At 44.5% G+C, this 266,178-nt stretch overlaps 3 protein-coding genes across 18 annotated transcripts; 1 reads left to right on the top strand and 2 right to left on the bottom strand.

The window, feature by feature from the left end:
• Positions 1-18,830: 18,830 nt before the first annotated feature.
• On the bottom strand, positions 18,831-162,598 carry LOC104020097 (small conductance calcium-activated potassium channel protein 2-like). Its single transcript, XM_087770871.1, has 8 exons — positions 159,089-162,598; positions 158,377-158,472; positions 143,240-143,658; positions 106,692-106,833; positions 60,702-60,812; positions 59,039-59,166; positions 53,630-53,699; positions 18,831-19,272 (listed from the first exon to the last, which is right to left on the bottom strand). Exons 1-8 carry the CDS (start codon positions 160,379-160,381, stop codon positions 18,988-18,990), a joined length of 2,544 nt encoding a protein of 847 aa, XP_087626997.1. The 5' UTR covers positions 160,382-162,598; the 3' UTR covers positions 18,831-18,987.
• Positions 162,599-164,691: 2,093 nt separating this feature from the next.
• Positions 164,692-243,343, bottom strand: LOC104019890 (macrophage immunometabolism regulator). Of its 12 annotated transcripts, none has more exons than XR_015707648.1 (3): positions 236,425-239,276; positions 191,563-191,670; positions 164,692-165,076 (listed from the first exon to the last, which is right to left on the bottom strand). XR_015707648.1 is itself a non-coding variant. In XM_087770863.1 (3 exons), exons 2-3 carry the CDS (start codon positions 228,846-228,848, stop codon positions 197,362-197,364), a joined length of 714 nt encoding a protein of 237 aa, XP_087626989.1. In that variant the 5' UTR covers positions 228,849-228,946; positions 243,223-243,343; the 3' UTR covers positions 195,695-197,361. The 12 variants fall into 12 exon arrangements, 10 of the variants coding, with proteins under 10 accessions (XP_087626989.1, XP_087626995.1, XP_087626992.1 ...); XR_015707649.1 differs by lacking the exon at positions 164,692-165,076 and adding an exon at positions 177,344-180,563; XM_087770863.1 differs by lacking the exons at positions 164,692-165,076; positions 191,563-191,670; positions 236,425-239,276 and adding exons at positions 195,695-198,000; positions 228,774-228,946; positions 243,223-243,343.
• On the top strand, positions 203,558-213,250 carry LOC148054090 (uncharacterized). 5 transcript variants are annotated; one of them, XM_087770960.1, is made up of 3 exons: positions 203,558-205,125; positions 211,375-211,495; positions 212,527-213,075. In XM_087770960.1, the coding sequence occupies exons 1-3, from the start codon at positions 204,470-204,472 to the stop codon at positions 212,584-212,586; spliced, it is 837 nt and encodes a 278-aa protein (XP_087627086.1). In that variant the 5' UTR covers positions 203,558-204,469; the 3' UTR covers positions 212,587-213,075. The 5 variants fall into 5 exon arrangements, 2 of the variants coding, with proteins under 2 accessions (XP_087627086.1, XP_087627085.1); XR_015707715.1 differs by adding an exon at positions 213,108-213,250 and having other exon boundaries at positions 203,558-212,744; XR_015707716.1 differs by having other exon boundaries at positions 203,558-212,377.
• Positions 243,344-266,178: the final 22,835 nt, after the last annotated feature.

Genomic DNA, 266,178 nt, shown 5'->3' on the forward strand with positions numbered 1-266,178 from the left:
CTCACAGAGCCCACCCCTACAGCCCAGTCCCAGCTACCAAAGCCTTGCCACATACACCCAACTGTGGTGAGTTGACCCCAGCCAGCAGCCAGACGCCCACCCTGCCTCTCGCTCACTCCCCAGCAGGATGGGGGAGAGAATCAGAAGAGCAAAAGCAAGAAAAATCTCTGGGCTTGAGATAAGGACAGTTTAATAAGTGAAGCAAAGCTGCATGCAAGCAAAGGAAAATAAGGAATTTATTCACTATTTCCCATTGACAAGCAGATGTTTAGCCACTTCCTGGAAAGCAGGGCCTCAGCACGTGTTATGGTTACTTGGGAAGACAAACACCATAACCACGAACATCCCCCCCCTTCCTCCTCCTTTCCTTGAGCTTTTATTGCTAAGCATGACATCATATGGTATGGAATATCTCTGTAGTCAGTTAGGGTCAGCTGTCTTGGCTGTGTCCCCTCCCAACTTCTTGCACACCCCCAGCCTACTCATTGCGGAGGGGGCAGAATGGGAAAAAGAGAAAGCCACGACACACACAGTGCAAGCACTGCTCAGCAATAGCCAAAATGTTGTTTTAGTCACAAATGCAAAGCACAGCACCATATGGGCTGCTATGAAGAAAATTAACACTGTAAGGGCATGTGGAAGGAGAGCGTCTTCTCCTTTAAGGGTATCTGGTCAATGGAGCCATAAACAAGAACATACAGAGACAAACCTGACTGACACATCTTAATGGAGGTTGGGACAAGTTCAAACCTGGTCAGTCACACTAATTGGTGAGGATATGTGCAGCATGAGCATGTTTGTGTTTTCAGTTGAGAGGATAAGGAAAGGGAGGGAGACACAGACAGACATAAAACCTGACCAATTAGCATTAACAAAGACAGTAACCAGAAAGAAACCTGGTCAGTCATACTAATTAATGGGCTATCAAGAAACTGCAGGCGAACCAGGACTATGCAGCTATGAATGTCTATGATGGTGTAGTTGGGGTCAGTGGAACTATGCCAACTGATGAGATAACCTTCAGGGGAAAGGGGAGCAAGGAGGAACAAAGAGGGAGTAGACAAAAAGGGGTATGAAAGGGGCTGGTCGCATGTAAAATGGGGACGGTCAGAGCACTTGTCTGGCTGAGCCCCGTGCTGGACCACCGCAATCTCTCCTATCTTCTTATGTCTTCTTATTAAATCTTTTCTTAAGTATCTCTCTGCCTAATGTCACTCTATCCCATGTGTATGTGTGCTACAAGGACTAAGTGCCAGCTACTGGTGAGACCTCTGTGTACATGTGAGTGAAATTCGGTGCCAGCTACTGGAGTTAGATCGGGGGTGTAGGCTCCCTGCAGCTGTGGTGTCAGCGAGTGGGGGTCCTAGCATCAGTAGTTGGAGGGGCCATAGCTCTCTGGATCTAGGGAGGGTCCTACAGACTTTAAGCCTGGGGTGCCAGCCATCGTGAGTGAGGCTGAGGGGCTCAGCACTGGCAACTGGAGCAAGACCATGGGTCACGGCTCATGCCTGGTGCTGGCTGCTGGGCAGGAGATGACTGTTTGTATCTTCCCCAAACCTGGTGTGCATGAGATGTGCATGTGTATTCACTAACAAACTTTAAGCTGGACTAGCCGGCGAGTAGGGGCGCTTCGGGTCTGGGCCAGGCCCAGGTATCAGGTGGGATCCATGCTGTTATGCCCAGGGAGACTTGTGAATGTGTAGTGTCTGTGGGACAAGTGTGTGAGTGCATGCATGTTTGCTAGTGATCATCAAGCTGGACTAGCCATCGAGTAGGGAACCTGTGAAGTGGGTAAGAGGGCCCGGGATCCAGGCAGGGATACCGGACGGACAGAGGGGGCTGTGCTGATACTCGAGGGATCTATGAATGTGTGTGTGCTTGTGAACCTAGAGAGTGGTGTGTGTGTGCCTTCACTAGTGAACTTCTATCTCTACTGGTTGAAGAGGAGGAAGGGGACTTGACTGTCTATGGTTATGTTTTATGCGAGTCCTGTATGTAGATGCAGTTGAAGGCAGTCTGTGCAACCAGCCATGTCAGTGTCCTGTGTGTGTCTGTGTCTCTGTTATATATGCTCAGCTTCGCTACTGGTTCAGCCTGCAAATAGGAAAGTGGCAGCATACCTCAACCTGGACAGAGACCCCCCACGTCCCCGGAGCAATGGGCTGTGATCCAGCGTCCAGGCAGGAGGGAGTCCTGAGCCAGAGCAGTTGGTAGAGGTGGCTGCTTTTAACATCCTTTAACAATTTTCATCCCAGCCAGATCCAGTACAGTCTCCACCCCTTATTCCCTTCAACTCCAGTTTATACTGGAATTCTAGCATGTCTGGTATGGCAGCACAGGAATGGCAGCAATGCCAGGGCCATATGCCAGCCCAGGCACATGGCCATTGCTGTAGCCACCCACACAGGGCATTTACCGCTATCCATTAATCAATATAAAGATAGAGTACTGGCTACTTTTCTCATTCAGAAATGCCTAGGGAAGCTAGATGGTTTTAACTTCTGCAAACTGATTCATTTTTCCTTTTCATTTGATGTTTTCTGCAACTTGTCATGTGGGACTCCACACAGCAGCTTTCCACTTCCGATGATTTCCTACAACATGACAAGATCTGTTGGTAAAAGAGCCTTTCATCTTCTGATAACTCATTATATGGTGTTGCCTTGGGCACGAGCCACCTCCCCAGGCGATGGGTGACTCAATAGAGAGGACTCACAAGCTGACTGTAACCCGGAATATGCATTCTCCAGAAACCCCCAGTGCCCAGAAAAGCTTGTGTTTCTTTCTTGTTAGCTGGTGGGGACACAGTTGTTATCTTATTGATCACTGATCACATCCATAGGGATGTGAAGATACCCATCTTGCCATTTAATTCCCAAGAACTGGATCTCTTGTTCAGATCCTCTGATCTTGCTTTGGTTTATGTCAAAACCAGCTTTCAGAAGGATCTGGATTATTCTTTTCTCTTTCTCAAACACTTCCTCCCCTGTGTTGCCCCACACGATGATGTCATTAATGTATTGCAGTTGTTCCGGAGCCTCACCCTGTTCCAGTGCAGTTTGGATTAGTCCATGGCAAATGGTAGGACTGTGTTTCCAAGCCTGGGGCAGTCGATTCCAGGTGTACTGGACACCCCTCCACATGAAAGCAAACTGTGTCCTGCACTCTGCTGCCAAAGGAATCAAGAAAAATGCATTGGCAATATCAATCATGGCATACCACTTGGCTGTCTTTGACTCCAGTTCAAAGAAAAGCCGAAGAAATACTCTTCTGTTACTGAAGTGAAGGAAAACAAATGAATAATGTATAAGCACCACCATTAAGTGAAGAAAATTGTATCTTAAGGAAAATAAACCCAAAAAACTCTCAGCTGCACTTACTGTAAAAAGATATATTATACAATCAAAAGGCTCCGGGCTTTTGAACAGCAATGTAACTGACAGAGAAAGGTGCTAATTGTTGTAAGGGATGAGGAAAATAATGCTGTACATCTTTGTGCCCTGTGAACTCTTCACTAACAAAATTCACCTGTATTAGTGGCACTGCAGTTTGGTTCCCTTCTCAGAAGAGAAAAAAATTAACTGCCTATTTGGCAGTTGATTGGCACAGATGATGTATAGCTAAAAGCAAATGAAATATAATGACAAGTTTGTATCATGGGTCATTCTCTGACTCAGTCTACAGATGCTAGGAGTCCTTAGGGCCCTGCCTTTCTAAGTTAGTCTCCTTGAAACAGAAGTAAATTCTTCTCCACTTTTGGCCCATCAACTAAACCATAGCATGGGAAGAGGCACACACTCTCTAGAGTGAAGTTGGTTTTCAGGGAAATTAGTTTTTTGATTAAGGCCAGAATGTTTCATGAAGACATGTTTTTCTCCTTCATGACTTGGAAAAAGTGAGGGATACTTCAGCTGAATTGTTAATGAGTATAGGGCTGAAATGTGTCCAAGGCAATTATCAGCTACCACTCTTAGATTTGTAGCAAAATGCTAGTCTTACGTATGGTGCAAAGCAGGGCTTGAGCCAGGATCTCCAAGAATATCCCATTCCTGTGCCCTTACCAGCAAACCATACACCCATTTGTGCTTTACCAGGAATACATTTGAAAGGCTTCATTTTTTTTTTTTTTTTGGTCTTTGCTCCTGTAAAGAACAAGTGTTAAAAGCTGATGTGATGCTGAACTGTTCCCCCATGTCCCCTCTGCAGTTGAATGTTCTCACAGTTCTCCTGCAGCAGTAAGGTGGCAGGGCCTCTGTGCCATGGCCTAGTGCCCGGGAGCAACACAACAGTCACTGTTTGGTTTGCTTTTCCTCAAAGGCTGTTATTTGCTAGAGGATGCTACAGTAGTGGACTTCCCTTCTTGCCCCCAGAGGAACAAGCATGCAGCAGAAAATCTTCTTTCCTTTGGAAGATGTTGCAGGTATGAAGATCTAGTGTGTGAATGGATCTGTGCCTGGATTACTTCAACCTCTCTAGTATAGTTTAAAAGCAGAATGCCCAAGAACTAATTAGTCTTTCTTAAAAAATAAAGAGACAATGTACAATTTGACAATGCTGCTCTGAAAAGAGCTAAAACAGGCACTTTTATCAGATTTTGGTATTGACACTCCAAGGTTGGCGTACAAAAGAGTAGTAGGAAGAGGACAGTTTCTTCAGATTTCCAGATGTCAAGAATTTTCAAGTCTTGCAAAAGCAAAGACAATTATCTGACCTGGGTACTCTTGCAGAACACTTTCTGATTTCTAGGCACTGGCATGACCTTACTGCTGTTATATTTTATTTACAGTTCTTTGAGATTGACTTTTCTTCATGTCCTCTGTTTCCAAATTGCCTCTGTGGGGATTTTGTTTGTTTGTTTGTTTTTAACCAATACCCTTACTACTCTTTTTTGTAATCCTCTTCCCCACCCATTCCCTGTTATTGGCATACTTGAGACTTTTCTTCTGCTTGTCTTCGCTTTTGTCTTCATTGGTTATAGATCCATCAGGGAGTGGTTCATGGCCATGAATGTAAGCTTTCTGTAATTCAGTGAATTTTTAATTTCTTTGGCTGGGGGGAGGAGTGAGGTGTTGAGTAGCAAAAATATTATTTCAGATCAGTTGATGGGCAAGTGGTATCCATGCTAGACTTTTATGTGCTTGGCACTACTTAAAGAAAATATCAATGACAAGTGTATCCAAGTCTGAAAGAAAGTAGGTCATTAACAGTGAAGCAGGAGCACTTTTTGGTGTAAGGCTTGAAAGTAGCATCCCTGTTTTAAAAAAAATTCTTAGAACTCTACATGGAATTATTTCTTCAAACCACGGCACTAATCTCTTGCCAGGAGAAGTATAACATGTTAATTCATCCCATGTACTTCATGTAGTCTAGTATAGTCACAATCAGTGAGGTTGCATAAATATTTCAGCAGGAAATCTTCATGTGTTTTTTAAAGTGACTGGTTAGGCCCAAATGGTTGCATGTTGCAAATTACCTCTGAAATGTTTGCACCTCTTGTAAATGAAAGCACTTACAGCATTTTACATATCATTAACTTATTGCAAGTGAAAAGTGAACTGCAATAACACCGATGTTTTAGCTTTTTCCCTTCATTTACTGTATAACCCAGTACTTTTCCAGCACCTGTGTTTGCATGAGTGTCTACTGCAAAAAATTATATATTATGCCCACAGTGCACTGGGAGATTAGAGAGATGTTGACCCCATTTGAATTGAGGAGGAACTGAGATTTTACCGGCAATCCTTGGTATCAATACAGGCTGGGGGATGAAGGGATTGAGAGCAGCCCTGAGGAGAAGGACTTGGGGGTACTGGTGGAGGAAAAGCTGGACATGAGCCAGCAATGTGCTCTCGCAGCCCAGAAAGCCAACCGTATCCTGGGCTGCATCAAAAGAAGCGTGGCCAGCAGGTCGAGGGAGGTGATTCTGCCCCTCTACTCTGCTCTAGTGAGACCCCCCTGGAGTACTGCGTCCAGCTCTGGGGTCCTCAGCACAGGAAGGACATGGACCTGTTGGAGCGGGTCCAGAGGAGGGCCACAAAAGTGATCAGAGGGCTGGAACACCTCCCCTATGAGGAAAGGCTGAAAGAGCTGGGGTGGTTCAGCCTGGAGAAGAGAAGGCTGCGGGGAGACCTTATTGCAGCCTTTCAATACTTAAAGGGGGCCTACAAGAAAGATGAGGACAGACTTTTTAGCAGGGCCAATAGCGGTAGGACAAGGGGTAATGGTTTTAAACTAAAGGAGGGTAGATTCAGACTAGATATAAGGAAGAAATTTTTCACGATGAGTATGGTGAAACACTGGAATGGGTTGCCCAGAGAGGTGGTAGACACCCCATCCTTGGAAACGTTCAAGGCCAGGCTGGATGGGGCTCTGAGCAACCTGATCTAGTTGTAGATGTCCCTGCCCATTGCAGGGGGGGTGGACTAGATGACCTTTAAAGGTCCCTTCCATCCCAAAGCATTCTATGATTTTAAAATAATTTTTATGGTATTTTTAAAGCTGGGGTCCCAAAAGAGTTTGGGTGGATTTTTCAGACCTCCTCCCAAGACAGTCGAGCTGTCTAGTGGAAGCCTCTCCTAAATAAGAGGGAGAAATAATTCATTCAACAAATATTTTTGTAGTGAGTCAGCTTGTTCTGGGGAGGCGGTAGGAAGGATGGTGTTAGAAGGAAAATGCCTAAATACACAAAGTGGAGAAGGAAAATTGGGGGAGGGGGGAAGGATGTAGGCATTTGGCAAAGAGTACTCTCTGGGCTCATCACCCCACTCCTTCTCTTGGAGTTAAGCTCTTTCTTGTTACATTTGACTGTCTCTTAAATCACAGCCAAAGTAAAATGCTCCTTGTCTCCTAGTTCATCACTAATAGGACAACAGCTACTCAAAACCTTTTATGATAAATTAGCATTAAAACAGTAGTTAATGCTCTTAAACTCTGACCATTTAGTTGTTATAACTGTTCTGTCCATTTTCATGTCTAAGCAATTTTAACCTTGATCAGACTAAGCTTTCCTATAACCATCACTCAAATTGCATTCAATCTAGCTTTTACCAGCATGCTAGGTTTTGTACATGCGGCAGTCAAGCCACAACCAACTTTATAATTGTCGTCTTGTTTGCTTATTGCAATATGTTAAACATAACATGCAATAAAAATATGAACACATTCTTTACTATTAAAGTCAGCACTTTTTAGTAGAATGTTAAGTATCATCTCTGTGACCTTTTAAGCTAACCTGTTTTCCTAAAGCAACAAAATGTACAGTAAGGCACATTCTCTTTGATTTTTGTAAATACCTGCTATTCTTTACTTTGGGAGGGTTTTGTGGATTTCTGTTACATATAGAAGTACTGAAATCCAAAGTTTAGGCATCAGTTGGTGTTAACATAAACTCTCATTATCTAAGACTGTAATGGCAAAGTGGCTGAAATATTCTGAGTTCTTCAGAATTTAGTGCAATGGACCTGATTCTCATACATAATCAGGCTGGTGCCTCTAGATGGTATAATAATGCTATAAGATGAATAAGTGGGCAGGCCAAAAGGCTGGACATGTACTGCCAGCTACAGTTGGGGAGCAGCATCAGTTCTCAAGTTACTGTACAACTGCCAGGCAGAATTTTTTGCTCCAGTGATCTGTTGGCTGATGTTGGCTCCCTGTGGAATTAATCTCTGAAGTTCAGGATTATTCTATTATTTATGGAAAAATATGCTTATTCATTCTTTCAGCTGTAGTAGAAGAGCTTTTAAAGAAATTATCTCTTTGCGTCCTCTTTTAGAAGTGCTATAGGCCTTTTTTTCTCTTTCTTCAGAAACCTTGAGGGAGGAAAAAAGCCTAGGACTAACTTCACAAAAGGGATGTAAAACAGTGGCTTTAGGCCTCAAGGCATTTGTATTGGGTTTGCATGGCAAGGTTTTGGTAGTGGGGGGGCTACGAGGGTGGCTTCTGTGAGAAGATGCCAGAAGCTTCCTCCATGTCCAATAGAGCCAGTGCCAGCCGGCTCCAAGATGGATTCGCCGCTGGCCAAAGCTGAGCCAGTCAGCGACGGTGGTAGCATCTCTGTGATAATATATTTAAGAAGGGAAAAAAAAACAAACCCTGCGCAACTGCAGCCGGAAGAGAGGAGTGAGAATATGTGAGAGAAACAACTCTGCAGACACCAAGGTCAGTGAAGAAGGAGGGGGAGGAGGTGCTCCAGGCACCAGAGCAGAGATTCCCCTGCAGTCCATGGTAAAGATCATGGTGAGGCAGGCTGTCCCCCTGCAGCCCATGGAGGTCCACAGTGGAGCAGATATCCACCCTGCAGCCCATGGAGGACCCCACTCCAGAGCAGGTGGATGCGCCTGAAGGAGTCTGTGACCCTGTGGAGAGCCCATGCTGGAGCAGGTTTTCTGGCAGGACTTGTGACCACGTGGGGGACCCACACTAGAGCAGTCCCTTCCTGAAGGACTGCACCCTGTGGTGCATGATCCATGCTGGAGCAGTTCATGAAGAACTGCAGCCTGTGGGAAGGACCCACGCTGGAGAAGTTCATGGAGGACTGTCTCCTGTGCGTGGGACCCCACGCTGGAGCAGGGGAAGAGTGTGAGGAGGAAGGAGTGGCAGAGACAACGTGTGATGAACTGACCGCAACCCCCATTCCCTGTCCCCCTGCGCCACTTGGGGGGAGGAGGTAGAGATATAGGGAGTGAAGTTGAGCCTGGGAAGAAGGGAGGGGTGGGGGAAGGTGTTTTAAGATTTGTTTTTCTTTCTCATTATCCTACTCTGACTTTTGATTGGTAATAAATTAAAATTAATTTCCCCAAGTCGAGTCTTTTTTGCCCGTGACAGTAATTGCTGTGATCTCCCTGTCCTTATCTCGACTCACGAGCCTTTTGTTGTATTTTTCTCCCCCTGTCCAGTTGAGGAGGGGGAGTGATAGAGCGGCTTGGTGGGCGCCTGGTGGCCAGCCAGGGTCAACCCACCACAGCATTGCTGGCACTGGTATCATTGAGCTACTCTGTGTCCAGCTCACTTCCAAATCCCACCAGAAACTGCTTTACTCTTTTTAATATTACACTTGCAGAGTGTCGCCCAATACAGATGTTTAGACATTCTCTGACTCCATAAAGAGGAAGGAGCAAAGCACCAAGTCGCCAGGGCTTCCTCCTATCCAGTAAAGCAAGAGAGAGACTGTCGGGAAATATGTACTTGATACTTTCTTATTATCTATGGTGATTTTAGCCCAGCCTTCCTGCTCTCTAGGGAAGAGCATCGTGTCACAGGTAGAATGAAGCTGACTGATGTGCAGCCATTATAGCATGCATCTGGAAAGGAACTGGAGAAGAAATCTGCATGCCGGTTCTTGCTCTAGTAAGTATCTTTATATTCTGGTCATCTGAGCACATATAGAAAATGAGACAGCTGAACCAAATCCTCTTGCAGAAATGAAAAATCTTCCTTGCCTATGAGTGCCCTTATTACCCAGCTTTTGGGTTATTTCATCTGTTTTTTCCTCAACCAACCAGAGGAAACTTCTTGGGCAGAAGAACTGAACTCCAAGTGTATTAACAGGTGTGGGTTATGTACATCCACGCCTGAGGGGATAGAAATCTAATCTCAAGGAAAAGAGTAGTGTTTCCTATAGATTAATTTGGATAGATTAACCTATTGTTCTCTGTAACTCCTCTTTCTTGCATGAGTTATCTACCAGAAATGGTACAGACTGCCAGGGCATGCAACCTAAATATGAATTTACTTGCCATCAAGATTTTTGACAGTCATCTTGCAAGTTACTTGGAGCAATAATACATGTGGAATACATTCTGGCTCTGCTTAAATGATTTAGTGAGCAGTGGGAAATTGCTTCTTGATTCTTCACAAGGCCAAAATCACCACCTCCCCTGCTGGACTCCTTTGTGCAGTTGCCTTGTACCTAGCCTTGGTGCTCTTCTTTTCTAGAAGTCTATTTTCTAAATATATCATCAACCCACTTTTCACTTCCCCACATGCTTCTGATATGGCTGCCACTATATTCCTAGAATATGTTGGTATTTAATTCTATCATTCTATGAAATACTTGAGATACCTTGCACAAGCAATGCATCCTCTTTTGGCAGGAAAATGAATAAAGGTCAGGCATCAGATAGCTTTCCTTAATCTTTGAGGTGAGTTTTATTATTTATTCCACAAAGCCAAGCTGTGGAGTAAGTATAAACTGAGTTAGCCCTGGGTAGCATTTTGTCTTGGAGATGATTTTTAGAGTTTTTCTGCTTGCTGTTCCCTTCTTGCTCTGGGATGGAAGCAGAGGGAAAAAAAACCAAACCAGCTGCAATGGTCAAAACTCTTGGAACCAAAGATTAGCCTTGCTCAGCTCATGTATCATGCACTCAGTCAAACTGAGCCATGAATGTTCAAAAAACTATCAAACAACGTGTGAAGCAGCGCAAAGTTCTTTAACTTCTTGCAGGGCAAATAGTGCAAGTCAACGCAGCTAGAACTTCATAACCTGAATGCATTCATATGCCACCAGCTAGTATCTGACCATTTCATACACAAATAACAGGTGTTTTTTCCACCAACCTAGAAGGTTACAAAAGGCCTCTGCATCTGACAATGTCTTTCTTGCATCCACTGAGCAAAGATCAAAGGGGAGGAGGGGGAAGACAGCTTTAAAAAAAAGAGAGAGGGAGACTGATCTTTTTAATGCAGGGGAAAAAAGAAGACAAATGTTAAACAGTTAAAAGCAAATATTTTCTATGGTAGCAGTCTATCTGTCTGTAGTTTTATGTCTAATCCTCTTTGAGTGTTATATGCTACAGCTGGAGATCTTTGCGCAGGAAGCTGACTACCCTGACAGGTGAAGTGGATGGTCACACTGACGAAGTCAGGACTGTGAACAGAGACTCTTGCACTGCCACCAGACACCAAAGCACGTCTACATTGCCTGTAGAGAAGGTCTGTGTCTTCTCCATGGCAGGCTTGGGCATGGCCTTCAAAGGACATTTGAGACATACCCATCAACCATTAATAGAGAGGTTCCAAACTGTGCCAGTTGAGAATCTAACCCTCTCTCTATCCTATTTCTACCTCTCTGAAATTAGTTGCAAAACTTATTTGGAAAGCCTACCCACTAAGTTCCCATTTCTGTTCTGGTTTCCATTCTGCTGTTCTGAAAGTGCGCTTATTTCATGCTGCTGTATTACAGTAGTTGCTTCAAATTGAAAATAAATATAACAGACTCACTAAATATATTTTGTAGGCTGCAGAAAACAGGGTAGAAAGGCAGGAAATATAACCCTGAATCTTGAGCAAGTCTGGGAAAGCAGTCTATTTCTATGTACAGTTTTTAAATTTCTTTTCATGCACTTGATAACTGAAATATGTATGGCCTAACTTCCTACCACTGCACTACTGATACCTGAATAGCTTTCTCTGCATGTAGGTTGTAACTAAAAAGACTGAAAGAATGGAAACTCTTCCAGCTGTTCCTGCATTATCTTCCAAAGTAGTTTGGGAATTCATGGGAAAGCTGCTTCTCTGAGGACCTGATTTGGGATGTGCTGAGCACCCAGTAGAAGATGTTAATAGTACCCACTGATCAGGTGAATTCAATGGGCATAGACATTTTTTGGCACTTCAGTGGAAATGAACCTGCAATGATGCCAGGTCAGCTACCTAAAGTCAGTACACTACTCAAGGAATCCTGAGCCCAACAGCAGGAAGTGTTGCAGTAAGTTTGATTCAGTAATGCAGTAATGATGCAGTAGGTTTGATTCACAGTTATTAGTCAAACTTAAAGCTCTGTCTCAAAGGAAGCTAATGAAGCTAGATGGCTTACTAGCACATTTCATATCTATAGGTCTTTTGTCTCATCGTTCCGTAGCACAAGTTGGAATCTGAACTCCAGTGAACAAAGACATCAATAAGTGCTAAGAAACATCAGACAAAAATTGATGTCTATCTTAATACAAGACTTAAATTTTTTTTGTTGTTTGTTTCTTCTTTTCTTTTCTTTTCTTTTCTTTTCTTTTCTTTTCTTTTCTTTTCTTTTCTTTTCTTTTCTTTTCTTTTCTTTTCTTTTCTTTTCAGGGAGTAGGGTTTACTGTTTAACCACTTAGAAGCTGAGCTCCTAAATCTTACAGGCCAGCCAGAAAACCTTAGTAAGGTTTGTTCCCCTTGAATCATGATAACTGGTGCTAGCAGAGTGCTGTTGGTTTTGATCTTGAAAGTAAGCAGGCAGTTTTCTGAGAAGGTCCTGCAGAGTGGCACAGCTTTGTACCTTCCTTCACAGAATCATAGAATCATAGAATGTCCTGAGTTGGAAGGGACCCACAAGGATCATCAAGTCCAACTCCTGTCCCTGCATAGGACAACCCCAAAATTCACACCATATGTCTGAGGGCATTGTCCAAATGCTTCTTGAATGTTGTCAGGCTTGGCGCCGTGACTACCTCCCGGGGGAGCTTGTTCCAATGCTCCACCACCCTTTGGGTGAAGAACCTTTTCCTGATGTCCAACCTAAACCTCCCCTGGCATATCTTCCTGCCGTTCCCTTGGGTTCTATCATTGCAAGGAGAAGAGATCAGCGCCTGCCCCTCCTCTTCCCCTTGTGAGGAAGCTGTAGACCACGATGAGGTCTCCCTTCAGTCTCCTCTTCTCCAGGCTGAACAGACCAAATTACTTCAGCCGCTCCTCATACGGCTTCCCCTCTAAACCCTTCACCATCTTCGTGGGTCTCCTCTGGACACTCTCTAGTAGCTTTGTATCCTTTTTGTACTGTGGCGCCCAAAGCTGCACACAGTCCTCAAGATGAGGCCGCACCAGTGCAGAGTAGAGCGGGACAATCGCCTCCCTCAACTGGCTAGCAATACAGTGCTTGATGCACCCCAGGACATGGTTGGCCCTCTTGGCTGCCAGGGCACACTGTTGGCTCATGTTCAACTTGCCATCGACCAGAACCCCCAGATCCCTCTCCGCAGGGCTGCTCTCCAGCCTCTCGTTCCCCGGTCTGTATGTACATCCAGGGTTGCCATGTCCCAGGTGCAAAATCCGGCACTTCCCTTGTTAAATTTCATACAGTTGGTGATTGCCCAGCTCTCTAATTTGTCCAGATCTCTCTGCCGGGCCTCTCTGCCCTTGAGAGTGTCCACGGCTCCTCCCAATTTTGTGTCATTGGCAAACTTTGATAACAAACCTTCAAGTCCTGCATCCAAGTCATTTATGAAGATATTGAAGAGCTCTGGCCCCAAGATGGATCCCTGCAGAACCCCGCTAGTGACTGGTCTCCAGCCCGATGTAACCCCATTTACTATAACCCTTTGAGCCCGACCCATCAGCCAATTGCACGCCCATTGCATTATGTGTTTATCCAGCTGTATGCTGGACATTATGTCCAGGAGGATACTGGGAGAGACAGTATCGAAGGCTTTACTGAAGTCCAAAAAGATTACATCGACTGGCTTCCCTTGGTCAGCTAGGTGGGTAACCTTGTCATAGAAGGAAATTAAGTTTGTTAAGGAGGGCTTTCCCCTCATGAACCTGTGCTGGCTGGGGCCAATGACTGCATTGTCTTTCAGGTGTTTTCCAATAACTCCCAGAATAATCTTCTCCATAATTTTGCCAGGCACAGAGGTGAGACTGACAGGCTCACTGACTAACAGAGGTGAGACTGACTTCCTTACAGTAGAGCAGAAGACCCTGCCTGTATTTTCCTTGCAGCAATGGCACAGACCTGTCAAAATGAATGCTGTCTTATCATGCTTGAGATGTGAAAGGAAAAACATTTTTCTTTTAGGTCCATAAGTTCATTTGAGAAATATAGTGATATCTCTGGACAGAAGAATGGTTGGAGTCGTAATAACTCCCAGGTTATGTGCACTGCTGCTTTGCTGAGGTGATATCTAGGGGTCTTTGCTGAGGTGATGTCTAGGGGTGATATGACCTCTCTCAGGTTGGATCTGAGGTGATATCTAGGGGTCTTTGCTGAGGTGATGTCTAGGGGTGATATGACCTCTCTCAGGTTGGATCTTGTTATCTGTTCTCTCCTTATGCCTGCTAGGCCACATGCCTTTCAGGTGCCCTAGGGCTATCTTGCCCTTCAGATCTGTACTGGTGGCTCTGTCCCAGGGACACTGACAGAGGTAGCCCTGGATCCCAGTGCTCAGAAGCTGCTGGAGGAAAATACGAAGTACAAAGGGCTGCAGGTGAACAAGAGCAACAGAGTCTAGGTGGCATATATGGTTAAGAGACCTTTTAACCAAAGCCTATATGTTAGTGTGTGTATGTTTTGCAATGATGCTTTCTCTGATTGGCCTTTGAAACGATAACTTCTGCTGAGTGATGTTTATGAAATTAAAGTTTTGGAGCTTTGACGATAGCTAATGTAACATTATCCTATGTATTGTGTCCGGCTGGGATGAATTTACGAAGTTAACTTTCTTCATAGAAGCCCATATGGTGCTGCGCTTTGCATTTGTGGCTAAAAGTGTTGATAACACACCAGTGTTTTAGCTGTTGCTGAACAGTGCTTGCACAGTGTCAAGGCTTTCTCTCCCGATCCACAAAGGCCAGTAGGCTGGGGATGGGCAAGAGGTTGGGAGGGGACATAGCCAAGACAGCTGACCCAAACTGACCAAAGGGATATTCCATATCATATAACATCATGCTCAGCAATAAAAGCTCAGGGAAAGGAGGAGGAAGGGAGTAAGTTCATGGTTAGGGTGTTTGTCTTCCCAAGTAACTGTTGTGCGTGCCAAGGCTCTGCTTTCCAGGAAGTGGCTGGACATCTGCCTGCCAGTGGGAAGTAGTGAATGAATTCCTCTTTTTGATTTGCTTGTGCATGTAGCTTTTGCTTTCCCTATCACATTGTCATTATCTCAATCCACGTTTCTTTTTGCCTTCCTTCTATTTTTCTCCCAGTCCCCTGGGAGAGGGGAGTGAGCAAGAGCAGGGTAGATGTTTGGCTGCTGGCCTGGGTCAGCCCACCACACCCTGTATGCCACAAGTGTTTGAAACTGCAGGTTAAATTTAGGGGCGATTCTTAAGATTTCTTTTTCTTATACAAACATGTGAAGTTCATGTGCTGACCATGTTTCCATAGACCTTTCTAACTTCTCATAAAGGAATCTGGATTTTCACTCACTTTGGAGTACTGCCACACTTCATTTTGGGCAGACTTTTGCTACCCAGAACATCATAAAGGTTTCTTAAAGGACATTTTCAAGAGTCTAAAACTGCTCCTGAGGTAGGGGTTTTTTTTAATTTTTTGTTTTGAGAGCACTTGAAACCTCATCTCTTGCAATTTTTCTGGAGGCTAGATGCCTGGCAAGATTGGTTTTTGAGATGTTAATCTACCACAAGCTCTTTCATGTTTTCTCCTTCTTTCTACTATAGATTTTGAGTTCTTTTTTAAAAAAAATACTTTGTTTTTTTGTGTGATGAGCAGCCCTCACACTTTTGTAATAGTTTGAAAACTTCCTCTGTTTAAGGTGATGGATACTATTAAACACAAACAGTGCATCCCTATTGCCTTAAGCCCTGATTGACTAATGTAGGTTAATTTTATTATTATGCATACATAGAGTTCAACATACATAAATGGTTGGCTCTGAAAGTATATAAGCTCCACCTCAGGACTATACTAATATGACAGTGCTCTTCCTGGGATACATCTGGCATGTATCTAGGTAGTCAGGACTGTTGGTGGAGGAAATTTGTTACCGTTTCTACCTGAGCATGTAGATATGCTCCTAAGGACTAGGTCTTTAAAAGTGAGACACTGCAGTGTTAGCTCTTTCCCCCATTTCCCTTTTTAAGTGGTGAGAAACATCCAAATAATAATTCTTTTGAGAAGGATGGAGTAGAAAGGCCAAAGGAGGTGCTTCCTTTTTTTTATTCTGCCTTTTTAAAAAAAAAGAAGAAACAATATGAGCAACAACAACTTTGATAAATGGAGAGAACAAACACTAATTAGAAAATATTCTTTCTGAAGATGAAACTTATTGAGAATTTTTCATAACTTAATGAGGAGAAAAGAGCTTTCAGGCATTTGCATTTGTAGAACTGATATGGGTAATAGGGTTTATTCTAGATATTAGGCACTCATATTTAAACCATTTATTCTTTTATGCTTAAATATTGTTTTAGTATCTAATGCATCCCTTTGAATGTCCATGTATGATCTGACATGGAAAGAGTCTTAAAAACTGAACAGCAGTAAAACAATATGCCTATCCCCTATCTTTGACCTCTAATGATGACAGTGATTCAGAGCGCCCAGTCTAGGTAGCCAAAAGTTTTAAATAGCTAATGAGGACATGTGTGGGCTTCCAGAAGGTGTTCAGAGCTCCTAAGATGGATCTTTAACTTTTAGATAATGACGCTCCTTCTGCATCAATGCCAACTTTATGGAGCTGTGGGAGGTAAAGAAAAGCTGAGTTGCCCAGGTCTATCTGGGAAGATCTGAAGACTTACAATAGAAACTGATTTGCAGAATAAAGATCTGCAGAGCATTTTGCAAGCATATTATGCTGTGAATGCATTATTCTGATCCTGCAAAGACTTAAATATAACTTAAAAATACTATTTAAATTAATGTACTTAGTTTTAAGCATGGTGAATGGGCCTGTTTGTGATATTATGTCAAGATACTTTTGCTGAGAGTCATTAAAAATGCAGGGATTAGCAACATACTCCAAAGTAACTGATAAAAGGAATCAGTATCTGGAATGCAGTGAAAAGAAGTAGTTCAGGAGCAAGAGAAAGCTGAATTTTCCAGTCAGTGAGATCAAATTGAAGTATGCATGAGGCTTTTCAATTTGTAATACAGTAAATATGCCATGTGCTTCTTGTGAGAGATACCTTGTTAATTGTAAACAATCATTCAAAGAAAAATCTATATTCAGTTACAGAAGCACTTTTGGTGATCTGCCATAATGCTACTTTCTCCTTTTGGTGACCTAATATACTGACTACTGTGAAGAAGCTTATGTTTTGGAAATAAAAATTCAGTAAAGGAATTTGTGGTACAAGATTCAAACAAGGAATGATGAAAAGGAATTTTGTATCAGGAGTAAGAAAATTAAACTCATAGTATTTTGTGCTTTCCTCAATATAAGTTTATATCCGTCTTTTCTTGGACTGGATTCACATGTAGACGTACTTTTCAAAACCAGGTATTAGAAAGAAAGAATTATCAGAATTACACAGATAAAATATCTGTAGTGAACTTTAGAGTAAATTAAGAAATTGAACCAGAGTGTTCAGTGGTGTCATCATTTGTTGTTTGCTTTTAAAAAAAAAAAGGAATATAAAAGAATTTTGCAGACTATTATAAAATCCTGTTGATGTGAATAGTCCCATTACATCTAACACCCCTGCTTGCATAAAGCTACAGAAAAAAATTATTTCTTTCAGGTTCCTGAGTCCTACTGCGTAACAGAGAATTGAGAGGTGAAAGATGACAGTTGCTCTTTCACAGCAGGATACACCAGCTCAGTACTTGTAGTCAGATCTTAACTCAGAGATAATTGTCACAGATTGGCAAGAATTTTCAATATGGAACTATAGTTCTTTAAAAAAGTTATACAATCTAGAGGAGGAAAAATTTAAAAAAACCTTACAAATATAAAAAAATATGTTTTTGTAAGCAAGAAAAGAGCTAGTTCATGCTGGCAAGACAAAAAGCAATGCATTTAAGCTGCAGAAAGGGTATTTCACATTCAGTAACAGGAAAAATATTTGAAATTATACATGAAAAATGGGAGAATAGAAAAAATATCTTCAAGAAAAAAATTCTGATACTTAACTATTAAATCCCAGTATTATTAATCAATACATCTAATCCTGCCAATAGTGTAAATGAGATGGCCTCATGACCTTTCAAAAATCTCATCTAGCTGAGGACTGAGCTAGCACAACAGTAGCACTATATCCATCTTTTCCTTTGGTAACTCAAAAGAGATGAACTTCACAAAAAGAAAAGCAGAACTGTAAATACTGTGCATAGGGCTTATTAATTATTTCCAGTCACAAAATACCACCATCTATTAAGAAAGCACTCCCAAGGCATGCAACCATGCTGCTCATCTAGGGCGGAAAAATACTGTGAAGTCATTATCTTTCCCAAGGACAGAAAAGGTATTGGAGAAACTCTTGAGCTTTTTATAACGAAGCAATGCCTATGGATGTAACTTATGTTCATCAGTTATATACTTTATACCAAAAAAGGAAAAGCCTTTATTATAAATAGGCCTAAAGTGCATGCTGGTTTTCAGATTATGAAAGGTAATGTATTTGGTTTGTGGAATTTTGGGTGTTTGGGAGAACAGTTCTTCTGTCTTGCCTAGCACGTCTCTGCTCTGACTTTCTGCATTACTGTCTTTCTGATTTCTAGGGTAAATTATATTTTTAATTAATCACTTCAGAAATTGAAGCTGTCAGTGACCTTTTAAAATGACTATACATACACAGCACAGTGTTAGATGAACATTGATTTTTTTTATTTTTTTTTCCCCCCTCCAGTGCGAAGTTTAGAGAACGAGTTTTCATACTGAGAGGATAATTATACTTGAATTTTGTTTCTTAAAGTTTTAGAATTAAGCCTTTTGATCATGAGCTTTTTTTTAACTATTAAAGTCCAAGTAACCAAGCAAATATGTGCAGAAATTCACATCATTATTATTATTATTATTATTATTATTATTATTATTATTATTATTATTATTATATACTGTAGTAATAAAGTTTGTTTGAAGTGCATGAATAAAAAGTTAGTGAAATTACAGGAGGAACAATCTAATATAGCAATAATAAGTGCATTCACTGTGCATCTGGGGGGGGGGGAACAGTTTCCACTCATTTTGGCCTTAAATGTTGTGTCCAGGTTTCCAGGATTCCAACATCAGAACCCAGATAACACTGATTAGAACCATAGGGCTTTACAATAAAAGCTAAAATATTGACCATATGATGGCAAAAAGTCATTTTTTTGTGTGTTTAACTTATTCTCTTCTAGCTACTCTCTGATGAAGTTGGTGGTGCTGTGGAGGAGGATCTCCTTCTTCTTGACAAAGACCATGATCGCTCAGCACTGTAGGCAACATGTTTATAATTTTGTATCTGAGCCTCGAGGAGATCCCTCTGTTGTTGGCTGATTGTCTGGCTAATCAGTCCAGGGAGAGCTTGAATGCTACCAATTAAAGTTTCCAGTTTAGTTTCCAGAGTAACGATTCTCTTCTCAAAATCTTCACTTCTTTCATTTAAGTCAGAAATCATGTCATACATGATGTTTTGAGTCTGAAAGTAGAAGGTTGTAAAAAGGTTTAGAGAGATCTTACAGATATTGTAACATGCAGTGCAACTCTACAAGGGTTCTTAAATGCTTTTGCATTTCACAAAAAGAAGATATGAGTAGTCGAACAAGATCTAATTTTACTTGCAGATGCGTGACAGACTCCCTGCTGGTGCTAAATTTATTGAGCAGAAATGTAACATTGATATTTTGAGTAGCATTTTAAATGTCAAGCTCTTATTGAATTCAACAAAACACCAGACCTTTTTAGAAGTGTAGATGCTCAGAAATGCACCATCATAAGATTTGTGAACAGAATTAGTTGTGTAAGTCACAAGGAGACCAAAGGTTCCAAAGCACAGTGATGCGCCCTTCACTTTTCTCTATTTCCTCTGGTTTTTAAACTCCTCCATACTTTTAAAAAGAAAACAATTTGCTTGTTTTCTCCTTGAACTGTGCTTGAACCTGTTGTAATAAGAGTAGTTGGGCAGATTGTTTTTGAAATGTAGAGCAAGGAGTAAAAACTCAAGTGTACGCTCCTCTACTGCCTGACCACTTCAGGGCTGACCAAAAGTTAAAGCATGTTATTAAGGGCATTGTCCAAATGCCTCTTAAACGCTGACAGGCATGGGGCATCGACCACCTCTCTAGGAAGCCTGTTCCAGTGTTTGACCACCCTCTCGGTAAAGAAATGCTTCCTAATGTCCAGTCTAAACCTCCCTTGGTGCAGCTTTGAACCATTCCCACGCGTCCTATCGCTGGATACCAGGGAGGAGAGATCAGCACCTCCCTCTCCACTTTCCTTCCTCAGGAAGCTGTAGAGAGCAATGAGGTCACCCCTCAGCCTCCTTCTCTCCAAACTAGATAAACCCAGAGTCCTCAGCAGCTCCTCACAGGACATGCCTTCCAGCCCTTTCACCAGCTTTGTTGCCCTCCTCTGGACGCATTCAAGGACCTTAAGATCCTTCTTAAATTGAGGGGCCCAGAACTGCACACAGTACTCAAGGTGAGGCCGCACCAATGCTAAATACAGTGGGATAATCGCCTCTTGTGAACGGCTGGTTATACCGTGTTTGATGCACCCCAGGATGCGTTTTTCCCTCTTGGCTGCCAGGGCACACTGCTGGCTCATATTGAGCCTGTTGTTAGCCAGCACCCCCAGATCCCTTGCTGCAGGGCTGCTCTCCAGCCACTCCTCTCCCAATCTATACTTGTGCCTGGCGTTACTCCGTCCCAAGTGCAGAATCCGGCATTTGTTCTTGTTAAATTTCATGCCATCGATGATTGCCCAATGCTCCAGTCTATCTAGATCCCTCTGCAAGGCCTCTCGTCCCTCGAGAGAGTCAACAGCACCTCCCAGTTTAGTGTCATCAGCGAACTTGCTAATGGTACATTCAACTCCTGCATCCAGATCATTGATAAAAATATTGAACAGAACTGCCCCTAGAATTGAGCTTTGAATTAAATAATAAAAATAAACTGACATTAAATATACTGAGGCTGCGTTTAACTTTTAGGTTCACCCAAATTTAGCTGTTAGTGTGTAAAGCAGTCTTGTTTCACATTGAAGCTTACTAGATTTTTAGTCACACAGCTTTCTTCCATTCTTAATGTATTTCTCCCATTAATTTACTCTCTCCTCATTCCTTCTTTATACCTGCTTTACTATCTCCAGAAAATAGAGAAGAACATCTCTGAATCTAGCTTCCCAAATACAAATTCCACTACTAAACAGAAAAATAAATTAACAACTCACTGGAAATCCTTAATCACATACCGCCTTAAAAAAAAAAAAAAAGTATCTGCACTTTCTACTTACTTACTGATGCACCCAATGAATTTTGCAAAAGCTTCCAATTAAGACCCAGTCCTCTTCAATTAGTTCCGAGCTATCAAAGTTTCTGTGTCCAACAGCCCTCAAGAATCCTTCAAAAAATTCCCTTGTAATTTTGCTGCATTTCCCCATCCCATTTCTCTCCTGTCCTCCATACCAAGATTTCTAGCTTTGCTGTTCCTTCTCCCTGCGTTCTCCATCCCCACATTGAGTGAAGTTCGTGGAAAAAATAGTCAGACTCTGGCTCTCTAATGAGATGAGGGAAAAAATGGGATAATAAAAGTTTCTTTGCTTCCTCACATCCCACAAAGAGCAAAAGAGGAGAAAGATGGCCAATGCAGCTTAAGGCTGAGCACTTCAGAAATGCACCCGGCCTTTTGACAAGAGGACTAGGCAGGAGCTGCCCTACCCTATGTTATACAACAGAAAGAACCTCCCCAGAAAACAGACAAGTCTTCTTCCATCTCCTTCTTGTGAAGGAGGGCAGGAAGGAACAAGTAATATGCAGGAGGCTTCTCTGAGAGGAAAAGAAAATTATTCCATACAATAGTGTATTGGGTATATATGGCAAGAACAGGAAGAGAAAAAAGAAGTCTTTTGGCCCAGTAAGTCAGGATAACACTCTGGGCCAAATGTTGATTCAATGACATAACTCTGAATTGCGCCTGCTTACAGCAAGAATGCCAAGATGGTATGAGATTAATAATACAGAGTGGCTTCCTCACCACTTGCAAAGCGGCACAAAAGCTATCATGGAAGAGAAATATTAGAAAAAAACCCTCCCCACCCCCACCCCCCAAAAGGCTAGAGAAAGGGCAACAGATAAAAGCAATTCAGTTTGATATTAAATTATTCCAGGCCTTTAGGATGAATTATCATGTTACTTAAAGCGTCACAGCAGTTATAATGACCAAAATCTGTTAAAGACAGTAGCTTTATGTCTCATATGAAAGACATTGCCTGCAGCAGTAGAACATAGTCACTGATAGGCTATGGAAACCACCTCTATGGTTTATTATACCTATCTATCTGCTATCTTCCTTATCACCAGAACACTTTACTGCAACTGCAAGGTATTCTAGATTCAGGCTACCCCTCTTGGCTTTGTGGGATATGACAAGATCTCAGGATTTTAAAATGGGCTGTTTTAGCATTTCAGCAAAAGATAAAAGTAAATTACTATCTTCATGTTTATTTTTTGCAGTACTTTGAAGGAAAACAAATTATGCTCATTCTTTAAATGACTAACAGCTTACAGAAATAACACATTGAAATCCTACTTAAAGGACTGTGGTGGGTTGACTTGGCTGGACGCCAGGTGCCCACCAAGCCGCTCTGTCGCTCTGTCACTTCCTCTCCTCAGCAGGACGGGGGGGAAGAAAATAAGATGGAAAGAACCTCGTGGGTCGAGATAAAGGCAGTTTAATACAAAAAAAGCAAAGGCTGCACGCGAAAGCAAAGGAAAACAAAAAGATTTATTCTCTACTTCCCATCAGCAGGCGATGTTCAGCCATTTCCTGGGAAGTAGGGCCTCAGTACACGTAGCGGTTGCTCCAGAAGACAAACGCCTTAATAACGAATGCCCCCTCCCCTCCTTCTTTCTCTTAGCTTTTATTGCTGAGCACGACATCATATGGTATGGAATATCCCTTTGGTCAGCTTGGGTCAGCTGTCCTGGCCATGTCGCCTCCCAAGATCTTGCCCACCCCCAGCCTACTGGCCTTTGCAGGTGGGGGTTTTGGAGAGACAACCCTGATGCTGTGGGAGCACTGCTCAGCAGTAGCAAAAACATTGGTGTGTTATCAACACCTTTCCAGCTACCAATACAAAGTACAGCACTATGAGGGCTGCTATGGGGAAAGTTAACTCCGTCCCAGCCAGACCCAATACAAGTACATATTCTAATTAATAATTTATGTTACAGTGCTCTGCACTTTTATATGGTTCCTCTGTTGATCTCAGCATCCTTAAAAATACTAATAAAGCGTGAATTATCCCAAATCTTGGGATCCAAATACTGTTATTTTAAAATGGTAGCATCATACTCACTATGTTTTTTAATATCCCTATTCACGTGAAAATCAATAACATGAATTCAATTAATTCATGCTCATACACCCAGGTTTTTTCTTATATCACTACTACGTACTGCAGAATCCCTTTTTTTACCAAAATAACTTAGCCTAAGTACAAGTACCATATTATTTCAACTGCAAGAAAGTCTCTTTTGAGAATAAAATTCTAAAAATGTCTTATTTTGCATTACTGGATTTTATAATTTCCAATACCATTCCTTTTATCCTGTTTTAAAGTGAATAGTTGTGCTGGTTTTGGCTGGGATAGAGTTAATTTTCTTCATAGTAGCTAGTATGGGGCTATGTTTTGGATTTGTGTCTAAAACACTGTTGATAATACAGGGATGTTTTCGTTATTACTGAGCAGTACTTACACAGAGTCAAGGACTTTTTTTTCTGCTTCTCATACCACCCCACCAGCGAGTAGGCTGGGGGTGCACAAGAAGTTGGGAGGGGACACAGCTGGGACAGCTGGCCACAACTGACCAAAGGGATATTCCATACCATATCATGTCATGCTCAGCAATAAAATTAGGGGGAGGTTGGCGGGGGGGGGGGGGGCCGTTGCTCGGGGACTGGCTGGGCATTGGTCGGTTGGTGGTGAGCAATTGTTTTCATTTGCATCACTTGTCTTTCTTGGGTTTTATTTTTCTCGTCGTTTTTTTTCCCCTTTCCTTACGATTTATTACTATTACTATTACTAATATTATTATTAAATTATTAAACTGTTTTTCTCTCAACCCACGAGTTTTCTCACTTTTGAAAGGATTAAAGCCAAGATAGACAAAGCCACTGCATCAAAATGCCTCCTGAAAGAATTAAAGCCTAGGGGCAAGGAGGATATTGTAAATATCTTAGTCGCTTAACTAAACAAAAGAAAGGCCTTTGTGATTTAGAGAGTAGTTAGAATGGTTGTAAGATAAGGGGGCTCCGGGATGATCCCATCTCAGACAACTGGGCCTTGGGAGAACAAAGGCACGGAAGAAAAGAAAGTTGCAAGGGGATGACAACAACAGCCTTGAAGGACATGGTCCCAGAACTGAAGCAAAGGTCAGTCAGCGAACACAGTGAAGAAGACTACGAGCCTTCATCTGAAGACCCCCGACGACCACCCAAAGACCACCAAGGAAGACGACTGCGCGTGCGGATTGGACATTTGCATATGTTAATAAGTTCCGGGAAACCTCATGTTTATGTAAATGAATTCTCGGAAATCCTGTGAATATGTATGACTTTATAGCATGTAATCTCTGCAAGTCTACCAACTCGGAGGAGCACTCATGGTGGAGAATCCCCAGTGCTGCCCAGCGCTGCAATAAAATGCCTGCTTAATAACACTCTGTTGTTACTGAGTTTCATTACATCGGTTTCCTTACCCAGCCGCACCTAGCTTCCCACCTCGGTGAGGAAAGTTAGAAAGCAAGGGGGTTCGGAGAACACCGATCTTTGTATCACTTCTACCCTTCCGATTCTCTTCCCCGTCCCACCGGGGGAGAGTGAGTGAGTGAGCGGCTGTGTGGTGCTTAGTTGCCGGCTGGGGTTAAACCACGACAATAATGAAGTAAATCACTGCTTCAAGCTCCTGCTCAACTTTCAGGGGAATTATAGATCAATAAAAAGAAAGGAAAAAGAGAAGAGTGCACATATTTTCAAGTATCAAGGCAGCAATTAATTCTGTTTGGAATTTGCACTCAGCCCTGTGGTGGTAAAATTATTAATATTTAAGATTGAGAGGTCTGGCTAAGAAGTTATCATCATCTATCTTTACTAAAAGAACATTTTGACTAAAAGCTAACAGTCTGTGATTGTTTCCAACTGCCCACTTCTGAGCTAAGATAATACTGGGTGTGCCACTCCTATAGGCTCTCCACCAAGAGCCATCTCTCCATATTGTCGTGTTATTTACTATTGGATTCCTTAGAATAATGGCAGTTAGCAAGCTATTTAAGGAGTCCATCCCTCCCAGGGACGGATACCTGACTTTGTTAACATTGAAACGGTTGTTTTTCCCTCGTCTCTTTCTTTTTTTTTTCTGAAACAGTATATAGGTTGGGTCTCTGCAATCACTTGGCAGAGAAAAAGGAGCAGAGGGGGACATGCTGTCCGAATGTTCTCTCACTATGATCATAGTCAATAAAGCTTCTGTCTGACCCGTCCTAAATTGTACTTGTGTTATTACGCAGTTGGAGTCCCCAGATTCTCTGACAGTCCCCTGTCCGACTCTTCCATTACAGTGTTATTTTAAATTGTATATTTTGTGTTGGTAAACAGCCTGCTCTTAAGGACACTTCCAATATGTCAAACCTGGAGACAAAAAAAAGAATAAAAGGAATATTTATAACATTCCATCATCACTCCACTGAAACTTGAGCTGCATATACTTGAAAGGCACTCAAGACTTCCACCCTACTGAACTGAAATTCAAGGGGTGTTTAAAATAAAAAATGCAAAGGCAAGTGGCAGATTTCGAAGAAATAAAAAGCAGCACTTTGTGCTAGTTAATAAATGTTGCTCACAACTGTGTACATCAGAACTAAACGTTCTGACTTAAGACTCTTTCATAAAAGAAGGGACAAAAGGACCAAAAAAGAAAATTAATTCATTCTAGCTATTCAGATTTTGAATGAGTTGACGTAAAAATCGAAAGACAGACACTTCAGCTTTCACAGATTCTCAAAGCTACAAAATTCTTTTTTCTATGCATAAAAGTTTTCCATGATCTGTTCCCATGACTGAAGCATTAAACAATCACAAACTGTTTTGACAAATTTAGACACAGCTGTTAAAAACCTGGACACAAACTATTATAGCACAAATAGTGTAAGCAATGTAGGCAAGCCAGAGTTAAAAGTTTGCCTACATTTATTGCTCATTTACTCCATGTAATGGAAAAATACAAGGAGCTAATAACAGAATAACCATCCAGCATCTGCTTTCTTTCAAGTACTGTAAGATCAAGGGTTTTCCAGCAACCACCACGTTTAAAAGCTGATCTACCTGGATTTTTTTACTCTCCAGAAAGCATGTACAAAAATATCTACTAAACCAGGAGAAGCCCCAAAAGATTAGAGAGTTGGAAATGGGCTTCTATGAAATGACAAGACTGGGACTCCACCCACGAGCTGAGCAATGACTGTTTTCTATTTGCAGTGATCTGAAATTAAAGCACATGAACCTCATCCTCAATGCACAGTATTTCCTGCTTGATATGAAATGGCATGTATTAGTCTTCGGTAAAAGCAAGAAGACTGAAAACAAACACGACACATTCTTAGTATTTCAATAGGGCAGAGAAACAAATATTAGATTGGCATTGACTGTGTAGTGGCATCAAATGTCTGATGAAGATGCAAAAATAATATTTGTGAGTAGTGCACTCTTGAAGCAAAAGGTATGCCCAGGAGAGCCTCAGCCCCAGAGCCTACTGCCAACCAGCACCCCCAGATCCCTTGCTGCAGGGCTGCTCTCCAGCCACTCCTCTCCCAATCTATACTTGTGTCCAGCATTACTCCGTCCCAGGTGCAGAATCCGGCATTTGTTCTTGTTAAATTTCATGCCACTGATGATTGCCCAATGCTCCAGTCTATCTAGATCCCTCTGCAAGGCCTCTCATCCCTCGAGAGAGTCAACAGCACCTCCCAGTTTGGTATCATCAGCAAACTCGCTAATGGTGCGTTCAGCTCCTGCATCCAGATCGTTGATAAAAATATTGAACAGAACCGGCCCTAGGATTGAGCCCTGAGGAACACCGCTGGTGACCGGTCGCCAGCCAGATGTAGCCCCATTCACTACAACCCTTTGAGCCCTGCCCTTCAGCCAGTTCTTCACCCAGCGCACCATGTACCTGCTCATCCCACAGTTGGACAACTTGTCCAGAAGGATCCTGTGAGGGGCAGTATCAAAAGCCTCACTAAAATCCAGAAAAACTACATCCACCGCCTTCCCTTCATCCACTAGGCAGGTGACCTTATCATAGAAGGATATCAAACTGGTTAAACAGGACTTTCCCTTTGTGAACCCGTGTTGACTGTGCCTGATGATTGCGTTGTTCTTTAAATGCCTTTCAGTAGCACCCAGTGTGATCTTCTCCATAATTTTTCCAGCTGCTGAGGTTAGACTAACAGGTCTGTAGTTCCCTGGGTCTTCCCTCACGCCCTTCTTGTAAATTGGAATAACATTGGCTAGCTTCCAGTCAGCAGGGACCTCCCCAGACTCCCAAGACCTTTGGTAGATGATGGAGAGGGGTCCTGCCATAACATCCGCTGGCTCCTTCAGTACTCTGGGATCCATCCCATCAAGCCCCATGGACTTGTGAACATTCAGCTGATACAGCTGGTCCCTTACAATTTCAGTGTCCACAAATGGAAAGTCACAGGTATTGGTATTTTGGGTTCGTCTGTTTCTTCCAAAGTCTCTCCCCATTACTGGGAGGATCAAGGAAAACACTGCCTGTGCTCCTGAATCCTTTAGCATTCTTCCCAGGGCCCTGAAATCTCTTTTGATCCACCTTGGACTTTTTGTTGCAACATCATTGTCGTGGTTTAACCCCAGCCAGCAACTATGCACCACACAGCCGCTCGTTCACTCCCCCCTGGTGGGATGGGGGAGAGAATCAGAAGAGTAAAAGTGAGAAAACTCATGGGTTGAGATAAAGACAGTTTAATAGGTAAAGCAAAAGCTGCGCGCACAAGCAAAGCAAAGCAAGGAATTCATTCACTACTTCCCATCGGCAGGCAGGTGTTCAGCCATCTCCAGGAAAGCAGGGCTCCATCACGCGTAACGGTTACTTGGGAAGACAAATGCCATCACGCCGAACGTCCCCCCCTTCCTTCTTCTTCTCCCAGCTTATACACTGAGCGTGATGTCATATGGTATGGAATAGCCCTTTGGCCAGTCTGGGTCAGCTGTCCTAGCTATGCTCCCTCCCAGCTTCTTATGCACCTGGCAGAGCACGAGAAGCTGAAAAGTCCTTGACTAGTGTAAACTCTGCTCAGCAAGAACCAAAACATCAGTGTATTATCAACATTATTCTCATCCTAAATCCAAAACACAGCACTCTACCAGCTACTAAGAAGAAAACTAACTCTATCCCAGCTGAAACCAGGACAATCATTAGTACCCACATGAAAGAGCCAGAATGGGTAATAGTCTGAAGGCTGTACTAAGTTCTTCAGTCGTCTGGTGACATCCCTGATTCGGGCCCCAGGGAGGCAGCAAACTTCCCTGAAAAGAGGGACCAGTCTGCAAATCGGTGCTTCCGTTCCGCTCAGAAGGGAGTCACCGATGACCATAACTTGCCATTGTTTCTTCTCGGTGCTGGTCTTAATGCAGGTCTTGTTGCGAGGGGTTGGTTGATCTGACCTTGGCGAGAGTGCTTGCATAGGTTCCTCCTCTTCTATCTCTTTATGCGCTTTGTCTACCGTACCCAGGGCCTCATACCTATTCTGTAAAGGTAGCTGAGAGGGTAAGGAGGGGTTCCTCTTACAGCTCCGTGCAGTAACCTGCTTCCACCCCTCCCTATCCCTTGTAACGCTGCCTTCCTCCTGGTACAGAACAGATCCTGGACCTACCTCCGTAGTGGCCATGCTGAGTTGGCTTCTCTGTACCAGAGATGGCAGAGCACAGCTCCATTGATCAATCTCCTTCTCAGACTCTCAGATGCTCCTCAGTCTGCCCACCTCCTCCTGAAGCTGGGCCACCAGGCAGAGCAGTTCATCTACCTGGTCTCACCTCCCACAGGCATGCCTGCTATCACACTCCATCTCCAGGAATATCCTCGCACACACCCCGCAGTCTGAAGCCTGTGTGGTCGCATGCTTTGACAGGAGCTCTGTCTGTGTGGCTGCATTGGTTCTACCAGGTGCTAGAAGCTCAGGAGAAGCAGAGGACACAGCTTTTTGCCAGGTGGTCACCATGCTGCTGCGCACCTGCCTGCTGGGTAATATATATGCGCGTCCGTTGCGATCAGCTGGGCTGTTTGCAATGGCAGGCAGGAATCCAAATTAAGGACTCAGAGGAAGGGAAGGGAACCCCTGTCTGGGCCCCTCACAGAGTTGTCCGAGGAAAGCTTCAGCCCCAGTGTCCAGGTGTGAAACCCATCAAGATGAGTCAATGCTGGAACATGTTTTGGACTGAGGGGTGTTGCTGCCTTGGGGTATGGGACACATTATAGGGTGCAGGGGAAGAGTATTTTGGGATTGCACAGGACTCATTATGGGATGTTTAAGGAAGGAACCAAAGGCTGGGAAAGGGAGGGATCTAGGTGATTTGGGGAGGAACAAGCGTGGGAAAATGGAGGGGTAAGGGGATAAAAAGGGCTGGTTGTGTGCAAATAGTTTGCTGGCGTGGCAGATGCACCCGCCCTGAGAAAGACCGGGCCTTTGTTACTTTTCGCGCCTTTCGCCCTTACTGCCCTATTGTGACTGTTGTCCCATACACAGTCACAGTTAAATAGAGCCTTCGGCCAATGGGAATGGACATGACCATATATGACCACAGGTCAGATTCGACTAGGGTATAAACGGAGTCCCGCTGGGGGGCAAATTAAGTCTGTCCTCCTCGGAGCAGCGGGTCTGCAGTTGGGGACTCTCCCCTTGGGTCAGGACACCACCCAAGGTAACTCCTCGAGGTTGAGAGCCCTCACCTTATTAGGTGAGTGACTGTGCATTTTGAGTCATCATTCTGAAGCTTAAGAATTCTTAAAAGACAGCTGTGTAGTATTAAATTCCCGTTGTCATCCTGAACCTGTGGTTTACTAATGTTCGTCGGAGTACCAAACACTTTTGATTAGAATAAATATTATTTTTGGTTACATCACCTGCCTAATTTGACTTTGTGCATCCTCTGTGACAGCTGGTTGGTACGCTCGTCTGGCTATGCCCTGCACCTGATCAACGCAGTTTGTCCTATCTTATTAAATTCCTTTCTAATTCTTTTCCTGGGTGAGGGACTCTGTTCGGTGTGCATGCATGTGTATGGAAGTGTGAGTGCCAGCAACTGGAGTCAGACCATGGCTCAGAGGGCCTCTTTGTGTGTGTGTGTGTGTGTATGTGTGTGTTGCCAGCAACTGGAGAGACCAGAGTGAGTGAAACCAAGTCCCACTGGAGTGGGACCAGGAGCCAGAGGTCCATGTGTCTGTGGTGCCAGTAACTGGAACAACCGTGGTGTGTGAGTGAGTGTGTGAGTATTAGCAAAGATCAAGCCAGACTAGCCTGTGAGTAGGTGAAGTGGCCTGAGAGTCAGGGGGGGAGGGGGGGAGTGTGTCTAAAGGTAAGACCACGGGGAGGAGCTGGCTCTTAGAAGGACCAGGGGAGTTCTAGCCAGATGCTGGAGGAATTGGCGGGGGGTGTTGGGTTGTGTGTCTCTACGGATGAAACCTGCTGGGGGTGGGTGGGGGGTGTCTCTAAGGGTGAGACCATGAGGGGTGTTGACTACCAGGGAATCAGGGGAGCCCCAGCCAGGTCTGTGCATGCGTGCGTGCGTGCATATGTGCGCAAGATGGTCTGTACCAACAACTGGAGTAGGGCTGTGGCCTCGGTGGCTCATATATCCAGGTGGCAGCAGATGGGGACAATAGGTTCCAGGGGGAGCTACTGGGCAGACTGAGTGTCTGAGCCCAGCTGCTGGAAGGATCATGTATTGGGTGTAAGTGGCAAGGTTTTGGTAGTGGGGGCGGGCTGCAGGGGTTGCCTCTGTGAGAAGAGATAAGGGGCTGTCCTGTGCTGGACACAGATGGTTCCAGCCAGCTCGGCAACAGACCCACTGCTGGCCAAAGCTGAGCCACTCAGCAAAGCTGGTGGTGCCTCTGTGAAAGCATATTTTAGAAAGGGCAAGAACACTGGACGGGCAGTGAGGAGTGAGGAAAAAAAAGTGTGAGAAACAACCCTGCAAACACCAGGGTCACAGAAGAAGTAGGGGGAGGAGGTACTCCAGGCGCTGGAGCAGATATTCCCTTGCAGCCCATGGAAGAGACTGCGCCAGAGCAGATAGTCACGCTGCAGTCCATGGAGGACCCCACACTGGAGCAAATGGTTATTATTTCCTGAAGGAACTGTGGCCCATGGAGAATCCATGCTGGAACAGATTTTTTCTTGAAGGACTGCAGCCCGTGCAGAGGACCCATGCTGGAGCAGGGGAAAAGTGTAAGGAGGAAAGAGCAGCAGAGAGGAATTGTTATGAACTGACACTAACCCCGTTACCCCTGCGCTGCTTGGGGGGCAGAGAGGGGAGGTAGAGGAGTCAGGAATGAAGGAGTGAAGTTGAGCCTGGGAAAAAGGTGGGGTGAGGGGAAGGTGGTTTAGTTTTTGTCTTTGTTTCTCACCATCCTACCCTATTTTTAATTGGAAATAAATTAAATTAATCTTCCTCAAGTTGAGTCTGTTTTGCCTGTGACAGTAATTGGCAAGCGATCACCCTGTCTTTATCTCGACCCACAAGCTTTTTCATTTTATTTTCTCCCCCTTTCTTGCTTGAGGGGGAGGGTGTAAGAGAGCGACTGGGTGGGGGTCTGGCAGCCGCCCAAGGTCAACCCACCACAGTTCCACATTGTACATATGCGTGTGTGTGTGTACATATATAAAAAATATTTTCTCACTAATAGAACTCCATCCTTAAGAAGTTACAGGAGCAGAGAGGATGAGAGAGAGATAGACAGTATCTTCTCAGAGACGCAACAGCTTCAAGAGCCCCAGACCCCAGGTGCGATGGAGACACAAGCAGTCTGTCCCTAGCAGAATGGTAAGTGCAACCTCTGGGGAAGGTGAAGAATGGAAGCTAGTGACTTCCAGCACCAAGAGGAAGGCTCCTGCTCCACCTAAGGGCTTACAACTACAAAACAGGTTCACTGTCCTCAAAGCTGAGGAGGAACTGGATGTGCTTTCAAGCAAAGCATCTGGACCAACTGACCCTGAACCATGCAAGACCACCAGGAGGAAGTGGTGAGTGACAGTAATGGGCGACTCCCTGCTGTAGGAGACAGACACCAATCTGCTGACCTGACCTAGAGAGGTTTGTTGCTTGTTGGGGGCCTGGATCTAGGATGTTGTGGAGAGAATTCTGAAGCTTGTCCAACCCTCTGACTATTACCCCCTGCTCTTCTTCTGTGTGGGCACCAATGACAGTGCCAGGGGCAACCAGGAGAGTATCAAAAGTGACTATTGAGCTTTGGGGGTGATAGTCAGGGGCATGGAGTCCCAGGTGGTATTCTCCTCAATCCTGTTGGTGAGGGGAAAGGGTGTAAGGAGGAGGGCACTGATACAGCATGTCAACAATTGGTTGTGGCACTTGTGTAAGCAACAGGCTTTTGTTTTCTATGACCATGGGACCCTGCTTGAGGATGAACGTGCGCTTGGGAGATATGGGTTCCACCTCACCAAGTGGGGAAAAGGTATCTTTGCCAGTAGGATGGCTGACCCGGTAAGGAGAGCTTTAAACTAGGAACGACAGGTGAGGGAGTTACCAGCAGCCCTGTAAGGGAGTGATAGACAAGGCTGACGAGCAAAATGCCTGGAGTAATATGACTGAAAGGGAATGCAAAATCAACAAAGTAGGGCTTAAACGGAGTCACCTCCAACATTTGCATGGTAGTAAGGAAGTGCCTACAAGGCACCATTATGGTAAAAAAAAAGCCCCAACAGATTATTTCTGTGAAATCAGCATGCTGGGGTGCCTCTCTGAAGTGCATGTACACTAATGCACATCATAGCATAGGGAATAAACATGAGGAATTAGAGCTCTGCATGCAGGTGCAGGGTTATGGTCTTGTTGGGATCACAGAGATGTGGTGGGATAGCTCCCATGACTGGAGCGTTGCAATGGAAGGATACAGTATTTTTAGGAAAGACAGGCCAGGAAGACAAGGAGGAGGAGTTGCCCTTTATGTGAGAGAGCAGCTGGAATGCATGGAGCTCTGCCTGGGGATGGATGAGGAGACAGCTGAGAGATTATGGGCAAGGATGAAAGACAAGACAAGGTAAGGGTGGCACTGTAGTGGTTGCCTGCTGATCAGGCCCCCTGATCAGGAAGAACAAGTGAATGAGGCCCCCTACAGACAACTAGGAGCTGCCTCACATTCTCAGGCCCTGGTCTTCATGGGAGACTCTAACCACCCCGATATCTGCTGGAGGAACAGCACAGCAGGGCATAAGCAATCCACGAGATACCTGAAGAGCATCGACGACAACTTCCTGATCCAGGTGACAAAGGAGCGACCGAAGAGAGGTGCTCTGCTGGCCCTCATACTCACAAACAAGGAAGGGCTCGTTGGAGATGTGAAGGTCAAAGGCAGCCTTGGCTGCAGTGACCATGAGATGGTAGAGTTCAGGATCCTGAGGGGAGGGAGCAGGGCAAAAAGCCAGATCACAACCCTGGATGTCAGGAGAGCAGACTTTGGCCTCTTCAGATACTGGCTTGGTAGACTCCCATGGGATAAGGCCCCAGAGGGAAGAGGGGCCCAAGAAAGCTGGTTAATGTTCAAGGATCACCTCCTCCAAGCTCAAGAGCAGTCCATCCCAACAAGCAGGAAGTCAGGCAAAAATCGACTGAAGGAGTTAGGTCTTTTCACGCTGGAGAAGAGTAGGCTCAGGGGGGACCTCATCACAGTATTCCAATACTTAAAGGTGGCTATGAAGAGGACGGAGGGTCTCTCTTCGCAAGGAGTCACATGAAGAAGACAAGGGGCAACGGGCACAAGTTGCACCAGGAGAGGTTTCATCTCGATATAAGAAAGAAATTTTTACAGTGAGAACAATCAATCACTGGAACAACCTCCCCAGGGATGTGGTAGAGTCCCCATCACTGGAGGTTTTCAAGGCGCGATTGGACAGGATGCTAGATAATCTCATCTAGGCTCCCTTTCCCACGATCTGTTGGACCAGATGATCTTTCGAGGTCCCTTCCAACCTGGGCTATTCTATGATTCTATGACTGAAAAATGCCAGGAGGCCTGCGTGGATGAACAAGGAGCTCCCGGCAGAACTCACACATAAAAAAGGAAGTATACAGAGGGTGGAAGCAGGGACAGGTAACCTGGGAGGAATACAGAGATTTTTTCCAGGCATGCAGAGATACAGTGAGGAAAGCCAAAGCCTACCTGGAATTGAATCTGGCAAGGGATGTCAAAGACAACAAGAATGGCTTCTATAAGTACACAGGTGACAAAAGGAAGGCTAGGGAAAATGTGGGCCCACTGCTGAATGGGGCAGGGGCCTTGGTGACACAGGACATGGAAAAGGCTGAGGTACTGAATGCCGCCTTTGCCTCAGTCTTTACTAGCAAGACCAGCCTTCAGGAATCCCAGGTCCCAGAGACCAGGGGGAAAGTCTGGAGCAAGGAAGACTTAGCCTTGGTGGAAGAGGATCAGGTCAGGGAATACTTAAGCATACATAAGTCCACGGGCCCTGATGAGATGCACCCTTGAGTACTCAGGGAGTTGGCCGATGTCATTGCAAGGCCACTGTCAATAATCTTTGAACAATGACGGCAATTAGAAGAAGTGCCCGAGGACTAGAGGAAAGCAAATGTCACTCCTATCTTCAAGAAGGGCAAGAAGGAGGACCAGGGAACTACAGGCTGGTCAGCATCACCTCCATCCCTGGGAAGGTGATGGAGCAGCTAATCCTGGAAACCATCTCTAGGCACATAAAGGGCGTCAGAAGTTGTCAGCAAGGATTCACCAAGGGGAAGTCAGTCATGCTTGACCAACTTGATAACCTTTTATGATGAAACGACTGGCCTGGTAGATGAGGGGAGAGCAGTGGATATTGTCTACCTCGACTCCAGTAAGGCCTTCGACACTGTCTTCCAGAAGATCCTCATAGAGAAGCTGTTGAAGTTTGGGCTGGATGTGCAGACAACTGGCTGAACAGCTGGGCCCAGAGGGTAGTGATCAGTGGCACAAAGTCTAGTTGGAGGCCAGTAACTAGCAGTGTACCCCAGGGGTCAATACTGGGTCCGATCCTGTTCAACACCTTCATTAATGATCTGGATGATGGGGCAGAGCGTACCCTCATCAAGTTCACAGATGATGGTGGCTAATACGCCAGAGGGTCATGTCGCCATCCAGAAGAACCTCGACGGGCTGGAGAAGTGGTCTGACAGGAACCTCATGCAGTTCAACAAGGGGAAGTGCCAAGTCCTGCACCTGGGGAGGAACAACCAGTATATGCCGGGGGCTGCACAGCTGGAAAGCAGTTCTACACAAAAAAGCCCTGGGGTTTCTGGTGGACACCAAGCTGAACATGAGCCAGCAGTGTGTCCTCATGGCAAAGGTGGCTAATGATATTCTGGGCTGCATTAGACGAAATATTGACAGCAGGTTGAGGGGGGTGATCCTTCCCCTCTACTCAGCACTGGTGAGGCCACACCTGGGCCAGTTCTGGGCTCAGGCCTGTGCTATGCTGTGCCATGCTGCACTATGGTGCATATACAGCGTGGCCTTCAGGCCCGTGTTATGCTGCACAAATCCCTTGGCCGCAGGATAAACTCAGCCAGCTCATTGTAACAGAAGAGCCTGCAGGCAGCTCCCACTTGGTACTGGTGATTACGCCACTTGCGTGGCTTTGCCTTTATCTACAAGCACAGCAAGAAGTTCTTATGTGAACATCCTTTCTCTCTGACAGTAGAAATTATAGAGTTGTTTCCTTGTAAGAAAATCCTATAATGGCTTGAAAGACCAAAAGGTTATCCATCTTGGCTATGGACAGGGTCTGCATGGCATGCTGCACGTGGGTTGGAGTCCTGTTCAATGCTACACCGCTCAGGGTTCCCAGCATCTAAAGGGATGCTATTCTCTCCTTATAGTGTTAGATAAATAGCATTTTAAATGATACCTTACAGAGTCAAAGTGCCTTTCTTACTGGGATCATAACGGACCAGAACCTCCCAGTGCAAAACAGGGCCACTAAGATGATTAAGGGACTGGAGCATCTCTCCTATGAGGAAAGGCTGAGAGAGCTGGGACAGTTTAGCCTACAGAAGAGAAGGCTCAGTCTTGATATTTTATGACCTCGGGCTCTTCCATCCCATCAATATGGAGGCAATAGATCTTGGCTCTAAGAAGTCCATGATGCCACCATACATTCCCCACTACTACAACATTAAAAACCCCACCTTTGCATCATCTCTTGACTTAGTAAAAGCTCCATGAAAACATGTACAAATCTGATATATGGGTTTCTTTCAAGTCGTGTGTGTCCCCCCCCTTTTTTAGAATATTATTTACTATAAAACCTACCAAAACCAGCGACAATACTTAGTTTTCTGCTGTGCCAAGATCACTTGTTATGATAGTATCATACTAATAATGCCTCATTGTTCCCCACTCTCTTTCCTATATGGGAACTGTAAGCTGTTTGGGAACTAAGACTATATTTTTCTTTTCTGTTTTTATACAGTACCTGTATCGATGGAATCAGGTGTTAAGAGTCCTGAAGTGCTACAGTAATACAAATAACAATAAATGAAGATGGTAGTTCTGTATCACCAACTGTACCGTACACATCACAATACTAGATCTGATTTTGTCTTTTTTGATCCTTCAGATCCCACTGTGCTCTGCTGAGATATATAACAATATCCATATTATATACTAAGCTGAGGCACCTGTAGCAATCTAATCATGGTCCTCTGTCCTCTTTACTGATGCAGCCTACCCTGAGCTTTCTGCTGTTATCACCAGGACCTCCAGTCCTGAGATAACTAATTTAAAGCTATTCCAGATAATTTTACATTATGGTAGACTGCAGCAGACATAGCTACGGCAGCTGTTCTAGAGGGGAAAAGCCATTGTTGCCCAGAGTGACTAAAATTACAGAAATCATATCTGATGAGGATGAGGCTATGAAGTTTGGATCCGGCTCATGCCTTCCCAGTTCACAAGTGCTTGGACTGAGGGTTCATACTGATGCAGTATACAGTGATTGCAAAACTGCAAGGTTGTGCTGGTTTTGGCTGGGATACAGTTAATTTTCTTCATAGAAGCTAGCATGAGGCTATGTTTTGGATTTGTGCTGAAAACAGTGTTGGTAATACAGGGATGTTTTAATTACTGCTGAGCAGGGCTTACACAGAGTCAAGGCCTTTTCTGCTTCTCACAACGCCCCACCAGCGAGTAGGCTGGGGGTGCACAAGAAGGTGGGAGGGGACACAGTTGGGACAGCTGACCCAGACTGACCAAAGGGGTATTCCATACTATATGATGTCATGCTCAGCAATAAAAGCTAGGGGAAGAAGAAGGAAGGGGGGGACATTTGGAGTGATGGCGTTTGTCTTCCCAAGTAACTGTTACGTGTGATGGAGCCCTGCTTTCCTGGGGATGGCTGAACGCCTGCCTGCCGATGGGAAGTAGTGAATGAATTCCTTATTTTGCTTTGCTTGCGCGCGCGGCTTTTGCTTTACCTATTAAACTGTCTTTATCTCAACCCATGAGTTTTCTCACTTTTACCCTTTCGATTCTCTCCCCCATCCCACCGGCGGGGAGTGAGTGAGCGGCTGTGTGGTGCTTAGTTGCTGGCTGGGGTTAAACCACGACAAAGGTTCAGACTCAGACTTCAACAAAGAAGTCTAGCGTTTGGGACTAGCATTTCAGTAAGGGCCCACTTTTAGTGATAAGCAAAGAGAAGTGCTTGCAACTTTTTAACTAAAGGGTTAAGTTTGGGGGTTGTTTTTTTGTCTTTTAAAATCTAAGACAAAGAATCTTTAGCACTGCCAGAGAAGCCACACTGAAAACAGCATTTGGTCATCAGTTTAAAAACGTTGGACTTGGAGAAACCCTGTACTCCTCAAAGTAAATGCTTCTTCCATTTCCACTTGGTTCTTTCTTTGGTAAAGTTCCAAACGCAGTAGTTGCCGCGTGCTGAGAGGAGTTCGAGGTTTGTGATGTCCCCCGGGGGTGTCTAAGGGGTTTTCTGGGCCCCCGGCACCCTTGGGCTGTGTGTGTGGGAGGGACCGTCCGGCAGGCGGCAGGTCTCACGAGAGGGGCGGGCGAGAGTTGGGCAGTGACGGCTGTCCCCGCGGCCAGTTCGAACCGTGGGAAGCCGCATATAACCGGCCCCTAGGGAGCGCCAGCGGCCAGGATTTGCAAACAGGGAGTGGCGTCAGCAGTTTGTGCGGCAGTTCGCGCGGGAAGGGCTGCACACTCTGCCAGTTAGTGGGCTGCTGCCTGCTCTACTCACCAGCAGGCTTAGGCTGCAGCCCCAACGGTCACCCCAACTAACTGGTGGCTGTGCAAGCCTACCCAGAAGATCGAGGTCTCCAGGGAATTAGAACTGGAAGGATTACATCTTTCAAAAGAATTACTATTTTATAAGTGGGCTATTTTTCTGAGAACTATAAGGAGACTGTGACCTGCTGAAAGAAAATGGTGTCCACCTGCCACAACTGCAAGGCTGAGGCTGAAACCCAAACAGAAGCACTACAGCTTACCTATGCTCATGTCTCCACCCAAACAGACCTCCCAAGGACTGAAATAGCTGTCCGGACCTTAGGTCGCATGGAGCTCCAGAACCTGGAAGTCCTCCTAGCACCTGAAGGCAGAGGTGGATGTCATAGCTGCAAGTGTGCTCAGCTGGAAGAACTCCTTTCCGGTGACTGGAAAAAGGGAAACATTGCACCCATTTTTAAAAAGGGTAGAAAGGAGGATCCTGGGAACTACCAACCTGTCAGCCTCACCTCTGTGCCTGGGCAGATCATGGAACAGATCCTCCTAGAAGCTATGCTAAGGCACATGGAGGACAGGGAGGTGATTCGGGACAGCCAGCATGCCTTCACCAAGGGCAAGTCTTGCCTGACCAACCTAGTGGCCTTCTATGATGGAGTGACTGCATCAGTGGACAAGGGAAGAGCTGCGGGTGTCATCTATCTGGACTTCTGTAAGGCCTTTGACACGGTCCCCCACAATATCCTTCTCTCTAAACTGGAAGGATATGGATTTGATGGGTGGACTGTTCGGTGGATGAGGAATTGGCTGGATGGTTGCATCCAGAGGGTAGTGGTCAACGGATCAATGTCCAGATGGAGATCAGTGACAAGTGGTGTCCCTCAGGGGTCCGTACTGGGGCCAGTGCTGTTCAATATCTTCACCAATGACATAGTGGGGTTGAGTGCACCCTCAGCAAGTTTGCAGATGACACCAAGCTGAGTGGTGCAGCTGATATGCTTGAGGGATGGGATGCCATCCAGAGGGACCTGGACAAGCTGGAGAAGTGGGCCCATGTGAACCTCATGAGGTTCAACAAGGCCAAGTGCAAGGTCCTGCACCTGGGTCAGGGCAATCCTCAGTATCAATACAGGCTGGGGGATGAAGGGGTTGAGAGCAGCCCTGAGGAGAAGGACTTTGGGGTACTGGTAGATGAAAAGCTGGACATGAGTTGGCAATGTGCTCTCGCAGCCCAGAAAGCCAATTGTATCCTGGGCTGCATCAAAAGAAGCGTGGCCAGCAGGTCAAGGGAGGTGATTCTCCCCCTCTACTCCACTCTGGTGAGACCCCACCTGGAGTACTACATCCAGTTCTGGGGTCCCCAGTATAAGAAGGACATGGACCTGTTGGAGTAGGTCCAGAGGAGGGCTGCGAAAATGGTCAGAGGGCTGGAACACCTCTCCTATGAGGAAAGGCTGAGAGAGTTGGGGTTGTTCAGCCTGGAGAAGAGAAGGCTCCAGGGAGACCTTATTGCAGCCTTTCAATACTTAAAGGGGGTTTATAAGAAAGATGGGGACAGACTTTTTGCCAGGGCCTGTAGTGACAGGACAAGGAGCAAAGGTTTTAAACTGAAAGAAGGTAGATTTAGATTGGATATACGGAAGAAATTTTTTACAATGAGGGTGGTGAGACAGTGGAACAGGTTGCCCAGAGAAGTTGTGGATACCCTATCCCTGGAAGTGTTCAAGGTCAGGTTGGATGGGGCTTTGAGCAACCCGATCTAGTGAAGGATGTCCCTGCCCATGGCAGGGGAATTGGACTTGATGAGCTTTGAAGGTCCCTTCCAACACAAACTATTCTATGTTTCTATGAAAATGACAACAATGAATCGAACAATTTCTGCAACCACATTGACTGCCTGGAGGTCAGCGAGGCACGCGGCGGCAGCAGCGGTAAGTCCTGCGACTGGGCGCTTCCTCAACTTGGGGAAGATTAATTTAATTTATTGCCAATTAAAAATACAGTAGAATAGTGAGAAACAAAGACAAAACTAAACACACCTTCCCCCCACCCCTCCCTTCTTCCCAGGCTCAACTTTACTCCTAACTAACTCCTCTACCTTCCTAACCCACCAAGCGGTGCAGGGAGGATGGGGAATAGGGGTTGCGGTCAGTCCATAACACTTTATCTCTGTCACTCCTTCCTCCTCATGCTCTTCCCCTGCTCCAGTGTGGGGTCCCTCCCATGGGAGACAGTCCTTCAGGAAAACACTACTCCAGCGTGGGTCCCCCACAGGGCCACAGGTCCTGCCAGAAAACCTGCTCCTGCGTGGGCTCCTTTCCACAGGCTGCTGTTCCTGCCAGGAGCCCTCTCCGGCATAGGGTCTCCACGAGGTAACAGCTTCCTTCAGGGCACATCCACCTGCTCCGGCGTGGGGTCCTCCACGGGGTGCAGGGTGGATATCTGCTCCACCATGGACCTCCGTGGGCTGCAGGGGGACAACCTGTGTCACCATGGTCTTCTCCACGGGCTGCAGGGGAACCTCTGCTCTGGCGCCTGGAGCACCTCCTCCCCTCCTTCTTCACCAACCTTGGTGCCTACAGGGCTGTTTCTCTCACATTTTTTCTCACTCCTCTCTCCCAGCTGCTGTTGTGCAGCTTTTTTACCCTTTCTTAAATATTTCATCACAGAGGTGCTACCAACGTCACTGATTGGCTCAGCTTTGGCCAGCAGTGGGTCCGTTTTGGAGCTGTCTGGAACTGGCTCTGTCCAACATGGGGGCAGCTTCCGGTGTCTTCTCACAGAAGCCACCCCTGCAGCTCCCCACCCCCGCTACTAAAGCCTTGCCACATAAACCCAATACAGTGCTCTATACCACTCTGGTCTGGCAAATTCAGACTCTAGTGATTGTTTTCAGTTGTTTGAGCAAAAGCGTCAATAGGCCCCAAAACTAACAGTAAGGACTGGAGCAACCATAATTCCTCCTCTTTGGGCACATGTATTATGATGCACTAACTCCATGATCATATGCTACTTTTTACCCTTCCGAAAACCACGCTATTAAATTTTTCAGTGCAAAGTACAGCTCTGCACCAGGGATGGACAACAGTAGCACAAAATACTTTATTTCATACAGTTTCCTGCCTCATTTTTTGGAAATGAAAAATCAGATTTCAGTTTTTCATAGCGCTCTGATAGACTTGCTGCATGAAATTAACCACATGTGTTACAGCTTTTTTTCTTTTTTTTTTTTTGTTGTCTTCACATTCTAAGCTTTCATATCCATACTTCAGAGTTTGATTTGCCAAAGACCTGGCTCCTCAAAGCTTCAACTAAAAACCAATGAACTCAGAGTTCTCTGTAATGACAAGTATGTTTAAAAATAAGAATCTATGTTTCTTAAATTAGACATCCAAAAGTTGCATAACAAAAAAATTCTTCACTTGGCCAAAAATAATGGCATTGCCCAAAGCACCAAAATAGCCTTTCAAATGCCTCAGTATCCATAAACCAATCAAAATGGATGGAAAAATTCATAGAGAAAAACTAACTGATCAGGCTTCCCACAACACACAGGAAAATGAGCTGTTGATACCTTTTTTTTCTTCTAGCAGCTCAACAATCGGATCATTCACCATGGATAGCAAACTTGTTTTAAGTCTCTTCTCAAACACAAAGCTGATTCAGCTCAACATCTCCATCTTACTGTCCTAGCAGTTAGGATACAGGTTGTGAAATCATCTCAGACTTTTTTGAAGCTATTTCAACTTTAAACTGAATTAAAAAAGGAGAGAGCATGACTCTCCAACACAGCAGACAGAGATATTGCCTAAAAGGCACGGCTTTCGGGCACGCAGCGGCAGCAGCGGTAAGTCCTGCGACTGGGCGCTAGATTGGGGTGGAAAAGGGGGTTTCCTGTGCCGGGGAACCCGATAAAGAGCCTGGTGGGGCCCTCGCGCCAAAGAAAAACCGGCTGCTCTCGCGAGCGAGGCAGACGGGGCTTGGGCGTTGCTGGGACAACCGCGGGAGATTTAAACGGGTCCCTAGGGAGTGCGAGCGACCAGGAGAGCGGCGAACAGGATGGGCAAACAGGGCGTGGCACGTCAGAAAGGGCGTGGCGTGGCAGTTTGCGCAGGCAGAGCGAGCAGGCAGCTGGCGAGCTCTCCTTGTGGTCTATGCCCTCCCGGAAGAGACTTAGCCATGGTTTCCACTCAGGCAAGAGCCATCACCAGAAGGGATGTGGCGACGCAGACAGACCTCCCACTAAAACATGCAGCCACACAGGTCTCTGGCTGCAGGGAGTGCCAGAGCCTTGCTCTGGTGATGGAGGGCTGCCGAGACAACACCTGCGTGAGGTGCGAGCAGGTGGAGGATCTGCTCAGCATGGTGGCAGAGCTGAAAGAAGAAGTAGCAAGACTGAGGAGTATCAGGGAGTGCGAGAGGGAAATGGACTGGTGAAGCCACTCCCTACCATCCCTGAGACGAGCAAGCCAGATGGAAGCATCAAGAGAAGGAGAGGCTCCCCTACCCGCTTGCCACCAGGCAGAAGGAGGGGACCCAAGAGATGGAGGAGGATGGATGCAGATCCCTGCTCGGCGCAGCAGACGAACCCTTTCCCGGCCGACCTCGCCCCCCCCCCCCCCCCAGGTGCCCTTACACAATAGTTATGAGGCTCTGGAACTCGAGGGCCAGGAGGATGAAGATACGGACAGTGATCCATCCAAGGGGTTGACTAAGGGGAGCCAGTCAGCCTCACGCATTACAACGGCCACTGGTAAGAAAAAAAGAAGGGTAATTGTCATAGGCGACTCCCTTCTGAGGGGAACAGAGGGCCTGATATGCCGACCGGACCCATCCCATAGGGAAGTCTGCTGCCTCCCTGGGGCAAGGATAAGAGACATTACCAGGAAGCTCCCTAGGCTGGTAAAATCATCTGATTATTATCCGCTATTGGTTGTTCAGGTTGGCAGTGATGAGGTAGCTGATAGAGGCACAAAGACGATCAAAAGGGACTTCAGAGAACTGGGGCGATTACTTGAAGGATCAGGAGCGCAGACAGTGTTTTCCTCCATCCCGTCAGTAGGTGGGAGGCATATGGAAAGGAACAGGAAGACCCATCTCATTAACACGTGGCTCAGAGGCTGGTGCCAGCAGTGGAATTTTGGGTTTTTTCAATCATGGGGCAGTTTACATGGCACCAGGCCTGCTGGAGACAGATGGGGTTCACCTGTCGCAAAGGGGGAAAAGGATTCTGGCTCAGGAGTTAGCAGGCTTCATTGAGAGAGCTTTAAACTAGATGCGAAGGGGGAAGGGGATGAAACCAGGCTTGCTAGGGATGAGCCTAGGGGTGGCATGCCTGTGTTGGAGAAGAGATCTATAGCCCAACTGAAGTGCATTTACACCAATGCACGCAGCATGGGCAATAAACAGGAGGAGCTGGAAGCCATTGCGCGGCAGGAAAACTATGATGTGGTCGCCATCACGGAAACATGGTGGGATGACTCACACAACTGGAGTGCTGCAATGGATGGCTACAAGCTCTTCAGAAGGGATAGGCAAGGAAGGAGAGGTGGAGGGGTAGCCCTGTACGTTAGAGAGTGTTTTGATTGTCTAGAGCTCAACGCCGGTAATGATAAGGTTGAGTGCTTATGGGTAAAGATCAGGGGGAAGGCTAATAAGGCAGATATCCTGGTGGGAGTCTGTTATAGACCACCCAACCAGGATGAGGAAACAGACGAAGTATTCCACAAGCGGTTGGCTGAAGTCTCACAATCCCTAGGCCTTGTTCTTGTGGGAGACTTCAACTTACCAGATATCTGCTGGAAATACAACACAGCAGAGAGAAAGCAGTCTAGGAGGTTCCTGGAGTGTGTGGAAGATAACTTCCTGATGCAGCTGGTAAGCGAGCCAACCAGGGGAGGTGCCCTGCTGGACCTGCTGTTTATGAACTGAGAAGGCCTGGTGGGGTGATGTGGTGGTCGGAGGCTGTCTTGGGCTCAGTGACCATGAAATGATAGAGTTTTCAATTCTTGGAGAAGTAAGGAGGGGGGGTCAGCAAAACCGCTACCCTGGCCTTTAGAAAGGCAGGCTTTGGATTGTTTAGGAGTCTGGTTAACAGAGTCCCTTGGGAGGCAGTCCTGAAGGGCAAAGGAGTCCAGGAAGGCTGGATGTTATTCGGGAAGGAAGCCTTAAAGGCACAGGAGCAAGCTGTCCCCACGTGCCGTAAGTCGAGCAGGTGGGGGAGAAGACTGGCCTGGCTGAACAGAGAGCTTTGGCTGGAACTCGGGAAAAAAAAGGAGAGTTTACCACCTTTGGAAGAAGGGGCAGGTGACTCAGGAGGATTGTTGTGAGGTTATGCAGGGAGAAGATTAGAAAGGCGAAGGCCCAGCTAGAACTTCAACTGGCCACTGCAGTGAAGGATAACAAAAAATGTTTTTACAAGTATATCAGTGACAAAAGGAGGGCCAGGGAGAATCTCCATCCTTCTTTGTTGGATGCGGAGGGAAACATTGCCACGAAGGATGAGGAGAAGGCTGAGGTACTTAATGCCTTCTTTGCCTCAGTCTTTAATAGTCAGACTGGTCATCCTCCGAATATTAAGGACCCTGAGCTGGGAGATGGAGATAGGAAGCAGAATGAAGCCCCGGTTGTCGAAGAGGTGGCAGTCACTGACCTGCTCCTCCACCTGGATGCGCACAAGTCCATGGGGCCAGATGGGATCCACCCGAGGATACTGAGGGAGCTGGCAGAAGAGCTTGCCAAGCCACTCTCCATCGTTTATCAGCAGTCCTGGTCAACCAGGGAGGTCCCAGATGACTGGAAGCTAGCAAATGTGACACCCCTCTACAAGAAGGGTCGGAAGGCGGATCCCGGGAACTACAGGCCTGTCAGCCTGACCTTGGCGCCAGGAAAGGTCATGGAGCAGATCATCCTGAGTCCCATTACGCGGCATGTGTGGGACAACAGGGGGGTCGGGCTCAGCCAGCATGGGTTTATGAAAGGGAGGTCCTGCTTCACTAACCTGGTCTCCTTCTATGACAAGGTGACCCGCTTAGTGGATGAGGGGAAGGCTGTGGATGTTGTCTACTTGGACTTTAGTAAGGCCTTTGACACTGTTTCCCACAGCATTCTCCTGGAGAAACTGGCTGCTCATGGCTTGGATAAGTGCACTCTCTGCTGGGTTAAAAACTGGCTGAATGGCCGAGCCCAGAGAGTGGTGGTGAATGGAGCCAAATCCAGTTGGCGGCTGTAGTAAAGATAAGGGCTGGCGACCGGAAGATCACGTGCTGTACGGAAAGAGTTAAGGGTCGACCCTCCCTTGTCTCCGCCCCTTATAACATGACACACCTACTGCTGGGGGTATAAAGCCCGTGTTGGCTGGAGATCTGGGGGGAATAACCTTGATGTGTAGTGTTTGCTCCACAGTGGTGACCCCGACGTGATCAGGCAACAGCGATGGAGCTCGCGGAACTCATAAAGGTACTAAAGTCGGTAACGACAAGGGTGCTCAAGAGGGGGTTTGCGGCAAGGCAGCGCCGGCCTGCCGCATGTGGTGTGCTGATGGGGCATGAATCTCCTGGGAACGAAAAGCCAACAAGTTTAGTTTCGGAGGGGACACAGGCTGGCTGGGAAGGAGTGGCCTGTGGGACACAGACGGAACCGTTGTTACTGGGGGCTGAGCCAACGGAGGAAGGGGAGGTGCAGGGAGACTATGGTGCAGCGGGAACAAAGGAGTCGGGAAAGGTGTTCCTGATACGAGTGGGGAGTTTAGAGCGGCCGCCCACGGAACCTTCGGCTCCGCCACTTCCTCAATACCCCTGGGGCGAGTTGCAACAATGTGTGGAAAGGGAGCTGACTGATAGGTTGCTGGATTGGGTCCCGGGGGCTGATGTGGGATCCCAGCGGTATCGCGAACTACGTGAAGGAAGATGGCGGGAAGGAGAAAAAGAAGGCAAAACACCTGAGGACGCCCCATTGTATCCCAGTGATCGACGAGTGCTGGACACACAGAGAGCGGAGCGCAGGACATCGAGGGGGGGTGGTAGGGCTCCCCCGGCACTGTCAGTGATACCTGAGCCACCAGAGGGAACCCCTATCCCTAGGGCAATGGGAAATCAAACTTGTATTCCCTCACAGTGGAGGGAGCCTGTACACGATTACCCCATGAGCTCTGATAGCAGTGAGGGCGAAGGGGGTGACGAGGGATCCTCAATTGTTGCTCATCCGCCCCCGCTTCCGAGACGGACTAACGAGGTTTCAAGGGAACTGGAGGCATTGATCAGCCGATTGAGAGGGGTGGTGGCAAATGCGGAAAGTCTTATGCCAGGGGGAATGCCGAAAGAGAGGGCAAACAGGACGGATTGGCAGATGATTGCAAAAAATTGTGTCTTGGAAGGAGTGCGATTCCAGGCCCCTCCGATTCAAGCATTTCCTATCCGAGCAGCCCCAGGTGGAGGATATGAGTGGCAACCGTTAGATGCAAAGTTGGTGAAAGAATTGGTCACAACGGTGAAAAGTCATGGATTAAATTCCCCAGAAACCCAAGTCCTACTAGACTGTGTTTTTGCAACGCCGCTTGCACCTTTTGATATCATTCAGTTGATGCGGGCCGTATTGACCCCCTCGATGATGGTATTGTTTAGGGAGGAGTGGAGGAATCGGTGCACCCAAGTTGTTATCGAGGCGCAACAGGCCAACCATCCCATGGCAGGAGTGACTTTAGAGCAGTTGATGGGTGAAGGGCAGTTCGCAACTCCTCAGGCACAGGCTCAGCGAATGCAGGGGCGCGATTTTGCTGCATCTTCGAAAGCTGCCCAGGAAGCGATACGCATCATCGCGGCTCTTGATAAAAGGGAGCCTCCATGGGTCCAAATACGGCAATCGTTAAGTGAGCCCTTCACAAAGTTTTTAGACCGGCTGCAAGCAGCGCTCCAGGTTGCTCGACTTCCTGAGCAGGCTAAGGAGGCGATATTGGTTGACTGTGCACGTACGCAAGCAAACCCACAAACTGCAGTGTTGCTAAGACAGTTACCCATAGGGACCATGCTTTCACAGATGATTCGTTACGTGCTGGAACAGGAACAGGTGCAAAGTATGCAACCGGTAGTGGCTGCGGTCCATGCGGCCTGCCGCGGCGCACGACTTATGTGCCCTAAGTGTGGGGGGCAAGGACACATGGCGCGACAATGCCCTTCAAAAATAAACACCCCCGGAACAGGGGAAGGAGAGAGAGACCTATGATGCTGGCGCTGTGGGCGACTAGGCCACAGAGCTCGACAGTGTAAATCAGGGAGTCAGCAAAGGAGACCGGGCTGGGGAAACGAGAAGAGGGGATGGCTGAGGGCCGTGCCATCCCCACCTGCCCCAGTGATCAGCTCAACAGGCCCGACGACAGCAGCGCAATGTATGGCACAGGGAGTCTCTCCTTCCCCGGGACCAGCACAGTCACCTGCGGTCCCAATGATGCAATATCCAACTCAGCTGCCTTGGGGAGATGGGAGCGCGCAATAGAGGAGGCTGGGGATAGAGCCTTGCCGTATGTGGCACTCACCCTAAACATGACCACACGACCAGAAGCAGATATTATAGTTACCCCATGGCTCCCAGAGTTGGGGGGAACACCACGCCTCGTGTTAAGAGCCCTTTTAGATACAGGAGCGGATGTTACAGTAATCCCATCACATTTATGGCCAGATGATTGGCCACTCGAACCGAGAGGTTCGCTGCAAGGCGTGGGAGGCATGCAGACCTCGCATCAAAGCAGGAACCCAATGCAAATTATGTTGAAGGATCCGGAATCCGGACAAGCTAGGGTAGCATGGTGTAACCCCGTCATTGCTGAGTTACCCATTGTCATCTTGGGACGATGTTGCTTGCAGAAGATGAATATAGTGCTGCGTACAAATTTATCATAATGGCCACTGCCTGTGTCCGCCCATTAAAACTCACCTGGTTGACAGATAAACCAGTGTGGGTAGAGCAGTGGCCATTGACAGAGGAAAAGAGGGCGGCTGTTCGACAATTGGTACAACGAGAACTTGACGCAGGACACATCGAACCCTCTACAAGTCCCTGGAACACCCCCATTTTCGTGATAAAGAAAAAATCGGGAGCGTGGCGACTGCTACATGATCTACACGCAGTTAATGCATATATACAAGACATGGGTCCGCTACAAGCGGGCCTTCCTTCTCCGGCCATGATTCCACCTGACTATCAAATAGTGGTTATAGATATTAGAGATTGCTTTTTTAGTGTTCCCTTGCATGAAGAAGATAGAGTACGCTTTGCCTTTACTGTTCCTGAGCCTAACAATCAACACCCGTGCGCCAGATATCAATGGAAGGTGTTACCCCAGGGCATGAAAAACTCACCAGTCTTGTGTCAAATTGCTGTAGCTGCTGCGATACGCCCTATTCGAGAAAATTTCCCTACGGTCATCATTTTCCATTACATGGATGACGTTTTATTGGCGTCCAACCAAGAGGAGTTACTGGAAAAGGCACGCGTGCAGCTGATAGTCAGTTTGGAGCGACATGGGTTACACATTGAGCCTCAGAAAACACAGGTAGGGCGTGCAGTAAAGTATTTAGGTACTCAAGTGATGCCACGAAGCGTGACAGCACAATCATTTGAAATTCGGACTACAGTGACAACACTCCATGAGGCACAAAAATTAATTGGACAACTATTGTGGCTTAGAAACTTTATTCCAATATCTGAGGCAGAAATGACTACCTTATATCAACTCCTGAAAGGAGGAGATTCCCCCCTAGCTCCAAGGACTCTTTCAAGAAACCATCAGGAGATTCTTAGGACAATTATGGAGCGAGCCCAGCATTGGGGTCTCGCTCGATTTACACCTGAACAACCGGTCACTGCCCTGATTTACATGACCGATACCGCTGGCCATGGTTTACTAATTCAAAATAATGGTGAAAAAGGCTGGCCTTTTGCTTGGTTGTATCAAGGCAAACCAAAGACGGCTTTAATTTCTTGGCCAACATTATTATCCCAGCTTATTCTCCGCTGTCGGAGGCAAACTCAACATTTAACAGGGAAGGACCCGGAGGTCATCGCATTGCCCTGTTCTTTGGCACAGTGGGAGTTGGTACTTCCACAAGTGGGGCTCCTGCAAGCGGCGATAGCTGAATTTACGGGTCGTATTGAAGGTCTAAGACCACACCCCTGTGGGGAGATAATCCAGGTACTCCATTTTTTGCCAGCTAGTGCCATAGTTGAACAACCCACCGGAGGCCGCACGGTTTTTACCGACGCGTCATCGATTACTGGGAAAGCTGTCGTTACATGGCAGGAGGATGGTCAGTGGACCCACATTAGTTATCAAGATCAAGGGCAATCCGTGCAGTATCTTGAGGCCAAAGCGGTATGGATGGCTCTCACTCAATGGCCCGAAGAGGCCTTGGATCTAATCACAGACTCTTGCTATGTATATAAGTTACTGAAGAAGTGCCGATGGGCACTTGGGGCAACATCAGAGATTGCCGGAATGTTGCTCACCGCACTGCAAATGAGAACCGCTCCTGTCTGTCCTATCCATGTTAATAGTCATAGTTCCATACCGAGTTTTCTTTCTGCTGGGAATGAAATAGCGGACAGCTTAGCAAAGAGCGTACTGGCGGTTGAAGAAACTTCTAACCTAAGACGAGCTTTCCGCCTGCATGAGCTGCTCCACTGTGGAGCTCGCGGTTTAGCTAGGCTCGCTGGCATTACGTTGCAAGATGCTCGCTCTGTGATTGCTGCTTGTCCTGTGTGTTCCAAAGGTCCCCTCTGGGAGGCAGGGGTAAACCCTCGAGGGTTGCAGCCCAACCAAATATGGCAGTCTGATGTTACGATTTATGAACCCTTTAATCCACGTAAGTATCTGCATGTCACAGTTGATACCTGCAGTGGAGTTATTTTAGCGACTATGCATGCTAAACAAAATGCTCTCGCAGTTATTTTACATTGGCAGGACTGTATGGCGCAACTTGGCATCCCACAAAAAATTAAAACAGATAATGGAGCGGCATATGTCAGCAAGAAGACAAAGGACTTTTGCGCGCGCTGGGATATTCAGTTGAGTCATGGCATTCCCTATAACAGTACGGGCCAAAGCATTGTAGAACGCGCGCGCCGCACATTAAAAGAGTTACTCGACCGACTTAGGGAGGGGGAAAAGATAAGCCCAGGAACAGGGGTTCCCCCTCCCCTTGACCCTCCCTTATTTCGGGCACAGCGTCTGTTGACGACGGCACTAATTACCTTAAATCATACCATTCGAGGGAACACCTATAAAACCCACACTGCAACCCAGGCACATTTCCGGCTCGATGAGAACGAAGGGCCTTACCCTTTGGTTCAAGTACGGGACCTGCAAACCCGTGAATGGGGGGGGCCTTATTCCCTCCGTTGCTTGGGACGTGGGTATGCGTGTGTGCAAACCGAGAAAGGGACGCTAGAATGGGTACCCAGTCGAAATATTCGACCGTATAGACATTAATCAATCTATTGAGTCTTGTCTTGACAGGTTACCATTTCCCTATGCATCCTGATGGTGTGGGGGAGTAATGAGGGAGCCGCGACGAACTACTGGCTGGACTGGGCAAAATCTATGAACGTAACGGATGCGTGTCTGTATAAGTCTTACCATATATCGATTATTTTACACGCAGCTTCCCCAGCAAGATCCAGAACTACTGGAGCTAAGGGAGGGGGAAATGTAGTAAAGATAAGGGCTGGCGACCGGAAGATCACGTGCTGTACGGAAAGAGTTAAGGGTCGACCCTCCCTTGTCTCCGCCCCTTATAACATGACACACCTACTGCTGGGGGTATAAAGCCCGTGTTGGCTGGAGATCTGGGGGGAATAACCTTGATGTGTAGTGTTTGCTACAGGCGGCCGGTCACGAGTGGTGTTCCCCAGGGCTCAGTGTTGGGGCCGGTCCTGTTCAATATCTTCATTGATGATCTGCATGAGGGGATTGAGTGCACCTTCAGGAAGTTTGCAGATGACACCAAGCTGGGTGGAAGTGTTGATCTGCTGGAGGGTAGGAAGCCCCTGCAGAGGAACCTGGACAGGCTGGATCGTTTAGCCAGGGCCAACTGTATGAGATTCAACAAGGCTAAGTGCCGGGTCCTGCGCTTGGGTCACAACAACCCCATGCAACGCTACAGGCTTGGGGAAGAGTGGCTGGAGAGCTGCCTGGCAGAAAAGGACCTGGGGGTGTTGGTTGACAGCCGCCTGAACGTGAGCCAGCAGTGTGCTCAGGTGGCCAAGAAGGCCAATGGCATCCTGGCTTGTATCAGGAATAGTGTGGCCAGCAGGAGTAGGGAGGTGATGGTGCCCCTGTACTTGGCACTGATGAGGCCGCATCTCGAGTACTGTGTTCATTTTTGGGCCCCTCACTACAAGAAGGACATTGAGGTGCTGGGGTGTGTCCCAAGAAGGACAACAAAGCTGGTGAAGGGTCTACAGCACAAGTCTTATGAGGAGCGGCTGAGGGAGCTGGGGTTGTTTAGTGTGGAGAAGAGGAGGCTGAGGGAAGACCTTATTGCTCTCTACAACTACCTGAAAGGAGGTTGTAGTGAGGTGGGTGTTGGTCTCTTCTCCCAAGTAATGAGTGATAGGACGAGAGGAAACGGCCTCAAGCTGCACCAGGGGAGGTTTAGGTTGGATATTAGGAAAAACTTCTTCACCGAAAGGGTGGTCAGGCATTGGAACAGGCTGCCCAGGGAAGTGGTTGAGTCTCCATCCCTGGAGGTATTTAAAAGACGGGTAGACGTGGTGCTTGAGGACATGGTTTAGTGGTGGACTTGGCAGTGATAGGTTAACGGTTGGACTCGATGATCTTAAGGGTCTTTTCCAACCTTAACGATTCTATGATTCTATGATTCTATACTTTCATATATTCAATATTTTTCTGGCTGCTATTGTGTTCAGTGGAGTTTGTCTGCCTGTAACACAGCTAGAATTTGGTCCAAAATTTAAACAGCTTCTAATCTCTAATGCAGCAGATTAACAGATTCCTTTACTTCTCATTAGTCTGTAAGGTTTTTAGCAATGTTGCAAAAAAACCCAAACATATGAAGAGTATTAAGTGTTATATACAAATTATGAAATTGATTAGATACTCCCAGACACAGTAAGGGGTACTGGTACGGGAGATAAGTGTGAAGTAAACTTTTTTTTTTAAATAATGCAAGATGAGTACTGGGAAAGGCTCCTGTGAGAGCATAGAAAGTAACAGTTCATAAAACAAAGACACTCTCTGTTCTACAAGGGAACCTGTAAATGATGGTAGTGCTAACTCAGACAAGCCCAAGAACTAAATGCATGCTGATAGCTAGGCTTCTGGGAAACCTTCAATGGTCATAACAACTGAACCCCCCCCAGAGATCATGACAGCCACAGTGAAATCTTTCCACCTGGCATGCAGAAACATGAGGCTATGAAGTCTGGATCCGGCTTATGCCTTCCCAGTTCACAAGTGCTTTGACTGAGGGTTCATACTGATGCAGTATACAGTGACTGCAAAACTGCAAGGTTCTGCTGGTTTTGAATATCTCCCTTTTTGTAGATATTCAAAAGCCATCTGTACGTGGTACTGGGCAACCGGCTCTAGGTGGCCCTGCTTGAGCAGAGAGATTGGACAAGATGACTTCCAAAATTCCCTTCCAGAGTTCCTCTCTCGGACTGCTGGACCCGGCTTGATGTTTTTCCACTAACAGTTTGCAATTGAATAGTCTCTTTTAGTTGATCTCAAATAGCTTTAAAAAAAATAATCCTTATAATACATCAGCAAAGTGGGCAGTTATTACTCATTTTAAAAACTTGGAACAAATACAGACCTAAAGTTATTTGTCCGAAGTCACTGCTTCATAAGAGAACAGGAATGGAAAACTACAACCCCTAAGTTCAGTCTGTGTGAGAGCCTGTGAGCTATAGTCCCTCACAGCATAGTCTGTCTCCAGTCAAGGAGCCTCTTTATTATACAGGACTACACAAACATTGCCTAGTCAAAGTTCATCCCAAGCATTTACCATGATCACTTCAGTCTGTTTCAGCAGCTCTCAGGATCAGCCCCTCAGTTATGAAATCTTTTCCAAATGTTCAAAAAATAAAAGGTACATTCAAACCTTCATCAGAGCCATAAACAAGATGTTTCACTTAATAAATGTTAACCCAAAGCAGATATATGTTTTCATTTTCTAGAATTAACAAACTTGTTAACAATATTTGCATGTATAATTCATAACATTTTCACTTATGAACTCTTCATTTGGAAAGGATGAAAAAAACAACAGTAATTGTCTACTAACCTTTGCCAGGTCCACCAAAGTGTTGGCTTGATCGTTCAGTTTCCTTTGTTCCATTTTTACACTTCTTAATCTAAAAAGTAGAATTTTAAGTCAGATTTTTGTGTGTGTGCACTCCTGTGTGGTCATCTTAGGACTTCTAAAAAGCATGCATAAAACTTACAAGAACAGATAACTGCATGGACAATGCCTCAAATGCTTTGTATAAAGTCAGAATTGATCATGTATCTGGTACAATGAGAAGCATGCCTCTTCAACACCGCAAAAGAAAAAGAGCAAGGAAATGTCATGTCCTTGAGACTACTGTTTGCCATGGGTAAAGTTGTATTCAAAAAGGGAGATAACAATTTATCCAGACTATATGAAAGAAAGCCAAAACATTCCTCAAAGCCTCAGTATCATTACAAGTAGATATAGGAAGAAACATAGAACAAATGCTTTTTTGTCATTAATGTTGTAGCAATCAAGAATCTTCCCATGCCTACATGACTAGATACAGGTATTAGCCCTGTTCTGTCAGAAATGGATTGGATTAGCAGATGTTTTAACCTGATGGAAATACAGTGATAAGTGAGTTTCTCATTACTTTAAACAGAACTTCCATCTGACTGGCAGCTAAATAACCAACAGTCTTGCCAATACATTTATTTTTCTTACTGCTCTGAACATTTGTGAATTTAAATATGGTTACATTTTAAACTTACATTAGACATACCTTTCCAATGCACTATTTAAACTAGACTGCTTTAAAAATTATGAAAGAAGAATCAAGGGTATATTTTCTCTTTACTGCTTAGCTAGCTGCATTATTATTAATGTGATGCACATACTCTGAAAGATATGTAATTGACCTTTCCTATGTGTTCCCTGGTAGATTTTTCTGATAGATGTTCTAAGCAAGAAATAGCTTTTTTCAAAAGCAACAAATCAATTTATAAAACATGTGATAGATGCCATGCAGTTTACTAGTAGCTTAACAGGCAGTCAAGCTATTCATTTGGTTAACACTCAAATGAAAATAAGGTTGGCAGCATTTTGTGGCACATAGGTTGCTAACACATACTCCACCTAGTTCTCATTTATCATCTTAGCTATATATATCTTATAAAGCAAACATGACTGCACAAAAGCATATCAAACTGTTCTTGTAAAGCAAAAACTAAAACTTTGACAATGGCACAAAAGAGCTCCATGCCACTGCCAGCCTGTATAGTACAGCCACAGCAGTTGCAAAGAAGGTATTCTTTTTCACTTCAAGGCTTTGTATATCTCAAAGTACTCCAACCGAACCCTAATGTGAAAAATCGTTTTGCTTTCTCTGAATTTTGAGTATGGGGGATGAATTTCTGACCCTATTTAAATTAATGACAAAACTTCCAAGGCCTTCAGTGGGATCAGGATTATTTCCTTAAACTCCTGGAAGCCAACCAATCTGTTCATCTCAAATAGCTTGATGTTTCCAAGATGGCTATAAATTATTTGAACCTGGATGCAGAATTGGAGGGAAAGCATCCTATTCAGGGACATTTATTTTTCCAAACTAAACTGGGGAAAATGTATACAAATTACCACTTAAATTCTCAGAAGCAGATGAAGGCTGTTAAGTTCAACAGTGTATCAAGTTTTGGGTTTTTTTACATTTTTTTTTAAATAAAAGCCTTTGGGGAGATACTCCAAAATCAGAAGTTTGTGTCAGATATTTAGTTACTATACATTTTCCTTTCACATCTAGGCTAACCTCCATGAAAAAGAATACTGTGAAATATTTTTCTTAGTATGTGGGAATAACTCTGTTAAGGTAGAAATCAATTGTTCATATAAAACTGAAATTCCAACAGCTTGTTACTGGAACGTCATACACTCTTCTTCCCCTGGAGGCTTCCTTCAGAGCACAATGTAAATGCAGTTTATAGAAATAGTGCTTTCAGAGGCTTCAAGCTGGAGATATTCTAAAGCAAATATTATGGAGGAGTCTCCAAAGTAATGAGTTATATCATTACTGCCCCAGAACAAAATATTTACTCAGAGATAAGCATGTAATGATTTGACTAAGGAATGATAATCCTAGTGTTTTGGTGAGCACTCTCTCAAACAATTTGCAGAATATATATTTTCTGCTTTTCTTAAGATTCTTTGAAACATCTGTTTGCCAGTTAGTATGCCAAATTTTAAAATTTTGAGCAATCCATTGTTATCATAGAAAGAAAAAAAAGTACCAGCTGACATCAATGTGATAATACCTAATGGTAACCGACCCAAAACCTGGCACAGACTGGAAAACATATCTCTACATAATGGTAAGTCTTTAGCTGCAGCAGCCAGATTAAAATAAAAATGGCAGACTTTTGTTCTTAAAGTCATTACGAGGAAATATGAAACATCTTGATTTTATGAACTTCACTTATCACAGCAAAAGATCATGATTCTGGATCGTGTTTCCATGGCAGCAATCAGACCATTGAAGTTCACAAATAAAGACTATTTTTTGCATGCAGACAGTGATAAATTCTGCAAATTTAGGAAGGAACAGCTCATACAACTTACTTCCGAGCTCTATTTTCATTTTGTTGAAATAAAAAGACAAAATAGAAGAAGACAAACTGTAAAATATACTAAAAAAACCAAATGAGCACAGTGGGCTCTATTCAGCAGGTGGAAAGTCCTATGAAGTTGCTATTGCTTCCAATCATTAACTGCTGCATTTGGAGTCTAATTCTCTCATATTCATGATGAGGGAATCCATGGTACCTTCAAACCTTTCCATTAACTATCCTCTGCAGATTTTCTTCTTTATACAATATACAAAATGTATTTTAATATTATTGTTTAGAGTACTGATTTCACCTTCACCTTATTAAGTGTGCACAAGAAAAAAAAAAGACTGAGACCAGCTGAAGGTAGCAGTCACAGACAATTTTTTTAGACCTTTTAGGGATGTGATTGTGAGTTTGAGACTGTTATCAATTTTTTTAGACCTTTTAGGGATGTGATTGTGAGTTTGAGACTGTTATCATTATCTACTCTGATTTCCTGTATAAAATTGGCCTTGAAACTTCACACCTTTTTTTCCTGTCTCCAGCCCAATGACTGGGAAGATGAGGGAAGGGAACCAGTAAAAAACTTAAGAATCCAGAAAGACGGAAGAGAGCCATTTACTACCGTTAGGTCCCTTGTTCCCTTGAGAAAAGTTCAAAGATGCAAGGGGAGAGAAAACAAAATTGCACAAAATACTCTTCTGCAGCTGGAAGAAAGACGACTGCTAGAGCAACGTTTCTATCCATGGTCCATTCCTCAGCATACTGAGAAAATTATCCAATTTTCTTGCTTAAATACAACAAGTTTTGGAATGACAAACAAAGTGCTAAAGGACAGAGGGAAATGTATTATTAACGTAGGTGTTTGAAGTTTGGCTGACACAGCTAGGAAAATATCACTGGTGCCACCTTCTCCACCCCACCCCCTACATGATTAATGAATTTTTAAGGCAGGTGCAGAACACCACTTTACAACTTGTGAAGCTCTTCAGGGTTGAATGATATATAAAGCTGCAGATCAAACATCTTATGCTTTTTAATTTAGATTCCTCTTTGCATGCACAAGTGTGTGTACATGCACACACACACACAAAATAAATAGCAAGGTTAAAATGTTATGGAGTAACAGGATGACAGAACTGATAAAAAAAACTTTTTATCTACCCAAAAATGCCTCAGCTTTTGTGAACTCTATTGCCTCAAGTTTTTCTAAAAGAGCACAGTAGCATTTAACCCTGAAAGTTTGCTAAATATGATACAGTAATTAAGGTTTGTAGAATACTTCATATCTTCAAAGCTTAGCTACCTAGTCCTTACAACATTGCTATGAGATAGAGAACCAATAACTGTTATCCTCAATTTACTAATAGGAAATTTGATAACCTAGCCTTCCCTTCCTCTCTTTTATGCAAGATGATGACACACAGGAATCTTTTTCAGGAATGTAGGTGGGCCAGCTGGATGCTGCCCCCCAGCTCTCCTCACAGCCTGGGTCACACACAGACCCATACTTAGAAATTATCAAAACATCAGTTCAAAATGAACCTTAATCGATCTACATCTTCCCAGTATGTCATGGAAAACCCATTTCACAGGTCATACAAAAGGCTGCCACAGGCTGGATAGGGATCTGAAATAGAACAGACAAATAGCAGTATGGGTCCTGGATGTTCCTTATGATGATTCTGTGGCTGCTGGGGACAAAAGTCTTTTTATTTCTCCCATGTAGTCCAAGGAAGAGTAACTGAATCACTGTACAATTTTAGCTGGCTGTGACTTAGAAAACTCCTACAAACACCCTCAACAATTCTGCATTACCCTGTGCTGCACATAACCGGAGTATTTTCTTTCCTAAATAGATACTACAGTAAAACCTTATCTTTGTCTTACTCTGAAAGAAAGAGAAAATTCAAACTCAAGAGCATGATTCTAAGAAGGGAGAGAGTGCATGTGTGAGGGAAGGAGAGTGCGTGCAAGAGAGGAAGAGCGCTCAAAGAGGAGGAAGAGCATGTGCAAGAGAAAGAAAAGGAGAAAGAGGGAAAGCAGGGGGGGAGAGTGAGCAAGAGAGCAAGAAAGCAAAAGAGAAAAGAGATAGAAAGCGAGAGCAATAAAGAACAAGTGTCAATGAGGGAAGGGGGGGAGAGAAGTGGGCAAGAGAGGAAGAAAGAGAAAGAAGGGGGGGATACAGAGGAACAAAGAGGAGGAGAAAGAGAGAGAACAAAAAAACCAGAGAGGCCAAGAGACAGGACACAAGACAATGTAAAGGAGGGAGATGGGGGGGGTCCGAGTGATTTTGTCCAGAAAGAAGCAGGAGCAAGAAAGAGGAAGGAAGAGAGAGAGAGAGAAGGAGACAACAAAACAGAGAGAATGAAAGGGGGAAAGCAAGCAAGAGAAAGAGATAGAGACAGAGAGAGAAAGACAGGGAAGGGGAAGAGAGAACGACAGGGGGACACATGAGAGATGGAGAGAGATTAAAAGGGAGAGAGGGGGAGAAAGAGGGAGAAAGAAAAAGGAGCAAAGAGGGGGGAAGAGAGAGAGGAGAAAGAGATAAAAGAGAATAAGAAAATGAGAGCAAAAAGACAGAACAATAAAGAATGAGAGAAAATGAGAAAGAAAGATATTGAGACACACAAAGAAATGGGGAGAGAGAGAACGAGAGAGAACAAGAAAACAAGAAAGAGAGAATGCGAAAGAGAATGAGAGAGTGAAAGTGAACGAGAGGGAAAATGAGAGAGAAAGAGGAAGAGATACAGAAAGGGAATGAGAGAAAACAAGAGGCAGAATGAGAACAAGAAAGAGAGAATGAGGAAAAGAGAATGAGAGGGGAAGAGAGAAAGAGAGTGCTTGGACAGGACAAACAAAGTAAAATTGTACTTACTGATGAATAGCTTGCAAGAATTTTCGTTGATGTTTCCTTACTTTTGCATGATCTATCTTTTTAACCAGCTTTGTGCTTTTATAAATTAACCATGTTTCCCTGAGTACATTGGCTGCTGCATTTTTCACCTGTTTCATAAAAGAAAAACACCAGGCTGACAAAAATAGCATTATGTTATTTTTTATCTTTTCTAATGTAAAGTCCTTCTAAAGCACTTAAGACTGCCTAACTGTGGGAAGCGGGTACATGAAGAAGCTGCAGCAGTGAGGCCAGAAAGCAATTATCAGACCAAAGGGATTGCTGAGCAATTTCCATGTTGTTTATAAAAAAGTGATATTGCAACAAGCTCTCTTTGCATCTGGGAATGACTTCTCCCTTTTGAAAAGAGTTAAGACCATTTATTGTTTATGACAATATAAATTACAGTGAAGGATAATTAATTTCTTATCTGTATGGCAATTAACTAGATGCATTTTATAGGACCATAAAATTTCTCTCTTTCTTGTTGTATCATTATTACCTTTGTTTCTCTTAGCAATTTAACAGTCTTTTAAATTTTCAGAGCTGTTAGAACAGGTTTTTTTGTTTGTTTTGTTTTTTATATTTTTCCTTATTCTGGTTTCTTTCTAACCATTCTTAGAGGACATGAAAAAACAACTTGTCAATAAATGTAGCCAGTGTTCTATTTGATGAGTGCTTTGAATTTTTTTTAAATGAGGCTTTCTATAAAATGTTAAACATAAGAATACCTACAGTTCCTTCCTAGACCCTCCAATATTCCCAAGAATACTTGAAAGCAATAGACAAAGAATTTCAATGCAATGTTGATTAATGACAGAATTACTATGCTACTTGCAAAGGCAAACAGTTATTATTGATCTGTATTTTCTCTCCCTCAGGCTTTATATCATGCCAATCACTGCAGTATCAGAACTAATCCAATGTATAGGTAAAGACATTTTAGGAATGCTATGCAGTAGCTCTTCCCAGCAGGAGCTCCCAACCTTGAAACCATAAAAGCATTGGAGAACCTTGGTCCTGACTTCAGTGGAAGCAGAATCAGATTTCAGGGACTTCCTCAAGATCTCTGGTCCTTGCATTTCCACAAGATCTGGCTATCTTCAGGCTGTGAGGAAACTTCTCTAGTATCTGTGTGATGGATTTGTGATCTGAGGTACATCTCAGATTTGGTTGCTTGTTTTGTTTGCTTTTCATTTCATTTGAGTTTCATGAGTCTGAAACTACCAAAACACCACTTGGATACACTATTAAACTGATATTTAGATTTATATGAAGGATAGCTGAATAGAATAAACCTTAAAATTCTATATATTCTTCTCATATTCTGCATGAAAATTTGTCAGTTTAATATATTAGTCTCTAGTTTCACAGCTTTTAACTGTTGGTTACATCAATTATCTTCCAGCTGCAAGGACCCCTCTATAGAAGAATATTCAAATCCTCAAAATCTTCTGAGAACCTACTGTTGCCCTCAACTTAAAAGAGAAGATCAGGGCATTCAATTCCTCCACATAACACCTTGCAAAATCACACCCATGAAAAAGTTCAATAAGAGAATGGAGCATGAAATAATTTAAAACAAATGCAGAAATAAATTTAACACACATTTCCTTTTCAGTTGTGAATATAAAGTGTGACTTACTCTTTTAGTTAGCTGGGTGTCCATCATGAAATTATGCACATGTTTTTCAGCTTTGGTAAGTTCTAACTTCCTTGCAACCACAGCTACCACCAGTGCAGTGCACCCAGCACCCTGAAAACAATAAAACAAACCCCCAAGATGTTACTACTGCATTTTGCAAAGTTTTTAATGGAAGTTTCTCCTTTGCTGTAGAAATATGGCAGGCATCAGATGATTGATCCCTGATAAACATGCTACAGATATTTCAATTCAGAATAATAGAAGTCAGCAATTGCAGGTTAGTAAACTGCCAAGGCATCAACATAATTGGTCAGCAGCATTATTTAAAAGTTCTGCTTTTTTTCCTTCAGGGATTGAAAATTCAAACACATCCCATTTCTAGTGCATAAACAAAGGGGGTGATCACAACAATTTTAAACCCCAGAATATTAGTAAATAAATGCAGAATACCCTGTTCTTAACAATTATCTGGAGTGTACAGGAATTGCTAAGGAAGAAATAAGATTACATTAGTATTTTTCACACAAAAAAGAAAGTTTTCTTAGGATGTTCTTTAAGACCTAAAGTTAAAGTTATCATAAATTTAGTATTTCACCACTTTAGTATATGTACAGTACACCAATGGATGGTTGCAGTATAGGTATTGGTTCTTATCTATCAAGCATGGACTGCCAATACCCCGAAAGTAGGATGGGGATGAGAATCATAGCATCGTTAAGGTTGGAAAAGACCCTTAAGATCATCGAGTCCGACCGTTAACCTATCACTGCCAAGTCCACCACTAAACCATGTCCTCGAACACCACATCTACCTGTCTTTTAAATACCTCCAGGGATGGAGACTCAACCACTTCCCTGGGCAGCCTGTTCCAGTGCCTGACCACCCTTTCGGTGAAGACGTTTTTCCTAATATCCAACCTAAGCCTCCCCTGGCACAGCTTGAGGCCATTTCCTCTGGTCCTATCGCTTGTTATTAGGGAGAAGAGACCGACTACCACCTCACTACAACCTCCTTTCAGGTAGTTGTAGAGAGCAATAAGGTCTCCCCTCAGCCTCCTCTTCTCCACACTAAACAACCCCAGCTCCCTCAGCCGCTCCTCATAAGACTTGTGCTGTAGACCCTTCACCAGCTTCGTTGTCCTTCTTGGGACACACCCCAGCACGTCGATGTCCTTCTTGTAGTGAGGGGCCCAAAAATGAACACAGTACTCGAGGTGTGGCCTCACCAGTGCCGAGTAGAGGGGCACTATCGCCTCCCTGGTCCTGCTGGCCACACTATTTCTGATACAAGCCAGGATGCCATTGGCCTTCTTGGCCACCTGAGCACACTGCTGGCTCATGTTCAGGCGGCTGTCAACCAAAGAGAGGTATGCTATACATAATAATGAGTATAGTACATATATTGCATGTATTCTCTGAGCTAATATAGTATATGGAGTAAAAAAATTAATGAACATCTATACATAGAATGTTGGGGGGGGGGGAAATGTGCCAAAGGAGGTGCTTTCTTTTTTTTTTATTCTGCATTTTTTAAAAAAAAGAAGAAACAATATGAGCAACAACAACTTTGATAAATGGAGAGAACAAACACTAATTAGAAAATATTCTTTCTGAAGATGAAACTTATTGAGAATTTTTCATAACTTAATGAGTCTGTATGTACATCCAGGGTTGCCATGTCCCAGGTGCAAAATCCGGCACTTCCCTTGTTAAATTTCATACAGTTGGTGATTGCCCAGCTCTCTAATTTGTCCAGATCTCTCTGCCGGGCCTCTCTGCCCTTGAGAGTGTCCACGGCTCCTCCCAATTTTGTGTCATTGGCAAACTTTGATAACAAACCTTCAAGTCCTGCATCCAAGTCATTTATGAAGATATTGAAGAGCTCTGGCCCCAAGATGGATCCCTGCAGAACCCCGCTAGTGACTGGTCTCCAGCCCGATGTAACCCCATTTACTATAACCCTTTGAGCCCGACCCATCAGCCAATTGCACGCCCATTGCATTATGTGTTTATCCAGCTGTATGCTGGACATTATGTCCAGGAGGATACTGGGAGAGACAGTATCGAAGGCTTTACTGAAGTCCAAAAAGATTACATCGACTGGCTTCCCTTGGTCAGCTAGGTGGGTAACCTTGTCATAGAAGGAAATTAAGTTTGTTAAGGAGGGCTTTCCCCTCATGAACCTGTGCTGGCTGGGGCCAATGACTGCATTGTCTTTCAGGTGTTTTCCAATAACTCCCAGAATAATCTTCTCCATAATTTTGCCAGGCACAGAGGTGAGACTGACAGGCTCACTGACTAACAGAGGTGAGACTGACTTCCTTACAGTAGAGCAGAAGACCCTGCCTGTATTTTCCTTGCAGCAATGGCACAGACCTGTCAAAATGAATGCTGTCTTATCATGCTTGAGATGTGAAAGGAAAAACATTTTTCTTTTAGGTCCATAAGTTCATTTGAGAAATATAGTGATATCTCTGGACAGAAGAATGGTTGGAGTCGTAATAACTCCCAGGTTATGTGCACTGCTGCTTTGCTGAGGTGATATCTAGGGGTCTTTGCTGAGGTGATGTCTAGGGGTGATATGACCTCTCTCAGGTTGGATCTGAGGTGATATCTAGGGGTCTTTGCTGAGGTGATGTCTAGGGGTGATATGACCTCTCTCAGGTTGGATCTTGTTATCTGTTCTCTCCTTATGCCTGCTAGGCCACATGCCTTTCAGGTGCCCTAGGGCTATCTTGCCCTTCAGATCTGTACTGGTGGCTCTGTCCCAGGGACACTGACAGAGGTAGCCCTGGATCCCAGTGCTCAGAAGCTGCTGGAGGAAAATACGAAGTACAAAGGGCTGCAGGTGAACAAGAGCAACAGAGTCTAGGTGGCATATATGGTTAAGAGACCTTTTAACCAAAGCCTATATGTTAGTGTGTGTATGTTTTGCAATGATGCTTTCTCTGATTGGCCTTTGAAACGATAACTTCTGCTGAGTGATGTTTATGAAATTAAAGTTTTGGAGCTTTGACGATAGCTAATGTAACATTATCCTATGTATTGTGTCCGGCTGGGATGAATTTACGAAGTTAACTTTCTTCATAGAAGCCCATATGGTGCTGCGCTTTGCATTTGTGGCTAAAAGTGTTGATAACACACCAGTGTTTTAGCTGTTGCTGAACAGTGCTTGCACAGTGTCAAGGCTTTCTCTCCCGATCCACAAAGGCCAGTAGGCTGGGGATGGGCAAGAGGTTGGGAGGGGACATAGCCAAGACAGCTGACCCAAACTGACCAAAGGGATATTCCATATCATATAACATCATGCTCAGCAATAAAAGCTCAGGGAAAGGAGGAGGAAGGGAGTAAGTTCATGGTTAGGGTGTTTGTCTTCCCAAGTAACTGTTGTGCGTGCCAAGGCTCTGCTTTCCAGGAAGTGGCTGGACATCTGCCTGCCAGTGGGAAGTAGTGAATGAATTCCTCTTTTTGATTTGCTTGTGCATGTAGCTTTTGCTTTCCCTATCACACTGTCATTATCTCAATCCACGTTTCTTTTTGCCTTCCTTCTATTTTTCTCCCAGTCCCCTGGGAGAGGGGAGTGAGCAAGAGCAGGGTAGATGTTTGGCTGCTGGCCTGGGTCAGCCCACCACACCCTGTATGCCACAAGTGTTTGAAACTGCAGGTTAAATTTAGGGGCGATTCTTAAGATTTCTTTTTCTTATACAAACATGTGAAGTTCATGTGCTGACCATGTTTCCATAGACCTTTCTAACTTCTCATAAAGGAATCTGGATTTTCACTCACTTTGGAGTACTGCCACACTTCATTTTGGGCAGACTTTTGCTACCCAGAACATCATAAAGGTTTCTTAAAGGACATTTTCAAGAGTCTAAAACTGCTCCTGAGGTAGGGGTTTTTTTTAATTTTTTGTTTTGAGAGCACTTGAAACCTCATCTCTTGCAATTTTTCTGGAGGCTAGATGCCTGGCAAGATTGGTTTTTGAGATGTTAATCTACCACAAGCTCTTTCATGTTTTCTCCTTCTTTCTACTATAGATTTTGAGTTCTTTTTTAAAAAAAATACTTTGTTTTTTTGTGTGATGAGCAGCCCTCACACTTTTGTAATAGTTTGAAAACTTCCTCTGTTTAAGGTGATGGATACTATTAAACACAAACAGTGCATCCCTATTGCCTTAAGCCCTGATTGACCAATGTAGGTTAATTTTATTATTATGCATACATAGAGTTCAACATACATAAATGGTTGGCTCTGAAAGTATATAAGCTCCACCTCAGGACTATACTAATATGACAGTGCTCTTCCTGGGATACATCTGGCATGTATCTAGGTAGTCAGGACTGTTGGTGGAGGAAATTTGTTACCGTTTCTACCTGAGCATGTAGATATGCTCCTAAGGACTAGGTCTTTAAAAGTGAGACACTGCAGTGTTAGCTCTTTCCCCCATTTCCCTTTTTAAGTGGTGAGAAACATCCAAATAATAATTCTTTTGAGAAGGATGGAGTAGAAAGGCCAAAGGAGGTGCTTCCTTTTTTTTTTATTCTGCCTTTTTAAAAAAAAAGAAGAAACAATATGAGCAACAACAACTTTGATAAATGGAGAGAACAAACACTAATTAGAAAATATTCTTTCTGAAGATGAAACTTATTGAGAATTTTTCATAACTTAATGAGGAGAAAAGAGCTTTCAGGCATTTGCATTTGTAGAACTGATATGGGTAATAGGGTTTATTCTAGATATTAGGCACTCATATTTAAACCATTTATTCTTTTATGCTTAAATATTGTTTTAGTATCTAATGCATCCCTTTGAATGTCCATGTATGATCTGACATGGAAAGAGTCTTAAAAACTGAACAGCAGTAAAACAATATGCCTATCCCCTATCTTTGACCTCTAATGATGACAGTGATTCAGAGCGCCCAGTCTAGGTAGCCAAAAGTTTTAAATAGCTAATGAGGACATGTGTGGGCTTCCAGAAGGTGTTCAGAGCTCCTAAGATGGATCTTTAACTTTTAGATAATGACGCTCCTTCTGCATCAATGCCAACTTTATGGAGCTGTGGGAGGTAAAGAAAAGCTGAGTTGCCCAGGTCTATCTGGGAAGATCTGAAGACTTACAATAGAAACTGATTTGCAGAATAAAGATCTGCAGAGCATTTTGCAAGCATATTATGCTGTGAATGCATTATTCTGATCCTGCAAAGACTTAAATATAACTTAAAAATACTATTTAAATTAATGTACTTAGTTTTAAGCATGGTGAATGGGCCTGTTTGTGATATTATGTCAAGATACTTTTGCTGAGAGTCATTAAAAATGCAGGGATTAGCAACATACTCCAAAGTAACTGATAAAAGGAATCAGTATCTGGAATGCAGTGAAAAGAAGTAGTTCAGGAGCAAGAGAAAGCTGAATTTTCCAGTCAGTGAGATCAAATTGAAGTATGCATGAGGCTTTTCAATTTGTAATACAGTAAATATGCCATGTGCTTCTTGTGAGAGATACCTTGTTAATTGTAAACAATCATTCAAAGAAAAATCTATATTCAGTTACAGAAGCACTTTTGGTGATCTGCCATAATGCTACTTTCTCCTTTTGGTGACCTAATATACTGACTACTGTGAAGAAGCTTATGTTTTGGAAATAAAAATTCAGTAAAGGAATTTGTGGTACAAGATTCAAACAAGGAATGATGAAAAGGAATTTTGTATCAGGAGTAAGAAAATTAAACTCATAGTATTTTGTGCTTTCCTCAATATAAGTTTATATCCGTCTTTTCTTGGACTGGATTCACATGTAGACGTACTTTTCAAAACCAGGTATTAGAAAGAAAGAATTATCAGAATTACACAGATAAAATATCTGTAGTGAACTTTAGAGTAAATTAAGAAATTGAACCAGAGTGTTCAGTGGTGTCATCATTTGTTGTTTGCTTTTAAAAAAAAAAGGAATATAAAAGAATTTTGCAGACTATTATAAAATCCTGTTGATGTGAATAGTCCCATTACATCTAACACCCCTGCTTGCATAAAGCTACAGAAAAAAATTATTTCCTTCAGGTTCCTGAGTCCTACTGCGTAACAGAGAATTGAGAGGTGAAAGATGACAGTTGCTCTTTCACAGCAGGATACACCAGCTCAGTACTTGTAGTCAGATCTTAACTCAGAGATAATTGTCACAGATTGGCAAGAATTTTCAATATGGAACTATAGTTCTTTAAAAAAGTTATACAATCTAGAGGAGGAAAAATTTAAAAAAACCTTACAAATATAAAAAAATATGTTTTTGTAAGCAAGAAAAGAGCTAGTTCATGCTGGCAAGACAAAAAGCAATGCATTTAAGCTGCAGAAAGGGTATTTCACATTCAGTAACAGGAAAAATATTTGAAATTATACATGAAAAATGGGAGAATAGAAAAAATATCTTCAAGAAAAAAATTCTGATACTTAACTATTAAATCCCAGTATTATTAATCAATACATCTAATCCTGCCAATAGTGTAAATGAGATGGCCTCATGACCTTTCAAAAATCTCATCTAGCTGAGGACTGAGCTAGCACAACAGTAGCACTATATCCATCTTTTCCTTTGGTAACTCAAAAGAGATGAACTTCACAAAAAGAAAAGCAGAACTGTAAATACTGTGCATAGGGCTTATTAATTATTTCCAGTCACAAAATACCACCATCTATTAAGAAAGCACTCCCAAGGCATGCAACCATGCTGCTCATCTAGGGCGGAAAAATACTGTGAAGTCATTATCTTTCCCAAGGACAGAAAAGGTATTGGAGAAACTCTTGAGCTTTTTATAACGAAGCAATGCCTATGGATGTAACTTATGTTCATCAGTTATATACTTTATACCAAAAAGGAAAAGCCTTTATTATAAATAGGCCTAAAGTGCATGCTGGTTTTCAGATTATGAAAGGTAATGTATTTGGTTTGTGGAATTTTGGGTGTTTGGGAGAACAGTTCTTCTGTCTTGCCTAGCACGTCTCTGCTCTGACTTTCTGCATTACTGTCTTTCTGATTTCTAGGGTAAATTATATTTTTAATTAATCACTTCAGAAATTGAAGCTGTCAGTGACCTTTTAAAATGACTATACATACACAGCACAGTGTTAGATGAACATTGATTTTTTTTATTTTTTTTTCCCCCCTCCAGTGCGAAGTTTAGAGAACGAGTTTTCATACTGAGAGGATAATTATACTTGAATTTTGTTTCTTAAAGTTTTAGAATTAAGCCTTTTGATCATGAGCTTTTTTTTAACTATTAAAGTCCAAGTAACCAAGCAAATATGTGCAGAAATTCACATCATTATTATTATTATTATTATTATTATTATTATTATTATTATTATTATTATATACTGTAGTAATAAAGTTTGTTTGAAGTGCATGAATAAAAAGTTAGTGAAATTACAGGAGGAACAATCTAATATAGCAATAATAAGTGCATTCACTGTGCATCTGGGGGGGGGGGAACAGTTTCCACTCATTTTGGCCTTAAATGTTGTGTCCAGGTTTCCAGGATTCCAACATCAGAACCCAGATAACACTGATTAGAACCATAGGGCTTTACAATAAAAGCTAAAATATTGACCATATGATGGCAAAAAGTCATTTTTTTGTGTGTTTAACTTATTCTCTTCTAGCTACTCTCTGATGAAGTTGGTGGTGCTGTGGAGGAGGATCTCCTTCTTCTTGACAAAGACCATGATCGCTCAGCACTGTAGGCAACATGTTTATAATTTTGTATCTGAGCCTCGAGGAGATCCCTCTGTTGTTGGCTGATTGTCTGGCTAATCAGTCCAGGGAGAGCTTGAATGCTACCAATTAAAGTTTCCAGTTTAGTTTCCAGAGTAACGATTCTCTTCTCAAAATCTTCACTTCTTTCATTTAAGTCAGAAATCATGTCATACATGATGTTTTGAGTCTGAAAGTAGAAGGTTGTAAAAAAGGTTTAGAGAGATCTTACAGATATTGTAACATGCAGTGCAACTCTACAAGGGTTCTTAAATGCTTTTGCATTTCACAAAAAGAAGATATGAGTAGTCGAACAAGATCTAATTTTACTTGCAGATGCGTGACAGACTCCCTGCTGGTGCTAAATTTATTGAGCAGAAATGTAACATTGATATTTTGAGTAGCATTTTAAATGTCAAGCTCTTATTGAATTCAACAAAACACCAGACCTTTTTAGAAGTGTAGATGCTCAGAAATGCACCATCATAAGATTTGTGAACAGAATTAGTTGTGTAAGTCACAAGGAGACCAAAGGTTCCAAAGCACAGTGATGCGCCCTTCACTTTTCTCTATTTCCTCTGGTTTTTAAACTCCTCCATACTTTTAAAAAGAAAACAATTTGCTTGTTTTCTCCTTGAACTGTGCTTGAACCTGTTGTAATAAGAGTAGTTGGGCAGATTGTTTTTGAAATGTAGAGCAAGGAGTAAAAACTCAAGTGTACGCTCCTCTACTGCCTGACCACTTCAGGGCTGACCAAAAGTTAAAGCATGTTATTAAGGGCATTGTCCAAATGCCTCTTAAACGCTGACAGGCATGGGGCATCGACCACCTCTCTAGGAAGCCTGTTCCAGTGTTTGACCACCCTCTCGGTAAAGAAATGCTTCCTAATGTCCAGTCTAAACCTCCCTTGGTGCAGCTTTGAACCATTCCCACGCGTCCTATCGCTGGATACCAGGGAGGAGAGATCAGCACCTCCCTCTCCACTTTCCTTCCTCAGGAAGCTGTAGAGAGCAATGAGGTCACCCCTCAGCCTCCTTCTCTCCAAACTAGATAAACCCAGAGTCCTCAGCAGCTCCTCACAGGACATGCCTTCCAGCCCTTTCACCAGCTTTGTTGCCCTCCTCTGGACGCATTCAAGGACCTTAAGATCCTTCTTAAATTGAGGGGCCCAGAACTGCACACAGTACTCAAGGTGAGGCCGCACCAATGCTAAATACAGTGGGATAATCGCCTCTTGTGAACGGCTGGTTATACCGTGTTTGATGCACCCCAGGATGCGTTTTTCCCTCTTGGCTGCCAGGGCACACTGCTGGCTCATATTGAGCCTGTTGTTAGCCAGCACCCCCAGATCCCTTGCTGCAGGGCTGCTCTCCAGCCACTCCTCTCCCAATCTATACTTGTGCCTGGCGTTACTCCGTCCCAAGTGCAGAATCCAGCATTTGTTCTTGTTAAATTTCATGCCATCGATGATTGCCCAATGCTCCAGTCTATCTAGATCCCTCTGCAAGGCCTCTCGTCCCTCGAGAGAGTCAACAGCACCTCCCAGTTTAGTGTCATCAGCGAACTTGCTAATGGTACATTCAACTCCTGCATCCAGATCATTGATAAAAATATTGAACAGAACTGCCCCTAGAATTGAGCTTTGAATTAAATAATAAAAATAAACTGACATTAAATATACTGAGGCTGCGTTTAACTTTTAGGTTCACCCAAATTTAGCTGTTAGTGTGTAAAGCAGTCTTGTTTCACATTGAAGCTTACTAGATTTTTAGTCACACAGCTTTCTTCCATTCTTAATGTATTTCTCCCATTAATTTACTCTCTCCTCATTCCTTCTTTATACCTGCTTTACTATCTCCAGAAAATAGAGAAGAACATCTCTGAATCTAGCTTCCCAAATACAAATTCCACTACTAAACAGAAAAATAAATTAACAACTCACTGGAAATCCTTAATCACATACCGCCTTAAAAAAAAAAAAAAAGTATCTGCACTTTCTACTTACTTACTGATGCACCCAATGAATTTTGCAAAAGCTTCCAATTAAGACCCAGTCCTCTTCAATTAGTTCTGAGCTATCAAAGTTTCTGTGTCCAACAGCCCTCAAGAATCCTTCAAAAAATTCCCTTGTAATTTTGCTGCATTTCCCCATCCCATTTCTCTCCTGTCCTCCATACCAAGATTTCTAGCTTTGCTGTTCCTTCTCCCTGCGTTCTCCATCCCCACATTGAGTGAAGTTCGTGGAAAAAATAGTCAGACTCTGGCTCTCTAATGAGATGAGGGAAAAAATGGGATAATAAAAGTTTCTTTGCTTCCTCACATCCCACAAAGAGCAAAAGAGGAGAAAGATGGCCAATGCAGCTTAAGGCTGAGCACTTCAGAAATGCACCCGGCCTTTTGACAAGAGGACTAGGCAGGAGCTGCCCTACCCTATGTTATACAACAGAAAGAACCTCCCCAGAAAACAGACAAGTCTTCTTCCATCTCCTTCTTGTGAAGGAGGGCAGGAAGGAACAAGTAATATGCAGGAGGCTTCTCTGAGAGGAAAAGAAAATTATTCCATACAATAGTGTATTGGGTATATATGGCAAGAACAGGAAGAGAAAAAAAAGAAGTCTTTTGGCCCAGTAAGTCAGGATAACACTCTGGGCCAAATGTTGATTCAATGACATAACTCTGAATTGCGCCTGCTTACAGCAAGAATGCCAAGATGGTATGAGATTAATAATACAGAGTGGCTTCCTCACCACTTGCAAAGCGGCACAAAAGCTATCATGGAAGAGAAATATTAGAAAAAAACCCTCCCCACCCCCACCCCCCAAAAGGCTAGAGAAAGGGCAACAGATAAAAGCAATTCAGTTTGATATTAAATTATTCCAGGCCTTTAGGATGAATTATCATGTTACTTAAAGCGTCACAGCAGTTATAATGACCAAAATCTGTTAAAGACAGTAGCTTTATGTCTCATATGAAAGACATTGCCTGCAGCAGTAGAACATAGTCACTGATAGGCTATGGAAACCACCTCTATGGTTTATTATACCTATCTATCTGCTATCTTCCTTATCACCAGAACACTTTACTGCAACTGCAAGGTATTCTAGATTCAGGCTACCCCTCTTGGCTTTGTGGGATATGACAAGATCTCAGGATTTTAAAATGGGCTGTTTTAGCATTTCAGCAAAAGATAAAAGTAAATTACTATCTTCATGTTTATTTTTTGCAGTACTTTGAAGGAAAACAAATTATGCTCATTCTTTAAATGACTAACAGCTTACAGAAATAACACATTGAAATCCTACTTAAAGGACTGTGGTGGGTTGACTTGGCTGGACGCCAGGTGCCCACCAAGCCGCTCTGTCGCTCTGTCACTTCCTCTCCTCAGCAGGACGGGGGGGAAGAAAATAAGATGGAAAGAACCTCGTGGGTCGAGATAAAGGCAGTTTAATACAAAAAAAGCAAAGGCTGCACGCGAAAGCAAAGGAAAACAAAAAGATTTATTCTCTACTTCCCATCAGCAGGCGATGTTCAGCCATTTCCTGGGAAGTAGGGCCTCAGTACACGTAGCGGTTGCTCCAGAAGACAAACGCCTTAATAACGAATGCCCCCCTCCCCTCCTTCTTTCTCTTAGCTTTTATTGCTGAGCACGACATCATATGGTATGGAATATCCCTTTGGTCAGCTTGGGTCAGCTGTCCTGGCCATGTCGCCTCCCAAGATCTTGCCCACCCCCAGCCTACTGGCCTTTGCAGGTGGGGGTTTTGGAGAGACAACCCTGATGCTGTGGGAGCACTGCTCAGCAGTAGCAAAAACATTGGTGTGTTATCAACACCTTTCCAGCTACCAATACAAAGTACAGCACTATGAGGGCTGCTATGGGGAAAGTTAACTCCGTCCCAGCCAGACCCAATACAAGTACATATTCTAATTAATAATTTATGTTACAGTGCTCTGCACTTTTATATGGTTCCTCTGTTGATCTCAGCATCCTTAAAAATACTAATAAAGCGTGAATTATCCCAAATCTTGGGATCCAAATACTGTTATTTTAAAATGGTAGCATCATACTCACTATGTTTTTTAATATCCCTATTCACGTGAAAATCAATAACATGAATTCAATTAATTCATGCTCATACACCCAGGTTTTTTCTTATATCACTACTACGTACTGCAGAATCCCTTTTTTTACCAAAATAACTTAGCCTAAGTACAAGTACCATATTATTTCAACTGCAAGAAAGTCTCTTTTGAGAATAAAATTCTAAAAATGTCTTATTTTGCATTACTGGATTTTATAATTTCCAATACCATTCCTTTTATCCTGTTTTAAAGTGAATAGTTGTGCTGGTTTTGGCTGGGATAGAGTTAATTTTCTTCATAGTAGCTAGTATGGGGCTATGTTTTGGATTTGTGTCTAAAACACTGTTGATAATACAGGGATGTTTTCGTTATTACTGAGCAGTACTTACACAGAGTCAAGGACTTTTTTTTCTGCTTCTCATACCACCCCACCAGCGAGTAGGCTGGGGGTGCACAAGAAGTTGGGAGGGGACACAGCTGGGACAGCTGGCCACAACTGACCAAAGGGATATTCCATACCATATCATGTCATGCTCAGCAATAAAATTAGGGGGGAGGTTGGCGGGGGGGGGGGGCCGTTGCTCGGGGACTGGCTGGGCATTGGTCGGTTGGTGGTGAGCAATTGTTTTCATTTGCATCACTTGTCTTTCTTGGGTTTTATTTTTCTCGTCGTTTTTTTTCCCCTTTCCTTACGATTTATTACTATTACTATTACTAATATTATTATTAAATTATTAAACTGTTTTTCTCTCAACCCACGAGTTTTCTCACTTTTGAAAGGATTAAAGCCAAGATAGACAAAGCCACTGCATCAAAATGCCTCCTGAAAGAATTAAAGCCTAGGGGCAAGGAGGATATTGTAAATATCTTAGTCGCTTAACTAAACAAAAGAAAGGCCTTTGTGATTTAGAGAGTAGTTAGAATGGTTGTAAGATAAGGGGGCTCCGGGATGATCCCATCTCAGACAACTGGGCCTTGGGAGAACAAAGGCACGGAAGAAAAGAAAGTTGCAAGGGGATGACAACAACAGCCTTGAAGGACATGGTCCCAGAACTGAAGCAAAGGTCAGTCAGCGAACACAGTGAAGAAGACTACGAGCCTTCATCTGAAGACCCCCGACGACCACCCAAAGACCACCAAGGAAGACGACTGCGCGTGCGGATTGGACATTTGCATATGTTAATAAGTTCCGGGAAACCTCATGTTTATGTAAATGAATTCTCGGAAATCCTGTGAATATGTATGACTTTATAGCATGTAATCTCTGCAAGTCTACCAACTCGGAGGAGCACTCATGGTGGAGAATCCCCAGTGCTGCCCAGCGCTGCAATAAAATGCCTGCTTAATAACACTCTGTTGTTACTGAGTTTCATTACATCGGTTTCCTTACCCAGCCGCACCTAGCTTCCCACCTCGGTGAGGAAAGTTAGAAAGCAAGGGGGTTCGGAGAACACCGATCTTTGTATCACTTCTACCCTTCCGATTCTCTTCCCCGTCCCACCGGGGGAGAGTGAGTGAGTGAGCGGCTGTGTGGTGCTTAGTTGCCGGCTGGGGTTAAACCACGACAATAATGAAGTAAATCACTGCTTCAAGCTCCTGCTCAACTTTCAGGGGAATTATAGATCAATAAAAAGAAAGGAAAAAGAGAAGAGTGCACATATTTTCAAGTATCAAGGCAGCAATTAATTCTGTTTGGAATTTGCACTCAGCCCTGTGGTGGTAAAATTATTAATATTTAAGATTGAGAGGTCTGGCTAAGAAGTTATCATCATCTATCTTTACTAAAAGAACATTTTGACTAAAAGCTAACAGTCTGTGATTGTTTCCAACTGCCCACTTCTGAGCTAAGATAATACTGGGTGTGCCACTCCTATAGGCTCTCCACCAAGAGCCATCTCTCCATATTGTCGTGTTATTTACTATTGGATTCCTTAGAATAATGGCAGTTAGCAAGCTATTTAAGGAGTCCATCCCTCCCAGGGACGGATACCTGACTTTGTTAACATTGAAACGGTTGTTTTTCCCTCGTCTCTTTCTTTTTTTTTCTGAAACAGTATATAGGTTGGGTCTCTGCAATCACTTGGCAGAGAAAAAGGAGCAGAGGGGGACATGCTGTCCGAATGTTCTCTCACTATGATCATAGTCAATAAAGCTTCTGTCTGACCCGTCCTAAATTGTACTTGTGTTATTACGCAGTTGGAGTCCCCAGATTCTCTGACAGTCCCCTGTCCGACTCTTCCATTACAGTGTTATTTTAAATTGTATATTTTGTGTTGGTAAACAGCCTGCTCTTAAGGACACTTCCAATATGTCAAACCTGGAGACAAAAAAAAGAATAAAAGGAATATTTATAACATTCCATCATCACTCCACTGAAACTTGAGCTGCATATACTTGAAAGGCACTCAAGACTTCCACCCTACTGAACTGAAATTCAAGGGGTGTTTAAAATAAAAAATGCAAAGGCAAGTGGCAGATTTCGAAGAAATAAAAAGCAGCACTTTGTGCTAGTTAATAAATGTTGCTCACAACTGTGTACATCAGAACTAAACGTTCTGACTTAAGACTCTTTCATAAAAGAAGGGACAAAAGGACCAAAAAAGAAAATTAATTCATTCTAGCTATTCAGATTTTGAATGAGTTGACGTAAAAATCGAAAGACAGACACTTCAGCTTTCACAGATTCTCAAAGCTACAAAATTCTTTTTTCTATGCATAAAAGTTTTCCATGATCTGTTCCCATGACTGAAGCATTAAACAATCACAAACTGTTTTGACAAATTTAGACACAGCTGTTAAAAACCTGGACACAAACTATTATAGCACAAATAGTGTAAGCAATGTAGGCAAGCCAGAGTTAAAAGTTTGCCTACATTTATTGCTCATTTACTCCATGTAATGGAAAAATACAAGGAGCTAATAACAGAATAACCATCCAGCATCTGCTTTCTTTCAAGTACTGTAAGATCAAGGGTTTTCCAGCAACCACCACGTTTAAAAGCTGATCTACCTGGATTTTTTTACTCTCCAGAAAGCATGTACAAAAATATCTACTAAACCAGGAGAAGCCCCAAAAGATTAGAGAGTTGGAAATGGGCTTCTATGAAATGACAAGACTGGGACTCCACCCACGAGCTGAGCAATGACTGTTTTCTATTTGCAGTGATCTGAAATTAAAGCACATGAACCTCATCCTCAATGCACAGTATTTCCTGCTTGATATGAAATGGCATGTATTAGTCTTCGGTAAAAGCAAGAAGACTGAAAACAAACACGACACATTCTTAGTATTTCAATAGGGCAGAGAAACAAATATTAGATTGGCATTGACTGTGTAGTGGCATCAAATGTCTGATGAAGATGCAAAAATAATATTTGTGAGTAGTGCACTCTTGAAGCAAAAGGTATGCCCAGGAGAGCCTCAGCCCCAGAGCCTACTGCCAACCAGCACCCCCAGATCCCTTGCTGCAGGGCTGCTCTCCAGCCACTCCTCTCCCAATCTATACTTGTGTCCAGCATTACTCCGTCCCAGGTGCAGAATCCGGCATTTGTTCTTGTTAAATTTCATGCCACTGATGATTGCCCAATGCTCCAGTCTATCTAGATCCCTCTGCAAGGCCTCTCATCCCTCGAGAGAGTCAACAGCACCTCCCAGTTTGGTATCATCAGCAAACTCGCTAATGGTGCGTTCAGCTCCTGCATCCAGATCGTTGATAAAAATATTGAACAGAACCGGCCCTAGGATTGAGCCCTGAGGAACACCGCTGGTGACCGGTCGCCAGCCAGATGTAGCCCCATTCACTACAACCCTTTGAGCCCTGCCCTTCAGCCAGTTCTTCACCCAGCGCACCATGTACCTGCTCATCCCACAGTTGGACAACTTGTCCAGAAGGATCCTGTGAGGGGCAGTATCAAAAGCCTCACTAAAATCCAGAAAGACTACATCCACCGCCTTCCCTTCATCCACTAGGCAGGTGACCTTATCATAGAAGGATATCAAACTGGTTAAACAGGACTTTCCCTTTGTGAACCCGTGTTGACTGTGCCTGATGATTGCGTTGTTCTTTAAATGCCTTTCAGTAGCACCCAGTGTGATCTTCTCCATAATTTTTCCAGCTGCTGAGGTTAGACTAACAGGTCTGTAGTTCCCTGGGTCTTCCCTCACGCCCTTCTTGTAAATTGGAATAACATTGGCTAGCTTCCAGTCAGCAGGGACCTCCCCAGACTCCCAAGACCTTTGGTAGATGATGGAGAGGGGTCTTGCCATAACATCCGCTGGCTCCTTCAGTACTCTGGGATCCATCCCATCAAGCCCCATGGACTTGTAAACATTCAGCTGATACAGCTGGTCCCTTACAATTTCAGTGTCCACAAATGGAAAGTCACAGGTATTGGTATTTTGGGTTCGTCTGTTTCTTCCAAAGTCTCTCCCCATTACTGGGAGGATCAAGGAAAACACTGCCTGTGCTCCTGAATCCTTTAGCATTCTTCCCAGGGCCCTGAAATCTCTTTTGATCCACCTTGGACTTTTTGTTGCAACATCATTGTCGTGGTTTAACCCCAGCCAGCAACTATGCACCACACAGCCGCTCGTTCACTCCCCCCTGGTGGGATGGGGGAGAGAATCAGAAGAGTAAAAGTGAGAAAACTCATGGGTTGAGATAAAGACAGTTTAATAGGTAAAGCAAAAGCTGCGCGCACAAGCAAAGCAAAGCAAGGAATTCATTCACTACTTCCCATCGGCAGGCAGGTGTTCAGCCATCTCCAGGAAAGCAGGGCTCCATCACGCGTAACGGTTACTTGGGAAGACAAATGCCATCACGCCGAACGTCCCCCCCTTCCTTCTTCTTCTCCCAGCTTATACACTGAGCGTGATGTCATATGGTATGGAATAGCCCTTTGGCCAGTCTGGGTCAGCTGTCCTAGCTATGCTCCCTCCCAGCTTCTTATGCACCTGGCAGAGCACGAGAAGCTGAAAAGTCCTTGACTAGTGTAAACTCTGCTCAGCAAGAACCAAAACATCAGTGTATTATCAACATTATTCTCATCCTAAATCCAAAACACAGCACTCTACCAGCTACTAAGAAGAAAACTAACTCTATCCCAGCTGAAACCAGGACAATCATTAGTACCCACATGAAAGAGCCAGAATGGGTAATAGTCTGAAGGCTGTACTAAGTTCTTCAGTCGTCTGGTGACATCCCTGATTCGGGCCCCAGGGAGGCAGCAAACTTCCCTGAAAAGAGGGACCAGTCTGCAAATCGGTGCTTCCGTTCCGCTCAGAAGGGAGTCACCGATGACCATAACTTGCCATTGTTTCTTCTCGGTGCTGGTCTTAATGCAGGTCTTGTTGCGAGGGGTTGGTTGATCTGACCTTGGCGAGAGTGCTTGCATAGGTTCCTCCTCTTCTATCTCTTTATGCGCTTTGTCTACCGTACCCAGGGCCTCATACCTATTCTGTAAAGGTAGCTGAGAGGGTAAGGAGGGGTTCCTCTTACAGCTCCGTGCAGTAACCTGCTTCCACCCCTCCCTATCCCTTGTAACGCTGCCTTCCTCCTGGTACAGAACAGATCCTGGACCTACCTCCGTAGTGGCCATGCTGAGTTGGCTTCTCTGTACCAGAGATGGCAGAGCACAGCTCCATTGATCAATCTCCTTCTCAGACTCTCAGATGCTCCTCAGTCTGCCCACCTCCTCCTGAAGCTGGGCCACCAGGCAGAGCAGTTCATCTACCTGGTCTCACCTCCCACAGGCATGCCTGCTATCACACTCCATCTCCAGGAATATCCTCGCACACACCCCGCAGTCTGAAGCCTGTGTGGTCGCATGCTTTGACAGGAGCTCTGTCTGTGTGGCTGCATTGGTTCTACCAGGTGCTAGAAGCTCAGGAGAAGCAGAGGACACAGCTTTTTGCCAGGTGGTCACCATGCTGCTGCGCACCTGCCTGCTGGGTAATATATATGCGCGTCCGTTGCGATCAGCTGGGCTGTTTGCAATGGCAGGCAGGAATCCAAATTAAGGACTCAGAGGAAGGGAAGGGAACCCCTGTCTGGGCCCCTCACAGAGTTGTCCGAGGAAAGCTTCAGCCCCAGTGTCCAGGTGTGAAACCCATCAAGATGAGTCAATGCTGGAACATGTTTTGGACTGAGGGGTGTTGCTGCCTTGGGGTATGGGACACATTATAGGGTGCAGGGGAAGAGTATTTTGGGATTGCACAGGACTCATTATGGGATGTTTAAGGAAGGAACCAAAGGCTGGGAAAGGGAGGGATCTAGGTGATTTGGGGAGGAACAAGCGTGGGAAAATGGAGGGGTAAGGGGATAAAAAGGGCTGGTTGTGTGCAAATAGTTTGCTGGCGTGGCAGATGCACCCGCCCTGAGAAAGACCGGGCCTTTGTTACTTTTCGCGCCTTTCGCCCTTACTGCCCTATTGTGACTGTTGTCCCATACACAGTCACAGTTAAATAGAGCCTTCGGCCAATGGGAATGGACATGACCATATATGACCACAGGTCAGATTCGACTAGGGTATAAACGGAGTCCCGCTGGGGGGCAAATTAAGTCTGTCCTCCTCGGAGCAGCGGGTCTGCAGTTGGGGACTCTCCCCTTGGGTCAGGACACCACCCAAGGTAACTCCTCGAGGTTGAGAGCCCTCACCTTATTAGGTGAGTGACTGTGCATTTTGAGTCATCATTCTGAAGCTTAAGAATTCTTAAAAGACAGCTGTGTAGTATTAAATTCCCGTTGTCATCCTGAACCTGTGGTTTACTAATGTTCGTCGGAGTACCAAACACTTTTGATTAGAATAAATATTATTTTTGGTTACATCACCTGCCTAATTTGACTTTGTGCATCCTCTGTGACAGCTGGTTGGTACGCTCGTCTGGCTATGCCCTGCACCTGATCAACGCAGTTTGTCCTATCTTATTAAATTCCTTTCTAATTCTTTTCCTGGGTGAGGGACTCTGTTCGGTGTGCATGCATGTGTATGGAAGTGTGAGTGCCAGCAACTGGAGTCAGACCATGGCTCAGAGGGCCTCTTTGTGTGTGTGTGTGTGTGTATGTGTGTGTTGCCAGCAACTGGAGAGACCAGAGTGAGTGAAACCAAGTCCCACTGGAGTGGGACCAGGAGCCAGAGGTCCATGTGTCTGTGGTGCCAGTAACTGGAACAACCGTGGTGTGTGAGTGAGTGTGTGAGTATTAGCAAAGATCAAGCCAGACTAGCCTGTGAGTAGGTGAAGTGGCCTGAGAGTCAGGGGGGGAGGGGGGGAGTGTGTCTAAAGGTAAGACCACGGGGAGGAGCTGGCTCTTAGAAGGACCAGGGGAGTTCTAGCCAGATGCTGGAGGAATTGGCGGGGGGGTGTTGGGTTGTGTGTCTCTACGGATGAAACCTGCTGGGGGTGGGTGGGGGGTGTCTCTAAGGGTGAGACCATGAGGGGTGTTGACTACCAGGGAATCAGGGGAGCCCCAGCCAGGTCTGTGCATGCGTGCGTGCGTGCATATGTGCGCAAGATGGTCTGTACCAACAACTGGAGTAGGGCTGTGGCCTCGGTGGCTCATATATCCAGGTGGCAGCAGATGGGGACAATAGGTTCCAGGGGGAGCTACTGGGCAGACTGAGTGTCTGAGCCCAGCTGCTGGAAGGATCATGTATTGGGTGTAAGTGGCAAGGTTTTGGTAGTGGGGGCGGGCTGCAGGGGTTGCCTCTGTGAGAAGAGATAAGGGGCTGTCCTGTGCTGGACACAGATGGTTCCAGCCAGCTCGGCAACAGACCCACTGCTGGCCAAAGCTGAGCCACTCAGCAAAGCTGGTGGTGCCTCTGTGAAAGCATATTTTAGAAAGGGCAAGAACACTGGACGGGCAGTGAGGAGTGAGGAAAAAAAAGTGTGAGAAACAACCCTGCAAACACCAGGGTCACAGAAGAAGTAGGGGGAGGAGGTACTCCAGGCGCTGGAGCAGATATTCCCTTGCAGCCCATGGAAGAGACTGCGCCAGAGCAGATAGTCACGCTGCAGTCCATGGAGGACCCCACACTGGAGCAAATGGTTATTATTTCCTGAAGGAACTGTGGCCCATGGAGAATCCATGCTGGAACAGATTTTTTCTTGAAGGACTGCAGCCCGTGCAGAGGACCCATGCTGGAGCAGGGGAAAAGTGTAAGGAGGAAAGAGCAGCAGAGAGGAATTGTTATGAACTGACACTAACCCCGTTACCCCTGCGCTGCTTGGGGGGCAGAGAGGGGAGGTAGAGGAGTCAGGAATGAAGGAGTGAAGTTGAGCCTGGGAAAAAGGTGGGGTGAGGGGAAGGTGGTTTAGTTTTTGTCTTTGTTTCTCACCATCCTACCCTATTTTTAATTGGAAATAAATTAAATTAATCTTCCTCAAGTTGAGTCTGTTTTGCCTGTGACAGTAATTGGCAAGCGATCACCCTGTCTTTATCTCGACCCACAAGCTTTTTCATTTTATTTTCTCCCCCTTTCTTGCTTGAGGGGGAGGGTGTAAGAGAGCGACTGGGTGGGGGTCTGGCAGCCGCCCAAGGTCAACCCACCACAGTTCCACATTGTACATATGCGTGTGTGTGTGTACATATATAAAAAATATTTTCTCACTAATAGAACTCCATCCTTAAGAAGTTACAGGAGCAGAGAGGATGAGAGAGAGATAGACAGTATCTTCTCAGAGACGCAACAGCTTCAAGAGCCCCAGACCCCAGGTGCGATGGAGACACAAGCAGTCTGTCCCTAGCAGAATGGTAAGTGCAACCTCTGGGGAAGGTGAAGAATGGAAGCTAGTGACTTCCAGCACCAAGAGGAAGGCTCCTGCTCCACCTAAGGGCTTACAACTACAAAACAGGTTCACTGTCCTCAAAGCTGAGGAGGAACTGGATGTGCTTTCAAGCAAAGCATCTGGACCAACTGACCCTGAACCATGCAAGACCACCAGGAGGAAGTGGTGAGTGACAGTAATGGGCGACTCCCTGCTGTAGGAGACAGACACCAATCTGCTGACCTGACCTAGAGAGGTTTGTTGCTTGTTGGGGGCCTGGATCTAGGATGTTGTGGAGAGAATTCTGAAGCTTGTCCAACCCTCTGACTATTACCCCCTGCTCTTCTTCTGTGTGGGCACCAATGACAGTGCCAGGGGCAACCAGGAGAGTATCAAAAGTGACTATTGAGCTTTGGGGGTGATAGTCAGGGGCATGGAGTCCCAGGTGGTATTCTCCTCAATCCTGTTGGTGAGGGGAAAGGGTGTAAGGAGGAGGGCACTGATACAGCATGTCAACAATTGGTTGTGGCACTTGTGTAAGCAACAGGCTTTTGTTTTCTATGACCATGGGACCCTGCTTGAGGATGAACGTGCGCTTGGGAGATATGGGTTCCACCTCACCAAGTGGGGAAAAGGTATCTTTGCCAGTAGGATGGCTGACCCGGTAAGGAGAGCTTTAAACTAGGAACGACAGGTGAGGGAGTTACCAGCAGCCCTGTAAGGGAGTGATAGACAAGGCTGACGAGCAAAATGCCTGGAGTAATATGACTGAAAGGGAATGCAAAATCAACAAAGTAGGGCTTAAACGGAGTCACCTCCAACATTTGCATGGTAGTAAGGAAGTGCCTACAAGGCACCATTATGGTAAAAAAAAAGCCCCAACAGATTATTTCTGTGAAATCAGCATGCTGGGGTGCCTCTCTGAAGTGCATGTACACTAATGCACATCATAGCATAGGGAATAAACATGAGGAATTAGAGCTCTGCATGCAGGTGCAGGGTTATGGTCTTGTTGGGATCACAGAGATGTGGTGGGATAGCTCCCATGACTGGAGCGTTGCAATGGAAGGATACAGTATTTTTAGGAAAGACAGGCCAGGAAGACAAGGAGGAGGAGTTGCCCTTTATGTGAGAGAGCAGCTGGAATGCATGGAGCTCTGCCTGGGGATGGATGAGGAGACAGCTGAGAGATTATGGGCAAGGATGAAAGACAAGACAAGGTAAGGGTGGCACTGTAGTGGTTGCCTGCTGATCAGGCCCCCTGATCAGGAAGAACAAGTGAATGAGGCCCCCTACAGACAACTAGGAGCTGCCTCACATTCTCAGGCCCTGGTCTTCATGGGAGACTCTAACCACCCCGATATCTGCTGGAGGAACAGCACAGCAGGGCATAAGCAATCCACGAGATACCTGAAGAGCATCGACGACAACTTCCTGATCCAGGTGACAAAGGAGCGACCGAAGAGAGGTGCTCTGCTGGCCCTCATACTCACAAACAAGGAAGGGCTCGTTGGAGATGTGAAGGTCAAAGGCAGCCTTGGCTGCAGTGACCATGAGATGGTAGAGTTCAGGATCCTGAGGGGAGGGAGCAGGGCAAAAAGCCAGATCACAACCCTGGATGTCAGGAGAGCAGACTTTGGCCTCTTCAGATACTGGCTTGGTAGACTCCCATGGGATAAGGCCCCAGAGGGAAGAGGGGCCCAAGAAAGCTGGTTAATGTTCAAGGATCACCTCCTCCAAGCTCAAGAGCAGTCCATCCCAACAAGCAGGAAGTCAGGCAAAAATCGACTGAAGGAGTTAGGTCTTTTCACGCTGGAGAAGAGTAGGCTCAGGGGGGACCTCATCACAGTATTCCAATACTTAAAGGTGGCTATGAAGAGGACGGAGGGTCTCTCTTCGCAAGGAGTCACATGAAGAAGACAAGGGGCAACGGGCACAAGTTGCACCAGGAGAGGTTTCATCTCGATATAAGAAAGAAATTTTTACAGTGAGAACAATCAATCACTGGAACAACCTCCCCAGGGATGTGGTAGAGTCCCCATCACTGGAGGTTTTCAAGGCGCGATTGGACAGGATGCTAGATAATCTCATCTAGGCTCCCTTTCCCACGATCTGTTGGACCAGATGATCTTTCGAGGTCCCTTCCAACCTGGGCTATTCTATGATTCTATGACTGAAAAATGCCAGGAGGCCTGCGTGGATGAACAAGGAGCTCCCGGCAGAACTCACACATAAAAAAGGAAGTATACAGAGGGTGGAAGCAGGGACAGGTAACCTGGGAGGAATACAGAGATTTTTTCCAGGCATGCAGAGATACAGTGAGGAAAGCCAAAGCCTACCTGGAATTGAATCTGGCAAGGGATGTCAAAGACAACAAGAATGGCTTCTATAAGTACACAGGTGACAAAAGGAAGGCTAGGGAAAATGTGGGCCCACTGCTGAATGGGGCAGGGGCCTTGGTGACACAGGACATGGAAAAGGCTGAGGTACTGAATGCCGCCTTTGCCTCAGTCTTTACTAGCAAGACCAGCCTTCAGGAATCCCAGGTCCCAGAGACCAGGGGGAAAGTCTGGAGCAAGGAAGACTTAGCCTTGGTGGAAGAGGATCAGGTCAGGGAATACTTAAGCATACATAAGTCCACGGGCCCTGATGAGATGCACCCTTGAGTACTCAGGGAGTTGGCCGATGTCATTGCAAGGCCACTGTCAATAATCTTTGAACAATGACGGCAATTAGAAGAAGTGCCCGAGGACTAGAGGAAAGCAAATGTCACTCCTATCTTCAAGAAGGGCAAGAAGGAGGACCAGGGAACTACAGGCTGGTCAGCATCACCTCCATCCCTGGGAAGGTGATGGAGCAGCTAATCCTGGAAACCATCTCTAGGCACATAAAGGGCGTCAGAAGTTGTCAGCAAGGATTCACCAAGGGGAAGTCAGTCATGCTTGACCAACTTGATAACCTTTTATGATGAAACGACTGGCCTGGTAGATGAGGGGAGAGCAGTGGATATTGTCTACCTCGACTCCAGTAAGGCCTTCGACACTGTCTTCCAGAAGATCCTCATAGAGAAGCTGTTGAAGTTTGGGCTGGATGTGCAGACAACTGGCTGAACAGCTGGGCCCAGAGGGTAGTGATCAGTGGCACAAAGTCTAGTTGGAGGCCAGTAACTAGCAGTGTACCCCAGGGGTCAATACTGGGTCCGATCCTGTTCAACACCTTCATTAATGATCTGGATGATGGGGCAGAGCGTACCCTCATCAAGTTCACAGATGATGGTGGCTAATACGCCAGAGGGTCATGTCGCCATCCAGAAGAACCTCGACGGGCTGGAGAAGTGGTCTGACAGGAACCTCATGCAGTTCAACAAGGGGAAGTGCCAAGTCCTGCACCTGGGGAGGAACAACCAGTATATGCCGGGGGCTGCACAGCTGGAAAGCAGTTCTACACAAAAAAGCCCTGGGGTTTCTGGTGGACACCAAGCTGAACATGAGCCAGCAGTGTGTCCTCATGGCAAAGGTGGCTAATGATATTCTGGGCTGCATTAGACGAAATATTGACAGCAGGTTGAGGGGGGTGATCCTTCCCCTCTACTCAGCACTGGTGAGGCCACACCTGGGCCAGTTCTGGGCTCAGGCCTGTGCTATGCTGTGCCATGCTGCACTATGGTGCATATACAGCGTGGCCTTCAGGCCCGTGTTATGCTGCACAAATCCCTTGGCCGCAGGATAAACTCAGCCAGCTCATTGTAACAGAAGAGCCTGCAGGCAGCTCCCACTTGGTACTGGTGATTACGCCACTTGCGTGGCTTTGCCTTTATCTACAAGCACAGCAAGAAGTTCTTATGTGAACATCCTTTCTCTCTGACAGTAGAAATTATAGAGTTGTTTCCTTGTAAGAAAATCCTATAATGGCTTGAAAGACCAAAAGGTTATCCATCTTGGCTATGGACAGGGTCTGCATGGCATGCTGCACGTGGGTTGGAGTCCTGTTCAATGCTACACCGCTCAGGGTTCCCAGCATCTAAAGGGATGCTATTCTCTCCTTATAGTGTTAGATAAATAGCATTTTAAATGATACCTTACAGAGTCAAAGTGCCTTTCTTACTGGGATCATAACGGACCAGAACCTCCCAGTGCAAAACAGGGCCACTAAGATGATTAAGGGACTGGAGCATCTCTCCTATGAGGAAAGGCTGAGAGAGCTGGGACAGTTTAGCCTACAGAAGAGAAGGCTCAGTCTTGATATTTTATGACCTCGGGCTCTTCCATCCCATCAATATGGAGGCAATAGATCTTGGCTCTAAGAAGTCCATGATGCCACCATACATTCCCCACTACTACAACATTAAAAAAACCCCACCTTTGCATCATCTCTTGACTTAGTAAAAGCTCCATGAAAACATGTACAAATCTGATATATGGGTTTCTTTCAAGTCGTGTGTGTCCCCCCCCTTTTTTAGAATATTATTTACTATAAAACCTACCAAAACCAGCGACAATACTTAGTTTTCTGCTGTGCCAAGATCACTTGTTATGATAGTATCATACTAATAATGCCTCATTGTTCCCCACTCTCTTTCCTATATGGGAACTGTAAGCTGTTTGGGAACTAAGACTATATTTTTCTTTTCTGTTTTTATACAGTACCTGTATCGATGGAATCAGGTGTTAAGAGTCCTGAAGTGCTACAGTAATACAAATAACAATAAATGAAGATGGTAGTTCTGTATCACCAACTGTACCGTACACATCACAATACTAGATCTGATTTTGTCTTTTTTGATCCTTCAGATCCCACTGTGCTCTGCTGAGATATATAACAATATCCATATTATATACTAAGCTGAGGCACCTGTAGCAATCTAATCATGGTCCTCTGTCCTCTTTACTGATGCAGCCTACCCTGAGCTTTCTGCTGTTATCACCAGGACCTCCAGTCCTGAGATAACTAATTTAAAGCTATTCCAGATAATTTTACATTATGGTAGACTGCAGCAGACATAGCTACGGCAGCTGTTCTAGAGGGGAAAAGCCATTGTTGCCCAGAGTGACTAAAATTACAGAAATCATATCTGATGAGGATGAGGCTATGAAGTTTGGATCCGGCTCATGCCTTCCCAGTTCACAAGTGCTTGGACTGAGGGTTCATACTGATGCAGTATACAGTGATTGCAAAACTGCAAGGTTGTGCTGGTTTTGGCTGGGATACAGTTAATTTTCTTCATAGAAGCTAGCATGAGGCTATGTTTTGGATTTGTGCTGAAAACAGTGTTGGTAATACAGGGATGTTTTAATTACTGCTGAGCAGGGCTTACACAGAGTCAAGGCCTTTTCTGCTTCTCACAACGCCCCACCAGCGAGTAGGCTGGGGGTGCACAAGAAGGTGGGAGGGGACACAGTTGGGACAGCTGACCCAGACTGACCAAAGGGGTATTCCATACTATATGATGTCATGCTCAGCAATAAAAGCTAGGGGAAGAAGAAGGAAGGGGGGACATTTGGAGTGATGGCGTTTGTCTTCCCAAGTAACTGTTACGTGTGATGGAGCCCTGCTTTCCTGGGGATGGCTGAACGCCTGCCTGCCGATGGGAAGTAGTGAATGAATTCCTTATTTTGCTTTGCTTGCGCGCGCGGCTTTTGCTTTACCTATTAAACTGTCTTTATCTCAACCCATGAGTTTTCTCACTTTTACCCTTTCGATTCTCTCCCCCATCCCACCGGCGGGGAGTGAGTGAGCGGCTGTGTGGTGCTTAGTTGCTGGCTGGGGTTAAACCACGACAAAGGTTCAGACTCAGACTTCAACAAAGAAGTCTAGCGTTTGGGACTAGCATTTCAGTAAGGGCCCACTTTTAGTGATAAGCAAAGAGAAGTGCTTGCAACTTTTTAACTAAAGGGTTAAGTTTGGGGGTTGTTTTTTTGTCTTTTAAAATCTAAGACAAAGAATCTTTAGCACTGCCAGAGAAGCCACACTGAAAACAGCATTTGGTCATCAGTTTAAAAACGTTGGACTTGGAGAAACCCTGTACTCCTCAAAGTAAATGCTTCTTCCATTTCCACTTGGTTCTTTCTTTGGTAAAGTTCCAAACGCAGTAGTTGCCGCGTGCTGAGAGGAGTTCGAGGTTTGTGATGTCCCCCGGGGGTGTCTAAGGGGTTTTCTGGGCCCCCGGCACCCTTGGGCTGTGTGTGTGGGAGGGACCGTCCGGCAGGCGGCAGGTCTCACGAGAGGGGCGGGCGAGAGTTGGGCAGTGACGGCTGTCCCCGCGGCCAGTTCGAACCGTGGGAAGCCGCATATAACCGGCCCCTAGGGAGCGCCAGCGGCCAGGATTTGCAAACAGGGAGTGGCGTCAGCAGTTTGTGCGGCAGTTCGCGCGGGAAGGGCTGCACACTCTGCCAGTTAGTGGGCTGCTGCCTGCTCTACTCACCAGCAGGCTTAGGCTGCAGCCCCAACGGTCACCCCAACTAACTGGTGGCTGTGCAAGCCTACCCAGAAGATCGAGGTCTCCAGGGAATTAGAACTGGAAGGATTACATCTTTCAAAAGAATTACTATTTTATAAGTGGGCTATTTTTCTGAGAACTATAAGGAGACTGTGACCTGCTGAAAGAAAATGGTGTCCACCTGCCACAACTGCAAGGCTGAGGCTGAAACCCAAACAGAAGCACTACAGCTTACCTATGCTCATGTCTCCACCCAAACAGACCTCCCAAGGACTGAAATAGCTGTCCGGACCTTAGGTCGCATGGAGCTCCAGAACCTGGAAGTCCTCCTAGCACCTGAAGGCAGAGGTGGATGTCATAGCTGCAAGTGTGCTCAGCTGGAAGAACTCCTTTCCGGTGACTGGAAAAAGGGAAACATTGCACCCATTTTTAAAAAGGGTAGAAAGGAGGATCCTGGGAACTACCAACCTGTCAGCCTCACCTCTGTGCCTGGGCAGATCATGGAACAGATCCTCCTAGAAGCTATGCTAAGGCACATGGAGGACAGGGAGGTGATTCGGGACAGCCAGCATGCCTTCACCAAGGGCAAGTCTTGCCTGACCAACCTAGTGGCCTTCTATGATGGAGTGACTGCATCAGTGGACAAGGGAAGAGCTGCGGGTGTCATCTATCTGGACTTCTGTAAGGCCTTTGACACGGTCCCCCACAATATCCTTCTCTCTAAACTGGAAGGATATGGATTTGATGGGTGGACTGTTCGGTGGATGAGGAATTGGCTGGATGGTTGCATCCAGAGGGTAGTGGTCAACGGATCAATGTCCAGATGGAGATCAGTGACAAGTGGTGTCCCTCAGGGGTCCGTACTGGGGCCAGTGCTGTTCAATATCTTCACCAATGACATAGTGGGGTTGAGTGCACCCTCAGCAAGTTTGCAGATGACACCAAGCTGAGTGGTGCAGCTGATATGCTTGAGGGATGGGATGCCATCCAGAGGGACCTGGACAAGCTGGAGAAGTGGGCCCATGTGAACCTCATGAGGTTCAACAAGGCCAAGTGCAAGGTCCTGCACCTGGGTCAGGGCAATCCTCAGTATCAATACAGGCTGGGGGATGAAGGGGTTGAGAGCAGCCCTGAGGAGAAGGACTTTGGGGTACTGGTAGATGAAAAGCTGGACATGAGTTGGCAATGTGCTCTCGCAGCCCAGAAAGCCAATTGTATCCTGGGCTGCATCAAAAGAAGCGTGGCCAGCAGGTCAAGGGAGGTGATTCTCCCCCTCTACTCCACTCTGGTGAGACCCCACCTGGAGTACTACATCCAGTTCTGGGGTCCCCAGTATAAGAAGGACATGGACCTGTTGGAGTAGGTCCAGAGGAGGGCTGCGAAAATGGTCAGAGGGCTGGAACACCTCTCCTATGAGGAAAGGCTGAGAGAGTTGGGGTTGTTCAGCCTGGAGAAGAGAAGGCTCCAGGGAGACCTTATTGCAGCCTTTCAATACTTAAAGGGGGCTTATAAGAAAGATGGGGACAGACTTTTTGCCAGGGCCTGTAGTGACAGGACAAGGAGCAAAGGTTTTAAACTGAAAGAAGGTAGATTTAGATTGGATATACGGAAGAAATTTTTTACAATGAGGGTGGTGAGACAGTGGAACAGGTTGCCCAGAGAAGTTGTGGATACCCTATCCCTGGAAGTGTTCAAGGTCAGGTTGGATGGGGCTTTGAGCAACCCGATCTAGTGAAGGATGTCCCTGCCCATGGCAGGGGAATTGGACTTGATGAGCTTTGAAGGTCCCTTCCAACACAAACTATTCTATGTTTCTATGAAAATGACAACAATGAATCGAACAATTTCTGCAACCACATTGACTGCCTGGAGGTCAGCGAGGCACGCGGCGGCAGCAGCGGTAGAGTCCTGCGACTGGGCGCTTCCTCAACTTGGGGAAGATTAATTTAATTTATTGCCAATTAAAAATACAGTAGAATAGTGAGAAACAAAGACAAAACTAAACACACCTTCCCCCCACCCCTCCCTTCTTCCCAGGCTCAACTTTACTCCTAACTAACTCCTCTACCTTCCTAACCCACCAAGCGGTGCAGGGAGGATGGGGAATAGGGGTTGCGGTCAGTCCATAACACTTTATCTCTGTCACTCCTTCCTCCTCATGCTCTTCCCCTGCTCCAGTGTGGGGTCCCTCCCATGGGAGACAGTCCTTCAGGAAAACACTACTCCAGCGTGGGTCCCCCACAGGGCCACAGGTCCTGCCAGAAAACCTGCTCCTGCGTGGGCTCCTTTCCACAGGCTGCTGTTCCTGCCAGGAGCCCTCTCCGGCATAGGGTCTCCACGAGGTAACAGCTTCCTTCAGGGCACATCCACCTGCTCCGGCGTGGGGTCCTCCACGGGGTGCAGGGTGGATATCTGCTCCACCATGGACCTCCGTGGGCTGCAGGGGGACAACCTGTGTCACCATGGTCTTCTCCACGGGCTGCAGGGGAACCTCTGCTCTGGCGCCTGGAGCACCTCCTCCCCTCCTTCTTCACCAACCTTGGTGCCTACAGGGCTGTTTCTCTCACATTTTTTCTCACTCCTCTCTCCCAGCTGCTGTTGTGCAGCTTTTTTTTACCCTTTCTTAAATATTTCATCACAGAGGTGCTACCAACGTCACTGATTGGCTCAGCTTTGGCCAGCAGTGGGTCCGTTTTGGAGCTGTCTGGAACTGGCTCTGTCCAACATGGGGGCAGCTTCCGGTGTCTTCTCACAGAAGCCACCCCTGCAGCTCCCCACCCCCGCTACTAAAGCCTTGCCACATAAACCCAATACAGTGCTCTATACCACTCTGGTCTGGCAAATTCAGACTCTAGTGATTGTTTTCAGTTGTTTGAGCAAAAGCGTCAATAGGCCCCAAAACTAACAGTAAGGACTGGAGCAACCATAATTCCTCCTCTTTGGGCACATGTATTATGATGCACTAACTCCATGATCATATGCTACTTTTTACCCTTCCGAAAACCACGCTATTAAATTTTTCAGTGCAAAGTACAGCTCTGCACCAGGGATGGACAACAGTAGCACAAAATACTTTATTTCATACAGTTTCCTGCCTCATTTTTTGGAAATGAAAAATCAGATTTCAGTTTTTCATAGCGCTCTGATAGACTTGCTGCATGAAATTAACCACATGTGTTACAGCTTTTTTTCTTTTTTTTTTTTTTGTTGTCTTCACATTCTAAGCTTTCATATCCATACTTCAGAGTTTGATTTGCCAAAGACCTGGCTCCTCAAAGCTTCAACTAAAAACCAATGAACTCAGAGTTCTCTGTAATGACAAGTATGTTTAAAAATAAGAATCTATGTTTCTTAAATTAGACATCCAAAAGTTGCATAACAAAAAAATTCTTCACTTGGCCAAAAATAATGGCATTGCCCAAAGCACCAAAATAGCCTTTCAAATGCCTCAGTATCCATAAACCAATCAAAATGGATGGAAAAATTCATAGAGAAAAACTAACTGATCAGGCTTCCCACAACACACAGGAAAATGAGCTGTTGATACCTTTTTTTCTTCTAGCAGCTCAACAATCGGATCATTCACCATGGATAGCAAACTTGTTTTAAGTCTCTTCTCAAACACAAAGCTGATTCAGCTCAACATCTCCATCTTACTGTCCTAGCAGTTAGGATACAGGTTGTGAAATCATCTCAGACTTTTTTGAAGCTATTTCAACTTTAAACTGAATTAAAAAAGGAGAGAGCATGACTCTCCAACACAGCAGACAGAGATATTGCCTAAAAGGCACGGCTTTCGGGCACGCAGCGGCAGCAGCGGTAAGTCCTGCGACTGGGCGCTAGATTGGGGTGGAAAAGGGGGTTTCCTGTGCCGGGGAACCCGATAAAGAGCCTGGTGGGGCCCTCGCGCCAAAGAAAAACCGGCTGCTCTCGCGAGCGAGGCAGACGGGGCTTGGGCGTTGCTGGGACAACCGCGGGAGATTTAAACGGGTCCCTAGGGAGTGCGAGCGACCAGGAGAGCGGCGAACAGGATGGGCAAACAGGGCGTGGCACGTCAGAAAGGGCGTGGCGTGGCAGTTTGCGCAGGCAGAGCGAGCAGGCAGCTGGCGAGCTCTCCTTGTGGTCTATGCCCTCCCGGAAGAGACTTAGCCATGGTTTCCACTCAGGCAAGAGCCATCACCAGAAGGGATGTGGCGACGCAGACAGACCTCCCACTAAAACATGCAGCCACACAGGTCTCTGGCTGCAGGGAGTGCCAGAGCCTTGCTCTGGTGATGGAGGGCTGCCGAGACAACACCTGCGTGAGGTGCGAGCAGGTGGAGGATCTGCTCAGCATGGTGGCAGAGCTGAAAGAAGAAGTAGCAAGACTGAGGAGTATCAGGGAGTGCGAGAGGGAAATGGACTGGTGAAGCCACTCCCTACCATCCCTGAGACGAGCAAGCCAGATGGAAGCATCAAGAGAAGGAGAGGCTCCCCTACCCGCTTGCCACCAGGCAGAAGGAGGGGACCCAAGAGATGGAGGAGGATGGATGCAGATCCCTGCTCGGCGCAGCAGACGAACCCTTTCCCGGCCGACCTCGCCCCCCCCCCCCAGGTGCCCTTACACAATAGTTATGAGGCTCTGGAACTCGAGGGCCAGGAGGATGAAGATACGGACAGTGATCCATCCAAGGGGTTGACTAAGGGGAGCCAGTCAGCCTCACGCATTACAACGGCCACTGGTAAGAAAAAAAGAAGGGTAATTGTCATAGGCGACTCCCTTCTGAGGGGAACAGAGGGCCTGATATGCCGACCGGACCCATCCCATAGGGAAGTCTGCTGCCTCCCTGGGGCAAGGATAAGAGACATTACCAGGAAGCTCCCTAGGCTGGTAAAATCATCCGATTATTATCCGCTATTGGTTGTTCAGGTTGGCAGTGATGAGGTAGCTGATAGAGGCACAAAGACGATCAAAAGGGACTTCAGAGAACTGGGGCGATTACTTGAAGGATCAGGAGCGCAGACAGTGTTTTCCTCCATCCCGTCAGTAGGTGGGAGGCATATGGAAAGGAACAGGAAGACCCATCTCATTAACACGTGGCTCAGAGGCTGGTGCCAGCAGTGGAATTTTGGGTTTTTTCAATCATGGGGCAGTTTACATGGCACCAGGCCTGCTGGAGACAGATGGGGTTCACCTGTCGCAAAGGGGGAAAAGGATTCTGGCTCAGGAGTTAGCAGGCTTCATTGAGAGAGCTTTAAACTAGATGCGAAGGGGGAAGGGGATGAAACCAGGCTTGCTAGGGATGAGCCTAGGGGTGGCATGCCTGTGTTGGAGAAGAGATCTATAGCCCAACTGAAGTGCATTTACACCAATGCACGCAGCATGGGCAATAAACAGGAGGAGCTGGAAGCCATTGCGCGGCAGGAAAACTATGATGTGGTCGCCATCACGGAAACATGGTGGGATGACTCACACAACTGGAGTGCTGCAATGGATGGCTACAAGCTCTTCAGAAGGGATAGGCAAGGAAGGAGAGGTGGAGGGGTAGCCCTGTACGTTAGAGAGTGTTTTGATTGTCTAGAGCTCAACGCCGGTAATGATAAGGTTGAGTGCTTATGGGTAAAGATCAGGGGGAAGGCTAATAAGGCAGATATCCTGGTGGGAGTCTGTTATAGACCACCCAACCAGGATGAGGAAACAGACGAAGTATTCCACAAGCGGTTGGCTGAAGTCTCACAATCCCTAGGCCTTGTTCTTGTGGGAGACTTCAACTTACCAGATATCTGCTGGAAATACAACACAGCAGAGAGAAAGCAGTCTAGGAGGTTCCTGGAGTGTGTGGAAGATAACTTCCTGATGCAGCTGGTAAGCGAGCCAACCAGGGGAGGTGCCCTGCTGGACCTGCTGTTTATGAACTGAGAAGGCCTGGTGGGGTGATGTGGTGGTCGGAGGCTGTCTTGGGCTCAGTGACCATGAAATGATAGAGTTTTCAATTCTTGGAGAAGTAAGGAGGGGGGGTCAGCAAAACCGCTACCCTGGCCTTTAGAAAGGCAGGCTTTGGATTGTTTAGGAGTCTGGTTAACAGAGTCCCTTGGGAGGCAGTCCTGAAGGGCAAAGGAGTCCAGGAAGGCTGGATGTTATTCGGGAAGGAAGCCTTAAAGGCACAGGAGCAAGCTGTCCCCACGTGCCGTAAGTCGAGCAGGTGGGGGAGAAGACTGGCCTGGCTGAACAGAGAGCTTTGGCTGGAACTCGGGAAAAAAAAGGAGAGTTTACCACCTGGGAGATGGAGATAGGATGCAGGATGAAGCCCCGGTTGTCGAAGAGGTAACAGTCACCGACCTGCTCCTCCACCTGGATGTTCACAAGTCCATGGGGCCAGATGGGATCCACCTGAGGATACTGAGGGAGATGGCGGAGGAGCTCACCAAGCCACTCTCCATCATTTATCAGCAGTCCTGCTCAACCGGGAAGGTCCCAGCTGACTGGAAGTTAGCTAATGTGACACCCCTCTACAAGAAGGGTCGGAAGGAGGATCCCGGGAAGTACAGGACTGTCAGCCTGACCTTGGTGCCGGGAAAGGTCATGGAGCAGATCATCCTGAGTGCCATTATGCGGCACGTGTTGGACAACCGAGGGATCAGGCTCAGCGAGCATGGGTTCATGAAGGGAAGATCCTGCTTCACTAACCTGGTCTCCTTCTATGACAAGGTGACCCGCTTAGTGGATGAGGGGAAGGCTGTGGATGTTGTCTGCTTGGACTTTAGTAAGGCCTTTGACACTGTCTCCCACAGCATTCTCCTGGAGAAACTGGCTGCTCATGGCTTGGATAAGTGCACTCTCTGCTGGGTAAAAAACTGGCTGGACGGCCGAGCCCAGAGAGTGGTGGTGAATGGAGTCAAATCCAGTTGGCAGCCAGTCACAAGTGGCTAAGTGCCGGGTCCTGCACTTGGGTCACAACAACCCCATGCAACTCTACAGGCCTGGGGAAGAGTGGCTGGAGAGCTGCCTGGCGGAAAAGGACCTGGGGGTGTTGGTTGACAGCCGCCTGAACATGAGCCAGCAGTGTGCTCAGGTGGCCAGGAAGGCCAATGGCATCCTGGCTTGTATCAGGAATAGTGTGGCCAGCAGGACTAGGGAAGTGATTGTCCCCCTGTACTTGGCACTGGTGAGGCCGCACCTTGAGTCCTGTGTTCATTTTTGGGCCCCTCACTACAAGAAGGACATTGAGGTACTAGAGCGTTTCCAAAGAAGGGCAACGAAGCTGGTGAAGGGTCTACAGCACAAGTCTTATGAGGAGCGGCTGAGGGAGCTGGGGTTGTTTAGTGTGGAGAAGAGGAGGCTGAGGGGAGACCTTATTGCTCTCTACAACTACCTGAAAGGAGGTTGTAGTGAGGTGGGTGTTGGCCTCTTCTCCCAAGTAACAAGCGATAGGACAAGAGGAAACGGCCTCAAGTTGCACCAGGGGAGGTTTAGGTTGGATATTAGGAAAAACTTCTTCACTGAAAGGGTAGTCAGGCACTGGAACAGGCTGCCCAGGGAAGTGGTTGAGTCTCCATCCCTGCAGGTATTTAAAAGATGTGTAGACGTGGTGCTTGAGGACATAGTTTAGTGGTGGACTTGGCAGTGATAGGTTAACGGTTGGACTCGATGATCTTAAGGGTCTTTTCCAACCTTAACGATTCTATGATTTTATGACATCTAAATTACCTTTCAGCCTCACCTCTGTGCCTGGGAAGATCACGGAACAGATCCTCCTAGAAGCTATGCTAAGGCACATGGAGGACAGGGAGGTGATTCGGGACAGCCAGCATGCCTTCACCAAGGGCAAGTCTTGCCTGACCAACCTAGTGGCCTTCTATGATGGAGTGACTGCATCAGTGGACAAGGGAAGAGCTGCGGGTGTCATCTATCTGGACTTCTGTAAGGCCTTTGACACGGTCCCCCACAATATCTTTCTCTCTAAACTGGAAGGATATGGATTTGATGGGTGGACTGTTCGGTGGATGAGGAATTGGCTGGATGGTTGCATCCAGAGGGTAGTGGTCAACGGATCAATGTCCAGATGGAGATCAGTGACAAGTGGTGTCCCTCAGGGGTCCGTACTGGGGCCAGTGCTGTTGAATATCTTCATCAGTGACATAGCGGGATCGAGTGCACCCTCAGCAAGTTTGCAGATGAATGTTAACAATGAGTTAAATGCATAATAAGTTTTAATCTTTAAGCTATTATGTTAAGAAGAACAATGTAGAATATAAATTACATGGGTTGTATGCTTGCAGATGTTCAACATCAATCATTATATTAAATTCATGCAAGACTGTTCATTTGTCCCTATACAGCCCCAACCCAGAGGCAGGCTAAAATCTGCCTACCTAAATCGAAATTAGAGAATAAGTAAAAAGGTTGATTGAAATGTAGATAATTATTCACCTTTAAGTACATAGGGATAAGAATTAGAAATAACTTAGGTATACGTGGAAATCGAGACGAAGTGAAGGAACCGCGAGGATCAAATAAGAAATTTGGCCGAGATGACCTTTGTGACAAGCCAACCTGAAAGAAGGAAAACAAGAAGAAAAGAGAAGAAGTGGGACTTTGGAACAGGAACAAATCGAGACGTTCTAAATGCCCTGAACACCCTGGAAATTTCTGACTGTTCAGAACAGACACACATATTATGTAATCTATATGAGATAATGGTAAAAGACAAGGTATATAAGCATGGAGTAAAATAGTTTGATCGACCACTCTCTGCGGAGGTGGTCCATCGATATATCGTTGCCTAAAAATAAAGCAAACCTAGAGTTACCCACTGTCCACGGAATATTTTTGTAACATGACACCAAGCTGAGCAGTGCAGTTGACATGCCTGAGGAACGGGATGCCATCCAAAGGGACCTGGACAAGCTGGAGAGGTGGGCCTGTGTGAACCTCATGAGGTGCAACAAGGCCAAGTGCAAGGTCCTGCACCTGGGTCGGGGCAATCCCCGGTATCCATACAGGCTGGGGGATGAAGTGATTGAGAGCAGCCCTGAGGAGAAGGATTTGGGAGTACTGGTAGATGAAAAGCTGGACATGAGCTAGCAATGTGTGCTTGCAGCCCAGAAAGCCAACCTTATCCTCGGCTGCATCAAAAGAAGCGTGGCCAGCAGGTCGAGGGAGGTGATTCTCCCCCTCTACTCTGCCCTGGTGAGACCCCACCTGGAGTACTGCGTCCAGCTCTGGAGTCCTCAGCACAGGAAGGACATGGACTTGTTGGAGCTGGTCCAGAGGAGGGCCACAAAAATGATCAGAGGGCTGGAACACCTCTGCTATGAGGAAAGGCTGAAAGAGCTGGGGTGGTTCAGCCTGGAGAAGAGAAGGCTGCAGGAAGACCTTATTGCGGCCTTTCAATACTTAAAGGGGACTTCTAAGAAAGATGGGGACAGACTTTTTAGTAGAGCCTGTAGCGATAGGACAAGGGGTAATGGTTTTAAACGAAAAGAGGGTAGATTCAGACTGAACACAAGGAAAAAATTTTTCACGATGAGGGTGGTGAAACACTGGAACGGGTTGCCCAGAGAGGTGGTAGATGCCCCATCCTTGGAAAAATTCAAGGACAGGGTAGATGGGGCTCTGAGCAACCTGATCTAGTTGAAGATGTCCCTGCCGATTGCAGGGGGGTTGGACTAGATGACCTTTAAAGGTCCCTTCCATCCCAAAGCATTCTATGATTCTATAGAATCTGATGTAATTTGCTGAAGAAAAAGTTCAGAAATAGAAGCTTTAGAAATTAGAAACAGAACTAATCATTATGTACTTAAGACTACCTTTCCTCCTAAGAGTTATAGCCCCTCCAAGTACTAAAGCCGAGACCCTGGCATGAGCTGGCACCACAGGCCTGGAGGCGCCTACACCTCTGGTCTGACTCCAGTTGCTGGCCCCAAATCCACTCATGCTGGTCTCACCATTAGCTAGCACCTCATCCTTACAGCACTCACACACACGGGATAGAGAGTGAGATTACACAGAAAGATAGTTAAGAAAGGATTTAATAAGATAGGACAGACTGCAGTGATCAAGCACATGGCTCAGTCAGACAAGCATACTGACCCACCACAGTTTACATGTGACAGGCCCCTTTTATTCCCCTTTCTGTCTATCCCTCCGCTGTTCCTCCTCGATTCCTTTTCCCTGCATATTCCTTCATCAGTTTGCATAGTTCCACTGACATCCCCCCCCCCCCCGCGCCCCGCCCCCAATATCCAGGACCCAGAGGTTTGCATCCTTATCAGCTGCAAAGTCCAGGTTGGCCCTCTTTGAAGTGATGCCTGCAGTTTCTTGATAGCCCATCAGTTAGTGTGACTGAAAAGGTTGTTTTCTCCTCTTTGTCCCCATTATGTTTGTCTGTCAGGTCTGTGCCTCTCCCTTTTCCTTACCATCCCATTTGATAAAAAGACCTCAATCAGATAATCTTACTGAAATGAACATTCTCACACTCCACATGCCCTTATCAATTAGTGTAACTGAGCAGGTTTGGTTCTTGTCTCTGTTAAAGTTTGTCACTCAGCTTTGTGCATCTATATGTATTGCTTCCCCCTTTTCCTTGTCATCCCATTTCACAAGGTCCTTGGTCAGATAACCTTAAGGGAGCAGATGCTCTCTCATGCACATACCCTTACAAATTTTACCAACATGAACATGTTTTCTAATGAAAAGCACACTGGAAACAGATGACAATACAAAGGCCAAGCCAATATAATTTTCCTTAGAGTTAAAAACCAAAATAATCTACAGATTCATCAAAATGTATGTTCTAGAAACACAGGAGAATAAAACTATACCCTATATAGTACAGCACTGTGGAAGAAACCATTTTACAAAATCTAGGCAGAATTACTTTTAGCTAACTTTGGGTCTGAGCCAAAGCCTGTGGTCAGTGGAAACAATTTCATTGACTGCCTCAGATTTTGGACTAGGCTCATGCCCCATATCATGGGCAATGCTAGAGCCATGTATTTATCTTAAATCAATGCAAACTATACTTGCTCCTTGAATATATTTTAATGTCTTTTATGCTGTCCCCATGTGCCATAAGTCGAGCAGGTGGGGGAGAAGACTGGCCTGGCTGAACAGAGAGCTTTGGCTGGAACTCGGGAAAAAAAGGAGAGTTTACCACCTTTGGAAGAAGGGGCAGGTGACTCAGGAGGATTGTTGTGAGGTTATGCAGGGAGAAGATTTGAAAGGCGAAGGCCCAGCTAGAACTTCAACTGGCCACTGCAGTGAAGGATAACAAAAAATGTTTTTGTTGTCTAGAGAACAAGTCTTATGAGGAGCGGCTGAGGGAGCTGGGGTTGTTTAGTGTGGAGAAGAGGAGGCTGAGGGGAGACCTTATTGCTCTCTACAACTACCTGAAAGGAGGTTGTAGTGAGGTGGGTGTTGGTCTCTTCTCCCAAGTAATGAGTGATAGGACGAGAGGAAATGGCCTCAAGCTGCACCAGGGGAGGTTTAGGTTGGATATTAGGAAAAACTTCTTCACCGAAAGGGTGGTCAGGCATTGGAACAGGCTGCCCAGGGAAGTGGTTGAGTCTCCATCCCTGGAGGTATTTAAAAGATGTGTAGACGTGGTGCTTGAGGACATGGTTTAGTGGTGGACTTGGCAGTGATAGGTTAACGGTTGGACTCGATGATCTTAAGGGTCTTTTCCAACCTTAACGATTCTATGATTCTATGATTCTATACTTTCATATATTCAATATTTTTCTGGCTGCTATTGTGTTCAGTGGAGTTTGTCTGCCTGTAACACAGCTAGAATTTGGTCCAAAATTTAAACAGCTTCTAATCTCTAATGCAGCAGATTAACAGATTCCTTTACTTCTCATTAGTCTGTAAGGTTTTTAGCAATGTTGCAAAAAAACCCAAACATATGAAGAGTATTAAGTGTCATATACAAATTATGAAATTGATTAGATACTCCCAGACACAGTAAGGGGTACTGGTACGGGAGATAAGTGTGAAGTAAACTTTTTTTTTTAAATAATGCAAGATGAGTACTGGGAAAGGCTCCTGTGAGAGCATAGAAAGTAACAGTTTATAAAACAAAGACACTCTCTGTTCTACAGGGGAACCTGTAAATGATGGTAGTGCTAACTCAGACAAGCCCAAGAACTAAATGCATGCTGATAGCTAGGCTTCTGGGAAACCTTCAATGGTCATAACAACTGAATCCCCCCCAGAGATCATGACAGCCACAGTGAAATCTTTCCACCTGGCATGCAAAAACTTTTTTTCTGAGCAAGGAGGTGAAATTTGATTTCCCTTAACCAGCAGGCAGAACAGCCTATAATGCTGGTGATAAACATTAGTTTAATATTTCAGGATGATGGCTACCAAGGATGCTCTTGTCATGGAAAATCATGCAACCCAGACAGTGTAAATACAAAAGTTTCATGAAAATACATGTAAAGGTATATAAAAAAATTGTTGCATTAAAATTTAAAGTTATTGCAGATGGAACCAAACCAAGTTACATTTTTTCAAAACAAACCAAAAGGTTTTTCTATAAATCAGTCAGCTCCAGTCATATTTATGTAGAAAAAAGATATCTTGGGAGAATTGCTGTTTATTCCAGTCAGTAATTGACTGCCTTTGAACTTGATTAAATGCAACTGTAATTTCTAAATAGATCTAAATTGGAAACAGTTTTTTTCCTGTCCTCTGACACTTAAAAATCTTCCCTATTCTATTGGGATGAAATGAAGAGCTTCTGAGGGAGTATTTTATTTTATTTTATTTTCTAATTCTAAAAGATGGTTACATCTTCCAGAAGACTTTGTTTACTCAAATAGAGGTAAAAGAAAGCCTCTGCTGTTCTCTCACATTCCAGATTACTGCACTAACTACTACTGCCTCAGGGACTGATTGCTCAATCTCTCTGTAGATACTCAACTTCATTTTAATCATTATATGTTCTCTGTTCTTTATTTCAATTAGAAATTTCATCCCAAGAAGCCACAGCCATAAAATAACACAGAAGTAAGTGTTCTTGAGAAAAGTTTCCACTTTGGCAAACTGATGTGCTGGAACAACAATAATAAAGGAGCTAAAGAAATTCTGACCAGCCCAACTTTTAATAGTTTCAACCCTAATAATTCAAGCATCCTTAACTGTCTTCTTCATTTTATGTTTCTGCTTGACAGATTTTCCAGTTAGATTGTATTGTGTTAGAAGGATTAAACACAAACTGTTCTGAATCCTGAGGTCACTGACGTTTATTATTGAATTCCCAGAATCAAATTAATTATATTCTACCATATATCTGAGAAGTGGATCTGAAATGCTACCAATCTGCATGAAAAGCTTTTCACATTTTCCTATATTTTCAGGAAGTAAAAACTGAGCTGTGTTCTAGATTTTTGAGATTCTCATCAACAAAACTATTCGCCACATTGCTTTGACCTTTTGCCACCAGACACTAGAAATGCTAAAAATATTATAGACTCTTGATAAATGTGCAAAATGTTCTAAGTAAACCTTTAAATGGCAATACAATCTATTATTCTCTGTTATCACAGAAAATTGAGTTGCTTCTATCAGTTCAGTCATACTTATCTACCCACAAGGCAGTGCATGTCATACCTTTTCAGCACTTTGAGCATAATCCCAAATACATTTTTGTGTTTCATAAACAATTCTGTGTTTCTGCAAATAATTATAGGATTAAACAGCATAAAGAAAAGTTTTCTAAAAATCCCACAATGTTCTAGGCATTACAATGCAAAATAATTTGACCTTTATGTACATTATCCATAGAAGGTTCTATAAAATAATTTTCACATTTCACTGCTCAGATCTGATGTTTACCTTCTTTTTCTTTTGTCTAGGAATCTTCCCAGAAGATCTTCAGCCAATGTTAGCTCTGAAGTTAGAATCTGCTTTTTCCTGTTTTTCTTAAAATCTAGTAACTATTAAATTTCAAGGATGTTACAGATCAGATTTTGCTACCAACAGAAATCAGATGTTTCAAAATTATGCTATTCTAGGTACCATGTTCCTCATGCAGACAGCATGTTTCTTTATATTTGTTGATAAGACCAAGGTGGTCTGAGATGAAACCCCATGAGCAAACAACACAATTTAACCTTATATGAAGAGTTCGTCTTGTCATACAGCATAAACACCTCATTCTGGTGGCTTTTTTTAGCACGTGTAGGAAAAGAGCTGCAATTCTTTTAAACCAAATGCAGACTTCCACATGGACTTTAAAAATTGCTGTAAGAGATTTTTTTAAATTGTATCTGAGTAATTTTTAATTCAGTATTTAGAATTAAAAAGCTAGTATTCTGAAGGCTAGATTGTACACACTGACTGCATTGTGACTGCTCCAATAAGAATTATTCATCTACATGGGTGGGGTTCAGATCCGATAGTTAAAAGATGCTACTTAAAAATTTTCCAAAAGAAACATCTAATCTCCTCGTCCACCTCTATGATGCAACTTTAAGAATATCCTCATAATTTTTTTGCTTCTTTGATAGGCTTAATGATCTCTTTGGAATTCATTTCAATGAGAAGCATTTAAGCTGCAATTTCAGCAACAGCAAGGCCAACATGAAAATCCTACAGGACATCTATTTCATCGGAAGTAATCTTCATTCAAGCTATAGCCAACTACTCTGTGCATCCTATGATAAAACAGTTAACTGTAACTCATCCATTTCATCTTACTTCTACTTATTTGTTCCAAATGTAATGACTTATAATATAGACAAACTCCCTATTCTCATACTAGACCAGGAGCTATTCAATATCCTCCATATTCTTCATATATTTTTAATACTTCATTCATTCATTCCAATTCTTCCCATCCCACAGTCAATAATTATCCATCTTCCCATAGCTTCTCATGATTGCCTCTCCTTTTACTTCTACCAATTTCTACTTCCCTTCTTTACATTTTTGTTATCTTCATTATATACTCCTCATAAAGCAAGGAAAAATTGGCAAAACACTCCAAGGCCCTGACTCTATAAAATAGTTAAGCAGGTGAAAATACTATCCATGTATAAGCAGTGCCACTGAAGTTAATAACAGCACAAATAAAGTGCTCTACCTGTAGCTGAGCTCAGCCTGCTGACCAGGAACTGAGATCTGGCGGGTATGCATTGATAACCACTGCATATTCAGTGGGTAGCCAAAACTCAGACAAGTTGCATGGCCTGGTGAAAATGGTGTGGGTCTCCTCATCTATTCTATATCCTGTTCTGATACAGAAGATGGCACTCATATTTCTATTCATCAATCATTCTCTGCAGGCCTAATTAATGTATAGAGAAGGCAGAGGGTACATTTACTACCCAATTTATCATCTACCTGGTCCATAGTCTGCTAGTCTGCATAGACTGCATAGTCTGAATAGACTGCTTCATAGTGAAGTCTCATCAGAAAAACACTGATAGGTGATTTAGAGAGGTACCCAGTTTAGTTTCTCTTGCCAGTATATAAACAGCCTCTGCATTTACCAGTGCCACCAACTCTGTACTGCGCTGTTTCAATATTTTCATTAAAGATTCACATATTTAAGTGCTTTGCAAGATCAAAAATAAATTGTTCAATATGACAGAACACATTCTTTAAATATTTACCTTATTTTTTCAAGAATAAAAATGGTTCACAGTTTTCTTTTTTGCTTATTTTAATTTTTCTAATACATTAATTAGACTTCTTTACTGGCTTACTCTTAATGATTCTCAACTGCTTATTTTCTTTTGATATCATCAGAATAATATGTAAAGATTTTCCTATTTTCCAGGAGAATTTAAAACATGTCACTTGAACCAGCGTCTCAAGATAGCAATAGCTTCAGTTTTAATAGCCAGCACAACTTGGTGCCATCAGCAGACTGCATAAAGTCTACTTCCCTGGCAGAAGCACAATGCAGGGTTTAGCCTGAGCAGCCCAATTTCCATGCCACAGAAACCAATTCCTGAGGCAAAAGTGGGAGGAGAGCCAGGGCATACCTGGGCTTTCTGTTCTATGGGGTCAAGACACAAAAGGAGCCCTCCTTGGGCCACCAGTTCTGCAAAGCCAATATTAACTCTTCAGTGGTCTGTGTAACCACTCTTGTAACCAGTCATTTACAGATGTTTCCCTGAACTTAAACATGTATTCATAAGTATTTTTATTTATTTTCCCTTCTATACTTTTTAACAGGGGCCTTATCCAAAAGCAAAAATTCAGTGGTATTGGGTATTGATCACAGTAATCTACTTGCTACTTTAGATGCTAGGGAATTAAATTTTTCCTCTTGAAATCACATAGATGGTTTGATTTTACTTGTTATAGTCATTCATCAGTTATTCTGTGTCTTTTAATTAGACTATCAACCATTCCTCTTGAAATAGAAATAGGTAAGTCTGTTCTTTTAGGATCTTATCTTTTCCACAATAAACATTAATTAGTTACTGTACAAGTTTCAGAAGAGTAGCTCTTTTTAAAGAATTATATTTAAGAGCTATGAACTTTTTGGTCTTGGAGTTTAAGCTGGAGGATATGTTCATTAATATGTTCACTGTTTCACACTTCATATCTTTCAGATCCTTTACCAAAAAAAGCAGTAATTTCAACATTCAAATTTCTCTCATTGCTTCATAATTTTCTTCTCAAAGATGACAGCTTGCCAAAGCCATATTGCTGATGTCCTTTAAAATTTAATTAGGGGTCAGATTTTCATTACTGTTTTAACTACCATCACACACTAACTTTTTTGTTAAGAATGCTTTCTGTCTCTGGAGGTATTTATCCCAAACTCGTCATGCAATCCTGACTATGTAAGTACTACTGAGTGTTTGGAGCCTTACTGCTTCAAATGTAGCTGCAGAATTTTTAATCATAAAAACCAATCAATCAAAGACATGAAGGTGAATAGCATCTGTACCTTTTACAAAACTAATTTTCAAAGAGATCTTGTTTCAGTTGTGAAAAAGAAATGCTATGTGTGTAATCAGTATATATTAACCAGTACTGCAGCTTTTCACTAAAGCAATGGAAACAGCTGCTGTAAATAATTTTACACCTGATTCCAAATGATGCTGTCATAAGCAAAATGACAAATACAGCTTAGAATTTCACCTTCTGTGTGGTTCATTCATGAGCGCATAGAAAAAACTTGCAATAATCTGGAGATTGTTTCTGTTATTTTATTTTTACCTTGTTTTCATCATAATAAAATCATACAGCCTATCCAAAACCATTAAAATTTTAAGACCAGTCCAGATGCTGCTGTCATTTGCATCAATATAAACCCAATAGCAGTGTGAAACCCATGGATGATTAGTATCGATACTAACATTTTCATTGCACTTCTGCAGGGCTTGGAAACTCTAAGATTTCTGTTACAGTAATTTTTTTTCATGCTGAAAATGCCAAGAATGCTGAACAATTTGTTTTGAGTAAATATTCAAGGCAAGTTAACCTAGAATTTAGCTGTTGTCAAGAGATCTGTTGTCAAGGATGTAGTCAGAGATGATAATGAGGAGGGATAATATCTGCATCTTGAAGCATTTGCTTCTTATTTCTGAACAGTGTCTGGGAAGAAGCAAAGCATTATAACAGGGTTCTGTACTTGTTCTGCACATCCCTGTGGCAATATATGCTGCATGTTCTCTCCTTTTCCTAATGAATTTATGGCAAATTTTTATTCTATCTGGCATCAAAATCCAGCTCAGAATGAAGAACAAAGGCAAATACCCCAAAAGACAGCAGATATGAGTTTAGTCAACAGCCTTTAGAAAAGCCTTCTGAGTCATTCCTGTGCATTCCACCTGTATTTTCACCAGATTGCAAACTCTGTATTTAAAGAGATATGCATTTGACACTACCAAAATTTACTGGAAGTCTTTCTCAATAAAGGTCAATGACCTGAAACCTGTCAGATGTTAAAAAATAAAAAAGAAGCATTTTGAAAAAAAGTCTTCAACACTACAAAAATGCATTGGTCTATTTTACTCTCTGAACATAAAATACATACTTTTATAAACAACAGATTTACTAAAACACCTGCTCAAAAAGGGAAACTTCTTGCCACCATTTGTTTTCAGCCATAATCCCAATATACCTGTTTTAATAGAAGGTAGATATTGAAGCTGCATTACTTTTATGATCAATGGATCTTACTGTCAAATATATTATATATGATGCCCATCCTGAACTTCTCAGTCACAGGGAAATTTACACAGGAGCTTGATACAAATAAAAGTGGCAGGATCAGGAGCTTTTTTACTTCTAATTTACTGTAAATATGCAGAAATTTTCATTATAATTTATTGCCCTACTCCCTACCTAACTTGGACCAAATGCTACAATACAAAAAAAATTGAGATTAGTTATGAAGTACAGCTAATAAATGTGTACTGAATATGTATGGTCTAACAATTAAATCAATGGTAACAAAAACTCTTATAATGAAAACTGCACTACATAAATTCACTTAAAGCAATGGAAAACTATGGACCATATGTTATTAGACTTGACCATATGTTATTAGACTTATAAGAAACAATGTAGAAAACTGTGCACAAGCAAAATGCTTTAGGAGCCTAGCCACCATTGCAATTCTACACCTGCAAGTAACTTAATTAAGAAGCAAATATCAGAGCTGTATGTTTGTTATTAGAAGTGGTCCAATTACACATGTCCAAAGACAGTTAAGAAGATGTGATATCCTAACATTTAATGAAAGACTTTATTGAGATTTTGAAGCTGAGAATGGCATGGGGTGGAATTGTTTCTCTGTATTTTATTACGCAGCTCTTCATTCTACCTGCAGAGGATGAAAGCCTTCCATTCCATTACCATGGAATGAGAGACCATGGAATGGTGCAAGTAAGCCTATATACTTTAAAAGTTATCAAATAAATATTTCTGTTATGACTACAATGAGTTTGGGGATTAATTCCAACAAACTTAATCTTATATCCGGTGAATAAATTCTGAAACACTCACCATGATTCCAGTGAGTAAACAGACTCCTTTCCCACAGTATGTATTAGGTACCATGTCACCATATCCAATGGATAGAAACGTTATTGAAATCAACCACATTGCTCCAAGGAAGTTGCTCGTAACATCCTGTTGATCATGGTACCTGAAAAGAAAAAGAAAACAATTTCTTTATAATGAAAAGTTCTGTTAAATTTTTGTACTGTCAGAAAGAAATCTCACTAACTGGTGTGTGGTGGATTGACCTTGGCTAACAGCCAAACGCCCACCCAGCCCTTCACACCGCCCTGCTCAGCAAGATGGGGGAGACAAAATAGGTTTGTGTAATGAGAAACAAAAATAAAAACTAAAAAAGCCACCTCCCCCCCAACCCCCCATTTCCCAGGCTCAACTTCATTCCTTCACGCCTGACTCTTCTACCTGTCCCCCCAAGCATCACAGAGGGGATGGGGGTTACGGTCAGTATATATGTACTAGGCCTGGCTAGGTGTCGTGGTTTAACCCCAGCTAGCAACTAAGCACCACACAGCCGCTCATTCACTCCCCCACCGGTGGGATGGGGAAGAGAATCAGAAGGGCAAAAGGGGAAAACTCGTGGGTTGAGATAAGAACGGTTTAATAACTAAAGTAAAATAAAAATAGAACAGTAGTAATAGTAATAATAACAATAATAATAAAAACAAGTAATAATAGTACACTAGTAATACAAAGCAAGCGATACACTCTACAATTGCTCACCACCCACCGACTGATGCCCAGCACGTCCCCCAAGCAGCGATCGTTGCCCCTCCCCTGGCCAACTCCCCCCCGCTCATATACTGAGCATGACGTCATGTGGTAGGAATAGCCCCTTGGCCAGTCTGGGTCAGCTGTCCTGACTGTGCCCCCTCCCAGCTTCTTGTGCACCCGGCAGAGCATGGGAAGCTGAAAAGTCCTTGACCAGTGTGAGCGCCACTTAGCACTACTTAGCAAGAACAAAACATCAGTGTATCATCGACATTGTTCTCATCCTAAACCCAAAACACAGCCCCATACCGGCTACCAAGAAGAAAATTAACTCTATCCCAGCTGAAACCAGGACACTAGGATAGAGTTAATTTTCTTCAAAGCAGCTCATATGGTGCTGTGTTTTGGATTAAACTAATGGACTAAACCATGTCCTCAAGCGCCACGTCTACACGTCTTTTAAATACCTCCAGGGATGGTGACTCAACCACTTCCCTGGGCAGCCTGTTCCAGTGCCTGACTACCCTTTCGGTGAAGAAGTTTTTCCTAATATCCAACCTAAACCTCCCCTGGTGCAACTTGAGGCCGTTTCCTCTCCTCCTATCGCTTGTTACTAGGGAGAAGAGACCGACACGCACCTCACTACAACCTCCTTTCAGGTAGTTGCAGAGAGCGATAAGGTCTCCCCTCAGCCTCCTCTTCTCCACACTAAACAACCCCAGCTCCCTCAGCCGCTCCTCATAAGACTTGTGCTGTAGACCCTTCACCAGCTTCGTTGCCCTCCTCTGGACATGCTCCAGCACCTCAATGTCCTTCTTGTAGTGAGGGGCCCAAAAATGAACACAGTACTCTAGGTGCGGCCTCACCAGTGCCAAGTACAAGGGGACAATCACTTCCCTACTCCTGCTGGCCACACTATTCCTGATACAAGCCAGGATGCCATTGGCCTTCCTGGCCACCTGAGCACACTGCTGGCTCATGTTCAGGCGGCTGTCAACCAACACCCCCAGGTCCTTTTCCGCCAGGCAGCTCTCCAGCCACTCCTCCCCAGGCCTGTAGAGTTGCATGGGGTTGTTGTGACCCAAGTGCAGGACCCGACACTTAGCTACTTGTGACTGGCTGCCAACTGGATTTAACTCCATTCACCACCACTCTCTGGGCTCGGCCGTCCAGCCAGTTTTTTACCCAGCAGAGAGTGCACTTATCCAAGCCATGAGCAGCCAGTTTCTCCAGGAGAATGCTGTGGGAGACAGTGTCAAAGGCCTTACTAAAGTCCAAGTAGACAACATCCACAGCCTTCCCCTCATCCACTAAGCGGGTCACCTTGTCATAGAAGGAGACCAGGTTAGTGAAGCAGGATCTTCCCTTCATGAACCCATGCTCGCTGAGCCTGATCCCTCGGTTGTCCAACACGTGTCGTGTAATGGCACTCAGGATGATCTGCTCCATGACCTTTCCCGGCACCAAGGTCAGGCTGACAGGCCTGTAGTTCCCCGGATCCTCCTTCTGGCCCTTCTTGTAGAGGGGTGTCACATTAGCTAACTTCCAGTCAGCTGGGACCTCCCCGGTTGAGCAGGACTGCTGGTAAATGATGGAGAGTGGCTTGGCAAGCTCCTCCGCCAGCTCCCTCAGTATCCTCAGGTGGATCCCATCTGGCCCCATAGACTTGTGGGCATCCAGGTGGAGGAGCAGGTCGGTGACTGTTACCTCTTCGACAACCGGGGCTTCATCCTGCATCCTATCTCCATCTCCCAGCTCAGGGTCCTTAATATTCGGAGGATGACCAGTCTGACTATTAAAGACTGAGGCAAAGAAGGCATTAAGTACCTCAGCCTTCTCCTCATCCTTTGTGGCAATTTTTCCCTCTGCATCCCACAAAGGATAAAGGTGGGGTTTATCATCAGGGCTTTTATCCCTGATCATAAAGTAATTTTTGTAATCTACAGTTATTTCTTTTTAAAAGCACTTATAAGTGGTTATATAAAACTCAAATACAATGACATCAACAGTAAAGAAACAGAAGATACAACAATAGCACAAGTAGTACAGATATTCATGCCATTTTATATTTTAGTATTCTGTTATTACTATAAAAATAGCAGAAACCTCTTTTTTTTAAGAGAATCTTTTCATAGGGGGTACAAGTCCTGTTGATCCTCTGCAGTTGTATAAGACATCAGTCTACTATAGTTGCTCCCCTCTGAAGCATATACAAAAGTCAGAAATGGATGTGTGGACAAGCAGAGAGCAGAGCAAATCTCTCTCTCCTTGGCCTAAATTTAAGTCTGTAATCAATAATCTAATAATGAACTGTCATGTGAATGCTGAATTAAACAACCTAAGATCTTCCCTCTCCTTCAGCATGTTTAAGATAAATAGAACTGTATGCCACTGTATTCCTTGTCATCACAAGATCTTCACCTTAAAAATAAGAAAACCTCCCTTTTGTGTTAAAGTCAACTACTAAATGTAATTTCCTGATGTGCTATTTGTTGTCTCAGTTTTACCATTCTAATGGAAGGTGTTCATTTTTTCCTTTAAAGAAAACAAGCTTAAATGAATAATCTAGTCTTCACATTACATATATATCAACTCAACTGGGAAGCCATAAGGACATGTTTTAGGTATGAAACCTGCTGTTACCACTCACTCTGTGAGGAAAAGGCCTAACATTAATGTAGATGGAATTTTGCTTCTCAGACACAGAGTAGCTCTGCAACAGAGACTACCTGGCTGCTACCGCAGCCTCAAGGTTGAAATAACCCGTGCAGCTGCTGTGAGGCCTCAGGTTAGTTATCTATCTGTGCTGTTGGATCCTCAAGGGTATTATTTTAACCAGTCCCCAAATCACTGTCTCACAGTAGGTCACAGAGTGCCACTAGGTAATTAGCTCATAAAGCCACAGGCAACCTGCTTTCCACCACTGAAATAATTACTTCAGTTTTCTTCCTTTCTGGACCTCACTCTGAATGATGGAGCAGAAAAGCCGAGTGAGCACAAAGACACTCTCAGGAAATTCCCTGTTCTCTCACTTGCAATATATTCCCTATAAATATCTGCAAAATACCTTCATTCTGTTCTTCAAAGGCTTGCCTATGCCTTAATGGTTACAAAAACCTAAAAACTCTTGGACTGCCAAAGACTGCAGCGATCATTCCAAACTAAATTGTTCCATTTTCTATTTGCCTGTACTCTTCTCTCTGTTGGTGTCAATGTTGTCTTTCTCACATGCTTTATACAAGCTTTTGTACGTTTTTCTGTTATCACAGCATCTAGAACAACGCAGTAGCAGTCCACAGCTGGAGCTCCTAAGGATGACAGTGACACAAATAATGATAATCACAACAGCTTATACTAGGTCTGGCTGGGATGGAGTTAATTTTCTTCATAGTAGCTCATATGGTGCTGTGTTTTTGATTTGTGACCAAAAGTGTTAACACACAGATGCTTTAGCTATTGTTGAACAGTGCTTGCACAGCATCAAGGCCTTCTCTGTTTCCCATTCTGCCCCTGCAGTGAATAGGCTAGAGGTGGGTAAGAGGCTGGGAAGGAACACAGCTGGGACAGCTCACCCAAATTAACCAAAGGGATATTCCATACCATATAAAGTCATGCTCAGCAATAAAACTGGGGGGGGGGAGCCTTTCCAAAGTAGTCATTGCTCAGGGACTGGCTGGGCATCGGTCTGCTGGTGAAAGGTGGTGAGTGACTGCCTTTGCATCACTTGTTTGTTTTTCTTTTTTCCCTCTCACTTATTAAACTGGTTTTATCTTGACTATGCTGTTGCTGATCATGATGTTGACTTGTTTGCTCTCAGTGCTGGTTTCTTTGGTCCCTCACCTGCTCCTTGGAGTGCTCCCTCTCTTGCTGTACATCAAACTCCAGGGCTTGTTAATGGCTGCTTTTGGCTTTTGCTGTTTGCTGTGCTGTTTATCACTTTGTTGTGTTTTGCCTGGGAGAGCTATGATAAAAGCACTGGCCTGGAGCCTAATTTGGGCCCTGCACTGCTGCCGTTCCAGTACTCTGGGAACCGTCTCATGGAGACAATCAGCAATTACACCTTTCTCCTCCTCCCGGAGACACGTGGTGGGAAAAATGAAGAATGGCACCTCCCCTTTCTTCTCCACAGAAGATGTTTCCTGTCCTGTTGCAATAGCCCTTCAGCTTCTTGAACATTCCTGCATAACCAGAATGCTCATATTGGTGTGTGCCATAAATCTGATTTCAGCTTTTCCTAAAGTTAACTAACTGATTGGAAATGTCACACAGGATTGTGCTCTGAGGCAGTTGAGTCATGGGTGGCAAGGTGCGTGGGAGAATTTGGGCAGATGCTTAGAGTGATTTTCACCTCCGATGGTCTGGGACTTCACACCCAAACAGGCATGGAATCCTGTTGAAGTGGCAGACCACTGGAAGGAAGGATGCCTTGCCTATACCAAAGAGACACAACTTCTAGCACTGTGTTGGGGCCTTGCCTACATGTACTGAGCCTGTGTCCAGCAACCTCAAAGGGACGAGAGGGTCTTTGGACCTGAGGACATACAAACGGACACTGTGGCTAAGCCAGAGACCCAACCCTCAACTATAACAGTCACTCCTGTAGTCAAGAAAAAACAATGGAAGCAGAGGTCACCTCAGTTAGTAAGGGAGGAAGAAGCTCCTCCTGAGAAGGAGCAGGAGGAAGAATCAGAAGCAGCAGCCTGTTCTGCAGCAGAGCAGCTGCAATAACAGGAGAGGGAAGGGACAGAAATCAAAAACAAGTCAGAAAATACCTGATTTCTATCCCTGAGTGAGCTGTAAGATATGCGGAAAGATTATGGCCACCAGCCAGGCAAGCAAATTATCACCTCGTTGCTCCAGTGCTGGGATACTGAAGTCAACAGTCAGAAATCAGAGGGTAGGGAAGTACAGCAGCTGGGATCCCTTTCTAGGGACTGGGGAACTGACAAAGGGATTGGAAGAGGAACAACAATCCACAGTCTGTGGAAGCAGCTCCTGTCGAGCATGAAGGCAAGGTATCCCCTCAAGGAAGATCTTGTAAACAACCAAGGCAAGTGGACCGCTGTTGAAGAAGGTGTCCAGTATCTTAGGGACTTAGTGGTAGTAGAGGTGATCTACAGCAACCTGGACAACAACCAGGCCTCCAAAGATCTAGATGATGTCCAGTGCATGCGGTCCATGTGTTGGAAGTTTGTACCGGGACATATTGACATTGTATGCCAGCACCCTGGCGATAATGGACTGGACAGACATTGAGGCACCAACGGTGGATAAACTGGCCTGTCAGCTCCAGCAATTCAAAGAGAGTCTCTCTTCCTCCCTGACCCTATGGGCCTACATCTCATCTGTGGAGAAACTGTCTCAACAGTTCCAGCAATTCAAAGAGAATATGTCTTCCTCCTTGTCCCTACAGTCCAGCGTCACAGCTATCAAGCATAGCACATGGAGTCAGCCTTTCTTTGCTCAAGGGAAAGGGAACCATGTACACATGCCACGTGCCACCCTGTGGTTCTAGCTGCGCAACCATGAGGAGGACATGAGGAAGTGGGACAGTGCACCTACCTCAAACCTAGAATCCCACTGTGAGGAAAAACAGCAGACAAAAAGGGTCCATCTAGGAAGATGACTGCTCCGTTTGCTGTAGAGCAATTCCCCAGACACAGTGGAAGGGCTGATCCTACTTCTGATCCTGAGAAAGGGACTTCTGGTTCACAGTTCCAGGAGACAGGCAATGAATGCTCTGACCAGAAATAGAGGGGCCCTGCCTTCAGCCAGGTGGAGGAAAGGGATGACCAGGTTTACTGGACTGTATGGATTCAATGGCCTGGCACATCAGACCCACAGGAATATAAGGCTCTGGGTGGACACTAGTGCACAGTGTATCCTAATGCCATCAGGGTATAAGGGCACGGAACCCATCTAGATCTCTGGAGTGACAGGGGGATCCCAACAGTTGTCTGTCTAGAGGCTGAGGTGAGCTTAACAGGGGACAAGTGGCAAAAGCACCCCACTGTGACTTGCCCAGATGCCCAGTGTATTCTTGGTATAGACTACCTCAGGAGAGGGTACTTCAAGGACACAAAAGGGTACCAGTGGGCCTTTATTGTAGCCACTGTGAACACAGAGAAGATTAAACAGCTGTCTACCTTGCCCGGCCTCTCAGAGGATCCTTCTGTTGGGGGATTGTCTGCCTGTTGAAGAAGAGCAGGTGCCGACTGCTACCATGACAGTGCACCGGCAGCAATATCGCACCAGCTGAGACTCCCTGGCTCCCATCCATGAGCTCATTCATCGACTGGAGAGGCAAGGAGTGATCAGCAAGACTCACCCACCCTTTAATAGTCCCATATGGCCAGTGCAAAAGTCTGACAGAGGGTGGAAGGTAACACTGGTCTATTGTGGCCTGAATGAGGTCATGCCACCATTGAGTGTTGCCGTACCGAACATGCTAGAACGCCAATATCAACTGGAGTTGAAGGCTGCCAAGTGGTATGCTACAACTAATATGCCAGTGCATTTTTTTCTTGATTCCTTTGGCAACAGAATACAGGCCACAGTTTGCTTTCATGAGGAGGGGTGTCCAATACACCTGGAATCAACTGCCCCAAGCTTTTCTAGGTGTTGTGGGTTTCTGGAGAACACATATCATAAACACAGAATCAGGCCCAGCCAGCATGGGTTTATGAAAGGCAGGTCCTGCTTCACTAACCTGATCTCCTTCTATGACAAGGTGACCCCCTTAGTGGATGAGGGAAAGGCTGTGGATGTTGTCTACCTAGACTTTAGTAAGGCCTTTGACACTGTTTCCCACAGCATTCTCCTGGAGAAACTGGCTGCTCATGGCTTGGCCGGGTATACTCTTCACCGAGTAAAAAACTGGCTGGATGGCCGAGCCCAAAGAGTTGTGGTAAATGGAGTTAAATCCAGTTGGCGGCTGGTCACAAGTGGTGTTCCCCAGGGCTCAGTATTGGGGCCAGTTCTGTTTAATATCTTTATCAACGATCTGGACAAGGGGATCGAGTGCAGCCTCAGGAAGTTTGCAGATGACACCAAGGTGGCCAGGGGTGTTGATCTGCTGGAGGGTAGGAAGGCTCTACAGAAGGATCTGGACAGGCTGGATCGATGGGCCGAGGACAACTGTATGAGATTCAACAAGGCTAAGTGCCAGGTCCTGCACTTGGGTCACAACAACCCCATGCAACGCTACAGGCCTGGGGAAGAGTGGCTGGAGAGCTGCCTGGCAGAAAAGGACCTGGGGGTGCTGGTCGACAGCTGGCTGAACATGAGCCAGCAGTGTGCCCAGGTGGCCAAGAAGGCCAACAGCATTCTGGCTTGTATCAGGAATAGTGTGGCCAGCAGGACCAGGGAGGCGATAGTGCCCCTGTACTTGGCACTGGTGAGGCCGCACCTAGAGTGCTGTGTTCATTTTTGGGCCCCTCACTACAAGAAGGACATTGAGGTGCTGGGGTGTGTCCCAAGAAGGACAACGAAGCTGGTGAAGGGTCTAGAAAACAAGTCTTATGAGGAGCGGCTGAGGGAGCTGGGGTTGTTTAGTGTGGAGAAGAGGAGGCTGAGGGGAGACCTTATCGCTCTCTGCAACTACCTGAAAGGAGGTTGTAGTGAGGTGGGTGTTGGTCTCTTCTGCCAAGTAACAAGCGATAGGGCTAGAGGAAATGGCCTTAAGCTGCGCCAGGGGAGGTTTAGGTTGGATATTAGGAAAAACTTCTTCACTGAAAGGGTAGTCAGACATTGGACCAGGCTGCCCAGGGAAGTGGTTGAGTCACCATCCCTGGAGGTATTTAAAAGACGTGTAGATGTGGTGCTTAGGGACATGGCTTAGTGGTGGACTTGGCAGTGCTAGGTTAATGGTTGGACTTGATGATCTTAAAGGTCTTTTCTGACCTAAATGATTTTATGATTCTATGATTCTATATTCTGAGTTACAGTCAGCTTGTGAGCCCTCTCTGTCGAATAACCTAAAAGAAGAACTGTTTTGATTGCAGCCCTGAGCAGTGACAAGCTTTTGAACATATTAACCAGGAGATAGTTCATGCGGTAGCCCTTGGGCCAGTCCAGACAGGACCAGATATGAAAAATGTGCTCTACACCACAGCCAGGGAGCATGGCTTCACTTGGAGCCTCTAGTACGAAAGCACCCAGAGAGACCTGAGGTTGACCTCTATGGTTTTGGAGCTGGGGGTATAGGATTTGAGGCCTGCTACATGCCGACTAAAAAAAGAGATATTAGCAGCATATGAAGGGGTTCAAATTGCTTCAGAAGTAGTTAGTACAGCAACACAGCTCCTCTTTGCACCACGATTGCCTGTGCTGAACTGGATGTTTAAAGGAAGGAGGAGGCCGACACAACGAGTAGCAGAAACCATCAAATGAAAAGGCGAATCGAGTCAGTTTGCAGAAGTGAAAGCCATCGATTGCTGAAGAAGAAAAGTGGCCAGTACTCTATCTCTATACTGACTCATGGATGGTGGCAAATGCCCTGTGGGGGGTGGCTACAGCAATGGAAACAGACCAACTGGCAGCACAGAGGTAAACCCATTTGGGCTGCTGTATTGTGGCAAGACATCACTACATGGGTAGAAAACACTGCTGTAAGGTAAAGATACATCACATAGATGCTAACATGCCCAAGAGCTATGCCACTGAAGAACATCAAAACACTGAGCAGGTAGTCCAGGGTGCAAGAAATGAAGTGGCTCAGGCAGACCTGGACTGGGAACGTAAGGGTGAGCTACTCGTAGCTCTGTGGGCCCATAAAACATTGGGACATCTAGGGAGAAATGCAACATACGGGCTCGTGATTGAGGGGGGTAGACCTGACCATGAAGGCCATCACACAGGTCACCCATGAATGTTAAACATGTGCCGCAATCAAGCGAGCCACACAAGTGAAGTATCCCTGGAATAGAGGATGGTGACTGGGATATCAATATGGGGAGGCCTGGCAGATCAATTATATTGGACCACTGGCACAAACTTGCTAAGGCAAGTGCCACATGCTCACCATGGTGGAAGCAACTACCGGGTGGCTAGAAATACCCTGTGAACCATGCCACCAATTGAAACACCAGCCTGGGCCTGGAAAGACAAGTTCTGTGACAACACAGTACCCCAGAAAGAACTGAATCAGACAACAGAACTCATTTCTGAAATAACCTCACAGACTCCTGGGCCAAGAAACACTGACTGGGTGTATCATATCCCTTATCATCCACAAGCCTCTGGAAAGATTGTACAATATAATGGACTGTTAAAGACTCTGCTGAGAGCATTGGGCACTGGGGGCATGGAAGCACTGGGGTGTAAATTTAGAAGAAGCCACTTGTCTGGTTAACATCAAAGGATCTGCTAACCACCCTGGTCCTGCCCAAACAAAGCCCCTACATACTGTGGGAGGAGATAAGGTCCCCGTAGTGCATGTAGGGAAGTGGTTGGGAAAGACAGTATGGGCTGCTCCTCCCTTGGGAAAAGGCAAGCCCATTCATGGGATTGCTTTCACTCAAGGACGCGTGTGTATTTGGTGGGTAATGCGGAAGGATGGGGAGACCCCACGTGTACCTCAGGGAGATTTAACCTCAGGGGAAAATAATCCTTTATTTGAGTCGTATGTTATAGGAAGTACTACATCAGGAACCACCTGAACCAGCAAAGAATGAGCCTCACAAGGAACCAGGTGAGTGCGGGAGTGACCCAAACCAAGCCAGTCTTGGTGCCCAACAGTCCAACATGCTGCTTCTCCTGTCCTGTGCACCCATCTTGACAGATGTGGCCCAAGTCATTGACTGTTGTACTGGGTCTGGCTGGGATAGAGTTAACTTTCCCCATAGGAGCCCTCATAGTGCTGTGCTTTGTATTTGTAGTTGGAAAGGTGTTGATAACACACCAGTATTTTGGCTACTGCTGAGGAGTGCTCCCACAGCATCAAGGCTGTCTCTCCAAAATCCCCACCCCCAAAGGCCAGTAGGCTGGGGGTGGGCAAGAGGTTGGGAGGGGACATAGCCAGGACAGCTGACCCAAAATGACCAAAGGGATATTCCATACTGTATGACATCATGCTCAGCAAGTCAAGAAAAACAAATTTGTACTTCATCTCTTCTGCCTCAAATCACAAAGAAGGAAACACACCAAGAACACAGTTCTGTTACAGTATATAGGTTGTATAATACTGCATGTTCAATTACCCAATTAATCTTATAATTAGCAATCCTAGAGGAAAGGAGAAGAAAGCATTATTTAAGGATAAACTACTTGGGTAACAATAAAATAGTTATACAGGAATAAAACTGACTTCAAGATTTTAAACAGTTCATTATTTTTTTCTTTGATCCAAGCTATTGAAAAGACCTTTTTCATTAAAACTATGTATGATTTGGAAAACAGAATTCATACACATTGCATTTGATATGACTGATCCAATGAAAAAGAAAGAAGCAAGTTAAATATGGATAAAAGGAAGCACCATTATTAACATACAGTATTTCCTGACACTATCACAGGAGACCTAGATTTTAGGAGGATTCAAAACTGAATTGAGTTATATGCATAACAAGAACAACCAAGGTTGCAGTAGCAAGATAAAAATGTGTAAAAGATTAATCTTAAGGTTTCATAGCACAAGGCAAATACTAAATTTCAGGGATTAGGATGAATTTTTGCCTATAGGCAGCTATGACAGATCTGTTAATATGTTTGTGACTCACATCTGATTTAAAGCAGAAATAATGATAAAAATGAATGATATAAACCTCTGTCTTTAAAAGCAGGAGTTAGTTGCACAGTTATACCTGCCCATACATGCTGAGAGGCAGGGCAGCAACATGTCAAGTATCATCTTTAAAATCCAGCACTGCAGACAAAGCCTGAAAGGCATGAGTCCTTCAAAGTGGTAAAAGAGGAAGCTGGACTAAGCAAGCAGGAACAACCAGCGTAGGCCCATGACTGGATACAACTCTATGTCTAGACTTGGGAGCCAGAATGCACTTCTGAGTTTCTGAATCTGAGCCTGAGCCCTGGTCACATCCCACCCCCACAACAGAGCAAGAGCCAGGCCTATGCCACCAACACATGCACATGCACGCACTCACACCCACACGCACACACCCGTGCTAATGGAAACCCTCACAGGCAGTCAGGTAGAAGCCTCAAGGTCCTCACTCTGCACACAGATTCTGGCACAGCCAGCACAATGAAAATGGCTTTTGGGACCAGGTCACTGAGGACTTGATTCAAGAGGAGAAATATCTGTTTTCATAACTTGGCAGGCACAAAAGAGAAAAATGAATTATATAACCTGTCCTTAAAGGGAATATGTATACAAAAAATGGCAGAGGAAGGTGTTTTTCCTAGTGAGATGGACAAATGAGTAAGAAGGAAGAAGCCAGTTTTTCAAGTCCAAAAGGTTTTCTGTTCCGTGTATTAAGACCTGAGAGCTTCAGAACAATTATGTTCTTCGTGGAGCTTATTTACCTTATATTGCTTTTTACTTAAAGTAATTTCTGGGAATTTTATACAAACTGTCTCAAAGAGGAAAAAAATAACAAAACCAGAACCCTCAAACCCAGAAAAAAAAAATCTCAAAATATTCTTCACAGCTGTTGTTCAAATCACCAAATGAACATTCTCTTACCCTGTAAATCAGCAGGAAAGAAAAAGGATCAAAATAATTGTTGCTAAACATGACTCATTTAAATAAAAAACACACAAGAGAAATAATAGAAAACAAAGTAAAGCCAGTAAGAATATCTCTTTCTCTCTCTCGGAGACTATAGCTGGGACTAATAATAACAGCGTCATTAAGGTTACATGACTGATTTTTCCCATTTAAGAAAACGTATTAATTATCCTTTGTGCAAAACTTTGACAAATGTTAATTATTTGGACTAATTTTTTTTTCTATTCAGACAATGGGTTTTTTCTGGTAGATCTAGCTTCCATAAGGAAGCTATGGACCAGGCTCAGGGATGCAGATTTTACCAGCTCTGTTGAAATTAATTTATATTTGGTGTTATTCTTTGTGTCCAATAAAAAAAGAAACAGTTGTCATATGTTCCATAGAGTTGCCCTAGATTTTAAAAACCCAATTGCCTAGCCTTTCCCAACTCCTATAAAGATGTCCAGACTGTACAGAGTAACTAAACATGCTTGTGCTGGGTTGACCTTGGCTGGCCACCAGGTGCCTACCAAACCGCTCTATCACTCCCCTGCCTCAGCAGGACATGGGAGAGAAAATAAGACAAAAAGCTCGTGGGCTGAGATAAGGACAGGGAGATTACTTACCAATTATCGTCACGGACAAAACAGACTCAACTTGAGGAAGATTAATTTAATTTATTGCCAATTAAAAATACAGTAGAATAGTGAGAAACAAAGACAAAACTAAACACACCTTCCCCCCACCCCTCCCTTCTTCCCAGGCTCAACTTTACTCCTAACTAACTCCTCTACCTTCCTAACCCACCAAGCGGTGCAGGGAGGATGGGGAATAGGGGTTGCGGTCAGTCCATAACACTTTATCTCTGTCACTCCTTCCTCCTCATGCTCTTCCCCTGCTCCAGTGTGGGGTCCCTCCCATGGGAGACAGTCCTTCAGGAAAACACTACTCCAGCGTGGGTCCCCCACAGGGCCACAGGTCCTGCCAGAAAACCTGCTCCTGCGTGGGCTCCTTTCCACAGGCTGCTGTTCCTGCCAGGAGCCCTCTCCGGCATAGGGTCTCCACGAGGTAACAGCTTCCTTCAGGGCACATCCACCTGCTCCGGCGTGGGGTCCTCCACGGGGTGCAGGGTGGATATCTGCTCCACCATGGACCTCCGTGGGCTGCAGGGGGACAACCTGTGTCACCATGGTCTTCTCCACGGGCTGCAGGGGAACCTCTGCTCTGGCGCCTGGAGCACCTCCTCCCCTCCTTCTTCACCAACCTTGGTGCCTACAGGGCTGTTTCTCTCACATTTTTTCTCACTCCTCTCTCCCAGCTGCTGTTGTGCAGCTTTTTTTTACCCTTTCTTAAATATTTCATCACAGAGGTGCTACCAACGTCACTGATTGGCTCAGCTTTGGCCAGCAGTGGGTCCGTTTTGGAGCTGTCTGGAACTGGCTCTGTCCAACATGGGGGCAGCTTCCGGTGTCTTCTCACAGAAGCCACCCCTGCAGCTCCCCACCCCCGCTACTAAAGCCTTGCCACATAAACCCAATACAGTGCTCTATACCACTCTGGTCTGGCAAATTCAGACTCTAGTGATTGTTTTCAGTTGTTTGAGCAAAAGCGTCAATAGGCCCCAAAACTAACAGTAAGGACTGGAGCAACCATAATTCCTCCTCTTTGGGCACATGTATTATGATGCACTAACTCCATGATCATATGCTACTTTTTACCCTTCCGAAAACCACGCTATTAAATTTTTCAGTGCAAAGTACAGCTCTGCACCAGGGATGGACAACAGTAGCACAAAATACTTTATTTCATACAGTTTCCTGCCTCATTTTTTGGAAATGAAAAATCAGATTTCAGTTTTTCATAGCGCTCTGATAGACTTGCTGCATGAAATTAACCACATGTGTTACAGCTTTTTTTCTTTTTTTTTTTTTTGTTGTCTTCACATTCTAAGCTTTCATATCCATACTTCAGAGTTTGATTTGCCAAAGACCTGGCTCCTCAAAGCTTCAACTAAAAACCAATGAACTCAGAGTTCTCTGTAATGACAAGTATGTTTAAAAATAAGAATCTATGTTTCTTAAATTAGACATCCAAAAGTTGCATAACAAAAAAATTCTTCACTTGGCCAAAAATAATGGCATTGCCCAAAGCACCAAAATAGCCTTTCAAATGCCTCAGTATCCATAAACCAATCAAAATGGATGGAAAAATTCATAGAGAAAAACTAACTGATCAGGCTTCCCACAACACACAGGAAAATGAGCTGTTGATACCTTTTTTTTCTTCTAGCAGCTCAACAATCGGATCATTCACCATGGATAGCAAACTTGTTTTAAGTCTCTTCTCAAACACAAAGCTGATTCAGCTCAACATCTCCATCTTACTGTCCTAGCAGTTAGGATACAGGTTGTGAAATCATCTCAGACTTTTTTGAAGCTATTTCAACTTTAAACTGAATTAAAAAAGGAGAGAGCATGACTCTCCAACACAGCAGACAGAGATATTGCCTAAAAGGCACGGCTTTCGGGCACGCAGCGGCAGCAGCGGTAAGTCCTGCGACTGGGCGCTAGATTGGGGTGGAAAAGGGGGTTTCCTGTGCCGGGGAACCCGATAAAGAGCCTGGTGGGGCCCTCGCGCCAAAGAAAAACCGGCTGCTCTCGCGAGCGAGGCAGACGGGGCTTGGGCGTTGCTGGGACAACCGCGGGAGATTTAAACGGGTCCCTAGGGAGTGCGAGCGACCAGGAGAGCGGCGAACAGGATGGGCAAACAGGGCGTGGCACGTCAGAAAGGGCGTGGCGTGGCAGTTTGCGCAGGCAGAGCGAGCAGGCAGCTGGCGAGCTCTCCTTGTGGTCTATGCCCTCCCGGAAGAGACTTAGCCATGGTTTCCACTCAGGCAAGAGCCATCACCAGAAGGGATGTGGCGACGCAGACAGACCTCCCACTAAAACATGCAGCCACACAGGTCTCTGGCTGCAGGGAGTGCCAGAGCCTTGCTCTGGTGATGGAGGGCTGCCGAGACAACACCTGCGTGAGGTGCAAGCAGGTGGAGGATCTGCTCAGCATGGTGGCAGAGCTGAAAGAAGAAGTAGCAAGACTGAGGAGTATCAGGGAGTGCGAGAGGGAAATGGACTGGTGAAGCCACTCCCTACCATCCCTGAGACGAGCAAGCCAGATGGAAGCATCAAGAGAAGGAGAGGCTCCCCTACCCGCTTGCCACCAGGCAGAAGGAGGGGACCCAAGAGATGGAGGAGGATGGATGCAGATCCCTGCTCGGCGCAGCAGACGAACCCTTTCCCGGCCGACCTCGCCCCCCCCCCCCCCCCAGGTGCCCTTACACAATAGTTATGAGGCTCTGGAACTCGAGGGCCAGGAGGATGAAGATACGGACAGTGATCCATCCAAGGGGTTGACTAAGGGGAGCCAGTCAGCCTCACGCATTACAATGGCCACTGGTAAGAAAAAAAGAAGGGTAATTGTCATAGGCGACTCCCTTCTGAGGGGAACAGAGGGCCTGATATGCCGACCGGACCCATCCCATAGGGAAGTCTGCTGCCTCCCTGGGGCAAGGATAAGAGACATTACCAGGAAGCTCCCTAGGCTGGTAAAATCATCCGATTATTATCCGCTATTGGTTGTTCAGGTTGGCAGTGATGAGGTAGCTGATAGAGGCACAAAGACGATCAAAAGGGACTTCAGAGAACTGGGGCGATTACTTGAAGGATCAGGAGCGCAGACAGTGTTTTCCTCCATCCCGTCAGTAGGTGGGAGGCATATGGAAAGGAACAGGAAGACCCATCTCATTAACACGTGGCTCAGAGGCTGGTGCCAGCAGTGGAATTTTGGGTTTTTTCAATCATGGGGCAGTTTACATGGCACCAGGCCTGCTGGAGACAGATGGGGTTCACCTGTCGCAAAGGGGGAAAAGGATTCTGGCTCAGGAGTTAGCAGGCTTCATTGAGAGAGCTTTAAACTAGATGCGAAGGGGGAAGGGGATGAAACCAGGCTTGCTAGGGATGAGCCTAGGGGTGGCATGCCTGTGTTGGAGAAGAGATCTATAGCCCAACTGAAGTGCATTTACACCAATGCACGCAGCATGGGCAATAAACAGGAGGAGCTGGAAGCCATTGCGCGGCAGGAAAACTATGATGTGGTCGCCATCACGGAAACATGGTGGGATGACTCACACAACTGGAGTGCTGCAATGGATGGCTACAAGCTCTTCAGAAGGGATAGGCAAGGAAGGAGAGGTGGAGGGGTAGCCCTGTACGTTAGAGAGTGTTTTGATTGTCTAGAGCTCAACGCCGGTAATGATAAGGTTGAGTGCTTATGGGTAAAGATCAGGGGGAAGGCTAATAAGGCAGATATCCTGGTGGGAGTCTGTTATAGACCACCCAACCAGGATGAGGAAACAGACGAAGTATTCCACAAGCGGTTGGCTGAAGTCTCACAATCCCTAGGCCTTGTTCTTGTGGGAGACTTCAACTTACCAGATATCTGCTGGAAATACAACACAGCAGAGAGAAAGCAGTCTAGGAGGTTCCTGGAGTGTGTGGAAGATAACTTCCTGATGCAGCTGGTAAGCGAGCCAACCAGGGAGGTGCCCTGCTGGACCTGCTGTTTATGAACTGAGAAGGCCTGGTGGGGTGATGTGGTGGTCGGAGGCTGTCTTGGGCTCAGTGACCATGAAATGATAGAGTTTTCAATTCTTGGAGAAGTAAGGAGGGGGGGTCAGCAAAACCGCTACCCTGGCCTTTAGAAAGGCAGGCTTTGGATTGTTTAGGAGTCTGGTTAACAGAGTCCCTTGGGAGGCAGTCCTGAAGGGCAAAGGAGTCCAGGAAGGCTGGATGTTATTCGGGAAGGAAGCCTTAAAGGCACAGGAGCAAGCTGTCCCCACGTGCCGTAAGTCGAGCAGGTGGGGGAGAAGACTGGCCTGGCTGAACAGAGAGCTTTGGCTGGAACTCGGGAAAAAAAAGGAGAGTTTACCACCTGGGAGATGGAGATAGGATGCAGGATGAAGCCCCGGTTGTCGAAGAGGTAACAGTCACCGACCTGCTCCTCCACCTGGATGTTCACAAGTCCATGGGGCCAGATGGGATCCACCTGAGGATACTGAGGGAGATGGCGGAGGAGCTCACCAAGCCACTCTCCATCATTTATCAGCAGTCCTGCTCAACCGGGAAGGTCCCAGCTGACTGGAAGTTAGCTAATGTGACACCCCTCTACAAGAAGGGTCGGAAGGAGGATCCCGGGAAGTACAGGACTGTCAGCCTGACCTTGGTGCCGGGAAAGGTCATGGAGCAGATCATCCTGAGTGCCATTATGCGGCACGTGTTGGACAACCGAGGGATCAGGCTCAGCGAGCATGGGTTCATGAAGGGAAGATCCTGCTTCACTAACCTGGTCTCCTTCTATGACAAGGTGACCCGCTTAGTGGATGAGGGGAAGGCTGTGGATGTTGTCTGCTTGGACTTTAGTAAGGCCTTTGACACTGTCTCCCACAGCATTCTCCTGGAGAAACTGGCTGCTCATGGCTTGGATAAGTGCACTCTCTGCTGGGTAAAAAACTGGCTGGACGGCCGAGCCCAGAGAGTGGTGGTGAATGGAGTCAAATCCAGTTGGCAGCCAGTCACAAGTGGCTAAGTGCCGGGTCCTGCACTTGGGTCACAACAACCCCATGCAACTCTACAGGCCTGGGGAAGAGTGGCTGGAGAGCTGCCTGGCGGAAAAGGACCTGGGGGTGTTGGTTGACAGCCGCCTGAACATGAGCCAGCAGTGTGCTCAGGTGGCCAGGAAGGCCAATGGCATCCTGGCTTGTATCAGGAATAGTGTGGCCAGCAGGACTAGGGAAGTGATTGTCCCCCTGTACTTGGCACTGGTGAGGCCGCACCTTGAGTCCTGTGTTCATTTTTGGGCCCCTCACTACAAGAAGGACATTGAGGTACTAGAGCGTTTCCAAAGAAGGGCAACGAAGCTGGTGAAGGGTCTACAGCACAAGTCTTATGAGGAGCGGCTGAGGGAGCTGGGGTTGTTTAGTGTGGAGAAGAGGAGGCTGAGGGGAGACCTTATTGCTCTCTACAACTACCTGAAAGGAGGTTGTAGTGAGGTGGGTGTTGGCCTCTTCTCCCAAGTAACAAGCGATAGGACAAGAGGAAACGGCCTCAAGTTGCACCAGGGGAGGTTTAGGTTGGATATTAGGAAAAACTTCTTCACTGAAAGGGTAGTCAGGCACTGGAACAGGCTGCCCAGGGAAGTGGTTGAGTCTCCATCCCTGCAGGTATTTAAAAGATGTGTAGACGTGGTGCTTGAGGACATAGTTTAGTGGTGGACTTGGCAGTGATAGGTTAACGGTTGGACTCGATGATCTTAAGGGTCTTTTCCAACCTTAACGATTCTATGATTTTATGACATCTAAATTACCTTTCAGCCTCACCTCTGTGCCTGGGAAGATCACGGAACAGATCCTCCTAGAAGCTATGCTAAGGCACATGGAGGACAGGGAGGTGATTCGGGACAGCCAGCATGCCTTCACCAAGGGCAAGTCTTGCCTGACCAACCTAGTGGCCTTCTATGATGGAGTGACTGCATCAGTGGACAAGGGAAGAGCTGCGGGTGTCATCTATCTGGACTTCTGTAAGGCCTTTGACACGGTCCCCCACAATATCTTTCTCTCTAAACTGGAAGGATATGGATTTGATGGGTGGACTGTTCGGTGGATGAGGAATTGGCTGGATGGTTGCATCCAGAGGGTAGTGGTCAACGGATCAATGTCCAGATGGAGATCAGTGACAAGTGGTGTCCCTCAGGGGTCCGTACTGGGGCCAGTGCTGTTGAATATCTTCATCAGTGACATAGCGGGATCGAGTGCACCCTCAGCAAGTTTGCAGATGAATGTTAACAATGAGTTAAATGCATAATAAGTTTTAATCTTTAAGCTATTATGTTAAGAAGAACAATGTAGAATATAAATTACATGGGTTGTATGCTTGCAGATGTTCAACATCAATCATTATATTAAATTCATGCAAGACTGTTCATTTGTCCCTATACAGCCCCAACCCAGAGGCAGGCTAAAATCTGCCTACCTAAATCGAAATTAGAGAATAAGTAAAAAGGTTGATTGAAATGTAGATAATTATTCACCTTTAAGTACATAGGGATAAGAATTAGAAATAACTTAGGTATACGTGGAAATCGAGACGAAGTGAAGGAACCGCGAGGATCAAATAAGAAATTTGGCCGAGATGACCTTTGTGACAAGCCAACCTGAAAGAAGGAAAACAAGAAGAAAAGAGAAGAAGTGGGACTTTGGAACAGGAACAAATCGAGACGTTCTAAATGCCCTGAACACCCTGGAAATTTCTGACTGTTCAGAACAGACACACATATTATGTAATCTATATGAGATAATGGTAAAAGACAAGGTATATAAGCATGGAGTAAAATAGTTTGATCGACCACTCTCTGCGGAGGTGGTCCATCGATATATCGTTGCCTAAAAATAAAGCAAACCTAGAGTTACCCACTGTCCACGGAATATTTTTGTAACATGACACCAAGCTGAGCAGTGCAGTTGACATGCCTGAGGAACGGGATGCCATCCAAAGGGACCTGGACAAGCTGGAGAGGTGGGCCTGTGTGAACCTCATGAGGTGCAACAAGGCCAAGTGCAAGGTCCTGCACCTGGGTCGGGGCAATCCCCGGTATCCATACAGGCTGGGGGATGAAGTGATTGAGAGCAGCCCTGAGGAGAAGGATTTGGGAGTACTGGTAGATGAAAAGCTGGACATGAGCTAGCAATGTGTGCTTGCAGCCCAGAAAGCCAACCTTATCCTCGGCTGCATCAAAAGAAGCGTGGCCAGCAGGTCGAGGGAGGTGATTCTCCCCCTCTACTCTGCCCTGGTGAGACCCCACCTGGAGTACTGCGTCCAGCTCTGGAGTCCTCAGCACAGGAAGGACATGGACTTGTTGGAGCTGGTCCAGAGGAGGGCCACAAAAATGATCAGAGGGCTGGAACACCTCTGCTATGAGGAAAGGCTGAAAGAGCTGGGGTGGTTCAGCCTGGAGAAGAGAAGGCTGCAGGAAGACCTTATTGCGGCCTTTCAATACTTAAAGGGGACTTCTAAGAAAGATGGGGACAGACTTTTTAGTAGAGCCTGTAGCGATAGGACAAGGGGTAATGGTTTTAAACGAAAAGAGGGTAGATTCAGACTGAACACAAGGAAAAAATTTTTCACGATGAGGGTGGTGAAACACTGGAACGGGTTGCCCAGAGAGGTGGTAGATGCCCCATCCTTGGAAAAATTCAAGGACAGGGTAGATGGGGCTCTGAGCAACCTGATCTAGTTGAAGATGTCCCTGCCGATTGCAGGGGTTGGACTAGATGACCTTTAAAGGTCCCTTCCATCCCAAAGCATTCTATGATTCTATAGAATCTGATGTAATTTGCTGAAGAAAAAGTTCAGAAATAGAAGCTTTAGAAATTAGAAACAGAACTAATCATTATGTACTTAAGACTACCTTTCCTCCTAAGAGTTATAGCCCCTCCAAGTACTAAAGCCGAGACCCTGGCATGAGCTGGCACCACAGGCCTGGAGGCGCCTACACCTCTGGTCTGACTCCAGTTGCTGGCCCCAAATCCACTCATGCTGGTCTCACCATTAGCTAGCACCTCATCCTTACAGCACTCACACACACGGGATAGAGAGTGAGATTACACAGAAAGATAGTTAAGAAAGGATTTAATAAGATAGGACAGACTGCAGTGATCAAGCACATGGCTCAGTCAGACAAGCATACTGACCCACCACAGTTTACATGTGACAGGCCCCTTTTATTCCCCTTTCTGTCTATCCCTCCGCTGTTCCTCCTCGATTCCTTTTCCCTGCATATTCCTTCATCAGTTTGCATAGTTCCACTGACATCCCCCCCCCCGCGCCCCGCCCCCAATATCCAGGACCCAGAGGTTTGCATCCTTATCAGCTGCAAAGTCCAGGTTGGCCCTCTTTGAAGTGATGCCTGCAGTTTCTTGATAGCCCATCAGTTAGTGTGACTGAAAAGGTTGTTTTCTCCTCTTTGTCCCCATTATGTTTGTCTGTCAGGTCTGTGCCTCTCCCTTTTCCTTACCATCCCATTTGATAAAAAGACCTCAATCAGATAATCTTACTGAAATGAACATTCTCACACTCCACATGCCCTTATCAATTAGTGTAACTGAGCAGGTTTGGTTCTTGTCTCTGTTAAAGTTTGTCACTCAGCTTTGTGCATCTATATGTATTGCTTCCCCCTTTTCCTTGTCATCCCATTTCACAAGGTCCTTGGTCAGATAACCTTAAGGGAGCAGATGCTCTCTCATGCACATACCCTTACAAATTTTACCAACATGAACATGTTTTCTAATGAAAAGCACACTGGAAACAGATGACAATACAAAGGCCAAGCCAATATAATTTTCCTTAGAGTTAAAAACCAAAATAATCTACAGATTCATCAAAATGTATGTTCTAGAAACACAGGAGAATAAAACTATACCCTATATAGTACAGCACTGTGGAAGAAACCATTTTACAAAATCTAGGCAGAATTACTTTTAGCTAACTTTGGGTCTGAGCCAAAGCCTGTGGTCAGTGGAAACAATTTCATTGACTGCCTCAGATTTTGGACTAGGCTCATGCCCCATATCATGGGCAATGCTAGAGCCATGTATTTATCTTAAATCAATGCAAACTATACTTGCTCCTTGAATATATTTTAATGTCTTTTATGAAAAGATGAAAGGTTATATTTAGTTTAATGCTTCCATAAGTCACACTGCTTGAAACTAGACATATTTAACTGAATATTTATAAAGACAATTCCAAACATGAAGTATGTACTTGAGAGTCATCCAAAAGTTATGCCAGATTTCATTAACAATCTGTTACTAATGTATTGGGGACTATTGGTTCATTTAATTTTATGAAATATAAGGAAGTATAAAAACGTAACTATATATTTTCTATAAAGCAAATGAAGCAAAGAAAGCATTTTTATGCATTAAACATTAGCGTGAGGCTGTCAATATTTTTTTAAAAAAGTGTTCTCCCTTTTTTGATTCTGTTCTTTTCATCACACTAATGAGAAGGCTAGAAAAATACTTCAAGGTGAATTTCTGTGATGGTATGAATCTAAAAAAAAAAAACCCAAAACCTAGTAGTATTAGTCATTTTACAGCCACATTAACATATAGAATCTTCTCAAAAAGTACTGTATATGGTACCTGACCTATACCAGAGAAGAATTTAGTTCAGTATACAGCTGAAATAGGCAAACTATTAATTTCTCCTGTTGGTTAGTATATCTTGCTAAGAAACAAAGATAAAATGGCCGGGTTTGCTTTCCTCTTAGCACTTACATGCCTGCCAATACACCTTGGAGTTACACTTGAAAGACAGCAGATGATAATCATCACATTTGACCCATTCAGATTGGAGATTTTAGTGTTCCAAATTCCCAGATTTCAGAAATTAAACTTGTCACAAACAACCTTAACTAAATGAATAATGAATAACCTGGAGATGCTTATTTGCTAGAGAACAAAAAAGGTTATCTGTGCATAAGACAAATTTTTGTTTCTCTCTGTATGCTTTATACTGGAGTGAATGGGTATACTGATAAACTATGTTAAGAGACTTCTGTCTCAAGTCTCTCATGGCGAATACAAGTTGAGAGAATACCATAGTTTCAGTCAGGCTATCAGAAACATAATACAGCTGTAGTACTTAACTGTGGTCATGGTAATTAAAGAATATCATTCTCATTTGCTTATATGGACCTCTGCAGTATCATATTTGAAGACAGAAGTATTGCCCAGCCAAATACACCTGGAAAAAAATACTTAAGACACTTTCACCATTTTATGTTAAAAGTGCCAGATGCTCTGTTTAGGTCTTGACATGTTATCATCAAACTCTGTAGCACTGGAAGTATGAGATTATATGGAGTCTGACTCTTCTACTTTCTTCCCCTTACTTTCTCATTAAAAAAAAAAAGGATAAAATGGGGCTTTTTGATTTTGCTAATTTTGCAGTTTCAAGTTTATTTGCTGTTTGCTTTTGGGACAGCATAACTCTTAAGGATCAATCAACCCTATAGGGATCATTCTTATTTTAATGACAATTATTATGAGAATTATTTAGAGAGAATAATGCTGCCCTTAGGGGCCTATTAATTCTCCTCCTTTCACTTGCTTGACAGAACTGGCCTTCTGCAAGACTTTACATATACTGAATCAAAAGACACACGTAAAGCTCCGCATACAAATGTGATCACAGAGCTACAGCTTCTTCTGGTATCTTGACTGTTTCATCTGTCCTGCTTCATAAAAGTCCCCGAGATTATAATTTGAAAGCACCACAAAGGATAATAAAAAGAACCCATTTTTCATTCTTTGTCTCTCATTTTAAATGAGCGATGACCACCAGCTTATAGGTCAAAGACACCTTATTCCATTAGCAAAAATCCATAACATTAAAGAAAAAACAAGTCATAGATACACTGCAGAATAAGTTTTGTTTGGGAGAGGAAGAAGAGGATTAGACACAGAACTGAAGATGTGTGTCCCTCTAGTAGAGTTGGGACCACTTTATACATACGTAGTATTTCTGGAGCTACAAAACATTCATTACAATAATGGATAGACAAGACAAATTTAAGACAGAATTTTCCTCTGATAGTAGAACTATATTTGAATGTTACCTGGTATAGAACTCAAGAAAAGATGTGAGTAAAGGTCAAATTACTGGAAAAATAGTCTTAGGCTTCTCTAGATTGTAACTTTTGAGTTCAAGAAACTGAGTCGTGATTCCCTCAAGGGAGAAGAGCACAAAGACTTCCAACTACATTGATCAGAAATCCCTTAAAAATGTATTAGGATCCAAAGTCTTACTTTTCCACTCCGCTCAGCTCCAGTTAATTTCTGCTTTAGGTTTAGGAGCTGTGATCAAACAGAAGTAGGAACAGAGCTGTAGTACAGTCACAAAGCCTTCTGCAAAGGATGGCCCACATTTCCTGAATATCTTCCCCAAAGAATAAGAAAGCATAATGTAAGTGTACAGAATAACCACATTTCCTGCACTTTCGAGCCTCCTCTGGACCCCCTCTGTTGGTGTGACCAGTACCCCCTGCTCCTGACCCCTGGTGATGTGGTTAGCAGATAACTAACACCATTTTATAAGGCAAACATCCATTCTGTGACCAAGCGGGTCACATATCAGTCCCCTTTCCCCTCATTATCAGGCCCTGAAGGTCCTGTGAACCAAGTAGACAAATCAGATTTCTTCTTCTTCCCCTCCCTGTCGGCCTCAAGATTCCTGTGCGCCAGGCCGACTACTCCCCTCCTTACTGGCCTTGAAGGTCCCAGGCACCTGGCCAACCAGGTGGTGGTGATGACCCTGTCACAGAACAGGGAAGCATAGCAGCACACAGAGCACTGTCTATAAAATCAAGCAGTTACAGGTCCTAAGTGGGAACTTGGACTGGAACTGCTGCTGGACAGTGAGACCTGTGACCTCCCGGTGGCCAGGGACGCCTCCACCGTCATCTGCTTCCTCCGAGAACTAGAGTGACTCATATTCTTTTATGTGTTTTCAAGTCTAGATTATGATTGTTATATCGATACGGCAAGCCAAGTATTAAGATTTGACCTGATCTGCAGAGGGTCCAGGTGATTAGAAACCATAAGCTAAGCTGTGCTATAAAATTCTGTGCTATGCTACTTATAAAATTGTGCTACACTGATTCTGCTTGTAGAAATCCTGTGCTATTCTGATCATAAATTCTATGCTATGCTAATCATAAAATCCTGTTAAAAAATAAAGCTTTAATTGTAACTACAACTTAGTGCCATCATCATTCTGTCAAGGATCCCTAAAAGAACCTGTCTGTCCCCTTAGTGTCAGGTGATAGTTGGGTAAGTTCAAACCATTTTATTATTCAGTATAAGGATACCACACCAAACAATAAAGATAAATATTATTTACATGCACGGAACAGACAAACAGAGCTTAAGTGACTTTGTTCAAGGTCACAACATATCTATAGGATGGATTCTCTATCACTTTTAATTTTCTATATTTTTATTAATTTATAAATTATTTGTATACATCTAGCATACTCTAGTCACTATACTAAAACCTTCACTTCAGTGTTCTACACTATCCATAAAACTATAGTCTATTATTACCTGAATGACAGCAAAGTATAGGGTTGATCCTATTAAAACCATCCAACATTCTTTGAGTCTACATTTTTTATTTTCCTTCTGAAGAAAACGAAAATGAACTGCTCTGCTGCGCAGTTCCTGGTGCAGATTGTTGGGTTTCCAATGGACACTGGAACATCATGCCACAGCATCTGCTTCTTGACTGATTGTCTATGCAAGATCTCATTTTCTAAAAATCAAGAGAAATCACATGCCTTGCCTTCAGAAATACAATCACTGAAGGTACACTGATTGCATCAGCACGTCTTCTGCCTCCCAACACACAAAGAACAGGGAAGGCCATCTGCTTGCAAGGAGATGTAACCATTAGAGCAAATACCACTCAAAATGCAGTATTATCAAGAATTATCAAGCAAAACTTTTGTCAAATTCTGGTATGCTTGGAAAAGGAAGAAAATTAATGCTGCAAGTATTACTGAGCTGAAAAGCCTCTCTGTTGTTAAATTAACTAAATGTAACATCATGTTTTGAATGCCTTGGAAAGAATCAACTGCAAAAGATTCCACTTTCACATCGAAGTTTAAACAGGCAAGGATACAATTTTAGAAGCTCATTAGTCTGAAGGTGTATGATGATTTTTCTGAAAAGATGAATGATTAAAAATAAAGTAAAAAGAAAAAGACATTTAGGCACAAATATTTGATCTGAAATCTCACTGTTCAATTTCAGATAATGTTGCATCTCTAAGATTATGGATTGTGGGAAGATTTTCAGGCTATTATCTAATGCATTCTTCAAAATACAGGATAACATAAGAGATCACCTTTAACTCAAGGAATTAGAACAGCAGGTAACTTCTTTCTGAAACACAGGTAAGAGAGAACTTGTTTTTTATTAGAAGATCATTACTTCATGTAAATCATTTGCAATGTCATTTCCCACATATGCTACTGAAGACTCAGAAATATGCAGCCTAGCCCCTGGTTGACACTTAGGTCACAAAGGAAAACATTTTGGATAATTCTCAGGTCAAGTCAATTAAACTAAGTGACTACACAACTGATAAATTTAGGTTATTCAGTAACAACAGAGAATGCGCCTGACTGAAAGGGACACAGATTAACATCATCCCTTGGTAACTACCAGAAGTAAGCCTGAAGCATCAAATGGATGGTGCACTTGCCAAACAGCACCTGCAATAGTGTAAACTCCACATTCTCCTACCACAACCCCACTGCAAACCCAGCAGTTGGCATGCCATGTTTTATAATCACGTTTAAGCTTCCACCTGAGATGCACCATAGCCAAATATTAAATCTGAAAATAAGCCATTGAATTTTCTAACACGACTGATTATTAACCAAGATACTTTCCATGTTCTTCCATGCTCTTCTCCAGAGTTGGAAAGAGAGAGCAGCTTCTCCTCTTTAAATCTCATGTCCTATGCCAGTCCTACTAGAGAGGTGGCAGCAGTAGAAAACAAGCCCAAACAAGGAAAACTAGTGTTCAGCCAACATCCTCCTCTCCCTTCCAACAGCATCAAGCTGCAATGGAACTAATATTTTTCTTCTCTCTTTCACATCAAATCCTTCTGTTGAACACTTACACCAGCAAACCTTCTGTCCTAATGCTTTATCTTTAATAATTCTGTCATTTCTTGTTTATGTATTACAATATGTTGTATTGTTTCAAAGACAGCATACACTATGTATTTTACAGGCATTTTCACCTTCTGCAGTTCACAGACTACCTTCTATAATCTTCTGCAAGTCAAAGTTACTTGTAAATATTTAGTGTATTAGTGGAAAAAATAAGTCTTCAAAAAACAATTAAAAAAATCAAACAGCTGTTTTATTTCATAGTAACTGTCAGACATCTCCCTCTCTCTCTGATAAACACACCAAGACAAGACAATTATAAATTGCTCTTCATGCACACCTGTGGTGGGCTGACCTTGGCTGGTCACCAGGTGCCCACCAAGCCGCTCTATCACTCCCCCTCCTCAGCAGGACACGAGGGAGAAAATATGATGAAAAGCTCGTGGGTCAAGATAAGGACAGAGAGATCACTCGGCAATTACCATCACAGGCAAAACAGACTCAACTTGGGGAAGATTAATTTAATTTATTGCCAATTAATCACAGAGTAGGATAATGAGAAATGAGAACAAATCTAAAAACACCTTCACCCTACCCCTCCCTTTTTCCGAGGCTCAACTTCACTCCTAACTCTTCTGCCTCCTCCTCCCCCTCCTTCTTCACTGACCTTGGTGTCTGCAGGGTTGTTTCTCTCACATATTCTCACTCCTCTCTCACAGCTGCTGTTGTGCAGTGTTTTTTACCCTTTCTTAAATATGTCATCACAGAGGTGCTACCAACATCACTGATTGGCTCAGCTTTGGCCAGCGGCAGGTCCGTCTTGCAGCTGGCTGGAACTGGCTCTGTCCGATGTGGGGGCAGCTTCTGGCATCCCTGCAGCTCCCCCCCCCCCCCAAACCTTGCCACATAAACCCAATACGTGTCAGTAACGGTGGTTGCAGATTTTTTTCTGCTGTGCATCCCAATGTCACAGAATCGCAGAATGCTTGAGGTTGGAAGGGATCTCTGCAGGTCATCTTGACCAAGCCCCCTGCTCAAGCAGGGCCACCTAGAGCAGGTTGCCCAGGAAAATGTCCAGGCGGCTTTTGAATATCTCCAAGGAGGGACACTCCACAACCTCCCTGGGCAACCTGTTCCAGTGCTCAGGCACCTTCACTGTAAAAAAGTGTTTCCTGATGTTCAGACGGAACCTCCTGTGTTTCCGTTTGTGCCCATTGCCTCTTGTCCTGTCACTGGGCACCACTGAAAAGAGCCTGTCTCTGTCGTCTTTGCACCCTCCCTTCAGGTGTTCATATACGTTGATGAGATCCCCCCCTGAGCCTTCTCTTCTCCAGACTAAACAGTCCCAGCTCTCTCAGCCTTTCCTCATAGGAGAGATGCTCCAGTCCCTTAATCATTTCCTAGCATCACAAAGCATATTTTCAGACATGTACACAATTCCTTACAACTGACACTTAAGTTTGTATCCAAGGCTCATCCCAACCACTTGGCATGATTTGCATGACTACACAGTGGACACAACCATTTTTGCATCCATCGCGAAAGGCCTTGAAGTCAATGAAAGCCCATTGGCTTCCACAGGTTTTGCATCAGCTTCCAAACCAGGCTATAGCCCTGTGACACTAATATCTATTCCTGTTCCTGCTGTCATCCTAGTCAGGTAGCTGGCACTCTGGGGCATAAGAAATATTTTTTTATCCTTCTTCCCAGTGGTCAGGGACTGGTCTCTTTTGCTGTCTCAGCTTGGCATCAGAAGATATGCTTATGCACTGTGTCCCACATTGGCCGCCACCCCCCCCCCCCCCCCATAAATGAGAGCATAGCGCAGAGACACCTGCTTAGTGCCAGCCCGTTCCAACTTAACCTGATATATGTTCACAGCATAGCATTGTGCATAGTGCTAGTACAAATCTAAAAGGAGTAAAATTGATTGACACTACTAAATGGTGGATTTTAAGGTCACACCACCTGGCAGATGTGTTCCCCTCTGTGAGTGAATTAAGACTATAGACTCTCACCTCAGCCTTCTCCACTTCAGGCAGCATGTTTCCAAGGAGAAAACAATGCCGAGTTCGGGCATTACTCCTGCCTGGGCAGTGTTCTCAGCACAAGCTGTCAGCACACTCAGCATCAATCGAAACTGAATAGTTAGTCTTAAACTGCTATACCAGCACATGCAAGTATTCATCTTCATCTGAACATCAGGAGCTTTCAGAAGTGTTTAGCTATTATTTCCCCACCACCACTAAAAATTATTACATTTATTAGTACTGCAATATATTATATGGAAGTGTTATTCTCTGATACCACTGTGCTAAGCAGTGTGCAACATAGAACAAAGATAGCCCCTGACCCAAAAGCTCGCAACTTAAGTAATCTGAAATAGTTGTCCAATTTATGTTGCAGCAATAGATTCAGTTTTCAATTAAGATACTTGGATTCAGTGGACCACTCATGGAAACCCATAGGAATTTTACCAGTGGATTTTATTTAATACAGAACAAGGCTTAAAAACAAATATTGGATATCACTGAAATAAACCCATTGTTTTATAGAAAAATAACTACAAGTAAATTCATGTTCTATTTTCTAATTCAGGAATGTTTTTGATTGATCAACCTACGAGCTCTGTACTGGTATAACATCACTGTTATACTAGTATAAACAAAGTTCAAAAAGGTATCTGGATTTCAGTGCAGAAATAAAATTGAACCTTTCCGGAAACACTAGTGTCAGAATATTGGAATTCCTGTATTTTGGGCCAAAATGAGAGCGCGCCTTGTCACTTGCAATGAATTTAGAAGGCAAAACATCTTTCCTTCTAACACTTTGTTACTTCTTGTCCTGCATTTACATGGCAAGGTTTTTTGGTAGCGGGGCAGGGGAAACCGCAGGGGTGGCTTCTCTGAGAAGACACCAGAAGCTGCCCCCACGTCGGATAGAGCCAGTTCCAGCTGGCTCCAAGACGGACCCACCGCTGGCCAAAGCTGAGCCCATCAGCAATGCTGTTGATGTCTCTCTGATAACATATTTAAGAAAGGGTAAAACATGCTGCACAGCAGCTGTGAGAGAGAGGAGAGAATATGTGAGAGAAACAACTATACAGACACCAAGGTCAGTGAAGAAGGAGGGGGAGGAGGTGCTCCAGGTGCCAGAGCAGAGATTCCCCTGTAGACCGTGGAGAAGACCATGGTGAAGCAGGCTGTTCCCCTGCAGCCAATGGAGGACCCCACACCAGAGCAGATATCCACACTGCAGCCCGTGGAGAGCCCACGCTGGAGCAGGCTCCTGGCAGGACCTGTGACCCTGTGGGGGACCCCACGCTGGAGCAGTCCGTTCCTGAAGGACTGCACCCTGTGGAAAGGACCCACGCTGGAGCAGGTTTTCTGGCAGGACCTGTGACCCTGTGGGGGACCCCACGCTGGAGCAGTCTGTTCCTGAAGGACTGCACCCCGTGGAAAGGACCCACGATGGAGCAGTTTGTGAAGGACTGTATCCCGTGGGAGGGACTCCACGATGAAGCAGAGGAACAGCATGAGGAGGAAGGAGTGGCAGAAACAAAGTATTATGAACTGACTGCATCCCCCATTTCCCAACCCCCCTGCACCGCTCGGTGGGGGAGGAGGTAGAAGAGTCAGGAATGAAGGAGTGAAGTGGAGCCTGGGAAGAAGGGTGTGGGGAAGATGTTTTTAGTTTTGTCTGTCTTTCTCACTATTCTACTCTTTTTTTTTTTAATTGGCAATAAATTAAATTAATCTTCCCCAAGTCAAGTTTTTTTTGCCCATGAAAGTAATTGCTGAGTGATCTCCCTGTCCTTATGTTGACTCACAAGCCTTTTCATCATATTTTCTCCTCCTGTCCTGCTGAGGAGGGGGAGTGAGAGAGCGGCTGGGTGGGCACCTGGCGGCCAGCCAAGGTCAACCCACCCCTAGAATGTTCCTTCTGTCCCAGGTATAGGAAATATTTTGAAACTATACTATGTCACTGTTAACATTTTCAGAACATGATTAGTCTTTCCATAACATAATTGAACAACATTGACACTGAGCATCTACTGTAACAAACTGCATTCCACAATTCTGGCAATATTAACAATAAAAGCAGCAATGTCAAGATAATATCTACATTCAGTTTATAAGACAAGCTATTTTTCTTCATAACAAATTGAGAAGCAATGCAATGAATAACTTCCAAAAGTAACCTGACCATAACAGTCAACTTGCATTTTAACTGCCGATTTATATCAGCTAGCTGTCACAAATAACTCCCCTAAACAGTTTCCAAAGCAGGCAAACAGGGAAAGGAAGAGGAAAAACATGTCTGTTTCTCACTTTCTCTGTCTTTCACTAGCCTTTCTCTCTCTCTAGCTTTTCCCCTGTCTCGCCTTTTCATTCACTCTCAGTTTCGCACTCACATCCCCACTTTTGCTTTCTCTCTCTCCCCCCCCCCCCGCATTTCGCTGCCTCTTCCTTTCTCACTCTCTCTTCCTTTAGCTTTTGCTCTTGCTCTCACACAGTGTGGGATAATAATGGAAGATTGGCGAGGAGGACTGTAAACACACTCAAGTGACTTGCAGCTGGGATATAGAAAAATACATATATCATACTAATCGTTGCTTATCCTTGTGTGTTTGACAAGTAGAACATCTGTGTTTAGATAACATAGGCCTGTGATAGACTCAGAGGCACCATATCGAACACGCTTGAGACTCCTACCCTGCTGTGGGAAAGATCAAAGCACAGTGGTAAACTACACCTGTCCGAATCCCTGATAAACAGGCGAAAACAGCAGGTTTGGCGATCCTCCAGCACGGACCAAGCTCAGCGGTGCCTGCGTTCCCGCTTGTGTGCCTCTGCCCAGGTGCTGCTTCAGGAATCCCCCAGTTGGCGAGGTAATGAAAATAAATTTACTCTTTGCATTTCATCCGTGTTTTTGTGGTTGTTCCTGCGCCCTGCCTGTGCTGACCCACACATTTGGCGTAGTTGGCAGGATCCAGGAACAGCCATGCCATGGCCAGAAAAAAAGTCAGGGACTGGGGAGGCCACGACAGTGACTCCCTGTATTCCAGGATGGCCCGGTACTGAGCGCTGGACCCCTGTGGCCACTTTCCTGGCTACATTGGCTCCGCCAGAAGCATGGCCTGAAATAGATGACGGGGCAGTGGTTACCCACCCCAGACAATTGAAACGGCTATGCGCGGATTGCCATGGAAGGCAGCATCGGAGTCTTCTCGCAAGTTAGTGGGGAGATGGGAATGGTTATTAGTTACCGGTCTTAGAGCTCTTGACTGTGAAGTTGTAGCATTACAGAGTAAAATGAGAGAGTTGGAAAGGGAAGTCAGGACTTCACAAGATGCAAAGGCGATCGCGCAAAAAGTAATTACTACTCAAGCAGAGCGGTGCCATGGGCTGCAAGGTACTGTAGAACAGTTGGTAGCGCGTATTGCTAATAAACGAGGGGATGTTTGGAGTGATGGTGTTTGTCTTCCCAAGTAACCATTATGCATGATGGAGCCCTGCTTTCCTGAGGATGGCTGAACACCTGCGTGCCAATGGGAAGTAGTGAATGAATTCCTTGCTTTGCTTTGCTTGCATGCACAGCTTTTGCTTACCTATTAAACTGTCTTTATCTCAACCCACGAGTTTTCTCACTTTTACCCTTCAGATTCTCTCCCCCATCCCACCGGGGGGGAGTGAGTGAGCAGCTGTGTGATGCTTAGTTGCCGGCTAGGGTTAAACCACGACAGTCCTTTTTGGTGCCCAACACGGGGCTCGAAGGGGCTCCTGTGCTTGCCACGGGGCTTGCTTGCCTTACTGTATATTAGAGTCCAGTGCTCGTTAGTGGCTGCTTTTTGGTTTCGCTGCTTGCTGTACTTCTTATCATCTTACTCTGCTGTGCCTGGTAACATTTTGATAACAGCAATGGCCAGGGCATCGCTGCTGTTTCTGTGCTGCTGTACTGGACAGGCTAGAACTCCAGTGTGAACTCGAGTCGAAGGGATTGTGACCTGTGGATGAGTCCACACAGTAGCAGGACACCCCAAAGCGTCTGTGGCCATGGTTATGTCTGTGCCGTAGCAAGTATACTTCTGAAGGGATTGTGGCAGATGACTGGACCGACATCGGCCCCCCTGCCCCCATTGAGGGGGTGGTGATATGTATTCACTGCTGTGGATACAGTGTCAGGACTGGTTTTTGCTAAACCCACCAAATATGCTAATCAACGTAGCACAATTGAAGCATTAGAACAACTCATTCATCAATACGGACCTCCTCACCAAATTCAAAATGACCAAGGAACACACTTTAGTGGACATAATGTCCAAGATTGGGCTCAAGGGCTAGGGATAGATTGGATATTCCACATTGCCTACCATCCCCAAGCTAATGGCTTGACTGAAAGAATGAATGGGATGTTGAAGGAACAATTAAAAAAACTAACCAGTACTAAAACTTTACAACATTGGAGTTCACATCTTAATAAAGCAGTTTTTTTGTTAAACAGCCAGAATATTTATAATCAAACACCCTATGATCGTATTACAGCACCTCCAGTACAAAACATGGTGAGGACTGAAATTCTTCCAGATGATAGTCTCTCTCCCAAAATATTAACTACAGAGGAAATTGAATTGTTTACACCGACGGATTGCATGGTGGGACCGCGACCTATTAGTCTAGATGTGAAGATTCATATAATAACCCCCGAGAATGCCGTATGGTTCTGTACCCCAACTTCTCCTCTTATTTTACATCCTCTGTTGAGATCAGATTCTCGAGTTCTTGTATTTCAGGTATCTTCAATGAATACCTGTGCCTTATCTAGAGGAGATAACATTGGAACCATGTTATTGGTGCTGCGAACCCAACATCGAATTGAAGTTCAATCTGAAAAAGCACAAGCCACAGCTCTTCAATCTGTGTGGGCAATTACCCCACATCAGGTTATCAAACCCGGAGTAATATTAACTGAAAAAGCTGGAGCAACAGTGTATGTATTACTGGAAGGAGATGACACTCCTGCTTTCCTCCCTTATCACAGGTTGGCTCATCGTACTTTGTAGTCTTGTACTACAAGCACATGCCCTGGATACATTTCCGCAAGATCAACATGTAAATACTTGGATTTGGTTGGCCTCTACTGTAACTAACTCATTTGCCTTTTGTATTGAGGGAGGATTAACAGCTGCAGATCTTTTGACAACGTGTTTCATTGGCGTGCCAACCCCAGTAGCTGTATTACAGAATTATACTATGTTAAATGCTTTTGATATTAATGTTCCTCATTGTTATTTCTGAGTAGGTAATGGCTGTATGCCAAGGAACATTACAAAATCGATTGGTGGTGGACTATCTCCTTCTTCGATACCATAAATGCTGCTCCAATTTTGAAGGCATGTGTTGCTTGAACTGATGAATCAGCCAGCGTAGAGGACGACATTCAACATCTCCAGGACTTAATGCATCAAATGAAACAATCTACTGGTGGTGCCTGACTAGCTGAGTGGTTTAATTCCCTGACAGGATGAATGGGACATCTGATTCAAAGCATTATTGTAGGGATATGTTTATTCCTTTTTCTAAATGTGTTTATTATGTGCCTCTGTAAATCACCCTGCCCTACACCCCGCAAGCCCAAATGGACACCTGCACCCTGCCTGTGCTGACTGACACACACGGTTTCTTGTTTTTGCTTCATCGCATTCTCTCTTTTCCTCTCTTGCTTTCTCTCTCTCGCTCAGTCTCTTGCTTTTGCCCCATGCTCTCTCGCACGCACATGCTCAGTATTTATCTCTCTCCCACTTTTTCTCTCTTCAACTCGCTTTGTCTGTTGTGTGCTTTCTCATGCTTTCTCTCTCTCTCTCTCTCTCTCTCTCTCTCTCTCACACTCTTGCGTTTGCTGTCTCTCTTGGTCTGTCTGTCTGCTCTCCCCCCCCACCCCCCATGTCTCCCTCCCTTTCTCTCTTCCTCTCTTTCCTTCTCTCTCTTTAACTCTCTTTCTCCATCCCTCTAACCATTTATCTTTCTTTTAGTAGCTCTCTTTTCCATTCCTCTTTTTCCTCTCTCTCTCTTTCACTTTCTACCTCTCTCTTCCCCCCTCTCTCTTTCTTTCTTCCCCCTTCTCTTTCTTTCTCTGTCTCTAACTTTTCCTTTCTCCTCCTTTGTCTCTCTGTTGCTCTCTTTCTTTCTTTCTTTCTCTCATTTTATCTCTCCATCTCTTTCTCACCCTGTATTTATCTCTTTCCCCCTCTGTTTTTATCTCTCCCCTCCCGTTCCTCTTTGCCTCTATTGTGGGTTAACCCCAGTAGGCAGCTAAGCTCCACACAGCCGCTCACTCAGTCCTCCCCAGTGGGAGGGGGAAGAGAATCGGAAGGGTAAAAGTGAGAAAACGCATGGGTTAAGATAAAGACAGTTTAATAGGGAAAGCAAAAGCTGTATGCACAAGCAAAGCAAAATAAGGAATTCATTCACTACTTCCCATCTTACTTTTCCAGGAAAGCAGGGCTTCATCACGTGTAATGGTTACTTGGGAAGACAAATGCCATATCTCCAAACTTCCCCCCTTCCTCCTCCTTTCCCCCAGCTTTTATTGCTGAGCATGACGTCATATGGTATGGAATATCCCTTTGGTCAGTTGGGGTCAGCTGTCCCGGCTGTGTCCCCTCCCAATCTCTTGTGCACCCCTTTCTGGGGGTGGGCAGAGTGAGAAACAGAGAAGGTCTTGACACTGCATAAGCACTGTTCAGCAATAGCTAAAACATCGGTGTGCTATCAATCAACACTATTCTGGTCACAAATCCAAAACATGGCACCATACAAGCTACTATGAAGGAAATTAACTCTGTCCCAGTCAAAACCAGTACATCACCCTTTCTTGATCTTGCCAACTCCCCAACAACACTTTTTCACTTTTTTTTTAAAGTAACAGGACAATAAAAGTCTAATTGAAAAAATACATTTTCCATTGGAATTTTCCATAGCTATTTTATCTACATTACTCTCAATAAATTTAACTCACAAACACAATAAATGAAAGCTGTTATCAACACAGAACATCAACAGCAGTAACCGTTGTTAAAAGACATTTTATGGTATCCCACTGTGTTTTAGCAAAGTTAAATGAAAACACTGAAATCAACTTGCAATACTACAATAAATGTTATGGCACAAACTTCTCTACATAAGCCCTTCAAATTAAAAGGCAAAGCATTCCTGACAATCTGTAACAGAGTGAAATCCAAGCAGCACTCAACATATCAAAGACCAGGAAGCTCCATTCCATTAAATATTTAGGTCTTTCGAATACAAAACCAAAGAAGTAAAACAAGACAGAACCAACCAACCAAACAGAACAACCTTACCTTTCACAAGCTCGGACAGTCCACGCAGCAATTATCCATAATGAGATACTAAAAACCAACAGTACAGTTCCTGGACATATTGTCATTAAAGTCTTCATAACAAAACGGGTATTGAAGTTTATCTTATTTAATGCTCCAATGCTTCTAGATGATGCATCAGTGAAAAGTTTGCTATGCAAAAGCATAACTCTAGCAATAAGATACAGCCTTAAGAACATTGGTATAGATAAAATAATATCAACATCAGCTGTTGTTGTGGATGGAGCGTAAGAAAAGGCAAGCCGGGCTGTCCATGTGAATGTATAGTTCCCAGGTATGGGATGTATAGCACATACAAGTATTTCCAAGCAGATAAAGAAAATACGCTCATAAGTCATGGCTATTCTCCAGTCATCTGCTCCATTGTCCACCATGAATAACTGAAATGATAAAATAGAAGGTTAACTTTAGTATGCCATTAACAAACATTATAATTCCATTTTAAAATACCATCATTTTCAGAGCTGCTAATGACCACTAAACCCCAAAATAAATATGCCATTTCAGCAAATGACATTACTAAGTCACTACTAAATGAATGCGATTTTGGTTAAACCAAAAAGAATGTTTTTGTGCACTATTTTTAAAACTGTATATGAAACTGAATTTCCACATATTATTTACTAAGATTTTTTCATATTTTTGTTTAATTGTCATTTTTGATAAAACAAAACTCTGTGCCAATTTAAACCTCATCCCTTTAAAAGCAATTGCTTATTTAAAGTTCATAGAATTAAGAAGAATTTAAGAAAGGTTTTTCAGGGTGGAAATCTAAATTACAAATTGAAAATACTTTCTGCATTACAACGTTAAGACTTCTTTAGAGCACATCAATGCTTCAGACAGGAGAGATTATAGCTTCGGTAGAACTATTCAAGTTTTCTTCAAACTTCAGGTACCAATATAGACCAACACAGGCTGCAAAACCATCCAAGAAACTACATAAAGACTCTAAAAGATAACTCACAGTGAAAAATCAGTTCAACTGTACCTCAACTACTAGCAATACCTGAACTAGCTGTTTTAAAGCTAGGTTGCCCATGTCTAAATGAACTGTAGTCACACCTTCAAAAAAACAAAAATGAAAAGCAGAGGCCTGCAAACACCAGAGTAGCCTAGGCAGCCAGGTGAGGTCTATTAGTAGTTGAAAATTAAATGCACATGTATGTAGGTCCTTGCAGAATCAAAGCCTTCAGTTTACCACCCAGGAACAAAAGTAATAAAACACTTCACACTGTTTAGTAAATATTGTTCCTGAAGATTTACTAACTAAATACTTAATTGAACAATATTTGTCACTAGTAGAGAGTAAGAATATGCAAGGTAACTCTTCAAAAAAGTAAAATAATCCATAATGACAAAAGAACATACAATCTCAGCAACAGGAGAAGACCTACTTCACTTCTAGTCTGAATCTAGACAAGGTTGTTCAGTAAATATGTAATTGGAAATAAAAAACTTTTGCAGGATTTTTAAAATTAGATTATTTAAAAACTTAGAAGTAATTTAAGGGGTGAGAAGGTGAAATACACAAAGAATGTCCTTCTGAACATAAGAAAAGTATTTCCAGCATGCTACACACCATATACAGGGCCAAACAAGCAATTCCTCATCTGCATTGCTTTTTGCCCCTTTCCATCCTTCCAAAGTTCAGAAATGCAAGCCTGAACTCTCTGTATCTTTAGAGATCCAAAACCACATTCTACATCTTACTCCCAACACATTCAGTTTGTCTTCCAGAAAATTGTTCCAGTTCTTTGTTTAAGAAAGTGATAACAATAAATTAACTTTATTGTAGTTGGAGTGACACTAAAAGAAAGAAAGAAGTTAACCACAGTGAGAAACAAACAAACAAACCAAAAAACCCAACCCCAATTATTTTATTTTTGGACCTGTTTTTTGCTCCTTCATGTTCCTTCTCTTTATCTTAGGTATAGTTCTTACCTCCACTGCAATACTATTAAAGCCAAAGAAACATAGTGTTGAATTAAGCTAAAGAAACACACTCGGTGAATTCAATGTATGCAACATGAGCACATACACTTTCTTTTACCTGTGGTCTTTCTGAAGACTTTGTATGCTAGATATAAAAATGAAATTCATACTGGTAGGAAGGCAAATCTATCTGTTTATTTATTACCAAAAGACAGTTGGTTTACACTTAGCAAATGTAATATTTGATATAAAGGGCCAAACTTTCAAAATACAATGAGGCTCAAGTGCATTTGATTCTTGTGATTAGCCTGCAAATGCTGTCAGTCAGATCACACAAATGGTAAAATATCTATAAAGAGGTCCAAGTATTTAGAGCATCCAGAATACAGATGAATAGTAACCAGTTTAACTGAATATGAGATAGATAATATCAAATTCCTCAAATGTTGTGTGGTTTTCTGAAGAAAAGAATAAACGAATGACACAGCTGACCATTTCAGTTCTCAGATACATATCAAATACATGTTAAATCAGCAGTGTTTTAAAATTTCTTTTAAAGTTGCAGAATATGCTGGAAAAGCAATGGTCTTTTGTCCTCCCTTTTTACCTACTGTCTTCGCGGATTTCAATATGAATACTATATGCAGAAAGGCAATTCAAGAAAAATGATACCTTAAGTATTGATTCGATTCAAAAGATGAGAATAGAAGAATGTTGAGTTACACATCAAAATTTGATCTTACAATTTTCATAAAAGAAAATGATAATCACTTTTTTAAAAACTTTAGGATATCATTATGAAACATATACTTAAGAACATATTCAGTTGTCAGCAGAAGAAATCCTAATATGCTACAAAGAAAGAAGTTTCTCAGTAGTGCTAAGTGGAATGGGTTATGTTTGCAGGCACAGAAAATCCTTATCAACTTCTCTTGACTTTGGCTAAGCCAATTGCTTCTAAGGAAAATAATATTTGAAAGTGATAACGTCTTCAGCTGTCACATAATGAGATTTAGGAGGTGAAAACACAGAAGGTAGAAAGCACCAGAAGCCACAGAGGACCACAGATACAGTACAAATATTCCTATTTTAAAAAAAAGTAACATTTCAAAATCATATTTATGAGGTAAATTTCCATACAAATCCGTGTCTCTAAATTCAGTCCATTAAATACAGGAATATCAAATATTCTGGAACAAAATAGGCTGTGGATAACAAGTCAATTGAGATGTACTGAAAATAGATGGAAATTAGTACAGGATTTCACGTACATTTTATATGCTTGCAATTATGCAACCTACTAAATGTAATTGTTAATTTTTAATTTGGAAAATGCAGTGGTATTTACATGTTCCTGCCTGCTTGGTTGTGTACATTTACTATTTGGAAAGCAAGGAGGGAAAATGAATGGAGGAGAGAAAGAACAGCTGAACAGCACAATTTAAAAGGGGGGGGGCGCATATTTTTTTATATTTTTATATATACACACACACCCCCACACCCTCTCAGTTGCTTTCAGTCAATTCTGTTATAATAACCATGCATTCATTTTATGATACTAATCCCCATTCGAATGGGGAATGATGCTAGTAATAAAAAGAGAACAAGCTCTTCCTATAAAATTGAGTCCTACAGCCTACACAGAAGGCCAAACTCCAGTCAAGGTCAAAGATGTTATGCCTGCTCATAGCTTTCAAATTTCTTATTAATTATTAGTCTAACATTGAAATCTAATTTAAAAGTCCTTCACCAGTGCTCTGTAAAGCTTCTTCAAATACAGAACTACCATCTACCTTTACTAAGCCTGCACTCTATAAAAAAAATTTTTTAAAAGTTATTTTCATCTGAAATTATATAATACATTTCCAACATGTGGTATGTAAAAATAAAACATGAATCTTAAACTATAAATAAACTTGATGTTTCTAACACCACAGAGTATAAATATAAAAACAGATAGCACATCATAGATATTAATGGGTGTTTGTGTATTTACATAACAATTTGTGTTAAATTCATATAACACCAGATTAGACAAAGAGAAACAAATTCAGAGTAGACAGATTGCACACAATGACAACTTAGATCAGAGACTCCCTGAAGCTACTTGAAACAAAAGTAGAGAAATTAATTCTGTAAATCATTAGTATATCAATTATTATTAGTATATAGTATATATAGTATCAATTAGTATATACAAATTCCTAGCAGGCTATCTGAAGATGTTGGTGAATGCAAAGTACAAGGAAATTGGCCAGTTTCTTTACAATCCCAGTAGAAGAACAAATGTGAAAACAGTATCACTGCTCTGCTGTAAGGAATAAAAAGGAAGCGATAAACAATGATAAAGTAGCATCAGCTGTACTCCTTGAGGCATTCCTTGCAGAAGGAGACTCAACTGTACTCATAAAGGCATTGTGGCAATTGTTTAATTTAAAAATCCAAACTTTAAATGGTTAAATACTGGAGTCACTTTACCCTTATAAAAGAACTGATGGAACTATGACACAGACTAGCAAAATATAGCCTCTGTGGCTACTGTTCTACCAAATTTTTGACCAAACATTTTTTTATAGCTTCTAGTCCCCAAAATATGACTTATGCAACTAAAGCCAGCATTATAGTCCTCAGAGAGGAAGAAGGTATTAAGTACAAATAATTGAAAATCATATGGTGGTTGGAGATAGACATCTTAAGCCTTTCCCTAACTAGGGGATGAAAAACACCTTCTTTCATCATCAGAAGGCATATAATCAAATGGTCTATAAATTATCCAAAGGCCTGTCCTCGATCTTGGAGAGCCTGTAGGAATTCCTGAGGACTCTACATCCTGAATATAGTGCCACAGAGCAGAGAAGTTAGTAAGTTTAAGTCTTATATAAAGCCATGAGGCATCAAACACTTTCGGCATGCAAAGCACAGAAGGCAAAGAATAATGTTTTTCACAAAACTACATGAAAGCCTTGTTATCTTATATTTTCCAGAATGTTTCCCACATCCAGAGTTAAGACCAAATTTTCTAATAGGTCATTAGAAATCGATCCACAAGATCTTGTGGATATAGCTATCTACACGAATGAAACATTCTTAGTTTGTTCAAATGGGGAAGTTAGACTATTCTATCATTCATACATGTATATGCACATACACACCTAATTATAAAAATGCCAATTTAAAAGAATGATTGTAAAAGTCTGATACTTAGTTTCATCATAAAAATGATTTTTTGCATAGTATATTTATTTAAATTTGGTATCTCTATGCAAAATGAGTTTTTCATGGCTATTGATATCTTGCTATACACACTGTGTATGTCAGTGCATGTAAAGAAAATTTCATGTTAATGTGTGCTGGTGGCTAAGTAGGCTCGAAATGCTTCCCTCAAAGACAGCATTAAATCTGACCATCTCAGGAAGAGATGTGTAACTGAGGCTCAGACTACTTATGGTCTTTGTGTACCATAGTTTCCAATGTGCAGTATCAAAAACTGCACATTAAAATACACCTGAATAATATACATCATAGTTACTATGACAGGGCACACGTAGAGAGGAACATAGCCACAAACATTTCAATATACATATATGTGTTACTCAACACACTTATCAGGTTTGTCCACGTCTTTTTTTAACTTTTGTCCCTCAGATCATTATAAAAACACTAGCCCAAATACTCTATGAGATAATAAAGAAAGGACGTGCTCACATAAACTAACATAAGGTTAAATTCTGCCTCCCCATATTTTCCTTCTGTTCTAAATCAGATACTGACAGTATTCTTTTTCACTTTCTCTCTCCAAAGATATTCTGAGGCATTGCTCAATATTTTTAAATGCTACAGGCCAGACTTTCAGCTCTACCATTTGTCTCAAACAACTGTGAAATGGCTTAATCCCTGACAGCTTGTGGTGCCAAGGAACCATTACAACACTCAGCAATTGCTGGGACATATGGAATTTCTTTTCATGTAGTTCTCCCTGTATGTATGTGCTTCAGGGTCCCAAAGAGGGTGAGATGCTCCTAAAACTGCCATTCTTTCTTCCCAGTAACCTTCTATGCAGGTGATAGTGTCAAGAAGTGAAATCCTAGGACTCCAAGGAAAAAAAAAGATGTTCCTAGATATCCAGATTTCTTCCCCAGCGCTACAAAGAAGAAACTCCCAAGAAAAGCATCATTAAAAATATATTTCATGAGGCAATCTTCTACTTTAGTCTGGACTCTTGATGGAACAATCACACTTGAGCTTCCTCAGCTGTCCTGGTTTCAGCTGGGATAGCATTGATTTTTCTTCCTAGTAGCTGCTATAGTGCTGTGTTTTGGATTTAGGATGAGAATAATGTTGATAACACACAGATGTTTTAGTTGTTGCTAAGTAGTGCTTACACTAGTCAAGGACTTTTCAGCTTCCCGTGCTCAGCCTGGTGTACAAGAAGCTGGGAGGGGGCACAGCCAGGACAGCTGACCCAGACTGGCCAAAGGGTTATTCCATACCATATGATGTCATGCTCAGTATATAAACTGGGGAGAGTTGGCCGGGGTGCAGCGATCGCTGCTTGGGGACGTGCTGGGCATCAGTCGGCGGGTGGTGAGCCAATTTATAGTGTATCACTTGCTTTGTATATTACTATTATTATATTATTATTATTACTACTATTCTATTTCATTTTACTTCAATTATTAAACTGTTCTTATCTCAACCCACGAGTTTTCTGACTTTCACCCTTCCAATTCTCTCCCCCATCCCACCTGGGTGGGGGGAGTGAGCGAGCGGCTGTGTGGTGCTTAGTTGCTGGCTGGGGTTAAACCACGACAACAACAAATGACCACATTGAAAAAATTAGTATACTAATAAAATATTTCCAAAACAAAAACATCTCTTTAAAAACCTTTTCTGGTCTTGTAGGTGGTCTGCTATAACTAGTGCACTAATCTTAGCCATACTGGGATGGAAACATTAGTCAGATTCCAGAGTTAGGAATGAATTTAGTTTTGCACTGAAGCAGCAATTCCAAGACTGTGTATGAAGAACATAGCATTTTACAGTTCTTGATTTAGGATTTGTTTTTCTTCATTCATCACAAAAATTAATTTGTTCTACAGATCACTGCATGAAGAACTGCCATCTCCCAATACGGCTGCCATCAGATGCTGTTCCCAATGTGAGAGAAGCCTTACTCTCTTCAGGGAAGATCAGCTTCATTACTACTGGGAAAACTAGAACCAATTAAAAAGGATATATTCACTGAAGAAATTGGCAATATTTTTGCAAGGGAATAGGGGAAACAGAAGTTAAAGGAAGAAATACTGAATCTGAAGCTAGATAAAATGAGCTAATTTATTCATTCTGCCAAAGGAGTACACCTGTGACTCTACACTTAAGAACGTATTTTTAAGGAAAGATAAACCTGATGTCCTGATAAACTTCTAACAAACAGCCTCATTAAAAAATGCTCAGAACAAGGGTGCATTTGAATGGACAATGGTAGGTATTGTCAGGCCAACCATTCAGTGGCCTGACCATTTAGATACAACCTCCTCCAATATCCTAAGGGAGGCTGTTGGAAACAAGCATCTTCTACATTTAATTTCAATGCAAAAGGCCTCAGATCCTTTCAGTCACTGTTCATTAGATGCTTGACCAACATTAAAGGATTTTCTGTCCTGCCTTCTTTGTCTTATGCATTACAGTGCTGCTTTTCAGAGACAGTGGGCACCTGTAACTTTTCCTGGGTCAACAAGTTTTGCAGATATAATCTATTCAAAAGTGTACTGAATGGAACTAAAACTAAATATCAAATAAATACTCCTGAAGTGATAATTTAACAGATATGATGTCTCTAGATTTCTTATAATCAGCATGCTTTTCTGTTGTATGGAATGTGTATTAAGCTTCACTGGTACAAGGTAAATTTCAAGCCTATACTGTATCCTGGACCAAAACTGGCACATGATGAGATTTGTTGTCTCCTGATCCAAGGCCTATTAAAATAAACAGAAAAATTTCAGTAATTTTCAACAGGTTTTAGATCAGAATAAAATTATCACTCAAAGTTTATTTCTGGGACCCCCAGAGCTCTGGGCTAGAGAACCATGAGTGCGAGAATGATAAACTCCCAACAAACCCCGAACTTGTGCAGGATTTGCTGTTCCAGCTGGATCCCTATAAGTCAATGGGGCCCAATGGGATTCATGCAAGGGTACTTAAAGAGCTGGCTGATGTCATAGCGAGACCTCTCTCAATGATTTTTCAATGCTCTTGGGAATCTGGGGAGGTCCCAGCTGCCTGGAAGCTGGCAAACATTGTCCCAATCTTCAAGAAGGGCAAGAGGGATGACCCTGGTAACTACAGGCCTGTCAGTCTCACCTCTGTGCCTGGCAAAATTATGGAGAAGAGTATTCTGGGAGTTATTGGAAAACACCTGAAAGACAATGCAGTCATTGGCCCCAGCCAGCACAGGGGAAAGCCCTCCTTAACAAACTTAATTTCCTTCTATGACAAGGTTACCCACCTAGTTGACCAAGGGAAGCCAGTCGATGTAATCTTTTTGGACTTCAGTAAAGCCTTTGATACTGTCTATCCCAGTATCCTCCTGGACAAAATGTCCAGCATACAGCTGGATAAACACATAATGCAATGGGTGAGCAATTGGCTGACGGGTCGGGCTCAAAGGGTTATAGTACATGGGGTTACATCAGGCTGGCGACCAGTCACTAGCAGGGTTCTGCAGGGATCCATCTTGGGGCCAGTGCTCTTCAATATCTTCATAAATGACTTGGATGCAGGACTTGAAGGTTTGTTATCAAAGTTTGCCAATGACACAAAATTGGGAGGAGCCGTTGACACTCTCGAGGGCAGAGAGGCCGTGCAGAGAGATCTGGACAAATTAGAGAGCTGGGCAATCACCAACTGTATGAAGTTTAACAAGAGAAGTGCCGGATTTTGCACCTGGGACATGGCAGCCCTGGATGTACATACAGACTGGGGAACGAGAGGCTGGAGAGCAGCCCCGCGGAGAGGGATCTGGGGGTTCTGGTCGACAGCAAGTTGAACATGAGCCAACAGTGTGCCCTGGCAGCCAAGAGGGCCAACCGTGTCCTGGGGTGCATCAAGCACTGTATTGCTAGCCAGTCGAGGGAGGCGATTGTCCCGCTCTACTCTGCACTGGTGCGGCCTCATCTTGAGGACCGTGTGCAGTTTTGGGCCCCACAGTACAAAAAGGATACAAAGCTACTAGAGAGTGTCCAGAGGAGAGCCATGAAGATGGTGAAGGGTTTAGAGGGGAAGCCATATACGAAGTGGCTGAAGTCACTTGGTCTGTTCAGCCTGGAGAAGAGGAGACTGAGGGGAGACCTCATCGAGGTCTACAGCTTCCTCACAAGGGAAGGGAGAGGGGCAGGCGCTGTTCTCTTCTCCCTGGCGACCAATGATAGGACCCGAGGGAACGGCAGGAAGATATGCCAGGGGAGGTTTAGGTTGGACATTAGGAAAAGGTTCTTCATGCAGAGGGTGGTGGAGCACTGGAACAGGCTCCCCTGGGAGGCAGTCACGGCGCCAAGCCTGACAACATTCAAGAAGCATTTGGACAATGCCCTCAGACATATGGTGTGAATTTTGGGGTTGTCCTATGCAGGGAGAGGAGTTGGACTCGATGATCCTTGTGGGTCCCTTCCAACTCAGGACATTCTATGATTCTACGATTCTGTTGATTTTCACCTGTTATTCAACAGACTTGCTTTCTGTGCTCTTAATCGTCATTTGTTTTTGCAGCAGCAGTCTTAGCTGATGATTCAGCGTACTTAAGCAAAGGCAAGCTAGACTTTTGTTTCTTTTGGCATGGAGTCAACAGAAGAAGAAAGACAATGAGATAAACATGTACCACCACAGTGAAGGCAAAAGGATTACATAGTTATAAACAAATTTGCCTGCAGATTACCCATTAGTGCTTGTGATGGGAAACTGTAAGGGAGTTTATATTTCTTAGGGAATGCAGGATTTTTTCTGAAGAACTTTCCAATAAGATAATTAAAGCCCCATAAGCAGTGTTTATTAGAATCATGCATTATGGAATTTATTTGCACAGTAAGTCAGTCAAGAAATGTATTTATTAACATCCACTTATGCTTCCTAGTACTGCCTGTTCCATTTCTTCAAGTTTTCAGGAGACAGGGAAAAGGACAAAAGACTCTTGAGTCTTCAGCAAGATATTTGGGATCACATGTGTGATAATTTTCCATAATGAAGACTGAAAATGTTTCATTCCAAATCCATCAGTATCACATGATTTTCCCACCACTTCAGAACAATCTAGGGACTGAGGGTGCTTTCTCCCTGGAGACCTGGAAAGTGATGGACTGAATTCTAAAGATGAACTCTGCTGTGACAACGATGGCTTAACCTTAACTTCGAAGTTTGCATGACTTTCCACAGGAGTTCTACTTGAGCATGAACTGACAGTCCAATTTATAAGTGTTTAGAAACCTCAATTCATATACAAAAAAATGAAGATTTCTATTCATTTCTGCCAAATATCAACAATTTTCATTTTTCTGTATGAGTGAGAGCATCTGTATCAAGGGAAGAGGGAGAAGAGGTTCAGATTCAGTCCAGAAGAACACAGGTTACCATTATTCAAGAAAGGCAATAGAAGGGCAAGGTTTATTTACAGAAGGGATACTCTAAGTAGTCCAGCACCAAAGCAAAAGTATCCCAGTGGACATAGTCCTCCTACCCTGTGACAGTCATCTTTCAAGAAATACCAGGCTGGAACAGAATACCCAAGAAAGGGGATTAAAGACATCTTATTAGCAACCTTAGAGAATTTTGGTTTTAATCCTTTGTTTTAAGTAATATAAGGAAGTGCCAGTAAAACTTCAGGAACTGTACATTTAAAAAGCATTTCTATCTCCAGCAGTACGAGAGAGACACAGAGGTCTACTTTCTCAGTAGAAGTAGAAAAAAAATGCAGCTTTACCATGTGAACTGTTATCAAAAAGTTTCTTAACTTCCACCTGATTATTAATCTAACAGCAAATTGCATTAGGGAAATGTGGAATGGAACAATAAGTTGTCTAGAAACAACAATTTTAATCATGTTGTATGCTGCTATTTTAATTATGTAAAATATCATGAAGTAACAAACTGTTTATGCATGAAGTGGGCAATTTATACATTTTAAATTATTATGATAATCGGATGATACTATCTTCTTAGCTCTTCCCTCCTCCACCTCTTCGAAAGTGTATTTCTCAAATGGAACAGTAGTCAGAGAAATACCTGTTCTAGGCTGGGATAACAGAGTTACATTTTTCCTACTGGTCTTCCAAACTGAATCAACAACCACACAAGCTTAGAGAGCGAGTAATGAATATTTCATAATCTCCCAAGTGTGATGTTTTTAACAACATTACAAGCATGACAACAATGAACCAAAAGGAGAATACACAGATTTGGGGTTGTCACCATACTTGGCTCCAACATCATTACTGTTGTTCATCTGGCTTTTTTCCCGGGAGAGGGAGGGAGGTGAAAGAAGCATTGTTTGTGTTTTTATCCTCTTTTCTGGAAATGATAATGTAGGCTAAGAATTATCATTTAAAACTACCTGGTTTAATTTGACTGTTATTATAGTCTTAACATTAAGTCACATTTAATAAATATAATAGCTCCTGAATAACAGGATAACTAATATACTAACTAATAATAATAATAATACATAACAACACTAATAACTAATAATAACACTAATAGTACTTATACTTATTATTATACTAATAATAACACTAATAGCTAATAAAACAGAATAACTAATACATGGCAATCACTGAAAACCTATTTGAAGAAAGCATTTTAACATTTCCAATATTTCACAAATATTTAAAATTTCCAATATTTCACAAAACTGCACAGCAGCCAAACAGTTATTTTTGTCTAAATACTGCAGCTATGCCATTCTGGAGACTTTGGTCTGTCAAATGCAGAGCTGTTTCATAGAATACAAAAATTAATCTGTTTTGCTAATAGGTTTACAATGCAAGGCTAAAAATATGTCCAAAATTATGCATGTGCCGTCAGGCAGCAGGAGAACTCACCTGGCTGTGCTGCGGGAGGGAAGCTGGGGAGGCTGGCAGCCTCCCTCTCCGCAGCACAGGTTGCTCTGAGCCAGGCCCAGCCCAGCCAAGGGCGCCACGGATAATGTGCAACGTGCAGAGCTGTCTGCGGTGCTGAAAAGGAGACGGAGGACACACACTCCCCCCCCCTTATATACTGAAGGTGCTCCTGTTCCTCTACTACTTATAAACTAAAAAAGAAAAAAGAAGAAAACAAAAAAGGAAAAAAAAATTATCTCAGATCCAAATAATATTCTTGTGAAGAATCCATATAAGTCGTCTTAAATTTCCCTTCCAACTCCCTTAAAATAGGATGTTCAGCAGGTCTGGGACAAGCAAACTCACAGTTTGGTTTAACTGATGAGCTGACTGTTTTCAAAACAGAACACAAGGTCATTTAAATGGACAGTCACTTGCTATACTGTTAGGCACTACCATAGAGTTGCTTGCAGCACGGCTGTTCAGACTTCCTACCAAGAAATCAAGGGCACAGACTACTGAAAAAAAAAGCAGCAGCTGATTTTGGTTAGCAGACATTTTATGTCACCAGGTGTTTCTAAATATTAAATCTGAAAGCACTACTAATTGCTAAACTTTCATCTTCTTTCCCAACATATTTTAGTTCATGTTTTGCAGGAAAAACTGCTTTTCTTTCAGGTAGGTTTGCTTCTATCAGACTATGAAACATACCACACTGCAAACAAAATTCATTGCCATTCTGTTCTGTACAACAAAATTCATTGTCTTGATGAATTCCTGCAAATTTACACTATGCTTACTGATAAAGTCTAAGTATCTTTCAGAGAAGAATAAGAAAGGAATGATCAAATTTGAACAAGATCAGCAAACAGCTGGTGCTCCAGGACACAACCAACCATCTATGGGCATGATTCTACAGACCTGATTCAAGAAATATTCCACTGTACATAGCAGGATATTTGCCTGAATTAAAGGCAAGTATTCCTTCAGAAAACAGTCAGTTTTAAAGATTATTTTAAAATCGTTACATTATCAGGCTTACGCAGTATTTTCTTTCACTTGGAGTAGGTTCTGTACATTTCTAAGCTAAAGTATTTTAAAGATACTTCTTGTTTTCAGAGTTAAGGTGTAACATAAATTTAGCACCATAGATGGATGTAAATATTTCTCTGTGTTTTTCATCTTATTTTTTAAAAAGTCAAGTGTGCGTATATAAACATACTGTGCCTAAATTAAAAGTCTATCAGATATCTAACAGCTAAGGGTGGTACAATGGCCTTTCCTTCCAATAGTGTCCTTGAAAACAAAACTTCCCTTTCATTTTCAAGATGAATGACAGAGCTCCTTGGAGCTGCAGCTTACTCCAGGCTCTGACATGAGTACTGCAGCCTACAGTGTCTCTCAGACAAAAACATAGAGTATTACTGTTTTACAAACAGGCATGCTTGTATTCTATACTGTCAGGCAGTGTTGAAAACTACATTAACCTCGATTAAGTCACATGATTGCCCAACTCCTTCCATGTAGTCTCATACATGAAGGAGTTCTTTAAAATGATCAATTAAAAAAAATCAGAAATACAACTGAAGATTTTTAAAAGATTGATTTTTCTGATCCATAACAAATCTCTGAAAGAATGAAAATGTGTATCTAATTCGCTGGAAAAAAATTGCAAATGTTGGCGTAACTACCTACTGTAAGCTTATGCATACAGAAACCTATGACTATTTGGTTATCTTGTGTATTGTTTTCTATTTAAAGTTTCTTGAAAATACATAGAATAATTCAAATACTTACAGAGCTTGTTTTTTTCAGCTTTGTTCTTAGTGCCTCAAGCACCACTTATAGCAAGGTACACTGGAGAACAAGGCTCCCACATTGCAGCAGCTACATTTATTTATTTTTACACAAAGAAAGAAACCTCTTCATCAGTATTCCAGTAGTTTATAGTGGTACTCTGTCACCAGACACTTGTTTATTGAGCACAATAATGTTAAACAGCTGCCCATCTTTGATATTAATGCAAAGAAACTGGGTTCTGAGCCAGAAATAGCGTTTTTCGTATGTAAGGACTGCAGGACAGGATCCCATTTGGCAGAGAGTCATCAGTAACGCAATACTTCTCTAACAGTAGTCTAAGTAGGAGACTATGGTGCCCTTTCATATTAGAACTACAGCATAGAAGAAGGGTACTATACAATTCTTAATTTCTCCTTTTTGCTAATTGGTACTGCTGAAAAAGACGTCTTTGCCCTTGAAAACCATAATTTCTGCCTGTAGCCCAAGGTATCTCTAATTAGAGAGCAAAAACACCAATGTATCTATAAATAAAGTATTTTTCACTTCAAAACTTTGAAAACTCTCTCTCGTATGTTTCAATTTAACTGAAATGTCAAATTGTAATTTCTTGATCAAAAAAAAAAAGACAACTAAAATTAGAACTAAGTATCTGGGACAAGACATGTGACAGCATTTTTAGACTTACTCTATAGCTTTGATCATTAAATTCCCCCTACCTTCATCCCTACCTGTCTTGACAGCTTTCCTCTGTCACATTTCCTAGTGGCTGTAATTTCTATGGCATCAAATAAAACAAATCCAACATAAGATTTCCCCCTCTTTTTAAATATTCTTCTAGTGTATGCTAGTATCTGAAACAGCACAGTGAAGATTACATGCTTAGAAGTTACTGATGCCTCTTTCCTAATAATTAGCCCTGCTATCCAGAGAAAATGCACAGCATGACATTTAGTCACTGGGAAATAAAAGACTGTTGCCCTACATCTGCTACAGAAGACAGCAGGTATGTCATAGAGAAAGTGTGCTATAACCTCAGAACTAAGTGATCCTACTAGCATAATCGCAGGTAACAGTCCCTAACAGGCACGAATGTGTCCATGTAGCCTATCTTATTTCTCTCCAGGGATGAAACTGAACTTCAGGAAGCACTAAGTGATTATTTCTGTTTTCTGAATCAGCAGGAAGTGCAAAGTGCTTACCACAATAAAGCCTTTAGAAAAACTGACTCTGCAACCACAGATATGCAAACATTCAGCAATTCATAAAGTGAAACATTACCTGAATTTCCCTTGCATGGTATACAATAATGAGCCCAAGCAGGATAATCGTGGAGAGGCTAATAAGGCATTTTAGAGCGAGGGAATACAGAGACTCCTGCAACACAAAGACACCACTGTTCGTCAGAGACCCACATGCATGGGACCGTTCCCGCCCTGCCGGGCTCCCCAGCCCCACTGCGAGCAGTGGAGCCCGGACTGGGAGGGGAGGGAGGGTCGCCTCGCCTTACAGTGTCGGGGCCGGGGGGTGCCTCATGGCGGGGCCGGGGTAAGGGGGACACCTCGCCTCACGGTTGCGGAACCGCGGGGGGAGCATCTCGTCTCAGGGCGGAGGACCAGTGGGCCCCACACGGCGGTGCCGGGGATTCAGGGCACTTCTCAGGGCGAGGGACGCCTCACGGCAGGGCCGGGCGAGGGTCGAACAGTCCCGCCGCGCTGGGCTCTGAGAGAAACGAAGTGACGTCGGGGTCGGGCGGCGGCCGCCTTTTCGCGAGGACGGAGGCGCCGGGCGGCTAGACCGCACGGATTTGAACGGCTGACAGGAGAGCGCAGCTGGCTGTGGAGCCGCCTTCCCGCGAGCCGGCCTCGCCCGCGGGCCGGGGAGGACACGGAGCCCGCGGCAGGGGCACGGGACGGGGACGGAGGGACGTGTGTCGGGCTGCGCCGACGGCGCCGAGAGCGAGAGGAAGGCGGTCCGACGGCGTGGCAGGTACCTTCGTGTAGGCGCCCCAGGACAGCTCTGTCTCGATCACCATGACTACGATGCCGAACATGCCGAAGATGAGTGCGTAGTCGCTGAGGCGCTTGCGCTTCTCGAAGAGCGCCCGGCGGTGCCCCAGCTTGTAGCCGATGTTCTGGTTCTTCTTCTTGCTGGACTTGCCCCCGCCGTTGTTCGTGCCGCCGGAGCCGTAGAGCGCCAGGTTGTTGGAGTAGTTGTGCTCGGGCTTGGAGACCACGATCTCCGGGGCAGCGGCTATAGGGCTGGCGAGCGGCGGCTGGAGCGGCTGAGACTCGGAGTCAAGCTCGTGCAGGTTCCTGCGGGATGAGCTCAGGTTGCTGAGCGGCCGCATGATGCCGCCGTTGTACCTGCAGCTGCTCATGGCTATTTCGGCGAAGGGATTGCTCTCCCGACGCTGCTGGTAGTGGTGATGGTGGGTGCTGCCGCTGCTGACACTGCTGCTGGGACTGGCTGCCTGCTGGTGCTGCAGGCTATGGCACTGATGGTACTGGGGGTACTGGTGGGGCTGCCTGGACGAGCCGGCATGGCTGGAGGAGGTGAGCTCGCTGACGTTCAACTGGCTGCCCTGCCGGGAGGAGGCGGAGATGGAGAGCGGCGAGGAGTGAGTCCTGAAGGCGCACGAGAGGGGCGAAGAAGTGCGGAGCAGCGAGGGCAGGTTATCCCCCGCTGCTGCCGCAGCGGCCCCATAGTAGGTGCAGTTGTTGCACTGGAGGCATGGGCTCTGCTGCTGCTGCTGCTGTGGCTGCTGGAGAAGACTCTGCTTGTCCTGGCCGTGCTGCTGCTGCTCGGAGCAGAAGCCCGGCTGGAACTGCAATGGTGTTTCCATGTCAGGGGCGTTAAAGCCGCAGGAGGACCAGGTGGTGGTGGTGCGCCCTGCGCAATGCGTTATGGTCGGCAGGGAAGAGTCCTGCTGCCTCCACGAAGGACGCATCCCGGCTTCCGTAGAATCCAGCCGCTGCGTCCGATTGGTCGGGCGGACCAAAACAAGGAGCATCTCGTCGGGGGAGACCGGCTGCGGCGTGAGGCGGCGGAGAGATCCCCCCATCCGCCCTGCCCCCTCCCGCGCGGGGATCCCGTCTCCTACCACTCCCGCAGGTAAGGGATGCCCTCGCCCCCCGCCCCGCCGCCGGGGTGCCCCACGCAACAGAAACCCGGGGGGTCCTGAGGTGGACGGGGAGAGCACTCGCTGAGCTCGCTTCCGGGATCGCCCTCTACGAGAAAGGGCCTCCGCGGCGGGGCTTCCCGGCCCCGACTCCGTCGCACACATCTGCGCCGTCTCCAGAACATGGGCACTGCGCTGCGCTCCGGAGCTGTCCAGCGACGCCCCGCCGCTTCCTGGAGACGTGCAAAACCGCAGCGCCCTTGCTCCGAGGCCCTCGCCGCAGCCCCGGGGAGGAGGCGGCTCTTGGGGCCTGGCGCGGCCGACGCCCAGCACAGAGAGGAGCTGGGCCGGGCTGCGGCCTCAGGCCGTGCCCACAGGCCATCAGAGAGGTCACAGGAGATCTCTCCTCTCCTGAAACTCGGGACAGGGCCCACGGGGCCCGGGGTGGCAGCGAGAGCTAACCGCCATCCTTTGGCATTTGGTTACATATAGTAATTTCCGATATTTTTCAGACCTATAATAAAGGGGAGAATTTCTTTTGGCCACTCCTTTTCTGAACTAAAAAAGGAAGAAACTAGTCACTGGAAGTTTCATAGGGTTTTAGGTCATCACCTGAGGATGCAGTACAAGGTGATTTATAGGTTAGGGACTTATTCTAATGGGTTACCAGAAGCTTTAACAGTGAAACAGGATCGTTTTCATTAAGTAATTGAGTTTTTGTCTGGATCCATTTTCCTGAAACTCTGATCCACAGTAATCTTTAAGTTTGTCACCTGCTACCATTTTGCCTCTTCACCTTCCTTTCTCTTCCAAACTCTCACTGAATAATTCATTATGGCAACTCCCTTAGAGCAATGTCTGAACCAGATAAAGTCTCTTTTCTGCATTTATTTAAGGAAAGATTCTTTAAGGAAAGAGTTGTGAAAAAATTAAGTGATTTACTTTATAGCTATGTCATTCTTGTTAACTATCTGAGATTATAAGAGAAGTTTCTTTTTTTCAGTCAGGAGGCACTGTCTATGCAGATTGAAAATTCAGCTGTAATATTGCACTTTAATAGCATGGAAGGTCTCTTTACAACTTTTAACTTCTCTCAGATATTAAAGAAAAAAATCACTAAGCCTTTCTAGGATAAAAGCCTACATCTGTATAATTTCTAGAACTTGCACAGTATTTAGTTCAGTTTCCTTTGAAACTGCATACCTGAATGGCTTGCATTTTAAGTAATTTGGATGAGGTACTGTGAATAGCTAATTTTTTTAATATGCTCTGCTATAAAATTTAATTTACTTAATTTTTAACCAAAGTGTACCTTTTAAAGCAAGTGCATATTGTACATATGCAATCAAACAACCCTTACTAATGTAGTAACCATCATGGTTCTAAAATATAGGTAGATTATTCTGAGTGACCAAAATATTAAAATCTCTGAGTATGTTTATACAGCATAGATTATTTTAGAAAAAGCACCTAGAAATACGAGTGTATGTGACATACAGCATCATGATTTTAAAATTATATTAAAGTGTGTTTGGATGCTCTCTGTTAAGTTATGTGATAAAAGCTCATCTGCACACTCACAAAGGAGCTCAGAGAGACAATGGCAGGCAGGGGAGCCCAAATAATACCCTGCCGGGCTATCAAAGGCCCATCTGCACAAGTCCAGAGGAGCACAGGGGCACAAAATACCAGATGGGAACCCAAATCAAGGACTCTTGAGGAATGAACACCTTCTCCGGGCCCCTCCCAGGGCTGTCCCAGCAGACCCATCAGACCCATTGTCCAGGCAGAAACCCATCGAGATGAGTCATCGGGAACAGCTCTCCAGATCACCTTTCAGACTAAGGGAGGTTGCTGCCTAGGGGTGGGACTTTTTATGAAATGCAGGGAAAAAGCAGTTTGGAAAAAGCAGGATGGATCGCGCAGGACTTACTATGGGATGTTTAGGGGAGGAACCAAAGGCAGGACAAGGGAGTGGTTTAGGTGATTTGGGGAGGAACAAGTGTGGACACATAGAGGGGTAAGGGGATAAAAAGGGCCAGTCACATGTAAATAGTTTGCTGGTCAGTATGCTTGTCTGGCTACGCCCTGCGCCTGATCAGCGCAGTCTGTCCTATCTTCTCATTAAATTCCTTTCTCTTTCCTGGCTGAGGGCTCTCTGTTCTGTGTGTATGGGGGTGTGAGTGCAGCAACTGGAGTCAGACCATGAGTCGGAGGGCCCATGTATCCGTGGTGCCAGCGACTGGAGCAAGTGCAGGTGTGTGAGTGAGTGTGATCACTAGTGAAGATCAAGCCGGACTAGCTGGGGAGTAGGTGACTGGGAGCAAGTGGGTGAGTGAGTCTCTAAGGTCCTGGTCTGGGTGTGAGAGCGCCTGTGTATCTCTGAGGGCGAGAGCATTGGGAGGGGTCAGCTATTGAGACCTGGGAAGTCCCGGCCAGCTCTGTGTGTGTGTGTGTGTGTGTGTGTGCGCGCGCGCCGGCCATGTATGTATGTATGTATATATGTGGTGTATATGTGTGCTCTGTGCGTGTCCCTGCCGGGAATGCATTTTCAGCCTTGCTACTGTTTGGACCTAGGGACATGGAGCGGCAGCAGCCTCGCCTCTCTCAGGCTGCTGTGTCGAGCATGATATATTTTCCTCTAACACTCTCTATTGCAGTCAGTTCTCTTGAGCGCCCAAGACCAAAAAGGGAAGCTTTTAGTTTTAAGAATGAACATGCTGTTTAACAGAGCTTCAGTTCTTTCGATGTTTGTTTGAAAAAACATGGTGTCATAATTGTTTCTCAGTGGTCCTATTTTGCCTGTGTTTTCAAACACATCTGAATCGCATGGATCTTATAAAATGAAAATCTTAGGGAACCTATGTTCTTTTCACTGTGTAGATAAAAGTCCTGCACAAATGTACTGTCAGAATATATGTTTTGTGACGTAATTAAAGATTTAGATATGCTTAGCTTTCATCCTTCCTTCTCTGTTCATGCCATGTCTTTAATATTTGCTTAAAGATACTTTTAAGTGTCCTCTTTAACAGAAGATAAAGTTCTCAGGATCTAGTTTACCCTGAAAGATTCTTAAGAAATTTGTAAATCTGCATGTTTTATTTAGAAGTCAACAATTTAATCTACTCTGATCATGCAAGATTATTGATCTTTTAAAAATCTTGGTAAACTAAAATATGTGATTGTTGTGTTCTGTATGGGGAAATGATTGCATTTGTTTCATATATATCTCTATATCAGTCACCAATCCCAATTTTAATATATCTACTGCTGATAGCCTATTTATTTGTAGATCTTGGCAAGGACACTGCTGTTACTGTCTTTTGGATATTTCATCTACTTGCTTGATAGTTTCATTATGCCAATAAACAAATGAATATTCCCATGTTTACCACAAGAAGTCAGACTAATCATACAGCATGTTCTAAAGCTAATCAGAGCTTTTATTTAAGTTCCATTGTACAATTGGGATATCTTATCACAGTTTCAAGGTCTAAAATAGGAATTGGTAACAGTTTGCTTCTTCATAGTGAGAGAGGTAAATCTTCCTCTCTCTGACAGTGATAAATGAACCAGAATAGAAAGATGCAATTTAATGTAACATCTTTCCTTTTTAAATATTTTTAAAGTTTACTTTTAAAAATGAGTGTATTAAATTTCAGAAATAAAATAAATTATTGATGTGAATTGTTATATTCCTTCATATCACAAATAAATTAGCATGGACAGCTCAGAACTGCTAAGACATTAAGACAAACATCTGTTTTGGTTTGGGTTGTGTTTTTTCTCTACCTTTTCATTAGACACTGGGTGGAACTACTCTTACTGATTGCCATAGGTCCTGCTGCTGCTTTGCCAAAGAAGCTGTTTTTACATATATACATATGTGTGTGTGTATGTGGTTGTATGAAGTGAGAGAGAGACAATTACTGCAGATCTCATTTGACAATGATTTTCATTGGAATTATTATTATTGGAAAACAGATTTTTTTTCTAAACCCACTAATTGCAAGAACAAGATAAATACTTAAGCAAACCTATACCAGTAGCAGGACAGGAATCTCAACAGACAGGAAAAAATAGATTTCTGAGAGGAAAAGAAACACTATAAAATATCTAAAGTGATAGCTAATGGCTAATCATTTTAAAAGCTCACATAACAACATCCAATGAATATACAATAGCTACAGGCTACAATGATACAATACCTACAGGCTACAATAAAAGGTATTAGAAAGCTGTTTTGGCTCTTATCCTATTACCCCTATTCATGCCAGACTCCTATTAAAGTCACTGAGAATTCTGTGCTCATAAAAATGTCCAAAGATATAGAAAGACAGTTAGAAAAAGGAAATGAAAGAAATGGTAAAAAAAGCAAGGAAATTCCATTCTATAACAGTATTTTGGACTCAAAGCATATTCTGCACAAGGTCTAGGAGTTTTTAGAAAGCACTAAAGGAAACAGTCTTGTCCAAGCAAGTATATATATATGCCGAGTATATACACAGAAAGATGCCATTCAGTGAAAGCAGAGTCACAGTAAGAAAAATACATTTCCAAAATAGATTAAAAAAATATTGTTTGTGAGCAAAAATAGCAACAATGAAACAACATTAAAAAGGGGGTAGTATTTAGCATTTTGAATTATTTAAAAAAAAGGTGCAATTTGATTTTTGGTAAGAGCAAAGATGGTTAAGACCTTGCAGCAGTAGCTTGGCTGGGTGTTCAAATATGAATTTCCAAATGATGGTGTATGAAATCCTTTTCACAGTGTTGTACCTACCAAAATCTTCACTTCCTTCAGGAAGTCCAGGATTTCACTTGGCTTGTTTCCTTCTGTGCTCATCTCTGGTCATTCGGCTAGAAATAAAAAAAGGGAATAATTTCAGATTTTCTTCCTGCTTTCCCACTTGAGAATGGACTCTCATGTTCTGGGTGGCACCCATGGCAAGTTGCTCATCAATAGTCAGTCTAAAATCTCCTAAACTGATGTCATCCAGAGATCAAGGGTGAGGCCAGACTTTCCCTTGTGGGAAAGAGAGGATGAAAACCTTCAGTTACTCTTCCATTGCTCCTGAGTGAATAGAACAAAGCAAGGTGGAGATATGGAAGTTTACAAACAAAAAAACTTTCTGTAACAGAAATACTATGGTGTCTGTCATAGTATAGTAGAAGAAAGCAAGTGAAAAGCTCAGATAAAGCTGTTGTGTATCCAAAATGGGATAATTCATTATCTGTGTTGAAGAATAGCATCTATACTTCATTTAATAAGAATAAAAGAAATTGTGGGCTTTTCTTTCTAATTAAAGACATGTTCATGGTACAGTGGATAAATGATTCAAACATCAAGGAAGGTGATCTTGAAAATACGGAGGGAGTTAGATGAGAGAAAAAGTAAGTGACATAGTGGCATTCAGTCAGATATCTTCTGGTGGCTCATCCAAATCCCACTGAAATAGGTGGTTTCTGTAGGTTTTTATATTTACCTTTTTAGAGGGTGAAATATTTTTAACCTAGGAAAAATGACTTTATAGATAACAGAAGCCAGCCCTCTGCTGTAGATGGCCCCAGTTTCATAAAATGTAGGTAGTAGCTGCCTCTTGAAATCAGTTAAACTTCTTTTCATCACTATTCCTATTGAGGGGCTTCTCCAGAAAATTATTCCTATAGTATTGAAGAAAGCAACCCGCCCCCTCCCTGCACCTATTTTCTAACTGGGAAAGCTATTTTTATTAAATACAAAAGCAACCAACGTGTCTAGATATGAAGTAGCTTGAATCCTCCATTTTTGTAATTAATCCAAACTAAAATCTTCAACTGAAACTTTCACAGACTCAAAAGTTCAATTTGGATGCAAGTTGATCACCTCTGTTATTCAAATATAGAACTGACATTTAGTGGTGATTTGGTTTAGAAAAGCTATATGTTTGTTTAACCTGTCATTACACTTTGCATAGACATATGAGTTATTTGAAGTGTCAAATATACACAGTACCTATCCAAAAAGTCTTTGATTATTTTTTTCTTTTTTTCTGTTTTGTTTCCTTTTACGTGTAATGTGGCTGACATATAGGACATTAGGGACTTACCAGGCTACTGGCATAAACTGCTGATAAGGTTTGAAATAACATTTTGTAATTGGTAGCTCTAATAACTAGCATCTTCTCTGGATAAGACACAGAAGGGAACCCTCTAACATGCTAACTGGTGGGTTACACATTTCTTTTGGCCAAAGAAACCTCGATGTGTATACATGATGTGTACCATAGCTCTTTCAGTTTAGGATTAAAATTAATCTTTTCCAGCTGTTTCATCAGGAATTGAACTGGAGGGTTGTACTAGGTCTGGCTGGGATGGAGTTAACTTTCTTCATAGCAGCCTGTATGGTGCTGTGTTTTGCATTTGTGGATAAAGCAGTGTTGATAACACACCACTGTGTTGGCTATTGCTGAACAGTGCTTGCACACTGTCGAGGCTTTCACTCTCTTCCCCGCCCCCCCAGCAAGTAGGCTGGGGGTGGGCAAGAGGTTGGTAGGGGCCATAGCCAAGACAGCGGACCCCAACTGACCAATATGATGTCGCACTCAGCAGTAAAAGCTCAGGGGAAAGAGGAGGATGGGGAGACATTCGTGATTATGGCATTTGTCTTCCCAAGCAACTGTTAAGCGTGATGAGGGCCTGCTCTCCAGGAAGTGGCTGGACATCTGCCTGCCGATGGGAAGTAGTGAATGAATTCCTCTTTTTGATTTGGTTGTGTGAACAGCTTTTGCTTTCCTTATTCAACTGTCATTATCTCTATCCACAAGCCGTCTTGCCTTCTTTCTATTTTCTCCCCATCCCGCAGGAGAGGGGAGTGAGCAAGAGGCAGGGTGGGTGTTTGGCTGCTGGCCAGGGTCAACCCACCACAGGGGTTCAGTGCTGAAAGTACGGACTACTATAGCTTGGGGTAAGGAGCTAAGGATTTTGTAGGAGGGGACCGGTGTGAATGTTCACTGTCTGCTTTATACCAGTTGTGGATCTGGACCACAGCACATTTCATTAAGATATTTCCTAGTTGTACAGTTTGGAAATAACATGACTTTAGAGTGGCTGCTTTAGCAGATCATTAATAATTGGTGAAAAGGCTGCCTCTGTACAATGTGCTGTAACAAAGAGCCAAGTGTCAGTTGTGAACTGAACCTGCTCTATTATAAAGGAAAAGGGCTGTTTCCCTCTGTCCCTGCTTGCTTTCTCTCCTCACTCCCCACATCACCCCTTCCCCATCCCATATGATTTCCCTGTAAGACTGGGATCTGACTCTGAGGGATCTTCATCGTGCAGTGGCAGGGCTGGGCAGCATGAATTGGGAGCCTGACATGCAGCTGACTCTGCTGGGATCTCCTCTCCCACTTTATTGTTATTCTAGCATGCCCTAATCAAACTCTCTCTCTCTGCCATTGCTTACATTAGAGATGAAAAATGAACCAGCCTGGGGTTCATATATCATGTGGGGATTCTGTTGTCCCTCCTTCTGCAGGTGGCAAGTGTGAGAACTGCTGTCAACTTCAGTGCCTCTGTGAAGCCCATACTGGCTGAGTCTCAATATTGCAAAACTCGAGCTTGATATCTGCTCCTAGGCACAAAAACAGTACGAACCCAGAAGCTGTGGTAGGAAGGCAATTTTGTTACCACGTGCTCCTTAAATTATTAAAAGGATACCCTCTTTCTGTTGTGTATATATTTCTGAGATAAAACGACTCTGGAGTAGGCTGTGAGGGATGATGTGGATGAGAGAAAGGGACATCTTATGTGTCTTGACTTTGCTGTGAATGAGCTGGTGCTCTCTTGTCAGATGTGCTGTGGGGCACAGAGCGTATTTGTGACTGCTACTTGCACAGAAAGTATGTGGCATAGCAGGACCCTGAAGCTCAACTTCTTGATCACCCTAATTCTTGAACTTCTTTTTAAGAAGGTGCCCTCCATCTGGCCTGCCCTGCTGTAGGGGCAGTAGGACAAGCCCTGGTTGGTGAGGCCCATGCCCTGCTGGCCTAGGGATTCCCCCTCTGTGACCCCCAGGGAGCTGTTGGCCCTCGCAGTGACCTAAAATTACTGATCAGCCTCATCCAGACTTCATTTTGCTGTAGCACACTGTATTGGGTTTATGTGACAAGGTGTATGGGGGGTGGTGATGCAGGGGTGGCCTCTGTGAGAAGGCGGCCAGGGGCTGCCCCGTGCCAGACACAGACGGTTCCATCTGGCTTGGCAACAGACCAATCGCTGGCCAAAGCTGAGCCAATCAGCGAAGTTGGTGGTGCCTCTGTGATATATTAAAGAAAAGGGCAAAATGCTGCATGGCAATGTGAGGAATCATGGGGAAAAAATGTGAGAAACAGTCCTGCGAACACCAAGGTCAGAGAAGGAGAGGGAGGAGGTGCTCCAGGCACTGGAGCAGAGATTCCCCTGCAGCCCGTGGAGGACCCCACGCCAGAGCAGGTGGATATTCCCTGAAGGAAACTGCAGCCTGTGGACAGGCCATGCTGGAGCAGGCTCTCGTGATAGGAACTGTGGCCGGTGGAGAGGGGCCCACACAGGAGCAAGTTCTCCTGGCAGGAACTGCGGCCTGTGGAGGACCCATGCTGGAGCAGGCTTATACTGAAGGACTGCAGCCCATGGAGAGGACCCACACTGGAGCAGGGGAAAAGTGTGAGGAGGAAGGAGTGGCAGAGAGGAACTGTTACAGATTATATTAGTAAGCTGTTCAGCTAATAGAAAGTTTTCTGAAAGGTTAGGATGTTATTGCTGTCATAACATCCACCAACATGCAGCAGAGACTGAAGAGGGTGGGGTTTTTTGTCTTCTGAGGTGGCTGTTGGTCAGAGACTGTCTGGGCATTGGTCTGCTTGTGGGAGGTGGTGAGTGATTGGTTTTGCATGGCTTGTTTTGTTTTTTTCTTTCTTTTTCCTTCACTTATTCAACTGTCTTTATCTCAACCCACAAGTTTTCTTGCTTTTGCTCTTTCTATTCTCTCCCCCATCCTGCTGTGGGGGTGAGGGAAGCGAGCAAGTGGCTGTGGGGGTGCTTAGCTGCTGGCCAGGGTCAACCTACCCCACTAAGACTTTATGATACCATTCCACAATAGTGGAGGAAGGAGAAGAAATACCAAATAATTATTACACACAGATAGCACAATTACATATTAGAAGAAGGCATGCTTTACAATTTCTACTTTTGATTTCTTACTCTTCCACTAATCTGCACATTCCTCTGCTCCTTCAGTGCATCACCAATGAAAATGCAGATTTGCTCTAGATCAAAACCACCATGCATTATAAGGGACATTTAGGATAAGCAAAAGATAAGGACACTGGATTGACAGCTCTCAAATTCTGACCAAGATTTTCAAAATGGGGATTGCCTTAGTTCATGGGAGTGGAGCTTAAGAAATAACAAGAGAGAATTGGGGAGCTTAAGAAATAACAAAAGAGAATAGGGACATGGTTTAGTGGTGGACTTGGCAGTGTTAGGTTAATGGTTGGACTCGATGATCTTAAGGGTCTTTTCCAACCTTAATGATTCTATGATTCTATGATTCTATAATTGCTGCATGCCTTTCCTCCAGTAAAGGGTCTCTCCTCAAGGGATGGAGTTTTTTCGGGCTTTTTTTTCCTAACAAAATTTTTATTGCTATTAAGCGTGTTGAAAATATTGGATGGGACCACAGAACAACCATTTCTTCCCTTAATTCACTTATCCATCCTTTCTGGATGTCTTTACAGAACTTGGAGATCACACAAACTTAATGACTTCCTTTCTTGTCCCTGATTTTTTTTTTTCTCATTGTCAGTGGATCCTGCCACCTACGAGGAATGTCTTACCTAGCTAATTGCATCAGCTTTAATACTATTTTGCACAGCCATTGCAGGCGCTCAGCAGGTGACTATTACATCATTCTTAATCTAACTACCTTTTTATTAGTATTATTCTCACAATTTGGTGCAATTTTGTAAGAGAACTTTAACTCAGTACAATTACTGATATCATAATACATGCAATATTTCCATTTCAGCCTATGCAAAAGCAGAGAGGGACTTGGCGGGGGGGGATCAAGTGTGTGACCTTACTTTTAACTTTGCAGCATCCAATATTTGAAGAATTTTGTCCCATTAAGGCCAGTGAGACAGTGTTACATCCAAATATAAGATCATACCTTGTAAAGTTGGCAGTGTGCAAGTTGAAGATGTTAGCAGCACTTTTCATCTCCATAAAATATATGTAATTTCTGATTCATGTAGCAATTGATTCTAAATAATTAAATTTTATTTGCCCATATTTGGAAAATAAATATTTTTTCCATTGATACTTTATCATCAGTATTTTCATTTTACCATCAAAACGTAGTTACCATGGATTTACACTAGCATTGCTGTAGTTGGAAAAGTCATTCTAGCTTGCTTAATAACATGATCCCTTATTAAACTGTAAAACGTGAAAGGTGGACTTTCCTTTTATCAGATGGCAGATGTATGGTGTGTATAGTTGCTTTCAAATCTTAAATGCACTGTATATAAGGTTCTTACACCTATAGTCAATAGCCCTCCCAATTCAAAACATGTGTGAAGTGTAAGGTTGCTTCATTGTTTGTGTTTATTGGAGGCTTTTTAATTTGTTTCTACAGTTCTGATTCTCTGAAAGACTCTACAAATTCTACAGAACATTGAAATTCCATGTTACAAGAGTCCATCTGCTTGTTTTTGTCACCATCAACATTCATGTCACGTACTAATGTCAATTTATGTTGTGGCCCCCCATTTGTAGAAATCATATCTCTGAGAAGTTTGCAAAATTCATATACTTGCAGAATAAATGGAAGCAGGGGAAGAGATGAAAGCTAATGTCCAGTTTTACATCACCTGCAGTACCACATTCTACTTGATACGCACTTAATTGTATTTGTGTGGTTGGTTTTTCAATTTATGAGATGGCTCACTCAGGGAATAAGTTTGGGACAGAGGAATGGGACTGTGACTGAGGGAAGAGCATCTTACTTCTCCCTTCCTAGCTAGGTTGATCTGCAGCACCTCTTCTCCACTCCACTCCTCTCCCTTCACCCTTACCCCTTTTGACGTATTGTCCTGCATATAACAGAGTCTTTTTCACCCCCTTCCTTACTACAGAGGTTATAGGGCACTTACTTACTTTTATGGTGACTGACAGCACCTCCAGTTCAGATGATGGAAGACAGGGAAGAATTATGCTGCTCTTCAACTGTTGTCAAAGTAGGTAGTTATTAAAGCAATCTGTGCTTCAAGCTGGCTCTGGTTTGATAAGTTCAGCAACTGAACGACTATTTGAAGTGATATCCCTTTCATGTGTAACTAATGAGTACAATGGTGGGGAAGCCAGGCAAATATGGGGAAAAATGAGATATTTCCATTTATATGTGGAGAAGGGAAGAGAGAAGAGAGGGAAGTCTCAGAAGGATATAGATGATTTCTCGCTAGCCTCTGTGTAAGAAAGACGACTGAGGAAATGGAACAAAGCTGTCTGTCTTCCCTGCTAGATCACCTACAAACTCAGGACAAAGGATCTCATCCAAACCCTTCTGAGGTCAGTATTGACTCCTGTAGGTTTTAATTGCATTTGAGAGATCTAGTAGGAAGAACTGTACATGCTGGAAAGTTTTATGGAAATGTTCCTTCCCTGAAGTATAATTCTTCTCGCTTCTCTCCTTTATCCCCTATATTTCCATGCTACTCAACTAAAAATTAACTGTGTTTTTGAGGAAAAGACTAGACAGTTTTAATTACAAAAAGTAAGTTTAAGGAGAAAAGGATTAACACTTTTCACATGGCCCATAAAATCTTAACCCATTCACAGAAAACATTTCTATGGAATTAAACTTCCTGCACTTCAGCTGAATAAAAACCATCTCTGAAGCTCAATATATCATATTAATAGCTCTTCTATTAGCAAATTGACATTTTAAAATACATATAACACTGTAGACTGCTTAAAAAAGCTAGGTGAACCAGACCGTTTCTCAAAAGATCTACCACTTTTTTCATTCTGTCTACACAGTCACACATTCAAAATATATTCTCTATAGAGGGCCTACATTAGAATAGTCTGATGCAGAAACAGGAAATACACAGAAAGTATGGTTTCTTCACTCCTGACAAGCATTTTGGATTCTTTATCTTTTTGGAAGGTCAAAATCAAGTTTAAAATGGGAAAGATCTTCTAGCTTTAATTATGAAGTCTCTGCTGTAACTATTACAAAGTATGTCTTAGAAGTTCTTTCTCAAACTAATTTTCTTAATATTAAAAATGTATCAGTGATCAAGCTGGTCTGAATAAAACTAGGTTTTCTGTCTCACAGAAACCTAATTAGATATCCTCTGGTTAAGAAAGCCACCCATAGTTGTGGTAGGAATCCATTTTCCCATTTGTGACCATTACTGCAGAACAAATAAGGTAAGAGATCTTACTGTACCATCTTGGGAAATTGCAATGCAGATGTCAGACAATGTGGGGAGTGACAAGTTCTCAGGTTGTCACATAGTGCTCAGTAATGCAGACAATTTATTTTTAAGGACAGAACTCCAGTATTCAGCCAGGTGCACATAAGTAATTACAGCCAGTATTCTCAGAAGGATGTAGATGTAACAGTTACATACACCTCCACACACCTTGTTTCTAGGCACCTGACCCCTACCGCAGAATTCAAGCCCACAAATTAGAGTGGTTAATAAAAGTCAGTACGCAGAGTTTGAGCTAGTCAAGAATACAAACTGAGGATAGGGATGCTACCTCAAGACCAACACTTAACTGACGACTCCCCTATTCAGTTTTCACAGCCTTGAACTTGCTCCTGATGGAGACACATTTTCTTTTAAACACCATCAACAGTTGTCTTCTCCTCTTAAAATGTGAGCGTGACCAGTACCCCCTGCTCCTGACCCCTGGTAATATGGTTAGCATAACTAACACCATTTTATAAGGCAAACATCCATTCTCTGTGACCGAGCTGGTCACGTATCAGTCCCCTTTCCCCTCATTATCAGGCCTCGAAGGTCCTGTGCACCAGGAAGACTTCTTCTCCCCCTCCCTATCGGCCTCAAGGTTCCTGGGTGCCAGGCCAACTTCTTCCCTCCTTACTGGCCTTGAAGGTCCCAGGCACCCGGCCAACCAGGTGGTGGTGATGACCCCATCACAGAACAGGGAAGCATAACAGCACACAGAGCACTGTCTATAAAATCAAGCAGTTACAGGTCCTAAGTGGGACTTGGACCGGAACCGCTGCTGGATGGCAAAACCTGTCATGTCAAGTGTGACAGCTATGAGGCTGCACTTGGGGCTGCTATGAGGAAAGTTAACTTCAACCCAGCCAGACCCAATACACATACCTTGGACGTTAGAATCTCCCAAAACTGCAGATACTCAGGCCTTGCGTCCATTAGGGATGTCACACTTGACTGTGACTACGGGAAGGGCTGAGGGGGGTCCAGTTAACCTATGGACTACTACAGAGCATGAGGGAAGTGCTCCCCTCTAGTGTGATCTATTGATGACAGAAATTTGAGCTCCCGTATGGCAAATGCAGTTTACCATTGATGGTGACATCTACCTCTGGATCGGAAGTCCCTATAAGCCACACCCTCCATGCCACCTCAGAGGGATCGGTGGATTCCAACTGGCCCCCCCTATGATGTTAATAGTACGTCTGATAAATCTGGGTAATGCAAAGCTGGGGGGGGGTGTCCAGTTTCTGGGTTTCCAGCTCATGGAATGGCAGGAGGAGCACTTGGGCCCTCACCTCCAGTGGGAGGATGTGTGGCACAGTGGAGGTTGTTGGCAAGAGCCAATAACACTGATGTTGGGACTCTGTGGATTGCCTGTTGGGGAATGCCCAGGGCCAAACAGGCTTTCCACACTTCAAGGTGCTTTGGGTCACGGCCCTTTCACACAGGCTTAGGGGGATTTTTAAGTACCTGGACACAAGGGGATTTGGTGGTAACTATAGCTGCCTCTTCAGGGAGATGGGAAGAAAACAGAACGGGCATAGCAGAAACTACTTTTTGTAATAGCTGGGCCCACATGGGGCTGACATTAAATGGGCGCTGAGTGGACCAGGACCCTTTTTAATTAGTTGTGTGGGACTCCATATAGCAGCTTCCCACTTCTGATGGTTTCCCACAATATGACAGGACCCATCAGTAAACAGAGCATATTGTTTCTTATTTTCTGGTAACTTATTGTACAGTGGGGCCTCTTGGGCATGAGTCACATACTTGGAAGCCTTGGAGAGCAAGTGAGACTTTCGTCTCACGAGTAGCTCCCTCCTAGACTATTTCTGTAACATACTTGCAAAAAGGTCATCAGAGACAGTCACCAGCCTTCCTAAAGTAAGACTTATTGCATCTACTGTCTTTTGACCATCTACAAGGCTTTTAACCCATCATGGAAGGAAATTAGCTTGATTTGACATTATTAGTCTCAATAAATCCATATTGACTGGGACTCTTTTCCAAAACAACCTCATAGACTCCTAGGCCAAGAAACATGGCGCTGACTGGGTGTATCACATTCCCTAGCACCCACGAGCCTCTGGAAAGATCGAACGATATAATGAACTGATGAGCTGAGAGCATTGGGCACTGGGGGCATGGAAGCACTGGGGTGTAAATTTAGCAGAAGCCACTTGTCTGGTTAACATCAAAGGATCTGCTAACCGCCCTGATCCTGCCCAAAGCCCCTACATACTGTGGGAGGAGATAAGGTCCCCGTAGTGCATGTAGGGAAGCAGTTGGGAAAGACAGTGTGGGCTGCTCCTCCCTTGGGAAAAGGGAGTTCCTTGTCATCGGATGTCTATTTTTACCTTTTTATTTTCAATGTCTAGTTCCCAATAATTCAGACATTGAGTATCATCAGATTGGGTGCAATTTTTCCCATGAGTGGGAAAAATGGCACGAGTGCCATTATGTTGACCTGTGTGGTTTCGATCAAGGAAAAAATATTGTCCTATAGTACACTTGCATATATAGTTGCACTACAGCTAGCTCGATTCCCTATAAATCGAGACCTACAATTCGAATTTGGACCTGGTATTTTATAGATACGCAGTCCAACTGTGGTTTGTTGGTGAACAAAGATAGCTTGTGCCTGATAGGCAGGTATGTTAAATCAGCCTTGAATGCCAGTAGTATTCTCTTGCAACTATATAGCATTGAGGGAAAAAGTTTTCCAGTTATAGCTGCCTTCTGCCTGCTGGAGACCATGAATGCAGTATCAGAAGTTGGACTCATTACCAACAGTGGTGATAGCCTGCATCCATCAAATAGCTGTATTGTACTGCATTTCATTAGTGCGTGACAATATTTTAGGAGGGTATCATGTTAGATGTAAATCTGTCTGTGCCAGAGTTAAAGGTGCCGTATGAGGCAGTCACATGGGTCTACCCATTAAGATTTCATGAGGTGACAGCCCATGCTTTCTATTATTATTTACAGTACTCCTGATATATATTAATGTGAGGGGTAACGCATCCGGCCATTATGGGGTACACCTGTCTCAAAGGGGGAAAAGGATCCTAGCACAGGAGTTAGCAGGGTGCATTGAAAGAGCTTTGAACTAGATTGGAAGGGGGAAAGGGGTAAAACCAGGCTCACTAGAGATTAAGCCTGGGGACAGTATGCCAATGTTTGAGGGATGGTGTGCTAGCGAGGTCCTTCGGTCTGCCATCTCAGTAGAGGTAGGGGATGGAGAGCCATGCAGCAGCAAAGACACAAGGTTGTCGATGTGCTAGAAACCACAGAAGCACCTGAGCATAGTCACATAGGAAATAGGGCTTCTCCCCCAAAAAAGGTGGCAGGATCAATGGCCCAACTGAAGTGCATCTACACCAATGCACGCAGCATGGGCGACAAACAGGAGGAGCTGGAAGCCATTGTGCAGCAGGAAAACTATGACATAGTCGCCATCACGGAAACATGGTGGGATGACTCGCACAACTGGAGTGCTGCAATGGATGGCTATAAACTCTTCAGAAGGGATAGGCAAGGAAGGAGAGGCGGTGGGGTAGCCCTGTATGTTAGAGAGTGTTTTGATTGCCTAGAACTTAACGATGGTGATGAAAGGGTCGAGTGTTTATAGGTAAGAATCAGGGGAAAGGCCAACAAGGCAGATATCCTGGTGGGAGTCTGTTATAGACCACCCAACCAGGATGAAGAGGTGGATGAAGTATTCTGTAAGCAGCTGGGAGAAGTCTCATGATCGCTAGCCCTTGTTCTCCTGGGGACTTCAACTTACCAGATGCCTGCTGGAAATACAATACAGTGGAGAGGAAACAGTCTAGGAGGTTCCTGGAGTGTGTGGGAGATAACTTCCTGGCACAGCTGGTGAGGGAGCCAGCTAGGGAAGGTGCCCTGCTGGACCTGTTGTTTTCAGACAGAGAAGGCCAGGTGGGTGATGTGACAGTTGGAGACCATCTTGGGCGTAGTGATCATGAAATGATAGAGTTTTTGATACTTGGAGAAGTAAGGAGGGGGGTCAGCAAAACTGCTGCCTTGGACCTCTGGAGGGCAGATTTTGGCCTGTTTAGGAGCCTGGTTGACAAGAGTCCCTTGGAAGGCAGTCCTGAAGGGCAAGGGAGTCCAGGAAGGCTGGACATTCTTCAAGAAGGAAATCTTAAAAGGCGCAGGAGCAGGCCGTCCCCATGTGCCGAAAAACGAGCAGGCGGGGGAGAAGACCGGCCTGGCTGAACAGAGAGCTTTGGCTGGAACTCAGGAATGAAAGGAGAGTTTTCGACCTTTGGAAGAAGGGGCAGGCAACTCAGGAGGACTACAAGGATGTCCTGAGATTATGTAGAGAGAAAATTAGAAGGGCCAAAGCCCAACTAGACCAACTTAATCTGGTTGGGGGATGGGGGAGAGAATCGGAAGAGTAAAAGTCAGAAAACTCGTGGGTTGAGATAAGAGCAGTTTAATAATTGAAGTAAAATAAAGTAAAATAGTAGTAGTAATACTACTACTACTATAATATAATAATATTATAATATAATATAATATAATATAATATAATATAATATAATAATATACAAAGCAAGTGATACACTATACAATTGCTCACCACCCACCAACCAATGTCCAGCCTGTCCCTGAGCAGCGATTGCTGCCCCCAGCCAACTCTCCCCAGCTTATATACTGAGCATGACATCATATGGTATGCATAGCCCTTTGGCCAGTCTGGGTCAGCTGTCCTGGCTGTGCCCCCTCCCAGCTTCTTGTGCACCTGGCAGAGCACGGGAAGCTGAAAAGTCCTTGACTAGTGCAAGCACTACTTAGCAACAACTAAAACATCAGTGTGTTATCAACATTATTCTCATGCTAAATCCAAAACACAGCACTATACCAGCTACTAGGAAGAAAATTAACTCTAGCCCAGCTGAAACCAGGACATACCTCTTTCTATTAAAGGATTTTCAATGGCTCGCCTGTCTCTTATGTACCAATAATTATGTGTCGCTGTTGCTGTTGCTATGCTTCATTTAACTTGGGCTGAGGGCAATAGTGCTTCAAAGGTGCACTTTCCTTCCCAGTTTGCCAGCAAAAATTTTAGTGCGGTGTTGCTGCATACCCAGTATTGTCCAGGCTAATGGGAACAGAGGTGGATATTTTCTTCTTTTTTCTATGGTATACCAATGAACAAAAAACATGTTAGAGAGAGGGTTGGCCCATGAACGGATGGGTAAATGATAAGGGTTTAAGTTAGGGGGGCATTTGGCTGTCCAAAGATTTTGGGTAACTGTTAGGTTACAGTTATCACTATGATTTTTGTGATCACTATGCCAAACAAAACTGTCTGCAAAGGTCCATAGAATTTCTTTTTTTCCTCAATCTCTAATGTTCCATCCTGGCAGAAATCTACATTTGGAGGAACTATTTTGGTAGATAGACAAAAAAGGCGGCTTTGGTGGTTCTTGAATACAGTTTTCTAAAGCAGTGGTTCGTTTAGTAATTCGGTCATGGTTAGGCACAAATCTGACAAAAGGCCAATTTGATATAGAGCCACTGGTGTCAAGATATGTCCAATTAATGAAATTACCTTTTAAGTCTCAATTTAACAGAAAGTTATATTGGCAGTCCCGGTGTCCATTTCCTACTGATATTGGTTTTCCTGGGTTTGGGTTACTGAGTACACAAACCAGTGGGTTCCCAGCTAATTGGGTGTTAAACCCATCTGTTCTAAAGGGAGGAGTATTTTCTGGTCTTGTTCACCAAAGGGTGGATTGATTATCGTGACACCAGTGACTTTCAAGAGGTACCATAATCCATGATAGGTGGCTTTTGGTTGAGGTTAACCCTTCAGTACAGATCCAGCAATCGGTCTTATTTGCTGCAGAGGCTATGGCTTGAAAAGTGGCTACAGTGGTATTATAAGACACAGAGGTTTTTGCAAACAAGATAATCAATAAAATATAAGGCATTTTACAAATTAGGTGTTTCTGTTGTAGAATCAATTTACTGCTGTCTCGTCTCTTTTTACATGGGAGTGATGAATCCAGGAATCTTTACCCTCCACCTTTACTGCAGAAAAAGAGGTTAGTAATACAGGAGAGGGTCCTTCCCATTTTGGAGACAAACCATTTTTTCATTTATGTACTTTTATCCATATTTTATCCCCTGGGGAAAAGATATGTAATGATCCCTCTAGCAGTATTGGCTGTGCCAATTGGGCTTGATTCTGATTTAGTAGTGGGTTCCTTAGCTGACTGTTTCGGGGCCTTGCTCTACCTGTGGACGTCAGATTCTCTGTCAGAGGGAACTGCCTGTTCCCTTTCCCTAGCTACTTTGATTAGAGAAAGTCAGAAAAACAAAAATATGAAAGGCAAGTTATCCTGCTTATTTCTCTTAGCTCACTGTCTTAGAGATACTGCAGCCAATGCCTGAGTTGCTTCCCTACAAAAAGAAATGCCTCAAGACCAGCAGTACACTCAGGCTACTTATCGATCATATATAAAAATTATACATGTTCCTTTTCTGGATTAAGTAAAGGTGGCCCATCCACCTTGGCAATGGCTGGTAAATTAATGTCACAGATGGAAAATTTAGGCAACACGTCATGATCCGAGCCCAATACATTCCTACATACTATCATACCCTATCTATTGAGTCAGCCCTCGACACAAGCTTTTGTTTGCCACAGTCCCTGTCCACTTTGGGATCCCGCTGCCTTAGAGAGAAAGAAGAAATCAGTTTATTAACAGTCAATCAATCAATACAATTACAATTCATTAATACATTATGATCTTACCACAGTCTGTGCCTGACTTGTAAAAGTGTGCATGATATCTACAGATGAAACCAGTGCCCGATTTGATAGACGACAGGCAACTTTTTCCTGTCGGGAACCAGAGAGTCCCAGTTCTTTCAATAGTTCATAATTGCCTTGGTACCATTTTCTGACAGAAGATAAAACTCTAGTCACTGCCTGTGTTAAAAGCCTGCAGGCTAATGTGGAGAAACTATAGTGCCACATGGTCCCCCTGGCAGCAGTATCTGCTCAGGAAAAACTTGAGTGGTGCCTAGAAGTTGCAGAAAAGGGCATTTCTGTACCAATACTTTAGTAAAGCTTTATATATTGGCCCAGAAGACTGGGACAGAAATATTTGGTCCAATTCAGATTCAAACAATGATGCGTCAAATTCCTTCCTTCTTGAAGCCTGTCCAGGCTTACGAATCTGACCAATTCTTAGCATGATGCTAATGGAGGCATGACAGACATCTCTATCTCTACACACTCCTTCACAAGCATAGACCTAGCTGTAAAAGTCAGTTCTTCGCCAGCTGAGGAGGGAGACAAGGACGCTTAGCATAAAATTACCAAGGGAATTTATTCTCTTATTTTAGTTATGTGCATAGCGGTGCCCCAGCCTAATACATGGAGGACCCCAATACAGAAGAAAGCAGGGTTTAAATATGTTACAATACAGTTGTGTAGACCAATCAAATTACTCATGTTAAGGGGTGGGCTAATCAGTTACTATTGCTCGCATAATCGGTATGTACTTGTCCCATGCAGGATCAGTACGTTGCTTGTCCCGTGCAGGTGGTGTGGACATATGGTCAGTGGTGTGTTCATCTTCATTGTTCTAAACCGATGTCCCGTGCAGGTGTGTGTGGGTTTATCCTGGATTCTGGTTGATTGTGGTTCTGGCCATGGTTATACGCCTGGTTTCATTGAAGGGTAAATCTTCTATTGTTTTATTGTCTGCATGGGATGTTCTCAGACAGTAAGAGCTGGCTTAGGTTGGGTCTTCAGGTCACATCGACCCTGAGGTAAAAGCTCATGGTGCCAGGTAGTGTTCCTTCTTGTAAGCAAGTTGTATTGCAGTTAGCATCTTGCCTTTCACATAGCCAAATTAAGTGAGCGCTATAACAAATCTGTTACTGTGGATTATTTAATCTTGCATATATGTTATGTGATGTTATTTATATTCTGAAAACCTATCTAAAATGACAAGGACATATTCAAAATTACAACATTTAGGCATTTGAATAAAATCGATTTTTAAATTTACAAATGGTCCCCACTGTTTAGGGTATGCAGCTACACTTTTCTTCTCCTGCTGTCATATTATTTTGTTGAAAAGATGTCCTAACAATATGAAGATTCATAAATTAGAACAGTACTTTACTAACAAGCTTCAATCCTTTACACCTTAATTTCTGACAAAATGGAATCCCCTTCCTTGTAATTCAAGCTATATAATTATTTGATTAAATAAAGACATGTATAAATTACACAAACCCTAAATTTATGTGGACTATTAAAAAAGGGAAATCACATATTAAAGTGCTTCGACTTTCTTTTTCCAGTATTAGCTGTATCTTTAGATATACCAACAGTTTATTGATGCAGTTATTAGCTTGCGACTTCACTAAAGCATTCCATTCCTCTCATCCCATTCCAAAATAAAGTTGAGAATAGACAAATAACTGAAAAATGCACACACAAGAAAAACTTGGAGCAAGCCAATCTTGTCGTATAGCTGCAATCATTCCCCCTTTGCTGGTATGGGCCACACGAGCAAGGACAGGTATATCTGTTATTCTTCTTGCTGTACTCCTGAAGCCATTTTGCCTGCAATTTGCAGGGAGCTGAGTAAATTACTCTGGCCAGGTTCACTGCAGGGCACTAATGAAAGGGTTAAAGCCAAGATAGACAAAGCCACTGCATCAAAATGCCTCCTGAAAGAATTAAAGCCTAGGGGCAAGGAGGATATTGTAAATATCTTAAGTCACTTAACTAAACAAAAGAAAGGCCTTTGTGATTTAGGGAGTAGTTAGAATGGTTGTAAGATAAGGGGGCTCCCGGATGATCCCATCTCAGACAACTGGGCCTTGGGAGAACAACTGCATGGAAGATAGGAGGTCACAAAAGAATGACGACAACAGCCCTGAAGGACACCGTTTACGTGATCCTAGGACTGAGTTTGTGCAGAAGCAAAGGTCAATCAGTGAGCACAGTGAAGAAGACTACGAGCCTTCATCTGAAGACCCCCAAAGACCACCTGAAGACCACCACGGGAGACGACTGCGCATGCGGATCGGACATTTGCAGATGTTAATGAGTTCCAGGAAATCTCATGTTTATGTAAATGAACTCTCGGAAATCCTGTGAATATGTAGGATTTTATAGTATATAATCTCTGAAAGTCTACCAAATCGGGGGAGCACTCATGGTGGAGAATCCCCAGTGCTGCCCAGCGCTGCAATAAAGAATACCTGCTTAATAGTAACTTCGTTGCTATTGAGTTTCATTTCAGGGACTCTCTGAATACTCCATTTCTCCCTTGGGGAGATTCAGACTGTGAGGAGAAGCATCCGTGAATTTTTGTATCACTTTTGGCGACCCAGGTGGGACCCTCTCTGCTCGGCTGCAGGACCCGTTGAGAACGGGACTCCCTAGGGTACCCCCGGAAAATTTCCGGAGGGACTCCTTGCCTCAATCGGATCGCTGCGGGAGCAGACAAGGACCGTCTTCGGAAAAAAGGTATTCTTTCTTAAATTTGGTTTGGGACTAGTCATCTGTCAGAAACCCCTGTAAGCCGTGAGTGGTTCACGCTTGGTGGAGTATACCGGGCTGCTAGCGCCTTAAAGGTATACACTGGGGAGCACTTCGGTGCTCATTTGGTGGTTATTTTGGAACTCTTGCTTTTGGGTATATTGGATCTTGGCTTTGGAACTCGGTTATTTGATTTTGGGATTGTGTTTGGCATGTTATAAGGACAAGTAGTTGCTCTGTGTTTGCTTTTAGGATTTTTGTACTTTGCGTTGGTATTCGAGTGTTTTGTCGTCAAAAGTGTGTATGCTGTCCTCTGTGTGTGTGAATGAGACGTACTCTTAGTACGAAGGGAGTGCGGAGTCCTGATCCGCGGTTTCGTTGTCCCGCGAGGGAAACGGCCGGAGACGGACGAAGCGAAAGAAAAAGATTGTAAGGATGTAAACCAGTAATTCTGTAACCCTCTAAGTGGTAAAGTGTGGACCGTGGAACTCACTGTTAAGATACTGCGGGAATACAGGAGAGAACTGGGACCAATAAAATGGGAGGGTCACAGCAAAGTAAAGAGATACCAAAGAAAAGCCCCTTAGGTTGCATTTTATATCACTGGAAGGACATAGGGGGTCCTCCTGGAGGAAATGTGAATAAGAAAACTCTAATTAAGTATTGTAATCAGTGATGGCCATTGTATAAATTAGATGATGAAGAAAAGTGGCCTGTGAATGGGACTCTGAAGTATGATGCCTTGCTGCAACTCCTGTTATTTTTAAGGAGGGAGGGAAAATGGGACGAAGCTATGTATGCGGATATGTTTTTCACCCTCTGAAATCACCCTGAGTGGCAGAAAGATTGTGGTTTTAATTTTGCTCCCCAAGATCCCATGGTGTTGGCTTTGGAAAAGGAAAATCAGAAAGAGTTAGGGAAGTTGAAGCGATGTTGTTCAGCATGTAGTATTGGACAGAGGTGTTTGAAGGTGAGAGAGAAACCCGGAAAGGCGGAGGAAAGGATAGAGGACTATGTGGCACCCCCGGGTCCGGGACCAGCTTCAACTTCAACCTCTCCAACGGTCCCAGACAGTGAGGAGGAGGTTTTGGAAGGAGACGTGGGACCCTCTATTTACCCGCAGTAAAATGAGACCTATTATAGAGGCACCTTTAAGGCAGGCAATGGGCCCTGGGGGACCCAGGGTAATAAGAGTGCCTTTCCAGATGGATGATGTGGATAAGTGGAAGGATGCAGTTAAGAGGTCTAGGGAGGACCCAAGTGGGATTGTGAAAAGGTTTGAGTGGATTACTAAGAATTTGGACCCGGATTGGAAAGATGTGGATCTTATGCTAGATGCTATGACTGAAACTGAGAAGCAGCTTGTATTAAAGGCAGCCCAAGCTCATGTAGAAACATAGAATGAGGGACGAGTTTTACAGGGCACGGCCGAAGATCATGTGCCCTCCAGGGACCCGGGTTGGGACCCTAATGATCCAACTCAGTACCATTTGTTGCAACGATACCGAACCTGGATCAAATTGGGAATAGAACATGCGATCCCAAAGGCAGTTAACTGGTCTGCTCTGTATGCTATCAAGCAGGGGCAGACTGAAACGCCCACGGAGTTTTTAGATCACTTATGGGCTGCTGTGAGAAGATTTACTACTATGGAACCGGAGTCAGAAGCTGCCACACAGCAGTTGGTATCTCTGTTTCTGGGACAATCCACTAATGATACCAGAAAGAAACTTCAGAAACTTAGGGAACCAGATATAAGGAATTTAGAAAAGTTGCTAGAAGAAGCGTGGAGAGTATATCGGAATGGGGAGGGGGAGGACAGAAGGAAACTGGGAAAGGAGACAGTGGCTGCGTTAGCTCAGCAAAATTTGGAAAGAATGCAAACAGGAGGAGCTGGGCAAGTAGGGCGAGGAATGAGTAACAGAGGTAGGGGTAGTCTGAGATATAATCAATGTGCTTATTGTAAAGGGTTTGGACACTGGAAAAAGGAATGCCCCCAGCAGACACGTAATTTGAAGACTGTGACAGAAATACAAGAGAATGATTGACGGGGACCAGGGGAATCCTCCCTAGCGGAACCCTTGGTAAAAGTTCAGCTAGGGAAAGAAGAGAAACCTGTAGAAGTTTTGATAGACACAGGTGCCACATTCTCTGTATTGAATCAAACCTTGTTACCTACAAGTAAACAAAATGTTAATGTTGTGGGAGCAACTGGGCAGGTTGAAAAAGCTTTTTTCTTGAAACCATTAAAATTTAGAATTGGGAAGAGTGTGGGGATTCACAAATTTCTCTACCTGCCTGAGGCTCCTAGACCATCACTGGGAAGGGACCTATTAGAACAACTAAATCCCGAAATAAAATTTAGAAATGGGGAAACTGAATTTAAAATACCAGACAAAAATCACATTGGAATTTTAAGCTTGGTTCTTACTGAACCCCAAATTAGAGAAGAAGAAATTATACAAGAAATAAAAGACCAGGTATACCCAGGAGCATGGGCCTCAGGAATACCTGGAAAGGCTAAAAATGCTGAATTGGTTGTTGTTAAACTCAAAGAAAGGGCACGACCTGTTAGGATAAAGCAATACCCCTTGAAATTGGAAGATAGGTGAGGGGTAAAAAGTATTATAGAAGAGTTTATAAAATTTGGACTACTAATTGAATGCTCTTCAGAATATAACACTCCCATCCTGCCTGTTAAAAAGCCTGATGGCAAAACTTATCGATTGGTGCAAGATTTGATTTATTAATCAAATAGTTGAAGATTTGTATCCAGTAGTGGCAAACCCATATACTCTGCTGACTGGTTTAAAGGAAACCTATGAATGGTTTACTGTGTTAGATTTAAAGGATGCATTCTTTTGCCTTACCTTGGCTCCAGAAAGCTGCAATTTATTTGCCTTTGAATGGGAAAACCCTGATACAGGACGAAAAACCCAACTGACCTGGACAGTGTTACCCCAAGGATTTAAAAACAGCCCTACCATTTTTGGAAATCAATTAGCTAAGGAATTGGAGACCTGGGAGAGGCCTCCGGGAAATGGGATTCTTTTGCAATATGTGGATGATATTTTGATAGCCACAGAAAAGGACGAAGAATGCAAAGAATGGACTGTGAGTTTGTTAAATTTTCACAGACTAAGCGGTTACCGAGCCTCATTACAAAAAGCCCAGATCTTGAAAAAAGAAAAGAAGTAATATACCTCGGATTCGTGATTTCTAAGGGACAAAGACGGCTCGGGAATGACCAAAAGGAAACCATCTGCAGGACCCCAGAACCAACCACGGTAAAAGATGCAAGCAGACCAGACTTGAAGGAGGAGCCGCTGGAGGAAGCCGACCACACGCGGTATACTGATGGGAGCAGTTTTGTAAAGAATGGAATTCGAATGGCGGGATACGCGGAAGCAAAGTCACTCCCTAAGGGCACATCTGCACAACGAGCCGAAATAATTGCCCTAGTGAGAGCGTTGGAGATTGCCAAAGGACTGCGAACAGATTCAAAGTATGCCTTTGGTGTAGTCCGTCCCCATGGAGCAATTTGGAAAGAACAAGGACTTTTAACTGCTCAAGGGAAAGGTATAAAATTTTGCGACTTTTAGATGCTGTACAACTTCTGTCAGCAGTGGCGATTATGCACTGCAAAGGGCATCAGAAAGGTAACACTGACAGGGAAGTGGGAAATAAATTGGCTGATTACGAGGCAAGACGAGCTGCGGAACAAGGTGAGGTATTAAGTATAATTCCTGAAAAATCTTTGCCACTACCTGAGTCAAACATATGATTTAGATCTTTGTGAAACCACCTCTGACCGTATCTTATGTGGACAACAATCTCAATTATATGAACCATGCTTATTAGAACATTCTGTTAACAATTGCAAATGGATGATCCTGTCTCCTGATGTGTTTGAAATGTTTGTAGAAATTAATGCCAGACGTGTGTGTTTAGTGACTAATAACTGATCGGTAGTTGAATATCACCTAATCACTCCCTTTATGTGAAACATTCATTTTTCGCATATACAGAAGAACAAGTGGCAATGTTTTGGCATTATTGAAAAGGGGCTTTTAGAGCGAAACTACACTTATCTAACTATTGTGCAAGATGATTAAAGTGAGGAGCATTGTAATCTCACAACAAAGGACAGTCCCTGATAAGAACAGAAACTTATCTCAAGAACCAGCTGAAAGTGACCCTGCGATTTGGACAAGAGCCAAGGAGCAACTGAGTCTGCACAAGAACAAGGGGTTAATAGCAGTGACGAAGAGGAGTCATCAGCCTTCATCCCCAAGACCCCCGCGGCCACTACCAGGAGGCACTGCGCAAGCGCAGTTGGGAGGAGTTTATGGAAACGACTCCCTGGGGCTAATTTTAATACGAAGCGGGGACAGGTCATGCATATGTATAGGCGTATTGGGAAACCTTATGTATATGTAACACTGCCCAGCGCTGAATAAACATACCTACTTTACAACCTTACGGGTTGTGGAGTCTGTTTCCGCACGTCATTATGAGAGCTTAAAAATAAGTCATGCAAGCATATCTCTGGAAAAATTAAACAAAATCTTGAACCAATCTCAGGAACTCGGAGAACATTTAAAGAAACGAAATAAGACACTAGCTGAGTCCATCATTAAAACAGTAATAACTAAGGACAAACTTGTTGGACTGTCTAGTCAAATTAAAGATGATACCGCCCATCATTGGTGGGATATCTTTTTGGGATACTCACCCTCTGCAGAGAAAACTTTGAATGTTCTAGTCCACCCACTCTTGATATTGTTGGTGTTTGTTATTATACTAACAGTCGTCAATTGCTTTTTGTTCTATAAGCTGAAGAAATGGCTATGAGAGTTTGGGCCTTGCCTAAGGTGATAAAATATGAAAACTTAAGACCTTTGTAAAGAAATTTACAAAGTTTAAAGAAAAGGGGGGGATGAAAGAGTTAAAGCCAAGATAGACAAAGCCACTGCATCAAAATGCCTCCTGAAAGAATTAAAGCCTAGGGGCAAGGAGGATATTGTAAATATCTTAAGTCACTTAACTAAACAAAAGAAAGGCCTTTGTGATTTAGGGAGTAGTTAGAATGGTTGTAAGATAAGGGGGCTCCCGGATGATCCCATCTCAGACAACTGGGCCTTGGGAGAACAACTGCATGGAAGATAGGAGGTCACAAAAGAATGACGACAACAGCCCTGAAGGACACCGTTTACGTGATCCTAGGACTGAGTTTGTGCAGAAGCAAAGGTCAATCAGTGAGCACAGTGAAGAAGACTACGAGCCTTCATCTGAAGACCCCCAAAGACCACCTGAAGACCACCACGGGAGACGACTGCGCATGCGGATCGGACATTTGCAGATGTTAATGAGTTCCAGGAAATCTCATGTTTATGTAAATGAACTCTCGGAAATCCTGTGAATATGTAGGATTTTATAGTATATAATCTCTGAAAGTCTACCAAATCGGGGGAGCACTCATGGTGGAGAATCCCCAGTGCTGCCCAGCGCTGCAATAAAGAATACCTGCTTAATAGTAACTTCGTTGCTATTGAGTTTCATTTCAGGGACTCTCTGAATACTCCATTTCTCCCTTGGGGAGATTCAGACTGTGAGGAGAAGCATCCGTGAATTTTTGTATCACTTCCTGCCTCCTGGGTAGTTGTAGTACAATTAGTGTGACGTGATCAAGCGAACTACAACCTGAAACCGGGGTGGAAAAGTAGTTTTTTCAAGCAATAGGAGAGTCTCCCTCCCTGTCCTTTACTGTTGTCTCGTGAACATCCCCTAGGGTGAAATCCCTGGGCACATCACAGGAGCCTGAGCAACCCCACCTCCCCAGCAGCTGTACCAAGGTAGAGGGGTGTCTCAGTTTCAGTTGATTGACCCTACCTTCTTCATCCTTAAATATCTAAGATCAATCAGTGATGGTTGAGTAGTTAATTTAGAGCGTATGCAGTATGAATTGAAACATTTAAAGCAAAGTTCTAGCTGCTTTGGTGAATGGGCCTGGTATCTCTGGCTCTCCGGCGGCAAGGACGGGTTTGTCTGAATGTTATTTCAGCCCCCTTCCCCCGCAGTTACCCCCCCCCCCATTTCACCACTGAGTGCTGCCGCCTTTAGCGCTTAAATTCTGGGGGGGGGGGGGGGGGGGGAAGGGAAATCGTGCAGGACGACACTGAAACTGTAACCTGACCAGTGCCCTAAGTGTTGTCATTCTTAAGGGCAGAATGTTTTAAGGATCCCTAGAGGGGTTCCAGCTCCTTAGGGGTGGAAAAAGTAAAAAGTATCTCCTTGGATCAGGGATTTATCCGAGCGTCCTTGGACACAAGGACCTCTTGTGCCACAGACAATTATATTGGCTGACCCTGGGTTGTCCTGTCCAGCCACCTCTTGTTTACAAGCAGTAAGTATGCGTTTATCTAATGACAGGAGCCACGAGAGCTTTACATTTCCATTAAGTGCATTGTTTGCAGAGTTGTGATGTTTGTTCCCCCATAATTCATCGATTTCCTCTGTAATAACTCAGTTCTACTACTCGGTTCTATCAGGTTTAAATCTCTGTAAGCTAAAACTATTCCTTTGCCACTGTGCATTTCCCTTTTCTACCTGATTCTTCACAAATTCGAAAGTTCAAATTGTAGAGAGTTCAGCCTTAGCATGATTCTCTCAAGTTTCCTCCTGCTTTATAGCCAATATCATTATCGATTTGAGAGGTGGAAGTGATCTGTTACTTACAGGAGGTCTTGTACATACTCTGGTAAGCCTCTCTTTTCATCCCCCAAACTACAAATTCGGGTCACTAGGCCTGCAGTTTGAGCCATTTACACCTCTTATTGTCCTTCCAATGTTCTGCTAACATCTTTTTCCAATCCAATTGTTCCAATTAACTCAAGAATTTACTAGCAAAGATCCTGTTTGCATGCCCACATAATGCTCTAGAAGTTTGGTTACAAATTTATCACTGTAGGCACATTAGCAAAGGATCAGTTCCCCATCATATAAGGATTATACACCTAATCTCGGGAGTACTCACAACTCGAACAGGTCTTGCTGGCTAGGAAACTGTTAAGGGATGTTAGGAGCGTGGCCACCTCTTCCAAGCAGCCCGGGCCCAGGACTTCTCCCTCCCAGGACTCCTCCCACCCGGCCGCTGGAGCCCAGCCCGGTGCCCCGGGGTCTCTGCCCGCTTTCCCGTTCGCAGGTTCAATCAGTAGCAAAGCTGAGCATGTATCCCAGAGACACACACAGACACAGGACACTGACGCGGCGGGTCACACAGACTGCCACAGACAAGGTGCTGCCTTCAACAGCACTCATATACAGGACCTACATAAAACATAAACATAGACAGCCAAGTTCTTCTTCCCCTTCGGCTGGTAGAGACAGAAGTTCACTAGCAAAAGCACACACAAGACACTCTCTAGATTTGTTGGAGATATGCGAGAAATAAGACAAAGGATGTTAAGGCAGAGGACGTTAATCAACCTCTGTAAACAGTTAACAAGACCTGGCCTGAGAGAAGAAACAGGAGGACACCACAAAACAGTGTAGCAAGGAAATACCAAGAGAAGCACAAGAAAACAAGGCCGCTGATAAAGCCGAAGTGAGAATCACTTGAACCAAGAGAGAACTATCCTAATTAACATAGTAAAAACCACACCTCCAGCAATGAAGCCCCCGGCCCAAGCAAAGACCCCTACCCACTGAGCGTGCTCTGTAAATTTAAAACACACACTGTACCTTTAAGTGGAGACGAGGCTTGTGAGAACCAGTAGAAGCAAGGATGAATAAGCGGAATTGTGAAAATACTGATAACAGCTACTCAGAATGTATAAAATGTCACTGCATGTTAACCGCGGTGTGCTAGCTTTGTGGAGTTACCACCTAGCACCCATCTCTGCGCAGACATGAAATAAACAAATATCTCGACTCTGTGTGTCATTTGTCTTTTTGCACATCAGGTAAAAGAACCCTGCTTTTTGGGACAACAGATTCACAAGCACACACACATTCATGGATCCCTCGTGTACCAGCACAGCCCCTCTGTCCGCCTGGTACCCCCGCCAGGATCCTAGGCCCTCTTACCTGTTACATGGGTCCTTTATTTGCCAGCTGGTACAGCTTGATGCACCAAACACACGCTCACTCACACGCTCGTCCCACAGGCACTCCACATTCAAGTCATACTCTACTTCAATGTACATTTGTAAGATTTCACCTTTTCAGACAAAAGGTAAGCCACATTCCGGTTTGGTGGCCACTGGGTGTTTTTTTTCTAACTGTACAATTTTTTTCCAACTGTACAATTTTTTTCCTGAGAGTCTCTCAAACTTCTCGTTTGAGATTCTGTTTTTCTTTTGGAGGCCTCCTCATACCGATCAAAAAATACACCCACAAATTGGGGTACCTTAGGTCCTCTGGTGCTTAGGTCCCAAGGCGCTCCTTAAGTGCATTATTTTATCTAAGTTAAGTTTTATTCTAGAGGGAATTGTTTTGAGGGATCATTTTTTTGTCCACAAATTCCATTTTTCTAAGTACCTGAGGGCTTTAGGAGAGTAATGTATATACATATAATATGATGGAGTTCCCTTTAGGGGTAGTGGGTTTTCCTTTGATTATTGGGTTCCCATTTTCACTCATTCAGGGGAAACAAAGGAAAGTCAGCGGGAGCCTATGTCTCCTGGATCCTCAGTGAGGGACAGAGCTTTGACTTAATCCCCTCAAAGCCATCAACCACACTTTTTCACTCCCAAGGTGACTATCCAGAACCAGAGACTATAGGGAAGGAGACAAGACACACAAGGGGTCCTCCTGGTTACAATGTCTAGCTGGAGCCCACCGTACTGGTTGAGGTCAGGGTCATCGACAATGGAACCAAAAGAGGCTCATACTGGAAGCAGAGACAGGGAAGATAATGAGGTCAGTCACATGGAGAGCTCACACCATATCATCCAAGTCTTTAAATGCTAGGGCTAATCGCCCCATCACAACGGGCAGCCTGGGTGGCTGATGGATGCCCCAAGAGTCTGCCCCAAAGTGGCGGCAGAACTCAATGCCTAGCTCTCAAGAATCACCATTCACACAAGTTAACTCATACCATTATTCCAACCCAGACCTTTCCTGACCTGCCTCTCCTAAGAATTTTATCAAATTGAGCTCATTCTTCCCTCTTTTAGCTGGCAATTTGGTTCTGAACTGGCCTTTATCAAAAGTTCGGATTCATCAGTCTCAGCATGCCACAGGAGCCTACAGATGACCCTCGGCCAAAGCCCCAATAGGGATTTCAAAAGGTTCCGTACCTTTCTGAGTGGTGCCAAGGGGTTTTGGCAGGGAGCAGTCTGCAGTCCTCCCAGGTGAATCAGGATGAGTGAATCCGAGTCACGGCATCAGATTCGGTCGTGGAATAACTGGAATACAAATTTTTGGTCAGGTCAGAACAGAAGCAGTTTATTTACTATAGCTATAGGAGAGAACACAGAGCAGCAGAGAAACAGACTGTTGATGTGAACTCTGCCCCTGGAAAGTGGATACACTTAGAGATGCTATGCATAATACAGATAACAGATATGTATAACTCACATCCTGTTGCATATGCAAGGCCACAGAACTGCTCAAGGCCAGTCTGGAGTCTGCTTTCTTTAGTGCAGGGACTAATTTATCATGAAGGCTACACAGTGATTATTGTTTCAGGAGACAGGGTGAGAGTTCAGTCAAAAGGCCCACTCAGGCCTTAGCATTTCTACTTCCACACTGATTATTCAGCTAACTTAGTCACTAAGTGACTTTTTAATATACAAAGTACACTTGTGTTATACTTTGGAAATGCAAATTCTATCCATCTGATCAAAATTTTGGGAAACAACTAAAATGCAGTAACTGAGATTTAAAAAGGATTTTTTCGTTTGTTTTTAACAATTACTTGAAAATTAAGCTTAATAAACAGTACCAAGAGATGTTTCTTCTGAAAGTCCAAGTCCCCCACACACTATTACCTATGAAATAAAGGATACTTAAGAGTGAAAATAGATTTTCTTGGTTTTTAAGAAAACTTCTGTATCTCCTTATAGATCAAAGAACCATAACAAAGCACAAATGCAATAATCAAAACAGAAACTTCGAATAACCATATGTCAAGTTCAGTACTTTCTTTACTCCCTTCTGTTATCACCAACTTTCTCAAGGTCTTCACAACAATATTGTTAACTATCATACGCTGAAAGATGTAATTTTTCACACAGAGTCTTTCTTCAACCCCATTTAAAGTAAGGTCCAGAATGTATCATCCATCAGATTGAAATTAAATCAACCATAGAATCATAGAATTGTTTAGGTTGGAAAAGACCTTTAAGATCATCGAGTCCAAACGTAAACCTATCACTGCCAAGTCCACCACTAAACCATGTCCTCAAGCACCACATCTACCCGTCTTTTAAATACCTCCAGGGATGGGGACTCAACCACTTCCCTGGGCAGCCTGTTCCAATGCTTGACCACCCTTTCGGTGAAGAAATTTTTCCTAATATCCAATCTAAACCTCCCCTGGCGCAACTTGAGGCTGTTTCCTCTCGTCCTATCGCTTGTTACTTGGGAGAAGAGACCGACCCCCACCTCACTACAACCTCCTTTCAGGTAGTTGTAGAGAGCAATAAGGTCTCCCCTCAGCCTCCTCTTCTCCAGGCTAAACAACCTCAGTTCCCTCAGCCACTACTTTAGAAAGCAAGGGGGTCCAGCACAGCAGGTTGGGGGCAGGGCATAGTGGTTATTCTCTGCCATTCTTTGTTTCTCACTCTTTTCCTATGCTTCAGCATGGATCCTTCATGGGATGCAGTTCCTTTGGGGATGTGTCTGTTCTGCCGTGGAGCACCTCCTACTCCTTGCTATTCTGTACTGGTTTTGGCTGGGATAGAGTTAATTTTCTTCATAGTAGATGCCATGTTTTGGATTTGTGCTGAAAACAGTGTTGATATAGGGATGTTTTAGTTGCTGTTGAGCAGTGTTTACACAGCGTCAAGGCCTTTTCTCTTTACTTGAGAGGAGGTTGTAGCGAGGTGGGGGTTGGACGAATTATTGTCATAGGAGACTCTCTCCTGAGGGGAACAGAAGGCCCAATATGCAGACCAGACCCACTTCTTAGGGAAGTCTTTTGCCTCCCTGGGGCCCGGGTTAGAGATGTGAAGAGAAAACTTCCTACCCTGGTAAGGCCCTCAGATTATTATCTATCATTGTTTTTTCAGGTAGGCAGTGAGGAAGCTGCAACTAGAAGTCCAAGGGAAATCAAGAGAGACTTCAGGGCCTTGGGATGACTGCTTAAGGGATCAGGAGCACAAGTAGTGTTCTCCTCTGTCCTTCTAGTTGCAGGGAATGATGAGGGAAGATGCAGGAAGAGCCAGCAGATCAATATCTGGCTCCGAGCCTGTTGTCACCGGCAAAATTTCGAGTTTTTTGATCATGGATCAGTCTACATGACACCAGGCCTGCTGGCAACAGACAGGGTACACTTGTCTCGAAGGGGGAAAAGGATCCTAGCCCAGGAGTTTGCAGGGCGCATTGAAAGAGCCTTAAACTAGATTGGAAGGGGGAAAGGGATAAAACCAGGCTTGCTAGAGATAAGCCTGGGGGCAGCATGCCAATGTTTGAGGGACAGTGTGCTAGCAAGGTCTTTCGGTCTGCTCCACGATGTGCTGAGTACACTGGAGCACATTTGAAATGTCCCTATACTAATGCACGCAGCACCTTAGCTATCTCAATGGGGGTAGGGGATAGAGAGCCATGCAGCAGCAAAGACACAAGGTTGTCGATGCATTAGAAACCTTGGAAGTGCCTGAGCATAGTCACATAGGAAATAGGGCTTCTCCCCCAAAAAAGGTGGCAGGATCAATGGCCCAACTGAAGTGCATCTACACCAATGCACGCAGCATGGGCAACAAACAGGAGGAGCTGGAAGCCATTGTCCAGCAGGAAAGCTATGACATAGTCGCCATCACGGAAACATGGTGGGATGTTCACACAACTGGAGTGCTGCAATGGATGGCTATAAACTCTTCAGAAGGGATAGGCAAGGAAGGAGAGGCGGTGGGGTAGCCCTGTATATTAGGGAGCATTGTAACAAGGGGAGGCATGTCAAGGATCGTAACAGGCTGCCCAGGGAAGTGGTTGAGTCCCCATCCCTGGAGGTATTTCAAAGATGTGTAGACGTGATGCTTAGGGACATGGTTTAGTGGTGGATTTGGCAGTGTTAGGTTAACGGTTGGACTCGATGATCTTAAGGGTCTTTTCCAACCTAGATGATTCTATGATTAGTGTTACTACCTTTTATTGCTTCTACCACTTTCATTCTTCTAATCATCTGGAAGATATCTATAGGCCACAGGGAAACATTGTTTTCTCAATGCAATTTTTTCTTTTAATTTATTAGAAGAATAGTGAGGACTCTGTATTCATAGAATCATAGAATGGTTTGGGTTGGAAGGGACCTTTAAAGATCATCTAGTCCAACCCTGCTGCAGGGGGCAGGGACATCTACAGCTAGATCAGGTTGCTCAAAGCCACATTGAACCTGACCTTGAACACTTCCAGGGATGGGGCATCCTCAGCTTCTTTGGGCAGCCTGTTCGAGTGTCTCAGCACCCTCGGCATAAAGAATTTCTTCCTTATGTCCAATCTAAATCTACCCTCTTTTAGTTTGAAACCATTATCTGGTGTCTTGTCACTACAGGCCCTGGTAAAAAGTCTCTCTCCATCTTTCTTATAAGCCCTCTTTATGTATTGAAAGGCCACAATAACATCCGGAGCCTGATATTTAGTAAAGATTTCACTTTGAGAAGTCAGTATTGATAACATTCGATTTCATTTTAGTAGTCTGAAGAACCATCTTGCCTTTAATTTTAATAGATTAATGTAAGACATTATAATGATCAAAAATAAGACAAGATTAAAAGCTTTCTTATGTCTGAGATTTTGCTTCTTTTAGAAGTAAAAACAGGAAATCACTATATGAATTTAAGAGTTGTAATTAAGAACATTACAAATCCAACTTAAAAAATATGGCTCTTGAATGATTATGTACTATACAAGTGTAACTGCAAGTGTAAAACAGTTAAGCAATGTTAATAGGCGCAATCACTTTCACAAGCAAGCCACCAGACAGAAAAAGTACTAACTACTAACAAATTTTTCATGTTTGAACTTGGCTATACAGCCACCAGCATCTCTATAGATGTAGCTATACAATTACTGTACAGGACCAAAGTAACAATATGCACAAAATGTACTAACAATTGTATGTCTGATTTCCTGAAACAACAGAAGAATCCCAACTGTCTAAATATTTCACAGAAGTATAAGGTTTCAGGTTTTCATGATTTCTGTTCTAAAGTTGTATTTTTAAATGTCCTTGTTCTTCTACACAGCAAAAGACTCCACAAAAATATGTATTTATATCACTCTCTTTATTTTCAGCCAGAAATACATTTTCATACGGTATTTCAATACATAGTGGTGTTTATTCCTTAGACAAAACCTCCATCTCTTTGGCATCTGACCATATTCTGTTTTTCAAACTAAAGACTACACAAGAAAAGTTTACTTTAGAGATCATTGTTCAATACATTAAATTTACAGAGGTGCAGTTAACTCTTTAAAATGCACATCAGTTGTAAATATTCTAATAAGCCAGAAAACATTAACCAAACCAGTAAAACAGTCTACTGGGCTCCTCTTCACTGCCTTCAGTTACAGTAGTGCTTGCTATTCATTCTGAAGGAGAAACAAAAAACCCCCTGAATTATACCAGAAACAACTGATCAAATAAGATATGTTTCAAAACAAGGTGATCTTAATTTTAACTACTAAATAAGTAAACCAAAAAGAAGTTGCACGCTGCTTCAGTAATAGATTGCACCTAAAAAAGTCTAAAAACTTTTTTTAATTTTTAAACATAAGTTACTAACATGTTTTAAATATATCTAAGAATACAGCTGTCAAAACTGCATTTGATGTCATATTTGGACAAAAAATTCTTAAGCAACAAATTAAGCCAGTGTATTCAATCTACTCTGTTGAATAATCCAGAATCAGCTCTTCAGGGCTGATATAGAAACACTTCACTTGCACTCCATCTAAAAATCTGCCTTCCGGATCTTAATAAAAGTGTTCAGTGCTTCAAATAAACTAAATTTCCAAAGCAATGCTAGAGTTATTTGACATCTTCCATTACTATACTATATAGAAATCATGAATTAAAATGAAAAACTTTATTGACATAGTGATGTAGACATTCTAGTGTATTTACTGGAATCTGAAGTGTATCCTTGTTTACATGTCAAGACAACATAAAAATAAGTCGTATTAACAAAAAACCCAAATCCTTCACTCTCAAAAATATTTTTTAATATTCCAAATACTTATTCCAAACTAGTTTTATAAAACAGAGGAGGCAAAACAATTACTTCCATGCAGAAACTAAAAAAAATCATTTAATAGGTTTAAAGTAGCAAATGAACAAAGGTTTATTTTATGGGTGAATTTCCCCCTCACCACCAGTGTAAACCCAGTTTCAAAATGTTTGAATGGGATGGTTTAAAATAACAAGTGATCCAATTTAGCCAAGCTCACATTCCTTCCCATGATTTAAAAAATCATACATACATTTTATTGTAGAATACAGTAAGAAACAAAAAGATAACTTGAGTATTTATCCAAGAGCAATTTCTAACATCAAGCCAAAATTAGCAACAACTAAGCAGACCATCAATTTTTCAGTATTAAATTACCATAAATACTAGATAACTGTACAAAAAAACCACCCCAAATCCAAAAAACAAAAGCCTTTTCTTTGTTAAAAGGTGTCCAAAGAAATATCCACCAGCTGCAGTCAAATTTGCATTAGAAGCTGCTTGCTCTGGAAAGATTTTTGTCCCTGCAAGTATTTGTAACACAATGCACTGTCAAAATTCTATTCAAACAAATTACTTTCTGATAACGTTTAGCTGATACCACCTACAATGTGGACAGTCATGTACACAGTATGACAGTGGATTTTTGCAGCAACAGAGAAATAACCAGAAACTGGTTCTAAATTCTAGACTATAGTTCATAGTTCATGTGTTATTTCTTGCAAACATACGGTCCCCTCTAAGGGTAAGGTGTTGGAGCTGGTATTGTAGCATGTCTGTGTCAGCAGGATCCTCGATGCTCATTTTGTCTAAATTGAGGTAGTCCAAGGATTTAGAGTGAGCCCTTTTACCTTTTAAAAGGCAAAGAGGCAGGGGACCATGAAGTGCCTTGTAAGGTTCATGTGGTAAAGCCTTAGCACATTTATCCCCTGAGCTGGGCATCCGTCTCCTCCTCTTCCCATTTACTGCTGGGATCTCATATGGCTGATAGTACCTACTTCTAGTTTTGTACAAACGGGAGGAACATGCAAGTCCTGAATCAAGCTGTTTAGAGTGCAAGTTAGGCCTGGATTCCCCTTTATTATCTTCATTTCCTGTATACTTTTGGGCTAATTTTAGCAGCTCCTCTCCAGTCGTGAAGCCAACCAGGTAGTTAGAATCCATACGAAGGATCTGATAGCCTGAAACTGTCCGTCGCATTGGTGAGCAGGGGGTACTGGAACATCGTGGTTTCTCTGCTTCTGTTTTGCCTGCAGAACTGACCTCTGCAAGAGGTACAGGGAGGGTAGATATGGTAGTTCTGGACTCTCCATTTATGTCCATTTTAAGCACAGTGCTATTCTCCTAAAAATAAAACAGAGATTGATCACAAACAGAGCCTTTAGCCAATAAAGGAGATGAGAGAGGATCTCAGAAATCAGATTTTTTAACACCTAGAAACCATAACTAGTACTTCTCTATTCAGTTTTGTGTTTGTGGTGAGTTGACCCTGGGTGGATGCCAGGTGCCCAACAAAGCTGCTCTATCACCCCCCCTCCTCAACTGGACAGGGGGGGTTGGACCAGATGACCTCCAGAGATCCCTTCCAACCTCAACCATTCTGTGATGCTGTGATTTAAACTTTAATTATTCATGCAATTAGCTCTTATTAAAGAATGTTTTAGCCATTTTATACCTATGCTTTTACTCATTTATATATATTTAATTTCTATATCTTTATAATTGTATATATATGCACACATATGTAGATACATGTATAAGTATATATAGAAAATAGTGTATGTATAAATAAATAAAATATATGATACATCTTTGTACACTCTTTTATATATATATATTTCTATATATGTTTATATTCCATCTATTGTATGTAAATGTGTATATTTTTTATATCTGAGCCCTTCCTGGTGCAAAGGAAGCAGGCAGCCAATCAGAGGGAGTCCCATGGGGTCCTCCATGGGCTGCAGGTGGATATCTGCTCCACTGTGGACCTCCATGGGCTGCAGGGGAATCTCTGCTCCAGCACCTGAAGCACCTCCTCCCCTTCCTTCTTCACTGACCTTGGTGTCTGCATAGTTGTTTCTCTCACATATTCTCACTCCTCTCTCCCAGCTGCTGTTGCACAGCAGTTTTTTCCCCCACCTCTTAAATATTTTTTCACAGAAGCACTACCACCATCACTGATGGGCTCGGCCTTGGCCAGCAGTGGGTCCATCTTGGAGCTGGCTGGCACTGGTTCTATTGGACATGGGGGAAGCTTCTGGCATCTTCTCACAGAAGCCACCCCTGTAGCCCCCCCCACTACCAAAACCTCACCATGCTAACCCAATACACACACCCATGTTTTGAACTAAAGTAAATGAATTTTATAAGCTGTATTTTGAGAAGAGCCTTTGTTTTGCTTTCCAGCTCTTAAGGCTTTTTTAGCTTTGCATGGAGGCATCCCTTCGTCCTTCCCTGTCCTTAGAGCATGCATCGCTTTAGCAAGTGATATTTGGGAGGGGGAAGGTTTGCTGGTTTTTAATCCCTTATATGTCTAGGTAATGAGAGTAATTTCTAACCTTGCTGTAAAACTGTATTTTACTTCTTCTAGTGTTGTTTCTGCTTTTTAACAAAAAAGGTGAATCCTTCTAGAAGATTACTGGAAATATTTCTGAACTGGAGGATAAAAGCTAGGAATTAAAAGAGCAGGAACAGTTAAATATTTGTTTCTTGGCTAAAAGTCCATGGTAGCCAAAAGTTTTAATGCAGATTTTTTTCTGTGCTATGTTTCCAGTAACCTTGATTCTTGATGGTGGAAGAACTATAATTTCTACATAAGGAATTGTCATGAGTATCTTTAACTCTCTGTGCTGAAACCTCACTGTATTTATTGTCTTGTTGTCTAGATACGGTGCTAAAGTAGAAAATAACATTTGTTTCTGCTATTTTGAAAGTTTGAATTGACTCCATAAATATATTTCAGAAAGCCAATTAAATATAACAAGCAACATTACTGAGGTTTTTATGTAGTTTTTTCTTCAGTGAAAAATGTCGGTGTTACATTTAATATAGTATTTTCATTTTTTGTTTCATTTTTGCTGCGTTATCTGTATTTTTTAATACAAAATGTTTTAAAATGTGCTGGATGAAGTGTATCTGCTTATCTGTAAAAGCAATGCTGTACAAAACTGGTAATGAAGAATCCTAAGTAGACCACAATTATAAGGAGAACTGGAAAAGGACATTTAAGACTAAAGAAACTTTAGTAATAATGTCTCCATAATAGAAGGTTTTTGTCAATGACTGGCAAATAAAATCCTGTTTAGGAAAGCTATGAGAATTTTGTTTACTCCTATTTAATTAGAATGGGAGTGAAGCAGCAGGCTGATTTGAGACTAAGCAGGGTAGTAGAGGCGGGAGCGTTACTCAAGCCGCTCCTTCACAATCCCTGAACAGAAACAAAGTAGGCTTAAATTTTGCATTAGGATAGATCTTTTTTTTTTTTTTTTTTTTTTTTTTTTTTTTGCAAGTGAGATTTGCACGAAGCTTCCCCTCTTATTTTAAGACAATTGGTGGTTAACCTTGATGGGTTTTTTGTTGTTTGTTTGTTTTAATCCTATTTTATATAGGGGTGTCTAATTCCAAATGATTGAATAAAGTACTGAAAAGGAGGTGGTACTTTCCTTCCCTTGCTTGTTGCATCTTTGCTTCTCTGTCTGTGACCTCTCAAGCCTCAGGATGGGAGCAAGTAGCAGCTTTAAAAGTTTGCAAACTGATAATAGCATGCTGTAAAGGCAGTATCATTTGTGAAATGTTACTAAACCATTAATGTGTCTTACAATTTCCTATAATGAACTTTTTTTCTGCTGGACACTTACATACTAACTTTTCTTTCTTCTTTGAGTCTCGTTGCCTTTAATCATTACAAAGCTCTGTAGATTTTTTTTTTCTGAAATCTATTTGCTAGAGAGTCACTAGCTACTGTTTAGAGCAAAGGTGAGGCTGACAGTGAAGGAAAGGTGGACTGGAAACAGATGTGACCTTTGCATTTTGAGAAATAGCTACACAGAGATAGTGTAGATTACATTCAAAGCAGAATTCAAAGTGTTCTGGGATCTGGATGCACTTGCATATAATTGCTGTGATATCAACCTTATCTTTCCATGTTAAAGATGGTAATGGCTAGCAGTGGAAAGTTGTATTTGTAAAGGCACTGAACTGAAGATTTTGGAATAGCTGTGAGGGGAGAAAAGTCAGGGCAAAGTATTCTGTTTCCAAAAATAATAAAAAACAAAAGAAATCCATAGAAATCTGAATATTGGTTATTCTTAAGATACTTCTAAGAATCTTATGGTATATTTATTGAACACTAGAATACTGTTTACTTTGTTATAAATACTTTAACCAAAAATCCCACAGTGTTTTGGTAGCGGGAGGAGCTGCAGGGGTGGCTTCTGTGGGAAGACACCAGAAGCTGCCCCCATGTTGGACAGAGCCAGTTCTAGCCGTCTCCAAAATGAGGGAAGAGCGTGAGGAGGAAGTAGCGGCAGAGACAACAAGTTATGAACTGACTGCAACCCCTATTCCCCGTCCCCCTGCACTGCTCGGGGGGGGGGGAGGAGGCAGATAATTTGGGAGTGAAGTTGAGCTTGGGAAGAAGGGAGGGGTGGGGGGAAGGAGTTTTAAGATTTGTTCTTATTTCTCATTATCCTGGTCTGATTTTGATTTGCAATAGATTAAATTAATTTCCCCAAGTCAAGTCTGTTTTGCCCGTGACGGTAACTGCTGAGTGATCTCCCTGTCCTTATCTTGACCCATTTTTCTCCCCCGTCCTTGTTGAGGAGGGGGAGTGGATAGAATAGCTTGGTGGGCACCTGGCGGCCAGGCAAGGTCAACCAACCACAGGGAAACATTGCAGTACCCAGTAGGTCAGGTGTAGTCCATGGTTATGCCTGAGGTAGTAACTGTTAGATGCCTTTTTTTTTTTTTTTTTAGATATGTTTACTGATATTATTGTGAATGGAAAAAATAAGCAGCTGAGTACAGGAGATGTTACTGTGGATGTGCTAATGGATGTAGATGGCCTCAAAGGAAAGGGGTTATAAAGGATCAAATAGACTAAAAGGATTAAAAAATAGAGTGGAAAGATACTTCAGTTTTTTGTACAGTATTACTCAAGAATATGATTTTAACATATTTAAGAATATCAAGTGTATATTTATAGTATTTGTTATTAAAAAGGGGGGCAAAATAATTTTAAAAGGCAGATGTCAGCGATAGTTTTGTTATGAGACACTCTGTAGAGTGTAAGACTGTATTGGGTTTGTGTGGCAAGGATTTGGTAGTGGAGGGGGCTACAGGGGTGGCTTCTGTGAGAAGCTGCTAGAAGCTTCTCCTATGCCCAATACATCCAGTGCCAGCCAGCTCCAAGACGGAACCACCACTGGCCAAGGCCGAGCCAACCAGCGATGGTGGTAGTGCCTCTGTAATAACATATTTAAGAAGGGGAAAAAAAACCTCTGTGCAACTGCAGTCGGAGAGAGGAGTGAGAATATGCGAGAGAAACAACTATGCAGACACCAAGGTCAGTGAAGAAGGAGGGGGGAGGAGGTGTTCCAGGCACCAGAGCAGAGATTCCCCTGCAGCCCTTGGTGAAGACCATGGTGAAGCAGGTTGTTCCCCTGCAGCCCATGGAGGTCCACAGTGGAGCAGATATCCACACTGCAGCCTGTGGAGAACACCACGCTGGAGCAGGTGGATATGCCCTGAAGGAAGCTGCAGCCCAGGGAGAGTCCAAGCAGAAGCAGGTTCCTGGTAGGAATTGTGGCCCATGGGGGACCCACACTGGAGCATTCTGTTCCTGAAGGACTGAACCTTGTGGAAAGGACCCACACTGGAGCAATTTGTGAAGAACTGCAGCCCGGGGGAAGGACCTACTTTGGAGAAGTTCATGAAGGACTATATCCTGTGGGAGGGACCCCATGCTGGAGCAGGGGAACAGCGTGAAGAGGAAGGAGTGGCAGAGTACAAGAGTCGGGAGCAAAGTTGAGCCCAGGAAGAAGGGAGGGGTGTGGGGAAGGTGGTGTTTTTAGATTTGTTCTTATTTCTCATTATCCTGCTCTGTGATTAATTGGCAATAAATTAAATTAATCTTTCCCTAGTTGAGTCTGTTTTGCCCGTGATGGTAACTGGTGAGATATCTCTCTGTCCTTATCTCGACCCATGAGCTTTTTCATCTTATTTTCTCACCCTGTCTTGCTGAGGAGGGGGAGTGAGAGAAAGGCTTGGTGGGCACCTGGCAGCCAGCCAAGGTTAACCCACCACAGGCACCAAAAGGCAGGGGGATGGGGCACAGACAAGTTGGAAGGTGACCAAGGGCTATGAACCCCTCCTAGGAATCACACCAAGGGGCCCCCTGGGAAAACCCTGTCACATGCAGAGAAGAGACCAATCCTGTGAGCTGGATTGAGAAGTTCCTGTATCTGGGCCCAGCCCAACAGGATGACCATACAGTGGGGCAAAATTTGGGCTTTGCGCAGTCCTGCAAGGCACAGGCAATGCTGGCTGCAAAAATGGAAAACCAGAACAAAATGACAACTTCAGAAGAACATGTGTGTGAGGAAAATAAGAAAAAGACCTTGAGGCATTCCTGAAAAAGGCCACGCAGACCAGAAGAACTGGCCAATGGCCCTGTGAATCGCAAACTGGATTTTGACTTGTCACACAGAGACCTTTGCCCATGATTGTGAGGGATCTTACAGCTACTACCTGTAAGACCATTATGGGGTGCAGGCTGGTGCTATACGTTGTTAGGAAAAACTCATTCTCTAAGTATTATACCAATTAGTCTTTATAGTTTGAAATTGTATTAACTTTCTTAAGATATATATATATAGTTTACATTGTATACTGAATAGCCACACTTAAGCAAGCAAACTAAAGGACCCCAGCTCATCACAAGGAGGAGGACAGCCCCACCCTGGAGATAAGAACTTTGCTTCCTGGAATCTTAAAGCTGTCCACGACAGATAAAAGATACCCCTGGATAATAATAATGCCAGCATCCTAGCCCCTCTAACACCTCTGTGAAACCCTCCTGGCGTCATAAGATAAGTAACTATAGCAAGACCAACTCCAGGAAAGTCTAGATCACTAGAGAAGCATGTGGATGATGACATCATAGAAATACAGTTGCTTTGCGAAGTTAGTGATAGGACAAGGGGTAATGACTTTAAACTGACAGAGGGTAGATTTAGATTAGATATAAGGAAGAAGTTCTTTACTATGAGGGTGGTGAGGCATTGGAACAGGTTGCCCAGAGAAGTTGTGGATGCCCCATCCCTGGAAGTGTTCAAGGTCAGGTTGGATGGGGCTTTGAGCAACCTGGTCTAGTGGAAGGCATCTCTGCCCATGGCAGGGGGGTTGGATCCAGATGATCTTTAAAGGTCCCTTCCAACCCAAACCATTCTATGATTAGTAAACAGTAGTGTGTGTGTGTTAAGTAGCAATTAGTCAATTCGTGTTGTACCTGAACGCTTGAAAGGTATAAGAACCATGTGTAAAACCACATTTGGGGTGCCCACATTTGGATGGGACACCTCATGCGCACGAATATATTCTCTATACTAAGGAAAACCTCGAATGTATCAAAGTCAACTACGGTGATTGTGAGTGCTCTATTGAATGCCTCTGGGTTAAAATCAGAGGGGTCGTCTCCAAGCAGGACCTTACAGTGGGCATCTGCTACCGACCTCCAAACCACGACGATAAAGCCGATGAAGCAATATTTGGGACACTAAGGCAAGCTTCTGGTCAACAGAACCTGGTTCTCATGGGTGACTTCAACTACCCAGACATTTGCTGGAAGAACAATACAGCAGCTCGCATGTCATCCATCAAGTTCCTGGAATGCGTAGAGGACTGTTTCCTCTTACAAATGTTAGATGTGCCAACCAGGAAGGAGGCACTGCTGGACCTGCTATTCACAAACCAAGAAAACCTGCTTTGTAATATCTCGGTCAGTAACAACCTTGGCTGCAGTGATCACAATATTGTGGAGTTTGGGATCCGTCTGAGCATGCTGAAGGTTAGCACCAAGACAAGGGTTCTAGATTTTAGAAGAGCAAACTTCAGCTCGCTCAGAGCTCAGTTGGGAGGGATTCCGTGGGAAGCTTCCATGGAGGATAAAGGAGCCAGCGAGTGCTGGGAGTTCTTCAAGAATGCTCTCTTGGAAGCACAAAACCAGTTTATCCCCTATAAAAGAAAGGGAAGGAAGCGGAGCAAGAGGCCCCCTTGGCTCAACCACGAGCTCCTGGGTCTGCTTAAGACCAAAAGAGATGCGTACCAGAGATGGAGAAGTGGAAGATTGTCCACTGAGAACTACAAGGGCATTGCCAGAGTGTGCAGAGATGCAGTTAGAAAGGCAAAAGCTCAGCTTGAATTGGAACTGGCCAGAGACGTCAAAAATCACAAGAAAGGGTTCTTCAGGTATGTAATTTGCAAGCGGAAACAGAAGGAAAACATAGGCCCACTGTTAAACAGTAGAGGTGAATCAGTCACCAACAATGCGGAAAAGGCAGAGGTTCTCAACACTTTCTTCACCTCTGTCTTTACCGACACTGTTGGGTCCCAGGAGTTGGGAACGAAAATCCAGGAGGATCCAAACATAGACCCACCATCAGTGAAGGAGGAGTTAGTATGTGAATTATTACAGGAGCTCGACCCCTATATATCGATGGGCCCTGATGCCATCCACCCGAGGGTGTTGAGAGAGCTGGCTGATGTCATTGCGGGGCCACTCTCCATAATCTTCGAGAAGTTGTGGAGATCGGGGGATGTCCCAGAGGACTGGGGGAAGGCGAATGTTACCCCTATCTACAAGAAGGGCTCAAGGGAGGATCCGGGTAATTATAGGCCCATCAGTCTTTCTTCAATCCCCGGGAAAGTTATGGAACGGATCCTCCTGGGGGCCATCATGAGTCAAATGAAGCACGTGATTGATTGGGAAAAGCCAACACGGCTTCACCAAGGGCAGATCGTGCCTGACAAATCTGGTGGCCTTCTATGATAAAGTGACCTGCTCGGTTGACATGGGGTGAGCGGTGGAGGTCATCTACCTGGACTTCTCCAAGGCTTTCGATAGGGTTCCCCATGGCCTCCTCCTGGAGAAATTGATGTGTTATGGCCTGGACAAGTGGTCTGTGCAGTGGGTGAGGAATTGGCTGGCAGGCCGCACCCAAAGGGTGGTGGTAAATAGCTCTTTTTCAAATGGCAACCCGTCACAAGTGGGGTCCCCCAGGGATCGATATTGGGCCCAATGCTATTCAATATCTTCATAAGTGATCTGGATAACGAGATCAAGTGTAGCCTGATGAAGTTTGCAGATGACACCAAACTGTATGGGGAAGTGGACACTCTGGAAGGGAGCGCCACCCTGCAGGAAGATCTGGATAGGCTGGAAGAGTGGGCTAACAGGAACCTTATGAAGTTTAACAAGGACAAGTGTAAGGTCTTGCACCTGGGAAAACATAATCCAGGAGTGCAGCTCAGACTGGGATCCACCTGGCTAGAGAGCAGCTCTGTGGAAAGGGACCTGGGGGTCCTGGTGGACAGGAAGCTCAACATGAGTGAGCAGTGTGCTGCTGCGGCCAAGAAGGCCAATAGGATGCTGGGTTGCATCAAAAAGGGCATCACCAGCAGAGATAAAGAAGTCATTATCCCTCTCTACTCGGTGCTTGTCAGGCCACACCTGGAATACTGTGTACAGTTCTGGTCCCCGTTATACAAAAAAGATGTGGACAGGCTGGAGGGGGGTCCAGAGGAGGGCCACCAAGATGATCAAGGGTCTGGGAAGCCTGCCATATGAGGATAGGCTAAGAGAACTGGGCTTGTTCAGCCTTGAGAAAAGGAGGCTTAGAGGTGATCTCATCACCATGTACCAGTACTTAAAGGGGAGCTACAAAGAAGATGGAGACTCCCTTTTTACAAGGAGTCACGTGGTGAGGACAAGGGGTAACGGGTACAAGTTACTCCCAGGGAGATTCCAATTGGACATGAGAGGTAAATTTTTCACAATGAGAACAGTCAATCATTGGAATAATGTCCCCAGGGAAGTGGTTGACTCCGCTACGCTGAACATGTTTAAGACTCAGCTGGACATGGTGCTGGGCCATCTCATCTAGATTGTGCTAGAAAGGTTGGACCAGATGATCCTTGAGGTCCCTTCCAACCTGGTATTCTATGATTCTATGAATAAAAGAATTACTCTTGTAATTCTATACTTTGCATCCTAGTCTTTCTCCTCAGTTGGGAAAAAGGTTTGGGGGATTTTTAAGCCAAATGACAGTCTTAGATATCCCAAGACCTGTTTCCTCCTTTTACATGATGAACATTATTATGGTGTTAAGGATGTCAGGAACGTATTTAGGGCAAAAAACTTTTGTGAGCTTTGTCATACATTCTATAACCATGGCCACAGCTGTAAATGTTATTGCCAGCTGTGCTTGTCTCACAACTATGTAGTTAACTTGGGGACAAGGATAAGGTGCCCCAGCTGCAGGCTGTTGTGCAGGTCTGGGAAATGTTTACAGTGGCACAAAGCCCTGGCTATTAAAAAACAAATTGATTGTTTGGCTATGATTTTCTGTTAAAAGTGTAAGACCTATGTAGAAAAATAGCATGGATGTAAAAGCTGGAAGTGCGGAATGCGCTATGAAGAGATCTGTAAGGTAAACCAGTACCAGTGTTTCATGCCTGTGATCAATACTCCAGAAGCAGGGCAGGGCTATATTATCTATGACATAGAATTTATGCAGGAAACCAGAACACATGTCCCGAACTACATTTTTGCCATGGAATTACACTGGATGCACCTTGGGATGAAGAAAAAGGGCCAGAAAGGAAAACTGAAGGAGAATGGGAGTTTAAAGGGGACACATACCTGACTTGCAAGAAGAACTGAGTTACTATTTCCAACAAGATGTAAAAAGTCTGAGGGAGGCCTGCAGATCATACAGGAATGAGATTATGGTGAATACCCATTGCACATTCTATGAGAAAGAGGACGATGAAAAGGTGAAGGTTTATCGCTGTATAGATCCATTTCAGTATATGACGCTGGCCTCTACTTGCATGTCCATATACCGGTTTATGTTCCTTAAACGTAACATGGTTGCACTCCTCCCTCCAGATGGCTAGCATTGGAGGAAAAAGAGATATTCATCCCCCTCTATTCAATGGCTTAAGTATGCAACTGAAAAGAAATATATTCAAATCTGTCATGCATTACAAGGTGGTGAATATCAAGTAGGATCCTACTTGGGCGGATATGCAGTCATTGATGGGGTGCCGACAGCTTTTGAATTTAATGGGTACTTTTTCCATGGTTCTATCAAATGCTACCATGAAAATGACTGGAATCCTCTGGCAGGGGCCACCTTCAGATATTTGTATTGCACAACACAACTAAAAATGGACTACCTAAAGACAGCACATTTTAACATCAGATCTATATGGGAGCAGGAGTTGGTCGCTATGACAAAATCAGATGGGGAGCTTTCAGAGTTCTTAGCCAGGACCAAACTGTGTCAAAAGCAAGATGCTAACTGCAATACAACTTGCTTACAAGAAGGAACACTACCTGGCACCATGAGCTTTTACCTCAGGGTCGATGTGACCTGAAGACCCAACCTAAGCCAGCTCTTACTGTCTGAGAACATCCCATGCAGACAATAAAACAATAGAAGATTTACCCTTCAATGAAACCAGGCGTATAACCATGGCCAGAACCACAATCAACCAGAATCCAGGATAAACCCACACACACCTGCACGGGACATCGGTTTAGAACAATGAAGATGAACACACCACTGACCATATGTCCACACCACCTGCACGGGACAAGCAACGTACTGATCCTGCATGGGACAAGTACATACCGATTATGCGAGCAATAGTAACTGATTAGCCCACCCCTTAACATGAGTAATTTGATTGGTCTACACAACTGTATTGTAACATATTTAAACCCTGCTTTCTTCTGTATTGGGGTCCTCCATGTATTAGGCTGGGGCACCGCTATGCACATAACTAAAATAAGAGAATAAATTCCCTTGGTAATTTTATGCTAAGCGTCCTTGTCTCCCTCCTCAGCTGGCGAAGAACTGACTTTTATAACTTCCCACACCATGCAGAGATGTGCTTTTTGGCGGCAGGACAAATGCCATTTGTCTGTATTATGAAGAATCCCCCGATGAAAAGATATATTACGATGATTTCACTAGTCTCTATCCCTTCATCAGCAAAATAAAACAATACCCTCTAGGGTACCCTAAAGTTATTTTTGAGAATTTTGACAACTTGACAGCCTACTTCGGGATGGTCAAAGTAAAGGTGTGCCCACCTTGTAGGCTCTTTTTCCCTGTGCTTCCTGTGAGGGTAAATGGGAAGTTATTTGTTTCTCCCGTGTCACACTTATGCTGAAACCTGCCAGGCTCTCTGCACCCACAGTGATGAAGAAAGAGCCCTTGTGGGTACCTGGTGTTCCCCAGAACTGAACAAAGCTCTGGAGAAGGGCTACAGGGTTTGTGAAATCTATGAGGTCTGGCATTTTGAAAAGAGGGGCAGCAGCCTTTTCTCAGATTATATAAAACCCCACCTCCACCAGAAGCAGGAACCTTCAGGCTGTACAGCCTGGTGCACAGATAATGATGATATGTTGAAGATTACAGGCAGAAAGAAGGTGTCATTTTGTGGCCTGAACATATTAAGAAAAACCCTGCCCAAATGCCAAGTTGCAAAGATGTTTTTCTCTGTGGAGAAAATTTGGACAGAGATCCAACCTACCCAACACCACCATAGTAAGAGAACCAGATGAGGTGTATGGTTACCTATTTTCTCTGGCTTATGGTGTGTCTTCTTGTAATTTTATTGACAAGGATGTGGCCATTGTCTCGTGGAAGAACGCCAAAGGACACGTGACCCTGGAACATAACACTAACATTTTTATAGCTTGTTTCACCACAGCATATGTGCGTTTAGAGCTTTACAGTTTCTTAGATGCCCTGCAAGACAATTGCCTTTATCATGACACAGACTCTGTGATATTTGTGAGTCGTCCATGGGATTGAAACCCACCCACTCAGGGACTATTTAGGCAAGCTGACAAGCAAGTTGCTGCCAGATGAGAACATTACTGAGTTTGTGTCATCAGGCCCCAAATCCTACAGCTACATGCAGTTTGAAGGAAAGCGTTGTTTAAAGGTTAAAGGCATCATTCTAAATACAGCAAACAGAAAAGATCAATTTTGAGGCCCTGAGGGATCTCATGTTGGATTACGGCATAAATCCAGACAGTGATGACCCTAAAAAGATCATGATAGAGCAGCGTTCTATCATCAGGAACAAACAGAAGTGGACAACAGAAACCAGGCACCCCCGGAACATGCAGAAGGTGGTCTACAACAAGAGCGCTGACTAAAAATTTTAAAAGCCTCTCCTATGATTTTTGATCATGGACATGCACTGGAAGCACCCCTTTTCTGCTATTCTACTAGGGCCTAGCAACTGTGCAAAAAGTTATTTTGTAAAAAGTATTTTGGAGAATGTCGACTGCTTGCTTTCTGTTATACCTGAGAATATTGTGTGGTGTTACAGATGTTGGCAACCGTTGTATCAGGAACCACTCTATAAATATCCTTTTATCTAATTTGTGGAGAACTTACCTGAAAGCCTTACTGATAGCCATTTATTTCTCCCTAATGAAATAAATATGGTTGTTATATATTATTTGATAAACTGCTTGTGTGAGCAACGAAATTGAGAAAGCTTTTACTAACTATGTGCATCACAGGAATCTTAGCATCCTGTACAGTGTCCAGAATTTTTTTACCAGAGTAAAAAGAGCTGTGCCATCACCCTCAACACAAAATATATGATGTTATTTAAGAACCCCCAAGATAATCAATAGGTTGTATCCCTAGCCAGGCAGATCTATCCTGGCAAGGCCTGGTTCTTTTTAGAAGCATTTGAAGATGCTATGAAAGCACCTGTGGTGGGTTGACCCCAGCTGAAGAGTAAGCCCCCACCCAGTCACTCGCTCACTCCCCACCACAGCAGGATGGGGGAGAGAATCAGAACAGAAAAAGCAAGAAAAAAAGATTGTGGTTTGAGATAAAGATGGTTTAATAAGTGAAAGGGGGAAAAAAAGAAAAAAAAAGTGATGCAAAAGCAATTACTCGCCACCAGCAGATTGATGCCCAGACAGTCCCTGAGCAATGGCTACTTTGGAAAAACTTCCCCCCCACCCCAGTTTTAATGCTGTGAATGACATTATATGGTATGGAATATCTCTTTGGTCAATTTGGGTCAGCTGTCCCGGCTGTGTCCCCTCCCAGCCTCTTGTCCACCCCTAGCCTACTTGCTGCAGGGGCAGAGTGAGAAACAGAGAAAGCCTTGACTCTGCGTAAGCACTGTTCATCAATAGCTAAAACATCGGTGTGTTATCAACACTGTTTTGGTCACCAGTTTGAAACACAGCACCATAGGGGCTGCCATGAAGAAAATTAACTCCATCCAAGCTAAACCCAGTATGGCACCATATGGGTACCTAGTTGTTGATTAAAATGCTTTTAGGCTAAGAAATGGTCTTTTCCCACCAGAGTGCTGGCCATTTACATATTGGGAAAAAAAAAGACTGGTTTCAGCACTGACTGACACCCTATGTTGCTATTGGTGCAGACTCGGGAGCATGATATCCCACTGTCTGAAGAGTAACCTGTCCCTCCTGGAAGTGTTGATCCAGTTCTTCCCCCGGAAGAGGAAAGCAATACTCTACTCTGCTTCTGATGACCTGATAAAGGTAATTTCTGAAATTGCACTGAATACCTTGAAGGGGAACATTTCATTAACACCCCACCAGATATGCGTTCTGAAAAAGGGACACAAATTCATTAAAAGCCTGAGTAGTAAAAGTGTGTCCTTCAAAAGAAAGAAGCTATTGGTGAAGGAAGCTGGTGGCTTTATCAGTTGTCTTTTAAGTTTTGCTCTTCTGCGCATCAGGGGACTTTTGGTAAAGCAGTGATGGAATATGCATAAAAAAATGTATCTGGTGCCTGCAAACTGTTTGGAGCAGCTAAGGATGCCACTATTACCCAGGGAAGACATGAGGGCTGATGCAGTCCACTCTTTGGATGCTGAAATGAGGGACTAAAACCAGTCTTGATGGCCTACGAGAAAGCTAAAGTGTATACAGCCACTCTTCAAAGTACTTGGCACACATGAAGGAGACCGATCAGGAAATGGGGGAAAAAAACTCTTTTTCCAGAACAAAACAAGGCAGAAGCAGAAAAGCCCTTCAGGACTCCTGAGAACCCTGACCCTGTTGTTCAGGAAGTGTTTGATAATGTGCATCCATGATATAGGAAGAATGCACAAGTGCTCTGATGTAAGCAGCCAGAAAGGCGGCCTGGTTAGAAGGGGAAAACTGCTGAACAAAGGAAAAAGCCTGCCAGCCTGGGAGCTGTGAGCCTGGGAACCCGGCCTTGACACCAGAAACATCCTTGCAAAGTGCAGCTGGCCTCTTTGAAGTATAACTGGGGTACCTAGAAACCAGAGACATCCTGAGATACCATCAATAAGCACAAAACCAAGAAACTGTAACAGCAACTTATCATCCGAGAAGGTGGAAACAGTAATAAACTGGTCCGAAACAACAACAAACATCATTTATTGGCTGTTCCAGGTGAAAAACAGAAATTAACATCACCTATTGGTTGCATCCTACGCCCTCTTACGTCTCTATGATATAAAAAGGACTTAATTTTTATTCAAAATGGAGCTTCTCTCTCTGAGAACTTCCTGGGCTGAACATACTTTTCCTTTCCTAAACAGGTTGAATTCTGCATGAACTTTCTACGAGATCTTGGACTCTCACCGGAGACTCCTGGCTGACTCCAGACTCTGTGACGTGGATCATCTCTGAAATGAGACTCTCTCTGTTATCTTATTGGTCCCCCCTTGGGCCCACTTTTGGGGTTGGTTCGGTTTGCCCTACCCCACCTTTGAGATGGTTTGGCCCCTTCTGAAATCAAATTCACTTGATGATACTGGTATTATATATCCACATAAGTAATCTATCATAAGTATATCTGCTGTTATATTGTTGATAGGTTGCTTCACTAATGATGTTTGTAGTAACCTGTAATAGTATGTACCTACGTGGTTGTTGCTGTTATTGATTGTTGCCATACTAATGTTGATGATAGTATGTTATAGATTGCTGATAGTAATTTGTAATAGCTTGATTATACATATTCATTTTATTAATCATAGGTAAACTTGCTAGTGGTGATTTGTGTGGTATTTGTGGTAATCTGTAATAAAGTAGAGAAATTTAGAGGATAAAAGCCTCTGTGTCCTTGTGTATTACGGAATCCTATGAACTGATGGTTGCGATCTCTACACATCCACAGGCCGGGTAACCCTTTAGGTCACGACATGCTCCTAGGTAAACTAGGGCAACACAAGCATATTTCTTCTTGGGACAACCAAGGAAGTTTTGTATACAAAGGAGATGTCATCAGGGGGTCCAGCCTGCTCAACTTAGTCTAAGGCATCCTTCAGACTTGTGCCCCTTCTAGCCTGAGAACACCTAAAAGCTGGAATGTTTCTATGAAAGCCATGGCTGTGGTGAATGTCCAGTCTTCTGCCATGGATCATACAGCAAACCGGGATCTCTTGGAACAACTAAAAGTGACAGAGGAGGACCAAGAAGCACCACACACACGATTTAAGAAGAGAAAGATACCCAAAGCAAGCCCAGTGGCTCACCCTGTAAAATTTACTGATGAAAATAAATATTCATAAAATCCTTAAACTTTGTTGTCTGTAGCGTCCATTTAAAAAAAACAACAACATATTGGGGGGGGGGGGGGAGATGGTTAAAGAATATACACACAAACACAAAGCCCTGCAGTTGGATTGTAAGTTCTATTTACAGAATACATTTATGAAAATCATTACAAGAGATGCAGGCCTGGGTCTTCTGAAACATTTTTTCAGTAGCTCTGGTCATGGGGAAAGCTCCATACTCATATTTTACAAAAGGCATCACCATCTGGTCATTTTGTACTAGATCGTCAGAACACAGTTTTAAAAGCTCTTCAAAAGGTAGTTCACTGTTACAGTGATGTAGGAAAAAGACATGGTGGTATCCACAGGCCGTGGAGAGGGGATGCTGCAGTTGCTTCCTGTGGCAAGCAATATCCTTAGCGTTGTGTTTTAAAAAGGACATGATGCTTTCAGGAAAGAAAGTGCTTTTTGAGGGGGGGGATAGCCATACGAGTCAAAAAACTCTGTGTGGTTCTGATCTGCCAGGAAAATTCTAGCCAGTGCTCTCCAGGTCGGTTATGTAGATGCATATTCTCAACCACACTCGCTGGTCTTGGAGAAACATGGGCCCTAAGGAGCCAGTCGCTCAGGTACATGCCTACAAATGTTTTTATGGCACTGAGATCTGCTGAAAAAAAACAGGAAAGCTGTTTGGTGTCCATCCTCACATATAGTCAAAGAGCAGGTGTCTCCACTGGTTTATTTGAAGATGTTGTCAAATACAAATACATCGTACACAATCATATTAACAGTGGTGGTCAAGGCCCCTGTAAAGTGTATTTCTACTCTCGGGTTTTCTCTTTTAATCAGGGAATAGTGATCTGCACATTTTTGGTCTGGAGACAGGTCAAAGGCAAACAGGGTATAGCCACAGGCGAACTCTTCCCTGTCAATCAGCAGGGAATGGTCTTTCATATGGCTGCTGATCATCTGAACAAACTACATGCATTCTCTCACACAGCAGTCATTCTCAAAATCAGGCTGCAGTGGTTTCGCTGGTATTTGTTCATCATCCACATAGAGGGCCACAAAACGTACATCATAATATTTAAAGTTGAAAGAGTTCTTAGCATAATTGCTGCTAAAAGCATTGTTAACCCAAAAATAAAAAGCTTGGGCAGCTGCCTCAGGAACAAATTTTCCTAGTTGCTGACACAACTGCCAGCTGGTATGCTGAACACTTTCATGTCCACCCAATCCACCGTGTATTTAGCTTTGGCTGTAAGCAATGCCTAAGTGTGCCCCAAACACACTCCAGGCACCACCTGCCCTTTCTTCACAAACACTGAGGCATAGGTAATAATCAGCTTTCAGGCTCCTGCTGCCTGGGACCTCGTCAAATAAAAGCTGTCTTTGCTGCACATCAGCTTAATTTTATATCCACATCGTTCAAAAAAGCTTGTCTTGAAAGAACAGATCACTGTGGAGGGGTCCTGATAGTTCAGTCCTCCTACTCTGGGCTGTCAGAGCCGAGCATTGCCTAAACCCCTGATTAACAACACCATCCAGCGTGACTGCTTCCTGCTGCCCAGCTGTTTAGAACAGCCCTGTGGAGAAGTGTGTGGACAAAGTGACACGACTGTAATTGAGAAACAATTCAATGAAGGCACAGTAGGGGTAGCAGTTGTTGCTCTGGCTTATCAACTGGTTCCCTAGTGTAACATTCAGCTGGCTGAAAATACAGATCAGTGGATAATTCACGAGGCCCACAGCCTCACCAGCAAGGTTGGACCTGTCAGCTTTTTCAGTCCTACAGCAAAGGTACAGCAGGGTGTTCAGATCTCTGCAATCTTCCCCATTCCCAGCTATGAAAAAGTCCAGAGGTGCAAACTATGTAATAGTGGAAAGAAAGTGAAGCCACCTCAATAAACAGGCTTTTCTCAATGACTGTCTATGTTGGCGACACTTCAAACAAATCCAGCTCAGATTTGGTACGTTCTTCTGAGCAGCCATGAACGAAAGCCACCCCTTTTAAAATATATCTATCTCCTTTATCTAGCGGTAGAACGGGCCCTCTTTCTCTGAGTTTTCCATTTCTTTTGTACCATTGGGGCTGGGTTGTTCTTTTTCTTCTTCTTGTCCTGGTCAGACTGTTGTCTGGCAATCCCCCTGTATTGGGCTTACATGGCAAGGTTTTGGCAGCGTCAGGGCTGCAGGGATGGCTTTTGTGAGAAGATGCCAGAAGCTGTCCCCATGTCAGACAGAGCCAGCTGCAAGATGGACCCGCCGCTGGCCAAAGCTGAGCCAGTCAGCGATATTGGTAGCGCCTCTGTGATAACATATTTAAGAAAGGGTAAAAACTGCTGCACAACAGCAGCAGAGAGAGAGGAGGGAGAATATGCGAGAGAAACAACTATGCAGACACCAAGGTCAGTGAAGGAGGAGGGGGAGGAAGTGCTCCAAGTGCAGAGATTCGCCCACAGCCCGTGATGACGACCATGGTGACACAGTGTAGGGCATGAGAAGACTTTGTTACTGTAGCCCAGGATAGTTCGCTTCCCCCCATCTGCACCTACCTTTGCAGGGGCACCAACCTGATGACCGGCATTACATTAGTGAGTTTGCTAATGAGCAAAACAAGACATTGCATATGTATGATATGTTAATCAGTGTGAGTTTTATTATCCACCCCTGCGGTGCTTTCCCTTGACCTTCACTCCAGAGCAGGGCTCCACTGCATCGGGTCCCCATTTTGACTAGCATTGGTGTCCTGGGGCTCCCACTGTGGTAACGCTATGCTTTCAATAAAGCCAAAGCTTTCACTCGCTGAGTGTTGTGTCTCACCCCTGAGGGATCCGCAGCTGCTTTTTGTGCATAAAACGCAGGTTGTCCCCCTGCAGCCCATTCATGTCCATGGTGGAGCCGATATTCACTCTGTAGCCTGTGGAGGACCCCACGCCGGAGCAGGTGGATGCGCCCTGAAGGAAGCTGTGACCCCATGGAGAGCCTGTGCTGGAACAGGCTCCTGGCAGGAACTGTGACCCCCATGGAGAGGAGTCCACACAGGAGCAGGTTTTCTGGCAGGACCTGCGGCCCCATGGGGGACCCACGCTGGAGCAGTCTGTTCCTGAAGGACTGCACTCCATGGAAAGGACCCATGCTGGAGCAGTTCTTGAAGAACTGCAGCCTGTGGGAAGGAACCACGTTGGAGAACGTTGTGAAGGACTGTCTCCCGTGGGAGGGACCCCACACTAGAGCTGGGGAAGAGCGTGAGGAGGAAGGAGTGGCAGAGATGAAGTGTTATGGACTGACCACAATCCCCAGTTCCTGTCCCCCTGTTCCCCTCGGAGGGAGGAGGTAGAAGAGTTGTGAGTGAAGTTGAGCCCGGGAAGAAGAGAGGGGTGGGGGGAAGGTGGATTGTTTTAGATTTGTTCTGTCCTGCTCTGTTTAATTGGCAATAAATTAATTTTCCCCAAGTCGAGTTTGTTTTGCCCGTGACGGTAACTGGTAAGTAATCTCCCTGTCCTTATCTCGACCCATGAGCTTTTTCATCTTATTTTCTCACCCTGTCTTGCTGAGGAAGGGGAGTGAGAGAGTGGCTTGGTGGGCACCTGGCAGTCAGCCAAGTTTAACCCACCACACCCCCTTTTTCTTTTAAAGGGCTGGTGTGGGCCTTTCCTCTGGGGTCGTGACATAACTCTCCTTCTTTTAAGAGTTTTTCTTTCAATAGAAGCAAGTCCTGAGCCTTCCTGATTTGCCCGTGTTTTCAACTTATCCGTGACAACCTTGGAAACATTACTAAACACGTTTTTTTTGCAATATCTTGAGCAGCGCTTTTAATGTGTGGCTCAACAATTTCCAAGCACCTTTTCACAAGCAGAATGGCTTTTCTAAACAGGCTACAGAATATACCTCCAGCACCCACACCATACATCACAGCAATGCTTTGAAAAACAGGGAGACCATTGCCAGCCTGGGCTCTATAGTAATTCATGTACAAGGAAGGATCCCTGTAATTTTTTACCACTACCATTTTGGTGTGGTTTCTTAAAATATCACAGGCTTCCAGGGCTGAAGATGTAGCTTCATAATCACCTTCCCAAAGCAAAATGAGACATGTTTGCTCTGGTCAGTCTTTATTTCAATGCTGATCATGTCGATGTGGTGGCAGCTTACCGGCACATAGTGTGTCACTGTGACAATCTCGTTACTATCATCAGTCAGAACACAGCACAATAATGGAACTGCAAAGTCCCCAAATCCATGTAGAGACTGAGCAAGTCAAACCCTCTGGTGATGTCCACCTGCTGTGGGTTAACCTTGGCTAAGGGCCAAACTCCCACCCATCTGTCCTTAACAGGACAGGGGGAGAAAATAGGATGAAAAATCTCGTGAGTCAAGATAAAGACAGGAAGATCACTTACTAGTCACCGTCATGGGCAAAACAGACTCGATTTGGGGAAAATTAATTTAATTTATTGCCCCCGAGTGGCACTGGGGGGATGGGGGGTTACAGTCAATACATAGTAGTTCCTCTCTGCCACTCCTTCCTCACACTTTTCCCCCTGCTCCAGTGTGGGTCCTTCCATGGCCTACAGTCTCATCAGGAACAACCTGCTCCAGCATGGGCTCTCCAAGGGCCACGATTATTTCAGGAAACATCCAGCTGCTCTGACGTGGTGTAGCGTGAGAAACAGATGCGGATCCCTCAGGGACAAGGCATGACACTCAGCGAGTGGAAGTTTTGGCTTTATTGAAAGTGCAGCATTTCCGCAGTGGGAGCCCCAGGCACCGACGCTAGTAGAAAAAGGGGAAAACCTGATGTAGCAGAGCTCCGTTTGTGGCGAGGCTCAAGGGAAAGCACCGCAGGGACAGATAATAAACATAAGCTGATAATAAACATACATGTGCAATGTCTTGTTTCTTTCATTAACGAACTTGCTAACGTAGTACGTATCCTGTTGTCTGAGTTCCAGGATCTGCATCTGGCCACCTTGCTGGTGCCCCATGCAAGGGTGCAGGTGGCTCCATCAAGATAAGATGTACTTTGGACTCTCCATGTTTGGCTGGAGGAGGTGAACTATTCTGGGTTACCGTGACAAAGTCTTCTCACACCCTACACGTGGGGTCCTCCATGGGCTGCAATGTGGATATCTGCTCTTCTGTGTCTTCCACAGGCTGCAGGGGAAATAACTGCTCCAGTGCCTGGAGCACCTCCTCTCCCTACTTCTCTGACCCTGGTGCTCACGCTGCTGTTTCTCCATCTACCCCCCCTCCACCACCTGTCCAGCATTCTTGCCCTTTCTTACTTATGTTTTCAAAGAGGCACCACCAATTTCACCAATTGGCTTGGCTTTGGCCTGTGGCGGGTCTGTTTTGGAGCCGGCTGAAACCAGCTGTGTCTGGCACAAGGAAGCCCCTGATCTCTTCTCACAGAGGCCACCCCTGCAGGCTCCCCCACCACCAAAACCTTGCTACGTACACCCAATACACTGCCACAAAGGGAACTTTCTTAGCAGCAACACCTTGAAAAGCCCCCAAAATATGTGCCGGATCCCCAGTTGTAGAAAAAGCGTAAGGCTTTTCATCCCTTTTTGAGCTTTGTTTTCCTTATGACAAGGTCACAGACCACAAGGGATAAGGAGGGGTGGAAGGTTACAGCACGGAGTGGTAAGAGAAACCCCTCCTTACCCTCTAAGTTACCCTCTAAGATAGCCTTACAGAACAGGTATGAGGCTCTGGGTACGTTAGATGAAGTGCGTAATGAGAAAGAGGAGGAACCTGCGGAAGCAGTCTTGCCAAGATCAGAGAGACCAACCCCTCTCAACAAAACCTGCATTAAGACCAGTGCCGAGAAGAGACAACAGTGAGTTACGGTCATCGGTTCCTGAGCGGAACGGAAGCACCCATTTGCAGACCGGACCCTCATTTCAGGGAAGTTTGCTGCCTCCCTGGGGCCTGAATTAGGGACGTCACCACAAGACTGAAGAGCCTAATTCAACCTTCAGACTGCTATCTGCTCTTTCACGTGGGTACAAATGATGTCGCAACAAAAAGTCTGAGGTCAATCAAAAGAGACTTCAGAGCCCTGGGAAGAATGCTAAAAAATTCAGGAGCACAGGTAGTGTTTCCTTCGAGGCACAAGGTATGCTGGGGCCTGATGGGATCCACCTGTCCCAATGGGGAAAACGCGTCTTTGGGTTTAAGCTGGCGGGACTGATCTAGAAAGCTTTAAACTAGAATCGATGGGGGAAGGGGATACCAACAGGATTGCAGTAGGTAAGCCAAGGGTTGGCATGGCATTGCCTGAGGGTGGCAATGCTAGTGGGAACATTTACATGGCTCCTGAGAGCACGGAGGGCTCAGAAGCGTATCTGAAATCCTTGCACACCAACGCACGCAGTATGAGAAACAGACAGGATGAACTGGAAGCGTTGGTCAGCTCCCAGAGCTATGATATCATTGGTATGTGTGGAGTGGCTTGGTGGGCACCTGGTGGCTAGCCAAGGTCAACCCACCACAAGTATGTCTTATTTTAAACAGTTACTTAGATAGAACACATTATGATCACCCCAAGTATCTGTCATCTGAAATCATTCACCATTGCTTTCCCCTCCTATCAACCTTCACAACTAGATGGAAGTCCATCTCAAAGCTTGACAACTAGGTCAACAGCAAGTGGCCTAAGTGTTATCGCTTACTCATTGGCAGAATCATATTACCACATAACTACAAAAATCTTCCTTCTGGCTGATCACATGCCATGTGCAAAACTATATGATTACTTGAATATTTGTTGGGGGGAAGTTGTGATATACTAACTCAAAGGATTTCATAGCCTCACATACTGCAGGACAACATCGGAAGAGGAGATTTCTGACTCAGGCTAAACGCAATATTGCAGATTTCACCAGGAAACAAACTGAATTTCTGTACTGTGAGCAACACAAACATCATCATAACACTGAAATATACTCTCAATTCATTTTCTTATGCTGCTGCTGCTTAACCAGATATGTTCCCCATTTTCTTTATTTATTTACTGATTTAGCGCTTAAAACAGTTTTGTTAATTTGTAAAACCAATGATCCTTACATGCTTTCAAAGCTAAAGAGACTGTAGTTAAAATTTCTTATTAAACCCTTGTTCTTTGTTTCTCTGTTGAGTTGTCCTAGCTGAGAATTTCAGAGATGTAAACTCTAGGTGCATCTAGATGCATAGAGAGAGGCTATTCTAGGTATATATCTAATGCTGACACTCTTCTCTGAAATGCAAGACCATGATGAGCTGAAGTCTTCTAGACTACTTGAACCAGAATGGAGCATGGATTTTGTACTGAGGACATCTATGCATTCCCCAGGAGGGTATCAAGCATTAGCTATGTACTTAAGAATGTGTCTTTAAAAACACAGATTTAGGAACAAAATCTGGCTCAACTCCAAACCAGGGGAATTAGAAATACCCGAGATACCACTGTATCATTCAGCTCCCAACAAACTAATATCTAAAGAAAAAAATGGACAATGCTGTTATACTTTCCCTTCCCGCTCCCTTTTCTTTTTTATTACTTAAAGAAGGGAAGTAAGGCAATTTTTTGCAAGGCTAGTTGCAGTAATAGCAACTTTGATCAGTCCCTGGATGTTTTGCACCAGAAGGTGCTGGTCTGTTATGATCCCAGTAATAAAGTGTTGTAGGTTCGGCTTGGCTAACAGCCAAACACCCACCCACTCCCCCTCCTCAGCAGGACAAGGGGAGAAAATGGGATGAGAAAATTCGTGGATCAAGATAAAGACAGGGAGATTACTTACCAATTACTGGCATTGGCAAAACAGACTCAACGTGAGAGCTATGATGTCATTGGTATTAGTGAGACTTGGTGGAATGAGTCCCACGATTGGAGTGCTGGGACGGAGGGCTACAGGCTGTTCAGGAGGGATAGGCAGGGCAGGCGAGGTGGAGGAATTGCACTGTATGTAAGGGAGAGGCTTGACTGTACAGCCCTTACAGTTAGTGATGATGTGGTTGAGAGCCTCTGGGTGAGGATTAGGGGGATGGAAAACAAAGGAGATGTTGTTGTGGGTGTCTACTACCGATCGCCCAGCCAGGATGTTAGCACCGATGAGTTACTCTATAGGCAATTAGGAGAAATCTCTGGATCAGTAGCCCTTGTCCTTATGGGAGATTTCAACTTCCCAGACATCAACTGGGAATATCATACTGCTGTGACAAGCAAGTCTTGGAAATTCTTGAAGTTTGTGGGAGATAACTTCTTGTCACAAGTACTCTGTGAGCCAACTAGGAAAGACTTGCTATTTGTGAATAGAGAAGGACTCATGGGGGATGTGATGGTAGGTGGCTGTCTTGGCCACAGGGATCATTAAATGGTTGAGTTTAAAATTTTCAGTGTAATAAGAAAAAAGGACAGCAGAGTTGCTACCCTGGATTTCAAGAGAGCAAACTTTAAGCTATTCAGGGAGCTAGTTAGCAGTGTCCTCTGGGAATCTGCCTTTGAGGGCTTAGGAGTCCACGAGTGCTGGTCAGTCTTTAAGAACCACCTTTTAAAAGCACAGGAGTGTAGTAAAGATAAGGGCTGGCGACCGGAAGATCATGTGCTTTACGGAAAGAGTTAAGGGTCAACCCTCCCTTGTCTCCGCCCCTTATAACATGACACGCCTACTGCTGGGAGTATAAAGCCCGGGTCAGCTGGAGATCCGGGGGGATAACCTTGATATGTAATGAACGCTAACGAACGCTACACAGGAGCAGGCAATCCTTTGTGTCAAAAGTCAAGCAAGTGGGGCAGAAGACCAGCTTGGCTGAACAGGGAACTCCTCGTGGAACTCAAGTGGAAAAAGAAATTGTATGATCTATGGAAGTGAGGTCAGGCTTCACAGGAAGATTACAGAGCTGTGGTTCGTATATGTAGGGAGAAAACACAAAAGGCCAAAGCTCAGCGAGAGTTACTAGAGTTGAAACTGGACAGTGTTGTGTCAGACAACAAAAAAAGGCTTTTTTAAGTATGTTAGTAGCAAGAGGCAGTCTAAAGAAAACTTTGGACCGATATTTGATGAAGATGGTCATCTGACAAATAGGGATGACGATAAAGTGGAGGCATTCAATGCTTTTTTTGCCTCAGTCTTTAATAATACTCATAGACCTTGGGCTGCCCGGTCCCCTGAGTCAGAGGACCACGAGTGTGGGAACAGTGACTTTCCATTTGTGGACACTGAAATTGTAAGGGACCAGCTGTATCAGCTGAATGTTCACAAGTCCATGGGGCCTGATGGGATTCATCCCAGAGTACTGAAGGAGCCAGCGGATGTTACGGCAGGACCCTTCTCGATCATCTACCAAAGGTCTTGGGAGTCTGGGGAGGTCCCTGCTGACTGGAAGCTAGCCAATGTTATTCCAATTTACAAGAAGGGCATGAGGGAAGACCCAGGGAACTACAGACCTGTTAGTCTAACCTCAGCAGCTGGAAAAATTATGGAGAAGATCACACTGGGTGCTACTGAAAGGCATTTAAAGAACAACGCAATCATCAGGCACAGTCAACACGGGTTCACAAAGGGAAAGCCCTGTTTAACCAGTTTGATAGCCTTCGATGATGAGGTCACCCACCTAGTGGATGAAGGGAAGGCAGTAGATGTAGTCTTTCTGGATTTTAGTAAGGCTTTTGATACTGTCCCTCACAGCATCCTTCTGGACAAGTTGTCCAACTGTGGGATGAGTGGGTTCACGGTGCGCTGGGTGAAGAACTGGCTGAATGGCAGGGCTCAAAAGGTTGACAGGCTCAAACAAGAAGACAAATATTAAAACACCACCTTTCCTCCCCTCTTTCCAAGGCTCAGCTTCACTCCTCTATGCCCCCAAGTGGCGCAGAGGGGCTTAGGGGGGAGTGGAGTTATGGTTATTACATAACAGTTTCTTTCTCTGCTGCTCCTTCCTTCTAACACTTTTCCCCTGTTCCTGCATGTGTTCCCCATGGACTGTAGTCCTTCAGGAAAAAATCTGCTTCAGTGTGGATTCTCCAGGGGCCACAGTTTCCATCAGGAAAATATCTTCTCCAGCATGGGTCCTCCACAGGCTGCAGCGAATATCTGTTCCAGTGCCAAGGAGCACCTCCTCCTCTTCCTTCTCTGACCTTGGTATTCCCTCTATTGTTTCTCTGTTTTTTTCCCCTCCTCTTCTGCCTGTCCAGCATTTTTTGCCCTTTCTTAAAAGATGCCTTGCAGAGGGATCTAGATAAATTGGAGTATTAGGCAATCATCGATGGCATGAAATTTAACAAGAACAAATGCCGCATTCTGCACCTGGGACGGAGTAATACCAGGCACAAGTATAAATTGGGAGAGGAGTGGCTGGAGAGCAGCCCTGCAGCAAGGGATCTGGGGGTGCTGGCTAACAACAGGCTCAATATGAGTCAGCAGTGTGCCCTGGCAGCCAAGAGGGAAAAACACATCCTGGCGTGCATCAAACACGGTATAACCAGCCGGTCAAGAGAGGCGATTATCCCGCTGTATTTGGCACTGGTGCGGCCTCACCTTGAGTACTGTGTGCAGTTCTGGGCCCCTCAATTTAAGAAGGATCTTAAGGTCCTTGAATGCGTCCAGAGGAGGGCAACAAAGCTGGTGAAAGGGCTGGAAGGCATGTCCTGTGAGGAGCAACTAAGGACTCTGGGTTTGTCTAGTTTGGAGAGAAGGAGGCTGAGGGGTGACCTCATTGCTCTCTACAGCTTCCTGAGGAAGGAAAGTGGAGAGGGAGGTGCTGATCTCTTCTCCTTGGTATCCAGCGATAGGACGCGTGGGAATGCTTCAAAGCTGCGCCAGGGGAGGTTTTAGACTGGACATTAGGAAGCATTTCTTTACCGAGAGGGTGGTCAAACACTGGAACAGGCTTCCTAGAGAGGTGGTCCATGTCCCATGCCTGTCAGTGTTTAAGAGGCATTTGGACAATGCCTTTAATAACATGCTTTAACTTTTGGCCCTGAAGTGGTCAGGCAGTTGGACTAGATGATCACTGTAGGTCCCTTCCAACTGAAATAGTCTATTCTATTCCATTCCATCAACATGGAGAGGGACGGATAATAGCCTTTCTGCAACGTATACTGCCATGTCTTACCCTGCAGCACTATTTCAAAGATGGCATCTTCAATGATATTATTCCTGCTGTGCAGGTACTGTATTTCCACCAGCCCCACTTCCCATTTCCCCAAGAGCTCCAGGGTCCTCTCCAGCTGCATGGTGAAGTCTGAGCTGGTGTTTTGCGGGAAGATCATGGCACTGGCTTTGCTGGGTAGGGTGATATAAAAACCCCCGTCCACCATCCTTTTTCCCCCTGCTCCAACCCAAGTTACTAGGTGTCCTGGACTTTGGAGGCTTCTACGCAACTGAAATTTCTGGGGCCAGCCATGCCACTTCATCAGCAGCCGTTTCTTTCTTCCTTTCCCTTTGGCAGCAATGATCTTCTCAATTTTGTAGGTTCTGTCTTCATCAGGATTCACTTTTTTGAAGTTCGTCAGGGTAAAATGCCCCCTTGATTGCTTCATGATCATAGTCTATTAAGCGGTACAAACGTAGCTGTCCCCTTCTCACAATTTCAGCTACTACAAAAATTTCATCTGTGAACATCTGCTCATAACCCTTCTCAAATCTCTTTTTTGTTCTAGACATCCTGACATGGTCTCCCTTTTTCAGCAGAGGAGCAGATTCTTTCCTTTTAGACACCCCCCCACATACGGTTTTCCAAACCCTTGCAGAGTTTAAAGGGTTCACATCCACAGGCCTGGCTCTGATAGTTCTGTGGAAACTATGGTTATAGCTCTTTATAAACTCTGACAATACATCAATGTAGCGGAACGTGTTGCACAGTGTAAAATATCTCCACATCCTGGTTTTGAGCATCCTGTTAAACCACTCTATGACAGAGGCTTTTATTTCATCATTAGTAACAAAATGGTGAACATTACACTGCTTTAACAGCTTGTTTAAAGGCTGGTTTAAAAATTCTTTTCCCTGCTCAGTCTGTAATTTCCGAGGCTTGCGTCCCCTGCTAAAAATTGTTTTAAAAGCCCCAGCTATTTCAGAACCATGTTTTGCCTTTTAGGTCAATGGCCCAGGCATGCTTGGATTAAACATCTGTCACCGCTAAGATGTACTTAACACCATCATTGTGTTTGGAAAACTGTTGCATAGCCACCAAGTCTGCTTGCCATTGTGCATCCACCTCTGCCACAATCATCTTGCTTCTTTTTAAGTGCTTTCTTGCCTCCTGGTATAAGCTGCAAGTGTCCTGGTTTGCAAGCCACGTTGCCACTTGGCTTCTGTTCAGATCAGCCATTCGCCTTTTAGCAGCTTCAAAAAGGGGATTTATACACCCCAAAGCTTCCCACCTCCCCAGGAGCACAGTAAATCCCTTTTAACAGAAGTGGCGTCGTAGACATGTCTACCAACGTGTTGCTACTACACACATGTACGAAAGGAAACACTGGACAATCAATTTAACTCAAGTACAAAGAAACTTTGTTAACAGGGTATGAGAGGAGTTGGTTGCCATTCAAGACTTCTCCAGGATTTTTCCTTTTTTTCTCCCCCTTAAACATCACTGTCACTTCTATGCCCTTTTTCCTTTCTTCAGCTGCTATATATGACAAGGAAAGACATATAGCACCAGCCTGCACCCCATAATGGTCTCGCAGGTAGCTGCAAGATCCCCCCAACCATGGGCAAAGGGAGCTCCCCCAATACCACCATCACTCACCCTCTGTGTGATACTCGCCTCAAAATCTAGTTTGCAATTCACAGGCCCATTGGCCAGTTCTTCTGGTTCACGTGGTCTTTTTAATGAATCCCTTAAGGTCTTTTCCTTATTGTCCCCATGAACGTGTTCTTCTAAAGTTCACATTTTGTTCTGGCTATCCATTTTCATGAACAGTGTTGCCTGTGCCTTGCAGGACCACACAAAGCCCAAAGTTTGCCCCAGTAACACTGCATGGTCATCCTGTTGGGCTGGGCCCAGATGCAGAGGCCTCTCAATCCAGCTCAAAGGATTGGTCTCTTCTTTGCACATGACAGGGTTCTCCCAGGGGGTCCCTTGGTGGGCCTCCTAGGAGGGGTTCGTAGCCCTTGGGCACATTCACACTTGTCCATGCCCCCTCTATCCTTTTGGTGCCCCTCCACCCTCATGAAGTCCCCACCCCAGACATGTTAGGGCTTGTTCTGTAGCCTTTTAAAGTGGGGGACCCCGAACCTGCCTTTTACTTTTGTTTAATTACTTTCTATTCACATTTAAACTTTAATAAGAGCTAATAGCATGAATAATTAAAGAATGTTTTAGACATTTTATACCTATACTTTTACAGAGATGTAATTTCTATATCTTTATAATCATGTATATATACATGCAGATAAAGATAAATATTAAAATAGTGCATCTATATATAAATATCTATTTAAAACATATATAGAAATAGATATAAGTAGTGTGCAAATATGTTTATATTCCATCTATTGTATATATTTTTATATCTGTGCCCTTCCTGAAGCAAAGGAAGCAGGCAGCCAATCAGAGGGAGATCTGAGAATATGTGGGTATGACAGTGTCAAAAATGGCCATCAGCCATTCACAAAGCAGTGTGAAAACACATGGGGAATGACATTGTCAAAAGTGGGGCACTTCCTTTTCTGTCATGCTTCTGGGTACACTGGTAGGGGCGGCTAGTTCTGCCAGCCAATCACAGGGCTGTCTGAGAACACATGGGTATTACAGTGTCAAGAAATGGCCATCAGCAAATCACAGACCAGTATGAAAACATGTGGGTTATGATGTTTAACAAAATGGCAGTCCCCTGCACATTTAGGGGAAGGGTTTTCCTGGCCTGATGTAATTCTGGGTAAACTAGTAGGGGTGGCTGGTCCTGCCAGCCAGTTACAACAGATGACATGACCAGAAGAGGAGAGCGACTTTTGGTGGGCCAGAACCATCATATATGAACATTTTCCCCCATATGCTACATTACTAAGTTGATGCTGCTAACTTACATCAAGATAGCTGTTTGCTATTACTCATCACTAAACTAGGACACATGTAAAAAGTTGATACATAGTGTAAAAGCAAAACATTTTGTTTCTCTAGTTAGTAACAATTCAAAACAGTAAGTTAAAAAGAGTTTTCCATTATTATTGCATTTTATTTTACCACATCCTTTACTTTCATCTTCTCATCAACTGAAAATTAAGTTTAACTTTCAAGGTCATCTCTCCAGTTTCAGGGTAAGTGACTTGGGGGGAGGGGGGGAACAAAACACAACCAACCCTGACTTGTCAGAAAATATTCAGTTAACTTTATTAAGAAAAGACAGAAGGAGAAAGCTAGAGTTTTAATGTATTACAAATTTCATTGAATAAATGCTGCTTTTTTTTTTCTTTAAAAACTAAATGCTAATAGCAATAAAGGTCTTCACTGCTTTTATGTTGGACAAGAAACATGTTCAGTAGTAAATTATGTTGTTATGCCTGAAAATACAGATCTGCAGAGATCATTTTGAAACTATCAACCTAAACAAAAGCTATATTATACTCAGCCTTTTTCTAGGGACAACTATTCAAAGACAGACACTATTTTTAAATAAGACCTACTCTTGAAGCTATTAGGAAAAAAATATCATGTTTAATCAACACAGTTTACTTTGAGGGTTTTGGGGAAGGGTTTTTTGGGGGGCTGTGTGTCCCCCAACTGAAGCAGTTCAAATAACTAGTCCTTTGTCTTAATGTGATTGTGGTGGGTTAACCTTGGCTAGATGCCAGGTCCCCACTAAGCCACTCTATCACACCCCCTCCTCAACTGGACAGGGGGTAGAAAATATGATGAAAGGCTCATGGGTCGAGATAAAAGAGATCACTCAGCAATTACCGTCATGGGCAAAACAGACTTGACTTGGGGAAATTAATTTAATTTATTGCCAATCAAATGTCAGAGTAGGATACTGAGAAATAAAAACAAATCTTAAAACTCCTTCCCCCCACCCCTCCCACACCTTCCCAAGCTCAACTTCACTCCCGAATTCTCTACCTCCTCCCTCCCGAGCAGCACAGGGGGATGGGGAATGAGGGTTGCAGTCAGTTCATCACACGTTGTCTCTGCCGCTCCTTCCTCCTCACTCTCTTCCCCTGCTCCAGCATGGGGTCCCACCCACAAGAGAGTCCTTCATGAACTGCTCCAGCGTGTCTCCTTTCCACAGGGTGCAGTCCTTCAGGAAGAGACTGCTCTAGTATGGGTCCCCTGCAGGGTCACAAGTCCTGCCAGCAAACCTGCTCCAGCGTGGGCTCCTCTCTCCACATGGTCACAGGTCCTTCCAGGAGCCTGCTCCAGCACAGGCTCTCCATGGAGTCACAAGTCCTCCTTCAGGCACATCCACCTGCTCTGGTGTGGGGTTCTCCACAGGCTACAGGTGGATATCTGCTCCGCTGTGGACCTCCATGGGCTGTAGGGGGACAACCTGCATCACCATGGTCTTCTCCACAGTCTACAGGGGAATTTCTGTTCCAGCGCCTGGAGCACCTCCTCCCCCTCCTTCTCTGACCTTGGTGTCTGCATAGTTGTTTCTCTCACATATTCTCCCTCCTCTCTTCCAGCTGCTGTTGCGCAGCAGTTTTACCCCTTCTTAAATATGTTATCACAGAAGTGCTACCATCACCACTGATTGGCTCAGCTTTGGCCAGTGGCAGGTCCGTTTTGGAGCCGTCTGGAACTGGCTCTATCCAACATGGGGGCAGCTTCTGGTGTCTTCTCACAGAAGCCACCCCTGTAGCCACCCCTGCCCCCCCTCCACTACCAAAACCTTGCCATGCAAACCCAATACGGTGATATAATCTGCAGCAGGTACTGTTTCTTGGAAAGGTGTGTCTCATTTCACTTACACCATCCACACTTTCTGAAGATCACTTCCTCAAGCTTACTAAAGCTATGTAATATAATGACCTTTCAAGTTTTATTCTCTGCCTCCTTCTCAAATGTCCCTCCCCATACTAATTGCTACCTAAAAATTAGTGTTTGTTTACATGCAATGCCAGTATGGGACAAACATTAATAGAAGTCTAACAGCTCACTCAAATATAAAAAATATGATTTACACTTATAAGTAGCGCCAAGAGAAAAACAGAGTCAGAGTCATTTGGATTGGAAGGGACCTTTAAAGATCATCTAGTCCAACCCCCCTGCCATAAGCAGGGACATCTTCCACTAGATCAGGTTGCTCAAAGCCCCATCCAACCTGACCTTGAACACTTCCAATGACTGGCCAAACATTGACCAGGAATACCTCAGTTCATCTGACTTTACCATAACATATTGCATTTGCATCTGATTATGCAAGCCTGGTGGCAAGACAGGCAGCATATGGCTGGTCAAAGATTAAGAGATTATAAAGAAAGCCATGCTAAAATGCCAGTACAGTCATACAAGAATTTAATTTTGGTGATCACACAGCCATTGTCCACTTCCCTCTATTTCAGAGTCACTGCAAGTACCACCCCCTCCTCCATCCTCATAACCACTCTCTTAAAAAACAAAAAAACAAACAAAAAAAACCCAAAACACCAACATACCACATAAGACAGAATATGTTTCAAAATACACCAACAGCAGCAACATTAAGTTGGGTGGTGGGAAGGGAAGCTTTCAATAAGGGAAACCGGGGAAAAGGAGGAAGGGAAAAAACAAAAACAAACAAACAAACAAACAAAATCAATGCTGCACATGCCTACTCCTTGTGCCTCTTTATGGGAATGTTCCAAGGAATTCTACCGTATTCAGAGCAATGCCAGAAGGCAGCCAACTACTGGTAGAAGCAGCAAGTCATTCTCCCATCACAGACCTTCTCCATCATTTCTACTATCTGCTTAACTGCAGTCTTCTGACATTAATTCATTTCTACATGCAGCTATGCAAGCATGTATGTACAGTGATGTACATCACCACCCTAGACACTGTAATAAGCCATGTTCACAGAAAACATCTACTAATAGACGTTATTTGCTATTTTCTGTGCAATAGGTACACATGCACTCTCACTTATGTCAGCTAAAACCCTACATAAAATTGCATATAAATAATAACTAGATAAGAAAAATTAAGACCTGAGACTAGATGTCACTAGAAAACCTCCTAGTCTGGTAAGGTCCTCAGACTATTACCCACTATTAGTTCTTCATGTCAGCAGCAAAGAGATAACAAAAAGAAGTCCCAAGTCAATCAAAAGGGATTTCAGAGCCTTGGGGCTGTTGGTTGAAGGATCAGGTGTTCAGGTGGTGTTTTCTTCAATCCTTTCAGTAGCAGGGAAGAATACTGAATGGAACAGGCAGACCCAGCTGATCAACACGTGGCTACAAGGCTGGTGTCATCGGCAGAACTTTGGGTTCTTCGATCACGGGATGGTCTATTCATCCCCAGGTCTAATGACATCCAATGGGATGCACCTTTCTCAGAAGGGGAAAAGGGTTTTTGCCCAGGAGCTAGCAGGGCTGATTGATAGAGCTTTAAACTACATTGGAAGGGGGAAAGGGACAATACCTGGCTAGTCAGCGACGAGCAACGGGATGGCATGCCAAAGTTCGAGGAGCTGCGTGCTAGTGAGATTCCTCAGGCTGCTCCACGAGGCAACAGGCACGATGAACCGCACTTGAAGTGTTTCTACACAAATGCACACAACCTGAGGAACAAGCAAGAGGAGCTCGATGCCTTGGCCCAGTCCCAGAGATACGACATCATAGGCATAAGTGAAACCTGGTGGGACGAGTCCTGTGACTGGTGTGCCATGATGGATGGTTACAGGCTCTTCAGGAGGGATAGGCAGGGCAGGCGAGGCGGGGGTTGGCATTGTATGTAGTGGAGGGGCTGGAATGCAAGGAGCTAGCAGTTGGCGATGGCACAGTTGAGAGCCTCTGGGTAAGGATTAAGGGACAGACAAATAAAGCGGATGTCGTTGTGGAGTCTACTATAGGCCACCCAGCCAGGATGACGACACGGATGAGTTATTCTTTAAGGAACTAAGGGATGCTTCCAAGTCATCTGCCCTTGTCCTTATGGGGGACTTCAACTTGTCAGATGTCAACCGGGAATACCACACAGCCGGTACAAGCAGGTCCAGAAGATTCTTAAAGCATCTGGATGATAACTTCTTGGTACAAGTACTAAGGGAACTGACCAGGAAAGGTGCCTTCCTCGACTTGCTGCTTACTAACAGAGAGGGTCTTGTGGGTGAAGTGGCGATTGGTGGCTGCCTTGGCCAACAGCGACCACGAAGCAGTCAAGTTTAAAATCTATGGTAACAGGAGGAAAACTGCCAGCAGGACCTCAACTCTGGATACAAGGAGAGCTGACTTCAGGCTGCTCAGGGAACTACTTAGTAAGGTCCCCTGGGAAAAAGCTTTTGAAGGTGCTGGGGTCCATCAGTGCTGGTCACTTTTTAAGTACCACCTCCTAAGCGCACAGGAGCAGTGTCCTGGTTTCAGCTGGGATAGAGGTAGTTTTCTTCTTAGTAGCTGGTAGAGCGCTGTGTTTTGGATTTAGGATGAGAATAATGTTGATAACACACTGATGTTCTGATTCTTGCTGAGTAGAATTTACACTAGTCAAGGACTTTTCAGCTTCCTGTGCTCTGCCAGGTGCATAGGAAGCTGGGAGGGAGCATAGCCAGGACAGCTGACCCAGACTGGCCAAAGGGCTATTCCATACCATATGACGTCATGCTCAGTATATAAGCTGGGGGAAGAAGAAGGAAGGGGGGGACATTGGGTGTGATGGCATTTGTCTTCCCAAGTAACCGTTACGCGTGATGGAGCCCTGCTTTCCTGGGGATGGCTGAACACCTGCCTGCCGACGGGAAGTAGTGAATGAATTCCTTGCTTTGCTTTGCTTGTGCGCGCGGCTTTTGCTTTACCCATTAAACTGTCTTTATCTCAGCCCGTGAGTTTTCTCACTTTTACTCTTCTGATTCTCTCCCCATCCCACCGGGGGGGAGTGGGTGAGCGGCTGTGTGGTGCTTAGTTGCTGGCTGGGGTTAAACCACGACAAGCAGGCAATTCCAAAATGTCGGAAGTCAAGCAGGCGAGGTAGAAGGCCGGCTTGGCTGAGTAGGGATCTTATGCTAGAACTAAGACAAAAAAAGAAAATGTATGGCCAGCAGAAGCAAGGTCAGGTGACACGGGAGGACTACAGAGAGGCTGTTCGCCACTGTAGGGAGGAAATATGCATGGCCAAAGTTCAACTAGAGCTGAAGCTGGCCAGTACTGTGAAGGACAATAAAAAGGGCTTTTTAAAATATATAAATGGCAAAAGGCAGGCAATAAAATAACATTGGCCCATTACTTGGCGAGCATGGTCACCTCAAAAACAGGGACATAGACAAAGCAGAGACATTTAATGCTTTCTTCGCCTTGGTCTTCAACACCGATGATGGGCTCTGGGACCCCCAGAGCCCTGGGCTAGAGAACCATGACTGCGAGAATGATAAACTCCCAACAAACCCTGAACTTGTGCGGGATTTGCTGCTCCAGCTGGATCCCTATAAGTCAATGGGGCCCAATGGGATTCATGCAAGGGTACTTAAAGAGCTGGCTGATGTCATAGAGAGACCTCTCTCAATGATTTTTCAATGCTCTTGGGAATCTGGGGAGGTCCCAGCTGACTGGAAGCTGGCAAACATAGTCCCAATCTTCAAGAAGGGCAACAGGGATGACCCCGGTAACTACAGGCCTGTCAGTCTCACCTCTGTGCCTGGCAAAATTATGGAGAAGAGTATTCTGGGAGTTATTGGAAAACACCTGAAAGACAATGCAGTCATTGGTCCCAGCCAGCACGGATTCACGAGGGGAAGTCCTGCTTGACAAACTTAATTTCTTTCTATGACAAGGTTACCCACCTAGTTGACCAAGGGAAGCCAGTCGATGTAATCTTTTTGGACTTCAGTAAAGCCTTCGATACTGTCTCTCCCAGTATCCTCCTGGACAGAATGTCCAGCATACAGCTGGATAAACACATAATGCAATGGGTGAGCAATTGGCTGACGGGTCGGGCTCAAAGGGTTATAGTACATGGGGTTACATCAGGCTGGAGACCAGTCACTAGCGGGGTTCTGCAGGGATCCATCTTGGGGCCAGAGCTCTTCAATATCTTCATAAATGACTTGGATGCAGGACTTGAAGGTTTGTTATCAAAGTTTGCCAATGACACAAAATTGGGAGGAGCCGTTGACACTCTTGAGGGCAGAGGGGCCCTGCAGAGAGATCTAGACAAATTAGAGAGCTGGGCAATCACCAACCGTATGAAGTTCAACAAGGGCAAGTGCCGGATTTTGCACCTGGGACATGGCAGCCCTGGATGTACATACAGACTGGAGAACGAGAGGCTGGAGAGCAGCCCCGCAGAGAGGGATCTGGGGGTTCTGGTCAACGGCAAGTTGAACATGAGCCAACAGTGTGCCTGGCAGCCAAGAGGGCCAACCATGTCCTGGGGTGCATCAAGCACTGTATTGCTAGCCAGTCGAGGGAGGCGATTGTCCCGCTCCACTCTGCACTGGTGCGGCCTCATCTTGAGGACTGTGTGCAGTTTTGGGCCCCACAGTACAAAAAGGATACAAAGCTACTAGAGAGTGTCCAGAGGAGAGCCATGAAGATGGTGAAGGGTTTAGAGGGGAAGCCATATGAGGAGCGGCTGAAGTCACTTGGTCTGTTCAGCCAGGAAAAGAGGAGACTGAGGGGAGACCTCATCGAGGTCTACAGCTTCCTCACTAGGGAAGGAGGAGGGGCAGGTGCTGATCTCTTCTCCCTGGTGACCAATGATAGGACCCAAGGGAATGGCAGGAAGATATGCCAGGGGAGGTTTAGGTTGGACATTAGGAAAAGGTTCTTCACGCAGAGGGTGGTGGAGCACTGGAACAGGCTCCCCCGGGAGGTAGTCACGGCGCCAAGCCTGACAATATTCAAGAAGCATTTGGACAATGCCCTCAGATGTATGGTATGAATTTTGGGGTTGTCCTATGCGGGGACAGGAGTTGGACTCGATGATCCTTGTGGGTCCCTTCCAACTCAGGACATTCTATGATTCTGTTTTCCTACATAGCTGCAGGACACTTGAAACATCAGTACTTTTAACTGTTCAGAGACAACCCCTCCCCAATATCTTAATGGGCAAAAGAAACCTGCTAATAAACCAAAACCACTTAGCAAGCTTCATATTCTGTAAAGTAACATTTTTATGTACATTAGAGTGCTACAAATGCAATCTGTGAGTATCATGGATAATATAACTGACATTTAAACAGAGCTTTGACTCTCCATTTACCTTTCACTAAAAAAAAAACCAAACAAAAATAAACACAAAAAACCCAAGCAAACAACCCCACAGAAAAAAAAAACCCAAACCAAAACCCACCACCTTTTACTACAGTGCAATATCAAGTTACCCATAGAAAGCTGGGCACTAGTATACCTTGTTACTATTAGGCTGAATAGTAAGGTTATAGTCAGGTTTAGCACTTGTATAAGAGTATTAAGAATGTTATAATTGTGACTGCTGTTGGTTTTAAGTTGCAGCTTCAAAGAATTAAGCAGTTATGAACAGATACAGGTACTAACATATGTTAATTCTGTCTTTCCCATCAGTTTAGACTGTTAACAATAGCTGGTACAAAAAATACACTTGATCAATCTAACTACAAGCTTTAGGATTTACATAAAAATTCCCAAGGTTTCTGCACAAAGGTATCAGAATTAATACCTTTTTTTTTTTCCTCCTAGATTTGCCAGAACAGCTTCACTGCTCTGCTCTTCACTGCCTAATTCTTATTTCCATTATATTTTAAAGCATTTATAGGAGGAGAAGAAAATGTGGGTCAGAGAGAACACACAGGGCAAAACAGGCCTGCAGACCCTTCCACTGTGGCAGGAGAAGAGTTCACCAAATTCATTCCTGTCTTGCTGACGACACTACAACAGTAAGTACAGAGATATGAACTCTACTCAGAGAAAAGGAAAGTGAAAACATATATATCAGGATCTCCGTGCTGCAGGGGAAAATCCTGTCTACATAAGAGCACTGGGTGCTGCAAGGGCTCGAGAAGCACCATGCAGCTGTGAGAGGACGGCTGCTCAGCCACATGAAGAACGTGTCTGCTACCTACCCTGCACACCCTGCCCCACATAACCGTATTTCAGACGCCTTCTGACCGTTGCTGCCTGGTCTCACGGCGCGGCCCCGGAGTGATCAAGGTCTATTCGAGAGCGACTTTAAAGACAGGGAGCATCTGGCGGAAGGTGCCATCCCTGCTGTGAGGCTCAGCCGCATTACAAGGGGGCAGCGGCGTTACCGTCTCTTGCTGAAGCGCCAAGCGCGAGTGCACCCCACCGCCGCCGCACGCAGAAGCGTAACGCTGCGCTCAGCAGAAGCTGTGAACTCCCTGCGCTCAGCACCCAGACGCGACAGGAAATCCGCAGTTAACGCCGCGCCCGCGGCCCAGCCAATACACGCGCACCCGCCTGCCCGCGGCCCGACAGCCAGGAAGCGCGCGCGCGCGCACACACACACACACACACACTCCGAGACGCACATCTGGGTGATTTAATCGCACCGCCCCGGCGGGCCCCACGGGGGACGCAGCCCTCACACGACCTTCGCGAACAATGCTGGACGCCCCGCTGCCGCCACTCCGCAACACCGCCCGCTGGCGCTTCACAGCACCCGCCCACCGCCCTTCGGTCCAACCGCACGGCACCTTTCCCGCCAGCTCCTCGCCGGCCCCCACAGCACCTTGGCCAGCCGCACGGTGCGCTAAAGTCTGCCCGGCTTCCCGCGGCCCCTACCCAGGTACCACCCGTCGCCTGCGCTCCAGCAGGCACAGGCAGGGCCCGCCACGGAGCCCGAACTGCAACCCCGGCGGCTCAGCGAACCACCCCCACCCCCTACCAGCGGTCCAGGGCGGCAGAACTCCAACACGCAGCGAGGAGAGACAACAAGGCTCAGAGTACAGTGCAGTCCACTACGCTGGCTGGAGCTAAGAGTGAAAAGACCCGTGGGGTAATGGATGCTTCCAGCCAATCACAACAGACCATGTGACCGAAAGAGGGGCGTAACATCCGGAGCAAATGGTACAACTGGTTGTCTGCAGGGGCGAGTATTTTACCAGAAGCTGGGGGTGGGGCACTTGTCACTTCTTATCTTGGCTAAAAGTTGTCCTTGTACTACTCGCATACATATGTATACTTGGAAATTCCATTTTCTTTTGCTGTCACCAAAACATGCTCTTGGAATTATGTACTTACAGAGCAAAGGTTTTTGGAAATAATTATTTCCAATGTACAATAAAAAAAGTGAAATATTTACTTGAAAGGGAAAAGTCAGGTTAAAACTGAGCTATGTAAGAGTATCTACAAAGGTGCCACGTTGCACTATCTAGAGCAGGGGCAGCTAGCCCCTTGACCTGTATGCAGCTTACAGGCTCTTCCAGTGCAAGCTGGTGATCCTGCTGTATGCACTGCCAGCCCCAGATTACAAACACAGTGGTGGGGAGTTGGCTCCTACCAACTTGTGCCCAGAGTCACCCTCTCAATTTTCTACATGGTTGTTCTTAACCATATGACAATTTTGTATTCAGCTGAAGGGGCTTAAAAAAATGTCACTTCACTATGCTCTTGAAGGTCCCCTAGAATAGTCACAGATACAGATGGATACCATGTTTGTAGAGACGGAAAAGGGGGAAAAAAGTCACAGCAAGACTAAAACTAGAGATAAAGCTCATGAAAGGTACCAAGGAATTGTAGATATTCTTCACCAACTCCTGCTATTCCTTGAGACAGATACCAAACTATTCTAAGACACAAAAAAGCAAATAGAGAAAATATTAAATTTTTGCATCTCATGAGGTAACATTCAGATGGAGCAAGAACAAAATTTAACACGTTTTTTTCAAAATTAAACATAAGAAAATAAAATTATATATAAGGAATATGTTACGATCCTGTAGGCCACAAGTATCATGGTTTAAACCCAGTAGGCAGCTAAGCCTCAAACAGCTGCTCGCTCACTCTCCCCACAGTGGGATGGGGGAGAGAATCAGAAGGGTAAAAGTGAGAAAACTCATGGGTTGAGATAAAGACAGTTTAATAGGTAAAGCAAAAGCTGCACGCCCAAGCAAAGCAAAATAAGGAATTCATTCACTACTTCCCATCGGCAGGCAGATGGTTAGCCGTTTCCAGGAAAGCAGGGCTTCATCAAGTGTAATGGTTACTTCGGAAGACAAACGCCATAGCTCTGAACGTCCCCCCTTCCTCCTTCTTCACCTAGCTTTTATAAAAGAGAAAATACAAGAAAAGGCTTGTGGGTCTAGATAAGGACAGGGAGATTATTTACCAATTACTGTCACGGGCAAAACAGACTTGACTTGGGGAAATTAATTTAATTTATTGCAAATCAAATCAGAACAGGATAATGAGAAACAACAAATCTAAAAACACCTTCCCCTCACCCCTCTCTTCTTCCCGGGCTCAACTTCACTCACAACTCTTCTACCTCCTCCCTCCGAGGGGCACAGGGGGATGGGGAATGGATGTTGTGGTCAGTCCATAACACTTCATCTCTGCCACTCCTTCCTCCTCATGCTCTTCCCCAGCTCTAGCGTGGGGTCCCTCCCACGGGAGACAGTCCTTCACAACGTTCTCCAACGTGGGTCCCACCCACAAGCTGCAGTTCTTCAAGAACTGCTCCAGCATGGGTCCTTTCCATGGGGTACAGTCCTTCAGGAATGGACTGCTCCAGCGTGGGTCCTTTCCATGGGGCCACAGGTCTTGCCAGAAAACCTGCTCCTGCATGTGTTCCTCTCCATGGGGTCACAGTTCCTGCCAGGAGCCTGCTCCAGTGCAGGCTCTCCATGGGGTCACAAATACTCCTTCAGGCACATCCACCTGCTCTGGCGTGGGGTTCTCCACAGGCTGCAGGGTGGATATCTGCTCCATGTGGACCTCCATGGGCTGCAGGGGGACAACCTGAGTCATCATGGTCTTCACCATGGGCTGCAGGGGAATCTCTGCTCGGGAGCCTAGAGCACCTCCTCCCCCTTCTTCTTCACTGACTTTGGTGTCTGCATAGTTGTTTCTCTCACATATACTCCCTCCTCTCTCACAGCTCCTCCTGCGCAGAAGTTTTTACCCTTTCTTAAATATGTTATCACAGAGGCGCTACCACTGTCTCTGATTGGCTCAGCTTTGGCCAGTGGTGGTGAAAGGGTTAAAGCCAAGATAGATAGACAAAGCCACTGCATCAAAATGCCTCCTGAAAGAATTAAAGCCTAGGGGCAAGGAGGATATTGTAAATATCTTAGTCACTTAACTAAACAAAAGAAAGGCCTTTGTGATTTAGAGAGTAGTTAGAATGGTTGTAAGATAAGGGGGCTCCGGGATGATCCCATCTCAGACAACTCAGCCTTGGGAGAACAAAGGCACGGAAGATAAGAAAGTTGCAAGGGGATGACAACAACAGCCTTGAAGGACTTGGTCCCAAAACTGAAGCAAAAATCAGTCAGCGAACACAGTGAAGAAGACTACGAGCCTTCATCTGAAGACCCCCAAAGACCACCCAAAGACCACCAAGGAAGACGACTGCGCATGCGGATCGGACATTTGCATATGTTAATAAGTTCCAGGAAACCTCATGTTTATGTAAATGAATTCTCGGAAATCCTGTGAATATGTATGACTTTATAGCATGTAATCTCTGCAAGTCTACCAACTCGGAGGAGCACTCATGGTGGAGAATCCCCAGTGCTGCCCAGTGCTGCAATAAAATGCCTGCTTAATAACACTCTGTTGTTATTGAGTTTCATTACATCGGTTTCCTTACCCAGCCGCACCTAGCTTCCCACCTCGCTTCCCACCTTGGTGAGGAAAGTTAGAAAGCAAGGGGGTTCGGAGAACACCGATCTTTGTATCAGTGGTTCCATCTTGGAGCTGTCTAGAACTGGCTCTGTCTGACATGGAGGCAGCTTCTGGTGTCTTCTCACAGAAGCCACCCCTGCAGCCCCCCCACTACCAAAACCTTTCCATGTAAATCGAATACACTTAAATATGTTTTCAGAGGTGCCACAAACTTCGCTGGTTGCCTCAGCTTTGGCCTCTGGTGGGTCCCTCATCAAGCTGCCTGGAACTGGCTGTATCTGCCATAGGGCAGCCCCTGACCTCTTCTCCCAGAGACCACCTGTGAGTGCCCCCCCCCCCCAAACCTTGCCACATATACCCAATACAGAAAGGCACTCAGACTCTGTAAAGTATTATTTAAAATTGTATATATTAGACCTAACACTATAAAGAAAGAGAGAATAGCATAAATAATTTTACATCCATTCAGATGCTGAGAACCCCGAGCTGTGCAGCATCAAACAGGCCCCCAATCAGGGTGCAGCACATTGCGCAGATCCCGTCTGTAGAAAGGGTTTCTCCATTTTCATCGTTTGAGCTATTATAGGATATTCTTACAAGAAAACAACTCTCTTGATTCTTCCATCTGTCAAGCAGAAAGGATGTTGGCATGAAAACTTCTTGCTGCACTTTTAGAGAAAGGCAAGGCTGCACAGGTGGCATAATTGCCATTACCAAGTGGGAGCTGCCTGCAGGCTGCTCTGTTACAATGAGCTGGCTAAATTTATCCTGCAGTCAAGGGATATGCGCAGCACAACACAGGCCTGAAAGCTAAGCTGTACGTGCAGCACAGTGCAGCACAGCACGGCTCAGCTCAGCACAGGCCTGGGCTTATTCAGGTTAACCATTATGTGGATCACTAATTCCTTGATATACAATGGTCTTCCGGTCAGGATCACTACACTGGAGTATCATATAAAATAGGGAAATGATCTAACAAAACACTGGTAAAACCATTACTAAAAGTTCGTATCCAGTCAGTGTCCACATTTTGTAGATGTGGAAATACCAGAGAGGTTATAGGCAGAGATGAGCAATATTTCAGTGAAGAGGAAGTCACCAAGAGATGATTACTTGATCCCTTATTGTAGTTATTTAAAAAGTGAAAAAATATATCATGCTAAAGCTTTTAAAATTTGCTGGCAAAAGTATCAGAATAGGTGGAATAGGTGGAAGCTGAACTTTCAAGACTGAAATTCCCTAAACGAAGAGTAATTACACTGGAGAACTTCCTTGAGAAGTTGATGGATTTTCAGTACATAGGCTCTTCAAAAAGGTATTTGTTTTTTTTAATAGATTTGCCTGAATTCAGGTTCTGTGAGAAAGTCTGCAAGCTGTGGGTGTCAATGGTTAAGCTGGATTGAGCTGAGGCTCTTTTCTGAGTTTAGACTCTGTGAACCTGCTTGTCTGTCCCCTTGCTCCCCCACATCTTAGGGAGCAACGACTGAGTGGTCTTCTGAATACATGCAGTACTTGCAGCTCTTGTTAAGAAAATGCTTATAATCAAGTCCCACGTTCTAGAGCTTCAGTCACCTGCAGAGGGGGGATCAGGAAAGACATTTTAACTCTTAAGGACCAGATGACTACATGCCTTGTGCTTCTTCTGATCTAGCATGTCGGTCATAACTGTAAGAAGTTGCAGAGCAGCGTGGACCCACCAGTCCTCTGCTGCGCTTAGCCGTTGTGTGATGCCCTGTGCCCAGAAGCACATTGTTCACACAAGGACTGCCTTTCAGGGTGCTGCGACACCCTTGCTCATCTCAGGCCTAGGTGTTGCCTGTCCTGCTCCAGTTGTTACCAGTGCCTAAACTGCCACCCTGCCAGCTCTTCCGCACAGATAGCAGAACCTGAGAAGTGGTCTGTCAAAGAAAGGGAAGTGGGGAGAGCAGGAGGGAAGAGGGTGAGGCAAGAGGAGGGCAAGGTGCTGACTGGGGCAGGACGCAGGGTCCATACCACTTTCCTTCAGGGTGAGGTGAGTTGCTACCTGTCGGTCCATTACCCCATGGGGTGCATGCAGTGGTAGGGGAGGCTGGGGCCAAAGATGTTAGAAGTTAAATGGCCTTCTTTCCCACTGTCGTGGTTTAACCCCAGCCAACAACTAAGCACCACACAGCCGCTCGCTCACTCCCCCCTGGTGGGATGGGGGAGAGAATCGGAAAAGTAAAAGTGAGAAAACTCATGGGTTGAGATAAAGACAGTTTAATGGGTAAAGCAAAAGCCGCGCACGCAAGCAAAGCAAAGCAAGGAATTCATTCACTACTTCCCATCGGCAGGCAGGCGTTCAGCCATCCTCAGGAAAGCAGGGCTCCATCACGCGTAACAGTTACTTGGGAAGACAAACGCCATCACTCCGAACGTCGCCCCCTTCCTTCTTCTTCCCCCAGCTTATATACTGAGCGTGATGTCATTGAAATCCAATGGGGTCTCCCCACGCAGGTTTTGTATGGAATAGCCCTTTGGCCAGTCTGGGTCAGCTGTCCTGGCTATGCTCCCTCCCAGCTTCTTGTGCACCTGGCAGAGCACAGGAAGCTGAAAAGTCCTTGACTAGTGTAAACTCTGCTCAGCAAGAACCAAAACATCAGTGCGTTATATCAACATTATTCTCATCCTAAATCCAAAACACAGCACTCTACCAGCTACTAAGAAGAAAACTACCTCTATCCCAGCTGAAACCAGGACAGTATCCACCCCTTATTCCATACCATTTACGTCATGCTCAGGTCCCACATTATCCAATACATCCTCATTAACCACCACCCCACTTATTCTATGGACCACCCCTGTGAAATGTCTGTAAAATGTCCATAAACATTCACAAATGTCCACATAATGCCCACTGAGTTCATTTAGTCCATGACTTTGGGCTCCATCTGTGATGGTGATTGCTCAGGACAGGAGAGGTGGTGTGTTGTGTGGAGTTATTGGGCACCAAAGCCAGCTCAGGTTGGGTCACTGCTGCACTTGCACTGCTTCTTGTAAGGCTGCTTCTCCATTGGTTCAGGTGGTTCCTGCTATGGTAATTCCTATAACATGCAACTCAGATCATGGGTTACAACAATTTAAAGGTATTTCCATTACAATCTCCACCCCTGGCCCCTTTGGGCCAGGTTATAGGTTTTAACATTGCAAGGAACTCCTCCCCTTGCTCCTAGCCTGGCTAGCAATAAGGGGTTCCTGCTATAGTAATTCCCATAACATGCAACTCAAATCCTGGGTTACAATAATTTAAAGGTATTTCCATTACAATCTCCACCCCTGGCCCCTTTGGACCAGACCATTGGGCTTAACACTGCAATGGACTCCTCCCCTTGCCCCTGCTCTGGCTTGGACTTATCCACAGACTGCAGTCCCTTAGGGGTTTACCTGCTCCAAGTGGAGCCTTGTCTATGAGCCACAGTCTCTCCAGGGGTATACCTGCTGCGGCATGGATTTATCCACAGCCACAGTCACTTAGAGGTGCACCTGTTCCCACACGGCCTTCTCCATGGGCCACAATGCTTTCAGAGGTATACCTGCTCCACCATAGCCTTGCCCGCAGCCACAGTCTCTTCAGAAGTAAACTTGCTCCACCATGGCCTTACCCATGGCCACATGCTTTGAGGTGCTCCAGCATGACCTCATGCACAGCCACTGATGCTTCAAGGTGTACCTGCTGCAGCATGGACTTATCCACAGCCACAGATGCTTCGAGGTGTACCTTCTCCAGCGTGGACTTATCCTTGGGCCACAATCCCTTCAAGAGGTATACCTGCTGCGGCACAGACATAACCATGGCCACAGATGCTTCGAGACATACCTGCTCTGGCATGGGCTTATCCACATCCACAGATGCTTCGGGGTGTCCTGCTCCCACATGGATTCATCCACAGGTCACAGTCCCTTCGACTCGAGTTCACACTGGAGTTCCAGCCTGTCCAGTACAGCAGCACAGAAACAGCAGCCCAGGCGCATGGCTGTTGTTATCAAAATGTTCCCAGGCACAGCAGAGTAAGATGATAAGCAGTTCAGCAAGCAGCAAAAGCAAAAAGCAGCCACTAACGAGCACTAGACTCTAATATACAGTAAGGCAAGCAAGCCCCATGGCAAGCACAGAAGCCTGACGATTAATAGCTAAACAGCACTAACAGCTATAAATTCGATCTAGCACATTCCAAATAAATCTGTCATAATCTTGAACCCTTCGAGCCCCACATCGGGCGCCAAAAAGGACTGTCGTGGTTTAACCCCAGCCAGCAACTAAGCACCACACAGCCGCTCGCTCACTCCCCCCTGGTGGGATGGGGAAGAGAATCGGAAGAGTAAAAGTGAGAAAACTCATGGGTTGAGATAAAGACAGTTTAATGGGTAAAGCAAAAGCCACGCGCACAAGCAAAGCAAAACAAGGAATTCATTCACTACTTCCCATTGGCAGGCAGGTGTTCAGCCATCCTCAGGAAAGCAGGGCTCCATCACGTGTAACGGTTACTTGGGAAGACAAATGCCATCACACCCAATGTCCCCCCCTTCCTTCTTCTTCCCCCAGCTTATATACTGAGCATGATGTCATATGGTATGGAATAACTCTTTGGCCAGTCTGGGTCAGCTGTCCTGGCTATGCTCCCTCCCAGCTTCTTGTGCACCTGGCAGAGCACAAGCAGCTGAAAAGTCCTTGACTAGTGTAAACTCTGCTCAGCAAGAACCAAAACATCAGTGCGTTATATCAACATTATTCTCATCCTAAATCCAAAACACAGCGCTCTACCAGCTACTAGGAAGAAAACTAACTCTATCCCAGCTGAAACCAGGACAACATCCAACACTAGAACTTTTACTATCATATATAGTATACTATCTTAAGTATAAAAATGTTTATTTAAAAAACAAACAAAACCAAAAAAAACCCCACACTGGAATTAGTCTACAAATGTCAGCTGTAAGTTGTGTGTGTGTTGTTTATCAGTGGAACATTCTAACACTTGCTTTGTATTCCAGTATTTTGGCAAGGGCAAGAAGTGATGGGCGCCTGTACAGTGATTCAATAAAATTATTGAACACCCTTTCTCTACTCCCTACTCCATTCAAAAGCACCTGATTTTCTGCCCCAAACAGGAGGGTGCAACCCACTCTCTCTCCTCCCAGACTCTCTCAGGATTACAACACAACTTGCTCTGCAATCCAGCACAGGGTCAGCCACACCTTTACTATCTTCCTTTCCCCACACCAAGAACCCTGAACCTTTTTAATCTTATCCAGACTCCCAGTCCCAGCCCAATGTGTCACCACTACTAGCTCTACCTGCTAATCCTAGTCTCCATTATAGGCAACATGGTAGGGCAATCTCCAAAATCAGCCTGGAAGAGGTGACACAATGGGAATTATACAAAATAGAAGTTAAAGAGTACACTTTTTTGTTGCTTTTAGCCATCTGCTTGGTTGTATCTATAAAGCCAAATGTGGCTTTCAGACTGTCAAATGAAGAGCCATAATCTATGTTTAGTGACAACTCTGAACATGCTAAATTCTTTCTGCTTACAGGAATGCAACAAATATTTTGTAGTGTTCCAAAAGCATTCTTAACATAATACTTTATACATTACTCCACCAGAAAAATTATAGCAGCTCCCATTCAAAAATTGAGACTAATCTTTCAGTTTCACTCTGTTGAGCCCTGAAGAAACATTCTGAAGAGGAGCCAGAAGTTTTCTCTGCCAGGTGCGTGCTACAAGCATTTTTCTCAGCCAAATAACTCTTGCACTCTACTGCTGAAGATGAAGTATAGATGAGTGTAAAAGTGCTTTTATTCACTTTTTTTTTTTTTTTAGCTTGGTGGTTAGAACATTTTTCTGATAAACAGAAAACAGGGACTTGAAACCACTGAGACGGGAGGGAAGAGAAACAATGTTTCTCCTGTTCCATTCAAGTGTTCTAACCACTAGGCTACCGTGATCTAATGCCACTTCCCCCATATGCTAACAGTTTTCTTTAAAGGTGGTTGCTGGACTTCTACTTATAAGAGAGTGCTCAATGTTCTGGTTCCCAATCACAAGGTACCTAATGTGCAAAATCTTACCAGCAAGATGCCTATGCTCTAAAGCGATTGGAATTCAGAAATACCCACCTTACTGGCATTTCCTACTGGAAACAACTCTGGACAGTGTTACTTACAGGGGCATGTATGTTTCTTGAAATACTATATGGCTAGGCTAGCCAAATAACTGCAGTTGCCTAAATCTTCTCCTGGGGACCTGAATTATTTCCCAAGAACTGTGCTACCTAAATGGTATGTCTAAAGTAAGGGTTCAATCTGATACTCTGTATTACAGTAGTTTTGTGGTGGGTTGACCTTGGCTGGCTGCCAGACACCCACCCAGACACTCTCTGACTCTCCCTCCTCAACAGGACAGGGAGAGAAAATAAGATGAAAAAGCTTATGGGTCAAGATAAAGACAGGGAGATCACTCACCATCACGGACAAAACAGACTAGAATTGGGGAAGTTTAATTTAATTTATTGCCAATTAAAAATAGAGTAGGATGGTGAGAAACAAAGACAAAGCTAAAAAAAAATCCTCCCCCCCATCTCCTCCTCCTTCTTCCCAGGCTCAACTTCACTCCTTCATTCCTGACTCTTCTACCTCCTCCCCCCTACAAGCAGCCCGGGGTGGGGAATAGGGAATGGCGGGTTGTGGTCACTTCATAAAAGTTCATCTCTGCTGCTCCTTCCTCCTCACACTTTTTCCCTGCTCCAGTGTGGGGTCCCTCCCATGGGCTACAGTACTTCAGGAAAAGACTGTTCCAGCATGGGTCCCCCATGGGCCATAGTTCCTGTCAGGAAAACCTGCTCCAGTGTGGGGTCTCCACAGGCTGCAGCTTCCTTGAGAACATATGTACCTGCTCTGGTGTGGGGTCCTCCATGGGCTGCAGTGTGGATATCTGCTCTAACGTGTTCTTCTCCACAGGCTGCAGGGGAATCTTTGCTCTGGCACCTGGAGCGCCTCCCCCCCTCCTTCTTCTCTGACCTTGGTGTCTGCAGGATTGTTTCTCTCACATTTTTTCTTACTCCTCTCTCTCACAGCTGCTGCACAGCATTTTTTACTTTCTTAAATATGTTTTCACAGAGGCACTACCAGCTTCGCTGATTGGCTCAGTTTTGGCCAGTGGCAGGTCTGTTGCGGAGCCAGCTGGAACTGGCTTTGTCTGGCACAGGGCAGCCCCTGGTCTGTTCTCACAGAGCCTACCCCTGCAGCCCTCCCCCAGATGCCAAACCCTTGCCACATAAACCCAATACATTAATCCAGGGGACTAAAAATTCAGAGCTGTATCCTGCCACGTGAACTAGGATTCTGTTAAGAAGGCAGCTTTGCAGAGTGGAAAGACATACTTTTTATCTCATGGATGAATGAGATTTCTATATCTAATCTCCCCTAATTTCCTGCTTGGGCGAAGAGAATGGCTAACTACAAAATGAACTACTACTGTGCAACAAGAAATGTATCAGAAAAGCAGTGTACAAATGCTCAATACTCAAAGTTTGCCAATACTTAATAAAGTCCCCAGGTTCAGGAAAACACCACTAGAACAAACAGAAAAGTTACACAGGCCCCTCTATGTATCACCTATTTAATCTCTCTACAAGTTAGTCTCAGGTTACTACATGCAACAGGTTCTCAGCTCACAGACTATAGCTGCTTTTCTTCTCCACCTTGATTACATGTAAATAGCAATCTCCCATGCCAGATAATTTTACATTGAATTTATTGTGAGTTTTCAGGACATTAACACAGAGCCAAAAATGCAATGCTTTAAGTATATTAAAACTACATTTGGGAACATCACCTTATGTGCTTCTTTTTACTCAAAAGCTTCATCTGCCTTTCTGATACCACAGCAGGCTGCAAACTCATGTCAGTACTATTTCAGTAGCACCGCTTCAGAGAAGTAGCAGTGTTCAACAGAACTTGGGAAATTATATGACTTTCTAACCAATGAATAAACCACAAAATTAGGTAAAAACCATTGGCCATGCCCACTATGTTTTAAAGACAATTCAAGTTTGCTAAATAGTTCTTATTAGGCCTGCTTGGAAAACAAGGAGGACTAGAAGAGTTTTGGTTATTCCGTCATCAAGCATTAGGAATGGATCCTGCAAACCTAATCCTATGACAGGAGGAAACTGCCAGGTGACCTGATTTCGTTTCTTGTGTGCTCACTGAAAAGCAGACAAGAGCCACGGCTGGCACTCAGGCCCCCACAGGCACAGTCACTACTGCACTTCTGTTAGGGCTGTGCCACGGAGTCCAGCACAACTCGCCTCACAATGCAGTGCCTCCTCCACAGCCTGAGGGGGCCCTGGCGAGAGCCCGCAGCCCAGCTGGCCTCGAGAATCAGCCCCTAGTACCCCTACCATAGGAAACTTTTGCATTGTGGAATTGGGGCAGGGGGGAGGAAGATCCATTCTTGGCGATGCCTTTTCCCAGATGGGAAGGTCAGCAACTGAGGCGTGCAGCAGAGCGGCAACTGCCACTGGGCCTGAAACATCCCCCAGCAGCCACAGCCAAATGGGGTAGGCCAACACAGCCCCACCACCACTGCCTGACACCCCCCACCCGAAAGGGATGACACAGCTAGCAGGGCTGAGTGAGCCACAAGAGGATGGGACCTGCCACATCTCCCATAGCAGGCTGAACCAGGGTGAGGAAGAAGGAGAGAGCCTGAAGCAGCGCAGGTAAAGCACTGTCTCACCTATGCATAACTCTGCCTGCACCCCCACCACGGCCTACCTCCACATCTCTCCCACCACTTCCAGGCATGCCACATAAATCTTGGGTACAACAGCTGTTACTTCAGCATGTTGGGTCGGGAGAAAATAAAACCAGCAGATTGCACCCCATGGGGCAGATTGCGCTTGCGCTTCTGCAGGTGCAGGCCTGGGGGGAAGGTAGAGAATGGGAGAGGAGGGGGGGTAGAGGGAAGGAATGGATTGCGTTGATTTTGCTGCACTCATACATGGATCTTGCAGCATTAAAAAGGAAAATAGTTAAACGTTGGTTGTTATGACTGTGAAAACTGAGACACTAAAGCAAAAAGAACCCTGGTTATATGGAAGCTTCAGTCTCTTTGTCTAAATATTTTCCTTGGCTCTAAAACAGTGGGCTTTTTTTTAATTTAAAGGTATTGAAGAATTACTTACTGAATGTAAAATTACTTTTTTTTTTAAATATAGAGTGTGTCAAAGCAGACTCTGAAACATGAATTTAGTTCGAGTGTTTGCTGTTTAACTGAGAACATATATTTGGGAAGAACAGAAGCACTGAAGCTAAATCCCGCCTTATATTTAGGTTTACATGCTTTTATACATTTAGACAAACCATAAATTCTCTTAGATAAGGGAAAGCTCATCACTAATTGGACTAGAATCTTGGTAACTAAGGATACAGCTCAAGGTTAGTCTTATCAGTGTATACCTATTTCTGGCCATTGTCTCATCTTCTTTGTGCATCCTCTACTTTCCGTCGGTCATGATGACCAGCAGCTTCCACAAGTGTCAGATATGTTATGATTACTGATATGAGTAGCATATGAACGATCTGTGTTAAGGGATGTTAAGAGCATGGCCACCTCTTCCAGCTGCTCTAGCCCAGGACTCCATCCTGCCTGGATGCTGGAGTCCAGCCCAGGGACCTAGGGTGTTGCAGAAGTCATTTTTAGCTCAAATAAGGATCCAAAGGCCTGTTGAAGCCTTAGACTGCAAGCTGTGAACTTTCACCTAGATATGCTGACCGTATGCTGAACTCCTACCTAGCTACATGAAGGAAGGCCCTGAAACTGGTGCAAACCAGAAAGATAAGGTAGCCGAAACCATCAGCAGAAGCTGCAACTATTCAAGATAAGAAAAGGAATGTCCTGCCTGGAGACAGGGAAAGGATCCAATAAGGAACAAGAAGACCCCAGACCCAAATATTGCTATTGGACCAAACCGTCGCATGAGGGGAGGGGAACTTAGACTGTAAGGGTATAATTGCCCAGGGATTTCTTTGTTTGGGGTCCCTCTCCGGAGGCACCCAGCTCAAGCTGCTCTTCACTGCTGTACCACTCAATAAATTCACCTGGCGTACGTTGTGTTGGAGACTCTGCTTCGGGGAAACTTAGGGTCAAGCCTGAGGGGAGAGAAAGCGCCCGAGGGTGAGTGTGTGTGTGTGAGCAAGGAGTCGAAAAGGGGCACCCGTCAGCTCAATGGAGCTGCCCTCTGCGAAGGGACTCTGGTCCTAGCAGTTAAAGTCTCGGGTGGTGTGTGTGTGACTCCCTGGATGGTGTGTGAATGCTCGGGCAGCTGCTGCTCCCTTAACAGTTTGGCGACCCAGATGGGACCCTAGGCCAGCACCCTCGGACCCTCCTGCCTCCAAACATCCAACTGCCAGCAGTGGGTGAATTTACCTGGGACCTTTGGAGAGGGCGGCTCGGAAAGGTGAGTGTTAAAAATTCCCTGAGCGGACTAGAGACTAGTGATTTAGGGGGTGCGTGTAAAACATTTCTTTCTTATGTCGAGATGAAACCTCTCCCGGTGCAACTTGTACCCGTTGCCCCTTGTCTTGTCCATGGGGCTCCTTGTGAAGAGAGAGCCTCCGTCCTCTTTGTAGCCGCCCTTTAAGTACTGGAATACTGTGAGGAGGTGCCCCATGAGCCTTCTCTTCTCCAGGGAGAAAAGACCTAACTCCTCCAGTCTTTCCTCATAGGGCAGGTTCTCCAGCCCTCTGATCATCTCTGTGGCCCTCCTTTGGACCCTCTCCAGTCTGTCTGCATCTTTCTTGAATTGTGGGAACCGGAAATGGACACGGTACTCCAGGTACGGCCTGACAAGCACTGAGTAGAGTGGGATGATCACGTCTCTATCTCTGCTAGTAATGCCCCTCCGGATGCAGCCCAGGATCCGATTTGCCTTTGTTGCTGCAGCGGTGCGCTGCTGACTCATGTTCAGCTTGTTGTCCACCAGGACCCCCAGGTCCCTTTCAGCAGGGCTGCTCCCCAGCCACACAAATCCTAGCTGGTACTGGAGTCTTTGGTTATGTCGTCCCAGGTGCAGGACCTTGCACTTGCCTTTGTTAAACTTCATACTGTTCTTGCTAGCCCACTCTTCCAGCCTGTCCAGGTCTCTCTGTAAGATGGCTTTCCCTTCTGACATGTCCACCTCACCACCCAGTTTGGTGTCATCAGCAAACTTGGTGAGGGTGCTTTCAATCCCATCGTCCAGATCATTTATGAAGATGTTGAACAGTGTGGGGCCCAGTATCGATCCCTGGGGGACCCCACTTGTGATAGGCTGCCAGCCTGAGTAAAAACCATTGATCACCACCCTCTGAAGGCAGCCTGTTAGCCAATTTCATACCCGTCTTGCAGATCACCCATCCAATCTGTATCTTGCCAGTTTGTCCAGGAGAAGGCTGTGGGAAACTGTGTCAAATGCTTTGCTGAAGTCCAGGTAAAAAACATCCACTGCTCTCCCCATTTCGACAGAAGATGTTATTTTGTTGTAGAAAGTGATCAGGTTAGTCTGGCATGATTTGCCCTTGGCAAATTTGTGCTGGCTTTTCCCAATCGCCTGCTTCATTTGGCTTGTGGTAGTTTCTAGGAGGACTCGTTCCATTATTTTCCCAGGGATTGAAGTAAGACTAAGTGGGCCTGTAGATGCCGGGGTCCTCTTTTGGGCCCTTCTTGAAGACAGGTGTGACATTTGCCTTCTTCCAGTCATCAGGGACATCCTGTGATCTCCACGACTTTTCAAAGATTACAGACAGTGGCCTTGCAACAATGTCAGCCACTTCTCCTGCCACCCTGGAGTGGATTCCATCCAGGGCCCATAGGTTTATGTGGGTTGAGCCTTCGCAAGATGCCGCAGACCAGCCCTTCCTCCACTACTGGTGGGTTGACACCTGTTGTCGTAGCTACTTGATCCTGTGATCTGGGGTCCAGCTACACCAGTAAAGACAGAGGCAAAGAAGGTATTGAGAACCTCTGCCTTGTCAGCATTATTAATAACTAGTTTCCCTGTCCTGTTTAGTAATGGGCCTATGTCTTTCCCGTGCTTTTGCTTACTGCTCACGTACCTGAAGAACCCTTTCTTGTTGTTCTTGACATGTCTGGCCAATTTCAGTTCCAGCTGAGCCTTAGCCTTCCTGACTGCGTCTCTGTATGCCCTAGCAAGGTTCTTGTAGTCCTCGATGGCTATTTGGCTGCCTTTCTATAGCCGGTATGCTTCTTTTTTGCTTTTAAGCATACCCATAAGGTCATTGTTAAGCCAGGGTGGCCTCTTGTTCTGGCTTCTTCCTTTCCCTTTGTAGGGAATGGACTGTTCTTGTGCTTCCAGGAGGCTGTTCTTGAATAACTCCCAGCACTTGCAAGCTCCTTTGCCCTCCATGGATGCTTCCCATGGAATCCCTCGCAGCTGGGCTCTGAATGTATTGAAGTTGGCTCTTCTAAAATCCAGGGTCTTTGTCCTACTACTGGTCTTCAGCATGCTCGGCAGGATCTTAAACTCCACAGTGTTGTGATCGCTGTATCCAAGGCTACCATTGGTAGTTGTGTTGTCAAGTAGCAGGAAGCAGTCCTCAATGCATTCCAGGAACCTGATGGACGACTTATGCACTGCTGCATTGTTTTCCCAACAAATGTCCGGGTAATTGAAGTCACCCATGAGGACCAGGTTCTGTTGGCCTGAGACTTCCTTGAGCAGCCGAAGTAAGGTTTTGTTGGCCTCATCATCCTGATTGGGAGGTCGGTAACAGATACCTAACATAAGATTCCCCTTGGTGACGATCCCTCTAATCCTGATCCAAAGGCATTCAATAGAACTTTCGTGGTCTCCATAGGTCACCTCCATACACTCAAAATTCTCTTTTACGTAAAGTGTAACTCCACCTCCTCTTCTTCCCTTCCTATTTTTCCTAAAGAGCTTGTAGCCATCCACTGCGGTCTTCCAGTCGTGTGAGTTTTCTCACCAAGTTTCTGTGATTCCTATGACATCATAACTCTTAGACTGGGCACGGAGCTCCAGTTCCTCCTGTTTGTTGCCCAGACCAGGTACATTGGTATACATGCACTTGAGGTGGATGGACTTAGGGTTCTTGCCGTCGGAGAGGGTTGGGGAGCATTCCTCACTATTCTGGTAGGTGCACTCATCCAACCTGTTGCTTATGGATATGCGGGTGTGTCATGGTATAACCCCAGTCGGCAACCAAGCACCACACAGCCTCTCGCTCACTGTCCCCCCCCAAGTGGAATGGGGAAGAGAATCGGAAGGGCAAAAGTAAGAAAACTCGTGGGTTGAGATAAGAACAGTTTAATGATTGAAATATAACAACAACAACAACAATAATAATAATATTAATATTGTAATGAAAAGGAAAACAACAAAAAGAGAGAGAGAAACAAAACCCAGGAAAAAACAAGTGATACAACCACTCACCATCTGCCGACCGACACCCAGCCAGTCCCCGAGCAGCGATTGCTGCCCTCTGACCAACTCCCCCCAGTTTATATACTGAGCATGACATCATATGGTATGGAATAGCCCTTTGGTCAGTTTGGGTCAGCTGTCCTGGCTGTGTTCCCTCCCAGCTTCTTGTGCACCTCCTCGCACAGTGGGCTATCTGAGGTTATTTTTTAAATTTCTAATAAATAATATACAATAATATAATATTATATATTATATTAATATATGTTATATAGTTTTAAAACATCTATCTATAAATAAAAAATAAAACCCAGCATATTCTAGACCACATATTCTAATACCTCTGTCAGCCTTCTAACTCATTTTTAGGTGTAACAGTGCTGTAGTCTAACTGAATACAGTTCCTTTAGGGATGGCACAAATTCAGTATTCCAGTTCTCAAGTTCCTTGCAAAATAGCTAGATGGAGGTCTGACTCAGTCTTCAGTGATGTGCAGTTCTGTCTCTGATCCCTCCTTCTTCCTTCAATGAAGGAAGTGAGGGAAAGAAACTTTTCATATTTTACATAGGTATCTCAATATTAGTCGGAAAGGGAGGTATTTTAGGCTATTTTTGGCTTGAACATATCTTTTATCAAGCATACTTTTGAGAAATCCATTTTTATACAACATTCTTGATCTATATAATCTGATGACTGAGGAAAAAGGAAATTTCAAAGACGTTTTCTGAATCACCGCACCTACATATTTCCATTCTGTTCAGTAAAAGGGACCAAAAAAAACCCAACAACAAGGAAAACGAAGATCATGAGGGGGATGTGCATTTTGTACCAGATCAAGGCTCCTCCTAATATAATTGCAACCTCTGCTTCCAACACAGTCTATTTGGTCTGGGTGCATGTGTCTAACTAAATCTTCTCCTGATGTAATACATGTCTCTCCAGAAGAGGGAATAACTGCTCCTTTCATAAGCTTATTACTATTTATTGTATGCTGTCTCCTGTCAGTCTTTGAATATGTGGCTGTAAGACTATTTAGACCTTCTGTCTTATTTGTCTTCAGATTCTTGATAACTTTTAAAATCCATTAGTGGTGTAGGACGTATAACCTTACAACAAAAAAAAAAGTCTAGGTAGACAATATCCACTGCTCTCCCTTCATCTACCAGGCCAGTCACTTCATCGTAGAAGTTTATCAAGTTGGTGAAGCATGACTTCCCTTTAGTGAAGTCATGCTGACTATTTGGGATGACTTTCTTGTCCTTCATGTGCCTGGAAATGGTTTCCAGGCTTAGCCTTCCAAGGGATCAAGGTGAGGCTGATGGGCCTGTAGTTCCCTGGGTCCTCCTTCTTGCCCTTCTTGAAGATAGGAAGGACATTTGCTTTCCTCCAGTCCTTGGGCCCCTCTCCCAATGATTGATCAAAGATTATCTAGAGTGGCCTCACAATGACATCTGCCAGATCCCTCAGCACTCGTGGGTGTATCCCATGGACTTATGTATGTCCAGCTTGCTTAAATATTCCCTGACCTGATCCTCTTCCTGAGCCTTCCTTGCTCCAGACTTTTCCCCTGGTCTCTGGGACCTGGGATAACCTTGACAGGCTTGAGGAGTGGGCCCATGCGAATCTCATGAAGTTCAACAAGGCCAAGTGAAAGGTCCTGCACCTGGGTTGGGGCAACCCCTGGTATCAGTACAGGCTGGGGGGATGAAGGGATTGAGAGCAGCCCTGAGGAGAAGGACTTGGGGGTACTGGTGGATGAAAAGCTGGACATGAGCTAGCAATGTGTGCTTGCAGCCCAGAAAGCCAATTGTATCCTGGGCTGCATCAAAAGAAGCGTGGCCAGCAGGTCAAGGGAGGTGATTCTCCCCCTCTACTCCACTCTCGTGAGAGCCCATCTGGAGTACTACATCCAGTTCTGGGGTCCCCAGTATAAGAAGGACATGGACCTGTTGGAGTAGGTCCAGAGGAGGGCTGCGAAAACAGTCAGAGGGCTGGAACACCTCTCCTCTGAAGAAAGGCTGAGAGAGCTGGGGTTGTTCAGCCTGGAGAAGAGAAGGCTCCGGGGACACCTTATTGTGGCCTTTCAATACTTAAAGGGGGCTTATAAGAAAGATGGGGACAGACTTTTTACCAGGGCCTGTAGTGACAGGACAAGGGACAATGGTTTTAAACTAAAAGAGGGTAGATTTAGATTGGATATAAGGAAGAAATTTTTTACAATGAGGGTGGTGAGACAGTGGAACAGGTTGCCCAGAGAAGTTGTGGCTGCCCCATCCCTGGAAGTGTTCAAGGTCAGGTTGGATGGGGCTTTGAGCAACCTGATATAGTGAAGGATGTCCCTGCCCATGGCAGGGCAGGGGTTGGATCTTTAAAGGTCCCTTCCAACCCAAACCATTCTATGATTCCTGAAGTCCAGTCTTGCTAGTAAAGCCTGAGGTGAAAAAAGCATTCAGTACCTCAGCCTTTTCCATGTCCTGTGTAACCAGGTCCCCCGTCTCCTTCAGCAGTGGGCCCACGTTTTCCCTAGCCTTCCTTTTGTTGCCTATGTACTTATAGAAGCCCTTCTTGTTGCCATTGACATCCCTGGCCACATTCAACTCCATTTGGGCTTTAGCTTTCCTAACCTCATCCCTGGATTCTCAGACAATGTTTCTATATTCCTTCCAGGTTACCCGTCCTTGCTTCCACCCTCTGTATGCTTCCTTTCTGTGTTTGAATTTGTTGTGGTTTAACCCCAGCCAGCAACTAAGCACCACACAGCCACTCACTCACTCCCCCCACCCCAGTGGGATGGGGGAGAGAATTGGAAGGGTGAAAGTCAGAAAACTCGTGGGTTGAGATAAGAACAGTTTAAAAATTGAAGTAAAATGAAATAGAATAGTAGTAGCAATACTACTACTACTACTACTACTACAATAATAATATACAAAGCAAGTGATACACGATACAATTGCTCACCACCCACCGACTGATGCCCAGCACGTTCCCGAGCAGCGATCGCTGCCCCCCGGCCAACTCTCCCCAGTTTATATACTGAGCATGACATCATATGGTATGGAATAGCCCTTTGGCCAGTCTAGGTCAGCTGTCCTGGCTGTGCCCCCTCCCAGCTTCTTGTACACCAGGCTGATCACGGGAAGCTGAAAAGTCCTTGACTAGTGTAAGCACTACTTAGCAATAACTAAAACATCAGTGTGTTATCAACATGATTCTCATCCTAAATCCAAAACACAGCACTATACCAGCTACTAGGAAGAAAAATTAACTTTATCCCAGCTGAAACCAGGACAGAGTTTGACCAGGAACTCCTTGTTCATCCATGCAGGCCTCCTTGCATTTTTGCCTGACTACTTGCTTGTTGGGATGGACCACTCCTGAGACTGGAGGAGATGATCCTTGAATATTAAACAGCTTTCTTGGGCCCTTCTTCCCTCCGGGGACTTATCTCATGGGAATCTACCAAGCAGGTCTTTGGAGAGGCCAAAGTCTGCTCTTCTGAAGTCCAGGCTTGTGAGCTTGCTTTTTACCCTCCTCCCTCCCCTCAGGATCCTGAACTCTACCATTTCATGGTCAGTGCATCCAAGGCTGCCTTTGACCTTCACATCCCCACCGAGCCCCTCCTTGTTGGTAAGCATGAAGTCCAGCAGAGCACCTCTCCTCATTGGCTCCTCTGTCACTTGGAGGAGGAAGTTATCATCAATACACTCCAGGGACCCGCTTATGCCCTGTCCCTCCAGCAGATATCAGGGCAGTTGAAATCTCCCATGAGGACCAAAGCCTGTGAACATGAGGCTGCTCCTATCTGTCTGTAGAGGGCCTCATTCGCTTGTTCTTCCTGATCAGGCAACCTATAGCAGACACCCACTACAATGCCACCCTTACCTGTCCTCTCTTTCATCCTAACCCATAAGCTCTCAGAGTTGGTTCATCATCCATCCCCAGGCAGAGCTCCATGCACTCCAACTGCTCTTTCACATAAAGGGCAACTCCCCCTCCTTGTCTTCCCGGCCTGTCTTTCCTAAAAAGCCTGTATCCCTCCATTGCAACTCTCCAGTCATGGGAGCCATCCCACCACATCTCTGTGATCCCAACAAGATAGCAGCCCTGCAACTGCACACAGATTTCTAACTCCTCATGTTTATTCCCCATACTGCGTGCCTTAGTGTACAGGCACTTCAGAGGCACCCCAGCATGTTGACTTCCTAGAAAGGGTTTTGGGGATTTCTCCAAAAAAAAGTGCCTTGTAGGCACTTCCTTGCTTCAATGCAAATGCTGGAAGTGACCCTGCTTAAGCCCTTTTTTGGTGATTTTGTAATCCCTTCCTGTCACATCACCCCAGGCCCTTTGCTTGTCGACCCTGTCTGTCACTCCCTCACAGGGCTGTTGGTTACTCTCTCCCTCCCCCATCATTTTTAATTTAAAGCCCTTCTTATGAGGTCAGTCACCCACCGGCAAAAATAGCTTTGCCCCTCTTAGTGAGGTGGATCCCATCTCTCCCAAGCAGACGCTGATCTGCAAACAGGGTCCCACGGTCGTAGAACCCAAAACCCTGTTGCCAACACCAGTTCTGTGGCCAATTATTGACATGCATTATCAGTGTCCTCCTCCTTACACCCTTTCCCCTCACCAGCAGGATTGAGGAGAACACCACCTGGGCCCCATGCCCTTGACTACCACCCCCTTCTGTAGTCACTTTTGATCCTATCCAGGTTTCCCCTAGCAGTACCATTTGTGTCCACATGGAAGAACAGCAAGAGGGTAGTAGTCAGAGGGTCCGTTGAGCTTTGACAGTTGCTCCACAACATCCCGGATCCGGGCCCCCAGCAGGCAGCAAGCCTCTCTAGATGATAGGTCAGGTTGACAGATGGGTGCCTCTGTCCTCCTCAGCAGGGATGACTTGCTGCTTCTTCCTGGTGGTCTTTCATGGTTTAGGGTTAGGTGGACCAGATCCTTTGCTTGAAGGCACATCTGGCTCCTCTTCACCTTTGAGGGCAGTGAACCTATTTTGTAGCTGTAAGCCCCTTAGGTGGGGCAGGAGCCTTCCTCTTGGTGCCAGAAGTCACCAGCTTCCATTCGTCACCTTCTTCAGAGGTTACACTTACCTTAATACTAGGGGTAGACACTGCCTGCTTCTCTACTGCTTTGGGGGTCTGGGGCTCTTCAAGCTGCTGCATCTCAGAGAAAATCCTGTCTATCATCCTTTCATCTTCTCTGATGCTGCGCAGCCTACTCACTTCCTCCTGTAACTCCTCCACTCGGTGGCACAGCTCCTCTAAGACAGCACACCTCCTACAGGACAGAGGGACATCTCTCTTATCAGAGAGGCCCCAGGCACTCCCTGCAGCCTGGGACTTGTAGGGCTGCATCCGCCATCTGAAGCTTGGTCTGCGTTGAAGCCTCTACCCCGGCAAGGACAGCTGCTGCAACACCTGCTGGGGAAACTGCTCTGTGGCATGTCACCACCATATCCGAGACTATTACAGTGGTACGAATTCAGCTAAGGCCCCCTTCTTTGCGCCCTTCTGTGTGAACTGCCACTAATTCCTACTAAAGTCAGCTTAATTATGCTAAAAGTGAATTTGGCCAAAAAAGCAAATCCAGGAATAATTGTTACACTCTCTAAAATTCATTTTACTACTACAACATAAAAAATAAAGATGGGATTTTATTAAATGACGTACTTAAGACATTTTGTTTAGGTTTTAGATAAATTGTTACCATATTTCAACTTAGCCAAATATCCTTATAAGATCTGTTAAAAAATGACTAAACTTTTGGGTTTGGATTGCAAATGTTAGGAAATCATATGGGAATAGATGCTATTTCTACTGTCAGGACAGGCCCAAAGCGAGAGAGAAAACTTCAGGAGTCAAAGGCTCTACCAGGTAGTAGCTTAAAGAGGCCGGATATGGTAGAATCGAGAATCCAGGGAAGATCATCCGAGTTCCCAGTTGCTGATGTTGTAGTTAGGGTTGCCTGAAAGAAAAACAAAACTGCTTAATTCCTTTTGGATATTAGATAATTTAGATATCTACCACTCAGAAACAAGATGTTTGTTACCCTGGTGGTCGAGCACCTTCTACATGGTGCTTCGAAGGAGTGTTTGTAATATGCAAGGAAAACTTCCTTTAATTTTCCATCCTTCAGCTTTCCAGTATGGGAGCCATTGAGTGGCCCCAGCCCATACTGCCTAGGAATCAGTTTATATTGTGCAGGTGCCCCGTTCAGCAGCTAGCACTACCGCTTGGAGCTCAGCCAATTGAGCTGATCCCGCTGTCTCTTGTGTTTTGGCTGTCCCATCCAAGGGCTGCAGGAGGGCAGCCCTTCCCTTCCATTCCTCTTTAATCCTTTGAGCAGACATGGTCCAGACATTAGACCAAACCTTGGTTTGGACCCTGACAGGCTGGAGAGGTGGGCCCGTGCGAACCTCATGAAGTTCAGCAAGGCCAAGTGCAAGGCCCTGCACCTGGGTCGGGGCAATCCCAAGCACAAATACAGGCTGGATGGAAAATGGATAGAGAACAGCTCTGAGGAGAAGGACTTGGGGGTGTTGGTTGATGAGAAACTCAACATGACCCGGCAATGTGCGCTTGCAGCCCAGAAAGCCAACCGTATCCTGGGCTGCATCAAAAGAAGCGTGACCAGCAGGTCGAGGGAGGTGATTCTCCCCCTCTACTCTGCTCCTGTGAGGCCTCACCTGGAGTACTGTGTCCAGCTCTGGGGCCCCCAACACAAGAAGGACATGGACCTGTTGGAGCGAATCCAGAGGAGGGCCATGAAGATGATCAGTGGGCTGGAGCACCTCTCCTGTGAGGACAGGCTGAGAGAGTTGGGGTTGTTCAGCCTGGAGAAGAGAAGGCTCTGGAGAGACCTTATAGCAGCCTTCCAGTACCTGAAGGGGGCCTACAAGAAAGCCGGAGAGGAACTTTTTACAAGGGAGCACAGTGATAGGACAGGGGGTAATGGCTTTAAACGGAAAGAGGGTAGATTTAGATTAGATATAAGGAAGAAGTTCTTTACTATGAGGGTGGTGAGGCACTGGAACAGGTTACCCAGAAAAGTTGTGGGTGCCCCCTCCCTGGAAGTGTTCAAGGCCAGATTGGATGGGGCTTTGAGCAACCTGGTCTAGTGGAAGGTGTCTCTGCCTATGACAGGGGGGTTGGAACCAGATGATCTTTAAGGTCCCTTCCAACCCAAACCATTCTATGATTCTATGATTCTAAAACATTGTGTATTAATAAACAAAGTGCCTCTTCATGAGTAACTGTCCATTCCCAGGTAGCATGCTGCTTCAACAAATCGTATAAAGGTCGAGCAATTATACTAAACCCTGCAGTATGAGCTTGTCAGAATCCTAAAGTTCCTAGGACTTGTCAGAGCTCCTTCTTATTGCAGGGTGAGCTCAACCCAGATATTCACTGCAAGGTATCAGAGGGAACATGCTGCCTGCTGCTTTGCCAAGTTATGCCTAAAAATCAAACCGTTTGAATAGGTCCCTGTCGTTTAGCTTCAGGGATAGTAATTCCCTTATTTTCCAGATGGACTAGGATGGGATCACACACTATTTGGACCTTATTGGGGGAATCTCCTCCAATTAAAATGTCATCTATATATTGATATACTATTACCCCTGTTTCCTGTGGGACTTGTTCTAATTCCCTAGCTAAAGCCTGATTTGACCATGTAGGGCTATGTTTGAATCCTTGGGGTAATCTGATAGAAGTGTATTGTATTCTGCCTCAAGCGGAAAGCAAATCTCTCTTTATCCTCAGGTTGTAATGGGACCATGAAAAACATATCCTTTACATCCAAGGATGGGCCACTTGCTCTATAGTGAAAACAAGATCCGTGATAGATGGGATGGCAACGTGTAAGGGTCCAGTATTTTAATTCGGTTTACGATAATCTACCATCAAACACCAGGTGCCGTTAGGCTTACAGACAGGCCACACGGGGGACTTATATGGGTGTACTGGTTTTGGCTGGGATAGAGTTAATTTTCTTCATAGTAGCTTGTATAGTGCCATGTTTTGGATTTGTGATGAAAACAGTGTTGATAACACAGGGATGTTTTAGTTATTGCCAAGCAGCGCTTACACAGCGTCAAGGCCTTTTCTGTTTCTCATACTGCCCTGACAGTGAGTAGGAGAAAATAAGATGAAAAAGCTCGTGGGTCGAGATAAGGACAGGGAGATCATTCACCAATTACTTTCACAGGCAAAACAGACTCGACTTGGGGAAATTAATTTAATTTATTGCCAATCAAAGTCAGAGTAGGATAATGAGAAATAAGAACTAATCTAAAAACATCTTTCCACCACCACCCCCTTCTTCCTGGGCTCCACTTCACTCACAACTCTTGTACCTCCTCCCCCCGAGGGGCACGGGGGGATGGGGAACAGGGGTTGCGGTCAGTTCATAATGCTTTGTCTCTTTGCTTCACCTCCCGAAACATGGTTGAAGCACAAGTTCCCCCAAAGAAATCCATCGATGTCACAAGCAAGGAGGTCAAATCATCCAAAACGCCATCTCCTCAAGCATGCAAAGACTGAGCCTTGTCCCCCAACGGGACAAAAGAAAGCTAACCTTTGCACAATCACTGTGAAAAGCACTATCCCAACCCTCCAAGAAAACTTTCATAAGAAATGCAAAAAGAGAGGGATCCATATCCCCAGAAAAACAGGGAGGGAGGCAAAAAGCAGGCATGGGGGTACCCCCCCAACCTGCAAAAGAATAGTTGTAGGAGGGGGAAAGGGGAGGTGAAGCAGCGCCTGCCCTTTCTAGAGCCTCCACACAAATAAGCTGCTCTATTGAGGCTTGAGTGTTCTCTCCTATCTCACCCAGCATCCTCTGCAGACGCACCTGCAGGGGCTTAGGGATCAGACATCTCCACCCAGTATTCCTGGCAGCAGGGGTATCTCTGAGCTAGTTGTCAGGACAGGCTCAAGATGAGAGACAAATCCTTAGGATTCGAAGGCTCTAGCAGGCAGTAGCTTGAAGGGGCTGAGCTCTGTCTGCTAGCCAATTTTATTAGCTCTCCTGATAACAATGGCAGCCATAGACGTAATATTTACAAAACATCGTCTCCTTTGAATGGATACTCGTGGAACCAGGACACATACTTTTGACTGTTTTAATATAAAACTGTTCAGTTTTTTTATGATCTTTTACAATGTAAAAGTTATACTACTACATCAAACATACCCCTCTCAGTGCTGCTGCACTGCCAAATTTATGCTCCTTTTATTCTACTGCAGTGTTAGCTTTTGCAAAGATAATTTCAGTTATAGGAATGTTACTCAGTTTTGAGTGTGACATATATGTTCTCCTATTATCAGTTGTTTAACTTGTCTTAGAATTTTAAAATAAACTTTTCCTATATCTTTTAAATTTCATACATATATTTTTAATATTATGCACCACTCCTGTGAGTTTAGGATGTTTCAAGAATTGTTTTCCTCTTCTTTTTTTCCAAAAAACCCACAAATGTCCTTATGGATTTCCAGCAAAAATCTTTTTTTTTTTTTTTTTTTTCAGGATAATGGCTATAATCCCTAATAAGGGAAAAGAGACTGAATATTTAATAAAAGATGTTGTTTGGCCAATTAGGCTTTGGAATTAAATCCATGGGCACAAAAACAAAGAATTAAATATTCTTTCAATTGCTCAGCTTTCAGCCCTGATTTAGTAACTTCATTAATTCTCAAATCACCATAACAGTACAAGTTTGGAATATAGAAAAGCAAAGAAGAAAAATCTTTTCATAAAGGCTGTCTAAAGATAATAAATACAAAAGAAGTTACAGATAATGGAAAAGAAATGGAGCCCGATTGTCATTGCAATTTGTCCTGGTTTCAGCTGGGATAGCGTTGATTTTTCTTCCTAGTAGCTGGTATAGTGCTGTGTTTTGGATTTAGGATGAGAATCATGTTGATAACACACTGATGTTTTAGTTGTTGCTAAGTAGTGCTTACACTAGTCAAGGACTTTTCAGCTTCCCGTGCTCAGCCTGGTGCACAAGAAGCTGGGAGGGGGCACAGCCAGGACAGCTGACCCAGACTGGACAAAGGGCTATTCCATACCGTATGACATCATGCTCAGTATATAAACTGGGGAGAGTTGGCCGGGGGGGCAGTGATCGCTGCTCGGGGACGTGCTGGGCATCAGTCGGTGGGTGGTGAGCAATTGTAGAGTGTATCACTTGCTTTGTATATTATATTATTATTATTATTATTATTATTATTATTATTATTACTGTTACTACTACTACTACTATTCTGTTTCATTTTACTTCAATTTTTAAACTGTTCTTGTCTCAACCCATGAGTTTTCTGACTTTCACCCTTCCAATTCTCTCCCCCATCCCACTGGGGTGGGGGGAGTGAGCGAGCGGCTGTGTGGTGCTTAGTTGCTGGCTGGGGTTAAACCACAACAGTCCTTTTTGGTGCCCAACGTGGGGCTCAAAGGGTTTGAGATAATAACAGATTAACCAGAGCTTATTAAGGAATTTGTATCTGTTAACAGTTGCCGGTCATAATATTGATTCATCTGTTCTCGGTATTAGTCTACCTGATCTGCACCATGCTCTTGTTTTTGCAGTACGTGTTAAATATTGGTGTTGGGTTTTGCAGTTTGCTGTGCTCTGCAGTGATTAGTGATGTTTTGCTTTGGAGACTTAGTATTAAAACACTGACCTTGAGCATTATCTGGTATTTGGATTCTGTAGCGAAGCCATTACTGTACTTCGGGTACCACCTCATGGAGACAGTTAGCAATTGTACCTCTTCCTCTGAGAGGTTTTTTATGGAGGAAATACAGAATGGCACCTTTGTGCCTTTCTTCTATGATGTTTCGTCCGTCATTACAACAACTTTTCAGTATCTTGAACATCCTTGGGTAGTTAAGATATATCTATTGATAGTTCTTGGGAATATTGTTTCGGTTTTGTCTAAGGTTAACAAGCATTTTAAGAATATCATCCAGAGATCTGCCCCAAGGCTGGATAGTTACGAGTGGCAGGGTGTGTGGGAGAGCATGGGCAAATGCCTAGGACGGTGGGCCCCTCCAGTATTTTGGAACTTCACTCCTGAACAAGTGCAGAATCCTGAAAAACTAGTAAAGTATGTTGTCACCCTGGCAATTCTAGGGAGACACAAATCACCGCAATGTGCTGGGGCCTGGCCCATGCCTACCGAGCCCTATTCAACACTATTCAGAACCCTTAAGGGGAAGAGAAGGTCTCTGGATCTGACGACAAAACGACTGGCGCTGTGGCTATGCCAGCCCCGGTGACTGGCACTGCAGCTCCGCCAGTACCGGCGACAGGCGCTGCGGCTATGACAGCCCCTGTGACAGGTGCTGCAGCTATACCAGCCCCGGCGATAGGCGCTGCGGCTATGCCAGCCCTGGCAACAGGCTCTGTGGCTATGTCAGCCCCGGCAACAGGCTCTGTGGCTATGCCAGACCCGGTAACAGGCTCTGTGGATATGCCAGCCCCCGTGACAGGCGCTGTGGCTATGCCAGCCCCTGTGACAGACACTGCAGCTATGCCAGCCCCCGTGACAGGCGCTGTGGCTACGCCAGAGAACCAACATGTGCCAGTATCAGTTGCCCCTATACAGAAGAAAAAATACACAAGAAAATCAGCTCGTTTAGTAAGGGCTGATGATGAACCAGGGCCATCATGAGAACAGGAGGAGGAAGAGGCAGAACCCACATATGAGATGGTAACAACCCGATCTCTGTCCCTGAGTGAGCTGCGAGATATGCGAAAAGATTTTAGTCATCGTCCAGGCGAGCACATCGTCACCTGGCTGCTCCGATGCTGGGATAATGGGGCCAGTAGCCTGGAATTAGAGGGTAGGGAAGCCAAGCAGCTGGGATCCCTTTCTAGGGAAGGGGGCATTGACAAAGCAATTACAAAAGGGGCAAAAGTCCTCAGCCTCTGGAGGCGACTCCTGTCAGGTGTGAAGGAAAGGTATCCCTTCAAGGAAGACGTTATATGTCACCCAGGCAAGTGGACCACCATGGAGAGAGGTATCCAGTACCTGAGGGAATTAGCTGTGCTGGAAGTGATTTATAACAATGAACAATGAGCAGTTATCCAAAGATCCAGATGAATTCCAATGCACACGACCCATGTGGTGGAAGTTTGTACGGAGCGCACCATCATTGCACGCAAATTCATTGGCAATACTGACCTGGAAAGATGAAGAGGGACCAACGGTGGATGACATGGCTGGCCAACTCCAGCAATACAAAGAAAGCCTCTCTTCCTCCCTATGGGCCTTCATCTCGGCTGTGGAGAAACTGCCTGACATGCTAGCTGAGAAATTATCCCGGGAGTTCCAGCAATTCAAAGAGGACGTGTCCTTCTCCTCACCTGTACGGACCAGTATCTTAGCCATCAGGAGTAAGCATCCCTCTGCTCAAGAGAGAAGATATAGTGAATACACACCACGGGCCACCCTGTGGTTTTACCTGCGTGACCACAGAGAGGACATGAGGAAGTGGGATGGAAAATCTAGCTCGACCCTAGAGGCACGGGTACGTGAGTTGCAAGGAAAAACAGCTACAAAAGGGGGTTCTTCCAGGAAAATTGCTGCTCCAGTTTCCAGTGAGCAGTTCCCCAGACAGAGTAGAAGGGCTGATTTTGCTTCCGATTTTAATAAAGGGACTTTTGATTGGCATTTACAAGAAGTGAGTAACGAATGCTATGACCGGGACTAGAGGGGCCCTGCCTCCAGCCAGGTGGAGGAAAGGGACAACCGGGTGTACTGGACTGTGTGGATTCGATGGCCTGGCACATCAGACCCACAGGAGTATAAGGCTTTAGTAGACACCGGTGCACAGTGTACCCTCATGCCATCAAGCTATGAAGGGGCAGAACCCATCTGTATTTCTGGAGTGACAGGGGGATCCCAACAGCTGACTGTATGGGAGGCTGAAGTGAGCTTAACCAGGAATGAGTGGCAGAAGCACCCCATTGTGACTGGCCCAGAGGCCACATGCATCCTTGGCATAGACTACCTCAGGAGAGGGTGTTTCAAGGACCCAAAAGGGTACCGGTGGGCTTTTGGTATAGCTGCCTTGGAGATGGAGGAAATTAAACAGCTGTCTACCCTTCCCGGTCTCTCAAAGCACCCTTCTATTGTGGGGTTGCTGAGGGTCAAAGAACAACAGGTGCCAATCGCCACCACAACGGTGCACCAGCGGCAATATCGCACCAACAGAGACTCCCTGATTCCCATCCATAAGCTGATTCGTCAACTGGAGAGCCAAGGAGTGATCAGTAAGACTCGCTCACCTTTTAACAGTCCCATATGGC

Source organism: Nipponia nippon, unplaced genomic scaffold (genome assembly GCF_047370975.1).
Source record: "Nipponia nippon isolate SJK-2023a ecotype South Korea unplaced genomic scaffold, ASM4737097v1 scaffold_34, whole genome shotgun sequence".
Classification (NCBI taxonomy): Eukaryota; Metazoa; Chordata; class Aves; order Pelecaniformes; family Threskiornithidae; genus Nipponia; species Nipponia nippon.

Coding starts and splice junctions, on each gene's coding strand:
- LOC104020097 (XM_087770871.1), bottom strand. CDS start 160,381: ATGTGTGCGACGGAGTCGGGGCCGGGAAGCCCCGCCGCGGAGGCCCTT. Junction 143,659..158,376: donor ACCATGCAAGGGAAATTCAG/GTAATGTTTCAC, acceptor TTATCATTTCAG/TTATTCATGGTGGACAATGG. Junction 106,834..143,239: donor ACTGTCCGAGCTTGTGAAAG/GTAAGGTTGTTC, acceptor TTTTCTTTTCAG/GTACCATGATCAACAGGATG.
- LOC148054090 (XM_087770959.1), top strand. CDS start 204,470: ATGGGTGACTTCAACTACCCAGACATTTGCTGGAAGAACAATACAGCA. Junction 205,126..211,374: donor CACAAGAAAGGGTTCTTCAG/GTATGTAATTTG, acceptor CTATTGGTGCAG/ACTCGGGAGCATGATATCCC.
- LOC104019890 (XM_087770863.1), bottom strand. CDS start 228,848: ATGGAGAGCCTGTGCTGGAGCAGGCTCCTGGAAGGACCTGTGACCATG. Junction 198,001..228,773: donor AGGAGCCCACGCTGGAGCAG/GTTTGCTGGCAG, acceptor TTTTATTTTTAG/GAGAATAGCACTGTGCTTAA.